This window comes from Balearica regulorum, chromosome 3 (genome assembly GCF_011004875.1).
Source record: "Balearica regulorum gibbericeps isolate bBalReg1 chromosome 3, bBalReg1.pri, whole genome shotgun sequence".
Taxonomy (NCBI): domain Eukaryota; kingdom Metazoa; phylum Chordata; class Aves; order Gruiformes; family Gruidae; genus Balearica; species Balearica regulorum.
The window spans coordinates 36,071,237-36,359,594 of record NC_046186.1 but is presented as its reverse complement, the minus strand read 5'-3'; the positions used below and the strand labels follow the sequence as shown (position 1 = coordinate 36,359,594).

At 39.0% G+C, this 288,358-nt stretch overlaps 1 protein-coding gene across 1 annotated transcript; it reads right to left on the bottom strand.

The window, feature by feature from the left end:
* Positions 1-132,191: 132,191 nt before the first annotated feature.
* On the bottom strand, positions 132,192-280,529 carry MEI4 (meiotic double-stranded break formation protein 4). Its single transcript, XM_075747543.1, has 6 exons — positions 280,195-280,529; positions 257,553-257,653; positions 211,518-211,766; positions 196,808-197,361; positions 179,732-179,863; positions 132,192-133,849 (listed from the first exon to the last, which is right to left on the bottom strand). Exons 2-6 carry the CDS (start codon positions 257,560-257,562, stop codon positions 133,598-133,600), a joined length of 1,197 nt encoding a protein of 398 aa, XP_075603658.1. The 5' UTR covers positions 257,563-257,653; positions 280,195-280,529; the 3' UTR covers positions 132,192-133,597.
* Positions 280,530-288,358: the final 7,829 nt, after the last annotated feature.

The following is a 288,358-nucleotide window of genomic DNA, read 5'->3' as shown; positions in this document are numbered from 1 at the left end:
CATGACTCAAGGCTCCAGTGGCCAGCCTGTCCTGCAGTTCACATTGCTCTAATGATGGGTGACTGACCTCCACTAAAATGTGTGGCTCAAGATTGTGGATTGACCACAAGCAGCAAAACACTTAACATTTTGCTGCAGGGTTGATAATTGCAATACTTCAATTTTTTGATAGCTGTAGCCCCAAGTAACTTGTGGAACCATGAACTTAAACAGATATTGCCCACATAAGTTCATTGTAACTACAAGTTTTAGGTGGTCAGTCAGTTAAAGGTGACTACATCGTTCAGCAAGTGGTGCAAGACTGCACTAAATTTCTGTAGCTACTGTTTGACAGCAGAGCTCTGCAAAAGACACTTCATCAGCCTTATGATGCAAACTGTATATTTAAACATTTTAGTTTTGAGAAGAAATTGAAACAAGCAGGTCTTTCACCAACTATCTTTTAAAGTTACCCTTTGTTTTCTTTTGAAGTAAGTATCCTATTTGTCTTGCAAATGTATCTTTGCTAAATGAAAATCTTTCTCAAACTGACAATAAATATATATATTGTCAAACTGACAGTAAACAATAAATACTAAAACAGAGCACAATGGTATCAAAGGTTGAAAATCAGTATTCATTTTTTGAGTCTATGAGCAACAGGAAAGAGTCAGGGGAGCAACATTTCCTGTGGTCTTCAGATTACTACATCATGTCAAGACACTGAGATTTCAATCTCAAAATTGACATGCTGGTTGCAAATGTAACAAGATTTATAGTGGAAAGATTGTTCTGTTCGATTTTTTGGTGGTGTAATTTCTGAATACCGTGATTGTATGGCTAGAAATCTGCTTGATTTTTTTTTTTAATTATTATTATTTCTTGAGGCCTTGCTTTGACAGAATTAAGAGGGTAAGAGCTAAAATATAGAAAACAAAGCAATCTTTTGACGATGCAAATGTTAACAGTTCAACAGAGTACTTGAATCTTTTCTTTGTTACAGCATGTTGTTGAGGCTTGGAAGGTCTACAGGTGCATTGCTCTTAAAAAACATGGTGACAGAAAGGGGCACTTCTACCCTGTTATTTTTCAATGGATTGGTAGAAGTAGCACACACTTAAAACAAGCTGCTTCTGAAAGTATCCATTTATTGATTAAAATAAGGAGAGAGTGAAAATCATAGAATCATAGAATGGTTTGGGTTGGAAGGGACCTCAAAGATCATCTAGTTCCAACCCCCCTGCTATGGGCAGGGACACCTTCCACTAGACCACGTTGCCCAAAGCCTCATCCAACCTGGCCTTGAACACTTCCAGGGAGGGGGCATCCACAACTTCTCTGGGCAACCTTTTCCAGTGCCTCACCACTCTAACAGGGAAGAATTTCTTTTTAACATGTAATCTAAATCGACCCTCCTTCAGCTTAAACCCATTACCCCTTGTCCTGTCACTACACTCCCTGATAAACAGTCCCTCTCCATCTTTCCTGTAGGCCCCTTCAGGTACTGGTAAGCCACAATTAGATCTCCCCGGAGCCTTCTCTTCTCCAGGCTGAACAACCCCAACTCTCTCAGCCTGTCCTGATAGGAGAGGTGCTCCATCCCTCATGGCCCTCCTCTGGACTCTCTCCAACAGCTCCATGTCTCTCCTGTACTGGGGCCCCCAGAGCTGGACGCAGTACTCCAGGTGGGGTCTCACAAGAGCGGAGTAGAGGGGCAGGATCACCTCCCTCGACCTGCTGGTCACGCTTCTTGTGATGCAGCCCAGGACACGGTTGGCTTTCTGGGCTGCAAGCGCACACTGCCGGCTCATGCTGAGCTTCTCATCAATCAATACCCCCAAGTTGTTCTCCTCAGGGCTGCTTTCAATCCATTCCTCACCCAGCCTATAGTCGTGCTTGGGATTGCGCCAACCCATATGCAGGACCTTGCACTTGGTCTTGTTGAACTTCATGTATTGTCTAACTCGAGGAATCATTAGGTACTGCTTACAAAGAATTAAGTTGGAAGTTCCCAGTTTGTAGCTATCATATTAATACCTCAGGCTGAATAGTTTAATAAAATATATATATATGAGTAAGAATACAATATAGGCTGTACCCCTGGATGCTGAAGTCACAACTCAATGCTTGAGTCAGGAGTGTGATGACGATATACTTATGGGCAGGTATTACGCACATAAAAAGATTCAACATAAGACAAACGCTACTTGGCACATTTGTGTTATGAAGCTGTCTTTAATTATTCTAAACCACACAGATTTTCCTCATCTTAATCCTCGCTCACTGCACAGACTAAAGTCTGTTAAAAAAAAATTGAAAAAATTGAGTTCTGAACATCTGAAAATTGTGTCTTAAAGGATCTAGGCTGTGCCATTGTTAGCTGTCAGATTTTTCCAGGTCCATTTGTAACTGTTCCCCTACAGTTTCTGCAGAGAGATTAAAGCCAATGATTTAGAAGTCTAATAAAAATACAGTTTTCAAAAACTGTTCTTCTGTTCCTAATTATGGAGTTTTCCAGTAACGTTCTCAGTATTGGACATCTTAATGACTGAGCACCTTCATTCCACGCTTGCACATGCACAAATTATTATAAATTTTGAACAACTTGAAATTACCCTTATACTTTAGCTGTTTGTGGATCCAAGAGAGTGGGTGCTCTTTCCCTGAAGGCAGTGGACCGGCAGGCTTCCTCTTGTCCATCTCCCAGAGAGAGCCTTGCAGCAATCACCATGGCAGTCACGATGTCCTGTGAAACAATGTTCCTGCTGCCTTTGTCACTCTTCCATGTGATAGCTCAATGGCAGAGCTTATGTCTGTACTACAGGGATTTGCAGTCATGCTTGCCTTCCTTTAGGGGAATGCCCTCACACACTCCTGGGCTCTCTGCACCAGACCCCTCCCTGTTCCTCATGCTCTCTCTCTCCTTTCCATCAGCAAGTTCTGCCCAGAGGAAATCAGATTTTGTACTAGAAACATGAAGCAAGAATGGGACAAGTTTATAGTTAGTGCTTCCACTAATTGAGGAGGAGAGGAGACCTCTGAAGTCTTAGCAGAAGAAGCTGTCTCCGCAAGCACCAAATGACACATTAAGGTCCCGAAGCAGAGCAAGTTTTAAGATACAACATCGTGTTTAACATTTCACCCTTAGTTAACTGGGATTCTGCAACGCCTTCTAACAAGGCTGTGCTTTCCATTGTGTGCGCCTTGCCATACATAGGCAGCCTGCTTGGATGTTATGATGCCAGCATTTCAATATTGTGATATTGTAGCCAAAGACATCAACAGCAAAAATACCATTGCTTATCTGACTCTAGTTTTGACCATGAACAGTATTAGTAATGATAAAAATAAGACCAAGGTAGTGTTTGTTTTGTTGTTTTGTCTTTTTTTAAGGAACAGTGTTTTACTCATTATTTACCTAAGATCCAGCAATGAGTGGCAGAACAATTCTCTAACAGATGGCAACACATAGTGTCAGAGAGAAATATGTGGAACACGGATATTGTCAGGAGTATTTTATAGACATGTCTACATTGCAGTGTTAAAGTTCACATTTCACATCAAGGCAGTCTCAGAATGATATTATCTTCTGCTACTAGAAAGAATAACATAACCACAATTGCAAAGAGGTATTTTGATGTAATCTAAGACATCACAGCACATGAATCATAGGAATTCTTACCTACTACTTGAATGTCTGAAAGTACAATATAAGGATCATAGAAGGAGTAGTGATCACTGTCTACTACACAACTTAAATGTTTGCTTTGTTCTTCCTGTGTTCTCCATAGGTTCCTTATATCAATAACTTCCACTAACACTAGCATGCAGCTGTCCTAAAATGAATGAATGTACTGATTCCAGTGTGCCTAAGGTATAGAAACTCTCCTTTATTTTATGATAGAATATTTAAACTTTACACATAGTCTCTATAGCAAAACAAATTGTTTCTGCATGATATTCTTCTTCAAAACTGGGTGTCATGCTAAAATATCAATAGAGCAGTAAGTATGACCTTTGTAGCATATCAACATTTATTTCATTAAAAAACCTACCCAGCAGCAGATGGCATTTGGATATAAACAGATTTTGAAATAAAATGCTTTTGCTTATTCTGATATACTTAATATATGTAAAGCAATTTTCTCGAGGCAGCACAGTATGGTTCAGAACAACTTGATATTTCAGAAATTTCCAAGTGATAAGCCTCAAATAGCTCCCTCATGAACGAGAGGCAGAGTCTTCACAGAAACCCTGCAAACATCCTAAGACACATGATGCAAGGAAGGAGGGACAGCTGGAGGCTTGAACGAGTGGTGGCTGGATACTCTCAAAATGGTAAAAGCTAGAGATTTGTGACTTCTGACAGCAGGAGCAATGCTTCTTCTCTGCCCTCAAATTTGAATCAGCAAAATGCCCTAATAGGCAGTGGAGAGGATCAAGCTCCATTAAGAGAAACTCCAGGAACTAGCTGGGCCTGAACCAAAACTCAGCACCGGGAGGAAGTGGTTGGTGAGGATGAATGCAGGGAGACACCATCAGCTGAGCAGGTGTGTTGTCACTGGAGATTTGATGCTTTCTGGAGGACAGGATCTGCAATGTTGCAGAGACTGCCAAGGTTTGTCCAGCCCTTGATCTTATGTTGCTCATCGATGTGAGCACCAATGACACTACCAAGGAGCATATGGAGCAAATCAGGAGTGTCTACAGAGAGCTCTGGAAAAAAAAGTGAGACACAGGGACTTACTTGATGTTCTCCTTAATCTCTCAGGTCAAGGGGAAAGTCTCAAGTGGGGGTAAATGTACTTTACAAGTTAACAGCTGGCAGCATGGTTAGTGTTGCAGGCGGTGCCTTGGCTTTTATAACCACAGTGTTTCTGTCTTCTTTTTATTCAGGTAACTGGTAGATGAGATCCCATGGGGTGTAGTTCTGAAGCTCAAAGGAACTCAAGAAACCTGGCAGTTTCAAATGCATCCTTTACCAAAGCACAAGAATGGTCCATCCTGATGCTCAGGCAACTGAGTGGGCGTATCAGGAGACCAGAATTTGTGACAGTACTCCAAGGTGAAAAGGGAAAGTTAAAGGGAAAAAAAAAAGAAAAATAGAAAAACAATATGAAGGAAGGGAAAGTGAGGACAGGCTACAAAGGATTAATATTGCCCAGGAATGCAGGGATGGTATCTGGAAAACTGGCAAGAGCAACAAGAGCTTCTACCACTACCTCAGTAGGAAAAGAATAAACAAAATATGTGGGCCTGCTGTTGAATGGGACAGATGATTTAGTGACAGTAAATGCAGATAAGGGCTTTGTCATATTCAATGTCTTTGCCTTAGTCTTCCACAGCAAGGTGTTCCACACTTTTGTGCTTAGGAACAGGGTTCAAAGAGGAGAGGATTTTGATTTTACCAAGGATAAGTCATGCTGACCAATGTCACTGCCTTCTGTGATAAAATGACTACATCTGTGGATGAAAGAAGGGCAGTGAATGTCATTTACCTGCATTTCAGCAAGGCTTTTGACACTCTCTCCCACAATATTCTTGTATCCAATTAGGATGTTGTGGTCTGGATGGGTGGACAAGTCAATGGGTAAAAATATGATTGGATGGTTGAGCTTACAGAATAGTGGTTAATGGATTATACTTTACCTGGATGGCTGTGGCAAGTAGAGTGACACAGGGTGTTATCCTAGGATGTGTCCTTGTGTTTGGGTATTTTCAAGATCTGATCAGATAAAGCCCCGAGCAACCTGGTCTGAATTCATGGTTGATCCCGGCTTTTGAGCAGGAGGTGGGAGTAGAGATTTCCTGAGGTTCCTTCCAGTTTGTACGGATCTGTGGTGCTGTGAATCAATGAAAATACCTTATTGCAAGGGCATATGTTACACAATCTGTCTTGTCTTAAAAACTTTTAGTCTGAGATTACTGTACATAGCAGCAGACAAACTTTTACAGGGCAGCATGCTGAAACCTAAGGACAAACAGTTCTTTGTGTTGATTCAGTATCTACAAAAAGCAGATTTCTCTACATGTACTCATCAGCCTCAGATCAGACAGAAGAGAAATGGCAAGCTAGCTCTTGGAGATTAAAGGAAGAAGTGAAAGTGAAGGACAAAGTATTTAGCCATGGATGGTTAGAGAATAACCAAGGAAATAGAGTACGATGTAATGGTCGATAGCAGGTTAATAATGCACAGTGGTCCAAATTACCCCTTTGTTGACTGTTGCATTTGTCTGGACTACACCATAAAAATCAGACAAGCACTGGAATTACTCTAAAGTTACTGTCCTGGTTCTGGCAAGGATAGAGTTAATTTCCCAAGGAGCCAGGACAGGTGAGCCGAGCTGGCCGGGGGGGCTATTCTATGCCATGTGACATCATGCTCACCATAAAAGGGGGCTAGTCGGGCAGGGGCGGGCTCAGCGTGGCTCCAGGACGGGCTGACCATCCGGTCAGTCGGTCGTCAGAGGGGTAAAATCATTCTCTGTTATCTCCCATTGTGAATATCTGTTACCAGTACTGTCGTTGATTGTTTCCCTCTCCCTTGCTGTCCCAGTAAACCGCCCTTATCCCAACCCTCGAGGCTTTGCCATTGTTTTTCTGTTCTCCTCCCCATCCCGCCGGGGGAGGGGTGAGCGAGCGGTGCGTGGCACTTAGCTACCGGCTGGGGCTAAACCACGTCAGTTACCCAACAGAAAACTATCTAGCTGAAAAACAACATTTATAAACTGCACATTCAAAGCAGCAAAATCCCCACCAAGTTGTCAAGAAAAGTCCTTCACGCCACTTTGAGTGCAAAGATATTCATCGTTTTGATACTACCCTCAATAGTCCAAGCCTTCATTACAGAAAAATACACCATCGTGTCAGGAAGATGCTTTCCTCCACCCCCCCCCCCCCCCCCCCCCCCGTCTAATTGGCTCATGATAGTTGACAGTGAAAGCTACCATCAACTACTTTTTGAAGAGGAATTACTTTTATGTATATTCTTTGTTACACTTCACACATTTTGGAAAATCTTTCCCAGAGCAAAAAATGATCTTTCATGAGCACTTCATGGTTTTTGCCTGTTAATCTGTTCTTGGCCATATGGGCTATTCGTAGCGAAATAATCAATGTTACTGAAACAAGGAAAAATAAAATAATTTACTGATTTTAATCTAAGACTGAATATGACATCACTCCAACAATATTTCCTTAAGAATATTAGAGAAAATGTGTGGTGTATTTGAGACTGCTGTCACTCAGGGAAAGAGTAAGAAGACAGAGTTGCTAGAGACATTCTCCGATGAGGTGATGTTAAGCATCAGCTTTGGTTTAGGTTAGAAATTATGTTGTGCAATAGAAAGAATTGTAAAGAAAACATTGTCAATAACACACCTAGGTTAATTAATTCTCCTTCACTGATCTCCCAAAGATGGCAGGAAAAGAAAAGCCTCCTCTTTAGTGTGAATTGTCATGCTCCTAAGATCAGTACGCAGAGCTCCACCCTTTGGTTCTTACATTCAAAGATCATTACATTTATGTCTGTAAGGCAAAAGGATGAAGACTTGTAAATCATACATGTTCCTGGATTCAGGATCTTCCTCTTGTCAGGAATGCCAAGTTTTACAAGCTATTTTAGAGGTATGTCAAGTAAATGAAATAACTATTGGTTTTAATTAGCACTCCTGCAAGCTGTAATGCTCTCTACCTGAAGCTGTGACATCAAAGAGATATGAAATTCTTTCTTGCCTTTGATGTTTTTTCCACATAGAACACTCCTCCTCTCATCCCTGCAATTTTTATGCCCATTTCATAAAGCAATTGAAGGACACCAATGGGAACTAATCCTTGGCAATGATGTACCTAAATAGTCATGAACTGAATTACTGTTAAGAAGAATATTTGAATATAATAAGTAATAATATTGTCCACAGGGCTTTGAGATGGTTAATTCTCAGATGATCTGTCATGAGGAGAACACATTTTCACTGTACTTGCATTCAAAATGGTATGCAGTTAGATACAAGGAAGGACACAAATATACATAATTATTTGCTGTACTTTTTGACACCAAAAAACAAAGAAGTGTCTTTCATGTGTCTGAAGGGAGAATGAAATGCAGATTCATCCATACATCAGTGCAAAGCTATCACAAAAATCTCTGTAATGGAAATTTTCAGTATTACTTGCTTTTACAGGTGTTTGATACTGCAATAGACTTGTATTTGAAAAAAAGCCAACATTTCAAATTATATTTTAGCATTACTGATATACTGTATAGCCAATAAAGAATTAAATGAAATGACTGCTCACCAATTTTTAAATAAAAATGAGTAACACAGCCAGCTCACTGCAGATTGAGTGTTGGGGAAAAAAAAACAAACCAAAACAAAACAAAACAACAAAAAGACTCAAAGACCTTTCTTCTAAGTGCCACTTCCATAAAATTTATTGGGATCGTCAAGGAAAAAAACCAAATAGTTCAGAATGCAACATATAGGACTGTTGTGTGGTTTATTTTGTCTATCTTATGACCAATGAATATATCTCTTAAAAGATGAGAAAAATATTCAAATGAAAAGTTCTTCCAGTCCTGTCCTGTGCTGAAGGAGTTGAGTATCTTTTGGAGAGCAGGATGTTAGAATCCGTGTTGATTAAGCCTATGTTTTGCCAAATTTTCCTTGGTTTCTTCTGCTACCACTCTCTCAGTCTTGTCCAGATTAAGTCCCAGTGAGTGAACTCTCACGCCAGGACCCATCTCATTTATATTTCACAGTGCTGGTCAGCTCTAGTCTGAGAGTGATGGCTTTCTTCCTGATGGGGATGTAGTTCTCCTGGGGCTATGTGAGAACTGAACATAAACAGTTACAAAACGCTGATGTCTGCTTATCTTTTGTGCAAACATTGTGGATGCAGATCCACAAGGTTGGGATGAGAAGCAGCCAAAGGAGGGAGTCTTACAGCGGCTGGGTGGTCCTGTTTTGGCTAATGAATGCGGAATAAGCAGATAAACAGTTTCGACACAGAATCTTGAAGGTCACTGTAGTCAGAGTGAGACCTTTTGCTCGATTATCCATGAAGTGAATATTAAAGATAACACCCCTGAATATGATAATGAGCTTAAAGAAGTACTTTCTAAACATATATGACTATAGTACTCGACTGTCCACCCAAATCGTGTTAAACATCACCCCAGGGAAGGGAACAGCTAAGGTTAGGGTATAAAGGATATTGAGGAAAATACCTCTGGGGGTAGAAGACATTGAAGACCTGGAAGAGGCAGTCGATGGTTTGTGCTCCTTCTCCTCCACCCAAGATAGGGATGCCTTCTTCGTAAAAGCATTGTGCCTTCACGTTTTGATGAAGAATACCTGGGATAGCATTTTGCTAGCACTATCATCATATATTAGTGCCGATGCAGTACGTGTATTTATCAATGGCAGTTCCAAACTTTCTACATCTGTTGTCTTAATAAATTACCTATCTTTTTTCAACTTTACAAAACTGTCTTTTAGAGGGCTCTCAGAGGCAAACGTTGACTCTTACAAGTGGCTACACACATAATCCTTTAGACATAAACCACTGACCAAGTCTTGGACTAAGACTGGACCTAGCCACACCTAGGCTCGTCTCTGAGAAGGAGTTTCCTTTCTGAATTTCTTGACTCAATGGGAGGGCCTCCCTCAGCTACACATCAGACTAATACCCTTTTATGTGACAGGCTATCACGATGATGTGACTCGCTCATGCTGACATTGACCATCCTATAGAAAGGGTGGTCAACTTCACGCTGCAATTCAACAGCACAGTTTGAACACCTGAAAGTTTATTTAGTGGGTGTTCAAGATAATCAGTTAGATGATTGAAAGTTGGGGCAGGTGTAACCAGGCAAGTATCCTGTTTAGTTTTCTCTGTTACAATGGAGCAACTTGTAGGAGGTAGGTATAGCTCTCGTCCACCACACCCTGCAATACTTGACCTAAGGAGACATTCAAAGACTCTTGTTTCACTGGTTTAAAATTAGTTGAAATCAGTCAGAAAAATACAAAGAAAAGAGTGTAGGTATGTGGAGACTAGCACAGAAATGCCGCTCTGCTTCCCACCTCCTCCACGGGGCGTTTGCTGGGTGGGTGCTGCCCAGGAGGAGGCTGTGCCAGGTCTCTGCGGGGGACACAGGGCCAGCAGAGGCATGAGGGGGTCAGGGATTGGAGCCACCCCCCTTGTCATGGGGAGCTTGTCAGGGGGTATTCTTTGCAATCTTTAAGGAGTCTTTTAGTCATCTGATTTGTTCGTAGCTTTCCCTTAAGGGTAGTTACCCCTACGTATGGGTTTTTTTATAGTTTTTTATTAATGTATTATCTTACTTACTTTATGATCTTATGTAGTTGTAGTCCTTCCTCATCCGTTCAGTACAAAATACTAATGAACTTATGATTCTTGGATAAATGTGGGGTTTTCTCAGAGAAGTCTAAAAAGATGTATGGGGTTATTCTTTATCTAAAATTGTTAGTTTGCTCTCTTCACAAACATTTCTTGTATAAATATATAGCATATACTGTACTTATGCAAATTTTCTGACAATTCTGAAAAACAATTACCTATTACTTTAAGTTGTTCTAGAATTACTGGTATAAACTACCATTCCTTCAGGTTCAGCTGGGTTAATTATTTAACAACATACTTTTTTGCAGACAAGCTGCAATACTTTTTTTCTTGAGTATTGCTTGCACTCAAGAGAATTTAAAATATTAATCTAATGATAAATGAAAGCAACTTAGTGTCCATTTATTCATAATCTCCTTTATTATTTAATGGATACTTTACAGGAATTATTTTGAAATGCAATGGGCTTGACCTTGCTTTCATTGAAATCAATGGAAAATCTCTTATAGAGTTCAATGGATTATGACTAGCCTCACTATGTAATGAGTTATTATTAATGCCTGGTTTTGCTATCTTAATTATGCCCTGACACTAAGCACATAGTTGCTTACTTATTAAAAAAAAAAAAAAAAAAAAAAAAAAAAAAAAAAAAAAAAAGACAAAAAGGCAGCTAAATACTACAGTAAAATATAAAAGCGAAATCAGAAATTTTACCTTTCCCATAAGCATTTTTCCTGGACTATTAATATTTATATGGCATATTTAATAAAATAGAACACCCAGGCTACCAAACAGGTAACAGGATTACTTACTTTCCATGGATGATCTATATTTATGCAAACCCTTTAATGAACTCCATGAGTTATAGAAGCTACACCACAAGGGACAGGAAGAATTAATAACTTGCCACAAGTTATTTAGGTATTTTTCCCATGAACAGAATTAATTCACAGTCTCACTGGAACTTACGCATCCTATTGATACCATTTATATTTGGATTTAATTTGTTAATTCTTATCCTTATAGTTATCTGCAGCTGGTTGAGGAGGAGAATAATAAATAGTGGGTTTAAATGAAACTTCTAATACAATTTAAATTTGGCCCTACTTAGAGCTCTGTTTCTTTATATCTACAGTAGGAAACAACAGAACAATATGTAACAGTAAAATGTTAGCAGAAAATATTCACATATAAAAGACTGACTCAGAGCACAGGGAACCGATACAAGTTGTACACAACCTTTGCATGGACAGCTCTGTTGTTCTTGGGAATCCTCAAGCCCTAATTTCCTTGTTATATTTATTTATTTTTAAAAAGTGCTATGGGTCAATCTCATTAAGTTACAAACATCTTGTTTTACAAGTGGTCCTTGGGGAATGTAGGTAACTGAGCCAGAATTCTGAGTATTCTTAACCATTTTCAAAGTGCCAAGGATGCCTATGGTGCAATATCAGGATAGCTACAGTATATTATTTCCTCTCTGTTTTAATGAAGTTGGGCAATTTTTTAATTGCACTCTTATTCCAAAATAAGTGTAAAGGAATGATGTATTTGTGCAAAAATAAGTAAACATAACCCTCCCTCAAATTCTAGTTATACAATTCAGTGTGACTTGGTATGAAGCAGATGATACATTCTCACTGCAAAGCTTTGGATGTCTATGGTTATGAATTCCTTGTTGACTAGCAGGGTAAAGGGCTTGTAACTCATTTGTGTGCTCTGCTTTGGCTCAGAAGTACCATGCAGCCTCATGTCCCCTGCCACCACCAATAACCCCTTGATTATTGTCTTGCTTTGGCTGAAATCTTGTCTAATGGTTGCTTTTCAGGAGCCTGGTACCTGGATGGTAAAAATTCAGTGCAGGTTAAAAGTAGAATAGTCTATTATTTGAGAAGAACAGAGACACTGAAGAAGAATAATGACAAGTTACTTTATTTTTCAGGGGATCCAAAGTAGGATTTTACATCCTTGGGCCAAGGTGAAAAGAACCCTAAATTGCCAAACAAAGCCTTCTCAAAACACCCAATATTGGATACATAGGTGGATACAAAGACAGAAAACTACCTCTAGGAAAGCAAACATATATTTGGCGACCTGTAGCATGTCCATTATATATTTCAAGGGGACCCATATTTGAAATATTCATTTGTTCTTCCTTATATCTAGCCTGAATCTACCCTCCTTTAGTTTAAAACCATCACCCGTATCACAACAGGCCCTACTAAAAAGTCCGTCCCCATCTTTCCTGTAGGCCCCCTTTAGGTACTGGAAGGCCGCAATTAGATCTTCCCGGAGCCTTCTCTTCTCCAGGCTGAACAACCCCAACTGTCTCAGCCTGTCCTCATAGGAGAGGTGCTCCAGCCCTCAGATCCTCTGATCATCTTTGTGGCCCTCCTCTGAACCCACCCCAACAGATCCATGTTTTTCGTTCACTGAGAATGGCTTCTTCCATCAAAGACATATTGCTTCTACTATGACTCTTTATTGATTAAATCCTTAAAAAAATAACCTTAAATAGTCTAACGCTGAAGCCAAACATTAGGTTTAAAATTGAACTGTTCCCTAGATGCTGTTGTCAGGTGGTTACATCAATGCGTAATAGAATAGCAACTCCTTTATGATGTATTGCACTAATTCAACTCTCTGATATGGATTGGAGCAATACATAACCCAAAAAGAGGCATTCTGAAGATAAATTACTCAAGAGACAGAAGAGGCTGGAAGTAAAGGATCCAGGGTAGCCAATAAATAGTAATTATAAAACTTAATGGAATTTTTGAGGGGTAGTTTTGCTGACCATTAGATGGAAAAAAGAGACTATAAACAAATGAACTGGTAAATTGCTCATCAGCCATTCAAATTCTTCAGTCAGATGATCTGTGAAGGTCTAAGCTTCAATTATTTTGATTCTCGTTTCTCTGGAAATTGCACCAAAGGTCCTTAAAAGAAGTGGTCCCAAGACTAATTGAGTGGATGAGCACTGAAATTCCTTGTGCACTCCACTACATTCCTTCTTTCTGTCACCAGAGAAGATAAACAACAACCTTTCATGACTTTGCTATGTTTCTTTTTACTTGTTTTCCTGTCAATCTTTTTGTAGGTACTATAGCCTGGGGTTTAGAGCCCTGGGTACTACTCCTTGCTTTGTCCATGACTAGCCCCATGACTGAACTAAAAACTTCTCCACACTCCAGTTTCTTTTTTTGTAGAATGTTTTCCATTTTTGTCCTTTGTCAAGTCAGAGCTTGGAGCGTTGTAGTATATAGAGTATATAGTATATAAGAGATCTACAGAAGCAGTAAATATTTAGAATTATTTTTACAATAATGTAGCTCTGTTCAGCAAGGTCAACAGGCACTTGACTTTTAAAATGAGGAGCTGCAAAGAATGTTCTGCTAAGCCTCATATGCAATAAGAATTGCAGAGTGAACAGATTTTGTACTGTTAAAAGAACATGAGCAAATGACAAATGATCCTGAAATAATACTAGCACTATCTTAGCATGCTGGTTTGTTAACTACAGGTTGTTCAATAAGTGCAATTGTGAGCACGACAGTCACTGCCAAAGCAATCAATCTCTTATTTAACGTGCTGTACCACTCAATCATGTTCAGTCACCTGCAGAGCTGTGAAGGCATGAGCAGGGATGAAGATTTTTGTGGGGACAAAGTCAGCTAAAGATCAGATGGGAAGAGATGCTAGAAGATCAGAGCATGATTATTTCTTAGAGTTGTTGCACAAAACTGGAGAATTTAATTCCATGTTGGCCTACCCTCTCTACTGCACCCTATGCTTTCCCTCCACCTTGTGCTGTAGACAGGACATCTGCACTTGAAGGAGTGGATTTTGGAGCATGGTAAGACTTATCCCCTTTTAAGTCAGGCAGGTCATAAGAGCTACTTTAGATGGCCTTGTGATACCAACAATACAAACATAAAAAAACACCATGTGAAAAACTACTGAAAACCCCTGAGATATGAAGCAACCCAGATGCATACTTCCCATACTCCTTTCAGTACACCAGGTTAATGTTTAGGTAATAGATCCATGTTCTGATCAACAGGACTATTGAAAAGAAGCTACACTAGTCTATCAGAAAAAGGTTATGTAAAAGTCAGTCCATCTTGAAGTCTTGACAGAGTTTCTCACAGGAAAGAATAAATAGCATGTTTACTGCTCTCTTTGTGTGGAAAGAAAAAGGGACTCTTCTTCTGTAGCCTTGCTTCTCATCCTTTGCCTCCTCTTGTCACAGCTCACACACGCTGTCTCTTGGACATCAGCAAATGCACAGCTGAAAGCTCCCTGTGGGAGACAGTTTGGCTACACCTAGGGTCAAAATAGCACATATTTTTGAAGAGATTTCTAAACCAGGACCTAGGCAGAATGTGGAAGTCTGAAGTGATCCTGAATAAAGCTTAGACGTGAGCCTGGCTCTAGAGATACCTAGACCCCCTAGCCATAACTCTGGCATGGATTTAATAGGAAAAACATGAGTTCCCCCACAACCTAGTCACGGTGGTGAGTGTGCACTTCTGGGAGATGTGGTTTGAACTTCCGCAGATGGAGAAGAGCCACAGCCTGTAACTACCCAAGCCTTCACTGCAAATGTACTGTATTAAAGGTAACTACTGCTGTTTTAGAGAAAGAAAGCACAATTTTCAGTGATTTGAAAAATAATGGTAAGTGGTCTACTGACCCTGGCTCTGAATGTGGCAGAATTGCCTGCTGTAGCCCTGCTTACATCTCCAGAGCTTTGGAAAGCATGAGATACCAGACAAACTCTTCCATCATAGTCTTCCGTCCTGGGTGAAAAATTCATGTTGCCCACACTCTTCTCTTCACCCTGGAAAAGGGACAGTCCTTGCTCAATGGCTTTAACAGCTCCCTCCACCCCTCGCTGGTGTCTTGAAATGATTGAGAGCCCTCCCCGAGCCCCTCAGGGTCCCCACGATGTCTGCATGGTTCACTTCTCAGAGCAGTCCCACTCCAGACAGGGTGCCTGCGGTGAAGAACTGAGATGTAGTTTTAGGACCAGCATGGCTGCAGAACCTTACTCCAGCTCAACTCAGCTTGTAGCTGCTTTTGAGCACAAAGCCATCACAGCCTTTAGGATCGCAGAGCCCATTTTCACCTGTCCTCACTCGTTTTGAGTTAATACCACTATAAGAGAGGAGGGAACTTTTGCAGCTTGGGGACTGGCAACAAAGGAAGACAGAACAGGATTTGCTCCCAAGATGCTAACTTGCAGAGAACAGGAGTGCAGAGTGCCAGTTTGGGACTCTACTTGGAAGGGCAAGGGAAATAAGCCAGTCTCACATGTCTAACTTGTAGACCTAGACTGGCTCCATCACTTCCTAAGACTTCTCAGCATGTTTCTCTTCATGATTCTTGTAGATACACCAGGAGTATTGTTTGTAGTTACTACATTGAATGAATTGCACTTTATTGAGCGTGCATTCTTTGTTGTGGCTTTCCCAATTAATGATATATTCAGAGAGTGCAAGAGGCATGGTCCACTTCAGAGAAGTAAGGTAGAGTTGGTTATATTGTTGGAGATAGAAAATTGCCTGAGTTGGAATTGTAGCTCTGGATTATTTTTTGAACAAGGTAGGTGATCTGTGTGCATACTTATGAAACTTCCTATTTACATTACAAAAGTCTCTGAGAAGTATGGAAATGGCATTAATGAACCCTGCCAACACTTTGAACATCTTAATGAAGGGATAACAAGATTTTAGCGCTTCTATATCCTTGGCAAAGTTTGAGTAAGATGCAAACTGTTCATATAAATACCTCTGTTATGAAAGAAGCCAACATACTTCATAGGTTTCTAGGTCAATGGTAGATAAACACATTTTTATCTTCTTAAAAGCAAAATAAACAATCTTTTTAAAGTAGCAGTGAACTAATAAGATAACAGTGACAAAATGAGCATGTGACTTTACTAGTTTGGGAATTCCTAAGTAATACTCAATAATTCTGCTTCAAGCTACATGCACCTCATCAATAACATTATCTACAAAAAGCGACATGGTGTAAATTGTATGCCTCTCACAATGTTGACTGCTTAATTGCCTGCATCCATTGTGACATCCCTGTCAGCATGCTAAGTAATTGAAAAATTGTTGTGTGATGGAAGATCAATACAACTCTAACAAGAAATAAATATGATACAGTACTGAAAGCAAGCAAATAACCAGATTTAGCAATTGTGATTATCTCCTGAAGACACACAGGCATTGATTGGTGTTTCATGGGTTCATTTCTTTGGTAGTAATGGCAATCAATGGGTTTTCAATTGTTCATATTTTGAAAGTACTGTTTCTTCTGGCAGGACCAGTCTGGGGAAATAAGTGAAGTTGTTGAATTTTTTACTTGAAAGCCATCTATTGTCTATTTTTAATTAAAACAGCTAATGGTCTTTATTGATTCCTTAAATGTGCTATACTAGATAAACCTTTTGTACTTATCCTTAGTTATTCATGTTTAAGCATTTTAGGGTTTCACTAAATGTTTTCATAGAGAATACTGGGGGGGGGGGGGGGGGGGGAGGAGGGAAGGGGGGGAAGGAGACCAGCAAAAGTGTAATAAATTACTAAGCTTCTCTGAATATTTTAAATGTACATTCACATACACAGAAAGGTAGGCTAAATACCATAAATACCAGTTGCAAAATTGTGGAAGGCACCACCACCATCTCAGAAATCAGACCTGAATAATAAAATGTAAATTCAGAAAGCTTTTAAGGTAAATTTATGCCATTATGTCCCCTAGATTTTTTAACTTTATCTCAGATTCACTGTGTTATGAGTTTAAAAGAACATTTAAAAGAACAGAGGTGGGTTTTTTTTTGTTTTTTCTTTTCTTTTCTTTTCTTTTCTTTTCTTTTCTTTTCTTTTCTTTTCTTTTCTTTTCTTTTCTTTTCTTTTCTTTTCTTTTCTTTTCTTTTCTTTTCTTTTCTTTTCTTTTCTTTTCTTTTCTTTTCTTTTTTTTTTTTTTTTTTTTAAATTTGCTGGGGAGTTACATTATTTTATAACTTAGAAGCATCATAACCCTGTGTGATGCATTCAGATAGTGGCCAATAACTATATTTCCTCGTGAGTTAAGGCTGAGGAGTTAAAAGGCATTCTGCCCCTCTGGAAGGAGAATATAGTTGCTGACATCTATACAGGGAAAGTGCAATCACAAACCAGAGTTCATTTCTGAGTATGTAACTTTTATGTTAAACTCAAATTTCTGTCTTATTTAATTCCAGGATACTTAACAATCATGTAAATTGTATTAGCAGATGTATTTAAAGAAAATGTAAAAACAAGCCCTGCCAGAAATTACTGTCAAAATTAATACTTTTCAGTCTGCTGTGTTTCCAAAAAGGTTTATTATATTGGTTTAATAGTCTTGCGGTGGTTTGGGTTTTTTTTGCTTAGTTTTGTCTTCCTTTAAGAACAGTCATAATAGTGTATTAGATGATAGTTTTCATAGAGATAAAAAGAATAATCTGGTTTGGCAAAGAAAAAACAATATATGAGAACAATTCAATATGTGATTATTAAAAACAATCCATGGAAAAAATTCAGATATATAACTCAAATATTTTTTCTCCATAACAGTATACCAACTCCTTTAGTCATTTAATTATATCTATTTCTTCTTAATCCAATAAGAAAGACTAGCCTCTTCATTTAAACTTCCAATTCTTCATTGTTATTGCTACATACAAAATCCATTTTTCTCTTATGTCATAACAAACCATCCATCTTTCCAATAGCAAAACCAAATGAGGGACAATGTAGTTACAAAGACCACTGGAAGGATTTACTCTGGCACAGCTGGTTTCTAGGCTTTTATTCCTGAGGACACACTGGAAAATAAATTTAGCAAAGTCAGCATAAATAGACTTGCTAAATAGCTGGTCTATGACCATTCACGTATAGCTCAGATTAAATCAATAGAGTCAGAGCAGAGATAAATTTTCTGTGTCTACCCGAGTCTGGGGCAGATATCAAAGAATCTGATGCTGCCATTGTCCGAGCCTGAAACATCTCTTAGACCATCTCTTACTTCCCAGTCAAAAAGACAACTCCAAAAACCCAAATGACTGTAAAGAACTGGTTCTTGTGAGCAACCACTGAAGTATTACAGTCATTATTTAAAGCAATTGTAGAAGTGTGGCATTTTGTCTTCATCTGTCAGGCAACCATTCTTCCACATTTCACAGAGAATGAGCAACAGGGCACACTTATGAGGTACAAAGGAAGCAAAAGCCTGTTGTTATGTGTCATCACTGTAATTGTACTGACATTTATTTTAGTTGTTATAGAGCCAGAGCTGGATAGAATCTTCTACCTGCAGCTGAAGAAGGCCTTGGGGTTAGAGAGGAGGTGAACTCAGAGCATCTCTGCCTCCTCTACCATGTAACAAGGACTCCTTTGGGGTGGGTGACTTACCATTTGTCCCATGTGAAAGTTCTGGCCTCATTCTACATTAGCCAGCAAGTCACCAACTGTGCTGATTTGTCTTGGCCTAGATCCAGGAGGTGCTGCACCCATGTGTCGTGGTTTAGCCCCAGCTGGCAGCTGAGCACCACACAGCCACTTGTTCACTCCTCCCCATCAGGATGGGGGACAGAATTGGAAGAGTGAAAGTGAGAAAACTTGTGGGCTGAGATAAAGACAGTTTAATAGGTAAAGCAAAAGCCACGTGCACAAGCACAGCAAAACAAGGAATTCATTCACCACTTCCCATGGGCAGGCAGGTGTTCAGCCATCTCCAGGAAAGCAGGGCTCTGTCACACGTAACGGTTACTTGGGAAGACAAACGCCATCACTCCAAATGCCACTGCCCCCACTGTTCCTCTTCCCCCAAGCTCCTTATAAACTGAGCATGATGTCATATGGTATGGGATATCCCTTTGGTCAATTTGGGTCAGCTGTCCTGTCTGTGTCCCCTCCCAACTTCTTGTGCACCTCCAGCCATCCCACTGGCATGGCAGTGCAAGAAGCAGAAAAGGCCTTGGCTCTGTGTACGTACTGCTCAACAACAACATCTCTATATAACAAAAACATCTGTATATTATCAACACTTTCCAGTACAAGTCCAAAACAGCCTCCTACTAGCTACTATGAAGAAAATTAACTCTCTCAGCTGAAACCAGGACACCATGGCAGGCACAGGTTGTGGGTTTGCTGCCTGTGACATGACTGTGTTTTCTGCTGCCTAGCACAGGACTTTGTGAAGCTGGAGACCTTCACTTGGAACTATGGCTGCAGTGAAGAAAGATGGAGGAAGTACAGTCAAAAGGGAGGGAAGAAGAAAGAAAATGGGCCTGAACCAGACATGCCTCCATCCATGAAGATGTAGTGGTACAGCCAACATAAAGCAGCAGCAGTTTATTTCTTGGGAGACTGTTAACTTCTATTCCTGCTCCTACCATGATGCTTTGATCAATGAATCACAAGGCAAAGGTCATGCACCCAGACAAAATTCTGGCTCCTCTCTTCTCTTCTCTTCTCTTCTCTTCTCTTCTCTTCTCTTCTCTTCTCTTCTCTTCTCTTCTCTTCTCTTCTCTTCTCTTCTCTTCTCTTCTCTTCTCTTCTCTTCTCTTCTCTTCTCTTCTCTTCTCTTCTCTTCTCTTCTCTTCTCTTCTCTTCTCTTCTCTTCTCTTCTCTTCTCCTCTTCTCTTCTCTTCTCTTCTCTTCTCTTCTCTTCTCTTCTCTTCTCTTCTCTTCTCTTCTCTTCTCTTCTCTTCTCTTCTCTTCTCTTCTCTTCTCTTCTCTTCTCTTCTCTTCTCTTCTCTTCTCTTCTCTTCTCTTCTCTTCTCTTCTCTTCCTCTCACAATATGTGTTTCTCTTGCCAATATACATGTAACCTAAACACATGGAAGAAACAGTGGTTATCATTAACCAGTTGTCTTCAGCTCCTGGTTGAAAGGAGATGGAGCTACAAAGACAGACAATAAAAAGTCCCACAAATGGAAGTTAAGTCATGGAGAAAAAAATATTTAAAGGATGACAGAGGAGTGCACTATCAAAAGGCTGGGATAGTCTCAACATCCTACTTAGTGCAAAGTTTCTTCTACGACCTGTCTTTCTTTCAGAAGTCACAAATTCTTCCTACTTCTTATAACAGAGATCCTCACTCAGCTCCTCAGCAGTGGTAGGAACCTCAGGAAAGATGCCAGAAAACCTGGGCTACGGCAGGATATTTCCCAGGCAGGTGTAAGATGAAAAGACTTTTGCTACACAAATGTGTTCTTTCTCTTGCAGGAGGCTGTGCTGACAGTTAAGAAAGTGCCAAAAATTAAACTCTAGCTGCAGTATTTCTTCATCCAATCTAGGTAACCATGCCGTGATTTGGCTCACATTTTTATACAGTCATATTTTTGTAATATATTCTAGAGATTTATCCCATATCTGCAGAGTGTGTGTGTGTGTGTGTGTGTATGCGAATCTATGAATTACTTCTAAGGAGTAAAATAACCACGAAAAACAAGTCTGTTAGTAGTAGTCTTATGTCCATTACATGTTCATATTTCCTTGAGAAATGCGTAAGGATCTATAATCAAAAAGACGTTAGAAGCTGCAAGTCTGTGACACTTTTTAGCACTTCTGTAATTGCTGTAATGCATCTCATTGTGTCTCCCTGTGCTGCAAACCTATTCCCCAAGCCAACTGAGCAGCAGTGTGTACTGCTGTCATTATTCCACCAAGGTTTAGCAAAAGGGTTCTGTGTCAAATCTGTGTCAATTTTCAAGTAAGGAGGAATGAGAACATACAAATAATGATCTACAAAATCATATGAGGTGAGCTACATCTCATATTGCACCTACTTTTGTTGAATGAAATGATAATTTCAAGGTCCTCCAAGGAACTGATATAACTATCTGAAATGTGTTTTGCTTATTATTCATTAAACCTTATCAACATGAGCTCATGATCTTCCAACTGCAAAGCAGTTGTACTTATTAAAATAGAAATCTTGCAATGCGTTTTTTTTAAAAAGGTGAAGTATCATTTTAATTTAGTTAATAATATGTTGTCATATTTTGAACTGAAACATTGACCAAAAACACATGCCATTTTTTATTTAATGACCTCTGTAACTTAACATGCATTTACTGATTTTTTTTCATCTCCCTATTTCTAAATCACTAAGAGAATACAATATTTTGATGTTAATCTTTCTTACACTGTCACACTTTAAAATGTTCAGTCAAGCAGTCTGATAGAGTGTTTTAGGAGACAAATAGAAGTATAGGTTTGTCCTATTTAAATATTATAGAAGTGATTAGTATGGCTGTTTCTTATCCACTAAAAATTACTTCAAGTCATTGACGTTTCACTTTTCTGAGTATATGTTTTCTGGATAAACATCAGACAGTTGTCTTTCTCTATGCTTTCTTTACATTTTATCAGGTTTTATCCGAGCATTTTTTATCTTAGTTTCAGCTGTTTGAAGTGGAGTTCTTTTTCAGTGCAGAAGGAAAATATATGTTCTATGAAGAGTTCTTAAAAAGTTGGATGATAGTAGATAGAAGTTTTCAATAAAAGTCTAAGAGGATTTTTAGAATCATAGAATCATAGAATGGTTTGGGTTGGAAGGGACCTCAAAGATCATCTAGTTCCAACCCCGCCTGCCATGGGCAGGGACACTCTCCACTAGACCACGTTGCCCAAAGCCCCATCCAACTTGGCCTTGAACACTTCCAGAGATGGAGCATCCACAACTTCTCTGGGCAACCTGTTCCAGTGCCTCAGTACCCTCACAGTAAAGAATTTCTTTCTAACATCTAATCTAAATCAACCCTCCTTCGGCTTAAACCCATTACCCCTTGTCCTGTCACTACACTCCCTGAACAATATGATTGAGCAAGAATACATTGAGCCTTCTCTTGCAGAATAATTAATTATTCAGGAAGTATTTAGTGAAATATTTTTTACTCATTTCGTAGTATGAATTATAAAACTTTGAAGCACAAATTTGGTTTTCTGGACTGTATCTATGTGGAAAAAATATAATATTTAAGAAGTTGTAGTAATAATAAATATGAATGTAATGCACAAGGTATAAATCACTATGACAATCACCCTGAGTAACTAAATCTATTACACATGGGAATATGCAGAAAGCAAGCTACTGCTGAACTTCTCCAGTGCATAGCTGGCTATTGACACTTGATTTTAGTCATAACATTAAAACAGAATTTTTCTTGCTGTTTTGAAAAAGCTTTCCTAGATAAAACAACTCAGTAATTTATTCTTACAACTCAACCATCGTCTTTCTTATCCTTAACACAATCTTTTCTCTGTGTTATCTCACTTCCAGAGGTATTTCTAAGTTTTGCTAAGGATTGCACTTTTTGCTTGTTGCTTATCTGGTGTATATACATATGAAATGCCATACTAAGTAATATCCAGTAAGCCACACCACTCAAGCAGAAATGAAAGCAAGTATCCCATGACTGGATGTAAAAGTTACAGATATTACAGAACAGACCAAGGACTGACAGAAAGAAAGACCTTCTGCAAAGAGCTCTAAGATTTTTTTCAGCACACATCAGAGACCAAATTTAGGTAGCTGAGAAAGAGGGGAAGAAACAGTGTGAGAGGTGTTCCAGGACCTGACAGGACCTTTATTTCACTGCTTTTGTTTGAGACCAGTTCCAGAAAGGTTCATGATGGTTTGCTGACAAGTGTATTGCAGTTATCTCTCCTATAGAGACCTTCAGCCAAAAAGCCTCTGTAAAGTACTCCACTAATTAGTGATTCAGGAACTTTCAGCAAGATCTATTGAATTTTTCCAAGCAAAGTATCCTGTATGTGCATTAAATCCATAAACATCACTGAGGTAATAATGTTTGGCAACACTTCAAAACTTCATCAATAATCCCTATCATCTGAGATTTTCAAGTTCTATGTAACATATTCCTTATGATCATTTGTTATCTTTATATCTATCTACTCTTTTAAGAGCTGGTATGAAAAAACTAGTTTCAAAACATGCAACATTAATAACAATATCTTGACCACACAAACAAGTAGAAAAAGCAGTTAGATGAAATAGTCTAGTTAGTAATGAAAACAAAGGATCCTAATAATCTCACATGTAATATTTATTAATGCATTAAAAAATTCAGATGTCTAGTTCAGATGAGATCTCATTCCACTGTGTTCTTCCGTGACCTTTGTATTTGCAAATAAAAATTATTTTCCTCTCATCTTTCAATATTTACCATGGTCACTAAGATAATATTCAAGCCCCTTCCTGCAGATACTACCCTGACAATGATAAGAAGCTTCTTTTCCTCCATAAACACAGATATCTATGGCACTGCCATAGCAGAGCAACAGGCAAAAGTGTTGCTCCCACAGATTATTTTCCCATTAATTTACAGCCTTTTTCAGTGGTGATGGGAAAGATAATGAAATTTATAACTAAAACTGTTTCCCTCAACAAATCTGAGCTTTTCACAACTTTCTTCAGCTTCAGGAAAGCAGATGGTGGACACCCAATAGACATTATTGCTGGTGTAGGTATTGTTACTTCATTTCAGAAAATAACTTTTCAGCATAGTATGGTTTCCGGCATTGCCACTCAAATCTCTTGCAAGTATTTATTTTTAGATACCAGGTAAAGACTATTCCTTCTGCAAAAAACCCCATAACACTTAGAATCCAGTGGGCAGAGAGACAAAACACATTAGCAGTACAAAACAGATGTAAGTAAATGAATTACAATAAATTAAATAAAATTATTACATTTAAATTCATCTTTTCTTCCTTGAAAGGGATGTTTGAGCAGAGAAACCTGTGTCCAAACGTGTTCATGTTTGTGAAGCTGTGCCAGACAAGTCTGGTAAACTCATTTTGTGAAACCTTGGTGGGCCCATCTAATGGCATCAGATTTTTATCTTAGAGCCTGATCCAGCTCCCACAGCATAGCAACTACATTCAGGAGGAGATGCACTGATCCGCTAGACTGTACTGGGACAGAACATAATCCTAAAGCTGATAATGTTTTAAGGCAACTGTAGCATGCCCCAGAGTAAGGCAATGGAGTGTGATATAATGGTTATTCAAAACCACTTATGTTTTTAGCTCTGACTCTGTTTTACATCTTTGTAACTCAGTCAAATAAAAGCAATCTTTTTCATCAGAATCAAAAAGACCATGTTCCTCTGTAAAACCAATCCTCTTTACAAATGTCAGCAAGCTAATCTAGCCTAACACATTGGGATTATTCAGAGGGAAACCAGTGCAGTGGAGAAACTGCATTTTTCAGTCCCTCTCTTAAAAACAGATCACCTACTTTTACTCCCACTTTCCTGAAAATTCACCAGATAAAGTTGGTCTGTGAATGTCAAAGGCAGTGAAAAATTTTCCACTCTTCATCTAACAGACTTCTCTTTGAAAAAGAAATTTAGAGGTGTGCTAGATTTTGAGCACAGGGAATCAAGAAGCTGATGTGAAGTCATAAAACAGAATGCCTTTCCAAAAGATCAAGCACACATCAGTGAAATACTGTATGAAGCTCTACACCTTGTGTTCTGCCATCAGTCACACCAGATGATCATGAGGGTCCCTTTTATTCCCAAACAACTGTGGATTTATTGTCACTATAACAAGGCCTCTTCACACTACTCAGGCAGTGTAAAGTGCCTTTTAAGTGTGCATAAATTACATTTACTCTCACTTAAAGAACACTTTATCCTGCCACAACTGTGTTAAAGACCTGTGATTTATGTTAAAACCAGCCCCTTAAATATTCTAGTTCTAGGTTCATAGATTTTAGGTCCAGGAGGGATGGGTAATGTTCTCCAGTCTGATATCCTACACAATACAGACCATATAATTTCATTCAAATAATTCCTCCTTCAGCTTTGGTTAGGTAAATCACTTATACTTTAAAGAAACATCCCAAATTAAGATTTATTGAGACCAAGGATATTCACCATATCTCTTGTGGAGCTGTTGCAGCAGCTACCTGCCTACAAACCTAAACCTTAATTTACAATCCTGAACCTTAATTTTAAGCTGAATTTATCCAGCATCAACTCATAACAAGAGAATTTTATCATAACATTGCTAGATGAAAGAGCTCTTTACCATCAAAAACCTCCCTGTGTAGATAACTACGACTTCCTTTTTAACTGTCTCTTTCTGTTAAATAGATTGTGCTGCTTTAGAGTCTTGATGCAGTGCAAGTTTCCAAGGTCTTGAATAATTTTTTTAAACACTTCCTAATTTTCAACATCTGTTTATAAGGTGAGCACAACAGAAATAACTAGACACAATAATAGGAAAATAATGATGTCTTCTGTGTAATGTTACCTCTCACTTCCTCTGCCTAGTTCACCCAACTTTTGTGTTCCAGCACTGTTATAACCAGCATTAACCAAAATCCAAGCTTTAATGGACAGGAATGTGAAAAAAGGAAATGCATTGTTCTCTGTTCGAAGTACCCCACTCTTTATTGTAATATCCATACCAAGAACAGAAAAGATCATCCTGCAGGACGTATTCCAAGTGCTTAATTCCACTTCCAGGAGACAAATCTCGTGCTTTTCAAAGAGCAGATTAAGTAAATAATCTTTATTGTTCTTTAACTTTTATTTATATTTTGGGTGATACAATTATTATCCAATATAGTAGAACTGCCACCATAAAACAACAAAAAGCTCTATTTTTACTGTATTGAGTACTGACAAAATGCTTAATAAGGAGGTGTGATTCCATGTCCTGGGCAGATGATTGGTTCTGACACCTCAGATCACATTTCAGAAATGTTGGAAAAATTCTTCTACCCTATACCACTGGAAGCATTAGAAACATCCTTGAAGGATTTTGAAGGATTCATTTTTACTGAGACTAAGTGAAAAAGACAGGGTGGCGCCAGATAGGGCAATTGAGACAGCCAAGGTGAAAGAAACAATTAAGCAAGTAAAATTTAATAAATCCCCAGGTGAGGCAGCAAAATTCTGCTGACTTTTTTTTTTTTTAAAGAAATTTTTTCTCTGTTTCCATATCCTGCACATATCTCTAAGAACAATACCAGTATCACTTATCTCCAGTCTATGCTGGAGATGTCAGCCACTCCAACACATCACTGAAAGAAAGAATCCGATGAATTACATCTCACAAAGACTAACTGTACTATTACAGCATAAATCTACATGTTTTTACCGGAGTGCTGGTGGCAAATCAGGCAGTAAAGATCCTCAATTATAAAATGTCTTTGGGAAACACTGATTTCTCATTGTTCACCACCATCTGTCAGAGTTGTAATGGGTATCATCAAAAGCAGCTGCTGTCTTTTCCATTTCAGGCTCAGAGTATATTAAGAAGTCTAGAGATGTTCATTGTCTTGGCACTGAAAATGGAGAATTTAACTTGTGTGTTTGATACTTAAGTTTTTGAACCATTCCATACACAACATTAATGCACAAGTGCTGTCTACTCCAAGTTACACCGCCAATGAAAATTTATGATTACATACAGAGGAGCTCAGAAAAAAGGGAACATTTTGAAATGAAAACATGTGCCTTAATTTCTGACACATTTGGATGATTTGAAATATTCTGAGTGGTGCTAATAACTTGCTCTACTCTTCCTTACTGCCATTTAAAGCTATAAAGCACCATCTAGATATGGCTATACTCCTTCTGCCTCTTTGTCCTCATTTTCATTACACAGCCAATGTTTGAAGGACTGCTTTGTATTCCTTTAGGAATGTCTTTGCAGCCAGGAGTAATTGTATTTTATAGTTCTCATGGGAGAATCACAAGACAATTTTTCCACTTTTACTAGGGGGAAGCAAGAGGGAAAGAAGAGAGTCAATATTCATTGACCACTGTTAAGGGATGCTGTTGTTCAACCTTCCATCTGAGATTAACTCCATCTCCACACAGTGTTTCCGAACAAAGTAATTTGGGACACTGCCCCAAAGTGTTCTAATTCAAGTTTTGAAGTAACTTTTTTCTCAACAAATTAGCAAATGTTCTTCGCTTCTTTTGGGCTCACTTTAGTTTACCATCTGGGTCTTAAACTGTGCCTTCCATTGAAGCACATTTGTGTGAGAAGCTCTACCTTAGATATCACTGTGATGGTCACAGAATAAGATTTTTGATAGATACAGAGAAAAACTGGCAAAAATAAGGGCAAGGGTCAGGAAAACTGCCTGTAATTAGGCCAGAAAACAAATGCAAAGAAAAAAATAGAAAGAAAAAGCTACTGAACAAAAATAAACATTTTATGCTGCATTACCCAAGCTTTCGCTGTGTTATTTACACCTCTTTATTTATTTGCAGTAATATTTTAACTAAACTATTTTTAACAGTATGCTGAGCCTCTCCAGAGCATAAACCCTGCTGGGACATACAGCTCCTGGGTGGCTACAGATGAACTACTGCACGTGGGACACAGCAATAGCTCTACATGCTGAAGATCCTGCATATTTTCACTGCTGGAAGATCGTGCTTTGACCAGGTGATGTTAATTAAACAATGTTTTTTTCCTAACACCCATAAGCATTTTGGAAAGTCATAGACAAAGTGGGATTGTAAAAAAGATTTTATTATTTCTTTCTCCAGGGAAATTGAATTTGTAACAGAAAGTCTGTGAGGGAATCTTATTACAGACCATTATTTTTAAATATTGCAGTTTCTCCAGTTTGTACAACCCTATGAATATACACAGTGCAATCTAACTGGAATTTACACTTAAGGAACAGGTAGGATCATTTTGTTTTCTTTGATGGTTTGTACTTGTCACAGAGAACTCTATAATAACCCAGGTAAAACTGATATAAGGCATTTAGAAGCTAGGAATACAATCCGATCCACAGACATAGGTGATTGATTATTTTTTAATCTCAGCTTTACATAGAAGAAAAAAGTGTTGTCATGCACAGAAAAGGCAAATAATTTTCACTGGCTCTGGTGGAACTTGACATTCATATTGCTGGATATACTGAAGTGGTCACTGACCTGGGGCCCGAGGTAGAACAAAGATGAGAAAAAATGATGCAATCAAGTCTGCAGGTATTACTTTTTAGTCTATAAGGCTGTTCTCACATCCTTTCATAGCTGTCAGGCTAATAATTTACAAATCTGATTAGATATGCATGTTAAGTTACCTGTCTTTAAATCACTGTATAGACAAAGTAGCTTAACATGATTTGGATTTTGCAGGCAAACTGGTAATACTAATACAGCAATGGGTTGTTACAGACAGGGGTGTCTGACTTCGCAGTGTTTACAATGACCATTTAATCTGTGGGCCAGAACCACATCCAGCTTTCTCTCACTGACTTCACACATTACACTAGAGAAGCTCTTACAGCAGTCCACCTGCCACGTCTGAGCTGGTTTTACTGAGACAAGAGCACAGAAAAGCAACATATCACTCAAGGAATGCAAGTCCCAAATATTAACTGTTAAAACAAAATCACAGAGATTTCCACCATGACATGTTTGAAACATTCTGTCGAACTATTTTCTCTTCCTGTTCATCTAGTTAAATTGGATTTTGTCAGAGTTCCTGTGACAGAAATAGCCTCAAAAAGACTTTGTATTACAGAGTCAGATAAATGGAGAAAAAAAAAGTATAGACAGCAGGTAGAGACAAGGAAGACTGCCATTAGAACTGAATACAGGAAAACTTTGCTTTCTGCAGTATGTCTTTTTTCCAGCCTCTTGATGGTATCAGCAATACACAAGACAAAGAGATCCAAATTGTGCAGACAAGACAGGGGACTCAATGGCAATCTGCAAAGGCAGCAGGAAACACAAAGCAAATTGCTTTATCCTTTCACTCCCAAATTGCTGAGCAGGCACATTATCAAGTCTATTTTGTACTAGTTTCAGATTATGCAATAAGAGGTATGGTTATTATGAATGTGCATAATGAGAGCGATAATGATAATAATAATAATAGTGACTTAACTGTAGAGGAAAAAACCAAATTAAGAAAATACAAGGTAGACTTTTAGCTCAGCTCATCACTTGCCTGAAGGCCCTCATCTAGTTTATTGGCAAGCACAATGCTCTTTCAAGGATTATACTACCATTGCAATGGTAACCACCCATACATGATAGTCTTATATTAATATCACAGCAAGTGCATAAAAAGGTAAACACTCTTTAAAATTCCTCAGTATTTTGATAAGAAATATCTGAAGTGAAACAACAATGACAGTTTTCTAGAATCCGGATGTTTCTTCTGCAAGTATAAACACACGTTAAATACAGAGACAACAGCACGATATTTTTCATGACATCTGCAAAACACTAGGATTGGTTTCTCATTTGTGAGCTTTTCCTAAACCTTTTCAGCTATTCAAATTTCAAGAATTATGTATTATTTTCCAAAACTTGTCTTGTACATGCCTACCCCTATCAGCACATCTAATTAACTCTCTAAAGTGATTTGTTGCAGTGAAAATACTTTGTATGTTGTATAAAACTAATTAGGCCCAACAGGAAATGAAATGCCACCAGAAGTTTGGATGAAGCTGAATTTTAGGTTGAAAATTTGCATACCAACCTGTTCATTTTATTAATAGCTTTCTCCACAAATGTTTCCTCATATCCCTTTAAAACACCATCATATGTTCTACGTTACTGATGTCTCCATCTGCTCTGAGGTGCTGATGTATTCTAGGAAGCTGCAAGACCCCAAGGTTAAGAAAAGAGATCTATAAAACAGGAAACCTTATCATAACAGGATTTTTTATGACTTCAAATCAACCCTACTGGTTTTAGCACAGCCGAAGATACAGACTATCAATCTGCTGGCATCCATCAGTCACTGTCTTAGGGGCTGCCTGGTCTGTAGAGGACCTCATGCTGGAGCAGGTTTTCTGGCAGGACTTGTGAGCCCATGGGGTAGCAAATACATTTCAGTCTCACTTTGTGGCATTTTTATAAATTTATTATCTATAAAAGGTTATCATCACAGACAATTTCTGAGAGGTCTTAAAGAGCTCCAAAGAAAGCTGAGTGGAATCAAGCAATATAATTACACTCTTCAGGTAAATCAGTGTATGAACTATGCACTATGGATATTCACAAAACCTGTGCAATAATTTTAAAAGAGGTACTTCTGTCCTGTGTACAATAGGCATTTACTTGATTATTATACTTCACAGGGTCTAAAAACATTTGGATGATACAGCCTAAGCAGAAGATGTATTTTTAAGTTTGTGCAAAAATACAACTTGAAGTTCATTGCTCCCCATAGCCATATCTGACTTCACCTGCACAGCTAGCCAAAGCTGTTGTCAGTAAGGATCAATAAGGAGAACCTCATCCACATTCAGTCATCAAGGAGATGCAAACACTGGTTCCAGAATGAAGACCTAGATGAGTCAGTCTCATATTGTCTACTTCAGGGTATTTCCTCTTCAAAACTGTCCCTTCACTGATCTTTTTTTTATGCAACACATGAAAGTAAAAAATAATTGGAATTCTATTGTTTTAAATCTCACAAGTATAATGGAAATGGCTTTTTTGTGGCATAGAGACATGTGTGTATGAAAGATACTCTTCTAAACAAAGATACTCTTCTAAACACAGTTTTTGAAGCTGCACGTCTTATTTATTGCTTCAGGTTAAATTAAGTGAAGCTTGTCTTGAACAAAAATAAAAATATCTACATATTTATGAAATACATTAGATTGTATTCAAGGTGACACCAAAACTAACTAGGAAGGTAACAGCTAAGATATTCAAGGCAGACCAAGGTGGTTATGTCTCAGGCTTAGGCATATGACGTTTCCTGGGAGCTGCTGGAACAGCCATCCCAGACCCATGCCACTGTATAGGTAAAGTCCAAAAGGGCATAAAGGACCAGCGAGAGCAGGACTATAGTAACCATGCTTGTTCTAAAATGATGGTGGATTGAATGTCACCTGAGAAAACACCTGAAATAGGCAGGGATCAGCAATCTATCATATTTTATTAGTCACTGGCACACACTGTGAAAGATACTGATATGCATTGTCTTCCCCCTGTGCCATTTCTTGATCATCAGGGTTGTCATACATCTTTGCAATGAGGGCAACTTCTGTGTACAGGCACACCCACAGGTGTCCTAACTGTCTGCAGAAGGTGCTGAGGGCTGACCATGCATGTGGAGGGTGCTGCGGAGATTCACGCTCAGGGACCATCACTCAGCTCTCCGACAACTGAGCACACAAAATCTGCGGCAGGCAGCAAGAAGAGGGAGAGCTTGGGTGTGCGTCCTGCTGCTGGCTGGAGCCACAGACAAACTGGACATTGTTTCTCCTCCCCCTGGATCCTCACTAGGGGTCTATGAATTTGCCTTGGTGGTCCACCAGATCCATGAATTTGCCCAAACTGCCCTGGTCTCAGGAAGTACACTGGAGCATGGTGCTCATACACATTGCCCACGCAGTGCAGGGACCCCTGAAGATCACTGTCCCAGAGGATCTCATTGGTATCTCCCAATACCAACAGAAGAACTGTTGGAGGATGGCTTCCGAAACTCCTTCACCACTTTGTTCTCAGTGTGCTTGCTCTCATAAAAAATCATTATGCAGCAACGACTAGGTGCTGAGGTCTGCAAGACTTCATAGGATGATGGTCATTCATTTGTGTTTAGAGGTGGTCCCCAAAGTCACATTCACTGAGAGCTGAATCACAATACAAGCTCTTCACAGAGGGCTCACACATTCACAAATTTTGCGCCCATTGCTGGCCATCCCACAGACAATGCAATTTCTATCTTGCCCTCTTTCTGAGCTCATCTGCTGCATCCAGAACTTCATGTGAATGGGGATAAAAGCAGTCATAGCAGAGAAGACTATCAGAACATCATGACCCATGTCTTCTTCTCTAAGAAAAGGACAGCCAGGAAAGGCAGAATCTGTTTGTCCAGGATGTCTCTATGGAGCAGTAGCCTGGGTGCAGAAGTAAGGCTGTCATTCCTTCAAAGTCTGTGCACCACAGGCATGCTTGGGCCAGCAAACCTGGCTAACTCTAGTACAAATTAAACCATCACAGAGGATATAGAGTAGATGAAGGGTCCTCCACACCAAATGCCTCATATTCTGATCCACTCCTATTGCACTGTACCACTTGCTAAGGTAGATGTAGCCTAACTTAAGGAACTAATCACTTCCTCTCAGAGAGCAGAGATTAGGCGCTGGAAAATTCAGCCCATCTAAGCTTCAAATTGTCCTCTACAGAGGCCATGGCATCAACTGAGTTCCTAAAAAAGGTAATGCAGGTTGGTCTTTGTTAAGTGTTACAAAACTAGGGCTTTCTAGGAAAATTCATGGAGTGGATTGAAAAAAAATTAAGGTGCTCAGCTTTTTGAGTTGCAATGGAGATATGTTTGTCAGGGATCAAGTCAAAAGGTGGTAAAAACAGCTTAACTCTCCCTACAACTCAGTAATGGACGTTTTAAGAGATCCCCTGCAGTCCATTTTCTGATTAACATCATCACCAACACATGCGATATGGATTGAGCCTCACCCTGATTTTGAAGCCACAAATGGCAGCAGCTCAGCCTACACTATAAACGCTGTCAGTTGAAAAGATGGCTTTAAAAAGAAATATTTTTATTAAACAGCAGAGTCAGGACTGGGTCAGTTTGGTCCTGTGCAGTTGAAACCCATCCCCAGCAAGAGTTTTGCATCCTGCTGCTGTGATCCAGGAGTTGTCCCCCCCCTGCTCAGGGAACGACCTCACTTCCCCCAGCCAAGGAGCCTCCATCTATGTCACCGTTCCTGTGCTTCCTCACTCTGCACCCAAATCCAGCAGCGTGTTCCCCAAATAAAGCAAGGTAGGGGAAAAGAACTCTTTCCTTTTTTTTTTTTTTTTCTTCCCATAAGAGAAGTTTCCTGTGTATTTGTAGTGCTACTTGAGCTTCCTTCTGTTGAAGCTGGGATACTGCTGCTGATGAGAGGACATTTTATTTACCTCAGATCACAAATCTTAGCGATGACCGATTTATTCCTGCATGTGCTTGGAGACCACTGGATCTCTGAACTACAGATCAGTACAGAATTGATGTGCAGCTGTCAGGAAACTCTCAGGAGTTCCCAAATTATTGCATAGAGGATTATCTGGTTTCATTTCTGCACTCAGTGCAGCTGAGCTGGCAAAACCTTTTCTAAAACCCAAACTTTAAAGCAAGACTGTAAGCATTGGTTTTGTGCCAGCTAATGCAAGCTTACCTTGCAAGTAAAAATCTGGCACATGGAACAGTTCCTTAGGAAATTAGAACTCCAGCAATAAATTAGGCTCAGAGATTAATAAACAACAATAGCATGCAATATATAGAACGGTGTGTACAGCTAAGAACATATCATAGACCCATAGTAAGACAGAGATGGCAGGGAATTAAACATGCCAACAAACTCTATCTGCTCCATCCCAAACTAGGACTAACTACACCTCAGCTAATACTGGTGGGAGATGTTTATTCAACTTACTCTTTAAGAAATTCATTGGTGGATTCAAGTAAGAAACTGCCCACAACCCATGTTATGGAGAAAAGTACGTATTTGCACTGATATCTATTTCACAGCTGGGCAAAAAGTAATCTACAGTTACCCTTTCTCTGAACTGTGTAAAGGACTGATTGAATTTACTGAAGGTATCGGAAAGGGAACTGAAGTATTTTCAAGATTAGCACGAGTATGTATTTTAGAGAGGGGACTATCCAGCACAAATCACTGCTGTACCCCAGCAGACAGTCTCTCAGGGGAAAGAGATGCAACAGGGAAATTTCTACCCCCTACTCCAACATGACTGATAAACACTCCAAACTTACAATTGTCTCATGCTGGAAAGATGCTGCAAATATAAAAGTCGCCTTTATATTTTTAAGTAATCCATATCGCCACGCATTGGCACTGAAGTTTTGAGAATTTGAGCTTTGAGAATTTTCCTAATCCTCTGCAGAGACTTTTTAGCTACTTCTAGCTGTTATGGATATTGTTATTGTTCTAATCGTTCCTTCATAAATGCTTAGAAGAGGAAAGAGTCTTCTCCTGAGAACACTCTAATAGTTTGAGATTCAATACATTTTTTAGTTAGGACTGTGGGCACCAGGGCAGCTTAAACAAACCCCAGAGTCAGAATAAAATCCAGAGGGCTTTGCTAAAATATCTTGGAAAATCTTAAACATTAAAAATTATCACCAGTGTTTAAAAGTTGTTCCACATGAAAATATCTTTGACAAGAAATGTTAGGGAAGACTGAATCTTAAGTATATATCAAAAGTTCTGCTATCAGAAAGTAACATAGAGTACTACTGAAAGAGCAAAGAGTTAATGTATGTGCTATTTATGCTAATTAGAACCTTTCTTACTTTCTTTACAGGGTTTTATGAAGATACTTACCTGAACATATGCAGACTAATATCAGTGATTCTTAAAAACATAGGCATTATCATATAAAATAAAACCTGATGCCTTCTGAATCCAGTGCCTTGTAACACCTGAGACAGGTGCCAGAGGCATATAACTGGCAGGTCTAGATATAACTAGAAAATGTATGATCCTAAAAAGTGCATAAAGGTATTTCATTTCTGCAGATTACATCTAGATATCAAAATTCCACCATCAATTGCACCTATTTCTGTATAGGTTATCTGTTGGCATAACTGATTTATACAAGTAGAATTGAATTTTGTTATTGGTTTAACTGAGAGCAGAACATGACCTGTCAATATTCATAAATCAAAAAAAAAAACCAAGCCCCTTTTAATATAACAGCTGCTCAGCACAAATAAAGAGAAAAGTCTATGTGGAAACCAATCCTTTACCTAAATAGAAATCACTAAGTGACCTCAATGGGTAACAATAAAAACAATTGATTTACTGTAGCAGGCTGATTCCACATTGTCAGCCCTCTGGTTTCTAGATACTACCAGGCTCAGCTTTTCTATTTCCCTCCCTGAAGGTTGAATTTGCAACCAGTCTTTCCTAAGCTACCTCTTAGAAATTCCCAACAGATTTCTGTGTTGGCAATGCTGAAATTGAGAAGGGACAAGCTTTGATCTGCATACCAAGAATCAAAAGTTTTGACATTTCTTATTATAAACAGTCAATAAGTTAAGTTTAATAAGTTTAATAATTTGATTTTTAATGACACCAGGATTTTTTCTCCCTTTGCTGCTGTATATAGAAGAATTCACTTAGCAGCTATTTGCCTCTTGCAAAGAGCTAAATTCTGGGAGTACAGATGCCTTCTCCTGTTCATCTTGGTTTTCTTGCTCCTACGTGGGACTTGTTCTAGGAGGACAAGGAACCCAAGTTGTCGCCTGTTCAGCTTTGACCTTCAGTTTCGTACTATTTTTGATCTCCCCATCCTTTTGCTGTAGGAAAACGGTATCGTTTTACCAGAATGAGGGATAGACAATTTAACTTTCAACTTCCTGTGACTACCTTGTGAAAAATCCCAAGTAAGGCACCACTTTAAAAATAGAAAGCCCCAGTTATACTTGTAGTTCATGTAGACTGAGATGTGTTCCTCTGTCCCCACTGGAAAAAGCTGGAACAGTGCTAGTACCAAAGAGCAAAACAGCAGCTGATGTTTTTAAGGGTTTATCAATGTTCAAAGAATATGATTAAACTTCTTGAAAATCATTTGTTACTAGAGTGTGGGGATTCCTGTGGCATCCTGAGGAAATTTCAAGCTGTAGAAATGTGCTGCTAAATATTGTATCTCATTGCTTATTTAAATCCTGGATTTTGTTAGGTTACCATTCCATAAAATACATTGAGTGTATTCCTAAGGTCACACAATATATTCACCTTTTGATGTGCCTGAATCTTTACATTCACTTGAAAAATATTCAGAACAGCAGGTTGAAAAAATAAATTTGTTCATCACAGAAACTTTCCTAAGGCCTTTTGTGCACTACAACAAAATGTTCCAGTTTTAACCAGCATTACCTTGCAGTCAATTAATAAATAAATCTGTGTTAATTCAAGCATTTAAATCAATTCCAATGATTACTAACACGTTGTAGTAAATGTGTGCACATTGTGAAATATGATTTCTAGTATCTGTAATGAATAAGCAGGATAATGACACACTCACACCCCCCTCTCCTTTACTGCCCAAGGGAGAGGGAAAAAACCAAGCAAAACAGTCATATGTATGACAAATTGATTATTTCCATTAGATTTCTCTTATTATGAAGTGTTTTGATACAACGAACTTATAATTCAATTGGATTGTTTGCACTAAGGTCCACTGCCTGAAAGCAATAAGGATATGAAAACACTTTTGAAGTCTAATTAAAATAGGATATAACATAGTATTTTCACAGTTTCCTCTTAAGATATGTGGGAAAAAAGAGAAATAGATGAACTTGAGAAAAAACGATGGTCAATTATTTTGGTAGCCATAATAAAATATCTAACGTTCAAGACTTACCTAAAAATAAATTGTGCTGTTTTGCTTTTCAAATTATACCATCAACTTTGCATATAGATTAAAATGTGTATGCTGTGAGAGTATTGATCGAAGGGGGAAATCAATGTATTTCAAATGAATATTCTGAATCATACAACCATATTCCTGCTTCAGATTGCAGTGGATATAGACACCAGTTGAAATATAACAGTAAATTATCTTTATAACCTTCCATTCACCTAAGAAAAAATTTTAGGCCAGAAATGGATCTAATGTTATTTTGGAAGAGGGGAATTTAATACAATATTTTTAGTGTATCCTATAGATAGATCATATAAGAAGAAGTAAACTCATCACAACAGTGTATTAAGGAAGGATAGCACAAGCAATGTAGAATTTTTTACCAAAGAAAGAACTTAGGAGAAAAAAGTTTCTTTAATCTACCCAGTGAAGAACTCCCTCAAAAAAAAAATTCTAATTGATAAATGTTCAGAACTAAAAGAACAAACTCATGAATGAATTTGACATAATAGAACAGTGTAGACTAGAAAATGTGTGTGTGTGTGTAAATCACATATTTCTTGAAAGATAATGGGATATGCTTAGAACTTTACATTTGGTATATTAGGAGGGTTATGTGTAATTCTCTTTAGAAATAATGTATTGCTTTTGTTTTATTTTAATGTGTAATATGCTGGAGCTTCTTGGTACTCCTGTGATTTCTGAAACCCAACTTTGCCATTTACAGAGGACAAACAGGTAAGACACGAGCCCTTTGGAACACAAACTGTGTGTGTGTTTGGTTCTGTAACATAATTTCCAGAACGTAAGCCTATTTTCTGCTGTATTTGGAGTTTTAAAAAGAGCGAAAAAATCCTGTAGGAATGGATAGTAATTGATCTAACATTTTCTTCTTAGGAAATAAAATATACGTACAAAAGAATCAGAGCAAACTTGAGTTTAAAAGTCTTTCCCTTAAAATTGTTTATATTATTTATATTATCCTTCGCTAGCAAGCATCTTATCTCATGAGTCTATTCCCAGTGTATTGTTCCAGTGTGCCATGGCACTGAAATGAACCAGGTGTATGGAGAGTGATTTTCTCAGACAAGTCTTATCTATGTGATTCTGGATTCAGATGTTGTTACAAGACAGTTTTATATATGAGCATCCCACTTTTTTGGACCTAATATCTTTGATCAACAGCCCCCTGCTGTCATACTGTTATAAAAGTTATACCAACATCTAGAGTCCTTTCTGAAATGAGGAAGAATCTGAAAATCTACATGCATAATGATATATCCACCCATGGTTATACATTCACTGCCCTACGTGGAACCCAGGGCCTTCGGAGCCCATAGCAGAGGTTAGTTAGGTTAGATATTGTGTGTGAATGGATATCACCTACAAAGGTGCCTTTTATTTCTGTCTTTGAGCTGGTAGAGACTTAAGGGGGTCTAATACTCTGCTCTGTAGGGGAAGGAACTCACATATTTGAGTGCTGGACTTTCAGATGTGCAGAAAAAGGAGCTCAACTTTCAGTTAATTACTCTTCTTAGCAGTGATTTATAATCTTAAAATAAAGGATTTGTTATACCAGAGGTGTAATAGAAACAGTACAAAGCATTCCCAGTGAAGACTGATGAAAAAGACTTAATTCAAATAAGGAAACTAATGTTATTTTTGAAGCTTCCATTGGCTCATGGATCAGCTTTAGCCCAGAGTCATTGCTAGACTTCTAATGCTCAGATTTCTGCTCTAAAACAGACTGTGCTCGTACTCCCGCCCAGTAAGAATAAAACTCAGCTGCCAGCCTGGAACAAAAAGATAAGAACTTCCCACTTTTCTCAGCATTTTGACAAAACACTGATGTAGTTTGTGCTGACCATTTGGCATTTCTGATAGGCAGCTTAAGGAGGCTCTTCCTCAGACTGTTGAGCAGTGCTAGCAAATACCAATAGCTAAAGCATACTTAAACATGGCTTACAGATATTCAGGGACTTTAAGTGATTTGCTTTTAATACTGAGAGAAGAATGCAGTTTCATTTCTGTGCTTTCTGACATGAACAAGAACTCAAGGGTCCCTGCTCCATCATTGAGCCTCTTAGGTTCAATGGTCAAATTGTTGGGTTTTGTTTGTATTGTAATAGCATCCAAAGGCAGGTAGGGAGAAATGGCCTGGGAATAATTAGTTTAGTCTAATCTAGTTACAATGCAGCGCTGTACTATAGCTTACACAGTAGGTGCAGTGTAGGTATAATTTTCTGGCTGTGATGTCCAAACTCCTCAAGTGAATGCTGTGGACTGCACTCACCCAGTTAGGTCCTGTACGCTTAGGTGAAGCACCTAAATACAGTAGGGTCTTTCTCTGGAGGACTAGAGTCACTTCTCTCCCTGAGCACTTAAGACATCTCTTTTAGAAGAACCTCATTTAGATCTTAAGAGCTAGGACTAGTGATATGCTTAGATCAGGTGAGCTGACTCCCAGTGTATTTCTGATGTATCTTATTTAAAAATGATGCATTCATGTGTCTTAATGAACCATAGTTTATTCCATCTTTACACTGAAGTAAAATTCTCTGTCCACATGGGGTTAATACATCACAGCTGGTGCACTGTGAATCCACATTGTTGTGGCTAAGCACTTGTTACTGCCCAAGACAGCAAATCCTTATGGTAACGAAGCACAGGAATGAAGGAAAGGGAAAAAAGATGTTTACTGTCTGTGTGAGCCAGATAACACAGCCTAGGAGAGTGAGATTCAGTTCAAGATTAACACATCCAACTCCACATCTAGGTGTTTACAGGCACATTAGGGGCTGAACTCCCTCTTTGGTGAATGGACATCCACCTAATACAAGAATGCTTCTGCTAGCTCCAAAGCAGATAGCTGGCCAGTTGAATCCCTTCTTAGGCTGGCCAAACCCCCCACTGACTGTCACAGTAACTTATGCACACAACATGGGATCATCTCAGTTCAGATGCTGTAGTCCTGAATTGAATCCCACCTGGAGGATCATCATGTTGCTGATACAATTGTTCAGGTGAAATCTGCAAAACAGTTTCATGGAGGTCCCAGGATCTTACAGATGTACACCTGTGCCTCGAATTGCCATTCAGGTTAAAAAAAAAAAAAAAAGATAGCAGTACAGTCCTTGTCAGTATTTGATTTTTTTTTTCCCCCTGCTTCCTCCTCACACTGCTAGAAGAGAAGAGGTTGACTTCCTCTTTGCTGCCAGAACCACACATGCCCTGTTTTCCAGTTTTCTTTCTAGGGACATACTTGTGTAATCATAATAGATGCAAAAAAATTGAGAAACTGGTAATTCTCCTACCCATCATGAGTGAACCTTAAATGAGTAACTTGCCTGCTACTAGAAGCATTAAACAAAATAGAAGCAGCTGCCCAGTCCCTGGAGATGGAGAGGACATGAGTCCTTTCATATTATTTCCATTTATTCATGACATTAATTAAAAATGTTTTGTGAATGTGAGAAAAATTTTCCCAGTGGGAGCAGATCTCTTTTCTTTTCTTTCCTTTTCTTTCCTTTTCTTTCCTTTTCTTTCCTTTTCTTTTTCCTTTTCTTTTTCCTTTTCTTTTCTCCCATTGATCTGGGAAACAAGACCAGCAAGACAAAGGGTGCAAAGGATGGTCCCCTCCTTTGCCCTGGAGTGCTTGGAGAGAAACAAAGAATTATGGTTGTATTCAGTGCCCCAACCACATAATGTGATGGATATCCACGCCTTTGCTGGTTTGAACTGAAGTATCTAATTGGAGTAACAGTCTGCTTCCAGTTCTAGTTTCTGAAGACTTTTTTTTTCAGCAGTCATTCAGAAATTCTTCAGCCAGCCAGTTTTGTGATTGGGGAAGGAAAGAGGGAAAAGAAAAGGACAAAGCAGTCTTCTCACTATAAAGACAAAATTGTTAAAATGTGTGATATTAAAGTAATTTTAAGTTTCAAAATGTCACTTTTCTGGAGCCACATTTTTATCTAGTCTTATCTGTTAATTCTGTTTCAAATGTTAAAATAAGTCACTGTCTCTTCACATCTGAACAGGTACTGCTGTACTATTATGCTGTTGAGTGTCTGAAATATTCCACGTGATGCAGTCAGGATAAGTTGCAAACTGCTGTTTAGCACTAGGCATTAAGCACTGGACTGCTTTCTTATTTACTGCTTCACCAACAGCTTTTCCAATATTAGGACACACTGAACAATTTTCAAATACATACGTGTTTGTAGAGAAAGACCATATCATTCTGGAGGTAGCACAATACAAGAAGGACCTGAGAAAGGGAAGAGGATTTTCTAAACAATAGCAATTCCAAAAGATGGATTTTTACTATTTCCCTTTTAATTGATTTCTTACCTTTGAATTAGTACCTGGGACCCATTCAGAGTTTTGTTTACACTTTCCTCAAGACCTCAGTCTTCCTAACAATGACGCTTGTCTTTTGGATTACCTTTAGGTCTTTTGTATCACTTGATGTTGTTCCTCTCTGCTATTCACACTCCTAAACATGTACTAGTTTGAGAATTGGGGCTTATAAAAAAGTCAAAAAATCCCCAGATAGCCATATACTTAGGACCCAGTGATGGGTTTCATAGAGTAAGCACGGGTAAATGGAGTTTATTGACTTCTAATTCAGGCAATATAGAATTCAGCTGTTTCTAATAGCCTGGTCTGGAATATCAAACAGGCTTGTTTCCCAACCATTTTACCTGCCTCTGTCAGGAACTTATCCTTAAATGGAAGGAATAAAACAGCACCTATTTTATTTAGCTGACAGGAGCTTTCTTTTTTTTTTTTTTATTTTGTAAATAACCTTCCAAATCTCCTGTTTTGCAGGCACCTTTTTCCTCACCAGTGTCCTCCCGTATTTACCGTCCATTTCTGATGGCATCTGCATTCATTATTTTTATTTTTTCCACATCTTTTATGCTCTTTAATCTCTGCTCTATTGGATTTCCTGCACCATTCTTCTCCTGAAAATTCCTTTTTATTTGCTTCAATAATCGCTGCCTCTCACACGTACGCTTTTACATTCCCAAATTACTTTTCCTTGCTTACACCTTTCCCAAAGGCCCTTGTCTCCTCCATGCGCTCCCCTCATTTATATGGTCTACACAGAAACAATGCTCAGACTAACACCCAGGAGATCTCATCCTCTAGCAATGCAATGGGTGGGGAAGTCTCTTCTCCAAAGCAAAAATCAGATAAGAAGCTCTCCTCCTAAGAGACTGTTTAAGTAGTGAACAATACCAGCAGAAATGAATTTACATTTTCTACTTTGACTAACACCCACCTGTGTCAGATACTTATCTTTGGAGAGGATGAATCATCCCCTGGAGAGTCTCTTTGCTCTCTGCTGTCTGTGGGTGGGAAACCAGATGATTAGCTTAGAATAGCTGCCTCACAGAAGAAAAGGAAAAAAACAGCAGGCAAAGCCCAACCAGTGCCAGAGGTTAGAAGTTCCTTGGCCAGGTTGAAACTCATCACTCCCAACTTTGTTCTTAGGGAGAACAGGCCACTCCAGAGGTACAGTCTGTCTCACCTATCATAACCACCATCCGAGGATGAGAGGAATTGCCTTCTGAAGGAGTATTGTATTTGGCTACAGAGGGTGGGTAAGATGCTTAGCTTAGGTCCGTAAGACTAACTTTTAAACACCTGGGTTGGTCAGGGTATAAATGTTGAAACAGGTACGTCACCACACAGTATGTGTGAGGGTGAAAATATGAGTAGCAATTCTGCATTATATTGCACATCCAAAGTGCTAGCAAATTGGATACTGAAAGTTCCCCTGAGGGTTTGAGTGACAGCACAGTGACTTCATTTTGGGACTAGCATCTGACCAGTCTTCGTTGTAGGCAGCTCCAGAGTCAGGATGATCTCCTTAGAGCTCTCAACCACTTAACTACTGCTTGCATTACTTATGCTCAAATTCAGGAGCTGCCAAAATTCAGACGATGATGACACACAACCAATCCATTGATGAAGTTTATTCCTTTTTTTAAATACATGATGTTAAAGATAAGAATTATTTATGATGAGCATGCATGCAAATCAGTAAGGAAGCACGTTGCCCTCATGAGTGACTGAAGTGACAAAGATGAACTTTCAAATATGTTTGAAATGTTGTATGCTGTTACTGCACATTTTCACCATGCTCAAAAAAAGAGGTCAATTGCAGACAGGCCAGAAAATAATGAGATAGCATCACCATTTACAAACATAATGTGCAACGTGAACTTCTGACTACCTTTCATTGACAGCTGTAATATGGTAAATGAGTATGACAACTGAATCAGTAATATGCTATTTCACTCTGAATCCTGTACAAGGTCTTTCTCTTACAGCTTACGATCATTTTTTACTCTCTAGAAGAGAATATGGAGTCTTCATCCAAAGGAAGCATTATAATATATTCCGATAAGCAGAAATCAGTATTAGAAGATCAGAAAGCAGACTTCTGTTTTCTTTGAACATGAAGATATGTTTGGGACTCAGGGCAACAAACTGCCCAGGTAAATGTCATCACTGTCTCAAAAGCAATGACTTTGCTACACAGGATACATAAGAGGCTGAAAAGAAGGTCCAGCTTCAAGCATCAAAACTTCTCGTAATGTCAGTGATTGATTCTTCTACATCTTGCCCTTATTTCTGAATGATGCACTACTTTTTTATTGGATAGCAGTTTATAGACAGAGTTCTTCCACCATTTTGATTAGAGAGTCTACTCAAACATGGTAGTCTAGGCTTATGATTCACCGTGACAGATAGATAGCTAAACCCAAAGAATTTTCTATTTTCACTAAGGAAAAAAGGCACAAAACACTTCGTTACAGTTAATTCATCATTTGTGTAATGTAAATGTTTACATCATCCTAGCAATAGCATGAACAACCAAACCGTGCCTAATTTAGAAGTCAGTTCCAGATGTTTTTCAAATCAAATATATTATGAAGAAAACTAGAAGTGAAAAAAGATAATTGTTCTTATGTCTAACATGCATTTGAATGACAAAAGTACTTCAGACAGAAAATCTGTTATCAGAGACAGTTTTTATTATCTGCATAGGCATGACCTTGATTAAATGAGCATGGAATGATATGTATCGTGTGAAGTGTCAAAACACAAGGTAGATATCTAGTAAGTGTTTAATGTTGCTAAAGTTTTGGCAAAGACAACTTCTTTGAATCTGTTCAAAGAATGAGACAGTGAGACAAATCCTAACAGCAAAAAGGACAAAATATTTCTCCTTTATTCAAGCCTATAAGAGCTTGGCTTTTGCACATGACCCATATTGAAAACAATACAGCTTTTTGATGAATATCTATTGGTGTTGCAATAGCACTGACCGTCTTTAACTATCACGGGGGCCTTTCAAAACCAAAAATGCTTAGTAATAATATAGTCGTTGTCATATAAAGGGATAAAATAAACCCCCAAAGGGATTCAAGTCATATTTTCTCTTATTCTGCATAGGATAATTGAGGCAAAGAGGAATTAATTTACTCAAGCAAGTCAGTAAGTGTTGCAAATACAGCCCATGAATGGAAGCTTCATCTCTTCCTCTGACCCAGAACCAAGCTCCAGGAGAACAAATGTCTCCCCTGGAGGCCTTCAAAACACTTAAGCACAGTTCACTGATTGTTTAAGGAAAGAGCATTCAGCTGAAGGAAGAGTACAAAACCATAGCTTTAAGGTAGGTGTCTCAGCAGACTAAATCTACGCCATGGTATCTTAATGAAAAGACTGATTGATGAAATGCACCACTACTAGATGCAGGCAGGAGGGATGTGATATTGTCTCTATTGATAGGAAGATGATCTAGGCCATCCTGTCAAGGCAATCTGCATTCTTTCTCATGGTAGGGCATGCTGCAGCACACAAATCCTCCCTTTATCTCCCGCTGGACTCGTACACACAGACCGCTCGGCAGAGACGTGTGCCCGTGCCCCGTGTCACGGGGGACACCTGTCCCTGAGCCAGGGCTTGTTGGACTTGGCCGATAGCTGCCCTGGGCACCTTTCCTTGGATTCTGCAGATTATTCTTTTCTTTGGTATGGTTTAAAATGCTTCCTGAAATGCAGATACATTATGATTTTCACCCATGCTGTTTTCTTTTGTAGTATATGCAAAAATACTCAAGCAAATTTCTGAAGCTTGGGCTTCCAATGATGTATCTACGCTAACTAGTTTTTATTAAATTATAGATTTTTTTGAGCTCTCCTGTCTACCAGATGACTGAAATCAGACTTTCAACATTACATCCAGTGGCGGTTTGGGTTTTTGTTGTTCTTCTCTTCTGTCTTACACTTGGGAACTTCATTTGCAGTTTTATTTCCTGTTGTACTGTCCTTCATGTTGAAGGAGTTATCAAAATACTCCTCAATGGTATTTAAATACCCTCAGTGCTTCTTTCTGCATAACCACTGAGATTCACAACCTTGCAAAAATATATTTTTCTCTACTAATTGATTGTGATGTCTTTGGACTTCAGCATTTATTCAATATTAAATTGCAGCACTATATTCTGCTACAAATTAGGGAAACCGAATTTATGTTGCAATAGAGTAGCTCATTTGTGTTTTGTTATGCTCAGTTACTAAGTAAAGGAAAAGAACAGTACTCCCAACTTAGGAAACTGAGTCATGAATTGCAAAACATAAAATGCAAAAAAAAAACATTTCACTGTATGAAGAGGTTGAGCCTGTGGGATTTGATACTGTTTAGCAACTTTGTGTCTGCCCTACTTGTGGTCTCTAGAAATGCTTTTCATGTCATGGGGACCTGTGCTCCTTCCTCTCTTTCTACTGTCAAAAAATAAGCATAACATGATTAATTTGAAACAACCACTTTAGAGGACATATGTCAATCTGAAATGTGACCTCTATCAACCACCACCTCTACCAGGCTGGAGAGAGTGGAGGTGGAAAGACAAGAGTGCCAGAGATGAAGCATATGCAACCGAGCTCCAGACACTGGCCTTGAGGCATCACGTGCGGTGACTCACAGAATCTCAGCTGGGGGGTTTCCCCCCCACGCTCACTCCCCCTCAGCCCATTAGTAGGGCTGTGCCAGCCCTGCTTTGCTGCATGGCCCACCGCATGGCAACTGGAAGAGTTCAAGCCCTAACAGCTCATACCAGGAGGTCTTGGTAGGACGTAAAAAAAGTTGTTTACTTTTAATTTGTAAGGATGTGGTATTAATTGTAAGATCAATTTCCTTTTAGAGCAGCTAAGCAGACTGTTACCTCTTATCTTAAGTACTCTGTCCACATAAAAATTATTTTCAAATTTTACACAGTAATTTTTAAATTTTTTTTATTATTATTCTTTTTGCTATAGTATTCTCCTATTTTCTGTCATCTATCTTTTTATTCAACTAAATGGCCTGGAATTATTTGCACTTACTACCAGGACAAAGAAAGAGTTCTCTGTACAAAGAAAAAGCCTATAATGTTTCCTTTGAACAGCACTAGCTTTTTATCATGCCAAAGTGGATACAGAGAGTTTCTCTGGTCAATTACTCACTCACCAGCAGCAACCACCACAATTGTGCTCTTTCAGAAACACATGAAGCTAACATCTTCTGGGTAATAGAAAATGGATTTCCTTGTTCTGAAAAATGACCATAATGAATTTGAAATCTTAGTAGAATGGATAGCCTGTGGACAGCACTTTCAACTAACCACTGGAAGAAGTATTATAAAAACAATAATACTCAGAGATCATTTCTACAGGAACCAACCAAACCTGTCGCTTAGGGGCATATGTGCCAGGCTGCCAAATACTCAGGATAATAAGTTACTTTTTCCAGACTGTGTTTTTATACACCACTGAAAGTCCTTTTACAACCTCTTTCTAGTGAATCACCTTTTCTTCAGTATTTATTTCAATATCTTTTTTCTGCTATTGCATTCATTATGATACCCTGGAGGACACATAGTGTGTCAGGGTGATTCAAGAGGTCCATCATTTCAGGAAAATCCACTGCTCAGAGCTCCCAGAGTCCAATATGCTTCTTGAAGAGGTGCTGACATTTATTAGTGAGCGCCGAAGGCTGCACTTCCATTAGGATACGTCAGTGGTATCCATTGCCTCTGCTTCTTGAGTTTTCCCTAAAGACTGCAATAAAAAAAAAAAAAAATCATTTATCTTTGCATATGTGTGAGCAGCAAGACATAGATCTATCTGTTGAACTAGGATCAGAACAGGGCATGCAAGGACATCTACTTCAGTGCATGGCCAATGACCTGCTTTAACATTTTGATTGCTTGTGCCTCTGTGATGTGTTTAGCATCTGTAAATTAATATATGCTACTACCTTAAAACAGAGATACAAAGCTTAATATTTCTGGGAAATCCTTACAATATTTTTTATGAAAACAGTAAAGGGAGTTTGAGATGTTATAACTAGGATAATAAGTTAGAAATATACATATGACTTTACTTAGAAATGGCTGTACTAGAGTAACTTTTTAAAATGAGTGTTCCTTTTTTAAAGTATTCATGTTTTTTAAACATTGTTTACACTGAAACAATTGTCAGTCATGTTCATGTAGCACAGAGTCATTCTTTAAGCATGGCAGAGTGTAGGAATGCTTAAAAGAATATGATAAAGGTAATGATTCAGGAAGCCCAACTTTATTTAAAAAAAGAAGTTAGACATTTGAACTGATGTGAATCACTTGAGTGAACTGTTGATAAGACGTTAGATGAGCTAGCTGTTGGATTTGCAAGTTAATAAGCTTCATAACAAATATAATATACAAAATAATAAACAGAATGTTTGTATCAAAACTTGAATTACCAGATTTTAGAGACGCAAGTGAAAAGTGACATATATCATAAAGTCCTTTCATGTTAATGTTTAGTGTTAGTAAAATTCACATATAGGTACACACTCTGAAATTATTAACAAAATAAAAAAACACCTGAAGGCTCAGTGGAGAATAGGTGTTTCATCCCTTTATGTCAACACCCCACGCAAAGATTGTGCATTCTAACTTGCATTTTGCTAGAGGTACAGCTGGGAAAAAATAGTTTTGCTCTTGGCAAATAAAGAAAGATATTAAGGGAAAAAATTTAAAGGGAGAATGAAAAAAGATGGACTTAAAAGTGCTCAAAACGAGGTTTTTGAAAGACATCTCTGCTCAGTGGATGGGGACAAACAAAGGGATTTGGCAGGCTGGTCAGCTTGCTGAGCTGGTCAGCCTGCCTAGAGCTGGCAGGGCATATTAGTCATTGCTGCTCTCTCATTCAGTAGAAATTACTCTCCAGAATAAATAGTCAGATACATGATTTTGTAGCTCCCTCTGCATGCTTAGTACCATAAAGGACACATACAACACACTGAGGGCCGTGAGAAACAGTTTATAAAGCAAAGATCGTGCTGGCCAAGTTTGTTATATTTACAGCGAAGTACACAGCAGCCATCACAAAAGGAAGAGCTATCTAGAAGGCAGGCCAGCTGCAGGCTTTGCACACAGAAAGGTGAGGGCTCAAGTATGATATCTGGGGGGATGGACAAACACATGACTTTGTGTTCTCTCCTAGAAACTGGCTGCAGCAAGAATGTGGAGACCAGCTCAAAGAAATGGAAGCGGTGGAAAACACTGTAAAGCCAGTTAAGCCTCAAGATTTTAATGGTGTGAAACCTGGCAGTTCACAGGCCCCCTTTGTGCTGTGACAAAATGCATCGAAGATGGAGGAAGTAATCAATTGGTTTTACTTACAGTGTAAGTGATGAATCTCTTCACGGCACAGCATGGGCTGACCTCCCAGTGCACCTCCCAAGGGAGAGATCTGCTTCAAGATATCTGACCTTATACAGATAAAGGAGTGCTTTGGCTCATCTGTTTAATTGAGTGATACTAATTATTGTTTTGCCTAGGCCTATGATATAATAGACTTAAGCTTTAAACATACCCCCCAAAAAAGCATTTTTCTTGCCATTCAAGTTATACATGATGCCATCATGCTGGAAATTAATTAAAAGAAGTATGAGATGGATATGAAAAACAGCAAAACCAATAATAACAGCAAGTGTTAAAGACATGAAACACCATCTAACAACCATGGTGATGCAATTTACAAATATTTGTCATTCATGCAACCTACCCATTTTATTCCCAGAACAGCTGGGAACCCAGCTGATGACTAATAACAATTGACACAAAGAGACTGGGCATTGCTGTTGGCATTGCGTACAAAAGAGCATAAATGTCAGACAATTATGAGAGGTCAGTTGTTACTAAACCATCATTTTGTTATACTTACATCTAGCTTGATCATGTTCACCCATCAGAGACAAAAGTCAGTTTAATCTTAACTTCAGAGGAAAACAGAGAAGTGATAAAATCAATACAAAGTACTAGAACTGTATATGCTGGAAGAGACTTCTGGTGGTCATCTAGTCCCAACCCCTCTCAAAGCAGGGCCGACTTCATTACCTCAGGCTGCTCAGGTCCTTGTCCAGATAGAAACCCCACAACCTCACTGAGAAACCTGTTCCAGTGCTTAGTGGGAATTCTAGCTGTGATTTTTTTTTTTCTTCCCTTATGTCTAGATGTAACCTGTGCCCACTGCCTCTTCTCTTTTTGTTGCACACCTCTGAAAATCCTCTGACTCTTTTTTTCCCTGCTCCTCCCCTCTGAGTTGCTGAAGGCAGCAAGAACATCCTCCTCCGAATTAGTCCTCTCTTCTCCAGCATAAAGGAACTCAGTTCTCTCAGCCTCTCCTTGCACATCATTTGTTCCAGCCCCTGACCATCTATTAAGAGACGACTCCTCCACTGATCTCACTCGTGTGCCAGTTTTTCTCTTACTCTCATAGGCAGCATCTGGACAGGTTTTCAATCATCCCACCACCCCCCGTCCAGTTTGTATCTCCCTTTCCTGCCTTAATGGAAGCTGTGGGACTGTCAAAAATCAATGTAGAAGACATCTGCTCCTCTTGCTCTCTGAATCAATCATCTCACCACAGGAAGCACTCAGGTTGGCCAGGTATGATTTGCCATTGGTAAATATAAGCTGGCTGTTCCCAGTCACGTTCATGTGCTGGACATGTCTTCCTGGACCACCTCCTCCACAGTCTTCCCACAAACAAAATTAGAGTGACCATCTAAAGTTCCATGGATACCCCCCTTGTTGGACTTCTTAAAGACAGATATAAATTTGTCTTTTACCTGTTGTTGGAAACCCGCACCACCCTTTTGCTATCAGTTTCAGAGACAGCAGAATGGCCTCACAATGACATCAGCCAGCTCCCTGAGTTTCCTCAGATGTGTCCTTTTGACTTCTGCATGTCCAGTTTACCCTACCTGGTCTCTAACACAATTCTCCCTGGCTCTGGTTAGTACTGCTCTCCCTCACAAAGCATGGAGACCTGCGTGGCGTGAAAATAGATCTTGCCAGTAAAGACTGTGACAAAGGCGACACTGAATACCTCAGCCCTTTCCAAATCCTTCATCAGTGCATTGCTCACCCATTCAGCATTTTTCTTTTCCTGCTAACATACCTAGACAAGATAGTTTTGTTGCTCAACAACAAACTTGACTAGTTTCAACTCCAGCAAGCTTTCATTTTTGCAGTTTCATCTCTGCATGCCTTTTGGGCAGCATATTCCTTCTTCCACCTATTGTACTCTTTCTTGTGTTTGACTTCAGTCAGGAGTTCCTTGTTCTTTCTCTAGGTAGAGAAAATGTGTTTAAGGCTTTTCTATCAACGTCTCTGGGCTAATAAAATTCCCCAAAATAAGCTTTGAAATGTGAATCTCCCTTTTTAATCCTTCCCTCTTATTTTATTCTTGACTGGTGCAGAGATCAACCCTGATTTTTTATTTCCTGATTGCATGCCCTCCACTGAATTTTTTTGTCCTCATGTTTAAATTGGCTCCTCACAGCTGGATTATAGCTTGACTTTGCTGATTGTTTTGCATGACTTTTGTGTCAACACAAATACAATCCTCATCTCAGTTCTCAGCATGTCAGTCTTGATTACTTCAACACTGAATAAACATGATTATTTTTGGTCTTGACAAATCAGTCTTGCCTTGTTTGTGTATTTTCAGCATGTTCATATTATTACTGAGATAATTTCTCAGCATTGTTCTTACCATGTTATGCTTTGCCTTGCCTTCCTGTCATGGTTTAACCCCAACTGTGATTTCCTGGAAGAACCCCCATTTGTAATTGTTTTTCCTTGCAATTCGCTTACCTGTGCCTCTAGAGTCGAGGTAGGTTTTCCATCCCACTTCCTCATGTCCTCTCCTTGGTCATGCAGATAAAACCCCTGGGTGCCTCATGGTATGTACCCTTTATATCCTCTCTCTTGAGCAGAGGAATGCTTACTCCTAATAGCTGAGATACTGGTCTATACAAGTGGGGAACTGGACATAACTTCTTTGAGGTGCCAAACCTTCCAGGACAGTTTCTTGAACAAGTTTTCAGATTTTTCAGACAGTCTTTCCACAGCTGAGACACAGGCCTATAGGGAAGAAGATAGATTTTCTTCATATTGCTGGAGCTGGCCACTTCATTCATTGTTGGTGTGTCCTCATCTTTCCAGACCAGTATTGCCAGTGATTCGCCACACACTGGCGGTGTGCTCTGTACAAACCTTCACCACATGGGTCAGGTACATTGGATTTCGTCTGGATCTGTGGGTAATTGCATGTTGTCCAGGTCATAATAAACCATCTCCCGCACGGCTAATTCCCTTAGGTACTGGATACCTCTCACTGTGTTGCCCCACTTGCCTGGATGACATAAAACATCTTCTTTGAAGGGATACCTCTCCTTCCTACCTGACAAGAGTCTCCTCCAGAGGCTGAGGGCTTGTGTCCCTTTTCTAATCATCTTGTCAATACCCCCTTTCCTGGACAGGGATCCCAGCTGCTTGGCTTCCCTACCCTCTAATTCCAGACTACTGGCCCCATTATCCCAGCATCAGAGCAGCCAGGTGACAAGTCGCTCGCCTAATCAACAACAGAAATCTTTTCACCTATCTCGCAGCTCACTCAGGGATAGGGATCGAGTGGTTATCTCTGGTTCTGTCTCTTCCTCCTGTTCTTGAGATGGCCCTGTTTCATCATCCTTTACTAAACAAGTTGACTTTTGTATCCATTTCTTCTTAGGTATAGGGGCGACTGATACCAGTATGGGTTGGTTCTCTGGTTCCGCTGCAGTGCTTATCACCAGTGTTTGAGTAGCCACAGTGACTGTCACAGGAGCTGATCTCTGGCTAGTATTCTTAAATAGTTGTTTAACCCTAAACAAGACCTGAACTACATTCAGAAGACCTAGCAATAGAAGCGTGCTTGCCTGAAAATCAACATTCTCAAGAGCTGTTGTAATTAGCCTAGAGAAGAAGGGGAAGGTGAAGGAAGGTGTCTCCCCCACATATTGGTTCTCTGAAGAGAAAAAGTAAAAAGTATAATTATTAATAGCTTCTGACAGATGGCTTACAAAGCATGGAGATGAAGCCATCACTGTTGCTTTGTTGCTGTTGAACACAGATTCAGCCACTGAGTACAAATACAAATACAAAACTGGTCTGACGATCAATGATTTTATCATACCATAAGCCAATAGTACACTGAACAACAGAGCGATAACCTTAATCCAACACCCAGAGGTGACAAACTACACATAAACACTGATAACCAGTATATACGGCAAGTAAGGTGTTACATGACACAACTCTGAGAACAAGTCTGTGAACGAATAAACCAATATTGTGACCAGTGGACCAGTGACGATTAAACTAATACAATGAATGTTTATAACAAATTAGTTTTAACATGCTCTGGGCAGATCTGTCATTACCTCAACCCTTCAAGCCCCACAATGGGTACCAAAAAAGACTGTCATGGTTTAACCCCAGCTGCCAGCTGAACCACACAGCTGCTCGCCCACTCCTCCCAAGTGGGGTGGGGGAGAGAATCGGAAGAGTGAAAGTGAGAAAACTTGTGGGTTGAGATAAAGACAGTTGAATAGGTAAAGCAAAAGTCATGAACACAAGCAAAGCAAAACAAGGAATTCATTGGCTAGTGCCCATGGGCAGGCAGGTGTTCAGCCATCTCCAGGAAAGCAGGGCTCCATCATGCATTATGGTGACTTGGGAAGACAAACGTCATCACTCCAGATGTCCACTCTTCCTTTTTCTTCCCCCAGCTTTATATACTGAGCATGACATCATATGGTATGGAATATCCCTTTGGTCAGTTGGGGTCAGCTGTCCTGGCCATGTCTCTTCCCAACTCCTTGTGCACCCCCAGCCTCCTCACTGGTGGGGTGGGATGAGAAGCAGCAAAGGCCTTGGCTCTGTGTAAGCACTGCTCAGCAGTAACGAAAACATCCCTGTGTTATCAACACTGTTTTTAGCACAAATCCAAAACATAACCTCATACCAGCTACTATGAAGAAAAGTAACTCTATCTCAGCCAAACCAGCACAATTCCACATTGATTACTTGTTTGCCAGAATAATAACTATTACCTGATAGTTTTTGTCCTTTTAAGCCTTTTTTTTTTTTTTCTACCACCAACTGCTCCAACTTTGCAATGGTAGCTACTACCATTAAGTAAGCTTATGTTGTGATGCTCCAGACTCTAATTCTTAATGGCATCTTTATGTCTATCATACGCCTTCCCTCACCCTTGGGAGTAAGACTTCATGTTACTTCACTGTTCTACCACCTTCAAATCCCTGCTTCAGAACTCCTCCATGGCATGTGTAAACTTCACAACAGTTTAGGCTGCTGATGCACTGACATTACTTCCTATCACTTTCAAGGATATTTTCCCTTGTTGTCCTTGTCAGTCTGTATATACCTATTTTCTTATATTTAGATTGCAATTTAATTGCATCAAGAGGTGTCTTCCAACATGGTGTTCTGATATATCATTGCCACACCTGGACTTCAGATAAACACATATAGTTTAATTGTCAGTATAGGGAGTAGGAGGTGGAACAAACTGGTAAGTCACTCACCTGTTATCCATCACTAGGTACTGCAGCTTCAGGTATGTCTACACTTGATCAAGTATTTACATATAGGTGCATCCATGTTAGCTTCAAATTAGCTAGATTTAAAAACGCCAGAGAACAAATAAACAAAGGCAGCAGATCTGCTTATGCCACCTCAGTAGGTGTATAGATTTGCAGCAGGCTAACCTGCTGGGAGTTCATTGCTGCATCTAGCCAAGGAACTCTTCTTGAAATATGTATCATTTACAGCAAGCTTCATATGTCAATAGAAACTGTAGACCTGATAATAAAGACAGAGCGCTCTCAAGAAAATGAAGGTGATGAAGGAGTGTCCCACCTTTCATAAAGGTGCTCTTCTCAACTTTTTACACCTATACCTATAAGGAACACTTGAAAAGCAAACAACAACAAAACCTCAAATGACTCCATTCTTTGCTGAATACTTTCCCTGGAACACACCTGTAGATGCAAATCATCTTCTCTTGCTTCATCTGAGAGAAGAACTGAATTTTTAAGCCTATGTTTACTAAAAGATACTGATAGAAAAGTTAGATTTGAGTTTCTTTTAAGAAAGTCATGTTGTCCATTACAGTGGAGCAATTCCTTGGAAACTGTATAACGGACTTCAAGAAGACAGATTTTGTTAAACTCAAAGAACTGGTAGGCAAAAACTCATGGGAAGCAAATTAAGAGAAAAAAACCCGAGAGTTAAGGTTAAGGGCTGGCAATTTCTTTCAGTAATGACATTTGTGCAAGCACAAATTACCCTAATGCAGGATACCATGTACAGTAAGAAGCTAGTTTGACTAAGCCATGAGCACTATTCCATTAGTAGCAAGGGGCGGGGGGAGCAAGACAAAAAGGAGAAAAACAGCAAAAGGATGCTCAGAAGACTGAAGTGGTTAATGCCCTTTTTGCATTTGCCTTGACTAAAAAAGTAATTTTCAATAGATAGCTATCATCATAAATACCAAAGAGTAAAATCTCCATCTACTTTAGAGATCTAGATAAGCTCTATATAATTTGAAATTGTCTAAGACTGATGAGCTTCATTGTACAGCATTTAGAGAACTGACTGAAACAAACTCAAACAAAAACCAGCGACAATTTTTGGAGTTCACGGAGAACAGATGTGGTCCAAAAGACCAAAAAACGAGCAAATATATGGGAAGTTTTAAAGAAAGAATAAAGGAAGTGCTATGGAGTTAGACACCAGCAAGGATGGAGTATCTGGAAAAATATAGTAAAATAATCAAACTAATTTATAGACACTTGGATGATGACAAGAAGATATAAACCAGCCAGTTTATAATTTGTAAATTTGATTGAAGGGCTCCATGGGAGAATAATAGGCTTTGTGGATAAAGGAGAAGCAGAAGATGTCATAGTCTTACTTTAGCAATGTTTGACACTTTTATATGGTATTCCTGAAAACAAGTTAGGAAAAAACTGTCAGACTCAGATTTTGATGAGCGAGTATAAAGCTATTAAGTATTAATTAATGGTTCTTTGTCAAAATGGAAGACATGCCAGTGGAATTTTGAGTACTACTCACTGTTTCTGTTAAGAACTTGTAGCATATATCTATGAAGTTTGCAGATGACACTGAACTGGGAGGGCATGAAAGAACACAGAACAGGATTAGAATTTAAGATGATCATATGACCTTAAGAAATAGTGCACTGTGTGTTCTTCAATAAAGTCATGTGAAAAGTATCATAGTATAGATAGGCAGGCTGCACGTGCAGGAGAAGGCTGGGTAATAGTTCTGCAGTAAAACATTTGAATTTGAGAAGATTTAATCTTAAATTGAAAACTAATGAATCTAGTCATGCTATTGGGAAAAATAGACAAGCACTCTACTAGAATATGCACACACATATATACATATATGTATACAGACAAGAATATAACCTACCAAACACTGCAGGCTGTTCTCTGGGTTTTTTCCTGCCTCAGCCTTCATTGAGTAGTGCGCCCAGTTTCAGGTAGTAATAAATATGTTCCCAAAATATGTGGATCAACTGTAAAGAGTTCAAAGTAAAAAAATGCAACCTGTGCAGAAAGGTTGAATGATTTGAGATAGCTTACTCTAGAGCAAAAGAATATAGAGAACATATATCAAACCTTAACAACAAAAATAATAATCAGTTCCCCATGTCTCTGAGTGGATATGATATGAAGTAAGGAATGTAACTAAAGCCTCGGGTGCATTAAGAAGAGCGTGGCCAGCAGGTTGAGGGAGGTTATCCTCCTCTCTCTACTCTTCCCTGGTGAGGCCACATCTGGAATATTGTGTCCAGCTCTGGAGTCCCCAGATCAAGAGACAAGGAACTACTGGAGAGAGTCCAGCAGAAGGCTACAAGGATGATTAGGGGACTGGAACATCTCTTGTATGAGGAAAGGGTGAGAGAGCTGGGTCTGTTTAGTCTGGAGAAGAGAAGACTGAGAGGGGATCTTATCAACACTTATAAATATCTACAGGGTGGATGTCTAGAGGATGGGGTCAGACTCTTCTCAATGGTGCCCAGTGACAGGACAAGGGTCAACGGGCACAAACTGGAACACAGGAAGCTCCTTCTCAACATGAGGAAAAACTTCGAGGGTGACTGAGCCCTGGAACAGGCTGCCCAGAGAGGTTGTGGAGTCTCCTTCTCTGGAGATATTCAAAACCCACCTGGATGCCATCCTTTGCAACCTGCTCTAGGTGATCCTGCTTTAGCAGGGGGGTTGGATTAGATAGATATCTAGAGGTCCTTTCCAACCCCTACCATTCTGTGATTCTGTGATTCGGAAAATGTCATAGGATGAATAATGAAGCATAGGAATAGGCTTGGAAAGGCTATGAGAGACATGTCTCTGAAAGTCTCTAAGAATAATAGGTTAGACAAATACTGATCAAGAATAATATAGGCGTATAATATAAATATAAAAATATATAATATAAAATATATAATCATATTATATATAATATATATAGGCATATAATAAAAATATATAAAATTATAACATATAAAATATATAGGCATATAATACATAATATAAACACCCTGGGGAAGGAGATGGATGAGTAAACATTCAAAGGCATCATGCTGCCTAGTTTTGCCTTAATGACTGAGGAAACCAAAAATTAATGAGGCATCTATCATGTTCAAAGTATTTCAGACTATTACATATTACTTTTCTGAAGTTTATTATGGTGTTACTGCTCAATGTTTACTACACTGAATTAACAGAATAAAGTACTAGTAAATAAGAACCTAAGTCTTGTTTCAGCCAGAGCACAGAGAGGCAGGACTCTGTAATGAGATAGTTTGAACTTTCCCGTACAGGAAAATGATCTGCTATCTAATAATGAGTAATTTACTGTAAAAGGTCTATCCATTTCTTGAGTGTAGTAGCTAGTACATAACATTTGAGCTCATATTTTCCTGTCTGACATGTATTTCTTTCATGCATAGAGCACAGCTGTGGATGTAAGATCAGCTCTACACCCCAGCATATGCTGTCATCTGATAGCAGCAATCTAAGCTGAGAATATACAGTTCTAGCTCCTGCTCCGACTAACAGTTTTTAGGAGTAGGAGGAGTGGATGTCCAGTCCATAGAGGACCTGGATACAGAGGGAAGGGTCTTCAACTTCTCTCTCCATCATGGGTGATGGTTCTTGGTAAAATAGACTACTGGGCAAAAGTGGGACTGCAAGGCAACTTCTGCTTCCTGTTGTATCTATCTTTATGGTGGTTTAGGGTAGCTACAGAACACTAATCAGAACAAAACACATGGCTGGAAGAATCCCAGGTTTCCATACTCCTTTAAGGGTGTATATAAGCTAGATGTCAGGCCATAGTCAACACCAGCTGGGCAGAGGTGCTTCTGAGTCTGTTGACAGACCTGGGGTAATTAAGTTTTTCACATGAGATTTCAGGCACATTCAGAGCCCAAAAGAACAATTTAGTGGCAGTACTGAGGATTCAAATTTCACACTTAGAATTATATCTGCCGAAATACTTTGGCAGCTATAGCCTTTGGTTGATTTTTCCAACTCCAGTGGTACCGTAATATATTTTATTCTCCTTTAAGTAACTATCCTGCAAGGATATTTCAATATCACTAATTCAGTGCAGGTTCTGAGAAATATCATACATAACAGATGATATAAAAAAAGGAATATTTTATATTCTGCACAGTTTTATTAGTTGATATTTTTTGACCTTTAGGTACAACCTCATTCAAACTTCTTTAAATAACTGTACTTTAGCTATTATTAAATAAGAAGGAAAAAAAAACCCTCTTAAAAGAATAATATAAAGGCTGAGAAGTGTTCAACAGATAGAAAATGGCAGGATTAAGGCTGCCTTTAGGTATGTATTATGATATAGATAATAAATATAAGATTACATTTTCTTTACAGGGAACCCCTTCCCACTTCAGCATGAGACATGATTTGTGTTTGCTTCATACACAGAATTTCAGTATTTTATAGTGTCTTCTCACCATGTATACCATACAGTATTCAAACCTTTCTCTGAAGGCAGAGATATTATTTTCCTCATGAGCTTTTCTGTGGTGCTTGTTTCAGTGTCTGAGGGCTTCATAAATTGTAGTCAGGCTTCTCAGCAATCTCTGACATGAGCACAACCTAGCAAAAAGACCAGAAACAAGGCACAAAGACTTTTAAAAACAACAATATATTCTCTAGCTGTGGATATTATTGCAATAAGGTGGACTCATTGTAATGTCATTTTTCAGAGACCTCATTAAATAAAATCTCCTTTGTTCAAACCAAGTCACCTGGGTCCAGTGGGTTTCAGCTGTTTCAATGAGTTCCCAGAACTTCTGCAAATGAGATCACAAGTTTTAACCAAAGACTTAAGGAATAGAACATCCAGATAAAAGCTGTTAAAAGAGTTATTTTATTTACTCCTGATACTCTTGGGAACTATGTTTACAGGCATGGACAGTAAATACTCCAGAACAGACCTGCTTTAACCATGACACCCTCCTCCCATTCTCTCTGTCTATTCACTGAATCTTTCATTCCCTGCAAGACATGGGAGAGTGGTCCAACATCTCAGCTATTTGCCCCTCATTTCATATTCCCAAAGAGCTGATTAATGCAGTGAAAGACTGTGAACCAACATCCTACTCATTTAATCGCTGTTTAGTAGCTGTTCTGATACCCATCACAGGCTTGCAGACATACACGCACGATCAACCTTTCACAGATCCCAGGATGTTTCCTCCTCCCTAGACTCCTTGTTCCGACCTCCCGGGTGTCTGGCTTTTGCTTCCTCTGCCTTTGAAGATGTTTGTCTGTCACTCTCCACGGCTATTATGGCACCGGATAGGCAATGACTGCCTAGGAAGGCACTCTGCAGAGGAGGTCCTGAGGGTCCTGGAGCTGTACAGCAGTGTGCCCTTACAGCAATGAAGGTCAACCATGTACGGGGCTGCATTAGCAAATGAGAACAGCCAGCGGGTTGAGGGAAAAGGTTATTCCCACATATTCAGCAGTTGTGAAGCCACATCTGGAGTATTGTGTCCTGGCTTGGGCCCTCCAGAACAAGAGGGAGACTGGCAAACAGATTGAGGCCAATGAAGAGCTGCTAAAATGATTAGGGACTGGAGCACATGAGGTGTTAGGAGAGGCTGAGGTAACCAGGTTTGTTTAGTATGGAGAAGAGAAGGCTAAGGCAGGGGCAGATCTAATCGCTGTCTTCACTCAGGAAGATCTTGTCTTGCATTAGGAAGAGTGTCACCAGCAGGTCGAGGGAGGTCTTCCTTCCCCTCTGTGCTAGGCAGAAACTTGAAAATTTCAATTCAAGTAATTGTCATTAGTCAGAAGTAGCTGAAAACCCGTGATTCTAATCAAAGTGTCAGGTAAGGAGGAATATTTGTCCCAAATTACACCAAGAAACCAAACTCTGTATCTTTTTATAAGTGTTTTCCTCTCCCTCTCCATTTTCTGTGATCTTTGCATGTTCTTGCATACAAGTGTGAAGTCACTAGTCACAGGTTACTGAAGCAGGGACTGAGACGACCTGTGGTGCTCACATTCGTGCCACAGGCAACTGCTGCTGGGCGCTCCCAAAGAAGCAGACTAGTGAATGGGGTGGATATTGGCCCTGACACAACCTATACCTGTTAGGTTTATATAAATTGTGATCATGCTTTGTGACAGCTTTCTGTCATGTCTAAAGCATTAATAGAGAAAAGAGAAAGGAAAAAAACCCTGAATCTTCTGCAAACAAGGAAATGGGATGTGCAGTCGCATTTCTGAATCTAGTGATTCCTTAGTCAAAGTCACAAGCACTGGCAGTGAAAAGCTGCAGAATGCATAAAACCCTCCTGAATTTCAAACTTTCAGTCTCAGTGAGCCCTTAGACATCCTCATGTCTTCACTGAGGGATTTTTTTTTCAGGAAATAACTATGGAAAACCATGATTGTCCTATGTGCACTGGCATAGAAAACTCTAAAGCGCGTGTGTGGAAAGTCTGGATGCTACCTTTGTGTTTTCTGTGCATGAACAAACCCACACACAACAGCACATTTTTTCTGCCAAGATCTATTTTCCTTCCACTGATAGACAAGGGGACTTAAGCCAGTGCTGTCAGTGAGAGAAGCACATAATTTTGTGTCATCTTCTCCAAAACTTCTGTTCCATCCACCATCCTAAATAATCCTGTTGTATTCAGAAGTATTTCTCATCTTAGAGCCTTGTGTTGTATAATTGTGTAGTAAATCTTGAGCAGGATATTTGTAGCTCTGCCTTGGGCAAAATTCCTGGAGCTCTGAGATGACTTAACCTGGACTCCTGAATAGAGTAATGTCTCGTTAACAATACTACAGTATTAGCACTTTATATGGATTAATGAGCTCCAGATTTATTTACACTCCTCAGAGTGCTGTTTTGGATTGTTTATAAACGGCATCAGTAATATTCAATCCACTCTTGCAAGACTGTTCTCACCATCCCATGGACTAGAAAAAAATGGAGATTTTGCAAATGTGGATGTCACATAAATCAAATAAATATTGCAGTGAGCAGGGTCCATGGCTGTACACATGATTTCTTTGTACAAGCGAAAAACTGATGCTTCAACACTTCTGAAATTTCTATCCAAGGAAGAGTATTTACGGTGAGGAAAGGGTGAAGCCTCTGTAAAATTGATACTTCCTGAAAGTACAAGGTACAGTCCCACTAGGGACTGAAAAAAAGAACCTACAATACAGACTTCAGGCCACTAGTAAGTATAATGTTATATATTCTCAGTGGGCTATTTTGTTTAGGACTAGGATCCTAACTCTAGCACAGTCCAGAGTTTCCAAGCACCATTATATTCAAGCCACAAGGAGGTAATCAGAAATATAGATATAACACTTGCATGGAAATAGTAAGTCTTTGCTTGACACTTCTTCTCAGATGAAAGTCAATATTCCTTGCACTATTTCTACCCTTGTGCATTGTTTCTCCCAGCATGGCCAGTAGTGCAGGGGCAATTCACGGCTATTTCTACTTTGGTTGTTAGGAATTTGTAAGGCAGATGATGGGTCTCATGGTAAAATCTACATGGAGAATTAGAGTCAGTGGATCAAACAGAAATACCTAGAGATAGCCTATGTAAGTGGATATCTCTATTATTTTGTCTTTAAGCTACCATCCTGAATTGAAAATATTGCAAAAAGGCAATAAGGATACATAGCTTTAAAATCAATGAATGTATCAGCAAATTATTATAATTATAGTGCATAGTAATATGTCTCAACTAAAGGATAACAAAAGATTTTTTCATTACATTCCAGCATACTAGAAGAGGAATTCCTCAGGGTACTATCAGAGAAGAGGTTCATTGAACTTTTTATCATTCCAGTGAAGACTTCTTATTTTTTTTATAAAAAAATCTTTCTTATACACTGGCAGTAAATATACATATGAAACTCTTACAGCCTTTAAAGCACACTTATTGGAAACTGACTATCTAATAAAGAGATGTCAAGTCTTTTATGAGAATTACCTCAATACAGAAAAATAGTGTTAGCATAATAAAAACTTTAAGATGATTGTGCAGTGTTTGAACTACACAGCAATCTGGTTATTAAAATTTTATTCAGAAGAATGAAAAATTCACTGTCCTTTTTTCTGCTATTCAATTTCTCCTTGACCAACAACATGGAATTTGGCTCATGAAGTGAAAACCAGGCTCAAATTATGTAAAGTTTACAAATGGCAGGTGCAAGTACAGGGTGTAAAAATATGTAAAGTGAATTCCTGGACAAGGATTATGCTACAAAACTATAAAGGTAAAAAGTACAGTTGAAAGATATGTTTTAGTTATCCATGGACACAGAGAAGTAACAACAGAACACCCAAGATCATTTTGCAGCTTTTTCATCTTGTCAGATTTCCTCCCCCCCCCCCCCCCCCCCCCCCCCCCCGCCATTGTACTAAGAGGAATACTAATAAGTTTAGACTTGGTCTTGCAATGCTTTACTATGGCATTTTTCAATCTAAGCTTAAGTCTCAGTTTCCTAGGTTTAGAATACTTGCTTTGGGAATAATGTTGTTGTGACTATGAAGTTATCTATCTGCCCTAAATTAGACTAACGGTGCACTTGGGAATAATGTACTTTTAAATTATGCATAGTTTAGCTTTGGTGTAAAAATCAAGCTAATAAAGAAAAATCATTATTTCTTAGATGAATAGTAAACAATAAACCAAAAGGAACCATTACTGTGGGATTTTTCTTATTCTTTGATGATGTGAAGTCTCAAACCTAATTTGGTTGAGAATTTTTTCCCATTGGTTCTCTCCCACTTTTGCTTTTTTTCAACTTTGTGGACAGAAGTTCTGTCTTCTGCCTGAAACAATGACCAGCATAAGACAGAAAGATCATATTGCTCAGGAAAACAGAGCTTACTGCCTGGCAATAGACACTTGATTCTCCTTGTCAACATTTTTCTGGGTATATACCTCAAGCCCCCTTCTTCTATACATTTAATTTCTCTCTCTTTATAAACACACATACAGATAACCCCCATGTCCCAGTCTCATGCCCTCTCCTATTCCCTGTGAATAGGCCTTATAGAATGAATAGGTTTCTTTTTTTTTTTTCTCTAGTAGATTTATGCTAAAGCTTGTGACACATATGTTCATCCTAAGGAAAGCCAGACTGAAGGGCTTATAGTTTGTCCTCTACACACCCTTAACCGAGAGAAAACATTTGGCTATAGAGAAATGGACCTGGGATCTGAATAAGAAACTATTTTGGGAAACACAAAGGATCCATTTATGTGTATAAATATGTCCATGTCTTTGTCTCTACAACCACCATCATACCACCTGCTATAAAAGGATAAAGGATTAAATCAGGACTGGGTAATTTTACATATCTGCAGATAAAACAGAAAAGTAGGTAAGAGTAAGTGCAAATAACTGGAATTTGATTTTGTTGGGGGTTTTTTGTAGGAAGAGAGGAGTGTAGTTGACAGATGAACTGAAAAAGGAATAAAGGACACAAGGACAAAAGGAAAAAAGGAAGAAAAGAGGAAGAAGAGGAGGTAGATTTTGATCTAAAGAAACCTTTTCTTTCATTTTAAATACATTTGAAATAAACAACAAGCAAATGAAGATCCAGAAAGGTGTCTTTTGTCCCTCTTTCTTCCCCAACACACCCACATTTCCTAGCACTAAGGTACATACCCATTCATAAGGCAGAGGCTGAACCTCTGCTCTGATTCAGACAGAGTGGACTGCAATCAGCAGGCGCCTCCCAGCACCGTCTGCAAAGATGTGGAATCCGTCTCTCTCGTTTGCTCACATTTGGTCACTGTTTCATTCAGTAAAACAAGAGAAGGTGCCAACACACCCTCCCAGTCCTTGCTGTCCTGCAGGTACAACCGTTCTCTCCATACCAAGCCAAATGCATTTCCAAGCATGGGAAGGATCTGAAAAAGGTCACACAAAAACCCCAAATCTAGTGTTGAATGCCCCCTGAAACCCTGGTATGGCTGCAAGGGTTTTACAGCGAACACGATAGGAGACTCTGAACCTTCATATCCTTGACCTTTTTCGTAAGTGAGAATAATTAAATTTTTCATAAACTTTAAAAAGAAAACCAAAAGGATCAAATAATTTTCATTTGTGATTTCAGCTTGAAATGTTTACTAAATTCAGGATAGATTTGAAACTAGTTTTAGCAGTTGTGAAATTAGGGGAGGAGGACAAAATATTCTCGGGTACGTATCACATCACGTGGCTCCACCTTCTCTTCAACGTTAGTGTGAGTGCATTTCTGGGGTTTGTCGATGCCCGTGATACAGAATGACAAGCTTCAGCGGTCTTGAAATCGCTGCTTGCACAGAGTGAACCCAGGAGCGGACAGATAGAGGCAGCGACCACAGGCCTGCCCTGGGGGGACTACCCCCTGGATGGGACAACCCGGGACAACTGATTGCATCCCAATCACTGGACCTGCAGCAAGGCGTGTTGTTACCTGGCAGGCAATTCTGGGATTTGTATCCAACAGCCTACACACAGCCCTTTTCTTCTTTATGTACCTATTTTCCCCCTATTACTCACATTGTGCAGATGTGAAGGGCTTGCTCTGCAGCTTGAAACTCATAGGCTGCCAGACAGCTGCTGGGGAGCACGGGTGGGCTAAAATCTAGAAAACTATTCTAAAAGTGTGATAAATTCTCATATGGGACTTGCAATGCTGAGTCTGCCTCCTGGAAAAAGTGGTATCAGAAGATAAAAAGATGTCAGAGGCACATTTTTGTGGGAGTAAAGAGTCTGACCCAAAGTCTTCAGAAGTAGAAAGAAGGAATCTGCTCATACAATCAAGGTTTTCATATTAAACAGCTGAGGGACCAATACATCTAAACAGATACTATCCACTTATTTTTGTCTAGAAAACAGGAATTTGTTAATTGCTTCTCCCTGTTCAAATGGAAAATATGTATTTAATCTCATTATAAAATGAGAATATGTTTAAACTCAGGCAGTTTTCTGAGGCAGTCTAGATTTTTTTAAGGAAACTTGAGACAGCTCTGCTGTTCTCCAAGAGTATCTGGAAGTGCATTATAGCATTGCAAAAAGTATTTTTAACAGAAAATAAAGTGGAAGTTTAAATCGCATGAAATGGAATAACATTGTTCCTTATGAAATCATAGGAAACAATTATCTGAGACTGTCTAGCATGCAGTGAAAATGCTTTTCAGCATACTTTTACTTATATTGGCACTGCTGAGATGTTTACATACGCAGTAGTTTGTCTTTATAGGAGGCCTCAATTATCCAGTGCCTACTGGTTCATATATATTATTTTGCTTCCTGAAAAACTGACAAAGATAACCACCTGGGAAGTTGAAAATAAATTTCAAATGTAAGATGATATGTTTAAAGAGGTAGACATTTTTAAAATTTTGCCTCTAGTTGAGTAACTGCAATTTTGAATGCAATTATTTTTCCCTGAGATCACACTTGCAGATATGAGCTACAAGAAGCCTCTTTTAAAAGTCTTGTTTTGAATATGGATGAGTGAGAATCATTTATACAACATGTATCTGAAGGTCATTTAATTTTTTTCAGAATTAACCCATAACTCCTGGGAAATGACACTGCATTCTAAATTAACGTCAAACACCCTACAGTATTACCGAGAGAAGATTCAGCTCTGGCCATAGAGGCTGTATGGTATTATTACATTTCAGAAACCATTTTCTGTTATAGCACAGGAACACGGCAGGAAGAAATACTAGCAGAGTTCTATATGTATGTAAATGTATATGGGAATGACATCAGTTACAACTAAAACACTCCATCTGAATGCTTTTTTATTAACCAGATTTTAATATTGCTAAACTAGTGAGTCTACTCGACTTGTATAACTCACAGACTATTGAAAGTTTGAGTTGATTTCCCTTTATGTATCAACATTATATTTACATAAAAATCGCTAATGAGCCAGGCTGCAGCTTCTGCTCTTTCAGTTCTGTTTGGATAACTGAACATGCGTTCCAGTTATGCACTGCAGTGCATTTTTTTTCTGGCTGAGAAAACTTAGAGAAAACTACATCAATCTCTGTTTCGAAATTAACAACAACAAAATCAAACAGCTCTGAAAACCCTGTGGAGATGCATCCATCTGCTTGGGGTAAGAATAATCATGGAAAATATAAAACCGAAGCTGTTTTGCAGAATCACTGTAACATGTAAGAGAACAAAGATGTAAATGAAGTAGCTCGTTGAACCCAGATGTTTTCTGCTTCCTCTCACTATATATATTCATTGCAGCTTAATATTTTTCCTGAGGTATTCTTCATTTCAAATTGTTAACAACTTGAATTGTTTTGCAAAAGCAGATGCTGAATGATATATTCTGAATTATTAGGAATCACAAGGACAGGTAAGATTGGATCTGAGCTTTCTTTTCACTTCATAATAATGCTGGGTGGTAGCAGTGAGGACATGGGTCACTGAAGAGCTTTGCTGAGTGTTTTAGAGGACTGCAACAGAAACATTAAGATGGCATGAAGAGAGACTGTATGGGGAGATCTGGATGTAGGAGCACCAGAAGGAACAGGAGAAGGGGTGTAGGAGTGGCACATGTTGATGGCACCCAGACTAGCAGGTCATGGACATCCCAGCAGAGCTATGTGCAACTAGAGAGCCAGGGACAGCCTACACCCAAGACTCAAACCAGTAAGGGTTCCCATCTGGTTGGGAAAATGAACAGGCTGGAGCCCTTGGCCACCCGGGGAAGGTAAGAAAGGACAGTGAGGAAATCCTATGGACTCACAGAAGTGAGATGTGACAGAGAGGCTAAAAACCATCAGAGGGTGCTTATGAGAAGCAGGGCAGGAAAATGTGAGTGAAGTCAGATTTCCTTTAAAATAAAATGACATTTTTCTCCTATAAGGGTTGACGTGGAGCTTGTAGCAACAGTGTAATAGCATTATTTCCTACAGCATAGACAACATGATCCTTCAGGTCCCCAGAGCAGTAAGATCATCTCCCTCATGAATACAATAGCAAAAACTGTCATTGAAGCTACTCATGTTTAGAGGGGGAAGAGATGAGTAAAGATACCAAGTGGTTAACTGAGGTTTTCTCTCCCTGAGAACACCACACAGCTTTTAAAATGTTGCATTATCCTAGGAAAACCCCCCACATAATGAGTATCCACTATGCACAGCCCAGTTAATGTTGTTATGGACTTAGTTGGGAGAGCAGCTGCTGAAGAGTGCTTTTCTCCATAACTTCCAGGAGTTAAAGTCCCTTGGGGACTGCTGCACTGCAAAAGAGCTGAAGAACTGCCTGCAGCCTTGCCATAATTTGCCTTGCTTTTGCTTCACATTCAAAAACCTGTGTAAGCTGATTAAATTATTTTTGTATGCTAAAGAAATACCTACCTCTGTTTAGTGCATTTATTTGTCAGGTATCATGGTATTCAAGCTGCTTCACCAGCAAGGACTTTGCCTATGGAGTGCTACACAAAAGTTTATATCAGTAACACCCTTTACCCAGGGCTGGTTGGAGACTTAAGCCAAGCAGGGAGGTATCTGGTGCAGTAGCAGCAAAAGAGCCCCAAGAAAGAAGATTTTTTTACCAGGCAGCCTTGGACCTAACACCCTGTCCTAAGGCTGCTGTGCTTAAAACCAGTTTATCTGTCCATGCTGCCGGTGTTGCCTGTCACAGCAGCAGCAAGCAGTGGTGCTCTCCGTGACTTTGGAGTGTGAGGTGACACCTCCTTGTTCCAAGTTTTCCCCTGCCACCCCCCTCCATGGCACCTCCTCCCCTCCCATCACCCTCCCCACTGGCCTGCTGAGGCAGCACGGACACTTATACAGCACACACACCCCCAAGGCAATGTAAGAGCAAACTGGTTGGTAATGGGCTTGAATGCACTGTGTGAAGGCCCCATTTGTTTTCAATCAAAACATTTTATTCCTTCAGGGGTTTGCATTTAACGTGATAGGGAGTTCAGTTACTCTGCAGCTAATAAATGTATACTACTACTCACTGCCGTACTGAAAAAAATATACTTTCGTTGTTTTACATTTCAAGGCACACAGCACTTATTTTCCCAAGCCTGCTCTATATTCATTACATACTTACATGTCCCCTGCTTCTCTGCATTATAGGGATGCTTGCCATAAAATACATTTCCTTGGATTCCAGTATCTTCAAAACACCTCAGGTATTTTCACAGAATCCATTTTATTTTCTTCCTAGTGAAGTTTATTAAAATATCCACTGCTACAGGCTGTAGTACGTGGAATGAAGCCATAACTCATACTTAACTACCTTTTTCCAGTCATGCTTCTGATATAGCTGCATAAATTTAAACTCTCTTTTTGACTCTGCTGATTTTTGGACGCGATGTTTCCCTTACTAACCAGGGTCATTTCTTTAATGGCCATCAGTATTCTTACAGGACAGGTAATTAAGGATCACTTTTAGCCTGTCACAATCATATAATTATTAGTGCCTTTTAGGTAGCAGCAACTGTGCTTCTGAAATACAAAGTACTTTTCTATTAAATTCTCCAACACTTTAATTACTCCCATTTTGACTATTCTATTTTCTCGTTACTTACCAACTCAGCAAAGCACGACCTAAGGTACTTGGCAACTACTATAAGGACTTCCATCCAGGGTTAATTAATCCATAACTCTGGGCATCACTTCTGAGCTACACTTCTTGCCTCTTCTGCAGTGAAAGAGCTATGAACCACGCACCGCACAAATGCCTTGCAGGGGTATAGTCAGTTGATTTTCTGTTTCCCAAAGCCTGTGATTAACCAGTCTGGGTTTTGTGACCTCTTCCCTCCACCCCCTGCTCTGCACCCACGCACCATGTGGCTCTCACTGTATTTCCACCCTCCTTCTCGGTGCTGAATACCTCTGTGTCAGCTTCACACTCTGCATTTCACCCCTTGGCCGTGCTTCAGAGGGCAGTCTGTTCAGTCCAGAATAGAGAAGCATGAGAGACCACTTGATTACCATCACAGAAATAAAATAATATTATATTAAAGATGCTAATCTCCTAAGAGAAGAAAAGAGCATAGGAAAAAACAATACCCAGACTAGACAAATTTCAACTGAAATCTCTGTATGTTCTTAAAGAGAAAGGGTAACTTACAGATAGTTGCTCCATCCCTAGATGCCTCCACATCAGGAGTGGATGCCTTCTGAAAGACTACTTTAAATCAGACTATTAGTGTGTGGCCCAGTATGAGGCAGTGTGTAAAATGCTCTGACTTCTGCAGCGAGGAAGCTAAACCAGGCTAATAAATAGCCACCTCTTTCTTTAAAACCTTGAATCTACATAAATTATATACAGTCCTTTTTTTTTTTCAGAATCATTGATTACATTTCTGGTTATCATGAGTCCTCCATCCTGCACATCTTTTGGCCAAGTAAAACTTTTTTTTTTTTTAAAGAAATAAGTAGTGACAACAAGGAAACAAAATTGCCAGTTTCTTTCCTGATTACTGATTGTGAGGACCTGGCAAGAGGAAACTGTAGAACCTGTGTAACTGGAAAGGTTGAACAATGCTTTTCCCTTGCTATATTTGAAAATATTTATCAGAATTATTTTGAGGACAGCATTAAAACAAGCAAGAAACAGAAGTGAAATTAAGAACATAGTTTAAGCACCTCAAATTGCGCTTTTGCTTTGTTGTTTTCTGTTACTTGAATTGACTACAATTTTTGTTAATATGAAATAGTAGTAGCTAGGACACCTTTTGAAGACTGTTCAGGGGATCTTTTAACTTCTCTTTACAAGGACAGAAAATTGAAGCAAATGAAATATAATTTGTATGAGACACACTCTGTATAGAAACAAACACATATTGTATTCCCTGTACCCATGTGACTCAGTTACATTACAAGGTACAGAGAAAAGACATCCATAATGCAAGGAAATGAGAAACAAAAGCCAATGGGGAAAAAAGAAAAAGAAATCACATCAAAATCTGATATCGTTCCATGCCTACCATCAGTTTATTTAGCTTTGCAAATTATAGGTTTGACCTGATTGTTAACTTTCCCAAACAATTTGAAATGTGTGTCAACTTTTTTCTGTAGCTGTATAAACTGCCAATGAATCAAGAAACTATGTCAAGGCAAATCACTGCATTTGTATTAGGTAATTTATTTCTCTTGCTTTAGTCCAAATAACTTTGGAGTATACTGATATCCAATATTCAAACATGTAACATAAATTTAATTTATAGTCTCTTGCATTTCTAATGCATGGGAGATTTTAAACAGAGTGCAACTGTTTTAAATATTTATAAAAACTCATAGGATTGTAAAGCTATTGAATATTATAATTTGCTTCATACATAAACATGACTTAGTAAAAAGATAGGGAAAAAACCCAGTAAAAGAGTTCTACCTTATCACTGTATTATTAAAGATTGTCTGAAAGCAGTTTTAATATTAAACAAAAAAGAGTTTATCAGAAAGACACTTGGAAGTTCTCGGAAGTGGGGACGTGCAGGCAATAAAAGCTGTCTGCAGGGACTCCGTGTGATGGCTCAGACTCACAGCTTGCAGCTGGGCAACTGAGAGTCTCCAGACGAGGAGGAGTGAGCTCTGGGCATCCACTCTGCAGAGAGCAGGAATCTGGGACATGAAGTTGCACCTCAAGCGCTGCTCATTGCCAAAAGCAGGACAACTAAAGTGGCCGTGCTTTGTTCATGCCCTGTAAACCAAACCACTCCTCACTGTCCACCTGGAAGAGTGCTAGAGATTTTCCCAGACAGAGGAAGTCAGAACGATGGGTGGATGATCATGGCTGTCATCTTTGGCTCCGACTAACTTCTCTTTGAGGTTTGCCAATATATATTGTATATATATTATTTATATACACATATATATACACACACATATGTACACACATATATGTGTATATATACATACATATACACGTATATATACATATATATAGTATTTATATATAATAATTTGCATGTGTATATAGTTAATGACTTCTGGATAGCTTTGCTGTGAAACCACCTTGAGGCATCTTGTTCCCAGCTGCCTGGTGAAGAAGACCTGCTTCTGCTGAGGTGGGCTTTTTGGAAAATGGTGGTGGCTTTCGATCTCAGCAGTCTCCTGGGATGCTCTGCATCAGTATTCAAAGTAGGCAAAAAGTCAGTTTAAAGAATAGGAAACTGCAGTGAACCACACGGGTGGAGATTTTGCTTTCTCTCCCCCTGAGAGGCAAGGTTAGGACAGGCATGGGTGCAAATGGGCACTTTCCTCAGGAGCCAGTACTGCTGTGATCTCAGGAGCAGACCTGTTACCTGAGGTCCTGGGGAAATATTAAAGCTGAATGAATGCTTTTTTTTTTTTTTTCCTCCCTTTGTGCTAGAATCTGCAAACAGTAAGACCTAAAGAGTACATTCTTAGAGAATATAAGCTGTTTTGTTTCGAGTTGAATATATATATATATATATTTGTTTCGAGTTGACTAGGCTCAGAGTCTGAGCCTAGTCAAATCACACAGGCTGATTATTTATTTTTTTTCTTTTTTGTTTTCTTGGTAGTACGGGCACTGAGACAATCCCAAACTTTTAAGTACACTCACTATATTATTAATTTGAGTAGTAATAACATTTTCTCCAGTTGTAGGGTGATCTTGTCTGGGAAATGTTGGAGAAGCAGGCTACCTGACATCCTTCTGATCTTTTTAGTGGAAAGCAATTCTTGCTTCCTTTAAATCTTTTGGAAGAACAAAATGGCAATTCCCCTGGCTCCTTTCTTTGAAAGATGAGAGGCAGTTTGTGGCAGCAAGGGTGAAACAACATCATGCAGCCTAATAGCAATGGGAGGAGGAACAGGTTATGATAGGGTCCTTTTTCAGCATCTGAAGCACAGGCTGGACTCAGTGAATAGATGTCAGTATAGACCAGTGAGATACTCATGCCTCCTACTAAGGTCTAATTTACCTGGTTCCTATGCTTTGTCTAATGCTTTGTGATTTCAGGAACTAGTGAAAAAAACAACAAAAGTAAAAAAGAGAGTTCACACTTCTACCCTTACTTAGAAATAATAACACAAGAGTGACTGCACTGAATCAGAACAATGGTCATCTAGTCCAGTACTCAAAAGGGAATGTCACTTCAACTATGTAAGACCAAAGCAGGAGTACAGTTATAACTTCTTTATGTACCGGGATACCAAAATCAAATTTAGCAAAAAGAGTGGCTAAAGATGATTCAAACTTCTGTTCTGCATCTCACCTTAAAGTTCAGTGTTGCCAGTGTGTAAGTGCAGTGAGGGCACAGACAAAAAAACCCAAGCCCAAATATGACTTAAGAAATGGATTGAAACAGACAGGACAAATAGGCCTGTAACTAGGAATAAAAAGCAGATCAGTGCTCCCCTCCAAAACAAACAAAAAAACTCCCCTACAAACAGAAAAGATCATTTATATAATAAATCCAGAGGATAATTGGAATTTCTTAAGACCAGGACTCCCATCAATATTGTACTGCTAAGACATGAGTTCTGTAGACTTCTTGCCAAAATGAACAGCAAAAGAAGAAAAGTTTTAAGAGCCTGTTTTCTTCTCCATGAGACAATTATCAATTGGTTTATTCAGCTCTTTTTACCTAATGCAGTTAAACATGATGTAAGAGTACACAAGATATTGCATTACCCAGGAACGTGTCTCAGGATGAGGAGGAGGAAAGGAGGGAGACACTTGGAACTACATTTTCCCCCTAGCAGACGTTGTAGTTCAACTGGGAATCCCATGTCGTAAAATATTACTTGTGAACAAAGAAGAAAAATAGTAAAAGGCAAGGTTGTGTTTACCACTGCTTCATTAGTGAGCCGCAGCATTGGTTACACACTGCCTGGCTGGGCCCAAGGCAACAGAAAAATAATTAATCATTTTGTTCAAAACCAGAGTATGTCCGATGCAGGCTGGGGCCAGGGGTCTGCACAGGGTAGGGATGAAACACTCCACAATCACTCCAGGGAAGCTCTAGATCTCCCAGTATCCATCTCTTCCAGGAAGGCTTTGGGGAATTTGTTAACTTTGATAACTTCAAATACAATGCCTAGAAAAATAAATGCAAACTTATATTTTATTTTTTTCCCAGCAGTTGTATGGCAACTGACCCAGCACTTCCATAAAAAGTCAGCTAAATAAACCGAAATGCTGCTGCCAGTCTAGCATTGTTTAGAGATTCTAACTGCAAGTGAAAGAACACAATACAAACCATTGCATGAACAGTGGAGTTGGCTGACAGAAATAAAAGGAAAACTTAACACCCGGCATAATATTTAAAGGAGGACATAGACAACAAAGTGTCTTCCTTAATATCCTTTACCACCACATCATTGATCTCTTCAAAAAAATACAGAACAATATGAATCTTTTACAATATCCTCACTGTGGCTTCTTGCTTAGTGGTAATCCAACGTAAAGTTTGTGAAGAGAGGCCAATATATGACCTGAAGCAGTCCTGTGCTTTGCCATTTTTATCAGTCTTCACAAACAGACCTTTTAGACTCCAGCAACGGGAAATATCACTCAGAAACCCAATTTATTTTTCATCAAATATCAATCATACAGATGAACACAACGCAGTACTCAGAAAGTCTACATCTTAAAGTGGAATCACTACAGTCCTGCACAATATAAAATTATTCTGGAATGATCCAAAGTAAAAAGAAAAAATTGACTATATCTGGAAAGCAGGGGCAGAGACTGTACCATCCCACATTCCAACTGGGCAGGAAAATGATAGATTATACTCTCATGGTAAGATTTAAAATATATGCAAGAAGTTCAGAGATACTTGCATAGACTCATCTTTTTCTTTTTTTATAAGATCCTCTTGCATTTAGTTCAAAAATACATAATGTTTAGTTGAAAAATACATGATAAAGAAGTAAGAAATGCCATAGGAGACCACTGCCTTATGATAAGAGCTATCACATATGAGAGAAAGACACTTCACAGACTAGAAAATCAAGAACCTAAAACCATGAGGAAGCCTCCAGTTAAATAATTTTGTTTGCATTTATAATAATTTCTCCTCCATTTGCTCCATCTGTCTATGGGACAGGATTCAGGATTTTTGGCTTGTCCATATGGAGTAGAACAACACTGAGATACTTGTTAAAAAATAATTAGGAGAAATCAAGTTTGGGTTAATAAAACAAAAACTTTGGATTTATAAAGTTCACTTCTAGTTAAATGCAAACTGTCTACCACATTGTTCTCTCTCTGAAGTTGCTGCGAGGTGTATTTCTGCACAGTGCTATGGTAGTCCAGACCCATTCAAACAAATGCAGCGAGCGCAGCAATCCTCAGGTTACATCACCGAGCACCCCTGTGTTTTCCTGCCAAGAAAAACCTCACTTGAGAGGGCCATGTAGTTTGGCACTACAAATTTGAGTAGCTGCTGATGGGCAGCAGGATGACGCCAGCGACACGTTTTTCTTGGAAAAGCAACGGGTTTCCCAGGACGTGTGAACTCAGAAAACACAACTGTTATGACCCCTGGCTTTTCTTTGCTTGCAGATGAACAGCATCTCACCACTGCAGACCTACTAGCCAAGGGAATTTTAAGCAACTTGGTGCCTTGTACAGTTTGTATGGTGTTTGGGTGCCTTGCACACTGCAAGACCTGATCACAGATTTCTTGCGATTTGGGCAGATCACTTTGGCTACAAAGTCGCTAAAGCTGCTTTGTCTTCACACCAATCCATTCCCTTTTAAAACCATGATGGCTTGGGAGATGTGCGAGCTCGTATTCGGAGTCTTTTCCATACTTCCTCCCGCAGAAGGGATTATTTTCAGTTCCTTTTGCATTTTTAATTCTCATCTGTCTCTGATTTTTCCATCTGATGGTTTTGTAGGCATATGTAACTACAGAAGAAGAAGTCAATAGCTGATTTTTTAGGAAGACTGAAGTCATCCACAAGCCAGTATTGATGAAGCAAACAATTTTTCATTTATTCCCCTTACTGGTCATTCAAAGTTTCCTTTGGAAACAGGTGCTTCGGCTGTGGCCTTATAAAATTCTCTTGGTCTTCTGGAGGCTCCTGTGGTGCCTCTGGCATTGACAGAAGTGTCCTTCGGTGCTTCCTCACCAGGTTTCTTTCCCATCCTCTGATGCAAATCAGGACGGTTCAATTTAATTTTAAACAGAGCAACTGGTTAACATCAGATGAGAATCCACGTGCTCCAGTTTAACTTCCTGGAAAACAGCTAGTAATTCAAGTCTTTCTTGCCTAGCAATCAGCAGAGACAGTCATATAAGCACTTCTTCAATTAGATGCAAGCACACGATCAAATGCTAAAGGTTCACTGAAAAAAACGACTATAAGAGCAGACTTCAGAATGGTAATCCTTATGCTAAAGTACATAATGCTGTATACGTATTCAAAGATCACTCCTGCATAAGAACAATAGCTACTCAAACTCCCAGGGTAGAAAATGAATTGGAAAAGATTTTATTATCAGGCGGTACCAATCCTTCTTCTTTTCTTTTATCTCTTAAATAGCATATGCTGGCTATCATTGCCATTAAAAACATGCATTTTTAAAAACCCTTAAGCCACTGTTTCTAGTTACTCTCCTTGAAGATGTACTAGCTGGTAACATGGGAACTTTCATCATATATCAATTAGTTAGTGAAAGAGAACTACTGCACATGCTAATTTACTGTTTTCATTAAATGGAGCTGAACAGCATTAACACTGATGAGCTTAATGAAATGAATATTACATCTCAGTGGATACTCTGACTCAAAGGCAAAAAAATACCTGCAGCTACAGGAATTTTCCACACTGAATTTTGAAAGAAAATAGCAGTTCATACGGCTCATGCACTCACACATACAAATCCACAGAAAATTTCCATTTAAAAAATATTTAATTTCTTAAATGAATTTATGTTTGGGAGGGATACAATTTGCTTTATCAAATAGAATAAAAATGCTGTGTTTCTGCTAAATTTTTCATTGACTGCTTTGTATCACTTATCCCAGAGCCTTGCAGTCACAGAACTTCAAGTGTCTGTTCCCACTGCCCCTGGCTGTCAGACTGCTGTTAGCAGCCATCCACGGGAACACAAAATAATGTCACAAGACATGAAAACTGTATGAACTTCCAAGCGAAGGGAAACAGGAGGGACAAATATGCTTCTCTTTGGTTATCGTCACTTTTGCTTCCAGTTTGCATGAATTAAACAGCAATGTCTGCAAAAGGACTTGAGAGCTTCAGCCGGTGTTTAAGTGGGACTTGCATACTTGTGACCCAGATGGTGAATCCCCAGTGCTGTAGACTCACCTCTTGGGCTCCTGAAAGCCAACGACTGTCTGTGTGTTCAGAATAATACAACAATAAGGAATTTCTTCAACCTTTATTACCTACTCAAAATTCAAATTGTGAAAATTTATTTTCTTTTGTCAGTTTAAAAGGCAGAGTGATATCAGCTGGAAATATATGCAGATAAGGTAAATGGCACCTGACTCCTTCTTAGCAGGTGGCCTTACAGGAAAATTTGAGTCAAGCAAGCGAGACAGGGAGGGAAAGAGTGTTAAAAGATGCATAAAATCTAAGAAAAACCTCCCCACTGCCTAACAATCAAGAGGCAAGAGGTGAATACCAGAGAGGATGGAGTGGGTCCCCAGCTAGATTTGGAGTAACACATGATTCTTAATTGGACATGAGAAATTCCAAGCAGTCATGAAAAAATGCAAACCCCTTGTCCTAAAGGCAAAGGTAAAATGGAGCAGCTTTGCCTAAGACTACCAAAAGCCAGTCTAGGGAAAAGTATAGGAATTCAAGCTTTTACTTACGACTAATTCTTGCCTATCAGTGATCTTCAGTGGAGGCATGATTCAGACTGTTTCTGACCTATCCAAGGCATGTGCTGGAAGCTGTCAGGGCTGCACATCGTCACCAGTGTCTTTCCTTATCTGCCTGAAGGAGATCTGCAGAGAGTTCTGTATGAGAGACAGCATCTCTGCTGCTTAACTAATGTAAATTAGTATAGCTTCATTATCTTTATAGAGCTGTGACAAATGTATATCAGATGAAGATCTGGCTTATTCTGCCTTGTTCTGCTTCAAGCAAATACACTGTTTATCTCCATTTTAATGCAAAACACCCTATTAAAGCCTTCATTTTGACACAAGTGGGCTGCATGAGTGTGAGAGAAATCTGATAAGGTTCCCAACAGTTGGCAACACGATCCTCAACTAATGAGTAAAAAATCTGAATCATGGTCCTGCTCTTCTGATGATGAATATTTCCAGTCATTGATGTCAGTAACGCAGGTCTCAGAGAGTGGCTGGTTTGGGTAGGAGGTGTTATGCTGCAGGAAGGACTTACAGACTGTGAGCCCATCTCTGAATGCCCATACAAGGAGACTCAAGCATTTACGTCAAAGCTTTGACCTGGACTGACATGAGCTGCACAGCTACACCAGTTTAATACTGGTGCTGTTCATTGCTGCGTAGTTACATTATCAATCCATCCTCCTCTTGACCCCCATGCCTCTTCCCAAAAAGCAGGATGCCTTGCCACAAGCTAAGCTAAGAGGATGGGCTTGGGCAACGTGCTCCCAAGTGGGGCCCATGTGGCTTCATGGCAACCATCAGAAAGTTTCGAACTGATAATACGACACATCAAGCTCAGTCCCCTGGAAATCCAATGAGAAGAGCTGTGTGGTAAGGGGTCCCCCTGAGGCAGTTAATTTGCCTGTGAGTCATATAAAATATGCAGACATCCCATCTCACATTCAGTGTTCCATTGTAGGGACCAGGCTGGGCCGTTACTCACTGAACTAACATGTCAGGTGCCCTGGGTAAACCACCAAATGTTTCCTTACATCTTCAGATTCCTAAACACCTTTCAAATCTGGGCTCCAAATCCTATTTGCTTTTGAAGGAAGGACTTTCTAAATTCTCATCTAAGAACAGCTGTCTCAGACCTTTCTTCTCGGAAGAGGCAATCTGCAGCACTGACATTTCACCTTGCAGTCCCTCCTGGGCATGAGTAAATATTTGTTGAGCCTACAGCACCATCACACTAATTGCCTGATGGGCATGGAGAAGACAAAGCAGATCTAAGAGGCAACCTTCCCTCTTTCCAGTTTCAACAAACATTTGTTGTCCAGTGTGTTGTTCAATGTAAAAAAAATGGAAATACTTTATAGCAAGAGTCACTTCAGGTTTACATTCTCTTCTGGAATAGTGTCAGGGAGGGTATTCCCCATAAGGCACAAGTAAATATTCAGCTGCCTCAGGTGATCCTAAATGCCTGGTGCTGCCCCTCTTGTTGGGTCTGCCCTAACTTCTAGCACCAGACCTGGCAAAGCACAGGAGGCAACCAACTCTTCCACCACCACAGAAAGACAGACGGCGATTGCTAATGCAGTGCTGACGTTGACTGAAAACTGCGTAAGTTTTCAGATGAGTAAAGTCTATGCTAGGATTTCAAGCATCCCACACTGTAGAAGGATCCAGGAATCCTGCAAAAATGACACCACCCAGTTGATTTTTTTTCAGCTATTTTTGAACTCCCTTCCTTTCCTTATCACCATTTTAAAGGCCAATTTCTTTGTTAACATGTAAACGAGGATTTGCAAAGGTCTCGTATCTATGTCCTATATGAGAAAACAGCTAGTGGTTTGCATGACTGATTCAGAGGTTGCTGCCATCTGCAATAATATTCCAAATACCATGTCTCATTTCAGAAGAGATATAAGAAAAGAGTCATAAATATGTGACTAAGCGACACGAGAAATTTGACACCTAAGGAGCAGCATTTTCTGCATGATCTCAAACTTGATAGAAATAAAGTATATATTTTTAGTGCTAAAAAGATTAATTTCAGCATTCTGCAGAAATGGGGCCCATTGAAATTTACCTGAGAGAAAATTACAAACAAATTCCACATGTGAACAAAATAAGTACATATTCACTTCAGGCATTATTAACGATCTAAAATTAGGCTGGAATCTAACTGAATTAGAATTGGAATCAGAAAATACTTCCAGTAAGCCCAAAATACTTTTCGAGATGATAGTCAATATGTGCAATAGGAGTTTTCCTTCCAAGAAAGTAGCTTGGTAGAAAAAATACAAGAGAAATTTTCACAAGAAATCTTTGTAATGAGAAGAAAAAAAATAATTTGCTTTCCAATAACAAAAGGGAGTCCTATCAGATAGAGGATTACCCTCAAAATTCCAAATTCTGTTGGAATTCAGAATTCTCTGGTTTGACCCCTTAAAATGGATGACAGTGTGTCATTAAGAATATATCTGCATTTGCTGAAGAAACTACCACAACAACAAAAACAACAAAGCAGAAATAACAGTGAGTGTAGCCAATACACATATATATTTGATTTCGTTGTTCACAAACACCATCTGGAAAAGCCTCATCCACAAAAATGAAAGAATGGGAAAAAAAGTGTTTTCTTCCCTGTATTGCATTAACATCTGAACTTTGTAAGGAGATGGGTCAAACTGAATGGCAAGTCAAATTTTACAGCAATAACACAAAGCATAAACACAAACAAAACTAATCACATATGCTTGTATTATATCGTCTCACGTGCTTTGGTCTTGTTCAGAAAAGACCGGAGAAATATGGCTGGTTGGGAACTCAAACGGGCATCTGCCTGCCCTATGGCTACTCTGGAGAGATGCTTTTCCAGCCTGTTCAGAAACATTTCCACTTGGTGAGATGTGCAGCCCTTCAGGCAGCTTGTTCCAGTGGTTCACTACATCCACAGTCTGTTCACCACCCTGGGCTCATAGAATACGTTGTTCTCTTTTTTGAAGCCACCTCACATACTCAGAGACCATTATCACTTGTCCTACCGTCCTTCCCTCCTTGGACTAAAGAGCCTTCAGTTCTTCTGGTCTGTCCTTACAGACTCCTTCACTAGATTTCTTATTGTTCCTACAGCTCTTCTTTGAATATGAGTTAGTTCATATCTTTTATGGAAATGACGATTAAAACCTGACCAAAGACTGCAGCAGGGGTCTTGGCATTACTAAGCAGAGCCAAAGGATTGTTTCGCGTGCTGGTTGTACTTGTAGATTTATACGTCCCAGAACAATAGTTCCCTTTTTCAATACCATGGACAGCTCCAAAGCCCTTATAATGCCTAGATACTCACTGGAGAACTGATCTGTAGAACAGAATAAAATACTTCAGCTGGAAGGGACCTACAATGATTATCTAGTCCAACTGCCTCACCACTTCAGGGATGACCAAAAGTTAGAGCATGTTATTAAGGGCATTGTCCAAATGCCTCTTAAACACTGACAGGCTTGGGGCATTGACCACCTCTCCAGGAAGCCTGTTCCAGTGTTTGACCACCTCTCGGTAAAGATATGATTCCTAATGTCAAGTCTAAACCTCTCTTGTTGCAGCTTTGAACCATTCCCATGCATCCTATCACTGGGTCCCAGGGAGAAGAGCTCAGCACCTTCCTCTCCCCCTCCTCAGGAAGCTGTAGAGAGCAATGAGGTTGCCCCTCTGCCTCCTTCTCTCCAAACTAGACAAACCCAAAGTCCTCAGCCGCTCCTCACAGGACATTCCTTCCAGCCCTTTCACCAGCTTTGCTGCCTTCCTCTGGATGCATTCAAGGACCTTCACATCCTTCTTAAATGGTGGGGCCCAGAACTGCACACAGTACTCAAGGTGAGGCCGCACCAGCACTGAATACAGCAGGACAATCACCTCTCTTCACCGGCTGGTTATGCTGTGTCTGATGCACCCCAGGATATGGTTTGCCCTCTTGGCTGCCAGCGCATGCTGCTGACTCATATTGAGCTGCTGTTCACCAGCACCCCCAGATCCTTTTCTGCAGGGCTGCTCTCCAGCAACTCCTTTCCCAGTTTATACTTGTGTCTGGTGTTACTCCATCACAGGTGCAGAATCCAGCATTTGTTCTTGTTAAATTTCATGCCATTAATGATTATCCAGTGCCCCAATCTACCTAGATTGGAGACTGGAGTCTGGTGGTACCCATTCACTATTAGTTCACTTGATTATTCCTGCCTATCTGTAGCACTTTGCATTTGTCATTATTGAATGTGCAGATTTTTTTTTCTGATTATTTCTCCATTTTCAACTCTTTTCTGCCTTGCAGCATAACTGTAGCACTTGTCTTTCTTAGTATAAGCACCCTATCTATTCCTTCACCTGGATCGCTAGTGAAAACAGACTAGAACAGAGTGAAGACAAAGCCCTGCAGAGCTGCATAAATATATCTTCCCCTTTTGTCGAGAAACTGCTGAAACTTATTTCTTGAGCATGATTTTGCTTGCAGGATGGGGTTCTTTCATCTAAACTGTGATTCTGTAGCTGGTTTGCGAACATCATGTTAAACATTGTGAAAAGCCTTACTGAGAACCAAGGTATAAAATATTCACGGCTTCCATTCTACCTATGAATACCATTATCCCGCTGTAAAGAGAGTTACCTGGATTTGCCAAGAACAAGTTACAAGAGAAGAGAATTGGTGGCAACTCATGTCATTATAATTTTCCAGTTACTTATGAATAGGTTGCTGAATTATTTGTTCCAGAGCTTTTTGAGTATTAAATTTATGCTGAGTGGTACATAGCTCCCTTGCTTCTCTTCTCACTCTTGTTCCTCCCTAAAGAAAGGGGGAAAAGCAACAATGATGTTGTCAATTTATGGCACTTCATCCATCCTTTGTGAATTCCCAGAGGTGGCTGCTTCTGGCTCTCAGATCTTTTTAGCCAGTGCTTTTTCTATCAAAGAATGAATTTCATCAGGTCCGGAAGAGCTAAAAATATCTTATTTATCTAATTTACCTCTAACTAAGGCAGAGGGTTTATTGCTAGTATTAACTTTGCTAATCTCTCCTTCTTGCTGACTGTTCTACTGAAGATTGAAAGGTAACACTGTCTACCTTGCTTAATAATTATTTAAAAAAAAAAAAAAAACAAAACAAAACAACAAACTGTGTACCGCACTTTTTATCCTTTATAAAATGTAGTGATGGCAAATATTTCCTGAAGTTCAATTAGAGATTCAGTTTTCAAAAATTCAATACCACTCATAATTGCAAATGGTTCAGGCATGCAATAGAATGTATAATTGTCTATTGTATCTCCCTTAAATCCTGGTTAACCTCTCGCCGCTTCTAAATTAGAATAAAAGCAGAGACATGAAGAATGAGAGTAACTTCAGAATATCAATATAAGTTGACTGAAATATGTTGCTGAGGATGCAACTTGCATGTTAAAATTAACACTTCAGTTGTGATACAGAACTTGAAAGAGGGAAATTAATTCAATAATGATCATAAACTTTAATTTTCTTAAACTGTTATTAAATGTACTGTTATTAAATGTTATGTAAATCATTATTAATTATATCCAGAACTGGAAATACTGCTATGCAGATAATATTTCAGTGGCAATGAACATAGAAAAGACAAAATGATGGCTTTTCTTGCCATAGTTGTACTGGAAAAGGGGAACTTTGACACCCTTTGATAAGTACAAAGTTATTAAACCTGAGAGGAAAAGTCAGCCCTAGATAAGACAAGCTTTTTGATCTAGCAACTTCTAAAAGGCAATTTGCACTTGATCTGACTCACATATTAAATAAATACAGTAGATGATTAACTCAAAGAGTAATTAGTTTTTTAAGTCTTATTTTTGAAAGAACTAACACTCCCAGAACTAAATTAAAATGCACTTTTAGAACTATGCAAGTTGAAAATGCCATTAGCTTTAATATTTTAGGCCATTTCCTTCCTTATTTTTTATCAAGATCCTTGTTTGTGGATCCAGAGAAAAATTTTAACTCAATTGCTGGGACCTTATTTTAGCCTCAGTTCATAAAGGCATGTAAGCACATGCTCAGTTCTCTTTTAAATCAATGAGGGTTGACTGTTTTGGTTCAGGATAGGTCTGTGTTTACCTCCTTTCCTGAGTCATTCTCAGCCTTCAATAGTAAAAGAACACTAGAAGTAACTATTTTGTATTTAACAGAAACAGTGAAAACAGGCTACAGCTGTGTAAACACTTCATTCTTTTCTCTGAGGATTTGGGATGATTGGAGATAGCAGTAGCCAAAAGTTGTGTAAAATAGTTGAGGGGGAGAGAGAAAGAGAGAGCAGCTCCTGTTCCTCACTGTTTGAGGTGTGATACAAACCAGTGATGGACGAACTGCTCCAGTTACACACCTTATAAGATATTAGGTGTGAGGACTGTGGGTCTGCGCGGCGCTCTGCTGAGGCACCTGCAGGGCCTCTGCATCCATCTGGATGGGAATTAGCTACCAAATACTGTCCCCAGAAAACAAACAAAATGCTATTCTGCTACATTACATTAGTCCTCCACTTAATACATCAAGAAGCAAAAACAATAAAGCATGACAAAGTGTAGCACTTTAGGGACAGTTGCAGTAGGAGGAGATATTGATAGTCAAGGTTAGGAAAGTAGAATAAAACTTTTAAGTAAAATTAAACTTTTAAAACTGGAAGGCTGGGGCTGCTCTACTTGCAGTTCTTGTCAAAGCTTACACCAACTGCTCAGAATTGGAGTTGAAGGCCCCAGCTGAGGAGAGCACTCAGCCAAATTCTTAAGTGTTTTGTTGACGAGGGCTAGACTGAAGGATGTGCTTAATGTGCAGGTGCCAGTGCTCATAGAAACCCAATTGAAAATGCATATCCCACAAGGACTGCAGTGCAAAGTTTCACATTTGCTTTCTGACAGCAGTTCTGCTGGTAGACCCTTCCTGCACGCAGTTTGCAGAAAGGCAACACAAGCAGCAATGTGACAGTGACAGGAACAACGGTGTATCATTTAAATAAATACATAAAACTACTTATCATTTGCTGTGCCTGCAACCCCAATCGAAAGATATTCAATGGAATACTGGCATCATGTGGCAAGATGAAAGTGTTATAAGTTGACTCATCCTTTTTTTATCCTTGGATTAATACAGAGCATTCTGTAGGGCAAGAAAGTAATCCTTATCTTCAGTTTATAAATGAACTTTGATCATGACGAACAAATAGTTAGAAAATCTCCTGTTGGACATACGAGACCTGGAAGAAAACCTGATGTTAACTACGCCTTAGAAGTACAAAAGCACATGGGCCACCTTAGCATATGTAAGGCTGTTTCAGTTGCCTTACCTTCTGTATGACACAAATTGACCCAGACACACCCAAGGAGATGTGCCCTTAGGATGCTTAACATGCACAGACAACAAGAGCATGCAATGCCCTCCTTAATAATGTAACATTTAAACTAGGGCTTCTAAATCGTCACTTCTCAATAGTCATTAGCTAAAATATAGAAAGGATCCAGGTTTCTGCAGCCACAGCAATGTCCCCACTGCTGTTTCAATACACACCTCACTATGTCAACCACCCTACTCTCTTCTCACTTCTCTTCTCTCTCTCTCTTACACACACATACACACACACACACACAGAGCAAGTCTTGCTCTCAGCATTGGTCCAGTCTCAACAAGAGAAGTGCTCTCACCCAAGAGCTGGTGCTGCTCAGGATATTAAGCCATGCTCCTGGAAAGAAGGGAATTGTCTAGGCCAGAAAAAGTCAAATCAAATGGAGTCTGACCCTTCATCATGAAGACGTGGGCCCATGCAAACATCATGAAGTTCAACAAGGCCAAGAGCAAGGTCCTGCGCATGGGTCAGGACAATCCCAAGCACAGCTACAGGCTGGGCAGACAGTGGATTGAGAGGAGTCCTGAGGAGAAGGACTTGGGGGTGCTGACTGATGATAAGCTCAACATGACCCAGCAAAATGTGCTTGCAGCCCAGAAAGCAGATCAGAGGGCCGGAGCACCTCTCCTATGAGGATAGGCTGAGAGAGTTGGGGTTGTTCAGCCTGGAGAAGAGAGGGCTCCAGGGAGACCTTATAGCAGACTTCCAGCACCTAAAGGGGGCCTACAAGAAAGCTGGAGAGGGACTGTTTACAAGGGCATGTAGTGACAGGACAAGAGTTAATGGCTTTAAGCTGAAGGAAGGTGGATTTAGATTACATATTAGGAAGAAATTCTTTGCTGTGAGGGTAGTGAGGCACTGGAACAGGTTTCCCAGGGAAGTTGTGGATGCCCCATCCCTGGAAGTGTTCAAGGCCAGGTTGGATGGGGCTTTGGGCAACCTCATCTAGTGGAGGGTGTCCCTGCCCATGGCAGGGGGTTTGGAACTAGACGATCTCTAAGATCCCTTCCAACCCAAACCATTCTATGATTCTATGACTCCAGCCATTTGTTTGTTTTGCAAAATATCAGCATCACACTATGCTTGTTCTGGTACCATGTATGGGAAGATTGAAAAGGACTTTTGTAATGGAAATGCAAGATTAAGAGGCAATTTTTAGCCTCCCCATTTGCAATATGAAGCTTTTCCAACTGAGTACCAGGATTATCAAGTTCCTTGAAGGAATTACTTTCAAGAAAGCAGCTGCCAGTAGAAGAAGTCTAATAGGATAGTGCCTTAACTTGGAAGATGCCTTTCTGCACCTTAAGGGTAGTACAAGTGTTTTGAATGCATATTTTTGTACCCATTAATTTATCTTAGATCAAAGAAGTCTGCTAGTAATGTGCCCTTTGGTGCTATGCAATCATTTCTATATCTTTCTACTATTAGATATGATGCTATACTTGGAAAAAATACATTACATACCCTACAGATGCTATAAACCTGGTGAGCTCTGATAAGAAGTTTTTTTTTTTCTTTTCTTTTTTTTCTCTTGAAAAGAATGAAAAGCCATTTTGCATTTCTTTCTTGAAGCAACAAATTTACTTGAAAATATCTACCAGTTCGGAAAGAAATACATTAGCTTCTGGCTATCTTCTTTGGATCTGTGATGAGGTGATAAGGCAGAGACATAGAAGTTAATGTATTATTTGATTGCAATTAAGTCAGCATTAATTTTTCAGCACTCTTATTTTGTGAGAGTACAGCTTCAGCCTTCACAACATGATGACAGTGAGGCAGTGGTGTAAACTCCCAGCAACTTATCTTTCAAAGGTTATCTATGAGAAACTAAACTGAGGCAAAAGATCATGATATAGTTCCAAATTTTGTCTCTCAGCTTTCAAATTCGAGTTGAGCACGGTTCTATTATTTCTACAACTCAGTAGATCTTCACAGTAATCTCCAAAGAGCAAACATGCCAAATCACACACTATTACACAGCAGTGCTGCTGAGCCAAAGATACATGAATAAAAGGATGCAAAATAAAGTTGACAAAGAGGTGTGGACTTCTTAGTTGTTACCATGTTATCAGTCTTCTACATAACTAATATAAATAGACCTAAAGAAAGTATGCCTTAGTGCCCCTTGTGAGGTGGGAGTATTTCTTATTCTTCCCCTGCATTTTATGATCTGATGAGCTAAATTCATGTCATGAGTTACAGGTAAAACAGATGTGGTTCGGTAGGGGACTTTACAGCCTCTTTCTTACATTCCTGGTAAATGAATCATCATAGTGTCCAATCTTACCTCTTCCAAACAAAAGGTTTCTGGAGCTTTGCTCTTTCATGTAGAGACAATTCCAGTTTCATGGAAAGCCTTAAGTACACTTAAATACCTTAAGTACAACAAAACCTGTGTGTGAAACTTCATCACTGGTACAAAACTGAACTGCTCTGAGATGTACTGTTGGCTGCAGTTACTATATTGAATCAAGCTAGTCTCATGTGAGAAAATGAGGATAAATACTGCCAAGAAAAAGGAAATGTGAACTGAATTTTAGCTGTTTGGTCCGTATTTAAAAGTGATCAACACATCCGGGGGGTTACATACAATAGGAAAGCAGTAAGAGTGGCTATAAAAGAAGAGTTCAAAAAGATACATATTCATCAACCTCAATCACCTTGAAAAGAAGATATGGAAGACAGAAAATCATATTACATGCTTATTTTTGTTTTTACCCAGGTCTTCACCAGCCTGCCTGATTGAGTTTGTCCAGGGTACTGCTGCAGTTTGTTCAGGTTTACCTCAGCTGCTGCTGTCACCAGCACTAATTACAGGGATGTTCGTTTTGCTCCTACTCAGCAAAACAATGGAGTGTGGTCTAAGATATGTCTCTGCAACTGCAACCGCTCACATTTTGCTACAGTTAAATTAACAGTGAGCTACAGCTGCTGTGAGCTGTAAGATGCCTTTATCACTATAAGTTTCTGATTAGATGGTCATGGATGATTAGCAAGGATAAAGTCTGAAATACCAGACAGGGAAGGCAGAGCAAAGACATTTCCTTGGGAGGTTTATTTGTGTCACTTTGTGTTAATAATTATAACCTCAGTATTTGCACACTTAGTTTATCTCTACAGCTTTTATCGAACCTTTCATCTCAATACTACTCACTTTCCAGCCTAAATTATACTTCTTCACCTGTGGAAGGTCGAATGAGGACAAGGACGCTGCAGGGCAGCTGCTTGATTTGCTTATGGCAGTGTCCTCAAAGCTATCATTTGAGAAACAGCCTGGTTCTTTATGTGCCAAAAGAAGTTATTTGCCCCTTTTTGAAGGATCTGGAGATGCGCCAAAGATTTGTAGCGATTCTGCTGTAATGGTGGCATGGCTCTGTCGGCCATTATCAGAAAGAAGAGCAGCTTCCTGCAGCTGCTAACACACCTATTTCTAACAAAAAAAGTCCTTGCTTTCAGGTAAACCATACAGCATTGTGCACTGGAAGTAAAGACAAACCTGGTGGACTTGCATAGAAGAAGAAGAAAAACAAGAATAAAAAATGGAAGGGGTATTTATAGAGGCTGATTAAACTTGTTTTTCCTCCAAACACAAGGAAATAAGACAAATGTATCTTTTTTGGTAGACCTAGATCAAGAGACAACTCGGGCACCTCTCCGTGCTCTGCCTGCATCAGCATGTTGAGCTCTGGGCTGAATTAACCAGGGCTTCAGCTAGAGGCTGCAGGAGGCAGGGATGGACCTTGACTGCTGCTCATGCAGCGGGATGCAGCTGCCTGTGCTGCTGACTCCATTGTATGAATCTTCGTTGTGCACTGGGATGCAAAAGCAAAGCTCAGCCTCTTTATACCCAAGTTAACTCTATGACTAGAGCTAACCTAAGTGGTAATGGGGTAAGGCATTGCTACAGATCAGAAACTAGTGGAAAGGAAAACGTAAATGGAAACCAGGAAACACAGCAAGAACAAGTAGACCATATTTGATGTGGCAGTGATTGGGAGTAAGCTGAAGAAGTGTGTACTGCTGTTGAATAGGCACGTTCCCCCAAATCACCAAATTAACAGGGTACACAAGACTTGATGAATTTCAACGGAATGGAAAAGGTGGCATGTCCTTGCTAGAAAGCCAACAAAGAGGCAGGCATGCCCTTTTCAGACACACACATTTTTCTAGTGAAACTGTGGTGGTAAGTTTTTCCTTTTCCCACAAGGCTGAAATTATAGAGAATGCAACCAGAATGCAAACTTACACACAGTTCAGCTACAGAGAAATTTTTTATCAGTTCCAGCTCTAGCAGAAACATTTCAAAACACACCCACAAGGAAATGTGCTGAGCAGTAAGAATCAAGGCTGTCATTCAAAAAATCTCCCACTGCCAACTCTGCCGAGTATCTTCATGAGACAGGGAAAAAACACCATGGGAGCTGCTAAGGACAGAGTGTTAGGAAAGACAAAGACCTTCATGAGAAGGTAGAGTAGATGGATGGACTTTAAAACATTCTTCCTTTCCCACTGCTGAGAAATATTACAACTTAAAAATAATTTCTCCCCCCCGCCCAAGGTTCTACTTTTGCTTTTCTACAGAATAAATAAATCTTAATGACTTCTGCAGTTAGTTTTATTCTGCTGTAGGTTAAAGGGTGAAATACATGGGTGAAAAATGGTTAGTAGGGATAGTTTGAATCTTGACAGCTCTCAGGTGATAGATATAAACCTGCCAGATGTTTTCAGGCAAATCATAAAAATCATCATAAAATACTTCAGGTTTCCTCAGGTTACCTCAGAAACATCTAGTGTAGCCCCCCAGCTGAAAGCAAGGCTAACTTCAGTGTAAGATTGGGCTGTTCAAGGTCTCGTTGAGTTTGGAAAATCTCTGGAGGTGGAGGCTCCACAGTGTCCCTGAGCAATGTCCTCCAGTGTTTAGCCAACCTCTCTGTGAATTTTTTCCCCCTTATATTTGGTTGGAATTTGGCAGTTTTTTGTCCTTTCTTTGTGAATCTCTGAATAAGACCTGGATCCCCAGGCCTGTTTTCTGTAGAGCTTCTCCCCAACAAGCTAGTTCCTAGACTGTACCATTACATGGAGTTGTTCAGTCCCAAGAGGAGGATTTTGCTGAGCATCATGGGTTACCATTGACTTTGTCCTTCCTCTTGTTCAGACCCTTCTGAATCACAGCTCTGTCCTTCAGCACACTTAACTCTCTTCTGGGTTTGTTGTCATGCACCAAACAGATGAGGGTACACTCCTTTCTGCTGCTCAGGTCACTAATAAAGATGTTTAACAGTGCAACCTCCATGACTGACCCTTCAGCAATACTACTCCTATCCATTAGCTTTCAATCCCTTGACCACTACTCTTTGAGCTCAATGGTCCAAGAAGTTTTTCACACAATTTGTGGTTCACTTGTCCAGCCCACATCTCCTCAGTTTGGCGACAAATAAGCTATGGGAGACTATCAAAGCCTTGCTAAAGTACAGTAAAATGTCATTCTCTGCTTTTTCCTCATCCACTGTACTCGTCATTTCACTACTGATGGCATTACTGAGGTTAGTTAGATATAAATTGCCCTTGGCAGATCTGATCTGGCTGTTCCCAGAAATGGCTTTCAGAAGGATTTCCTCCATAATCTTCCCATGGACTAATGTGAGGCTGAATGTTCTGTGGTTTCCTGGACTCTCGCTTTCCCTTTTTGAAGGTGAACACAACAGTTGCCTTTTTCCACTCACTGGGGACACCTTCTGATTGCCATGAGAAAAAGTAGTCTCTTGATGGCTGCTCCACCAGCACCCATGGATGCATCCTAACTGGTACTTTTCTTCTCTTGACTAAGATAAGCTCTCTGGCTAAAAGCGTTGTTGCCACACTGATTTCAGTGTTTCCTGTCTCCACTGAACTTTCATACTGGTTTTCAGAATCTGGTACAGAAGCTTGCAAAATCCATCACTGTAAGAAAAAAAAAAATCCTGACTGGAATGTCAGATGCTGAACTGACAATTATTTTATGCATTCAGAGCAAGCTCAGGTATTGATTATCATCAACTATTCCTGAAGAAATCAGGATCTGAATCTCAGTCTTTGGTCTTTTGTTGTCCTTTCATGTGTCATAAATATAGAATTTAGGAAACCTAGTTCGTAGAAGTAGGACACAAATGGCAATAAGATTTACCTTAGAGACATACAGCAGAGGTACAAGCTGGAAATGTGGGTCAAAAGCAAAAGTTGTAGGAAAGTGATTTGATCATCTACCAAGACTTTATGCTGAGCAAGGAACACATAATGGTGGAAAATAAACAAAAAATGGGAAGGTACAAGGCCAAGTATCAGTAAGGAGTTACCAACTTGGTAACAAGCCATCTGCTTCTACCTACCCAGAACTAAGTTCATAGGTGAAACTTAGTGGGAAATCTGTTCTGACCATACTTTATGCCTTTTTGGTTTTTAAGAACCTATTTAATCTCTTCAACATTATATTTACAAAATTATTCCAATAAGCACACACTAATTCTGCAGAAAAAAGCAAGCAAGGTGGAGAAACAAAATTCTTATTTTGTCAAGTGGCATTGAATCTTTGTCCAATTTGCCATGTGAACAGTTTGCTGTGCAGTGACTCTGGTATGAACTATGGTGGGAAAATTGAGCTATGTAGTTTCTGTATCTAATTTCCACTTTTGGCACTGTTTTTTGGGTGGTTGGGTTTTTTTCCTATTTTAAAAAAACAAGGGAGTCACATGGAGACTAATTTAACATTGCCATAGGTGATAACTTACAACCTAATAAGTAAAACATCTATTTTCCTCATTGCAAACAGAGTTTGATTTCTCAAGGGCACTGTGGGAGGGTTATGGAGGACTGTACATGTTTTTTGCTGAAGAGAAATTCTTCTGTTTGCAATGGGGCTTTCCAAATCCACTGCAGTCTTGCAGGTTAAGAAAAGACTTCTCCATTCCTGTACACAACACAGCACATACAGGCCTTCTGGGGACAAGCTTGGGAAGAGCCTGGCTCAGCAGATCAGCTTGATGCACAGAAAGACACAACCTCTGCTCAGGCACAGGAGCTGAAGGGACAGCTATGAGACACTGAAAAGCATCCTCAGCCTTTCTGTGCTGTGTTTAGCCAAAGATCCTTACACAGTAACACAAGTTAATCCATTTGCCTGACCCTCATAGTCATCCAGATTCCCTTTTCTTTTGAAGCAGGATGATGCCAGCACAGCCTAAATAAACAAGGTCTTAACACTTTCCTAAAACAGAAGAGGAATTCAACCATTGCGGAAACAATAACTCATAAGTTAGAGAAGACAATGAGCTTGATAGGAGAGCAACCCAAATCAAATCAACACTCAGTTCAGTCTTGTGAAAAGACAAACATGTCACTGAGATATGCAGATCCAGGTTTAACTGATATCAGTCTTCTGCCTCTGATGGAAATTGCATACTTACAGCTCTGACTTGGGCCCAGAATGTCTGTCAAACACGGGTGCAACAAACACAGAGGGTTTTGAATGACAAGTCACAGAGCAGACAGCTCAAAACACCTTGGTCACCTCAGCACTTTGATGTCACGCACAAAAGGACATTCAATACTTATTCCTCTCTTTTTACGGCTTGCTACAGAATAACAAAAATTGCTTTAGAACATAACACCCAAATAGCTTTGGGGGCTAATTAAATGTTTTATTACTGTGTCAGCTATTAAGTTATGTCAGGGTTACCCATGGCTTTATATGTTTCAAATCAATAGAGATTATCTCTTAAATAACCTTTAAGGAGAAGAGCAAGCAATGCAGCACTTGACTGAATGGTATACACAAACCTCCCAGGAAACAGTTTTATCCCTTATTAACCTAGCAAAATCAGGACAGGCTGTCAAGGTATGCAGAGGCAAGCTTTTTAAACCAGAAGGGGAGCATTGATTATCTGAGGGCATTTTATTACGAGCAACACAGTGATAACTAACATCACGCCAGTGAATTCAAGAAAGGACACAGAAAATGAACATCACAAAAGCAAGGACATCCAGAAAGGTATCCTTCTCCCTCCACACCCACCGCCCAATATTAGCACTTTGTGCTGAGCCTTTCATGCAAAAGCAAACACAGAGGCCAGTCATGGAGGGCCATGTGGAGTGGCCAGAGAATGAAGCCACTTCTGAACTGGGTACACTCAGGATAAAGAAAATTTTGCAAGGAAATGGAAAGGAAGGAGGGGTTGCCAAGGTCTGTCCCAGTCTTGTACCCTTTGCAGTGCCCACAATGGATACCTGGAACTGTTGCTCAGATAATGAAATGGTCTTGCAAGATCAATCAACCATCACATTTCCTTCACCCCAAAATAGCCAAGCTGTCGCTGTTTAAAAAAATGTAATTCTAAGGATAAAATAAGCCAGACTAATTATTATACTTTTATGATAGTACATGTAATATGTACTGTTCCAAAATTTGCTGGACTTCTGTAGTGCTCCCATGATGTTAGTGCTGCACAGTTTTACAAGAGAGTTGCAGACAAGCAGTTATTTTAAAACAATACTATGTAAGAGAACCTGTCTTCTCATCCTCTTCATCCTTTCCCATTTAGATCTGTTCTTGGTTTCTCATTTCCTACTCTAAATTCCCATGAGGTCTATATAAAACCACAGGATAATAGCCACAGATTCTGATTTTTGGAAGGAGGCAACAAAAACAGTAAGACCCCAAAACAAGTGATCTTGACCAACTGGAAAAAGGGATGGAAAAATGGGTAAAATTCCATAGGAATAATTTATTTAGATGAAAAAATCAACTACATGAACACATAACTGGCAAGGAAAATATATAGGAAGATCTGAAGGTTGTTTTAGTACAGAAAAGAAGATCAAGGTGGGACAGTTTTTGAAGGTTATGCAAAATACAGAAGAACAATTTGATCCTTCTGTCCATGGTGGCCAGATAAGAAGTAATGGCTTAATGTGTAGCAATAATGATTGGTGTTAAATATTGTGATGAACTTTAAATTGGTATGGAGAGCAGATAACCTGAGGAGCTGGTGCAGCCTCCATCACTGGGTGGTTTTAAGAGCAGAAATAAGAAAGGATCTGCTTTGGGCAGTGGCATAGGCTTGGTAACCTCCCCCACCATGACCCTGGCCCATCCCAGCCTCCTGACCAGATGGTGACTCCTAACCATCTGAAAGGACAAATTTCTCCTTAGGAATACAGTGCAGAAATAGAAGCTATTCCAAACAGAATATGAAAAAAAGACACACCCCCAAAAAGCAGAATATTCTGAGAACATCAGTCAAGTGATTGAATCAGAGATAGAAGAGTGAAATTAAAATAAATAAATAAATAAATAAACTAAGAAGTTTTTATATCTTTACCTAAATGATTGTCAGGTTTGATGGGGTACTGCTTCAAGGGTCAGTATTTCCGAAAGTGGTGAAGAAGCATGTTTGTCATAACTGATTTCACCCACCGCTTCTATGGACAGTAGTAAAGGCCTTAACAAAGAATCTCAAATAATTTTTCATTGTTAAAGATGCCTCAGACACATTCAGCTTTCAAAATTTCAACCTGCTTATACCAAATTTGCACACAAAACCACACTATTAGAAAAAACATGAGAGGAGAAGCGGTCTGGGTAAATGAAAGGACAAAAATGACGGGAGTGACAATTTAGGAGTGTTCAGTGAGAAATAAGTCAGGCTGCCAGACTTAATATGTCCTGTCCTCTGTGCATGCATGTGTGCACATGAACATGAGGCCTGGGGCTTGTGGAGGAAGGCTTTTCTCTAAGAATTTTTGTATGTGTGTGCATGCTAAAATAATAGCTAAGACACTTAGATAGCAGCCTGTGAATGATTCATCTTGTTTCTAATTATTGACACCTTCAATCACATATTTGCTATTATTTAACATAATATTTGCTAATAGTTAGTGCCCAGTTCTCGTTTTGTTTTCTGAGCATGGGCAACATCAGGTACTTCAGCTCCTCAGCACACCAGACCAGTCAGTCTGATGCTTTTCACCCTCAGCTCCTTATGAGTACACCTGAAATATCAATACCTCATTGCAAATATTCACTCTTAATTAGAAGGATAAAGAGTGTCAAGCTCAAAAGCATTAGATGGAGACAGGATGATTTAGGTGCCCCTCTCTTATTTAGGAACCACTTCAAGGAAAGAGGACTCTATGTGCTCAGAGTTAACTACATCTCTGTAAGCAGGGTTTAAAGCGTGACAGAAACCATAAGACCACTGTGCTGGGGTTTGTTCAAGGCTACAGCTCGTTTCCTCAAAGGAAAAAAAAAAAAGCATTTTCCAGGTGTGCAGCTTCTTTGCTATTTCATTAGCATTGGCCACTCAAAACGTTTTAGGAACAACTTTAGTGATGTACTGCTTTCCTCTGAATGTATTGCAGCTTGGGACTGACATTTCAGCTCTCTGAGGAGTCTGCAAAGATGACCTGAAGTAGACTGCATTTCATCTGCTTAGGTATTTCTTATGAGTAGACATCCTTATGTCAATCTGAATAGTTTTACCTGAGTTGAAACATCCTTTTGAAATGAAGCTTTACATAATGGAAGCAGTAGACAACCTTGAGATGAACACCTTTCCTTCCCACACCACTTAGTCATTCTCTCCTGGCATGGAGGTATTATCAGATGTGCTCAATTGTGCCGCCCCACGTGATGTTAATGCTTCAAGGCAAGAACCAAAGACAACGTGCCTGGAAAAGAGATGGCAGCTGTGACTGTTAAGGACTTCTGAAAAGGAAATTTGCTGCACAGACTTTCACTGGTATGAAGCAGTGTCTTGCATACTGGTTGTTTGCCAGTTGTGAAGGAAGCGATTGCATATGTTCTCGGGTATCAGAACAGATATTGCTGACATTTACACTATTGACCACGATTTGCTGAATTTTTTTATAGATATAGATGAATAACTAAATCCAAGAGTTTAAGTACATCTGAGTCACTTTCTATAGTCACATTATATAGTCATCGCATCCCATGAAAGATATAGTCCCCTCTCATATTGCTATACATACTAAGGCTAAAAAACTGGCAGCTCAGAGCTTTGATCAAACTATTCAAGAGTCTCTGCTCTTACATATACATTCACTAGATGGGGGCACAGAGGCCAGTGCAATGAACCTACTGAATGTCTTACGGTGGTGTGCCAAAGCAGTAAAATGAAAGGTGCAGCTGTAGGACTTCAGCACAAATCACAACAGCAGTAAATACAGGGTGGCAATGGACTTCAACATTGACATAAATATACAGGAGGTACTAAACCAGGCACCAGTCAGTATTCTGGACTGGCTGATACTTGCCCCAGAGCTCTGGAGGGTTTCAAATGTGAAATTGCAGGGCCAATGTGTAATCTGTCATACAAACAACCATCATGCCAGAGAACTGATGACACAACTCGCATCTATGGAAAGGACTATTTGGGGTTGTTCAGCCTGGAGAAAAGGCAGCTCCGGGGAGATCTAATTGCAGCTCACCAGTACCTGAAGAGGCCTACAGGAAAGATGGTGAAGGACTGTTTATCAGGGAGTGTAGTGACAGGACAAGGGGTAATGGGTTTAAGCTGAAGGAGGGTCGATTTAAATTAGATGTTAGGAAGAAATTATTTACTGTGAGAGTGGTGAGGCACTGGAACAGGTTGCCCAGAGAGGCTGTGGATGCCCCCTCCCTGGAAGTGTTTAAGACCAGGCTGGATGGGGCTTTGGGCAACCTGGTCTAGTGGAAGATGTCCCTGCCTGCAGCAGGGGGCTTGGAACTAGATGATCTTTGAGGTCCCTTCCAACCCAAACCATTCTATGATTCTGTGATTCTATGATTCTGCGGGGCCCCTGGGCACCACAGACTCTTGAGATTGACTTTCAGTTCTGGTGACACAGTAGAGCCTGTAATGAAGAACAAGAACATGAACCACATGGATAGAGAGAGTCTGCTGGGAAGGAACCAGTGTGGTGTCTGTACCTGCTGCACTAACGAGCTGATGCTTGAGTAGGGTATCATGAGTCTGTAGATAAAGGTGATCCAGCTGATACAATATATCTGTATTCTCTAAAACTCTCTGACAAAGTTCTTAAAGAAAAATTATTACTGGAACTAATACGACTGAAGAAAAGATCCTTTTAAGGATTTTATGTTCCTATTGTTTTAGCAACCAAGCTTCCCACAACCCCCCGAAAACCTATCCCCTCAAATCTGCTGCTCTCTACAACACAGTGGAGACACAAGTGCCACTACTCACCTTTGGAACACCTAGAAAACAGCCCTAAAAAACCCCACAAGTCTTTTATCAGCAAAGCCAAGTACCTGTAAAGTAAAGAAACACCAGCTGGAATCTCCACTCTGAATTTCTGAAAAATTTAAATACTTTCCCTGGGTGCCTGTAATAAGCCATGTTTTCACATTTCCATTTCTGTAAACCGTGAGCCTACATGAGAACTCAGCATCAACTTGCGGAAAATAAGGCATTACTCTAAATGGTAAAATCAAACTTTCCTCTTGTTAGTGCTGACAGTAAGTAGTCCACCTCTCCAGTTCTCCACACAGCTGTAAATGTACTTGATAAGCAAATATTCTTTTACTGCACATTTTCCTTTCTTCTCTCCAACCCATATCCCATTCACTCATAGCTTTGGTGTTGGTGGGTATTGCCCTACCTACCTTGTTTTGCATTTCTTCTGAGAAACTACCTGATCTTACGACTTCACTAATTCAGCTGTAGCAACCTCAGTTTATACAGCTGCTTAGTAGACAGATGCTCACTAGGACTCAGCCCTGCTGCCATCACCCATAGCTTTAGCAAGCCTGATTTACCACACTGGGATTGTTTATGAGTATTTAGCTCTAGACATAACCCTTTAACTACCACCTTTCCAAACCCTGTGTAGAAGCACATTGGGAGAGGGGAACAGGGGCATACAAGAGCATCGAGTTTCCTTCTCAGCCCCTGAGACCATATAGTTATAGCAACTTTAAACGATGAATAGAAAAAATACAATAAAATCCCTTGTAATCTGCACTGTTCAGCAATAGATGGTACCACAGAGCTCTTTCTATGCCCATCCTGGTTGAATTCAGTTCCACAGTGACGTCCTTATTCCAAGAATCAAGAGAGGAGCTCACAGCAAGGAGGATGTGTAATTTCCCATCTCTTCCCAGAAACCCTTCAGAAAACCATTCAAAGGGGAGGAGGTGAAAACCAGAGGTGCAGGATCAGCCCCATATCTCAGGCTTAGTTTCCTCCATTCACAGCCTGCCTAGAGACAACAAAACTTCTCCTTTGCTCTTACTCATTCTTTCTTCCCCTTTTCTCAGGCCTAATAGGACAGATGGTGGCAGGCAGGGCAGGTGCTGGGGCTAAGGGAGCCACATGTGAGTACATGGAGAGCAGGGGCAGAGCTGGTTTGGGAAGTGGGGGGACCCAGAGACACGTGAGGCTCTGTCAGCACTGATGTAACAGTAACAGAGGTGGATTCATCTCAGAACAACGGGAATGATTTCCTATGGTAGGTGATAGTTAACTAGTATGCATAAATTTGGGATGGTGGAAGAGTCTGAACACTAAACAAGGTGAAGTACTGGAATGAAAATATTCAGTGGCATAGAACTAAAAAGCTGTGTGCAGAAGGAATTGTTCTGATTTTCTCTACTTATCTGAGAATCAAATTTGAGGAGTCCACTACTGTTTCAACATGAGAGCTCTGGCAGCCTTCAATACTTTAAGAAGATTGTTTGACAGCATGACTAATATTGACTTTCTTCTGCCTTTCACAAGAAAATACATGCTATTTTCCACTTATTACTTTCTCTTCATTGCTTTTCTAAAATCTATTTTCAAATAAAAATATGTCATTTTTTTCTTAGTGAATTAAGAACTCAAACACTCATGTTATTTCAGCAAAAAGAAACCTACCTCAAAAATCTTATTTGCAGGAGTTATAGTTCTGAGAACATAACAGTGAATCTTGCCACAACAGTTTTGTTGTTGGTTTTTTTTTTTGAGAAGTGAGTGTTCAGTTATCACCAGGCCATTGTGATGTGCCAGAAATCTACCAACAAATAAAAGGAAACCTAAGTTCCCATCCACACAGGCATAAAACCCTTAACAAATAACAGCAACTAGGCAAGCATTTCAGGTGGAATCCATTTTACCTCACTGAGGCACTGAAATTAGCAGTTACATAAGACTATGCCAGCAGTTCCATCCTTTGCAGTCAGTGGAATAAAATAACAAGTGAAAACACCTGTAAAATGCACTTGACAAATTGCCTTCTAGAGGTGCTCGTTACCTCATCATCTACAAAACACAGACTGACCAGAAAACTAAATGTTATTGTCTCAAGCTACGAATACTTGCCATAAAGGACAAAACAGCCACTAAGCAGTGCACTCTAGTTATAGTGATCTTCTATTTGTTGCATGCTTGAAGCTGCTTTTCATCTTTGTATTTGTGAGAGCTGAGCAGCAAAGGGAAGGAGGTTTCAACATCCTTCACGGCTAGGATCTTAGTGTGTGGGGCTGCAATGGAAATGAAGATTATTTCAGACAATCAGAGATCTATTCTGGAGCTAGTGGCACTCAGTGGTAAGTTGGGTTTTTTTGGAGGTGAATGGCAAAATCAGGCTTTTGCTGTTGCAGAGAGGCAGGCACATTCCCTTGCCTACACCCTCGTCCTTGTACATGTTTGTCAAGCAACAGATATAAAAAATAGTGTCCCCTGAAGACAATGAATTTGTGCCAGAAGATAAGAAATCTCACTTATAGAGCTACCTTTATGAGACAGAGCAGGGACAGAACAGCTGAAAGTCCCAAGGGGTCTGCCCTGGGCATTGCTCATACCAAGAGATGGCAGTCACGTCTCCAGGGCAGCACCACAGTCATGCTGAGCCCTATCAGAAATGTGGAGGGAACTTTTCTCACAGGTACAACTTCTGATGCAGGAGACAAGATGTTCACCAGGGAGAAGACACTTTCTAAACCAGCTCATTCCTGCTCCTGATCTTCAAAAAGCAATAAGCAAGATCATCCTATGAAGTAAGACAGCCTCTGAAGTCTGTGGGCTTCCAGCTCCCTCCAGGCTGGTGAGGGTTGACATTTAGGATGACTTCCACACAGCCAGATAGCCTTAGAAGGTCAAAATACTGTTCAGACCAAGCCTTGAATGAGAGCTATTTACTGTCCCACAGGGAGACACAGGCTGGTCTTTCCCACTGGAACTTAAACACTGGTGAGCAGTGACAATTTTGTGCACTTCATGTCCAGCACCCACTGAGAGCTAAGATGCATCCCACCCCCAGAATTAACACGCAAAGTGCAAATTGTGTTCAATCCCCAGAAATGCCGCACAAAGTAATCCTCCAGTCTTACAGCAGCTTCAGCAGCTGCTATTACAGTACTCGCTTCCCTGAGCTCTGCAGTTTCCTCCTGCATCTCCTCACTCCTGGCTTCCCCTGGCCATTATTTCCCTCTGCAGAAGGCTGACGAGCACTAACAAGATTAGTGCTGTTTCATTAGAGTGTAACTATAGAGATGAAGGATTATTTCACTAGTCAGTGGGCTGTAATATAGAAACAAAGCTAGTAACATGGAAAAAAACCCAACAAAACAAAATCAGAACCTCAGTGTACAGTGCTAACACATTCTTTTCATATGCTCTTTTGCTATTAAGCGTATTAATTTATTATAAAGTTACCACTTAAAAGCTGGGCTTTCAGACTGACCAAATTACATTCAAATTAAATAAATTAGCCCAGGAAACACATACCACACACACTTATATCCAAATTATTGGTATGTTTTTTATGTTATCAAAGATACAAAGGATAAGAAAATAACTAAGTTTTTTAAAGCCTGATAATAAATCCTTAAGCTTTACACACATATGATTTTACAAGAACAGATCCTACTATTAAATTTTCAATTTCAACAAGTGCCACTTCTGCGTCTAGATGACCCCAGCAACTTGTTTACAATCCTTACTTTAAAGTGAATATTTTAATGGGTATTCAGAAAAATGTCTGAGTTATAATGGTTGATTTTTTCTTCAGTTTTGCAGAAATCTTATTAATCACATCACATTAAGAATTTCCAGTTTGTTACTTTTTTATTCTTTAACAAAACATGGACAGGTCCACCGATGCCACCACGAAACCATCCGGAAAGGAATTCCACTGGTTGCTACAGGCAATATAGGCTTAGATCAGAAATCAAAGCCTAAAACAAAACTGCAAACCATTTTGGATAATAAGAATACCAAACTGCTACAGTTCTACTCCGATGTACAAATTATGTTGGCCATTCAACACAGTTTTGCCTCTAACACAGTAGCTAAGCCACAAGACCAGTTGGTTATAAAACCCAAGAATTGCAATGTAATCCAATTTCAGGAAATATGAAGCAATTTCTCTCCAGCCAAGAAGCCCATCACATGCCTCAGCTCAAGCTGTGCTTATGAGATCCCTGCAAACAGAATTTAGCCTGGGGCGTATCTGCATCCAAAGCTCCGTGCAGGCACCTGAAGCTCAGTGGTAGAGGCGTGCTGTCCCGGTGGGGTTCAGTCTTTATACAGACTAAAACAGGGCTGCTAAGCCTGCCTGTCACGTGCAGTGAAATGGCTTACAGTACAACACAGGCGTGTTTTGAGTGCCACAATTGTGAGAAAGCACTGACTTGTATCACTTCTTCTTATGGACAGGGCATAGTTGTAAGTTCTTCAGCTCAAAGTAGTTGCTGTCATCTAGGAAGTCATTCATTGCCAACAAGAACAAATGATTTCCTAGATTTCTGCTAAAAATACCTTTTTTTTCTTATCCAGGGATTTCATCTATTTGATTTATTAATTTGCTATACAGAAGTAAGCACTTGTTTGTGGTGAATAAAGATGACAGAATACAATTTTTATCTAATAATGCTAAAGTGAAAGGACTTAAACATGTTTTTGCAGCTGAAATGTTTACTAAAATATTTATAGTCCAAAAATTCTCATGAATTCAATGTTGCTGTTTCAGTGTACTGCTTCCTTTTTTTAAGAAAGAATAGGTCCATATAATAAAGCTCAAAATATTTTTTTAGGAACGGGCTAGAGGAATACTCAACATAAAGTATCTGCTGAGCTTGCACCAGTGTCATCACTTGGGGAATTCTTTCAATGCTACGTCTGTTTATGAATGTACTTTGGAATTTGGGACATTGTAAGAAATTCTTCCAGCCCTTGCAAAAGATATAGGTTACTATAATCAATAAGACTATATTAAAGCAAGGTAGGCCAGAATATTTCAAGAGAATGAAACCAAGAAACATGACCTATTAAAAAAATAGAATTGGACTAACAGCAGGGAGACACTTGAATTGATAAAATTATTTTGCTTTTCCTTCTAGGAAGACTGGAATAATTGAAATGTAAATTCCTTAAATATGCCAGAAAGCAAGAGGGGAAAAAAAAGAAGAGCAAACAAAATGCACACGGTTTCTAGGAAGCTACTACAACCTTCATAATCTAAAAGTAGAGTGCAGTCCTGCAGTTCTTTTTTTTTTTTGTATATAGCTTGTCATCTTACGTTTCTTTTCAGTTGTTCTTTAATTCACCTCTACTTTGTGGATACATCCCTCCAAGAAGGACTCAGACTACCTTAGTGCATTTCCCTGGACCCCTGCCAGATCTTCTCAACCTCTTCTAGATCTTCAGGTCAAAACCCCTATATATTAGTACTAATTCTGGTCCACAACCTGAGTATGTCTATAATGTGAGTTTCAATTAGATGAATTATGAATTAACTTTTAGGCAGCTTCTCCGTGTTCAGGCAGCAGGGCTTTGATCTCAGACAACAGATAACTGAAACAAACCCCAGTCTTGATTTCTTTACAGTTTATTTTTCAGATTTTTACATCCTTACTGGAGGACAGAAAAGTAGTTCTTCAAAATGACACATTGGTTATGGATTTCATCAGGAACACAAGATGTCTTGTGAATCTCCACAAGGAAAGATGTTTCGGAATCACAAGTCTTGGGTCATGATTTTGAAAATTTTATTTAGAGCTGCTTGAGGAACAATGTTGTAAAGCTGGTACACTAATCACTGTCTGATGACGAGCATAAGCAATGTCCATGTTTAGATACAGCTAGAAAAGACGCATCCTCTGTATGATACTTTCAATGATGTCTTGCAATAGTTGAGCACAACTTGCAACATGAAAACACCTCTATATTGTCATTTATTCCCTCCTGCGTGTGTCACAGTAACATGCTTTAAAATAAGTCCCTGTCACTGGTTATTAGGGAACTAAGTGAAAGAGTCCAATTGTCCGTATTTATCAAGATCAGAATAAAACATCTTACGTGTAAGTTGTTCGATAAGAAAATTGGGATCAGAATGAGCAACTGATAATCACAAATAAAAAAATAAATAGGCAAAAAAAAGATTACAAGGGAGGGAAGGTGGAAACATGCCTTAGTGACAGTCCTTCACATAAACACTACCTGGTTTGACCGAGACCCTCTGGGTTGCTCTCTGCCATGTGTAAGGCAAATTATCCTTACATCTCCCTAATCATCACTTCATTCCTCTTCATGTCAAAACATTAAATATTTGTTAAGCCTCATGTTTTTCAAGTCTTGTTAGATGATTTTTGGTCCACAAAATCCTTTGTAGCCTGTATAAACTCCACGTGCAAGGAAACTTCAGAGTCCTGATAACACCAGCACTAGCAGGAACTGGAGTCTACCTGCTGCAATACAATACATGCTCATCTTCCTTACAGACATTCAGACCTGTCTGCACTTTGCATCATAGCTTCTTTCATGAATTTGGATGATAAACACTGCCAAATGATGCATTTCAATATTACATTGATTGCCTCATTTAAAAGGATACTGAATTGGCTCCTCACCTGGTGCAAGTCACAGTACCATGTGGCCCATGGATAACAAGCCCTAGGATATAGTGTACAAACCTCCACAACAATATAAATAAACAGTGCATGTGTGCATATAAAATGTATACAACTCACTTTTTAATGTAGTATTTTAAATAAGCCACATTCTTTTTTTACTGGCTCAATCTAGTTGAAAGCCCTAACAATGAGAAAGCACTTTTAATACTTTTGTGAATGTCTATGACAAAGGCTGACATTCAATATTAAACAAAAAGACACATTCCTTGCTGCTATTTTATTTCATTCTTTTTCCTCTTGGTAACACACATGCTAGATTACAGGGAAAAATGAGATTAAAGGTAAAACAAGTAATCCATAGCTCTGCTGCCCAGAAGTTCCCATTTCTAACCCTATATCCTTTTTATTAAATATTCCTCTTTTAAAAGATATTTAACAGCTGATATTATTCTGGCTTGATTATAATGCATTGTCTGAAAATGCTGATTCATATGTTACAGGTTGAACTGTCAGAGGCAGGGTATAGCTGGTGTTTGATCACTTTCATCAAGGATGCACCTACTCCATTTCAAGAGCAAAAATTTATGTACCAAAAGCAGAAGCACTTGCAATTTTAATTAGCACTATGTAACACTTATACCAGTATTCACAACAAGATCATTCTGAATTCATCAAGTAAATTAGTCTTTTTGCTAGTGTCCCTTCCTGCTATACACTGACTTGCCTGTTAGCTGATCTCATTTTTTAGAGAAATGATATTGTACAAAGAATATAATAATTTTCTTCTATCAGCCCATCTCTACTAATGTGAATAACCAATGACAACTGATTATACTCTGTACAGGAAACATGGATTGTATTTTATTTGCCTGGACTCCTTGTAGCAGCACAGTGCAGGTGCTCCTTTAGAGTTACCCAGCTGTGGCTGTTACAGGGTCAGATGCTGCTGGTTTGGTATCATCAGTATTAACACACACAGCTGATATTCCTCCTATTCTGTACTGCATTTTTTTGATATACACCATATGCCAATTAACATCTCATAAATTACCTTGTTACCAGCAATCTGTATTCACCATTTTGACTTAATTTTTCAATTTGATACACGCCCAGCAAAGAGGGTTTGGGTTGGCAGAGTTGCTCTGCTGTGATTGACCCTGATGGACCCTACAGAATGGTGCTGCTCCCAGAAAAATATGACTGCCTCGGCTACCATGATAGCCATTGCGGTGCCAGGCAATGAATTTCCTACTCCTTCTGGTTTTAAAAAAGTTTAAAATGTGCCCCTCTGCCCTGTCTTCTGTAACCTCTAATTTGGTGGTTACGATAATCTTGAAGGACTACAGCCAGGAATATGGGGGCTAAGAAGAATATTGAACTTCTTTCTTTGAATATTTGACTTATTGAATGTACATAAGAAGTAGGCAACACCACCAAATAGCTATCCTTTCAAAGAAAAGGGTGAGCCTTGCCCTGTTGTTAATGAATAATCATAGACACATGCCCTGAGGAGATGGCTACGCACAGGGTTACCAGACTAGACAGAAGGGCCTCCAGCTAGGTATTTGTAAGAAGCCTGCTCTGGAATATCAAGGTGGGACTTCAGCATACAACCCTCTTCCCAGCCTTTTGGGACAACCAGTTTTAAACAACCCCTTGCTCAGTGCTTTATCCATTTGGATCTCATTCTGACATGCCCGATGGTCCTCATACAATGGTTATTATGACTGTGTACCTAACTGTGCTTTGGATTCCTTTGTCAGGAACAAAATCCAAATTACAGTATTACAATATCTCAATATAGTACATCAATATTTAAGTCCTTTATTTGGTCTGTTCCTAATTTAGAGACATCTGGCTTAAAGGGAGCTGATTCTACTTCTGGTATAATGCTATCGGCTTCCACAGAGAGCAGCTGTTCCATTTTATTCCAGTCATACCCAAATTTTTCCTAAATAGCTGTCCAATTCCTAGATCCTTTTGTCATCTCATCTCAGATGTTGGTGAATGAAGAAACAGCTGGGATAGCTGAGTGCCTTTGCATTTAGCACCTACTCCAGACATGTGGAGAAAACACTCTCTTTAACATGCAAGGCAAATATAATACAAATTACTAGTGCTGCTGAGGCTGCAAAAACTCTTATCAACTGGTACACTAGCCAGCGGCAGTAAAAGGGAATGGATGAATTAAACATCCTGGTGGAAAATCTGGATTCGTGTTCTATCCCAATTTTTCTGCATGAAACCTCAAAGAGAAGAAGAAGGAACCCTCAAACTCCACGTACAATTGAGACAGAAGTTATTGGCAAAAGGTTGCCCAGTGTTTTGCAAGCGCTGATATAGAACAGTTTGTAAGCGCTGGTCTCTTCTCAGTTTTTTAAAAAATGGGAATATAGGTTCAAGACAGTGTTCAAGCCGTGGATCCCACAGTGATGAATGAGTCAGGAGGGCTGGGCTTTCAGACTTTTACCTGCAACATTTCCCTGTTCATTTTATGTACCTGTGCTCTCCTCCAACTCTTGGTGACTGCACAGCTCACCTGCCTCAATTTAAAAACTATGTTCCTATTGCACTGCATATGGGATCTAACTATCTAAATCTAGGTCTATTTTGACCTAGATATTGGTGAGATATTGGCGAGAACTTACAGGAAACAACAGTGTTTTAATTTTATCTTTTACAGGCTGATGTACTCTGTTATGTCCTTCCCCACTAAACTTTGCTCTTGTTTATGCATCTCAGCTGGATAAGCTAAAGGGCTAGTCAATCAGAGGATACTACTATTATTTTCTGCTGAGCACCTTGATTAGGCTCTGAATCTCAGACTCTGACTTTGTTCTTAGAGTCCAATTATTAGGAAAGCCTTGAGAGGCTTTCATATCTAACAAATGCTTTTCCTTCATATCATTTTTACAATGAGGAAGCCTATCCCCACCCTTGAAACCTTACTGCAATTCATTCCTGCATTCCCTTTGTCTGCTTAACTGTCTTCTTGTACACTTTCAGACTTGAAGTGCTTCTCATCTTGACTGTTGCTCATCCTCTCTTAAAGCCTTCCCAGTAAGTACACCTCATGTCAAGTGGCGTGTATTCTATAATCCAGAAACCTCACCTTATCAATCGGTTTCCTTAGCCTTTGTAGTATTTCTAAATCAAATTAAAACTTTTCCTCCTTCTCTGGACTCTTTGACCTCTCTTCTACAGTCTCCTCCATGCTTATTCTACACCTCTGATCTTGCCTTCCCCTCAGTCTCCTCTATTTGCACCATACTGTATATCTTGAAGACTTTCTCCCTGTCTGAACATCTGTTTTATATTAGAAACCTGCTTTACTATTTAGCCTTTGACACTGAAACACATTTTACTTTCCCTTTTGTCTCTCATCATGCAGGTCCCCTTTCACTAGCTGATTTGTGAGAGTTTACACCGCTAACTCAGAAGTTGTTAAAATTCCATCCTACTATTCTGCTCCTTGCTGTATCCATATATTGCCAGAACATTTTCGCTGGCATATGACTCCTACACAGCACCCTAATATATGTTGCTGTATGCGTACAACACCAGGGCATAACAAAACACATACTTTTTTTTTTTGCTCAGATAATTTTGTTTTATTTTCTCTTCCTCATTAGCCAGAGTGAAAATCATAGCATGGGATCATAAATCCTCCTACTATGGCTACCACAACGATATGAATAAATCATCAAGCTGGAACAGGTGATATTCACATGGCAAACCTGTATGAATTCTACACACTTCTGCAGAAAGAAAGAGCTAGATTGTTTTCAGACCAGGAAAATATATTATTCTGTGGCAACCCTTCATTTTTACAGAAATGCAAGCTCTGTTTACTTTACTAGACTTCCATGATACGCTACATGGTGTACCCAGTATTATTTTAAAACTCACCAGAGAGCCAATGCAAAAGTCCTTTGGGTCCAATGATTATTTCTTAACCCATTTCCCCCTTTATTGAGAGTTTTAGTCAGGGTTTGGAATATGCAATAAACATGAAGTGGGTTTTTTACAGTACAGTGGGTTTGCACCTTAAAAATCTGACAGTGAACTCAAACATAATTAGTTCACATAATCAAAACTCATAACATGAGTTCTTGTGCATGTACATTTTGCCGTAACTTGCATGCATGCTTCATTGCTGAATCTCAGTTTTCATTACCAGATAGGGCAATATTTCTGTTATTAAAATATGTCTTTTTATGATTTAGAATACAAAATAAGCATCATTTATATATTTATTGACTTCTGTGCAGACACAATTAGAATAAAAAGCAGAGATAATATTACTCAAGGAAACTGAATTGCAAAATAATCCTGTTGGGGAAAGCATTCCAGTTTTAAGATCTTTGTTTTAAAAGGACAAATAGATTTTAGTAGCATTTTTAAAAATAAAATTGGTTATCCTGTGGGAAAGGAAAGTTCTTTTTTGTTTGTTTGTTTCTTCTTTGATTTTATTTTAAGGATGAAATAGGAATTGTGAGGGATAATTACTGACCAATAGCTCTGCTTTTGTGAAATTATTATCATCTGATTGCATTTCTCTCTCCAGTGTCGATTCCCTAATGTGTCACATAGGGACAAAATTCCTCAGCTCAGAGGAACATTGGACTCATTTAAGCCATGTACAATTGAACTACCTCCTGTAACTAATTAGTAGGCTTTGGAGATGTTTTCCAGAACAGTCTATTCAGAGTCATTGCAAAGCCTGCATAATCACAGATTAGAAAAATCAGCATCACCTTTCTCGCCAGTACCAGCAGATGCCAGGTAGGGCAGGGCAGCCGAATTCAAGGGGCGCTGCCAGACGAGCTCTTGCTGACTGAGCATTGGGGGTTCAAGACGAAGCCAGCAGGCTGAGCTGCCCGCGGCCCTCCTCTGCCAGAAGCAACCCAGCTCATAGCAGGAGGAGCAGAAGGTCCGTCAAATTAGCGCACAACAGCCTGTGACCTCTTTTTCCTCTACCATCATTAAACTGCTGGTTCTGTACATCTTCTTCTTGACTCAGAAGGCGGTAACTAGCTGTGGTGATTTGCTGCAGCTTGTGGTGCTTGACAAGGCGTGGAAGAGGAGTTTGCAGTCAGATGTGAGAGCTGCAGCCTCCTCAGGTTCAATATAGGCCGCAGCAACCTCCATTTTTCTTTTCCTACAGATTTGGTGCAGCACTAACACCTCCGCTACCTCCAAAATCATCCCTTCTCCTTAATTTTCAAACCACCACTTCCACAGAGGCATTAATGATAACAGAGAAACCGAAAAAGAAACATGTGCCAACTCAAAGGCACTAAGTCACAGACAAGACACAGACTTAGCTAAATGGTAGTATTTAAAAGTTGAGAATACAGGTACCTACCTGGTGCATGCAGTCACTAGAAAAGTAAGACTATTGAACTAGGTTTTCAATAACTATGAACCCTTAAAGAATCCTGCTAAAAGTTTTGAAACAAAGGAATAATGCTTATTTGCTTTCCTCTGTAAGGCTGATCATATTTCATCTTTTCTATTCTATATTAGACATCTCACATCAAAAAGGCAAAATGATAGTTTCCTGTGATGAGGCAGAAAGGGTAAATGAAATTAAATCAATAAACAAGTTTCCCTGTTGAAAATCTCATAATTAACTTAATGGAAATAATGAAGTACATGGATTTTTTTCAATTATAGCACACCGTTAGAATGTAACAAAGGCAGCGATAATATAGGAGTAACACTGAGATTCTGCATTGTATGGAAAGGTTTGGGGGTTTTTATTTTTTACCCTCTTCCCGTGGTATTCAACCTATTTACTCAACAGCAAGACAGTTTTCTAGGTGACAAGCATACTAGGTACGCACTTACTATAGGAGTGCAGATGGTATTGTCATTAATTGTGAATTCATTTCTGAAGTAATAAAAGTAATAAAAGTTATTAAGCTACTCATCAGATACGAGCCTGTCCAAGTCTGAACTCCTGAGTTACTGCAGTTTATGACATCAGTCACAAAATCCATGTGGCTCTTGCAGGGGACATAAAGAAAAGCTTTATCAATATTTTTGTTTTGCACTGTTTCCTAATGTTCACATTTACATGAAGTGTAATTTAAGGGTTTCGTGCTTTTTGTCTTTTGTTATAATGCATTCACCAACAGAATGGTTTCCCTGTAAAATGCAACCAGTTTGGCAAACGTTCTAAAGCACTTCATGCATAACGTTGTATAGAACAATTAGAAAAGCCTATTTGTTCTACTACAAAACGTTTTTACTGCAGAAAGAAGGCAAATTGGTTAAGCTTTTGTGATTTCTGCCATTAAACTTGCTCCTATCAAAGTCTGCTAAATAAAATATGTCAGCCTTTCAATGCAAATGAGTTTTGCTCCAATAATCACAACACATCCCAGGTGGCACATGTTGGAAATGTTTGGAACCAAAAATTACCCAAACCTTTTGAAGATTACTATTTTCTCTAGGTTTACTGCATAAAACATTAAGAAGTAAGATGTTGTTGTTAGGTGTATTTTTCTAAGACTAGGAAGAAAGAAGTTTTAGAGAGAAAGAAACTTTTCTTACTTCGGACTGAATTTTCTGAATCTATTTCAATATTACCAAGAAAAAAAATCCCGCTGCTTAGCTAGGGCAGGATCTGGTCCCTAGCAATGACAAGAGGAGAGATTTAGAATTTAGAAATGAACATGAGTTGATTACCACTGCTACATCAATAATCTTTAAAATGTACATTTATATCCTGTTTTTAAATTCATTTGTTAGTTTTGGGACCTGAAGGAAAAAAATCAAATTATCTTTGTTTTGTGAGTTTAACCACATAAAGTTATTTCAAACCCAGTCTAGCAGGAACAAATTTATGCAATTTAAATACAGTTTAAACCATATAATCTATTGCGAGTTTTTGAAGCGGTATTGTATGTTTATGTAAAAATTATTCCAAATCCCCCAACTATCACACTATTAGAGATGCTTTACAATGTCTCCAGGGAACACTTAATTATTTCCTCCAAGTAAATAACCATACTTATTCTTACAGAATACCCTGTACCAGAACACTCCTTCCTTTCCCAGGGCATAAGTTTTGGTCTCAGCCTACTGGAGATCTTTGTCTTCAATCAGACAGGCACTTGTGGTCTTTACTATTAATTTTTTTTTTTTAATTTTTTTTTTTTCTTGAGGCGATTGAGGAGTTGCAGTGTTGCATGTTTCCTCTGTATGCACATCCTGCTGACTGGTAGTGAGACAGGCAGGGTTGCCCCTTCTTAACATTAATGATGAGAGCTCTGCTTAAAATACATCATCATCAGATGATAAGAGGAGACAAGATGTACTTCTCACTTCTTATTTGACACAGAACATGAAATATGTTCTTAATACATTTTTAATTGCATGCCCTCCTATACAGGTTTACAACCCACTAAATATAACACCTACCAAAAAGTACTTTAAATTCCCATATTTTTTCATAAACACATTGGAGCCTGGTTGAAATATTAAGAAGAAAATACCAGGGCTGAAAAAGAATATACAATTGATACAATAGTAAAGGATCAAAGCACACATTAAAATAAAGTTAAAATTGTGATCTCTCACTCATACCAAAATGCTATTGCATGCATAATTTCATGAAAATCCTATTTAATTTCACTGTATTTTTATGCATTCAGTAAATCTACCATGAAAAGGCAATAAATCAGAACATTTTACCTGAATATTTCCAATAAACTTGTCATATAAAGTCAGGAATAATATGCCTGGAGAACATCACAGAATTGTTTCAGTGCTCAATATTGTGTCAGGCCAGGTCTCCAGATTTATTTGTTTTCTCAGAAGAAAAAATATCTATAATTCAGGGTTTCTCAAAAAGCATAAACAAGCAAATGTTCTTGCATAATAATAAGAAAAATGTAGCTAGTGTACTAATCAGTTTGGGCTCCCATGATGTTTCTTTAAAGTAAAGCCACATTGACAGTGGCTATTTCCAAATTAGCACTGTTGCAAAATGGTAATTAGGAACAGTATTATCTTTTTTGAATCACATATAGTAAAAGAAGCATAGTCACATGGAATCCAAATAAGCCATCAAGAGTTGGGTAGAAGAAAATAGTAGCAGGTTGGACTAAAAGCACAGAAGAGGATTTCCAGTAAAGCTTGCTTTCTGGACCAATCTTATTTAAGAATATAAGTATTTTTCCATAGATAATGAGAGATTATAATGAAATCAGTGGACAACAGACACAAAATTGGGAAGCATTGTCAAAACAGAAGACTGTAGCAAAATAAGTAGAACAGAGCAGGCTATACACTTGGGAATAATGTGTTAAAAACACAGCTAACCAGCTGAATATCACAGAGGAGGGGTACGTTAAAGGAGTTTGGATCCATCACAGGATAAATGAACCACCAATGGGACGTTGTTCTGAAAATGTAAACATATATCAGGGAAAGTATTGCTAAAAGAATACAGCAGCAGAAATTTCCAAGACGACCCTGGTGAAACATACGTGCTGTGTACATATCAAGACTATGTTCAAGAAAGATGAGCTCCAGCTACATAAATAAAAATAATGGCTGTCAGGGTAACAGGAGGGAAGAGAGCTTTCCTGAAAGAACTCAATGTCTGTGCTATTCTAGGATTATCTTAAGGGATGGGGAAAAAAAAAAAAAAAAAGAAAAAAAGCGCACATTTTGCACTTGGATTAAAGGGTAGTGATGTTTTCTGATGGTCACTAGCTCTACTGAGTATATTGATCTTGAATTAACCTCTGAGAAACCCCAATTTCTGGCACACAGAGATCTCCTTGCTGCCCAAGCTAAGTCATGGGGTTGCTCAGAGGCTCAGAATGAAGTTTAGATTGGTTGAGCCCAGGACATCCATAGGTGTTAGCTTTCATGCTAAATTTGGAGGACAGCCCAAATGTTGAGTATCTTACTTTCACAGCTTCCTCAAGAGACCCCACACATTATCCCATGCCACTCGGAGTGCACTGGAAGACCCTGACTGACACCAAGCCATGGTCTCCCTGTATTTAACCAAGCTATATTTTCCCCTCAAAACACGTGACACTTTCTTATTTGTTTTTCATTACTGACTTTATAGTTCATTTTTGGGCGACAAAAGTAGTAATTTAGAAGAATGGCTTAAGTAACTGACATTATTTGCTAAGTTCTTGAAAATCACAGAGTTCATGATGTAATTTGAAAGATCAATTCTCTGCTTTGGGTACGGATTATGATTAAAGAAGTGAATAACAATAACAATGACTGGAGCTAAATAACTTTAAAGTTTTCAGATAATTAAAAATAAATAATGAATATATCAAATCAAAGACTGAGTGAATCAACCAATGAATCAATAATAATTTGCTCCTGAAATTTGAAATTATCAAGTCACTGAATTAAAACAGAGAATAAATCATGAGATTGACATAAGAAAAAAAACAAACAAACAACAAAACAACAAAAAAACCCCAAAGCAACAACCCTTATGCATAGAGATACAGCCAGAAGATGTATTACATCCATTACTTCAGAAAACACAAAAGCAAAAAACCTATGCATCCATCTCCTTCTTACCCAGTAACTAATCCCCTGTCTGCCACTACGGCCTTGACTTTTAACAGTTGAAAAATCTGAACGTCCATTCTTAAGGTAGCTGTTTGACTCAGGGAGCTCACCCAAAAGAGCAGTGAGATAAATTTTGCTAATTGCAGAGAAATAATGAGATTAAAGTAGTTGGCCTTCATTCAATTCCTAAAATCTCACTGTGGCTCAAATGGGCTTTTCGTCATGCTTCTCTCACGGAAATTAACAGATGACTTAAAAATAGAGGTAACTATTGAAAAATTAACAAATTCAGCAACATTTCTTTCATCTAAACTACACTTACTTAGATAATAGTCTAAATTAAAAAAAAAAAAAAAAAAGGGTGGGGGGACCATTCAGGACAAGTAGTTGTTTAAGGTCTAAGACTTTGATGGGAGTTGTTAGGCACAGACAGGAGGAAGATTTTGAGGCCAAGCCAGGAGTGGAGCCAGAAGAGGCACAGAACACGGGACCTGCATGGTCAAGCACAAGCCAAGGCCAAGGAAATAAGAAAAGAAGCCACCAGCCTAAGGCTCAAGACAAAAGAGGATTCAGAGGCTGAGATGAAGACTGGCCAACTTCCTACCAGTCTGTATACTAGGAAAGAGGTTAGGCCAAAAAATAGACATGACTGCTGGAACAGGACCCAGGGACACACTGTCTAAAATAGCATCAGACAGCTTCATAGATGTGGGTAGTAAATTTCCTGAGAAATTTACTGTGATTATTGCTCAGGGATTGGCATTGCAAAATATAACATCATTCAGACTGCATTCTACCAGTCTATCAAAATTGTTGCTCCCTTAAATCAGACTCAAGAAATGTGTTACTAGTGGAGCAGTCCATAGAGACGCATGTGCCTGTGGCCCCACCCTGAGCGCACTAACGCTCATGCAAAAGCAATTTGGTTTTTAATTTTATGGTATCTGTTAAGAAGAGCACAGAAGTGCACGTGAGCATGAAAGTGCTGAGTAACCTTTTTCCTACACCTTTGAGTCATTGCCTGTAGGCACACATACACTGTGGATGACTCAAAACTTGTCCTTGACACATGGGGCTCCACATCCAACCAAAAGAACCCCAGAAAGTACAGGCACAAATTAGCCAGTGCTTATTGGTCACCCAAGGCACTGAGATGTAATACTTGATAAATTGCACTTGGGTGGAGGCAGCAGCTTGGGATGTGTCAGTAATGGAAACACTGCTGACACCTCCTGTATCATCACCACCTATAGATGTCTCTTGATGGAGACAGAGCTTTTATTGAATTCCCGGGAGTGCTGAGGATAGTCTCCACCCCGGTAGTCTTATATTGGATCTTGACACAAGTCATTTATCCAGTTTAAGAATCTCTAGCAGGAGATAATCATAGCTTTCCCAATTACCAGTGGAAACAACCTTGGGGACTGTTTCCTGTGGTGAAAAGCAATGCCCTTTTGACAAGGAAAGTGTTGAAGAATGAGTCCATGTTTGGAATATGAAGTTCTTGGTGGAACACAGGTAGACTAGTTCTCTGAATTAGATAAATCTCAGAAATTGCAGGGAACCTATACATACTGTGTCTTCGCAGACAAAGCATGAACAACAGAACTCAAATCTTTTTTCCCTTCCTAGTGATACTATCAAAAGTAGAAAGACACTTAAAAAACAGATGCCATGTTGACATTGCCAGGGGCTTGAAAAATGGACTTTTAGACTCCCTTATCTCTTGAATAAAATCCCCAGAAAGGGGAAGGCTGTGAAAAAGCAAAAGCAAAACATACCTAATGCAGATTCAAGCCATGGGATTTATGAACTGATGAGACCATGTAGAAAAAGCACTTGCTGCTGGGCTACCCAGAGAAACTGAAGGCTGGGATCTCCTGGTGCAAGGTCATTAAGGGAATGACATCTCAGGGGCTTTCAGAACTTGGAACTTTGCTGGTGCTCAAACATATGACACATTCCAGACAAGTGCTGAAGACTTCCAACCTCTAGCACTATGCAGCCAGAGGACAGCTCTAGGATCTGCTTGTGCAGCAATTTTTTAAGTTTAGTCTCATTTTCCTGAGCTGTTCTTTGGCAAAACAGACACTTAATCTGGTGACTGTGTTCAGCCACTAAAGATGGAGATTGGTGGTTGATGACAACATGACACACAAAAACCAATAACAAAAATAAAATTAATGAAACTTTCATGGCCAAAGCAAACCAGTAAGTGATGAAAGGGAAGCAATATTGACAAGAACAGAAGTGCTAGATATAAAATGTTCCATCTATCTTGAGCCACTGCTTGTAAAAAGAAATGAGAACCACCATACATTTTTTTATGATGTTCTTCCACAGAGCATTAAAGACAGGAATGTTTGAGAAATAACCTACAAATACCATGAATAAGAACAAGCTTTCAGTCTGGAACAGTTTTGCACACATATATCCAGAAATTCAATGAGTGTGGAGAGTCCACCTTGCCACTTTATATAATTTTGATATCAGAAAACTCCTGTATTTTTTTTTTTTTTTTTATTCTGAACATGGATTAATCCATCATATCTCCCCTCTGGACATTAACTCTAAACTCAAAGCATTTTTGAGTTTAAAAATCTGTAACAATAAATTATTTAATTATTCTGACGACTGCTGTTATAACTGCTCTTCTCAAACTGGCTTACTGCTGTGTTACGTTTTATTTAAATTCAGAATTATTTATGGGAGAAACTTATCTTTTTATTATTCTTAAATTCCATGTTCACCTGTAATGCAGTCTAGTACGAGATGGTGATACAATTGAGGAGAGTGAGTGGGCATCCTGAGTTGTGTAGAAGTCCATTACTGAAGTGAAGTATCTACTGACCTAGTTTTTCCTATTCTACTTCTATTCCATCTGCAGAGGTTAAGGCAGGAAGTGACCTGTTTCACCCCAAAAGGAAACAGTATCAGCCAAAATAGTAGACTATTCAGTTGAAGCCTGAAATGAGAAATTAAGCACACCTTCAACGTGGACACCTGGGAATCCAGTACACTGCCACAGAGATTAATTACTTCTGTTTCTCTCCAGGAGTGATAGCAAGAAAAAAAATAAAAAATTACACAAATGCTACCACTTTTTGAACACCCTATAAAGTAAACAGAGAGGCCTCCTCTTCCTTCCTTCACTTTCTCCCTAAAACATGAGGATGCCTTATGTGAATAAGTGTTTTGGATATTTACTCTTTGCTAAATAGACCTTATTGTCATTCAATTTTTATCTGTTCTCACACCAGTGGGTTAAACAGAATGAATACTTCAAACTAATTTGTGCTTTCTTCTTTTTTATTGCAGCTGAAAACTCAAGATTCTGACAGAGAGCAAAGCATGACTTCATTCTGTCTGTACTTTAAATCAATCCTTTTTGAGCAGTGGTTCAGCTGGAGGATGCTCCATCTGACAACTCCGTTCTGCCATGTGGATTCATGCAAGTAACCTTTTAAACTTTAAAGTGTTACATATGAAGCAGAAATTCAGAATCAGATACAATATTTAAATACACCTTTTATAGACCTGGAAGCTGCTATTAATGGCTCCCCTAAGTCTTCATTAGCCTAAACAATTTTAATTTTCTAGTGTTCCCCCAAAAGTCGAGGTTAGATGTCTACTCTTGAAGAAGTTTAAAACACAAACAACCCCACCACCAATTCTCTGCTATCAGTCCTTATTCTTCTTGGGGTCTTATCAGGATCAGGACATATAGAAGAATGATTTCATATTTTGAAAGCTCACTTCTTTTATGCATTCCAGTCCAATGTTTATCAGCTCAGGGCAATCCGAAGCACAAATAGAGGCTAGGTGGAGGAAGGATTGAGAGCAGCCCTGAGGAAAAGGACTTGGGATTATTGGTAGATGAGAAGCTCAACATGAGCCGGTAATGTGCACTGGCAGCCCAGAAAGCTAACTGTGTCCTGGGCTGCATCAAAAGAGGCGTGACCAGCAGGTCGAGGGAGGTGATTCTCCCCCCTACTCTGCTCTTGTGAGACCCCACCTGGAGTACTGTGTCCAGCTCTGGGGGCCCCAGTACAGGAGAGACATGGAGGGAGTCCAGAGGAGGGCCACGAAGCTGATCGGAGGGATGGAACACCTCTGCTATGAGGACAGGCTGAGAGAGTTGGGGTTGTTCAGCCTGGAGAAAAAAAGATTCCTGGGAGACCTTAGAGCAGCCTCCCAGTACCTGAAGGGGGCCTACAGGAATGCTGGAGAGGGACTGTTTACAAGGGCATGTAGTGATGAGGGGTAGTGGTTTTAAACTAAAGGAAGGTAGATTTAGATTAGATGGTAGAAAGAAATTCTTTACTGTGAGAGTGGTGAGGCACTGGAACAGGTTGTCGAGAGTAGCTGTGGATGCTCCCACCCTGGAAGTGTTAGATGGGGCTTTCAGCAACTTGGCCTGGTGGAGGGTGTCCGTGCCTATGGCAGGGAGATTGGAACTAGATGATCTTTAATATCCCCTCCAAACCAAACCACTCTATGGTTCTATGACTTTAGTAAAGCCTTTGACACCACTTCCCCACAGCATTCTCCTGGAGAAACTGTCTGCTCATGGCTTGGATGGGCGTACTCTTCACTGAGTAAAAAACCAGCTGGATGTCTGGGCCCAAAGAGTTGTGGTGAATGGAGTTAAATCCAGTTGGTGGCTGGTCACAAGCAGTGTTCCCCAGGGCTCAGTACTGGGCCCAGTTCTCTTCAATATCTTTATCAATGATCTAGACAAGGGGATCGAATGCACCCTCAGTAAGTTTGCAGATAACACCAAATTAGGTGGGAGTGTTGATCTGCTTGAGGGTAGGAACATTGCCGCAGAGGGATCTGGACAGGCTGGACTGATGGGCTGAGGCCAACTGTACGAGGTACAACAAGTCTCAGCGCTGGGTCCTGCACTTGGGTCACAACAACCCCATGCAATGCTACAGGCTTGGGGAAGAGTGGCTGGAAAGCTGCCCAGCAGAAAAGGACCTGGGGGTGTCGGTCAACAGTCAGCTGAACATGAGCCAGCAGTGTGCCCAGGTGGCCAAGAAGGCCAACACCATCCTCGCTTGTATCAGAAATAATGTGGCCAGCAGGACTAGGGAAGCAATCATCCTCCTGTGCTTGCACTGGTGAGGCCGCACCTCGAGTACTGTGTTCAGTTTTGGGCCCCTCACTACAAGAAAGACACTGAGGTGCTGGAGTGCATCCAGAGAAGGGCAACGAAGCTGGTGAAGGGTCTGGAGCACAAGTCCTCTGAGGAGCGGCTGAGGGACCTGGGGTTGTTCAGCCTGGAGAAGAGGAGGCTGAGGGGAGACCTTGTTGCTCTCTACAACTACCTGAAAGGAGGTTGTACCCAGGTGGGTGTAGATCTCTTCTCTAGAGTAACAAGTTGCACCAGGGGAGGCTTAGATTGGATATTAGGAAAAAATTCTTCACTGAAAGGGTTGTCAATCATTGGAACGGGCTGCCCAGGGAAGTGGTTCAGTCACCATCCCTGAAGGTATTTAAAAGACATGTAGATGCCACGCTTAGGGACATGGTTTAGTGGTGGACTTGGCAGTGTTAGGTTAACAGTTGGACTTGATGATCTTAAAGGTCTTTTCCAACCTAAATAATTCTATAATTCCATGACTAGACCTTTTGAGGTCCTTTCCAACCTGAAGTTTCCTACAGTTCTAAAAACCATACAGACACCTCTCAGAGATTGACTAAAACTCTGAAAAAAATGAGGGGAAACTCACAAGATAGTATTGAACACACAAGTTCAGCACATACTACTTTTTTATTTAACTATAACTTACTATATTTACTACTTATGCATGAAATTGCATTTAAAACTGTCAGCCAAATATATGGGCTTCAATAGGTTTTCTAAGCTCTTATTCTTATTCCAGGGAAGGCTAGAAAAACAGAAGCTGAGCACACAAAAAAGCCCTGCTCATAAAGAACTCCTTGGACATCTTATTTGTCCCTTAATCTGCTCTTTATTGCTTGCCAGTTGCATTTTTCTTTATGTTTAACAAGCTCTACTTGCAAGGGTAAACAAGTTTCCTCCTAATGATGTTCTGATGGAAGAAACATAATTGCACACCATAAAAATCTTAGTAGCTATTTTAATTGCTCCACAAATTACCTTTAAGTGCTGTGCATGATTTATAGTAGCAAACAGTTCCCCCTCCTCCAGCGGCTAAATAGAGCTGACTGGGAACTTTCAAGAAAACATTTTTTTTGGTGGAAAAATATCCACCTGAAAGACAAGCCTTTTTTTCAGGGAAGTTTTAATTAAAAAATAAATTTTGCTGGGAAAGGTTTCTTAAATTTGGGTAGAAGTTTTAATCAGATTTAAAATACCAAGTTAATTAGATCTTGATCACAGCAAGAACACCAGAGTTGTGAGAGACAGAGGCAGTCAGTTTGTAAGCTAAGGCAGATAAGGTGACAAAAACAGGTTCAAGATCTTGCCTCATCCAGATTGCAGAAGAATTGAAAGCTTGAACTTGGGTCTAAGTGAGAGATCTATCCTGGTTGAAGCTTTATCTTTTCTACTGTACTGGAAGGAATTTAATGTAAAAGACTTAAAACAATTCAGTAAATGAAATTTTTGTTTGCTGATGAGCCCTATCATATAACATTTAGGCAGCTGTGAGACAATAAGTAAATACATATACTTGCATAATTACAGCAATTTCCAAAACCCTCATCACCTCGGAGTTTTATAACAGTAAATGAAGTGGCAAGTTTGATGCAGAGCAGCATCATTTTTAGACCGACTACTGCTGAAAGTAGAAATATGACAACATATTAACATTTTAGAAAGTGAAAGCTGTTTCTCTACGACAAAGATCTATGCTAATTAGGCCATAATTTATCAAGTAGGAAATAGAAATCAGTGAGGCATTATAACTTTTAGAAAGAGACAAACTTTGTAGCTGTTCCATCAGAGGATTATATTCTGATATAATTACAGCTTATTTGTTCAAAGACTTGTATATTAATGGTTCCAACTCATTAATGAATAACATTTGTTTCTATAGAATTAATTGTTGACATGTCTAAACAACTTTGAGCTGTACTTAATGGAATCTGATCTGCTGAATGAAATCCTTAATTATTAGTACTTTATTGAGCCACTTGTAGTCTAAAGCTTTTTTTGAATACAAGTACTGAAACAATCTTGCTCTATGTTTATGTTGGATATAATTATTTTCTGAATGACACAAGTTGACTGGGATGTAAAAAACACCTACAGATTTTAAGCTGAAAATATATACAAATGCTAAAACAAAACAGAGAGATAATAGGCAATACAAAATCCAGTAATTCAAGTAACCTATGCAAACTTTAAGAATGTGAGAATAAAGATGTAAGGACACAAGATCAGTACTAAGTACTACTCAAAAATCAAACTTGGATACTTTTTTTGCTGTTCTGTGCCACAGACCTCACTTTGGAGACACTGACTTCAGAAACTCTTCAAGTTTCAAACTGGAGGCACCAAAACCAAAATGATGACCCATTTCAAGCAGAACTGGACAACAGCTGCTTGTAAGATTTAAAGCAAATATAAAAGTAACAATTCAAATAATAGAAGTTTCAGTTGCTATGGCATATCAATAGCAAAGTACGTTTGCATAATTTATGTACAAAATTATGGCTTGTAAAAGAAATAAGTAAAAAATCAAAGTAAATACACAAGTAAAATGTAAATAAAATATAAAGTATATGTATAAATATATATATACATATATATTTAAAACCAGAAATAAAACAAATATGTAATAAAAAAGTGAAGATCTGAAGTAAGATTCCAATAGGGAAAAAGAGAAACTGTAAATTTGCAGAAATTATATTGCTTACAAAATAAGTATTATCAGAATTTCATTACAACTCTGAATTAAAGGAAATTTTGATATGTCAGCACTTTCAATTCACTCCATATTTATCTTATGCTTTACATATTTTCTTTGAAATTATTCACAAGTTAAGTTAGTGGGTTCATGCTTTTTGTCTTTATAAGTTATAGAGTTTCTGTGCTAGAGGAGGATTGTACCTAAACCTCTGGGCAATCTGAAGCTTTCAATGTGTAAAAGTTGGTACAGGGTACAGCTGGGTACAGAATGACTAATAATGAAGTTCTAATAAAAGTACAGAATACAGTAGCTTCATTACAAGAAATAGAGACTACTAACTCTAATGTAGCAACCTTACACTCAACATTTGTAAATGAGAATTTCCCTCTCCTGATTTCGTGCTATCAGCACTGTAAAAATTAATCTTTGAAGTGCTGTGAACAGAATTCTCCAATAACATAAAATTCACAGTAGTCACAGTTTTAACATAATTGCTGATCAGCTTATTAAAACCAAAGAATTCAATATTACTTGTGACACTTTTTTTTTTTATTATGTTTATTTACTTTCTGGATTTCTTGCACACTACTGAGTGAATCCATTTTCACTTTCAGCTTCTCCCTTCTTTAATATTTCAGCTGCAACTATTTCAGGAGAGAGTCTTTATTGAAAAACCAGTATCTTCTATTGTAACTTTTTAAATTATCGTAGATTTTTATAAAAGTTTCTTTCTTCCATAGTATACTTTGAAGCCCTATTCCCAGTAAAGCTGTCCTTTTGAAGGTCAAAACAAGATTCTCTTCTTTTTCTGAGTGATTTACCTTCCCCTGAGTCTTAATTCCTTTACCATCAGCTGCTCCCACTTACAGTTACTATTTCCTTCAGGATGATAAACACCAGAGTTGATGTAAGGATAAGATCAGTGGTGTTATCAAAGATTTAAACAGGTGCTGGAGATGGAATCTGAATACATAACAGGACCCCTAGCTTTGACGATCCCTTCTCCAAGCCTGGCTCATTCTCCTCTAGCTTGGGGACCTTACGCTGACTGTCATTTAAATTTCCCCTTGTAGAAGTTTCCCCTGAGCTCATACCTGCTACAACTTGACTAAATTAAAAACTGATGAAAGCAGCATTAGCAAAAAGTAACGATAAATGTTGGTGAATTGACTGAAGAGAGCTATCCTGGTGTGTTGTGCAGAAGATGGTGTTAAGACTGACAATCTTTGATACTGTCATAAGTGATCTGCAAGGAGGAGTAAAGATTGTATTAGTGACACTCTCAAACATATGCAGGGCATAAGGAGAGAACTTAAAAACCACAAGCAAGGCAAAGGAATCAACAGGAAAGATTAATGAGACAAATAAATATAACACAGATTTTTTCAGTTAACAGAAAAAATAAAATTAATGCCTCCAGGAAGAAAATAATCTTGAATATACTTGAGGTTTCAGCCCAGGACGATGTCCTGCTTCCAGCTGCTGATTTGTGCTCTAGCTCTCACGTGCTATGTACTTTGGAAGCACAGGCACTACCTCTACCTTTCAGGAACCATTTTACTACAAATTCCCTTTTTTCTCCTTCCTGGGAATTCAGGCCTCATGGCTAATCACCCATCTCAAGCTCTGCTCCCCAGCTTCCTCTAGGACTTTCCCTGACACCCTCTCCAGACCTTCTGAGAACCCCTGGTGACATCTCCTTCTGGGCAGGATGACATTTAAAGGAAAAGACACAAACCTTGTAATGGAATTTGTAAACACACACATAAGCAGACGTTAGGCAAAGCCTAACACACATACACAAATTTCTGGTGACAGGCATGTCTGTGCAAAAACCTATTTCAATCTCTGCATGACCTTAGAAACATGGAGGCCTTTGCCTGCACCACTGAATTAGAGTGTCAGGGCAGAGAAGTTAAATCACCTGTCGCTGAAATGCCAGAACATCCCTGGTACTCCTTTGGCACTGGTCCTCTAGCACGTCCCCATGTGATTCCCTACAACCCAGCCCAGGTGCTGTATTCCTGTTTATCAACACTTGGTAGCACATTACCAAGACAACATGTGAAATTATCATCAGTCTGGAAATCAGTAAGATATTTGTTCACTTATTTATAATTTCTAATCCTCCTTTAAAGTGCTGCTGACATGAATTCTGTCACTGAGCCTAAAAGTAGATTTGATGGTTTGGTTATGATAAGCACTTTAATTTTTTTTTTTTTTTTTTTTAAATAATCCATCCAGAAAAAGTATAGAACAAAAAAGGAAAACTACACAGGCTTCTTCATCAGTGCCATCTATAAGGTTTTTGTCTTTTCTGTTCTTTGGGGTAAGAGTGCTATGAGAGCTTAGGACTCATGCCTCTGCTTTGCTGTTAATTCCTGTATCATGTGTGCCTCCTGAAGTTAAACTAAATTAAAAAATCAGAAACAGGAAAAAAAACCCAAACCCAACTGTGGTGGGTTGACCCTGGCTGAGGGCCAGGTGCCCACCAGAGCTGCTCTATGACTCCCCTCGTTCATTAGACAGGGGAGAAAAGGTACAATGAAAGAAAATTTAAGGGTCGAGATAAGGACAGGGAGAGATCATTCTCTAATTATCATCACGAGCAAAACAGACTGAACTTAGAGAGGGAATTCGTCTTATTTATTACTAAGCAAAACAGAGCACAGCAATGAGAAATAAAATCAAATCTTAAAAACACCTCCCCCCACCCCTCCCATCTCCCCGGGCTCAACTTCACTCCCGGCTTCAACCTCCGCCCCCCTCAGCGGCACAGGGGGACGGGGAGTGGGGGTTACGGTCAGTTCATCACACGGTGTTTCTGCCACTTCTTCAGCCTCAGGGGGAGGACTCCTCTCATCGTTCCCCTGCTCCAGCGTGGGGTCCCTCTCACGGGAGACAGTCCTTCACGACCTTCTCTAACGTGAGTCTCCTCCACGGGGCGCAGACCTTCAGGAGCAAACTGCTCCAGCGTGGGTCCCCCACGGGGTCACAAGTCCTGTCAGCAAACCTGCTCTGGCGTGGGCTCCTCTCTCCACGGATCCACAGGTCCTGCCAGGAGCTTGCTCCAGCGTGGGCTTCCCACGGGGTCACAGCCTCCTTCAGGTGCCTCCACCTGCTCCGGTGTGGGGTCCTCCACGGGCTGCAGGTGGAATCTCTACACCCCCTCATCCTCCCTCCATGGGCTGCAGGGGGACAGCCTGCTTCACCATGGTCTTCACCACGGGCTGCAGGGGAATCTCTGCTCCAGTGCCTGGAGCACCTCCTGCCCCTCCTTCTGCACTGACCTTGGTGTCTGCAGATGTTCTTACATCTTCTCACTCCTCTCTCTGGCTGCAAAAGCGCTCTCTAACTGTTTTTCTCTTTCTTAAATATGTTATCACAGAGGCACTGATTGGCTTGGCCTTGGCCAGCAGCGGGTCCGTCTTGGAGCCGGCTGGCATTGGCTCTGTCAGACACAGGGGAAGCTTCTAGCAGCTTCTCACAGAAGCCACCCCTGTAGCCCCCCCCCCGCTACCAAAACCTTGCCACGCAAAACCAACACACCATCCTAACTTACCCTGAGTAAGGAATGTAAAATTTAACTTAGTTATGTCTGTATGCTTGCAGCAACCAAAAATAAAGATGAAACATCTTGCAGAAATAAAATAGACAAGAAAACCTCAGGAATGGTTCATTTTAAAGGTGATCACACAATTTCAGTACTTGACCCAAACAGATGCAGAAAAACTCTCACTGAACAGTCTGCCTAAACCAAGGCTGAAGACATGAGGGAAGATATTAACAGTAAGGGTAGATGTGATATCTGTGTGCAGTCTAGTCACAGAATGCAACAAAGCCTTTCAGCCGTCAACATTTTTCCCTGTTAAAAATGAAAACCCTTAGCTTATTTCAAAATAACCATAAGGGCACTTTGTGTGGAACAGGATCATTAACGCCGCAGTGAAATGACTTGAGTGTAACCTGCCTCTAGTACCCTTTTCAACTTTACTAGAAACTAATGAGTGAAAAACCAGAAAGTATCAAAAATAATTCCAGTGATATACATGACTGGCATGTATTTCTTTAACTTATTTGTTTCAATTATTGCCTCAAGTGATTTTCATACTACAACATAAATTATTTTAAGTAGATTTTCTTTTTCATTTGGAGCAAAAAAATTAGAAATGCCAAACAGAATCCTAAAGTTCGTAGTCAGTTTACTTCTTGCAGTTTTGGATGTCACTTTCGGTTTATATAATCATTAGGAGGAAAAAAGGAAAGTAGAGTATGCTGCTTGAGAACATACATTAATATTACACAGAAATGCTTGCAACAATACCTTAGTGCAACAAGGAATTTAGAGTCAAGTGGTATCCATGTGGAACAGGCTTCCTTTGTGCTTCTATTAGCTTCTAATATATGAGTAGACTTTTAAAGGATCAAATAGTACAATCTGTTTTCTGAATAGTAGAACAAATTGCCGCACCAAAAACCTGCAAAAGAATCTATTCCCTTATATTCTAATGGTGGCAGACTAACATTTAAAGTGTTGCATAATTTCTTATAAATTCTCTCTACTCAAAAAAGCCTTTTATACAAAGACAAATGAGAAAAACAAGGTCTCCTTTGAAATAAAGGGTTTGTTTGTTTGCCTTAAAAAGTAGGTGATAATTAACAGGAAAAATTAACACCAAGTGGGATTTTAGCACTCTTCATTGCCCAGTTATTGGGGTTCCTTCAATTATTTTTTTTTTTTTCAAAAACATATGAAAAACTGCAACTGGCTCTATTTAGGAAGCAGACTATGCTCAGTTTTTTTAAGACGACCTGTAGCAAACTGCCCTGCTAAGTGTCTGGGTGCCTGCCCCGGTGATCCAAACCAGTTAGTGCTGCAGATCCCAGAGGTGCGCAGTGCCGAGGACACTCCACTGGGTTGTGGGAACATCCTTCCCGCCGCTCGTGCTAGCTCCAGGCTAACGGCAAGGACCCTGCAAGGCTTCATTAGTTGATTTGGTCATGCCGCTTGGACCCCTAAAAAGATAACACACTGCTGAAGGCTTTTTGAAAATTTCACTGGTTTGTACTTTCTGGGAGATCTCAGCAGGTTTTGTCTTTTTCTTTCTTTGTTTTTCTCATATGTCTTTTTTTTCCTTGGACTGTGAGTACAAGACAGCGTCAGAGTAAGGTCAATGCAGAATTGGAACTGTTTTTATGAATGGCAACTCAAATAAATTGAAAGTTTAGCTGAAAGACTCTCTGTATCTGTAAGGCCTGAAGAATCTTGATCTTGATAGGATTCTTTACCAGATGAGTAACGAGTACCAGTGAGGTACCAGTGCTGATACAACTCAGAGCCTGAATACAGGTACTGAGACTCCCCCTGTGGAAAAAGTTAATCCTCCCCCTCTGTCCAAAAAGAAAAGGAGGGGTTCAAAGTAGTAAGTCACTAAGAAAGATAGTAAGCTACAAGATTAATCTTTCATTCTTTCTTTTTCTGGCTCAAGACATATTTCCTCATTTGCGGTATGAAAGACAAAGCCCAGAATACTTAATGGCCAAAAGTAACTACTTTCCAGAGGAAGACACAGTGAAGGGCTGTGAAGGTCAGAGATGCCCCTGTATCTTCCTCAAGTAACAAAAGGAGTAGTATGTAAGTGTGTTCAAAGCCTTTTGTGTATGTAAACCCTTCTTGTTAATTCCATATGTCGAAAAGATAATAGAAAATTAGGCTGAAATAGTTTTCACTTGCATTCAGCAGAAAAATTAAGTAAATGCTTCACTAAATCAATGGACCTCCTTTATGTTAAATGAAAACAAATTAGGCACTCTATTTCCCTTGTAATAATACCTTTGCTTTCAATGTTTTATCTTCTTTCAGTACAAAATAGTAATTTACAGGAGTTTCAATTTCTGTTGTTTTCTCCAGAGTTTTTACTTCATAATATTGCTCTGGCTGTGCAAACTTGGCTGAATGTATCACAGCGTATACTTCTGAAATTCATAGGTGTCATCATGCCAGGGCCAGGGCACGACAATTACGTTGGAGGACAGAGTTGAATTGCAATCTTCATAGGCTGGAAAGAAGGTCTTCAAAAAACCTAACTAAATTCAATAATGATAACTGCAAAAGGCTAGGTTTTGACAGAAGAAACACCAGTAACAGCAGCTGACAGGAGGAGGCAAGAAATCACTGAAACTTCTTGGAGGAGTAACCAACATCAGTGCTAAAATCTGCAGCGTACAGTTTCTCATGCTGTTGTGGTGGAGAAAATGGTGATGAATGCACGCGTGCTGCTTTTTAAGCCTCACATGCTGAACACTTGTATTCTGTTAGGTGCCAGGATTGGCCTTCATCAAGTCACGTGAATCTCTTGCAAGTACAGGAATAAGAAAAGAAAGAAGACTGCACTTTTGAACAACTCCAAACGAAGATCTTGTCTTGGAACTATTTCTGTTCACTGGAGGATTTTCCTGGCTGGCAGAGACTGTTTCCTCAAGTATAATTTGAAAGAGTTTGTCTCAAACATGAACTCAAGCCTGGTAAGCAGGTGATATGCAAACAGTGCTCTTCTCGAGGATGAGCCTCTCTTTAGTATAACTATTTTAATGGTGGGCATAACACCAAATAATTCGGGACGAATTTGAAATCAGCAAGTTTAGAAGAAACCATGTTGAAGGAATGGCATAATTAAAGCAAGGATGAAAACTAACTTGGCTTGTTCAATTAAAGAAGCAGGCGCAGACTAAGTAAATTTACTTATAAGATAAAAGGGAAAACTAAAGAGAAGCACAATTAAGGAGGGTGAAACAATTTATATAAGGGGGAGGTGATATAAAGAAGGTCTCAGTGAGGTACACCATCTGGATGAAGTTGCAGAAACTCAAATCAAGGCAATTAAGAACTGCAGAGCAGAAAAAGACCCTTTCTGGCATGCGATGATAGGAGAAAAAGCACAAACCAGGAAAGCTACAAGTACGTAGCTGGGCAAAACTTCTCTGAGCTCTAAAGGAAAATGTACCTATATGGAGAGCTGCTCAGAGAACGAAAACAAACACTGAGGGAAAAACTCTACAAGTTCATCCTTTGCTTTTCCTGATGTTGTGCTTAGCATTATGAATAATTAAAAATATTTTAAAATTTGCCCTTTTTTTCACTATTAAACTGAAGCAGAGTAAGATGCTAATGTTAATGTAGTCCTTTGATTATTACCTGACCGTAGTTCTTAACTACTCCTCTCTCAAGCTGGTCACTGAAATCTGTGCAGGGACAGAATTGAAGGAGCTGAAATTGAAGTCAGATTTGTGTCTGTGAGGGAGTGAGGTGACAATATCTTAGCTCAAAAACAATCTAATTTTGCCCTTGTCTTTTCCCTCTCTTCTGTGAAAAGGTTAAATGATGTTTTTTCACAGTACTGATGTCTCTCCACATTGTGTCTTTTTGTCGTCCAGGCATCCGATATTTGCACACTCCTCATCCCACCCAGCACCCCCAGCAGTGTCAAAAGTTCCTGCTCATCTGTATCTCCCTCCTCACTCTTCTCCCCAGTCTATTTTTTAGGTTCAGCTGCTTCTCCCCTTGTTGCTGGATGCTGAACCTAGCTAAAGGAATTATTATTGTGCAAGAGCTACAAGAGGTTCTGCATGCAAATACTGTGCTTTTAATACCCTTACTCAGAAGTCCCTGCTATTTTACCTTGCAGACAAGGAGCACTGCAGCATTCCCTTGCAGTCAGGAATTTTGGAGAACGCCCTGCACTTCCACAGTGTAAAACAAGTTATGAGTAGGGCTTTCCACCTCTGAGAAGTAAACTTTGTTTTGGCCCACTTTTAGTTGTCCCTGCAGGCCAAGCATGCTCATGGGTTGTGGAACTAAAAAAAAAAAAGCAGCAGCTGTAAGATTTTTTTTTTGGTCTGAAGAAACAATCATTCTGAGTCCTCTGTTCCCATACCAGCAAGAGATCTAAAGGCTAAATTCCCTTGTCTAGATCAATAAAATATGAACATATATTAATTACCCCCAAACCCATGGCTTTTTAAAACAGGCTAAGCTGAACTGAATTTCAGATTAAATAATTTTATACAAATCTGATGTTAATTCTGAAATTTCGAAGCTAGATCCTTTGGAAATACAAAGATAAACATAATTACATTACTGATGACTTTCAAAGGGATTTACATCATGGTATTTCACAGATTGCTTTCAATCAAATTAAGGATTTAAAAAGCATGAAACCTTTAGTGATGGCAGACACAGATAAGGCTGAGGAACTTGATACTTTCTTTCCCTCAGTCTTCAACAAGGTCTCCTAGGCCTTTCTTCTTAGGGGAAGTGTTCAAGGAGAGAAACTATCAGGAGTAGCTGAAGATCAAGTTAGATTTTTTCTTTGTGAGATTTCAGCCCATATATGTGCATGGAATCAGGTGGTCTACATCCATGGGTGCTAACAGAACTGGCCAACGTCCTTGCAAGGCAAGGATATGATGTGTCTGGATGGGTGAAAAATCACATGGGTAAAAAAATTATTTACTGGTCAAGCTCACACTGTAGTGGTTGTACTTCACCTGGATGTCTCTCGTAAGTTGAGTATCACAGGGAGCTATCCTGGGATGTGTCCTGTTTAATGTCTTTATCAGTGACCTCGAGGATGTCATGGAGTGTACTCACATCAAATTTGCAGATGACACCAAACTGGGGGTCCTGGTCAATATGCTTGAGGGAGGGCTGTCCTTAGAGGGATCGATACAGGCTGGAAGAATGGGCTGACAGAGACTATGAAATTCAGGAAGGACAAGTGCAAAGCGTCCAGCCTGGGAAGGAAGAGCTCCTTGCAGTGATACAGGCTGGGAACGCCTGGCTGGGGAGCAGCTCTGCGGGCGAAGCCCTCAGGGGCCCTGATAAGCAGCGTGCTCAATGTCAGCCTGCACTGGCCCTGGCAGCGACGAGGGCCACCAGCATCCCGGGCTGTGTTAGCAGGAGCACAGATCTAGGGAAGGGATTACTGCCCTCTACTCAGCCCTTGTTATTCTGCATCTAGGCTACTGCTGCCCATTTTGGGCCTCTGGTAAAAAAATGTTGATAGACTGAAGCGTGTTCAATGGAGGGGCACCGAGATGGCTGGGGCTGGAGCATCTGTGCTGGGAGGTGGGTTAAAGGAGCTGGGCTTGTTCAGCCTGTGAAGGAGATGGTTTCAGGGGGACCTCTAACAGCAGCCTCTGGTGCCTGTGGGGAAGGTATCGAGGGGACAAGAGGCAGGCTCGGGTGGTGGGAAGACTAAAGACACTGAGCATAAAATGAAACAGTTTCAGACTGTATATAAGGAAAAAATTTTCACCATGAAGACATTCAAGCAGAAGAGTAGGTTATTCAGAGAAGCTGTGCAGTCTCTGTCCTCGAAGGTTTTAATACCTGACTGAATACTGAACCAGCAACAGATAACTTGGTTTGACCCCACAGCTAACCTTGCTTCAAGCAGGAGGTTGGACTGGAGACCTCCTGAGTGCCCCTCCAATTCTCCTACGATCATGTGAATCTCAGCTGAGTGTTGCACCATGGTAAACTATAAAGTGTTGCTCTGTATCAGCTAGTAATGCATAGGCAACTGAAAGAAAAAATTAAATACTATTACAGGAACAATTTAATTTCCACTATTACCAACACATACAAGCAATAACTACCTCAAAAAAATAAATAAATCAATAAATCGCAAACAGATTTTAAAAAGATTCCAAATTAAGTTTACAAAAATATCCTGAGACAGTTCACTTCAAAATCCCACCCACTGCTGTCATTAGTGGGCATGTAAAATTCTTGAGTGAATAGAACAGTCAATGGAGCAGCACTAGAATAAAAATTTATTTACCTTGTCTCATAATTTTTCCACTCTCATAAAAAGAGACACTCTACCATGAAATTCTTTTTAAAACAGATGGAGACAGGTATAAAACATAGTCACCTGGGAAGCCAAGAATGTGGCAAAGTAACAAATTACAAAATCATAAAGCGCTATTAGGCTACTAATTAATAAGCACTGCTAATTCAACCATATAATTCAACCATATCTGTGTTTTTGTATATATACATATATATATAAAAAAGCCTGAACAATTTCCATCTGCAGAAAATTAGCATTTTGCCAAATTCTAAAATATGTACATTTACAAAAAAAAAAAAAAAAGAAGAAGAAGATGAAATCAGCAAGACAAAAGAAATATCCTGGAACTGTTAATTCTAAAACTGTAAGGGTAACTCAGGTGAAACACTCCAGGGAGTGATGATAGGTTAGGCCAAGTTCTTTTTTTAGTGTTTCCTATTCTTTAGGTCTCTGACATGTTATGGGACTTTGAGATTATTCTTTTGAGACATTTAATAGTCTCTACTCAGTAAAGACCATAGGTACTTTGTCTGGATTTGAGATTCCTCTTTGGAGGCCAGATATGTAAAAGTTGGATGCCGACATACCTATTTAGTAAGTACTTTAAAAGTCCCAGCTGCAGGAAGGTTTCTTCACAAATCCTCACCTGCGAAAGCTAACTCCAGGGACTGGCCCAGTCATTTTGTTTTATTTCAAAACTAAAGACAATGATGTTTACTCAAGTTACATCTAACAGTCACTGGACAAGAGTAGAAACTGCCTGAAGAGCATGGACTTAGACCTAGGTTTTCCTACACCTAAAACCAGATATCACACAGGTGGGATTTAGTTCTCGCATTAAGATGCTTAAATCATGTTTGTGTCAGGGAACTACATATATCAGCTCATGCTATCATCACTGCTTGATTCAGTTGCCTAAGCAGAAACATTTAGTGACAGTGCCACTAAAGAAGCTCCAGGGTATCAGAGGCATCTACATGGAGAGAGAAAACGTGACACAGGACTTACAGAAGATCTGCAGTCCTTTGTGTAGCAGCTGGAGACCCAGCCCAGTATCATTAGGGTACTTTGTGTTTCATAGCTTACACATCCCAACCTCACGGAGAAATCTAAATGCACATGTCTACCTTTGTCCATCTTCATCTTGAGGCGAATGCCATCTTGGTGAAAAATCTCAAGAAACATGAGACAACAATCCATCTAATAACTACTCCGGTTGCAGAGGTTATTGCTGCAACCAAAGCTGAGATGCTCACTACCGTGGTTTAAGTGCACTATTTAATTTTGCACTGAGACAGTTAAGGAGAGCCCAGGTTACCAGTGAATAGCACTTCTGCAAAGGCTGGTGTGTGTCTAAATTGCTACCACGGCATTACAACCAGTGAGAGTGGGAACTCTCACTCTGTCTCAACACTTTCAAAGCTGCATAACAAACTGTTTCAAATCCTTGTCAGAGTATAAGTGCCATGTAGTGATTCCAACTCTGGACACAAAACCCCCTCTCTTTATACTGTGAAAAAGATTTTAAAAATAATGTCTCAAGTCAGCAGTTACTACAAAAGTTATCAAGGATGCATGTATTTACCAAAATATTAATTGCTCTTCCAGTGGCCTAGAAAGCTTGCTGGTGAAAACGCTACAATCTGCAAAGAAGAAAGTATGTGTAGCTTTGTGTTGGAGTTGCTTTACTAATAACAAAAATATTTTTTTTTAATAGATCAGCAAATATGTAGTGGTGTGCAATCTAGTGTTGAAACTGTTCTTTAGAACAGGAGTCTTGAAACAATACACATTTTGTTATTATACAGATTCCAGTATCCTCCTGTGTTTTCTGTCTTTTCTTTACAAAATACTTTTGAATGAAGCTTTTTCAAAAAAAAATTACTATATCAATTAGATACCAGTTCCTTTTGTTTATTTCTTTCCTTGCTCTTTTTGTAATCATGCTTTTAGTGGTGTGGAGTGAGGCAGAAGAACTGATCCTCTACCTTAATGAAACAAACAAACTAAAGAAAGTAAAGCAGTAACAAAAAGGGCACAGTAGTTTCTGAGTGGCTACCAAACGTTCATACTTCTTTATTTTCTTTAATTTGGCTAAACTTATCTGATTTTCTAATGCGAACATTCAGGAACACTTGTTTTGCAAATGAAGTAGATTTCTGTTGAAAGTTAGTTTGCTGAAAGGAAGCATTAAACAATTGTTATCATATAACACACCAAATACTAAGTTTAAGAAACAGAACACTGGCCAGTGTCTACACAAGTATAAGAATCACTCTTTGAGGAGCCAATTCAACATCAAAAAGTAACTTGTTTTGTAAATATTCATATATTTTGTATATATAGAAAACAAAGGTTTATTATCTGATATAAATGCATTCGAATTAACAAGATAAATTATTTACAGTATTAAAATAAGTGGTGTTTCAGAGAATTCTTCTGACAAAAATGGATCTGAAGAAACCAGTGCAAGGGGAAGGAGAAGGACTAATATTAAAAATGTTTTATATTTATGGTGGATATGCACTACTAGGAGACATAATAAAACTAAAACGTTATTTATCTATTAGAAAAAAAATGCTGTTCATCATAATAGTTGCCCTCTACATTTATTGAAGACTGGATCAGTTAAGGTATTGCTGAACTCATATTTGAAAGGCCTTTTATGTTTAGATGATTTCTGTTAAAATATTAATTATTATTATGAATATAATTCCATCACACAGAAATAAAATTTTATAAATCAGATAATACATAAATATACAAAGGGAATTTAATCAATATTCATTCATTTTGAACATAAAAGTTTAAAGTAATCATTAAAAGAGTGAAATTTATTCAGATTATATCTTTGAAATCATTAGTCAACTCGGAGTGAATTAGGCCTACTGTGCCTATGTTTGTGCATACACAAGTAAAGCCAAGCAGTCAGTATACAATGAATGTAAGAAAGTTATAAAACTAAGCACCAGATTTTAATTTGCTCAGATAACGGCTCTTTTGATTCAATGAGAAACTAAGTCTGTCCTATAAGAATTTGTAGTGATGTTACCAAATTTAAAAATAAATGTTTTTATTTCTGCCAAGCAGCCGTTGTCTCTAAAGCACACAGAAGCTATACAACTCTTAAAAGACCAGCATTATTTGCCTACATGGGAAGCTCTGCACACAAGTTGTGTCTTGACTTTAAAATTCATAGTGCTTACTGTAAACAGCAGATGAAACAACTTTCTTTGTTGCCATTTTCACTGTGTATGCAAACACGAACACATTGTTTTCCATTATGAGAGAAGGCATTTATTCAAAATGGCACCTGGATTATTACATTTTTTCAAATTTAAAATTGGAAATAAATTGTCATTTAAAGTAAATGTTTTCCAATAATGACAATTTTCTTGTCTGGCTCTAAAACTTTTCCATGCACAACAAATGCACTGTTAAAAAGTAGGCTGCTTGTTTTAATCAATTTGCATCTGAGCTGAGTTCAAAAGAACACTCACTCTCCATAAATATAAAGAAAACAAAGGGAATTCATCTGAGAGGTGAAGAATAATTTGATCAAGGTTCTTCAGAAATTTGATTTTTTCTTCTCCGTCATAGTCTGAGCTTGAAACGTTACTTTCTTCTGTCTCGTTTTGAAGAAGTTGTTCCAGAATCATGCACAAAGAAAAAATATTCTCATACTGGGTAATGTCATACATGGCCTGCATCTGGGAATAAAGGAAAATCGATATGTAAGCACAGTGTGAAAATGCTTCTGCAGCCCACCATCTCAGATGACAGTTTAAGGAATAATGTTAAAATCTGCAGTAGTATTTATATAATCAGAACAGTTATATGCTCAGTATGATTACTTCTAGAAACGTTTTCCTTTTTGTGATAACAGCCAAACAACTAAGTCTCCATCACACTACCAAATGAAAAGTCAACATAACCTCCTGTTTATGAGTCAGAGAGGGTTTTCTCTACCAAATTATCCACAGGCTGTGACATACAATAATGCTCTACAGATAAACAACAGCAAAAGCTTTGTTTGTTTTAGGCATATAATTAAAATTGGCTGATTTCTGGTTTCTGAGAAATAAAATGACAAGTAAAAATTTTTTTTACTCTCAAATACAGACAATCATCCATTTAAGTGATGCCTCTAGAAAGCAAATAAAAAGTCCAAATTCTCAATAGAAAATACACAAGCCAGTACTACGTATCTGAGTCAGTTACAATGTGGAAAAGTCAGTTTGTCACATAAGCTCACTGACCAAAATATGAATTCATTAAAAGTCTTACAGCTTTATCTAACATAAACTTACCTGTCCTGTATTTGGAAACCAGAATTTCAAACCAAAGCTTTCAGAATCTCTGCCGTACATAGGGAATAACTGGTAAGATAAAAACTTAAACCCTGGGGAGTTGTCTCTCTGGAATGAAATTCTGTGTCCTCCTTAACAGCAAAATCTACCAATAATATGAAATGACCTTGTTCTGAAAAAGGCTGCAATTACAGCAGCTAGATGATCAGAACTGAAATGTAAAAATCAGGGCTGCTAGAAAATTAATTATATATTTTAGAAAATGGATCAATAGCTTTAGCAAGCCTAAACAACTGTTTAAGCCTGTGATACAAAGCCAGATGGGTCTAGGCTTCAACATGGGTCTATGAATCAGTATCAAATAATTTACCCACCCTAAACTGCATACTACTAGACTTTCCAAAGTGTGAAATTTATTACATAATAGTTGTTTTTACAATGTCAGCCATTTTTGATTCCGCTAGAATCTAAAAAAACCACAGCACTTTGCCTTCCTCAGGTAAGGCTGCTCCTATCTACCTCCACAGTAGATGGTGGCTCAGGGATTGCTCACCCTCTTTCTGAGATGGTAGTTCTTAAACCTAAAATCTGTGTTGAAGCTCCCTAGGGTAATGGCTTCCAGGTAAGCTCCCACCTCAGGGACAGCTCGAAGACACCGTAGCCATCCTATTGCAAAGCCTCAATGTAGCAAAGTAATTTTGCTGAGTTTTCTAGACATCTTGAAAATTAGGTTAATTGCTGAAAAATATTAGCCCTGGTCTTGCATGGTCCAGTTCCGTCTCTCTGGAACCTGGTAACAAAAACCTGCAGTTCAAAACCTGCTGCCAAGAATTCGATATCGACATAGTTATCACAACAGACAACAAAAAATATACAAGGAAAATATTAAGTATTTGCATACTTTTAAAGTCCAATTAAATCAAATTGTATAATTAGGGAAAATCTTCTAAAGCAGAGGTAACAAGACAGTCTTGTTTCTTCAAATACCAAGCACCTGACTCCAGCACAACCATGCCTATACACTGATTGTTTTGACTATTGACTAATGCTAGTGAGATAAATGTGGGGTTTTTTGCTTATTTGACTAAATTACAGCTTTCTAAGTTGAGAAAATAACTGGTATTAATGACTTCCTGAATTTCTAGAGAAAAGATGATTCTAAAGGCCTACAAAGTCTGCTCTTCAGACTTTCAGTGTAGGAGTCATCTGACCAAATGTAGGCATCAAGCAGCTGAGAGACTTATCCTTGGTCCCTGCTTTGGCCAACAGAGGGAAGCAGGGGGTGGGACTCAGTTGCTTGAATGCAGAATCTACTGCCATTTCGGCTGTCCAAGGGTATCCAAGGCATGCGCATGAGTAGAGCTTTACACAAGAGTCAGCAGCTGTAAGCCAGGAGGAGTACCTTAGGGCACCCAGAGTGGTATTAGATGTCTGAGTTTTGGCAACTAAGTAGTTCCCAGGGTCTTTCAGGACGTAATTCACCCCATTCTAAACTAGAATCCTCAGATGTACCATGTCCTGAAACTCTTTGCAGTGATGAAGTGTGATTGTACCCAGAAAAATGACTATGTAGAAACATAAATTGAAGTTCTATGCTTTTAGCTCCTGGAATTTGGATATTAGAAGTAAAATGTTACAAGCAAACCCCTTTGTTTGTTTCTTAACTGTTGGCCTTGTAAATTCACTCCTATCTTTCTTTCACACGAGGAATCAATAGAAAATGTTTTAGTAGGCAAATTATGTCACTTCACTTATCCTCATAACCTCAGGCTCTTCCAAGCAGTTAAGCAATTGTGTTACTTTCAGTGGGTCTTGAAAAGTGCAACTAATTGCAACTTAGTAAACTACCTAATTGATTATGGATAATAGAAACCACACGCTAACTAATTCTCTTTCCTCTGCAAATACTGCTGCACTAAAGGCAAATGATTTTAGCCACACAGAACTGACTTTGAACAGAAACGGTAAGTCTGAAGGCAAGGAGGAAGTATTTTTTTGAGGTAATTGCTTTTCAGGGCACAAATGCACTTTGAAATATTGTTTTATAAAACCAGGAAAAAAGAATCAGTCTAGAACATTTTCTGGCTCAAGGCTTATTAACTTTTCCAATCCATTTAATAATCTGAACAAAATGTGTCTCCATTTCTTTTGTTAGATGTCTTTTGTAGCACTAATTGATGCAATTACTACCAATGCACATTTATGCTACAGAATTTGTAGAGGAATACCTTTACTGTTACCTAATGGTGCAGAGTCAGATAACAGACCTATTCATCTTGCTCACCAATGTGTGTAAGTGGGTAGTGGCGTAGGTACATAGACACACACACAGCTAGTCCATCCAGAAAGTTCAGAAAGTATGTCTGTAAAGCAAACCTTATATATAGGCTACAATTCCAGAATATATTAATATCAAGTTTAAATAACTTTAACACTAACTCTGTTTTTCAGAAAAAAATTTTAAGATAATGTCTCTTTATACAGATCAGATGGGTATGTGATATGGGTTTTGGACACAATTTTTTGTGAGATCAGTCCTTGATGATTTTTCCTCACCAAGTATTTGGAAATGTGTTTCTTAGCAGTAAGATGCATTTTGCACACATCTCAGTTTTGAATTTAACTTTTGAAATTATTTTCTTATTATGATTTCTCAATCCAAACAAACTTTTCAAATTTAATGAATTTTATAAAAATGATTGTGTTGGTTTTGCGTGGCAAGGTTTTGGTAGCGGGGGGGGGGGCTACAAGGGTGGCTTCTGTGAGAAGCTGCTAGAAGCTTCCCCTGTGTCTGACAGAGCCAATGCCAGCCGGCTCCAAGATGGACCTGCCACTAGCCAAGGCCAAGCCCATCAGCGCCTCTGTGATAATGTATTTAAGAAGGAAAAAAACAGTTAGAGAGCGCTTTTGCAGCCAGAGAGAGGAGTGAGAAGATGTAAGAAACTCTGCAGACACCCAGGTCAGTGCAGAAGGAGGGGGAGGAGGTGCTCCAGGCGTCGGAGCAGAGATCCCCCTGCAGCCCGTGGTGAAGACCATGGTGAAGCAGGCTGTCCCCCTGCAGCCCATGGAGGGAGGATGAGGGGGTGTAGAGATTCCACCTGCAGACCGTGGAGGACCCCACACCGGAGCAGGTGGAGGCACCTGAAGGAGGCTGTGACCCCGTGGGAAGCCCATGCTGGAGCAAGCTCCTGGCAGGACCTGTGGATCCGTGGAGAGAGGAGCCCACGCCAGAGCAGGTTTGCTGGCAGGACTTGTGACCCCGTGGGGGACCCATGCTGGAGCAGTTTGCTCCTGAAGGTCTGCACCCCGTGGAGGAGACCCACGTTGGAGAAGGTCGTGAAGGACTGTAGCCCGTGAGAGGGACCCCACGCTGGAGCGGGGGAACGATGAGAGGAGTCCTCCCCCTGAGGATGAAGAAGCGGCAGAAACACCGTGTGATGAACTGACCGTAACCCCCACTCCCCGTCCCCCTGTGCCGCTGAGGGGGGCGGAGGTTGAAGCCGGGAGTGAAGTTGAGCCCGGGAAGATGGGAGGGGTGGGGGGAGGTGTTTTTAAGATTTGGTTTTATTTCTCATTCCTCTACTCTGTTTTGCTTAGTAATAAATAAGACGAATTCCCTCTCTAAGTTCAGTCTGTTTTGCTCGTGATGATAATTAGAGAATGATCTCTCCCTGTCCTTATCTCAACCGGTAAGTTTTCTTTCATTGTACCTTTTCTCCCCTGTCTAATGAAAAAGGGGAGTCATAGAGCGGCTCTGGTGGGCACCTGGCCCTCAGCCAGGGTCAACCCATCACAATGATTAATTAATATTGAGTTTTACATAAGAAGGAAACCAGGGGTACAAAGATCTCCTGGCTGGATTTGATGATCTGCTAATCAGAATTCATATATTTACATCACCGAGCTCAAAACGCAGGAAGTGTCAAAGCTTTTGGCTGAAATAAATTATCCAAGCTTCTCCTACATTATAGGGCGACCACCTGGAATAGCACACATATTTACTACATAATGTGAAAGCAGGGAAGAAGTTCTCTAACCTGTCCTCTTTACAATGCTATCATAAAAACCGGTACTAATACATTAACAAACTGCTCAGAAATGTAGGCAGCGATGACAGAATGCTAAAAAGCCATGTGTGTTCTAGGTCCCTGGGCCTTTATTATACTTCCTCTTTGCAAAGCAACAGATCAGATGGTCCTGGATCAAATTCCAAGCCACTGCTCTCTTATCGGACAGATTTGGAGTTGGGGCCTTTAGCAAAATTTTGGACAAAAAGTAGGGATCTGAAAGCACAGAATTAATTGAAGGAGCCATCACAGAATGGTGGATGTAATTTCTGAAGGTTATTCACAACCAGATTCAGAAAAAATCCCAAGTGATATTCTAAGTGCAATTTTTGTTTTCATGTCTTAGTCATTCATGCACATTTATATCATTTATTCAAATGCCCTCAACAACAGCAATATAAAACAAGAAAAAGAGAATAAATATTAGCTTTGAAGAAATTCTCTACAATTCTGAAGCCATTTCCCAGATGCAACTCGTGTTTCTAGTGATGCAGCCTGATGAGGCTGGAATTTTCACGTGCAGAAGACTGATACTACCTTCTGAGTATAGGCAAGTAACATTTATTCCTTTTATGTCTCAAAGGGCCTATAGAATGGAGACAATACTTTACAAGTGCAAATACAAAACAGATTAAAAGAAAGAGCTTATGTTCATGGCAACTAGTATTTGCTTCCATGCAACTCAGATACTTATGTAGGCTGTGGACAAAGTGTCAGCAACACCTGTATGCTTTCTGGAATAAGCCAGAAACAGGTCTAACTTGGGAAAACTTATTTTTGGTTTAGAACAGAATGTTGAAATGCTGAAATTTCTGACAAAACAATTAAAATTAATCTAGAAGCACCATTACCTTTGATTAATGACAAAAAGCTTTCCTCCTTTTCTATCCCTATAATTTAGTTAAAACCTGTTTAGCCTTTTTTTAGTTCTATGAAGATACCAAGTTTAAATGCATATTGCAACAAATAATTATACACAACATAATGCTATAGAAAATACTGACATAGTGACACAAATCCGAATCAAACTGGAAAGATGAGTGTTTATACACCTTTGCTGTTTAGAAAATCATAAAATTGACACTTCTAGAAGATGGCTATTTTAGCAAAAAAGTGTTCTGCCCAAATTTCCTCAATCCATCGTATTCTAACAGGTTTGCTTGTTGTTATTTTTTTCTTGCAACTTTTGCCATGTCCATTTCTTGGCAAACTTTTACTGTTCAGCAGGGATATAACTTTTATGCTACCAAGGTGTCTCTTCTATGTCCCAAGAAATTCTATTTCAAATTTCACTGAAATATCAAGTGTTAAAAGTTGGTATTTCTCTTCTTTTACATGCATACTTTTCAGAGAAGCATAAAGGCTAGACTGAAATAAATAACAGGAATTGCTAAAGCCTGGCTCATATTGCCTTTCAACTGAAGCAGAGGCAGTAGGAACTGCAGTGCTGCCAGCTGCTGGGCTGTGATCACTTAGGTAGTTAAGGAGAATGGAGGACAGAACAGAACCAAATCTTCCATCTAGCCATTTCCAGCAAAAATCTCCCATCTCATCCTCAGGCCCGTCTCATCCTCAGGGAAGCAAACGGGGGCCTAAGCTCCTAGAAATTCTTTAGACCAGGTAGAAGCAGGCAAAGAGCATATATCTATGTTGAAATAGTCTATCACCAACCAACGCATCATCTCAGCAACCAGTCCCAGTACCCCTTGCTTCCTTGCAGAAGGCTGCTGGTACAGGCGGGTACACGTGCACACTGAATTCTTGGCAAGAAAATGAAGATTCATGGGCCACAGAATGAGTGTGAGCTGATGTCCCATGTAACGCAGAACATGGGACTGACTTACCCAAACTACTTCAACCTATTTGAAGTGGAGCATGCCTGTTAGAAAATGTCTAAGCTTGATTTACATGTTTCTAGAGATATACACAATCCTGGGTATGCTGCTTTATGGTCAGTTACCCCAACGCATTTTATTATTTTATTTTATTTTATTTTATTTCCTGCCTTGACTTTCTGGAAGTAGGAGGGGTTGCTCCATCTAGAACCAAGAGGAAGGAGGATCTGGGACTAAACAACAAGGCAGAGACAAACTAAATACAGCCATTGATGTCCACAGAAATTAAAAAATTATGTCTGTGCTCACTATGCCTGCATACAGGAGGGATATTTCTCTGAAATTGTTTTCAGTATTTTAACATTACAGTTGTCCTAACAAGCATATCATTACAAAAACAAGTCCCTAAATGAAGGACTGAGAGAGTTGGGGTTGTTCAGCCTGGAGAAGAGAAGGCTCCAGGGAAACGTAATAGCAGCCTGCCAGTACCTAAAGGGGCCTACAGGAAAGCTGAAGAGGGACTGTTTACAAGGGTATGTAATGACAGGACAAGGGGTCATGGCTTTAAGCTAAAAGAAGGTAGATTTAGTTTAGACATTAGGAAGAAATTCTTCACTGTCTGGGTAGTGAGACACTGGAACAGGTTGTCCAGAGAGATTGTAGATGCCCCCTCCCTGGAATTGTTCAGGTCCAGGTTGGATGGGGCTTTGGGCAACCTGATGTAGTGAAAGATGTCCCTGCCCGTGGCAGAGGGTTTGGAACCAGATGATCTTTAAGTTCCCTTTCAGCTCAAACCATTCTACGATTCTATGAAATGGGGAGATATTGACAGCATCACTTTCTAGGAAAAAAGTTTCTAAATCATCCTGATGAAAAATAAGAAAGAAGTGACTCGCTGGAAACACAATCAACAACTGATCAGCATATAGTAAATTTTGTGTTTGCTAAGGTAATGCTGACAAACCTGAGTTTTCAGTAAAATCAACACTGTTCTAGTCTACCCAACCAGTCTGAGTTGGAGGTTAATTCAAATATATTTCAAGAATGACTGAATTGTTTCCTCAAGTGGAAATACATTCTCATTTTATGAACAAAGATTAATTCTCACATAGAATTCTGTTCTTGACTCTTCATTTTTTCTTTGAGAAATCCCTATTCAGGCTACTCATTGCTGTGTTCAAGTCCTAAACACAAAACAAACATTTTTTGGAGTGCAGCATGTATGTTTGGATAATAGGCATTTTACTTCAAAACAACATGGAAAGTATTTTAACTGAATGTTCCACAAGCATGTAAATAACCTCTACCTGCATCATTAAAATTTACAAACCCAACAATATCCATGGTATCAAAAAGCACACAGCAGGATAAAAGAGTTTATCTCCAATTGCTGTTTAGTGTTTAATAACATGCTGATAAGCATCTCTGAAATATTTAAGACAGGCATGCATGAAAGACTTACTAGAGATCTTTTTGTTCAGACTTTAATCCTATTGTATTTGGTTAAAAGGTATTTATTTACCTTACAATTTGCCATGACTCAGGATTCGGTTTTTAGTTGATTAGCATTTCTCTTTAATTGCTTTTTGTTTTGTGATTTGAAACACCTATTTCCCTAACATCCCTCCCAGTAACCATAATCCTCATTAACCACGTCAATATTCACCTGCCAAGAAAGTTCAAACTGATTTACACCCTCTTTCAGTATCTACAGCAAAATTCACATCACCTACAATTCCTTATTTAAATTTATACTAACCACCCCCGCCAAACTTTCAAAGTATTTTGATCTTTTATTCAATGGGATCTGAATTGCTAGTTGTGTGGTCTTTATTCACACTATCACTTTCTTTTCAAGTAGCTCCCGAAGATTCAGGAATTCTGCTTACAGATCAAGACCAAATGTGCCTGCAGACAGGGTCAAGGAATTACTAACATTTGTGAAAGTTAAATTCCAGAGGAGGGACCATCAGCTAAACTCTTGAAACAAATGAATCTACAGTGTGTGCAGTGACTACAGTCCTGAGCAGCATATTGTCAGCACCACTTTAGATGTCCCAGCCAGCCTCAAGCTAGAGAGGGTTCAGAAGCAACAGTAAGAATGTTGTGGAAATGATGTCTGCCCAAACATAATTTGGCATACCTTGGAAAATACTTCTGATACCAAAGAGAACAAGCACTTTAAATTCTATCACCCAAGCGGAAGATGCTTATCCCTGAGACATCTATGCATTGTGCCTCTTCCACATATCATTTAGGAGGGTCATCTGTTACTAGCACTTAATATGACACACTGAATTACAAGAAATTCCCAAGACATCTTAAGCAATATTATTCTTACCTAGTAATATGATTTCCACAACATATTGTAAGCAATTAAATATACCAGCAGTAAAGCATTCAAGCTTCCATTTTGAAGTAAGAATCATAACAATTGCCTTCCAAGTAACAGAACAAAGACACAGAAAGCTTTAAAAAGTAAATTCTAATCCCCGCTATCCTGTTAAAGAAAGCTAAAATACGAGCCACTAAGAAATCTCAAGATATAGAGAGAACAAAAAAAAAAAAAGAATGTATGAAACTTCTTGGGATAATGGGAATTTATAAACCTATTTTACTCCAATCTGCAAAGCATAAACCTCAACTGTTACTTCTGCCATATATGTTCTTTTTGAAATCTGCTCTAGAATTTAAAAAAAATCAATTCTTGACAAGCTGAAACATGAAATATGTTGAATTTTTATTATTTTTTCAGAAAAGAATCTGAAATAAAGATTGTGAAAGTATGTATCACAGTATGAGTCCTGCCAAATCAAATGGCCTACTTAAGCATATTTCTAATTTTAAAAAAAAGTAAAGTTGTAGACCAGGCAGTTGCGTGCAAAGTCACAACCAGGGAAAAAGGAGAAAGAAACCAACAAAAATAATGAAATTTCTCAGCTATGAATACTTCAGTATTAGAGAAAAGTTTTTGTTGGGGTTGTTTGGGGTATTTTTGGGTTTTGGTTTTTTTTTTTTTTTTTTTTCCTGGTTGAAGAGGAGGAATTGCTTCCATTCCTGTAAACTCATAGGAAAACAGAACTGTAGGAAAGTGGAGGAAAGAGACTTGTCAATTCAACTATAGAGCAAAAAACCCCTATTTTTAGCTCCCTCAGATGTATGCTTCCCTCCAAAAAGGAGCCTTAACACAATTTACGTTGACTTTCAACTCCAATCAGGCATCAATAACTGACAACAGACTGTACCACATTGTTCTGCCTCATCTTCCACCCCATCTTCAAAGTCCCATTTGGGACTTCTCTTTCTCTATCTATGTTCTGTTTATCTTTCAGGGAGTCAAAGGATGGAAGACAGATGATAATTTAGATGTGGTTATGAATAAGCTGCTAATTACTAGTGGAAACTGAGAAAATTACAAAGACGGAGGCCTTAGCACATAAGCATCCAGATTTTATGCCTGGAAGGTCAAGTATCATATCAAAGTTATTCTAACATATCAGAAAAACAACCTAAAAGAGCAGGAAGATTACAAGCTGCAACCCATCAGTTTCCCCATTTAGTAGCTACTGGCCTTAAGAAAAGTAAGGAGTAGGACAGAAAAGAGCTCTTGCATTCTTTCTTCTTTTCAAGTGTTCTTAAAAGTGGTGAGGAAGCTCCTCCTGACCAGAAACCCTACAGTGCTTTCATTGCAGCTGATGTTTGAACTGGCTTTCCCAGACAGAACTGCATTCCGTTCACAGGCAGACTTGTCTGTCCTTAAAAATTTCCACTCAGTTCCCTGGATCAACCTTATACATATCAAGCTTCTGTTTTTAGCAAAAAGGCGAGAGGTAACATGTTCACAAGGTCCCTTCATCATCTGATGTACATTTCTTTCATTTACCACAAGCAAGTGTAGGAGTAACATATGCAATAACCATATCAATAAAATAACAGACATTGTTGACATAAGAAATTATATTCTCATCCTACAGGAAATGTCATAAAGTATACAACAATGCTAGTAATCTAAGCAAGTCTTGAAAGTAAACACCATATATATAACATTTTTATAGGTCAAGAATGACACTAAGGTAATAACATTAAGTTTTGAATAACAACAACAATAAAAAGTCCTGTATTAATTAAAATCACATCAAAAAACAATGGATTGCTGAAAAATATAGCTATATTAGTTTCAAAATATTTGTCAGAAGTTTACATATCTTTAGAAAATGCACAGAAGTACTGAAAATAAACAACAATTACTTTGCTTTAGTGGCTCTAACAAACACAATCCTGACAGTAATGCAAGATACACGCTTATTAGTACTTAATCATAATTAATTTATTTTTGAAAAGAAGCTTTTGAACATGCTTTTCATCTCACAAGGCTTTTTTTTTTTTCTTCTAAAAGCATGATAACCCTGCCTCACATTCAGCTTGACTTACTAAAATCATCTCTTCCAATATTAGGGATGGAAAGTATCAAACGAAACTAGTAAGTGGCAAATGGCTGGTCGAAAACAAATCTAAGTAGTAGGTTATCACACAATGTGCATTTAAACTGCTTGCCGCAGGATATTGTGAAAGCTGAAAGCTTGCATGGAGTGAAAGTCGACAGCTGTATGATAGTGAAATCCACCGATACTTATGTAAAAAGAGTCACCCCCCACCTTAGATAGCCCAAATTGCTGGATACTGGGAGAATGTTCGTGGAAACAGCTCCAAACTCTTCCCTGAATGTCTACTATAACCACTGTCAGAAGCAGAATATTTGATCTCTAGTCTGACAGCATGGCCATTCTTGTGTTCTCCTATGTCCCAGTCTACTTTGCTGCCCTACCGGATACCGACATTAAGTTACTTCAGAGAAGAAAATCCCCTTTCCTTTTCCAGGCAAAGTAAAGCTTGTTTTCAGCTCAGGAAGCTTGCAACCCATGGCTCTATATGCACCACAAACAATTTCTGTTTCAGTGAGTTCAGTCCTTCCTCCAAAGCCTCTACCACACAGGTTCAGAATCACACAGAAAAAAAGGCCTGAACAGAAGCGAATCTAGTGGGTTTTGGGCTAACTGAAAATGCAATATGTATTCGAAGCTTGTATTTATCTGCTGCAAAAGAAAATAGAAAAGCCATGAAAAACAAAACACCTAACAAAGAGCAAGAGGAGTGATTCTAGGCACTGCTCTACATGAGGAAAAGGACAAAGCTGGTTGGAACACAAGCCTAAGATCTGTAAGAAAAAAAGTGACATCTGCTTTCTGAATCACTTTCATCCAATGAATCAAGGTCTCTGTATACTTTTCATAAATAAAAAAGGATAATGCTAAAGACAACAGGTTTCCTTCTGATTATGTAGTTAATTTTTCTCTTCCATATTTAGAGGCTGGATATTGTATGACTGTTCAAGGCAATGTTCAACTAAGTCAGCCTTTGTCTTTGTTTTAGGAAGAAGTGTTTTATTTATCTACTTATCCTTCGTCTTGTTTTGGAAAAAATCTTATGTTTTATTGTACAGAAAAAGTCTTTAGGAAAATATTTATATTCCATATAAATATTCCATATAAATATAGCATTTTCACAAACTAGTTACCTAAAATGGATGAATATTTCCCTTAGATATGTCTATGAAACAAGACAACAAAATAAGGTGTTTCAATGATTCTAGCATCTGCCTAAACCACCAGCTTTCCACTACAATTACGTCATCAAATCCCATAACCTCCTCCCAACTTTCAGAGAATACCATCACCAGACTCTTCCAAATTTTAACTGGAAGACTCAAGAGGCACAGAAGGATATTGCAATTTCATGAAAATTAGACAGGATAGACAAGCAGTGCTACTTTCTTCTTTAATGTATTTAAAGTATGTGGAATATGTATGTAGAATAAATCTTGAACTGATTAATAGAATTTAACAATATAAAAATCATGTTGCTTATTCAGCTTAAATATGTGAAAAATTACAGAAGCAAAATATTTAATTGAAAATCATACAAAATATATCATGAAATCATGAGCACACTACAGTGTATCTAAAAGTTTATATACATGCTGTAAAGCTTAATTTTAGAAGAAATTACTCCTTTGACTAAAACATGACAAAACAGAAAACAGAACAGATTGCTTCCTACAATCTTTTTTGGCTTTACAGAAACTAAATGGATATGACTGTGAGCAAATATGGTTTCTCTTTCAAATCTTACTTCGCCATTAATTTTCCATTATACTCTTCTGGAAAACCCCAAACCAGTAGTTTTCTAGACATTTTCATATTTTTAATTTGTTTGTTTGGTTTTTTCAAATGCTACAGCAGCACAGTAATGTAAAAGGCAGGGGTTTAAGAGCTTCAGAGCAGCAGTTTAGAACTTGTGAGTGTCACAGTGAAAACGGTGCTGGAAAGCAGTGATATGCAGTTCAAGATTGGGCCTCTAAAATTCAGCATGCCAGGAGTAACTCTGAAGACAGTTACATTTAGAAAGATCCTTTTGAAACCAAAAATCTTCTGCACCTTGTGTGAAAATTGCAGCATCCTAACAGAACACAAAAAAGCAACGTAAACCCAAAAGAGATTAAACTATAAATTGTCCATCAGTTTTTCAATTTCTGAAGCAGAAAAAAAGTGTAAAAAATATACAGGAAGGATTACATACAGGAAAATGCTTCCAATTCTAAAATTTATGATATCATGCAATAATTACTGAAGAAAGATCTGCAGTCTGAGCATTATATGATGATGATGATGTAAAAGATACCAGGTCATACTAAGTCAACCTAAGTCCAAGGGCTTTCTATACCTAAATCTGGAATAGCTTGACTCCCATTCAAGGTAGTTTGGGGAAAGTTCTCTGCTATGCAAGTCACAGTTTGTGCATAGCTGAACCTGCCATCTAGATTTGTTCTAAAATGTCAAATGTGTCAGCTGGCAATGGCACAACTGGCCTTAACTAAAGGAAAAGATTCTGGAGACTGTAAAGTTAAGCCAAAATTTGGTTATATAGCACTACCATTTTCAGCAAGCACAGAGTCATTTACAGCAGGCCTCATTCCCTGTGCTAGCAGGATGCCATTGAGAAATGATGAATCTGGGAATGCCAGGATTTGAAATGACCTGAAGAAAGCTGAAGAAAATTTAGGAAGATTTATATATGGCAAGAGAAGCACATGATTTTTCATTGTTTAGTATCATTTCTTATGCCAAAGCTTCAACAGAGCTCAGTAAGATAACCTAGCACTGACAAGTCATGGAGAGGTACAGACTCTTTTAACCTTCATAGAATCCATTTGAAGGACAATGTTCTGCGGTTGCATTGGATATCGAAGAGACGAATACCCTAGCAAAAGTACAGATTCATTGTTTAGTATCATTTCTTATGCCAAAGCTTCAACAGAGCTCAGTAAGATAACCTAGCACTGACAAGTCATGGAGAGGTACAGACTCTTTTAACCTTCATAGAATCCATTTGAAGGACAATGTTCTGCGGTTGCATTGGATATCGAAGAGACGAATACCCTAGCAAAAGTACAGATGATTTTATCAAATGGCTGTGCTAAGCCAAAGACCTAAGAACAAGAAAGCTAAAAATGACCAGAAGTGCACTCAATTGCACTGAGTCCCCCAAGAGGAGGCTATTGCACCCAAATTACAGAGGTATCATAGAAGTTTAAAGCAATTAAGTTTGAAGCAGAAACATTAATTCAAGAAATAATTAGAAACAGCCCAACTGGAGCTCAAAGTATGTTCAAAGTCACAAAAGATCTGAACAATGCCCAGTGAAACAGCATCTGCATGAAGAAACCTAAAAGATAGTGTTTTAGGCAAATGACTGAGGTGTCTGGTAAACCTGTTAAAGAATACTGACGTAAATGTACCCGTACGGACCCATATGGGACCCTCATAACAGCTAGCAAGATTAAGTTTCCAGAAACAGATTATCATTCACGTGAACGTGGTACAATAGCTGCATAAAAGAAATATCATGGTATCAAACAAAGCAGTCAGAGAATAACATAAACAACTGCAGCAACAGAGCAGTGTGTCAGTCTGTGACAACACTGCAAGTCAAGAATATACTTGCACTTCATGAATTTTGTAGGAAAAGAGTTCAAGTCCACCTTTTAAAGTTGTGATGTCCTCTAACAGCCTGAACCAGCCACAATATTAGGTGAATTAGATCTGAAAACCTGTCCTCAGTCTTCCTTAGCAGTTACAACCTGTCCTGCCATTCCTTTCCCTGCTGTACCCCCATCTCCATCCGTTTGACTCTCTATCTTTTCCTTCCCTCAACTCAGAAAAACAGAAGGTAAGATAAAATGTCCCACTGGCATGACCATGTTCTGGGCCATGAGTGGAACCACACGAACCCAAAATACACAGAAGGTTGTATTTCATCAATCACCACAAACCCTCTTGCTCTTAATGTCTATGAATTCTAAATCTAAACAAAATAATTTTTTTTATTTTATTTGAACTTCCCACAAGAACATGGTCTTGGGGAAAAAAATACAAATAAAATCAAAGAGTAGGAAATAATCAAATCTGAAATCTGAAAAAAAGATACAAATCTCTTTACATTAACTTCAAAACTATGGATGTTTTGAAGGGGACTGGACTAGCAGAATAATTAGCACTATTTAAAACACCGCATGCTGCTTCTATAGAAAGTAGAGTTTAAAAATGCCATCAGAATATGGTACTTACCTAAACAACTTCTGAGCTTAACACAGTTTCAAGGTTACAGAAAACAGTCCCTAGTCCTCACCACCATTAAGGCTGCACATGACCTTTTGTGTAAAACAACAAGCAGCACCGTACTAGAAGACTTAGGGTAACTGACAGTCAGAGCCGATTCTCCGAGATGATTCTGTTCTTTCTTGCAGAGGCCACAGTATTTGCCAATTACTAAATGAGCACACAGTAGGTGAAATGCAATGCTAATGTCAGATTTACTGCGCAATCAGTATACAATGTTAGGTATAGCATAATGCTTATTAAGAATTTGTACTGAAAAGACAAGAAAAATTCCAACATTTCAGAGTATGACTAGCCTTTCAAAAGGATAGCTGAGCTTCAGTTTGAGTCAGATATATATTTTTTTTTTTTTAAATTAAATGGTCAGGAACAAGAAATAAAGCATTTTCTGAACTGTGGACAAGATGTAATAATTCAAAATACCTGCTACTTCATTTTATGCGCAAAGCTATTTACAATCAGCTAATTCTAATTAATAATTACCAGTAGGCAATACATACAGGAACTTAGCAATGCTTCTTTACATGCCTTTAGTAACACAATAGCATCCCTCTTTTCTCTTTGCTATTTTAAACAGATTTAATGCTGAAAATTTAATGCAATTTAACATAATTGCTTAATTTATTAGGCAGGATTAAAACAACTGTGAAAGAGATTAGAAGATCGTATTAACAAATCATACTAAATACACAGGCCACCTAGCTCTTCAAGATGATTTCAGATGACTGCAGGAAATACATTAACAAAAATATGACAGAAAATCATTACGGATTGACTCACTAAAAGAAGAGAGAAGAAAAAAAATCAAATCCTATCAAAATTAAGGTGCACAGATCCTCTTTGTTAGGCTGTAACTGACTCCTAGCAAATTTCTAGTTACTAGAAGGTCTAGCCTACCTGGCATAGGAATCATAACATTACTAACCAGTGAAAGACATCAGCTGCAACATCAAGAAAACTTCCTATTTTAATCCTCAAACTTACTTTATTAGAAGAATGTCACTATCCTGAATCTGAGCTTTTGTACATTCCCTTGCTATCAGTGCTCTTGTAGAGAATATGGATGCTACAGTAGAGGGAAAATTTCTGGGATAATACAGCAATTTGCAGACTGTGAACAACTAAGAGACTATTGCTACATTTTAGTGGCTTTAAGGTAACCATGCAATACATTCCTTCAAGTTTCCCTCATGACAGCAAGTTAGCCAAGAAGGAACTCATGCTGTGACTGTTTCTGCTACTGAACTTAACTCATTTAAATCAAATTCTATATTGGCATGCAGCCATTGATTCAGAAAAGTTTTTAAGCTTTCCAGTCTGTGACCTCTTAAAAATTTCCCATTTGGCTTTGTCACAGGTCCATCTCTCTTCCTTAATACTGTGTATTTTATATTCCCTACTGAAGATGGAGGAGATGGGATTATCACCATGTAGAATTATGGTTCATTTAATGTTCTTTTCAGTTCTCAATCCTCTGGCCAATAAGAATGGAAAGACTTTGACTTCCTTAATCCTAAAGGGTTAATTAGACTTCTTCCACCTACTGTTCCTTCAGTGGGATCTCAGCCTAGTGTTCAGAACTGTACAAGGTCAGCCTTGGGCCATTACCAACCACTCTGTATGTTGTTTCACCTTCCTACAAAACTTTCTTGAGAGCTATAATTTCTTTCCAGCATAAAATACGCCCCTGATTTGTTCCAAACATTTTTGTCCCCAGGTGACACAAGGATTTAGCAACAAGCAGGAAATCAGTTTATACATATTCTCCCCCTTCACAGATGCACCCCCCACTCCCAAATCTTGAGTGTCTGAGATTATATCAAAGTTATCAAGTCAAAAGCTCATGTGTAGATGAAGGAACTTAGTGTCTGGGTTCTAGACTGATTTTAATTCCACTCCTTTTTGTGGAAAAAAAAGAAAAAACCCAAGAACTTACGAGCTGCAGAGCCTTCCTTCCTTTTACAGGAAACTGCTCTTGTTTTCAGGATCAGAAGAAAACTTAACCTGTTGTGAAAGATCTTCATGAGCACCATCCTTGAAAAGGGGCTGAGTTAACAGCAGTTCAAGAAGACAGTAAAGAAAACTAAATGGAACAACTTCTGGCTATGGCAATACAAATGTATGCACATAGATATAGAGTAAATGCACTTCTTAAAGAAGGGATTATAGCCAAAACTGGAAAAAGCAATACATAAGAGGAGGAATGTATCAGGCCTCTTAGGTATGTCTACAATGTGAGGGCCAAACTACGCCCTCATCTGGGTGATGCTAATGTCATTATTGCAGTGGATCCAACTCTGTCTGTACTTGTGGAACAGCCAAGAAGCACGGCCTCTCTAAGGTCTGGAGGAACTGGATTCCTCTGAAAAGTGATTGTCATTAAGCCAAGGGATGTTAATATGGTTCTAAAATCTCCAGTGAAAAGAAAGACCTCATCCACTCTCTATCACTAGAAAGAATTAAGTTACCAATAGGTAGATGACCATAGAGAAAGGCATTTCTCTAGGTAAGTGTACAAACTTGAACTAGGAGGTGTTCCTCATGAAAACTGTGCAACATCTTGCTTTATAGGGAATATCAACACAACCACTGCTGCCTGTAACAACCTTGTGATGAATGAATAAGCCTTGGAAGAAAATTCTTCTTGACATCAGTACAAAAACACTGGTGAGGGAAGGCAGTTTATGCAGAACTTTGAATTTGTATAGGCAGCTTGATAATTAGCTGGAGAAGCTAATGATGCAAATAAGCGTAACCTTCCCAATTCCATTGTCATGTTTCTGGGTCTTATCTCTAGAACTTAATTGTTTTATGTTGTCATCCATCACCCAGTTCCCATGCGGCCACAACAAACCCCTCTCACCCAAACCAAATGAAAAATCAACCAACCTACATTGGTATCTTTTTTTTAATCTATCTATTCATTAGATACATTGAAACTGGAGACCTATATAGACTATATATAAGACTTTGCCAGACTCCAAATGCCCTTGTTAACAGAGAGATATTCTGGCCAACATCTTATGACAAAGGATTCATTCTCCAAAAGGATGTACAGGGATTTTATGATCAAACCAACCAGACTGAATGACTGGCTAAAAGACTTCAGGAATCAACGTAGGAAAAAAATGCTACCTCCCAGAAGCATATAGAGTATACACATGCTCAACTGTGAGCATAACTCCCTGTTATGACCTTCATGAAGATGACGACTAACTTTCTAGAAGGACTTGTGGCAGACTTTGTTGAGTCTCTAACGAGTGTTTGAAGTGTGTTGCTTCTCCTACGCACAGACTTAGCAAACAACTGAAAAGAGGAGGGATGTTTCAGAGAGTAAGGTAGAATCCCCATGCTTGTGGGAAGGCAGAACTCACAAAAGCAAGTCAGTTGTGGCATCCTGAGGAGCATCACAAGTCTGAAGACAAAGAAGCTTCTAAATACTGCCAAAACCCCACGCCAGCTGGTCTAAAATGAGGTGGGCTGAAAGAATTCAAGCAATCCCAGGGTAATTCTCCCAATATACCATGATCTTTGAGTAGCAAGAGTGAAAGTGATGCCAGATACAGTATATGCATCTTCTGCTGGTGTTGAAACATGAGACCAAAGACTTCCTTCTGGATAAAGTCAATGGCCTTTGCTGCTTTTCTTTGGCTTTATTACTAAGAAAGTTACTAACAGCAGCAATTGTACAAAGCTTTGTAAATTTCTTCTCAATGCTGAAAAAAGGTAGTAGAATCTGAAATGTCAGCAGTTGGAAATTGTCACTGTTTGGAACAAACATCTTTCATTTCACAGCTCTACTTAAACACTAGGTTCATACTGCCTGACTTAAACCACAGCCTTACTATTAAGCAAAAGTGGACAACAGCAAAAAAGGAGAAATATATTCGACCATCAGCAAGATTGTAATAACAGGGAGATTCAAATACTCAATAAAACATTCTTCCTGAACCAATGCTCTTTCTCAACACATTTGTACCAGATCAGGTGGGCAGCACTTAAAACATTTTTATGGCAGTAACCCACATGCATTGTTCCTAAAAGCAACCACCATGTGAAGGTGGAAGACTATTGCGACAAGGAAATAGTTTTTCCACTCATACCTGGTCTTCCCATCCTGGCCACTTGCCACCCCATTTTCCTTCTGAAAAATTGAAACAGCTTTGGAAACATACAGAAACCATAAGTGAGGGTTTTCAAGGAGTAACTTTGATTTTTGAATTCTTTAGCACATTTAGAACGTCTTGTATAAATTGCACCATGTTCTAACAACATTTTCCGAGAACAAGATGAAGGTTAGAAGCAGAGTACTTCCTGAATCTATTCTTACTCACCCTTTAGGACCCATTAGAAGTGGATCCTCAGAGAAGCACAAAGTATTGGCTGAACATTTCTGCCTTAGAGAGAAATGCATCTGAAGTGGTATCAGTAGTGCAAATATAAAAGGTAAAACAGAGAAGAAATAAAGATTACAGAGAATTAGCTCATATGACAGAATTTTCATGGAATATCCACACAAAGCAATTAGAAAGTTCTTGCACAGGATCTGAAGATCAGGAAAGAAAATATACTAGATATTACCTTTGAGCAATGGTGTCTTTCTCAGATGCAAGGGTTTTTTACCTTCAAATTTCAGTGCCATCTAGTTCTTCCATAATGACAAAGGACAGAAAAATACTCAGTTTATCTTCTTTCCACCATACTCTGATTTATATACTTCTGTTGTAATCCTCATTTGTTTCCTCTTTAAATCACAATCTTTCTTTCAGAACAGATGACTTTACAGGTCTCTGAATCTGCTGGTTTTATCCAAACTCTTTCTATTCTGTTTGCTGAGAAGACATTATCACATAACCAAGTCTGCTAAAACTCATCATCTATATCTTTACCAGTTTATCTCATAATTCCAATAATATTTTACAACAGTCACTCTGCATGGAAATAATAGTTAAGAACCTGGTTTCTGTAATTGGTAAATGACATGAAATGAAATTTAAACTCAGTTTTAAGGGTTAAACGAAACAATCATTCATTAGTTGTGAGTAAAAATTACACTAACTGCAATCTCCAAAATTTAGATCTACAACAGCTAGCACCACCTTGCTTCACTAACTGATGAAAGAATAATGACAAAATACTCTGAGTGTTTTTTAATTTGCTGCTCTTGCATGCAGTATGATTTATTTTAGGATTTAAAACTCTGCTTAATTGCATATTAAGAGATGGCAATATGTGCAACAAGATTTTATTAATAAATACCACTGTATGTCGTATTTCATATTGAAAACAATCTACACTGGCTCACCTTTAAAATGAACTCTTAACAAAGGCCTCCTTCATGCAAAGTAGCACATTAATATTCTACACAGACTGTAATTGCTATTCTACTGGTTTTTATAATATTCATATTTGTAAGCAGTTTTGAATAGCAGTCAATTACTTGTTCTTTTGGAATGCTCCCCTTGCATTTATATTACAAGCCTTTGAGAAGACAGTCGCTGACTGGTGGGAATAATTTTGCAGGAACATAGATACATTTTTTAGGTTTATTTTGACTTTGTGCAAGTCTGGAAGTATTTCTCTTGCCTTTCTTTTTGAAAAAGTTAATTCAAGTACAGTGATTATGTCAGTAGCTGCACCATTCACTACAGACAGACAATTGGGTCATGAATTGCTTTAGGAAGATGCAGCATGATAGAAACACTATTAGAACATACTGACACAGATGCTTAAAAGACTAATGCAAATTTGATAGCCTATTTTCAGAAGGAACCCTGAATGTTAACGATGTATAAGTAAATAAATGGCAAGAGGAGTTAATGCAATACAAATATGAATGACCTATAAGAAGATTAGCATAAGAGTAATACTTAAGGGTAGTTTTGATGTGAAACCGAGAGTTAGCAAGACTGGAAAAATGTAATGTGTCAGACAAGAGTCATCCTGTGCGGCTAACCCTTGCCCATTGTCCAAGTGTTGTGGAAAGTGATGCAAGAAACAAGTGTTTTCTATGAATTACATTTCCTGTTTAGTCCCAGACTGGTTTTGCTGTGCTTGTTAATCAACTGTGACTATTATATAACTGGTATTTCAAGTAGTATGGTAGAGAATTTAGGAAGCTGCAAAGAACAGCGCAATCTGTTAGTCTAAATCACTCATTAGGCTCTATATATCTATCATTTCCTAAGAAAGTAATTTTCTGTATGAAAATGGGACATCAGAAGCACTGGTACACACTGACTTCATCTAAAAGGATGTATGCAAATCTCCTCCTTCCCATTTCCAACTTGAAATAAAAAATTCAGATGCCTCAACTAAGGGCTTTGGGTTTATAAACTGCATTCCTACAGGTGAGTTGCACAGAAAACCAAAATTTAAGAAACATCAATTTCTTTAACTTTTCCTAATTATTAGAATAGCTGTCTCCCACTCATTGTACCTATTGCTGTCAAGCCTATTTTGAAATATTCATCTCTTTCCCAGTACTGTACCAGGAGCTTACTAAAAGATTTCACACTGGGAACTAGGCACATACAAGTGGAAGACTGTGGGGTTTTTTTCAGTTATGTCCCTCTGTGATTTAGCACTTAGTCTTACAGTACAAAGAATTTCTGTTGTTTTTTAAAATCAAGAAACATACAAGATAAAAATATAAATATTTAATTAAAATAAGATTAATGGCAGTTTAGCTTTAAACATAGTCAACCAAAACTGAGAAGTTATGAAACTAGGAAATTCAACAGCCTTAGAGCAAATCATGCAGTGAAATGATAGGGAACAATTATTAAAAACGCAAAGTTGACAGAGCTGCAAAGCACTGTGAGAAAGGCAGCAAAACCTGGCTGATACCAAAAGGCCAAACAGACATTGACAGTGACTCACTAGCCCACTCTGAGAACTACACCCTAACTAGAAAATCACATCTATTGCTCAGTCTCAAATATTAGCTACAAGCAGGCACACAAATTAAGAACCAGAAGCAACAGTAAGATGATAAGTAATGTTATTTTAGAATTTATAACTAGACAGTCCTTGTTTGCATATTATGCGTAGCATTTCCTTAAGTTTGTGACAGGCATTATTATTTCTATTTTGTGTGTGTGTATCAGACTGTAGAAGGCTGAAATTCTACACAGTCTATAAAAACAAAAAAGTCCTCCTTTGCTGCTGCTTTGCTTACTTAGAAATCAGTTCTCAAAGGTTTTTATTCTTGCTGCTGCTGTTCTCCTGTCTAATGACACAGTTACTTTACCCTTCCTAATTCCAAATCCATATCCATTCAGTGGCATTTCTACAGCGCAACTGCTCTTGAAGGAAAGAGCATGTAAAAAAAACCCTAAGTAAACAAGCTCATATTTTTCAGAACAAATATTTTGACTTAAAGTTCTTACAGCAAGGAAATGTAGGCAAAATCAGAGTATTAACCCTGCCTCTTTTTAAAAATAATTCCAAGTTCTTGATGATCACGTATCTGAAAATATTAAATAATGTAGTATAATGTTTTTACATAGCTTTCAATTTTAAATCTAGAAGGGACCACAAAGACCACACTGCTTGATCTGAAAGTTCAAGGGAAAAAATCACATCTTTTTTCCCAGAAAATAAATTTAAACATCTTTCAGAAATATATATAGCTTTATCTTAAAGATGATAAACTATGGAAGTCACTATTTTTTGTTGTAAGCTGCCAGTATGTCAGCTGAATTTTCGAAGTATCAACATTAGAAAGTATGCTGATGTAAAAATGAACCCATTAAAAGAAAATGTGCAAGCACTGATAAAACATTGAATAATCTATATGTAGAGAATAGAAGAGGAGGCAATTAACGGCACTGAAGGTAAGGTAAAACTTTATAATGCAAGTAACTGAGAGAGAAACTAAAGGGATCACAGAACATCAATAAGTAGTAGAGTTAAAAACAAAAAAACCAACCAAACGTAAGAACTTCAAAGCACGTTAGGAATAGAAGTAAAACCACAGATAAAAACAAAGTTACTCTACTAAATGCAAGTAGGAAACTTATAAGCAGCTATGCAAAAAAGCAGAAATAGTCAAGAGCGGTTTCTCCTCCAATTCTGAAGTGGAAGAAGAAAATGACATTTCTATTCCACATGATATTGTGGAGAGAACTGGAAAAGTGGGGATATGAAACATCATCTGCAACAGCCTAACACTTTATTAAGAGATGCTCTCAAGTTCTTTCCAAAGCACCTTTGTAGTATTTCTCACAATAAATATTTGTCAAGACCCACATCAAAACATCAAACATATTTGTATATTAAGCCTTAGATCACCGTTTGGAAGATCAGTTTAAACAGGATATTGCATTTGCCAAAAGGGCAGTGGGGCCTGTCTGCCAAGGAATTTCCTTTATGCTAGTACAGATGTGAATTAACTGGAGCACAGTTCTGTCCCCTATGTTCATGCTGAATATTAAAAAAATACAAAGTTTCCTGTGCAAAAATTGTTATGTTCAACACAAACATAATATTTCATGGTTTGGACTGCAAATAGAGAGTATCAAAGGAAGCAGACCTTTCTTCTACGCCAGAAAGATCTTGGCACTAGCAGATATTTGATTAAATCACAAAACAATATTTTACTTTTATGTAGTTAATTAATTTTAAAATAGCATGAAGAAGTGAAAAAGTAAAATTTATTATTATGGCTAATCATTTCAGGGACTATAATTATTTCTCAAATAGTATTTGTAAGATACCAATTTATTTTAAGTATCACAGTTCACTGCTTGTGTTCATGGATACAATTGGCAGCTAATAAAACCCATCTATGTTTTATTTATTAACTTAGCAGACAGACGTGCACTTACGAGATTTCACATTAATTGCTAGTATTTCCCTACAGCAAGGAAGCCCTGAAGGTCTTGTTAGAAAGATGTCAACTGCAACTGGATGCAACTGGATCTCAGTTTGTTTTTCAGATGCAACACTTTTACACTTAACTATTTAGGCTTCTGGAAAAAAAAAAAAGTTTTTTATTTGCCAATGATAGAAACAGTTATAATCTGACAGGAGAATTGTTCATTGCTGCTCCTGCAGACCCTTATTATACCACAAGGGCAATTAAGTCAATATGCCTCAATTTCAACATAATTATGTAAAAAAAAAAAAAGTCACAGACTCTGCTGTCAACTTAGTTTTATAACTCCATTGATAGCTAAATATTCCTGAAAATACTATTTCACATGATGCATTTGACTGCAAATCCTGACTCTCAAACTTCCTACTGAAGGAAACAGGTTCCTTCTTAGAAATAAATTGGTCTTTTAGACTCTTGGCTTTAGATTACTTTTTTAAGCCTTCTTTGGAATTTGGAACTTAGCACAGGCTGATATTTTACAAATAAAGATGTTACTGATCAAATGACTACAAGCATCTCATCTTGGTGAGTGAAATTTTAGAAATCTGTCTCCTGCTGAGTCAAATGCAATAAAGAAAAATATCAGTGCCTTGTGCACAAATTAAAATAAAATTTGCTATGTTTCTGTTATACCAGTTCTTGCATGTGCAGAAATTCACTGGGAGCCATCACTTCTGCATGCAGAAACCACCCTCACTTGCTCACAGTGAATTCAGGTCTGTATGCTGATACAGATTGAGGAAAAAAAAAAAGGTGTCTTCTTTCCTAATACTGCTTATTAGAAGAAAGAAGAGGGCATGAGGAATGCATCTTTAAAGACAATGCAACAAATAAAATTGAGATCTGGGTGGAGGGGTGGTGTTGGATGTAGCGTTAAAAGCAATGTTGTATGCTGTCTGCTATTCTGACAGAATTTCTCATCCCTGCATAGTGACAGTAAAGTCTCTTTAAGGCTGCCAGCAAGGATATTTAAAATGCCCTGCTTTGGTTCCTCTGCCCTCACTTTTCAGGCAGGAAAATCAATCAGGAAGCACCTCAGGATGACAAAAGATGTACCAAGGTGCCGAGTCAGCAAATGGTCCTTTGACTCTAAAGGGAGAACTGCTGCTCGCAGGCTTGGTGGCAAGCTGTCTGGGGTGCTGTCCCACAGGATCGAGAGTGATGGGGTACCAAGGTCATACGGAAAAGCAAGAGCCCTCCCAGTTGCTTCGCCTGTCACCGGAAAGAAGAAAAGCTTTGCCATGGCAACTATGCTATGTATTTTTCATCTTTGCTATGTTTAGTACAGCTGATTTTGTCTATATCTTTTGGGGGTTTGCATTAAAACCATAAAATTTCTTCCCCATTCCAACACAGTTAAGTAGAAATAAGACTGACTTGCTGGAGCAATCTCAAATACCTTATTTTTTGTATCCTGACACCCACTCAAAATGTCCACTCAATTTCTTCTTTGAATAACTTACGCTGCAATTTAAAACTATTCATACAAGAGGAATAAGAGAAAGAAAATATGGATGAAATGAAAACGATCACAAAATAGTACAGATAACTTACACAACTTACACTTTCACTATTAAGTTGTTCTGTACACTATTTGTTCTCTCTTTAAACTAGACATTTGCATTTGATACTGAATATATATTACTCTAACTGTTCCTTTCTTAAAGGAATCATAACAGAAGTGGCTGGCAAGAAGTTTGAAAATGCAAATAGAGTATTTCAGGTTTGATAAATGTGGTACCCTCTGAATAAGGAGACAGATATAAAGAATCCTGTTTCGGAGCATCAGGTAGGAGACAACCAAAGCAGACATCACTGATAAGTGCAAGTAGCATTATTTAAGAGCTTATGTTTCATAAACAACAAAAAATGATGAAATCATGTCTTACATAGGGTCATAATAAAAATTACTGATACAAAGTAAGGGTTATGTGAAGTAGAAGAAAAAATTATAAATCCCTAGATAAAAGGAAACTCAATTATACTTGCATAAACAAAATCTCAATTCTTATTTTAAAAATAATAAATAATTACTTAAAAGTACTCAAACTTGGCATTTGTATAATGCTACCATATTATAAATCCAAACATTTAATGCAATTTGACTGAAAAATGGAGTCCTCTAGTGATTTCAACAGGCTCTGGATCCAGTCTTTAACTTTTGAATTAACAGGACTACCAGCATACAGAATGCGATTAGACCACAAAATAGCCAGGACTGGATCATTCCCAACTATCTTAACTGATACTGAAAATGCTGGAGTATACTAAGCATTTGAACGCTTCTTTCAAACGAGTTCTAGTAAAAATTTTGTTTCTGCTAGCTGGATTTTTTTCTCAAATAAATATTTTAACAAATAGATAATAAATAACAAACCAGATCAATATTTAGTTAATACTACTGATTCAAGTTGATTCAACATAAAACTAATTGTTTGGATAATTGGTTATGCTTAATTCATAATTTATCTAGCTTACTATATGACATTATATATAGCACTATGTAACTTTATGCAGCTGTAATACTATTGCAGCATATTCCATCAATCTTGATCAGGGCTTTTTTAAAACTATTTCTTAATTCTAGGCAAAAAAATTCAGATAGAGAAAGCCAAAATGCATAAGCTACTATTAAAGAATGAGGAGAATAATAACTGTAAACAATGAACAGAATCAATAATAACTTTCAGATTAGATGTATTAATAACACATTCTTAAATTCAGCTTCTGGAAAAATCTATTGCCTGTATAGAAAGGAGTTTGGACCAAATGACTCCCCCTGACCTCAGAATCCATGAATCAATAATATAATTTAACTTTCAAATGCATTTAAAATTGTTTGCAAGGAAGTTAAGATGTATGTTCTGAAATTGAAATGTATGCTAAAATACATTTTGAAGAACAGCTCTTATGATAAATAGAAATATTTAAAAATTAGCAAAAAGGCTCTTGACTATTATTAATTTTGTCATTAGCATAAACCAACCCAGAACAGTACATATTATTTGAAATGCTATTCAAGTGAACACAGCTGTAAGCTACTCATTATTCAGATCCTTATGCGTACATATAGCATCACAGTAACTGAGCACAACTCTGTAAGGTCTCGATCAATGGCGCAGTCCAGTCTTCAGCTACATTTTTCTCCCAGTGTCCAAGACCTCTCAAAATTACTGTTTTCTCCATCTTTATAGATAAAATATATTATACACAGGTGTTACAGTAAGTACAAGCAGGGACATCAAAAGTAATCTGCCCGAGAAATACAAAATTCACAGGACTCCAAATATGAAAACCCCAAGAGGCTTCCTCTAACGCAAACCAGTCACTTCTGCAAAAAAAATCACCTGTTTAAGATCCCTGCCAGGACATATCTGATCTACATCCTGAATTGTTCTTACTGCCTGAAGGAGAGAGTTTTAACCTCCCACACTTTGAAATCCTGATTGTGGGATGTGTTAGTGATTTTCTAAAATGAGTCAAATTTTGTAAATTTTCTGTAAAACCTCTATCCTGACCTACTAGCATTAATTATTAAGTCCTCATTATACCAATCCCCCCAAAACTAGCATCCACACATTTAATTAGATTAGTACTTCAATTTGTTCCAAAACTCAGGAGCAGAGGAAATCTGCAGTGGACTTTTGCCTCCTTCCCCCTCCCTTGCAACTGATTCAAATGTTGACCATAATTATCAATGTTACTATAATAGGAGTGCAGAGTTCAGATTTATGGCTGAAAGGGTCCTCAAGTGTTCTAGTCCCAACCATCACCCTGAGACAGGTTCAAGTATACTTAGGTCACCCCCAAAAGATGCTCATCACGAACATACTTAAATACCTTCAGTAGAAGTTTTATATTTGACCTTAATCACCAAGTATGTTTCCTCTTGTTCAGTCTGGAAGTCAAATGTATAGCAACTTTTCACTTTCTGGAAGACTACTACAACTGCTCTTCCCCCTCAGTCCTCTCTTTTCTAGATTATTTTATGGAAAGTCACATTTTGTCGACAATATCTTAAAATACATTAAACATGCACACAAAGAACTTTATGTAAATTCCCCATCAAACATGAAAATGCCCTATCCTATTTAAAAATACAGTAAATTATAGATCAAAAACTTTAAAAACTAAACCAAAACACAAATTACCAATAATAATTATTTTTAGTAAACCAAATATATTCTTGACATTTTGATCAACTGGTTCTGTATATCACCACTTGCTTAGTTATAACTAGCACAATTGTAATGAATGTTGGGCAACATTCCACACTCCTCATCGTAAAGCACCTTTTACAGTTTGGCCTATTTAGCAACATGATCTATGGAAAACAGATTAATTTTGAGCAAAATATTAGTAAGTCTTCCATAATTTCAAAAGTTACACTATAAAGGTGACTAGCAATGCTGTATAGAAAATAACACAATAGCATTACATTAAAAAAGAGAATTCTGTAAAAAGGTTAATCTCCATGTGCCTCTTCTAAAACCACTATGGGAGTAGAAATCCTCTTCCTTTTCATTAGTCTTAAATCATGCATAAGGAAAGTTTCAGCAGTTCTATACTTTCCCTGAAAGTTAACTTCCTCTACTTTTTCTACATCAGTATCTACACTCAGAGAAACAGACAGGCATAGTTTAGAAGAAGCTGTCTTTCATATGATAATTAATTTTAAGAATCTGTGACCATGGAAAACTGTATCTTAAAAAACCCCACAACAAGGAACCAGCTCCTATGCTACAGACAGAAAATAAAGGTATAAACTGCTAATTCATCAAACTCAGACACTAATCAGAGCATACCTTCCTCTAAGCTAAGTAGAGCTGAGTGATTCTTGAGCAACCACCGTGTACAATGAACTATCGGGACATATTCCAAAGGTTGGTCAAAGGATTCATTAGCAGACTCATGAAACATTGAGGAAATTAAGGTCTATGATTCAGACTACATTCTTTAATATCATAAATTAATTCTCTCATTTATTTTATATGGTTTCTTAATGTACTACTAGCTACCTGCTTTTTATTAGGAATGGCAATTTTAAATCAATACAATGAGATCACAAGTCTAATTTAACTTTCTTATGCCTACAGTTCTAATTATGTGATCACTTACTGTTGGGTTGTGGGGGTTTTTTGGTTTTTTTGCAAGGCTAGCTTCTGTTACTATAGAGGATGGATGATGCTCTATTAGAAGAAATACTATTAGTACTTTTTCTGTCCTTGTTATATACATGGGCATAAAATGTGTAGCATTCAGTCTGCTCTGAATACAGAATTATTTATTTTTTTTTAACGACAATCATTGCTGTAATTCCATGCATACTACAAATATTACTTTAACTTCACAACTGCCTTTAGAAAGAGAGGTAATGCTTTTGTCCTTTTACAAAAGAGTATTTTAAATACTTAAAGTAGCTGCTAATGCCAATCCTGGCTGACTAGGACATGATTTTACAATGCCTGCCATTACACAGAAGTGGAGGAATTCCAGGGCTGACAGAAATAAGAGGACAATAATTGTGATGGGGTTTAGGTGACTGGAAGGAAGGTGTGATAACATCAATGATGTAGCAGTAGTATAATGGTACCCGACAGAAACGACTAGGCAATGAGAATTCAAGATGTCTGGATGGACACAGAAGCAAGGTTAATCACAGGGAAGGAATCACCATGTTGATGACACTCTTGCTAGTGGCAAACACTGCTCTAGACGTAATATGAGTTCCCAGTAATCCTTGGTGGTTTCCCCATTCCCTGTGCATTGCTGAAACAGCAGTACTATACCTCCCCGAGAAGCAGAAAGAATGTATGTTCTCTGAGTGGACACAAAGGTTTGTCAAGCTGCAAGCTTCCCAACTAATCTACACATCCTGATGAAAAATATAACAGCTCCTAAAAGATCCAAGTACTAAGGTTTCTAGAGAAATAATTTTGCTTTCTTGCTTGCTCAAGTTATTCAAGGCCCTTGCCAAAATCAGACAAGTTCTAAATTATACCAAATAGTTTTTAGGAAAGAAACACATTAGCTTCTCTGTTTCCTTCATTAAAATAATAAAAAAAATAGCAACAGCAAAGATATGGAACATGCTTGAATATACTTTGTTCTAGCTGTTATTTAAGGTCCCTCTGAAATGTCTTTTAGCCCTGGAAGACTAAGGGCTAACTTAGTGGATAATGTGCTATCCTCCAGAACAGATCCCAGCCTCTGTTTCACCTTCTTAGGTATACTCAAAGATTTCTAGAGGGTGCTCAAGAAAAAGGAGGAGTTTCAGGGCATGTCTCAATACTCCCCTTATGATTCCACAAACTCAGTGGGCTTCATTATGAATTACTGCCTTCATACAATAATGATAATAATTATCTTCACTGATTCATTACTCTGAGAGCGTTACTGAAGCTCCTATAAGCTTTCCTGAAGAGGATTACTCTTGGTAGGTAGAAAAGTGACTTGCCTCTATATGACTTAACACTTCTCTTAGGAACTCAACTAATTTGCAAGTATAATCTCACCTATTGCTTGAAAATTTATCAAAAGCAAAAAGCCAGACTGCCACCCTGGGCATCAGGAGAGCAGGCTTTGGCCTCTTCAGGAATCTGTTTGGAAAAATCCAACATGCTACGAAGCTGGATAGAAGAGGTTTCAAGGATCACCTCCTTCAAGCTCAAGAATGGTTTACCTGATGTATAGGAAAACAAAGGTGGTGGGAGGCCTGCATGGATGAACAAGGACCTCCTGACACAAATAAAAAGGAAGTATACAACAGAGCCAGGTGAATTGGGAGGAATACAAAGACACTATCTGAGTGTGCAGGGAAATGGCTAGGAAAGCCAAAGCCCATCTCAAGTTGAATCTCGCAAGGAAAGTGAAGTCCATTAAAAAAGATTTCCACAGGTAACTCAGCAGCAAAATGAAGATGAGAAAAAAATGTGGTAGGGAAACTGGTGACAAAAGACACAGTGCTCTCTTTGCCTTTATCTTTACTGGTAAAACCAGCCTTGAGGAATTCCACATCTCTGAGACCAGCGGGAAAGTCTGAAGCAAGAAACACTTAATTGCAGTGGAAAAGAATCAGGTTAGGGAACATTTAAGGAAACTGGACATACACAAGTCCATGGGACCTGGCAGCATGCACCTGTGATTGCTGAGGGAGCTGGCCAATGTCACTGCAGGGCCACTCCATTATCTTTGGATAGTCATGGCAATCAGGGGAGGTTCCTGAGGACTGGAAGAGAGAAAATGACACTTCTGTCTTCAGGAAGGAGCATACAGGGAAACACAGGCCAGTCAGCCTCACGCTGATTCCTGGGCAGGTGATGGAGCAAATAATCCTTGAAATCATTTCCAAGCATATGATGAACAAAATGGTGATGGAGAGTAGTCAGCACAGATTTACAGGCTTGGTAAGTAGACACAGAGGTGGGACTGAAATCTGCCTGAACTGCCATTCTCAGAGGGTTGACCTCAAAGATGATCAGAGGGCTGGAGCACCTCTCCTACGAAGACAGGCTGAGAGAGTTGGGGTCATTCAGCCTCGAGAAGAGAAGGCTCCGGGGAGCCCCCAGTACCTGAAGGGGCCTACAGGAAAGCTGGAGAGGGACTGTGTACAAGGGCTTGTAATGATAGGACAAAGAGTAATGGGTTTAAACTGAAGGAGAGGCATAAAATCCAGCTGGAGGCCACTCACTAGTGGTGCACCCCAGGGGCTGGCACTGGCATGAGTACTGTTTAACATCTTCATGAACAACCTGGACAATGGGACTTCTGTATCATCTCCAAACTCAGCAAGTTTGGAGATGATACAAAAGCAGAAGGAGCGATGAACACATCAGAGGGTTGTGCTATCATTCAGAAGGACCTCAACAGGCTGTAGAAACTGGCCAAGAGGAATCTTGAGTTGCCACAAAGGGAAATGCAAAATCTTATCCCTGGGGAGGAATAAACCCATGCACAGTACAGGTTGGTGATAGCTTCAAAGCAGCCTGGCAAAGAAGAACCTGAGGGCCCTGGCAGATAAGTTGAACATGAGCCAACACGGAGTCTTTGTGGCAAAGGTAGCCATCTGTGTCCTGAGCTGCATGAGGGAAAGTGTTGCCAGCAAGTTGAGGGAAGCAATCCCTCTAATCTGCTCAGCACTGGTGAGACACCCCTGGAGTGCTGGGTACAGTTCTGGGCTCCTCAGCACAAAGGAGACCTGGGTATTTTGGAGTGGAACCAGTGAAGAGTCACAAAAATGATGAAGGGACAAGAAAATACAAGGAGAGGCTGAGAGCACTGGAACTGTTCCATCTGGAAAAAAGAAGGTTCAGGCAGGATCTCATCAATGTGTTTAGATACCTAGTGGGGTGAGGGGTAAGGGAGACAGAGCCAGACTCTTCTCAGTGGTATCCAGTGACAGGACAGAAGTCAATGGGTAAAAACTGAAATACAGGAAATTCTATTTAAACATAAGAAATATTTTTTTCTATGATAAAAGTGATCAACACTGGAACAGGCTGCCCAGAGAGGCTGTGTAGTCTCCATCCTTGGAATGGAGAGTACCCCACCTGGAGTACTGTGTCCAGCTCTGGGGTCTCCAACACAAGAAGGACATGGAGCTGTTGGACTGAGTCCAGAGGAGGGCCACAAAGATGATCAGAGGGCTGGAGCACCTCTCCTACAAAGACAGGCTGAGAGAGTTGGGGTCATTCAGCCTCGAGAAGAGAAGGCTCCGGTGAGCCCCCAGTACCTGAAGGGGCCTACAGGAAAGCTGGAGAGGGACTGTGTACAAGGGCTTGTAATGATAGGACAAGGACTAATGGGTTTAAACTGAAGGAGATCAGATTTAGATTAGATATATATAAGGAGGAAATTTTTTACAAGGAAGGTGGCGAGGCACTGGAACAGGTTGCCCAGAGAGGCTGTGGATGCCCCATCCCTGGAAGTGTTTAAGACCAGATTGGATGGGGCTTTGGGCAACCTGGTCTAGTGGAGGGTGTCCCTGCCCATGGCAGGGGGGTTGGAACTAGATGATCTTTGAGGTCCCTTCCAACCCAAACCACTCTATGATTCTACGATTCTGTGAAAAATTCAAAACTGCTTTGAGCAAGGGGTTTGTACTAGATCATCTCCAGAGGTCATTTTGATGAATTTACTCTAAGTTAGTCAACAGGATTGAATTACAGTTCACATAATCAAATGGTGTGGGAAGAACTCAAAATGAGTAACTAAGCTGTTTATCAGATATTCCTATAGGCAGAAATACTACTCAGATTTTTATCTCTATCTATTACCACACTCATATTTATCATACACAATTCCCTATAGTATTCTGTATTAAGTAGCTAGGGTTCGTAAAAGAGCTTTGATTAAACGATAAGGCTACACGAAACAGAGTTCATTAAAACAGCAATTTCAGCTAGAAGTTTAATACTCTGAAAACTCGGAGAGACTAGGAGTAACTTTTAATGAAAGAATTAATTATAAGGATGAAATAGAGACAAAACTATCTTGTTTCAACACAATACACCTAGAGGTTTAATTGTTCTTCGCCAACTTAATTCGGGGATTGACAGATGCCAGGAAATTCAAAACATGCAAGCTAAATCTTCAAAGGCTACACTGTATTCATGCAACCTGGGATGCCATCATTTACAAAAAAAATTTCCCACTTTCTTGCTCTATGCATTTGACTCAATTTATTTCTCCCTATGTGAACTGTTGTTGGAATCAAGTGAAAATAATCCACTTATATAACAGGAAGTTAAACTGGAGCGGATTCAAGAACGTTATTTCCTAAAACTAGTTTTAATTCTGTAATGTTAGTGCTACATGCATTTCAAATGTATACTTTAGCAGGAAAGAAATAATTCTAGAAGATATGCAATACACATTGCGCTGCCATAAATTATTCTGTGACTCTGTGTGTACACACGCACGCGTTTACAATTGTGATTCAGTCCAGCAAAGGTATCTGGTTGCCTGTATTTCATCCAAGTCCAAGACTGTAACCAACAATGTCTTAATCCTAAATCTAATCAAGCCATGTAAATCATATCCTACCCAAGCATACTTAAACTTCTTTTTCTGGAATACCTCAAACTATAGCAAAGCATTCTCTGCTGCATAAATCCTGGACGTCCAAGCCTTGGTCTCTATCTTAACACCAATCCAGCAACTCATGTCACTAACATTCAGATCTAAACATACTCAGCTGCTGCTCCCTTTCTGCCTCACCATAAACCTAGCCCAGTATCCCATTCCTGTGTATCCAAAGCCCCTATGAGTCCCAAAGACATTAATAAGCTCACTTCTCACTCTTACACTTACCCAAGCCCATGTCCACCAAATTAGTTGTGGATTGAGAAGGCTACATCATCAGTGCCTACCTGAAACTAAAACCCAGACTCCTAAGCCCTCAGCACGACAACCCTAAATCTAGCTCTGTGATACCTTGTGGTGGGTTGATCCCCAGGCTGGAGGCCAGGTACCCACCAAAGCCGCTCTGTCACCCCCTTCCTCAGCTGGACAGAGGACAGAAAATATAATGAAAGGCTCATGGGTCGAGGTAAGAACAGGGAGAGATCACTCATCAATTATCATCACGGGCAAAACACACTCGACTCGGGGGAATGAATCTAACTTATTACCAATCAAATCCAAGTAGGATAATGAGAAATAAACCCAAATCTTAAAACATCTCCTCCCCACCCCAACCTTCTTCCCAGGCTCAATTTCACTCCCGATTTCTCTACCTCCTCCCCCTGCCAGTGGCACAGGGGGACGGGGAATGGAGGTTGTGGTTAGTTCATCACACGTTGTCTCTGCCACTCCTTCCTCCTCAGGGGGAAGACTCCTCACACTCTTCCCCTGCTCCAGTCTGGGGTCCCTCCCACAGGAGACAGTCCTCCACCAACTTCTCCAATGTGAGTCCTTCCCATGGGCTGCAGTTCTCCACAAAGTGCTCCAGTGTGGGTCCCCCATGGGGTCACAGGTCCTGCCCAGCAAACCTGCTCCAATGTGGGCTTCCCACAAGGTCACAGCCTCCTCCAGGGCACACCCACCTGCTCTGGTGTGGGGTCCTCCACAGGATGTAGGTGGATATTTGCTCCACCATGGACCTCCATGGGCTGCAGGGGGACACCCTGTCTCACCATGGTCTTCTTCATGGGCTGCAGGGGAATCTCTGCTCCAGTGCCTGGAGCACCTCCTCCCCCTCCTTCTGCACTGACCTTGGTGTCTGCAGAGTTGTTCCTCTCACATATTCTCACTCCTCTCTCTGGCTGCAAAAATTGCTCCTAAGTTTGAGGGTTTTTTTCTTCTTAAATACATTATCCCAGAAGCACTACCACTGTCGCTGATGGGCTCGGCCTTGGCCAGTGGCGAGTCCATCTTGGAGCCGGCTGGCATTGGCTCTGTCAGACACAGGGGAAGCTTCTAGCAGCTTCTTGCAGAAGCCACCCCTGTAGCCCCCCTTGATACCAAAACCTTGCCACACAAACCCAATACAACCAGTCAGGCCAAGTGCTGCCACCCAAAATCTAGACTAAGTTTAAGATAAGCTACAGAAACAGATTTAACCTCCCATACATCTCAGCCATGCAAACCATAATTCCAACCTTAGCTACAAAACAAACTCCAGATAGCAAATCTTTTTCATCCCAGACATAAACCTACTTTATTAATGACTTGTACATCAGTTAAGACCTAACAACCTGAATTCTGCTTGTTTCAGAGCCCAGCCTGGGACAGCAGCTCCTTCTGGATGTGGTGGCATTCAATGCTCTCATAAGCGTATGTGCTCAAATCCATGCCACCACCACAACTGCAGCCTACAATAGTTTCAATTGAGGACTTAATCAGGGAGTTTGTTCTAACACCAACTCTAACCTGATTAACAGCGAGCTAGTAGAACAAGTGTAGTCTGGTTGCTCATGACAAACAATCCTAAGCACAGCCTTTCAAGCATTTCCCTCTGTGGTGAGGACATTATTTTGCCATCCTGTATCTAAATCCCATTCTAACCCTAAACCTAACTCTAAACGCACTACAGCCATTGTTCCCAACTAATAACCTGAGCTAAGCCATATGGCCCCTTGAAAATCCAGAAGTCAATCCAAGCACAAACAGAAGGTAAAACAAAACTGTTGCTTATCAAAAAAGAACATTCAAGGAACAGAAGCAATTTTTCTATGCTCGATGGCATACCACAGCACACTGCAGAAGATCTGCCACTGTGCACATGCTTAGTGGTTATAAGGTCTCACAGTGAGCAACATAATGAGTTTTTAAAAGCACTTAAACATTTTAGAAAGCACTGAACAAACAGCAGTTAATCTTCCTGCTATTGTGATTTAAAGTAATGATGGTCAACTCTATAGGGAGATAAACACAGCTTCAAAGGTATTTTTAGCAAAAAAACCCCAAACCAGTAAATGAGGTCCCAATGGGGCAAGCTGATGTTCTAAGTCATTATGTACAGAACTGTCTCACATGTTTAGAGAGAAGCAAGTGTTTGCAAAGCTAAGAAATCCAAAGATATTAATAAGTTCCGTAAAATGAAAAGAATGTTTTGAAAGAAAGATGAAGTGATGATTACACTAGTATCCACTATCATTCCACAGTTTACATTTTACTATATTTAACTAGGATCTTATTTAAAAACAGTTTTAATTATCAACTGTAATTACTCTTCCAAACAAAAATCCATTATATCAGTAATTTCTAGTTAGAAATTCTAGAGCTACAACTCTTCCCTTTTCCATTTTATAAGGATATGAAATAATAAAGCAGCAAATAAACTGCAAAGCCATTGACACAGGAACTGTGCATTTATACCATATCCTGAAAGGCATTTAGTGAAGCTGTGTTAAAAGTACATAGTAATGAAGACTAAACAATTCTCCAAAAGAAAAAAAAAAATCAGAAGGTAAATCTGTAACAAAATGTTACCTTGCCTGTAAAGTGATGTTTTAAGAGAACATATGGTATGTTGTTAATTCACATAGACAACTCCAATATCCAAAAGCATTAAGGAAGTGGTGCTTAATTTTCTGTTACATCATTCCATTTTGCAAATCACTGTCAGTAAGCGAGAATGCTCCATGAAGAAAGGAGGTTAACAGGAGCATTAAAACTACCTATTTGCAGATGCAGATTAAGTAATAATCAAATGGTCTTCCAGACTAGTGGCTATACCACATTTGCCACAAAAATCAGATGCTTCTTCCTTATTCACATTCTGCTTTCAAGCATGCTAAAGGATTAACAGAGCTGTAAAGAAAGGAAAAGAATTAAAAGGACAGAATTAATGCTAACAATAAGGAAGCAAAAGCAGCATCAAACCAGATAAGCTTTCATTGCACTTTTTTTTTTTTTTTACTGTACCAAGAATTCGAATAGGTCATTTTAATTTATAATCATGTTATTTTGATTTTTCAAAAGCCTGGATTTTGTGCATGATTTGAAAAAAGATTTCTATGTATATTACTTATTTACTTCTTGAGGTATGATATATTCTGATTTCTGTAATTAAGCATTTTTCCTTTTCCAATATTATGTTTCCACAAATAAGATGATTCACAAATATTAAGACTAATAATTCTGCAGTCAACAGTAATACAAAGTTCTCATGTAATCGATACTTGCTGCTTCTATTCCCAAACACACCTGAGATTTTCTCATTACACGTCATCCTCAGTTTTGTCAAGCACCTAAGTGTAGTCAAAGCCTTGCTACTTTTTAGCTGTGTAAGAATACTTCTAAACTCCTTTCTCCTTAGTGCTACCATTTTATTATAGTATGAAAGGGAAGAGAGAAAATGCATGAAAAAATTGTCATTTTCTAGTTCTGCCTGACACATAAGCATCTTAAAATCTAATCTGTAATAGGGGATGACATATGCAGGAGAAGCAGGTATACACTTCAAAGGTGTATGGCACTCTTCTGATTGATACATACTGAGTCTCTACTGATTCTTTCACTCCTGTCTTTCAGGGGAGAGATTTATGTTTTCACAAGTCTGTATCTCCAAACTAAGTCTATGGAACAAAATGCAGATCCACTGATTATTCTATTCAGCTGTTATTTCCTTTATTACCAGTAGCATCAGCAGTCACATGGAATAAAAAATAATCCTACATTTACCCAGAACATTATTTTGCAGCATCTTTAACCATTCACAATTTGAAATATGTTACAACCCGTGCTTACCAGCATAATAAGGAAAGAAATGACATCTTAAAAAGGACGAACAGATGTCCACGTGCAAGTTTAACTATTTTCGTGAGGTTTACATGGCACCAATCTCTTTTCTTTTACCTGGGTGAAGTAGTAGTAATCTGATGTATTAGTAAAAGTGAACAGTAGAAACTACAAAAAGCCAAATATGCTGGAGAGCCATTTTAGTACCTTGAACAACAGTAGACTGCAAAATGCATTTTGCCTTTCTAGTTGCATAATTTTCTCAGCTATTTTTTTCTATACTATTTTAGCCAAAAATAGTATAGCTTTTTTTCTAACTCATATAAAAGTTCTATTACAACATATATAAACTTATAGCTGAAGAGATTAAACATATTGCATAAATGACATAGACTTCTTGGAAAGAGGAGCTTATCTGTAGTATTCTCTACATCACATCAGACACACATTTGAAATAAAGCATGTGGTGGGTACCACACCAGCCCAGACCATCCACTGGATACAGAATGGCTGCATGGAGAAAGGCTTATGAAGACAAGCCCTGACATTAATAGCTCAGTTCTTAGCACTCTAAACCTTTCTGTTATCTAGCTGAACACAGCTCCAGGCAAACTCCATTTTCCCCAATGGATTGATTGCCAACGGAGCCAGTCGATCTTGACATTTGCAATGTCTCTAATTTGCAGTCCTGCTAGAAAAAAATGGCTCTCCATCCACAGAAATATTTTACCCCTTCATTTGCTTCCACATAGAGCTGTTGGCATGTAGTTTGACATTTCAGTGACACGCCTGTTTGCTACACAGTGCTGAACGGCAACAAAAATATCAGAAAATGCTCAAAATCATATTGCATCCATGTTCCTCCTTGTTCTTTTTCTTCCTAAATACACTCCCTGCATATACTGTTAGTTTAACAGAGCTTCCTATTTACAGGCATATCCATCAGACACACCATAGCTGAATGCATGTTACAAGAAGCTCCAATACATGTATCCTGCACCCTAGTTCATCATCAATCTCTTCCAACAATGTGTACACTTAAAGAATTTGAATTCTGGGAACTAAGTTAACCCATTACTTATCCTAACTGAAATATAACTTGTTACAAACATCTAATAAGGTGACTTAAATAAGTTTGTCAGTATTCAGACAGAAGTCACGCTTTGCATGACTACCTGTTACAACCGTTCTGTAGGATCAGGCCTTTCCTGGCGTAACAGCTCTGGCCCAGATCACCCAAAAGAGATCTTCAGAGAGATAGGATGGGATTTTCCTCCCTTAACTTTAGATGTCTACAACATAAATACATTTCAGCTGATCAACTTAAGTTTCGTTCCTCAGGGCCAGAAGAGATAAGCAGAGATCTCTAGGGCCAATTATCATAATTATGTTACATCCAAAATAGGTTGGACAAGAAATGCCTCTTTCCCTCCCTTGACTATAAAGGGAAACTAAAGTAAGCAAATCAGATGCAAACATCATAGAAATCTGAAGTTAAGTGAGACAAATCCCACCATACGTCTAACTGCTTTGGCTCATTTGAGTCAAAGCTATTCTGTCGTAATGAGCCTGATTCTTAAGAATTTACATAACATTCAACAAAGCCTTGCACGACTATCCATCTTCACATTGGCAAATTTTTCAGTTAACCTTAGCTGCTTGGTTGACATCTGTGAGAAGCAGACAACAGAGTCTACTACTATCTAAACTACATAGGATGAATCCCACCCTGTATCCTGTGTCAAAGTCTAATTGCACCATTCATTTCAGGAGAAAAGTTAGCACCCATGTTTGGCTTTGGACTTAATGCTTCATATAACATTAAGAATTACATATAGCTTGGTGTTTTGATTAAAAAAAACACCACACACAAGTATTCACTGTACAGTTTTTGTGACAGAAATATTTTAAAGTTTAAAAATGGATAAATAGTGTACAAAAAGTAATGTGATACAAAAATGTAATGCTAGACAAGCTATGTATCAGCAATCACTGAACAACAGGGCTTTCCAAAACCTCACAGTATGTCTTCCTTTTTCTGTTTTCAAATCTATTTTCTGGTTTTTAATTTTCTTTTTCAGGGTTCTTGGAATTAACACCTGGGGGGTTAGAAATATGCACTGAACAAATATGTGCTTTCCATTTCTGCTTCTCTGTCTTTGAAACAGTTATCATAAAGGAAGATCTGCTATCATGGTGAGGAGCTCAACATTTGAAAAATAATCCATCTTCCACAGTATCGTTCTGAAACCTTAGTATCTTAAAATTGTATCTGCTCTGCAGTAGGAATCCAATTGGGGATCAGATTTCTATTCCATAGGAAGATAAGGTTCAGTTACTGTATTCTTATAAACCGTATTTATGAAGCATGAAAGGTTCCTATTACAGATAAAAATGCAAAGTACATATCCAGCATCAGTAAAAATTAAGGGATCCAATTGAGTTTATATTAATATGTTTTTGCTTAGAAGTCAGTGTCCTGGTGTCAGTGAAGCGCTGAAGTGAAGCTCATCTTCACTTTAAGCACATGATGAAGTACTTCAATGAATTAAAGCAAACTACCAATTTGCTTGAGAGTTTACTACCACAAAATTCATCTTAACTGGGTGAAAAATCAGAATAACTATACTGTTTTACATGCTCCTCAGTTACCTCTATTGTCTATATTAACATGTGGGAATATTGGTCCCAAGTACTGAACAGAACTCTATTATTCACATATTTCACATTAATTTGTCATATTCTAAGATTAATGGATTTGGCCAATTAGGGAACAATATAAAAATATGCAGAGTAATCTCTGTACTTTTCTGGTGTAGTTCATTAGATACACTCTCCTATAGTCAATCTATTTCTTTAATTTGCAAAGCTAGGGGCACAGATAGCTCTTTAAAACTGTGGGTCATAGACAGATAAGCTTGTTCCAAGAGGACACAGATATGAACTCACTAAAATCAGTTAGAATTTTAAAGTAAAAAATTTTCAATATTTATCACAGGACATATCCACAAACCTACATAACCTGAGCTGAGCATATTTCCTATTGAAGAAATGATTGAATATAAAGTTGCATATTCCGGAATGCAAACACTTTACAAACTATTTGCAGCTTAGCTCAAGTCTTAATGAGGAAGTTAAAAATGTTGAAATATCTAGGCGATTCATTTAGAAAAATTAAAAGGAATTTTCTTATGAATTCAAGTCAGCGTTGGAAAACATCTTCATTAAAAAAAAAAAAAAGAATTATACAAAAATAAAACATAGAAATTTGCTTCCATGATGTCCTGCTATCAGCTGAGATAGAGTTAATTCTCTTTCCAGTAGCCAGTATAGTGCTGTGTATTGGATTTAGTATGAGAATAATGTTGAGAACACCCTGATGTTTTTAGTTGTTGCTAGGTAGTTGTAGTGTCTACACTAAGTCAAGGACTTTTCGGCTTCCCATGCCCTGCCAGGTGCACATGAAGATGGGAGAGCACAGCCAGGACAGCTGACCCAGACTGGCCAAAGGGATATTCCCTACCATATAACGCCATGCTCCACATATAACTGCGGAAGCTAGCTGCGAGGTGGGATCGCTGCTCAGAAACAGACTGGGCATCAGGTTGTTTGGGTTTTGTGTTTTTTTTTTTCTTTTGCATATGGTGAGCAATTCCATTTGTGCATCACTTGTTTTATATATATTATTATTATTGTTGTTGTTGATGTTATTATATTACTATTACTATTATCATCTTCCTTTGTTACCCTATTAAACTGTCTTTATCTCAACTCACAAGGCAGGGGTTTTTTCCATTCTTCTCCCCATCCCCTTGGGGAGCGAGGGATGAGCGAGCGGCTGCGTGGTGCTTAGTTACCGGCTGCATTTAAACCACGACAGATGAATAAGCTATTTTTTCAATTTCTGTTTTTCACAAAGTGTTTAAAAGTTAATTGCAAGCTAACCTGAATACGTCTCAGATGATTTCTTTATTTCTCCTATCTGTCAACAACAAAAAAAGAAAGAAACAGCAAAACAAAAAGAAAACAGGTATTTGCACACCCTTAATCATAACTAAAATTCAGAGTCTCTAACTTGATTGTCTTAAGTGGAAGACATGAAAGTAACAGCAGTTTTACTTAAGTAACAAAACAGGATTAGGATAGTTGTCAGCTAATGAAGTTTGATTATATAAAGTATTATCCTTCTGCAAATTCTAATTTAAGTATTTATGAAGATTTTTTTTTAAAGCTGTCATTTGGTATATTTCAAACTGATACTATACTGTTAGGTTTGATTATGAAACAAGAAAAAAAAAAATTAATCCTTTTTAGAATCATGCCTACCAAAAGTAATGCTACACAAAGTTAGAAACATTCAGAAGCATATATGTAAATCAGGCTGTCAGAAATACTAGAGTTTAGTGTCCTATTGGGATAAGTAGAAATGTTTTTGTTAAGCAGTATTTCCAGAAATAATTATCACATACAGAACATATAAGAGTTTGTAAATGAACACAATACATCTATTTGGACTAAATGCAAGAATGCATGAACTTTAACAACACTGATTTCACAGCAAGCTAAGCAAATCAGAACTTCAGTAACTTTCCCTACATGAACTGCAGCTTTTCAAAATCTTACAGCCCTACAAAGCATCAGCCACAGATAGACCACAGCTCCTGTGGCTTCAAATTCAGCCACCTTGAACCTTCCACTATTCCCAGAAAAAGTCCAAACACTGTGTTGGGGGGTGAACATGTCAAGACTACTTTGTCATTGTAAAATTAGTCAGTGGAGTCTCTATCGAAGTGCCTGATGCTCACTTACTCTTCTGATGCTCATTTAAGTGCAAAGTGTTTTAAAAGGACTCAAAAGAAAGCCCCATAAGCTTTGGTGAAATTATGTGAAAGTCCTATTCCAGACCAGTTCGTTGTTGTTTGATCCAAGATACATTAATCTTCCAAGAAATGCTTATAATGCTGGATGAGGAAAATATAAATAAATAAATTACTGTAAAACAGTTTAAAAAAAAAAAGAAAAGAGAGGGTCTACCACATTGCAGTGGCAGAAGGCAGATTGACGACTTATAGGAGGAAGAAGCAGCAGAGCAGGGCTCTAAATTCTTGAATATGAGAGAATTAAATTATTTCTCTGGGTGAACAGAAAGGGCTGTGTAAAAAAAAAAAGGGTGAAAGGGAACCTTATAAATTGTTTTGTCAGAAAAATCTTTCTATGTTTCCCATTACACAAAAATAAACATGCATTTCCTCACTTGTAAAGGTGGGAGGGATTTCTAGGCTCTTTGTGGTAGAAAGTCTGAAAATCAGTAGTGTGGACTGATAATGGCTAAGATTTGCAGCAAGCACAAATGCAAGGTAATTAAAATGAGACAGAGGGCTGCAAGTAGCAAAGACTGAACCTGGAAAAGGATTTTGTCCTGAAGCTGAAAAGGTCAAGTAACGAATGCATTTTACTGTCCCAAATTTCAGTCCACATATACTAAGTACGAAGAAACAGAATAAATTTACAAGATCAAAAACATCTTTAGTTTTTCTTTTCAATAAATGAGTACAAGTCTGTGTCCCTGCAGAAATTGTCTCCCACTCCACAGGCACCTTCCCCTCAGTTCTAGATACATCTTTTTCTTCAGTTGCTCCAGGAAATACAGCTGCAGGTTTCCATTTCTGGACGGGGCTAGGGGGAAGGGAACAATCAAGCAGAGAGATAGCTTTCCCAGAGGTGAAAAAAAAAAAGGAAAACTGCTGTACCATCAACTAGGGGTATCAAGCCACCCTACTGAGACTGGCATTTAAGCAGTTTATTATACCAGCTGCAGTATATCAGAACTGTTCAGGGATTACATTATCAATTTCTCTATGTTTATGTATGAATCAAATCTTCCACTATCTTCCCATAAATAAATAAATAAATTACATTGCCAGTAATAAAATAATTTGTTATTAGAAAAATCAAAATCACTTGTGGAATAAAAGAGAATCTTTCAAGGTTAAAATCACAGGGTACTAATTTATTTCCCTTTCCTCAATTGCAAGTTACAGTGGTTTGTAATCCCTCTTATTATGATATTAGAATCAAATATATGATTGTTTTCAACATAAAGTGAAGCCAAAGAGGAGTCAAACTTCTTTTAGAAAGTTTTAGAAATAAATTTTATGTACCAAATATGAAAGCAATACTTAAAATAATTACAGTATGGCAAGGTTACATAGTACCATAGTAACTAACTCAGCGAAGTGCAACGCTCAATGTAAGCTTTTCATCAGTGTGGAGCACTGGAGAGTTCTGTGTTGCCACTGGCAAAATCTTTGCTGAAAGGAGGGATGACTAATTCTGTTAAACAGGTGAGATTTAATAATGTTAAAGATGAACAACTTGTTTAAACTCAAAAAACAAAACTTTTTTTTTTTAATTACATGCTTCCCTACCCTTATATTTATTTAAAGTCTGTTCACTTTTGGCTGCCATCAATAACTCCGGTATGCTACTAGTGACTTAACAGAAGACACAGTGCATTGTCCAATTCTTTCAAAACTGGCCTTTCTGAAGCCTTTTCAGAATATAATTCAAACACACTAGAAATTTGGGTTGGAAATGACATGTTCCCTTTCTAGCAGTCAGAACTTACTCCCATATCGTATCCTAGACAGAAAAAAAGAAAAAATTAAGACTGCTTGAGCAACACTTAAAACACTGTTGAACTGGACCACCACTAGATATATGTATAATGAATGTTTTCTATATATATCAATAACTTTAATTGCCATCAAATAAAAAGCTGCATGCTTTCTTTTTATTGACCCTTCTGGGATAGCATACAATCACATCATAATCTGAAGTGAAACAGAACAGTTTGCATTAAATAAATATCACCACACTCAAATACATCAGAAATCTATGACAACACGATTTATTTCATACATCTCTTCTCCAAATGTTAAAGGAACATCCACTTACTGTCTTTCTCTCTTTTTTTAAACTCTATAGTTTACTGGGAAAAAATTAACCTAAGAATAAAATTTACGAAAAATATTATCCCCATTCTATTCTGTCCTTCATCTCCTACTCAATGTAACAAACTAAATATAATTTTAAGTGTTGGGTAACTTTTGCATCATGAAAATTAGTATTATAACATGAAACATGAAATATAATTCCGAAATAAAATGATGCAACTTTCTTTCCAGTTTTACATGAGCTAGAGATAGACATAATACTTTGTGGGTCTGGCTGGATACCTAAGTTGTATTGTCTGCATAGCCAACAATTTTCACGTTGCAATAACTGTTTTAACTAATTATTTCAAATATTTTCCAAATTATATAGCATGATCTTAAACCCTACACACTCTATTTATTATATAGTCTGACAATTTTACTTTTGTCCATAAGGAAATTTTCTTTTACTTGGTATCTCTTTTTTTTAATCTGCTGTTAAAGTTAGATGCTAGCATGTTCTGGGTTCTTAAACCTGCATATTCTATAGAATGATCCATTTATTACATTTTATGAAACAGATAAAGACAAAACACTCCCCAACACCACTCTTCGGCCCTTCTCCAGAAGAAAAGATGACAGTACCTGGTAAGCTTGCAATAGCTGCTCAGCAAACTGACGTACTTCTGATAGTAGAAGAGATATTAAAGAATTTCTTAGTATGTTGTTCCTTGCTAGCAAAACCAGCGTGTGTGATACAGCATGCAGTGCCTGAAACTAAAGAGAAATAACAGTAAATTTAATCTTTAAAATGTGTCTCCGTCTTTTTTACCCCAAACAATTGCCTTAAATAGAAATGCATTTACATATTAAAATTTTAAAAGAAAAAAGTCAAATTAAAAATTTAAGAGAGTTTAAAACTTTATTAATTACATACATATGAGATCTATGAGGAACCCCCATCCATCACCTAGAAACTTTCCTTTCTCAAAAGATTAGCACTACAGGAAACCGTCATGTGAACAAACTCCTCCAAAAGTCTGAATTCCCCAGGAGGCAGCTTTTCAGCATTAGCTGTCGTCATGCCCATCTGCTTTCATAGAAAGTGGGTGACCACCCTGCACATACAGTAATTCTGTTTGTCACAGGTAGACAAATGAACAAACAAATTCATTGAAACTCAAACACATAAGCAAGCTAAGAGCTATACTGGAGCTTTCTGTCAATAGTTATCAGAAATAAACTTGATTAAATGCTAACCGACAGAAGATAAACTATATTTTCAAATTCAAACAATTCACTTTCATATTGTTGTTTAACAAGCTGTAACCAAGGCATTTCTCCTGAACCACAGGAGGAGTGATGTGAACTTAAGTGAGAATTACATTAGTAATTTTTTTTTTTTGCTATGGTCTTTTCTATTAAAAAACCCCAACCTCTTTTTCTTTGTTCCCTGAAATGGAAATGTATACCTATTATGTGAAACATACTGCTCTATCAAGTAAACATGATATTATTTCATAAAACACTACTAACTTATCATTTATATATACAAATGTATTGGAGTTCTTTCAAAGAAAAAGTAATATACATAAAATATTATTATAATTTATTTTTTTATTTAGATGCATATCCCTACAACATTAATATTCAGTATCTCTTTGTAAATGAGTATTTTTGACTGACAAAAGGATACTCTGACCCAAATTTGTATGTGTAAGAATAACTACCATGTCTTAAACCACTCAAAAGCAGACCATCACGTTATTAACAATCTAGTTTATTCCTCTAGACAGCTCATGCGTGTATACACACACACACACATATGAATAAAATACCCGCCCATCATTTACAAGTTTGCATAGGATGAATCCTCCTGGAAATCACTTCCAAACACACGAAGGTAGGAAGGCAATCCAGTAGTAGTCAGCATAGATTTATTAAGGTGAAACCATATTTAACCAACCTGATGGCTTTCTACAGTGAGATGACCAGCTGAATGGATGAGGGGAAAGCAGTGAGCATCCTTTACCTTAATATGGTTTTCAACACTGTCTCCTGTAAATTCAGTACTGACAAAATTTTGGGTGAGGTAAGCGGACAGTGAGTCAGGCTGAAAACTTTTGCTATAAAAAACATTAATTTACAGTTACAGCTTGTCTGCCTGATCAGATGGTCAAACTGCCCTGCCAGTTAATGTAATGCCTATTTACCAGCCTCTTACAGCTAAGGAGTTTGATCTGTTCAGTTATCATCTGCCCAATATCAGACAATCATCTCCTACGCACAGTCATAACAATAAAACTTCAATAAATCTTTGCTGTTAATCATCTCGCTTTAGCATGTAATCCCAAAACAAATAGAAAAAGATAACTACAAGACAGGCATGTCATGTTCAGAATCAAATCTGCAGAGATACAAAGTAAACTCCTCATATTAAAGAAAGAGAATTAATAAATTGCACACATATAGCTTTGAAAATCTGTGAGATTAAAATCATTCATAAATGCATAAACCAAAGAATCTATAAAGATGAAATGTCAATGAAGGTGAGATAAAAATAGGTTTCTGAACAATTAAGATGATACGAAAGGATAACGTAATGCATGCACCTACATGTGCTTTGGGGATACATGAATTAAAATCAGACTACCATAAACTGGAAATGTACACCCTTCCAAACAAAACAATGACTCCTCTTCCTAAAAATAATCTCGACATTTACAGTTTTGAAAGATCTTCCACAGTATTTACTAAAACTATTATGACAGAAACAAAGTTTGCAATATCTGGATAGTTCTGCCTTGACAGAATCCATGTTCCAAAAAGGTACAACTGCTTCAAATCATTACTCAAGGTTTAAACAATGCTAAAACCCAGCACATTTTTCATTAAAGTCCCCAATAATTTTTACTTCTTTTTATAAGGATGGATACATATTTTATAGATCTGTATTTTCAGAGTGTAACATTGAGTATACTTGCTAATTTGCCTTTGTTGAGCAAGCGAACTAAACAATCCAGAGTAGTTTTTCAATGCTCCCTCCCTCAAAGAACACACTAAATGTACACATTTACTCACAAACATGATTAGAATTGTTCTTTTTTAAGCTCTCTTCTATGTCCTTCAAGATTTTTAGGCATAGTGAAACAAGGAAAATTTTTAATTTTTTTTTAGTTATTAATGCTAGCAGCTGAGATTTAACTAAAATAGTGTCTTTCACAAAATTACTGTATCCTTTCTGGTTTGGCAAGAGTTACCATTTTCTAGTTGGAATTTTTTAGGACTAGATAACAAGGGATCTTCAAATTTAAAGCCTGAGCCTCTACTAAGGGATTTTGTAATGATGGTACTTAGGGTACTTGAGATATGTGTATCAACGCCACTGAAAAATCCCACCTGCTAACTGATTTATTGAAGAGTATGGATTTAATATTGTATTTTAGTGGATCTCTTAGTATATTTTTAGAAAATAAGGAGACAACAAAGAATTAAGGTTAAAATAATGCTCACAATGTATGCATTAAATGTACACAGAAGAGATTTATAGCACATAAGCCATGAATCCGTAAATAGCAAACAGAAGTAAGACTTTGTGTTTCAGAGCAATGCTCATGTATTGCTAATTAAACCCTGGAAACATTCAAAGTGATAATAGTTCAAGTAGCATGCAGTTTCATTAAAGATAAAAGCGTATCTTCAGCTCTCAAATCTATCGAACATTAAAAAAGGGACAGAAATTTTTCAGTCCCTTGGGCTTGCTTAATGGTATAGATAAAATAAAACCTATGCTCTTCAGGGATTCTCAGGTAAAAGCAGAAAATTATATTGTAAAAAACATACGATCAGAAACAAGAAAATAATACAGCCTGGTTCATTGTTCAGGAGCTGCATCATCTATCCCTAAGCCTCCTCCCACACCCTGGGTTCTGCTCTTCCCACGTTCCTCAGGATACAGAGCAAGAGACAGCAATGCTGTGCCAGAAGCTGGGAAGGATGTATGGATTATTGACCTGGCTGTTGCTAAAATTAATATATAATGTTAATGTTCTACTTGCCTCAAGCATACCAATTTGGTCTGTCCTCCAGCCACCAATTTTAAAGCCTATTGGAAGGTATTTTTGACCTTCTGCTTCTTTCCAATAGATTTTAAACTGGCTATCAGTTTCAAAAGTTACTACTAGAGAAAAAGACTGACAAGCAAAACAAACAGCACACTCCTATGAACCTTGCTTCCCCAAGAAACCAGGATAAAAATCTTTAGTCATGAATTATTTGTTTAGAATTCATTTATCAGAATGTGTTAGACTTTTCTTTAATAACGGTTATCCAAAACTCGTGAGTTTAATTCCTTCAGGAGTTGTGCGATTTACTACACCCGGCAACTATAAACACTGCATATTAGTTTCTGCTTCACTGGTTTACAGCTTTCATGCCAAGTAACAGTTCTCTTCCCTGAGCAACTGGCATATTTGGGAATAGATGACTAAGGCAAATAATTATTACAGGTATCCTCAAACTGTGACATGTTAAAAACAAACCAGTATTTTTGCCTTTGAATTCACATCACCCTTGCCCTCTGTCCTTTTAGTCTAACCTGATTTCCACTCCTAACTCATCAATGTCAACTGAAAAGTTTCACTTTTATACAGAGAGCATTAGTACTCTTTCTTATCTTACTGTCATGTTGCTTCCTTTGTTAATTTGATGGTTGTCATTTATCCTCCTGTTCATGCTGCACTATTTCTATTCTCTTCAAGTCTTGGGATTTGAAACATATTATTCCAATTCTTTGCTCTGTAAGCCTTATCTCAAGCCCTTGCTCTGCCCTTACCCTTTCATAATCTTGTTCATGCTTCTCTCCACCCTTCTAAACCCAATGTTCTCTGCTAGGACCATCAGTTAGCTTCACTGCTGCAAACTGCCTTTTATATTATATTACTTCTTTGCAGAGCTTTAGCTGAAAAACATTCTGATAGACAGTGTGACACACAATAGAGGCAGGTCTATTTGCAACATGTTTGACTGCATGCACCAAACAAGCTAAAATGCCAAAGGGATGAACAATGGGGTTTTAAAAATTTTTTTTTTAAGAACAGGATTTAGAAAAGGTAAAAAAATAATGAAAATTAAACCAAGATATTTCAATATCTGGGAAAGAATTACTGTAATACAGCATCTGCATGCCGTGCAGAGGATGGAGATGGAGAAACAAACAACCTGCAGTCAGCCTACTAACTATCCTGAAAACCAGAACACTTTGGTGAATGATGCTGGAAAAGCTAGAAATGCCAGCAGTAATGTCGTGGTTTAACCCAGCAGGCAGCTAAAACAACCACACAGCTGTTTGCTTACACCTCCCCCCCGGCCCCAGTGGGACAGGGGAGAGAATCGGAAGGAAAAAAAAAAAAGTAAAACTCGTGGGTTGAGATAAAGACAGTTTAACAGGACAGAAAAGGGAGAGAATAATAATAATAACAATAATAAAAGAATATACAAAGCAAGTGATGCACAGCACAATTGTTCACTACCCACAAATTACTGATGCCCATCTAGTTCCCGAGCTGTGGTCCAGCCCTGAGCCAGCTTCCTCCAAGTTATATACGAAGCATGATATCATATGGTATGGAATATCCCTTTGGCCAGTTTGGGTCAGCTGTCCTGGCCATGTCCCCTCCGAGCTTCTTGTGTATCCCCAGCCTACTTGCTAGTGGGGCACTATGAGAAGCTGAAAAGTCCTCGACTTGGTGTAAACATTGTCTAGCAACAATGAACATATCAGTGTGTTATCAGCATTATTCTCATCCTAAACCCAAAACACAGCACTATACCAGCTACTAGAAAGAAAATTAACTGTATCCTAGCTGAAACCAGGACAATATCCACCCCTTATTCTATACCATCTACATCATGCCCAGGTCCCACGCTTTCTAATACATTCCAAATAATCACCCTCACCTTTCCTGTCTTTTGATATATAAACACAGATATCATTCCCTTAGTCTATGGGCCATCCCTCTAAAGTGCCCCTTGACTTTGATCTTCATCTGTCATAATAGTCACTCAGGGCTGAGAGATGGTGTGTGCTGTTGGATTGTTGCATGCTGCATCTGGAGCTCACAGCTGGTGTATCTGGTGCAGCCCATGCTCACGATGAGTGGGTTGAAGATGTTGATTTTGAGGAAGTTACAGGGTGCCAGTTGGTGAAGTCAGTTCTAGTTCCATCATCACTGCACTTTGCTTGGTTTCAAAGTTCATCCTTCATTAATTTGGGTAATACTATTGATACAGCATACAGCAATTCTAGTAGTGATGACATACAATGACAGGGTTATTGAGCAGTTAATATAATCTAATTTAAATCTCACCCAAAACCAAATCCTGTCGAGGTACACATCGGACTTCCCCATCCTTCACATCACCCACCAAGTGCAGCCAGGTCCTTGAGCAAAAGCAATCCCACGGATGGGTCTGCCTTTGAAGCAGGGCTAACCCAGACTGTCTTCCCTAACATATTCTTCATACATACTATGGGGACTTTTATCTCCTTCTACAGCACAAGGCAGTTTTGATTGGGCAGGGCCAGCTTGATTGGTAGACCCCCTAGAGTTAACTAACCAGCTGGCCTTTGCTAAATGTGTGTCCCAGTGTTTGAGGGTCTCACCACCCATTGCCCTCAGGGTAGTTTTTAGCAGTCCATTGTATTGTTCGATTTTCCCGGAGGCTGGTGCATGACAGGGGATGTGATACACCCACTCCATGCCATGCTCTTTGGCCCAGGTGTCTACGAGGTTGTTAGGGAAATGAGTCCTGTTGTCTGACTCAGTTCTTTCTGGGGTGCCATGCTCCCACAAGACTTGCTTTTCAAGGCCCAGGATAGGGTTCCAGGCAGTGGCATGGGACACGGGACGTTTCCAGCCATCTGGTGGTTGCTTCCACCTGTAAGCACATGGCACTTGCCTTGGTGGGTTTGTGGGACTGTGATGTAATTGATCTGCCAGGCCTCCCCATATTTATAGTTCAGCCATCATCCTCCATACCAGAGAGGCTTTGCCCGCTTGGTTGCTTGATTGCAGTGCATGTTTCACATTCATGGATAACCTGTGAGATAGTGTCCATGGTCAAGTCCACCCCTCGATCACGGGCCAATCTATATGTTGCATCTCTTCCTTGATGCCCTGAGGTGTCATGGGCCCACCAAGCTATAAATAATTCACCCTTATGTTGCCAGTCCAAATCCACCTGAGCCAGTTCAATCTCAGCAGCCTCATCCACTGCTTGTTTTGATGTTCCTCAGTGGCTCAACTCTTGGGTACATGGGCATCTACATAACGTACTTTTACAATTAGGTTCTCTAGCTGGGCAGCAATATCTTGCCATAATTCAGCAGCTCAGATGGGTTGCTCTGCTTCCATTGCTGTAACCGCCCCCACATGGCATTTGTCACCATCCACGAGTCAGTACAGAGGTAGAGACTGGCCACTTTTTTCATTTAGCAATATCTAAAGCCAGCTGGATGGCTTTCACTTCTGCAAACTGGCTTGATTCACATTCAGCAGCTTCTGCCGCTCACCGTGTAGGACTTCATACAGCAGCCTTCCACCTCTGATGCTTTCCCACAATGCATCAAGACCCATCAGTGAACAGGATATATTGCTTCTCATTTTCTGGCAGTTTGTTATACAGTGGGGCCTCTTCAGCATGCATTACTTCCTCCTCTGATGACATTACGAAATCTTTGCTTTCTGGCCAGTTCATGATCACTTCCAAGATTCCTGGGCCCCTGGGGTTTCCCATTCAAGCCCGTTGTGTGATCAGTGTGACCCACTTACTCCACGTAGTGTCAGCTGCATGATGTGTAGAGAGGACCCTCCCTTTGAACACCCAGCCCAGCACCGCAGTCAGGGTGCCAAGAGGAGCTGTGCCTCAGTACCAACTGGTATCTACCAAGCAGGTATTAAGGTACTCACTGAAACAAACATGCACCCTACTGGCTTAAGTACAGCCTTGTTGTATGTGAGGAGGGAAGATCTCCAAGGTAGTTTACTATATGAACTCCTTCCAGGCACCTTTGCTGACCATGAAGCTTGTATGTCAGACTGGGAATGTGAAGGTGCAATTTCTTCTGTTCACAGTTTGAAAATATCTTTCTTAAGTTTATTTCTTCATGGCTGCCTAAAAGTCACTCTCTGATTCACTGATCAGCAGGGTCCCTCCGGCTCCATATATGCTTTTACCCAACTCAATATGAGTTCCCTAGCAAAGCAGGCAGTAATTAGCACGTCTGCTTTCTCCTGTCCACAGACTAAACTAAGCCAAGTCAGCTGCTGCTGCCACATCAGCAAGGAGATGAGAGACCACAGAAACTGCTGTGAAGGAGAGACACACTTGCAGCCACCTTCCTATTCCCCCCCAGCCCCCTCACTGCTTCTTCACACCACCAAGCCCTCTGGCAGAAGCAAATTTCCCAGACTATCTCCTGGGTGTTTACCCTCTCCTTCCCTGCAGGAGGGAAGGCTGTTACCGCAGAACTAAGGTGGACAGACTCAGATCAGACCCAATGCACCAGCAGAGACTAGACTACCCTTAGATAGTATATCCTCTGATTGACTGACACACACAAACCTTTCCCAACCTCTTCCTGTCAAGTGTAAACAGTATATAGCACAATTTGCTGCTACTTCTCTAGCTGCTTTCTTATCAAATTACAAAAGATTAAAGCATTAAAGAACATATTTTTCATTAATATTTCATTAATATTTTTTCTAGTATGAGTTCCATAACAAATGCTTTATTGAACACCAGATAGATAAAAGCTACTAAATCTCCTATCTCTAAAACATGGTTTATTTTACAAAGAATGCTTTTACGTTGTTGTGCCACAGTTTACCTCTGGCAAACTCATGTTGCATTTTATATAATTTATGTCTAAATCTTTAATTACTTTTTTCTTTTAACTTTGTTATAAAACTTTGTATGTTATTGAGATAAACTGCTACCCAGGTAACTTCCCCTTAACCTTTACTTTCAAACACAGAGCATGCTATATTAGAAATTGTACACTTACAATACCATCCCTAAGTCTTTGATTCTAAACTTATTTCTCTTTTTTTTCTTTCAGTTTCATAGGATGAAGACTTATCTTGTCTTTCCCATTCTCTTGAGTTGGATAATATATATAAAACAATGACACCTGGTTGATAGGATAAAATACATACAACAGACTCTGTTGTGAACTTCTGTGTTGTTGGTTTTTTTTTTAAAAAAAAAAAAGGCAAAACAACCAACTAAAAAAGCTGAACCCAAAACTAAAGCACAACCTGTACATCCTTAGAGGAATTCAGGGCTGCAAATCACTGTCATGTTTAATGTAGTGTCTACCTTGAAATGGTAATATCCATTTCCATGCACTAAAACCAAGCACCTTGCTTATATCACCTCACCCCAATCACCTTCACAGAAAAGGTAAGACTTTCCTTGAAGGCATGCAAACACACAAGTCATCAGTTCATCTGAAGACTAAGGACAAGAAGCTGATGTATAAAGAAATCCAGCTAACCAGGGAAGACACTTGGGATCCTGCTGGCATCAGTTTTCACCAATAAATTTACTTTGAGCAACACTACCTTGGCAGAGATCAAGAACGTCTGCATCTTCTTGGGATTCATGAATTAGGCATCTAAATTTCTAATTCATCCAAGAGGCTGGATCCAGTAAATATTGTCAACAGGAAGACAGTATTAATCCCAGTCAAACAAACAGCATTCGCAACAGCTGCCACTCATACAACTCTGACATTACTGCTGCCCATTTTTTTAATACCTACTGTAAATATTCTATTGATTTTGAAGAAGCAGCTCTAGATACAAAGTCTTCCCTGCCTGAGAGATTAAAATTTATATTATTCTTGATTCCCCCTTCTTAACTAGTTCTGGTCAGAAGCCTAGAGGAGTGAAGAACTGTCTATCTATCTGCTATGCTGAGTTGCCAAGCCATGTTAATGGATGCAGAAAACACTAAGCAACGAGTGTGAGCTCACTCAGAGCAGAAGAGTTATGGATTCAAATTTTTAATCTGAGGACTGCTTAGGAAAACTCACTGGATTAATTACAGAAAACAGGTATTCTTTAGCTTTTAGGTTTTCAAACTAAAGAGGGAACTGGTCATCCTTAAAGAAATTCAGGGACGTAAATCAATGTCTCATTTAAGTGTCTAAGATTTACAGAGAGTCCCTGCAAATGAAAATGGATTTCAGATATTTATTTCCCAATCCTTCCCTCTTCTTCCCTCACCCACAGTGCATGAGCTACTTTGAATATCACTTAAAGATGCCAAGACTCTGGCATTCACACCTAGGAAGAACAGAGGTACCTTGTTTAGCGTTGTAGATTTCACTGCAGGAGTTGAGCACTAAAATGTTAGGCAAGGCATACTCAGCTGTTTTTGCAACTGGCTGTAGATAACAGGCTCTACAGCGCTTACTTTTCCTTTCCATCCTATCACCATAACATAAACATGTTTTGGGCACACAAAAATATTTCCTAGAGAAGCATGACAAATTTAAGCTATGAGAAAAGGTTCATTAGTAAACGGGCAAAAGAACAGAGAAACCCAAAGACTCTCATTCTGAAAGTATGTACACACATTTTAAGCAATGATTGAGGACTACCACCAAAAACCCCTTGTGATATACAGCCACCTTCAAAAACTAGAGGATGTCTTTCTGTGAAGAGAAAGACAATCCTTACAGCAGCAACAGCCCTAGACCTCCATTTGGAAGTGACCAGAATGGAACTAAAGAGCTGGGACAAGTAACAATGTGATGGAGCTATGGTGGTCCTATCATCCCTTTGAATAACCACCTACTATGGTACCCCTGAGACCAAAAAACCAGAACAATTTTAGGTCCTTTTGTTCAATAACATGGACAGAATAACAGAAAACAAGGCCTAGATGGAATTCAAATGCTTTTACACAGGCATGACAAGTGAAGGACTGAGGGATGGGCTTTGATGTTGCTGTTCCACACGGTCTCAGCTGCAAATATCACAGAAATGCCAAAGAAGTAAAATGACACTGGCAATGCGATGCTACAGAAAGTTAAGACAGCTTTGACAGAAAGCATTCTGGGGGCAGAGGAAAGAAACAAACAACTTTTGATATATATATATTTCCTATCGTATTCAACAAAACCAAGAACTTCCTGTATTCGTGCATTAAGGGGCCTCATATATTTAATTTGTAAATCAAGAAAACAGCAAAGGCCTATTCCATCCCTTTTGTCTCCTCCGAGTGGAAATAATCTGAAATACCCTGAATACTAGTTAATTACTGAAAAAAAACGAGGCAATGACAGTATTTGTTATTAGGAAAAGAGACGGTCCTGACAAAATAGTATTACAGGCAGGTTGGAAACCATGAATAAAACTGTTTTGCCCTAATGGTAAAAAAAATCCTGGTAACTTCATCCTCTAACTCTTCAGTAACTGTAGCTTTAGTACATTATGTATATCAGCTGAGGTTGGCTGAGGAGAGAAGGTGGACAAAAGTCTGAGGCAGACAAAATTTTCTTTCATTCATTCCTGTCTAGTTACTTGCATGATCCACTTTACTGAAGTAAATGAGAGCCAGTCAGTTTGGTGATTGCTTTAGACTGTAGCGATTTACAAGAAAATGGATTTTGATTACCATTTGACTTAAATAGCTCTCTACACAGGACAACAGATTGCGGAGAAAATTTAATTCAACAATCAAGAGATTCAAACATTGACTCTTACTAGACCATAAAATCCTGGCAACACATTTTAATATTCATATGAATTAACTGCTCTTCCACTATATAAGCAAAATTCTTTGGCTGATGAAAATGCACCATGCCTCAAGAGCCATGATATCCCCCTTGGGACTCAATTAATTTCGGAAAACTGAAGCCCACTGGTTTTGTACTTGGGAACCACTGGTGACATGAATAATTATAGTCAAATCTTATTTGTCCCTGAGTAGGCAAGACTCTTGTAAACTCATGAGTTAAGTACGGTCCTGGCAGTTGCTGACAAAAGATACTGCAAACTATACATGACTGGGGGAATTTACTGTCACCCACAACTAGTTGGAGTATGTATTAAATACATACTGTTGCATGTATTAAAACCATCAGAGTTTATGACTACTCTCTTCCAGGCAATTTCAGTCATTAATGAATCATACATATTGTATCCTAGATAAGAAAAGATTCAAAACCATGGTTCTGATTAATGTATACTTTTCCAATTTCCACATTTCATTATATAATTGCCAATGAGATTCAAACATTTCTCTCTTTCTGCTTTTCACTGTACTACATTTCAACTCGTTATTTTCATGAAGAATTGAGAATCCTTTCTCACACAAACATCCAGTAAAGGCATTAAACTACTACTCAGAATTCTTATGTTTGGTTTTGTGCTAAATATATCAACAGTAATATTTGAGCATTTGCAAAATTCTACATAAGGACTTTTAGATAGAACATAAGAGAGAGAAAAATGAAAACAGCAAGTAAAGTCCCAAATTGGGTAAGAAAAGTTCCTAGAGACTATGTTCATGTCTCAGTATCCATTCAGATACTGTTAACGCAAAACAACTTCAAAACAGCTACCCTCAAGGTAGGGTAGCCACTTTCCAAAGGGGAAAAGGGTTTAAAAAAGGAAGGAAATTGCAGAACAGTTTGTTGGGGGTTTTTTTCTGCTTTGTTTGAATGGAGCAGGCAATTCATGACTTGACAGCACCTTCAAAATCAGTATTGATGTTTTAAACATAGCATGAAAAGAAGCAAACAACCACAGTTCACTGAAACACATTTGTTTTCCTTCCCGGGTTTGTTTGAAAGAGATTATGAGTGAGGTGGGGCAGATGGATGAGGTATTTATTGAACAGTGACAAGGCACCAGAAAGTTGTCTCTTCTGAGAGCCCTACACAGCTTGACTTTACTCTAGAATCCTGAAGGCAATGTACCAATGTCTTTTATTTTAGTGTTTTGATTAACTCCTTAAAACAAGAGGTCCAAGAAACAGATACAGATCTCTACACAGAACCCAGGGTGTAGGCAGGATCTTCTGGCACATAATTGATGCATTAGCCATGCTCCAAATTACAGTATCATCTGCACCTAAAAAGTACAACCAGTGAACTGAACTTCTGCCAACAATGCTGATAAACTAGTGTGACACCACTAGGGATCACATCACATAAATCCTATGTAATGCAGCACCCTGTGACTGTATTTGGCCATGACAGCTTTGAATACAGCTGAACTGCACTGAAAGAAGCCAGATATAAACGTATTTTTCTTCTATCTCCAAAGTAACAAACGAGACTTCGAATTCCTTAACAATAATTGTTTTGAAGTTTTACACAGCTGAATATACGAGAGATGTAAATAAGACATGAAGTATCTTAATTTCTGCTATAGGGATTTGATTTCTAAAGCTAATTCCAGGTACTATTAAACTACAGCCAGCCCAAGTTCACCACAGCAGGTTTCCAGGCAGGCTCCAGGATGCTGCCCATGTAAACGGAATTATAGTGTCCTCTCTGAAGTGCCCTACTGCAATGAGATGAGCAAAACTTTCACCAGAAACATAAAACACATGCTATTCTGAACAGCACAGGAGTTGGAAATCCCCAGTGCCTCTGACTGTTGCATTTTTCTGATAGAGGAGAAATGATCCCTTGTTCCAATACATCCTGGACAACACAGACAAACATCAACAGAACAGGCACATCTCAGTGCCAGTGAGTGATGCATTTAGGAGCAGGAGATGCGCACTCGCTATGTCGCTGTGGAGGTCGATGGAGATAGCTGTTGTCAAATCTCAAACGGGTAGATTAAGGAAAAAAATGCTCCTGTGCTTTCTTTCTGAAGGAGAAAAGACAGTTTCTACTCCACTGGAGCTGTAATTACATACCATAACTCCTGCGAAGTTTTCCATGGGAAATGTTTTCCCATATTTTGTCAGGTAGTAGAGAACAGTCCATTTGAAAAGTAGAGCCAGCAGCTCCATAAACTGAATAATCACAGAATTTTCTTATAATACACTTTTGTAAAGAACCTGACTAAATAGGATAGTGGTTCTGCTGACAGCAGAGTGACTCAACATGAATGAACAATTTGCACATCAAAAGGCAATGCACCAGCAGCAACACACCCATACAAACCTCCAAGAGTCGCAGTGCTGAGGACTCAAAAACTGGTGCCAAGCAAAGTAATTGCTCCATAGATCAGCAGCAACCATCATAGATTTTGCAACATGAGAGCAACAGCTCATCTGTACCAGAATTACAAACAGGATCCTCACACGCTTTTCTGTGGCAGCCATACAGGAATGTAAGCCCATGCCAGCAGAAGGTGCAGAGACAGGCCTTTGAACAGATGATTTAACCTCACAGCACTCATGCTTCACCCTTAGCAGCTGTGACTTGAGGCTCCTCCTAGATCTTTCCAGAAGGCTTCTTCCAAAAGATTTGTGTCTGACAGCTGTGTGCAGACTTCTGAGCTGCTCTCCAAACATGGAGGGAGAGGAGAAAAATGAAAAAGGGAAATTCAGGCTACTTTTATTTGTAGTTTTTTTATTTAAATGGTGTTATATTTTAAGTAATATTTCCTTTTATTTTAAGTCTCATATCTTAAATGATAGATTTTTTTTTTTTTCCTTTTGATACTCATGTCAATTTGGAGTTTCAGGTCAAAAATTCTACCTAAAGTGCACAGCTTTAGCCAACTGAATCCAGGCAGAAAAGCTCTGAGTACATGTCTCTGCTGGTTCCTACAGCTTTCAGTGCTTTATAATTAGAAACATCTTGAATAGTAGGACTCAACAGTTACAGCAAGTAATTCTGCTGCTGTTTTTCTTCCGTTATATCTAATGTAGAGATAATTATCTCTTTTCCAGTTCTCAGAGGTTTTTTCACTTATTTAATTTGCTCTGCAAAATGCTGGAATTGCTTTTGAAGATGAGGGTTTAAGTGTAATCCACAGCCATTTCTGTCTTTGTTCACTTTTTGAAGGTGTTTCTCACAGCCCTTTGTCCTCCTTGACAGCTCCTGACAGTTTTATAGGTGAGGATGGCAAAGGGAAAGTTGTGTCAAATACTATAGCTGCATTGGGGGCTGTCTGTACAAATGCTTTTTGACAGTTGGTAAGGTTAGATACAACAAAATTCCTAATGTTTTTATACTGGAGGGATTTAAGCATCCTCCTGGAACTAAAATTCATACAGTTTGCCACTCTTTCCAGATGACAGCCTTGTAATTAATGGTAATTTTATTTTAAACCTATAATCTTGATATTTCAATCACCTCTTGAGTAAACAGTGATGATTAAAACTGAAGCATAAAGTGTCCCTGGGAGATATCTGGTACACAGTACAGGAAGAATTAGTTATACAATTTTCACTACTAATTCTGAATTCTACATACTTATTTTCATATTCAATTCAGTTTAAAGAAAATCAAACCTCTAAAAAGGATTTTTCAATACATCTTTATAAACATTGCAATTACTACACACATTTTCCCTTTTTCCCTAGAAACCTGGAAACTACCACAATTACCCCTTAATAATTGGTTTATACAATTCTTAAATTCTTTGAATCTGTTTCAATGGCTGTTGATATGAATGACTGTTAAGTCAATATTTTGGTGGAAGCAAAATATAAAACATGTCATAAAAAGCCATCTGTTTCAGTGAAGTTATTCAGAGAAAAGATGCCACTTGCAAATTATGTGGACATACTCCATCCTTCCTGAACGATTTACAAAAGCACTTTGCAGACTTGAAACATCCCTGATCTATCAGGATATTTTCTCTCATTAAAGATGTGATGCCTCTCACTTAAGCTTTGCCAGGTTCCTCCAATCAACAAGTAATTGCTCTCTGGATAACCTATTGGTTGCTCTCCTACAATTAACATAATTTTAATTATTTATTAACTTCCCATTTGGGTAGAGCAGGGGAAGAGCTGGAAACAGTGGACATCATAGAATGGTTTGGGTTGGAAGGGCCCTTGAAGATCATCTAGTTCCAACCCCCCTGCCATGGGCAGGGACACCCTCCACTAGGCTGGGTTGCCCAAAGCCCCATCCAACCTGGCCTTGAACACTTCCAGGGATGGGACATCCACAACCTCTCTGGACAACCTGTTCTAGTACCTCACCACCCACACAGTGAAGAATTTCTTCCTAATGTCTAAACTAAATCTACCCTCTTTTAGCTTAAAGCCATGACCCCTGGTCCTGTCATTACATGCCCTTGTAAACAGTCCCTCTCTGGCTTTCCTGTAGGCCCCTTCAGGTACTGGAAGGCGGGTACATTATCAACTATGAAGTCTTTAATGAATGCCTGCTCAAGTTTTCTTCGTTGTGTATCTTGTGACCACACACACACAAAAATAATAAATGGAGTCACATTTGCATGCCTCTATTCCTGATACCACACAAATGGTATGTATGCTCATATTCTTTCAAAACACTGACAAGGGACACCTCTAATTAAAAACTAAATATCACACCATGGCGACACAGAAATAGAAAGCCCCCTGGTATTAGGGACACAAGGCTCTAGTCCTGGAAAAGCTTCAGTATATGAAGATTTCCTTCTGAATGCTTTCTAACAAAAACACAGACATATCTGCCCACCCCCCCCCCCCCCCATTTAGTTTGGTCATAATATTTGTTTGCTATTTACATTCTGGGATAAATACTTAATACACAGTGAGCGGGACTCATTTTAAATGAAGACAAATGGGTACATCTGTCCACAGGTGTAGCATATGTCTAAGCTCTCATTTTGCTAAAGGCAACTTTAGAGCTCATCCTAAAATAGGGAACTAGCACCTGGTCAGCATTCTTTAGGGTCCATGGATTATAGGGATACAACCTTCATTTACAATAACGGCAATGTAGTTACATACATGTGGACACTAAACTGGTACATCTAAGTCTCAAACAATTCCACCAATGCGTCTGTTCCAAGTTACTCTAAAAGACAGGATGAAAACCAAAAATCCTAAGACAGACAATGGAATTCATTACTTACGGGAAGTCTTGTGAAAACAGACTAGGGATATTTCAGTTGAATGAGGAAACTAACAAGATGATGCATGGAACAATGCAGAATGATGAATACAGAAAAAATGCAATTCAGTCCTATTTGCTGTTTGTGCTGGGTACGTGCTATTTCTGAATTCTTCACTCATTTGCTGATGTATCTTTAAAACTCAAATTTGCAAATGTCTAGAAAGTGATAGAGATCTTCGGAAGCAAACCAACCTATTTAATCTAGGTACACTTGAAAGAATAAAAAAATTGTATAGTTATTATTTTGTGAATATCTACAATATATAGAGAAATTTTGTAGCATAATAGAAGAAACAATGCAAGAGAAACAATGTGTTTTCTCATATTTTCTATAAAGTTGTTTTGATCTGCCTTTTTAACAGTTTTTAAAAGTCCTATACTCAGGAATAGACTAGAAGAACTTGCATGCATGAGCAAGAACTTTTTCGAATGCTTTAGAGCATTTATTGTCCATATCACAAAAAAGAATAATCACAAAAATCTCTGAGAAGTACTCTTCAAAATATAATAAGACAACCTAATATTTTTTAAAAGCGCATAAAACCAGGAGAATATTTCAGTATACTGAAATGGTATAGAAAAGATAGAAGATGTTTTAAACTTACCCTATTGACACTGCTGTTTCTTAAAATATTCTGAATTAGATTTTTCTTAAATTCTTCCAGCTTCTTGAAACACTTCTTCAAGACATGATTAGATAATTTAGTATCAGTTATTAAACGGATCAAAACACAAACCGCTTCAGTAAGAAAATCTGAAACTGGAAGTTTAGGACTGTTGTAAAAAACAGTCAGTCCATCAAGCAACTGAGACACTGAATTGCATACAGTGAAAGAATCATTCTCAAGCTCTGTGAAGTCTGCTTGAACAATTCCTCCTTCTGACAGTTTTCTTATTTCAAGCAGACGTTGCAAAAACTGCACTGGAGCAGTCAGAGATTCCTCCCTGCTAGTACAGTAAAGACTCAATGGGGGAATTCTTTCCAACCAACATTTAGAAGTGTCAACATTATGCTCAGATTGGTGAAAATCAGAAGCTAAAGAATCAAAAGCATAGTCATTAGAGACATCACATCCAGAGTCTTCTAGCTGGCTTGAGTAACTCATAGGATTTACACATTCCTGATCCAGAAGAGTTTCAGCAGCGGCATCTGGTTTTCCTGAAACACAAATGTGAAAGTTACATTTGTGTAATACTTAAATGCATGCTTATGGAAAGTGTTGTATATCCTTTCTCCTGTTGCTTCCATGCAAAAATCACATAATAAATATGCGTTTGCTCCCCAAGAACTTCCCACGACTAGAATTTAGCTGTGGAACGTGGTGACATTTTTAAATTAAAGCCAAAACTTTCAGAAGGTAGTGTCTATTTGTGAACAAGACGTTTTATGCTCACAGCAATATGAACAATAATTTTGAGTTTAAAATTCCCGATGGTTTTAAGTTTTCACTTATATAACTTAAGTGGACACCATACAAACAATTTCAGTGGACACCTATACTCACATTAATTCCCGGGGAAGGAAATGCATGTAAATTTCTGACACACACCCCGCCTCTTTCACTGCTTTTATTCTCAAGAACCCAGACTGCTTTTAAAAGACAGTGAAGGTCTGTTACTATAACTGCACGAATTAAGATCTTCTCCTTTACGTGCACTCTTTCTCCCCCCCGTCAGGTAAGGAATTCTAACTCTAAAGAGTCAAAGTTGAACAGAACATTACACTTGAGTGTTTTATTATTTAACAAAGAAAAACATTCTGAATCAAAAATTTCTCCCGTCACCACCATCTCTTACCATCTTCTTCAAAGACACACTAAATTACAGAATGCATTCCATTCACACGATTATATTATTTTCGTACACCACTGTAGAATCTCTTTCATCTGATTTCACACATTAGATACATTTAAATCAGTGCCTCTGGGCGTAAACTCAGTACTAGGTGAGAACAGATTCCATCTGTGCTACATGCTACCTATGCCAAAAGACTACAGTCAAAACAAGCAAGAGACATTAGCGCAGTGAAGTGGAAGACCAACACACATAAAGATCTCAGTGCCACAAGGCAAAGCTAGAACCCCATCTGACCAACTCCTGGCTGTGCCCAGCTTACCGGAGCATAGCCACAAACTGCTTCTCCTCTCACTCTTAAAAACATGCATATACTGTTCATATTTTCCATGAGGATCCAAAGCAATACTATACTCCTCTATGTTTGTATTCTTAAATGAATAAGATTTTATAGATAGTTTGGCCTGACAGGAAATGAATGTTATATTTCATGGCAAGTTAATAAAAGCATTTTTAACACAGAAAATATCTCTAGTCAGTAATCTAGTGTTCTGTACACTAACAAAATACTACTCAAAAAAGTTTATACAGACTTTATTAAATATATAATTTCAAATTGAATTCTGACCATTATTTCAGTCTCTGAAAATATACCAGATCATTCAATGAGGGCATTAATACTGAGATCAAAACTGGAAATGTAGTTTATTTATTGCTGCGTTTCATGCCTTTAACATTCAGACATACTCAAAATTGAACAAGATTGGTACCAATTGATTCTCAATGAAAGGGCTAACTGTAGGGAAATCAACCAACATTTCCAGGAGGTAGGAAAAGCAGTGTCCTGGTTTTGACTGAGATAGAGTTAATTTTCTTTCTAGTAGCGGGTAGAGTGCTGTGTTTTGAATTTAGCATGAGAATAACATTGATAACACATTGATGATTTTAGATGTTGCTAGGTAGTTGTAGTGTCTACACTAAGTCAAGGACTTTTCAGCTTCTCATGGCCTGCCAGGTGCACACGAAGCTGGGAGAACGCAGCCAGGACAGCTGACCCAGATTGGCCAAAGGGATATTCCCTAACATATGACATCATGCTCCATATATAACTGGGGAAGCTGCTGGGAGGTGGCATTGCTGCTAAGAAACAGACTGGACATCGGGTTGTTTTTCCCTTTCGCATGTGGTGAGCAATTGCATTTGTGCATCACTTGTTTTATATAAATTATTAATATTACTATTATTATTCTCTTCCTTTGTTATCCTATTAAACTGTCTGCATCTTCACCTCAACCCATGAGTTCTTCTGTTGTGGGGATTTTTTTTTCCATTCTTCTCCCCATCCCCTTAGCGGAGCGGGGGAGCGGGGTGGGCAGTGAGCGAGCAGCTGCATGGTGCTTAGATACAGGCTGGGGTTAAACCACGACACAGGGCTTGTAAGGCCAGCCTAGCATTTTGTGTATTAACACTGTTCCCAAATGCCCTGCATACCCAAACTTGGAAAGCAAGCAAAGCATGCTTCCCATGGTCTGACTAAGAAAAACAGGCATCAATCTTTCATGTCTTCTCTCCCTAGGGTTTTGAGCAAAAGACATTCCAGAAGAAAAAATTTGAAAGTTGTTTTTGGTGCTGTTTAAGGAAAATAAGCCCTTCTAGGGAATTCATCTAGTGAGTTTCACCACATGGATATTTTGTTCCTGTTCTTAATCCCACAGGGCAACATGAAAATTGCTCATGAGGATGTAACGCCAGGAGTCAAAAGAAGCAAAGCAAGAACTATGTGCAAAAAAACATACGTATGTCCGCTGATTCTCTTGTTGAAGGAAAAAAAAATAGCAGAGGTGAAAGAAAGGAGAAGAGAAGAAAAAGGGAAGAAAAGAATAATACACAAATATCCATAGGAACCAAACTTAAGACTGTACCCAAATAAAAGAGACAGCATATTCAAGGAAACACTCCTGCCAGTAGGAGACAATGTTGCGTTGATGCTTAGGTTCCTACTCACTGAGATATCAAACTCCTGTCTCATGATGAGCTTCCAGGAAACCCTGTTATAGTAAGTCCCCAATAGCAGCATATTTCCCGTTCAACAAATAATACAAAACTCTTTAAAAATGTTCAGTCATCTTATGTTCTAGTCATTTGAGGTGGAGGTGAAAGTTATGGGGATATAAATCACCCACCAGGAAATACTTGTTATTTTCCTCAAAATGTCTAGAAACAGCTTATCATTTATTTCTTGAAAGAAGGTAAACTAAATCACTTTGTACTTACCTACTATTTAAAAGAGAAAGCAGTCTTGATGTTCACACCATGTGGTTATCAAGTACACAAAAAAAAAAAGGAAAAAAAAGAAAAAAGAGGAAAAAAGGAACAGCATTAAGGCTGCCTCACACTAACAATAATCTTTAAACAGTAATTATATTTGATTATAAATATACTGGAACAAGAAACACAAAAATTTAGTGTGCATGATAAACTAACCACAAAATTTTACAATGCCTTTATATAGGCAATGAAATATCTGGTCATGAGCGATTTTAAAGCCTCCTTAAATACGTCACATCAGATTCAGGAAATACTTAAACTCTTAATTCCTATTTAGGACTTCAGCTCCTTACTACTTTAAGATCCTGAGCTGAAAAATCAGAATTGGGTCCTCCCCAAACAAAGCAAGGTATGGTCACAAGAACAGCCTTGGGTGCAAAGGCTGAAGAACCGACATGCCTCTACACATACCACCACTGCAGAAAGCGTCTGGCCTGAAAACCAGCAGTCGTTCAAGGGACAAGGGAGTGACTTCATAGTGTGTATAGTATGTAAGCAAGGTTGGTAGGCACTTCTGTGAAGCATAAGAACTCAAATGCACATACTGCTGTGGGACCACAGAACACAGAGGCTTTTATCAGGGGAGTGAGATGCCCATCAGTCTCATGGTTAGTGCGGAGTTTTCAGCTAGTCCTGAGGGAGTAGAGCTCTGGCAAACAGCAAAGTCCATCCCATCTCCCAAATTAATTCTGTCACTTCTGAACAGTCACCTCAATACAGACACCAAGACTCAGTTCAGGGACAAGAAAGGGAAGAGGAAGAGCCAGTTGCTTCAGCAGGGCAGGAAAATGCTTTTTGTTGCCAGCAGTATAGTCATAAGGATTCTCAGAGCTGTGAAGAGACAAGGGAATGACCCAGCTCCTGGTCCTACCCAACATGGAGTAAGAGAGGCAAGATCTGTAATATCCACGTAGCGGGAGTAGGGGTGGCGGAAGATGCTTTCTCAGACACCTGCGCTACTGGCTGCCACAGACCAGACAGTGTTTGAGTAAGGAAGGCCACATGTTATATGTAGTTCAAAATTTAAAAACTGAAGAAGGGTCCCCAGCTGATGAAAATGCCGTGGAATCGTAAAACAGGCTTCAAGTCTTTTGAAAAATTTAATATACCTGCAGTTACACCACCAACAGGGATTATAGAAGAGAAAACAGGCTTGAAGGTGGTAGGTGCAAGAAACAAAAATGAAGAGATGATTTGAATTCTGCAAAGAAAAAATTACTTCCATTTCAAGCATTAGGCGTTGTTTATATTCTCTCACTTCGTGAGCATACGCATGGATTTTCAGCTGAAAATCAAAACCAATGACATTAGACATGTAAAGCTCTCTTAAAACTCAGTTACAGTTGATAGGCTCAGTTCCACTTCTAAAAGAAAAAAAATAAAACACAATTAAAAATGAGACAATCTCAGAAACCTCTTTGATGATACTGCATTCTGCTTCCCAAGTAGGTGTTCAGTCAATAACTTCTAAAAGGAAATGAAAACACATGTGAAATTAGTCATATTTTTTCCTATTGTGTTCACTTCTCCACTTCTGCATTTTTCAGGACTCTCTGTTATTCTTCATTTAATCTTCATTGATTGGTTTGTTACAAGTGCACTTTCCATTAAAGATGAATCAAGTTTATCCTTTTCTTAAAAAAAAAAACCTACTCACACATACTAACTGTTTTCTTTACCTTTTCTTCATGTCTAAACCTGTCTCTTTTCTGCTGTTTTCATTACTAACCAAGTTGGCTGGTTGAGAAAAACCAACACTCTCTCCTTTCTCATGAGCTCCTATGTGTTTAGCACACCATTGTTGTCCTGACCTGGAACCAATCCAAACTTCTGTATATATCAAAGGAAAGAAATATTGTCTCAAATAAACATTTTGAACAAATAATGAAAAAATAATAAAAAGCTTCCTGGATTCTCTGAATGAAGAAATTTTAGAAGCCACGTATTCCACACTTTGCTTCTGCATTTCCATGGCTTTTTTTATAAGAGCTTGGAAAAGAAAGCTCTTCTGTTTAAAGCCAAGGTATTTCACGCTGATGTACTTTGTCCCATCTAGGAATAATTTCACCAAAATGAATATAGGACTGAGTGTAGAAAATTCTCAAATTAATCGTTCAATGTCAGGATTTAAATGCTTCTCGGAAGGCTTAGAAGCATATACTTCAATTTGTTGGGGATTTCGCTTACATAAAGCATCTAAATGTTTAGAATTCAGTAAGAACTGAGAAGGATTTTGAGGATATAAACATTCATTTTTAGGGGATTTCTGTGGAAGACAGCACAAATCTTCTGTAGTTCAAGTCAAATAAAGAATATTTGCAGTACAGACATGGAGGGACGGATAATCAGGTGATGAACATAGATTTCAGTCAGTTAATGCTCATCGAGCAGCTTTCACGACAAAAGATCTAACATACGCTTTACAAAATTGACCATCTCAATGAGATGACTGAAATTTCAGTTCTAAGCTAGATAGGGGATATTTCAAGATATTAAGTAAATTAATGTTACCTATGAAGACTACCTGTCTGAACTGGCAGTACTGAACTGAAAGTACTATGTCTTATTAAAAATGCTTTGCATTGTCAAAGAAACTGAGCTTCACTAAGAGACAAGAAGTATCAGCCAGAGCAGACAGTAATGATCTGGGTGCAACTGTAATGAGCTGAAGGCTGAAATGAGGTGGGCTCCCTAAGAAATCATGTAGGGTGTGCATTCCTAAAACCACCTCTTTTCTTGAATACAACTTATTATAAATATTTGGGGGTTTTGTTTAAATATCCAGAAGCCCACAAACAAAGATCTGCTTGAGGAACTCAAATCTAAGTTTGAGTTAGGTTAAGGTTGCCCAAAGAGGTTGTGAAATCTCCATTCTTAAGAGATACTCAGAAGATGTCTTGACACAGTCCTGCACAACTGGCTCTAGGTGGCCCTGCTTGACAAGGGGGTTGGACAAGATGACCTCCAATGGTCCCTTCCAACCTCAACCATTCTGTGATTCTGTATTTCCAGAGAAAAAATTAACAAATCCTTAGCTCCCCACAGTAGACTTATAGGCAAAAAGATCGTAATTGCCATGGTCAATCTTCTTAACCTGTTTTTACCATATATATTCAATTCTCACCAAAACTATCATTCTGTTACCCAGAAAAAAGCAAATGAATCTACACTAAATTATGAATCCCACTTGCTTTTATGAACCTTATTCCTAAAAATCACCATGCATCTTACCAGGAACTTGATCTATACAGGAAATTTATAAAAAAGTAACAACCTCCTCCTCTTGCTGGGACAGCTGGGTTGTTTTTGCCTGTGAATGGGTTCCTTATACAGAAACCTGGAAAGAAAAGGATGCTTCTTGGGTCCCTTTGCCCCAAGTATGTGCTTAGAACAGCTGTAGCAATACCATCTGAAAAGACAGACAGCATCTGCTTTCAAAGGGAGAAAGTTTCCACAATGAAAACAGACCTGTTATCCATGGAAGGAGCAGTACTCTGAGATTTCAATGAATCATTACACTCCAGCTGGTGCTTTTTCCAGATTGCAAATTAACTTAATTAATTATCCTGAAAAGGCCTCAGCTTTCATAAAGTTCCCCATTGTGTCACTACAATTATGGGGAACAGATTTATCTCATCATCATATTCCAAGAGCCACATTCCCATGAATCTGTGCTAAATACATTTTAATTTCATTTTTGTCATCTCGCATATCTGTTCTCAATTCCCTGCTCCCCTCCAAAAAAAATAAAATACTTCTTAGGTTGTAAGACATTACTTGCAATACTGCCTGTTTGCATTAGCACCACTGGTAGAAGCATGGGACTACACTAGTACACTTAACACATCAAATGACAGCTCATTTTTGAAGCACTGTCTGACACCATCTACTTTTGAGAAAATACTGAGATGACACTGAGACTGGGCTGCCCTTATGGATCTGTATGGAGAGAAGGCCACCTTTGGAGGAGGGGGGTGTGGGACAGAGGGAGGGAGGAAGAATCTCTTTATGCAGAAACATCACATCTCGAACCACCACACAGAAATAATCAGATTTCTTCCACTGTGACATCAACTAAGCGTTGACTATTGCCCAGTGGAGAATCCTCTAACCTTGGAAAAAGGAAGCTAGAAAAAAGAAAGAAGCCAAAGATACCCCTCAGAGGGTGACAATTCCTCTGCAACTGCCCTTCTTTTGCATTCCTTGCTTCCTGTCAAATACTGGGGGGAAAAAGTGCTGACAGGACACAGCAATCTGTAACAGCAGCTCATTCAAACATACTGACCTGAAGAAATAGTTTTTACATAAACATACTGTGGTAACTTGGAAATTCTCATCTATATTCTTCTACCTTACTACCATGCCATATGAACAAAAATCTTTGCTAAGTGCTACTCGGGGCAGCTGTAAACATTTCATACCATTTCATATTCTTTCTGGGGGGGGAAGTAATTTCTCCTAATAGGTTAATATGTTTTTATCATTATTATTCAGTCTGATTTGGACTGCTGCTCCTTCCACTAATGAGGAAGACTGCCTTATGAGGCTGCAGATAACGTATTCATTGGGTGTATGGTTTGGTCTGATCTTTCTGAATTCATCTCATTGGTTTCACTTTGAAAACGAGCTTAAAAAAAAAAATCTATTATCAATTATGTTCTCCCACCACTCCTTTTAATGTAAGGAGGCAGAGACCATATCACTATTCAGAAAAGATTTTGACTACCTATCACTCTTCCTGTTCTCATCAAAGCAGGACTTATCTGATCCATTCTTTGCCTACCAAGGAAATGCTGGGGCTTTAAGCTGAGCACCCAGCATTTCTGCCTCTCCCTATTGAGCAAGAAACACCCAAGCCATGACTTACAGGCAAGTAGAAAGGGAAGAGGTGGCTGCATTCTGTGGCCCAAAACAAGGCTGCTGGTAAACTAGAGATACACATTGTTTATAACCGGTTTTACTTCAGTTGATGAGGTGGTTGGTTCCAATTCCATATGCCTCTGGTTTTGCAGCAAGTCTGAGCTTCCAGCAAGAAGAAAGCCGATTGAAGTGTCTTCATTCATACTAATCTACGAAGGAAATTGCTTCCTTTTTCCACATGTACAACTAAATGCCTCAAGAAACACACCAAGTTAAGGAGTGAAGCAGAAGATACAATATTCTTTCTGACACAGTTAAAAATCAGACATTCACGTTAATCATATTCTGACTCAGTTCAGCATTTCTCTAAATACACAGATGAACTATGGTAGGGTGGGCTGGCACCCATATGCTACTGTGGAGGCTAAGAACACCGGAGGGGACTTCAGGGCATGGCAGATGAAGTTCTACTGTAAATGATCTATAAAAGGAAGAATAAACTAATTCTAAAAAAAGGGGAGGGGGAGAATCTGTTTTGTTGTTTAGAGGAGCAAGCAGTTTGTAAATTCCTATCCACTACAAAAGAAGGGAATAATATGAACCCAGATTGAAGGTGAAGCTAAGGAATAGAAAATACATAACTGATACAAGTTTTGCTAAAAATATGCCTTGTATAACTGCTTTGGAACCCTTGGAACCCTTCAAGAGTATCAGCCTAAAGGAACCAAGGCAATAAATATCTATCCTCTAAATTATCATTCCTAAAATACATGCTTGGCAAAAAACGGGTAGAGTATTGCATTTATGCCTTCTTAGGTTGGAGTAACAGCTGCAGGCTTTTCAGATGTCTTTAACAGAGGCTGCCAAAAAACAATATGATTGTTGATTTGATGAGCTGGTAACAGCTAAGGAATTTGTCTTAGAAGACAGGTGCTTCAATTCACAAATCTATCAATTCATCAATGCTTTGTAAGAGCTTCCGTCTTTTCATGTAGCTCCAAAGCAAAGTGATAACAGAATGCACAAATATTTTATATTCTTATTCTTGGAATAACACCAATGAGTTTCTCTCCTTTCTCTGAAATTTCAATCTGAATCAAAGAAAGGCAAGAAACTTCGATTAATAAGAAATTTGATTTTTTTTCATGGGCATAGTTGTCAGGACAATATTGGCAAGGTGAAAAACAATGAACAATTACAAAAACATTTGCATCTCCTCCTCCTTGGATGGCTGGTACAGCCAAAAGCACCACCATATAAAAGTAATGCTAGTGCCCTTCTATTCAGAAAGACAGCTGCACATTAAATCAAATAAAGAACTTCCAGATACAGCCCAGTCAGTGAATACATACCACAGCAATTTTATAAACAACACGTTAAACGGTAACAACCCATACCACCAAACAGTTTGCCTGTAGCAAAGCATTGCTCCTCCCCTTCAGCAAGCAACTCCAAACTTTTTTAGGGTCTCTGAGGGCAAAGAACTAGTCACGCAGGACAAAAATAATTTAGACAACATATCTTTAAAAATGGATACTTTGTTCTTTCTTCTTCATGTACTTGTGCATCTATACTGTGTGCAACTTTATGTGGAGAAGGAAAACAGGCATCACAGCTTCAAAGAGCTCACAAATTTCTCACATCAGGAAAATAAAACTCCATGGGCAGTCTCTAATCATTCCTGAAGCCTCTGAAAGACCTACTATTATTATTACAAACAGCAGGTGGGAAAGGAAAGCTCTCACACTCAGAATGCAGAGCAGGGAAGATACAGCTGCAAACTGAACCTTGGCTGAAGGACTCAAACCCTTCAGCTCTCAATAGGCAGAGGCAGACACAAGCACAGTATCTGATCCTTACTGCATGAGATTTTCTGGTGGTGGATTTTGCGAAACCTTGGTATTCCTGCACCTATAGAAGTGTCAGGCAGAACACAAGAAAGGCAAAGAAAAGCTGAAGGTTTGAATTCTTGTAAGAGGTTGCATTGTTTTAAGCAGAACACCATCTCCAAAAACGAGGCTGGAGAGGAGTGGAGTGGACGAGGAAAGGATCCACGATATCTGTAGATTTCCTGGCGCTAAGATCAAGCCCAGTTATCCTCAACCCTAAAGAGAACTTCTCTGATGTGATATTAGGTAGTAAACAATCAACAACAAACCACAACAATGGCTTGAGATGGATCTATAGTAGCCTTCAGGTGAACAGGATGGAGCACCACTTATACCACTTTTCCTCTCAAATTAGATTCAAGCTCCTTGTGCCTTCCTATCTCAGCAGTAGCCATAGAATCACAGAACAATTTGGGTTGGAAGGAACCTTAGGGATCACCTAGTTTCAACCCCCCTGCCATGGGTAGGGACACCCTCCGCTAGACCAGGTTGCCCAAAGCCCCATCCAACCTGGCTTTGAATACTTCCAGGGATGGGACCTCCACAGCTTCTCTGGGCAACCTGTTCCAGTGTCTCACCACATTCACAGTAAAGAATTTTTTCCTTATAACGAATCTAAATCTACCCTCTTTTAGTTTAAAGCCATTACTCCTTGTCCTACTGCTACAGGCCCTGCTAAAATATTTGTCTCCATCTTTCTTATAAGCCCCCTTTAAGTATTGAAAGGCTGCTATAAGGTCTCCCCAGAGCCTTCTCTTCTCCGGGCTGAACAACCCCAACTCTCTCAGCCTGTCCTCATAGGAGAGGTGCTCCAGCCCTCTGATCATCTTTGTGGCCCTCCTTTGGACTCACTTCAACACAGGTCGACGTCTGTCTTGTACTGGGGGCCCCAGACCCACTCTTTAGCTTCTAATCTCAATGGGCTTGAAAAATTTCAAAACTGGCACAACACACAAGAAAAATTTATTTTTTTTTCACAGAGCAGATGATGTCAGTGGTAGAGTGGCCCCTATTTCTAGTAGGTTTTGCTTCTACAATCATCTCCCTTTAAATGTCAACCACAGGCGTTCTGCTATTAATGTACATCGCTAACTTGATCACCAGAAAAGTGCACAGATGTCACCAACAGTTATCGGTAATGATCTTTATTCAGAAGCAAAAGACTGAGCATTTGTCTCCAGTGTAACTGTAACCATGAATGCTCATTCAGTGTTACATCTGTCTGATGAAGAACATCTTCTTTCCAAAAATAACATATGGCTCAAATCCATTATATCAGAAGAGTTCACATGTCATACCAAGGTTTAAGAAGGAGGGGAGGGAAAAAAAAAGAAAAAGAAACAGTTCAAAAGAAAGAAATATCACAAAAAAGGTCATCTCAAAGTTAGACTCCAAGAGCTCAAAAGTGTCCTTTCAATGTCAAGTAAAACCTGTATAAAGAAACAGAAATGATAATTTTTCACACATTCCACAAATGTCAAAAGGTTTTCTGTCAAAGAGTGAAATCATAAATACAAAAAAAACATTTGAAGGGAAAAGCAGCTACACACTAATCCTTCGAATTAGTAGGGTGTTGGTTTTGTACCCTGGAGAAACTGAAGGAATATAGAAGGATTATAGTTACCACATACTCATCTCTACTATTTATGATTCTGTTACCTAAACATAGACTGAAATTAAAGTTTGGCTTCATTGAAAAATGAGACTTGCTCAGTGTATTGGGTTTGCGTGGCAAGGTTTTAGTAGCAGGGAGGGGGGGGGGCGCTACAGGGGTGGCTTCTGTGAGAAGCTGCTAGAAGCTTCCCCTGTGTCTGATAGAGCCAATGCCAGCCGGCTCCAAGATGGACCTGCCACTGGCCAAGGCCAAGCCAATCAGCGCCTCTGTGATAACATATTTAAGAAAGAGAAAAAAAAACAGTTAGAGAGAGCTTTTGCAGCCAGAGAGAGGAGTGAGAAGATGTAAGAAAACTCTGCAGACACCAAGGTCAGTGCAGAAGGAGGGGGAGGAGGTGCTCCAGGCGCCGGAGCAGAGATCCCCCTGCAGCCCGTGGTGAAGACCATGGTGAAGCAGGCTGTCCCCCTGCAGCGCATGGAGGGAGGATGAGGGGGTGTAGCGATTCCACCTGCAGCCCGTGGAGGACCCCATGCCAGAGCAGGTGGAGGCACCTGAAGGAGGCTGTGGCTCCGTGGGAAGCCCACGCTGGAGCAAGCTCCTGGCAGGACCTGTGGATCCATGGAGAGAGGAGCCCACGCCAGAGCAGGTTTGCTGACAGGACTTGTGACCCCGTGGGGGACCCACGCTGGAGCAGTTCATGAAGGACTGTAGCCCGTGGGAGAGACTCACATTGGAGAAGTTCGTGAAGGACTGTCTCCCGTGAGAGGGACCCCATGCTGGAGCAGGGGAATGATGAGAGGAGTCCTTCCCCTGAGGATGAAGAAGCGGCAGAAACACCGCGTGAGGAACTGACCATAACCCCCATTCCCCGTCCCCCTGTGCCGCTGAGGGGTCGGAGGTTGAAGCTGGGAGTGAAGTTGAGCCTGGGAAGATGGGAGGGGTGGGGGGAGGTGTTTTAAGATTTGGTTTTATTTCTCATTCCTCTACTCTGTTTTGCTTAGTAATAAATTAGATAAATTTCCTCTCTAAGTTCAGTCTGTTTTGCTCCTGTCTAGTTAAGGAGGGGGAGTGATAGAGCAGCTCTGGTGGGCACCTGGCCTCCAGCCAGGGTCAACACACCACAGTCACCTACCCAACGTATGTTTGAACAGGCTGCTGAAAACATAAAAAATAAAAAGTGCTATCTATGAAGAGCAGCTTATTGAAATGATTTGGGAATCATGGGACTTCTTCTAAGCTAGTCAGTCTGTTGCAAGCAGAATGGAGAGGGACGTCTTTTGTGGACAATTCACCATATCCCTATTAGTGAATATTATAATGGCTCAAGTGAACCATAAACTGTAGAGTAAGCATGTTATTTCCCTGTACAAATAATGAAGAAGGCACAGAAAATTTAGTGTAACTGTATACATCTAAAATTAGACAAGATTTATCACATTTTATGTCTGTGAACAAACTTCACTGTGACTAGGACAAGAATTAACATCATTTGGAAGAGGTGTTATTTGCCAGGGACAGTCGCTTTTCTCTGCCTATCTCACAACTAAAAGAGCTTACTTTAGTAAGCGACAATCAGTATTGCTCAGTCCAACAGCTTGGGGAAAAGAATCTGCAAAAAGTTAGAATTAGAACACAAAAGGTGCAGATGAATTGATTTTGTTTCTAGTGTTTGCTATGGTCTGCTTAATCCACAATTACAAAATCCTCTCCAGACATTAGACATTAATAAATCTCTCCTGACTATATGCATCATACACAATCAGTTCCTCTCAAGACACCTGTTGCAAACAGCATCTTCAAAGTTACTTTTACTCTTAAATAAACTTCATGTTTGGAACAGGTTGCAGAGAACAGACACACAAAGAATAACTAAGTATGAACCGCCATTAAATCACCTCCCTGAGAGATAGGTCTACTATTAAAAGAAAAAAAATCCCCAAAACCAAGCTCAAGTCTAATACATGCTCCTCTCAGACAAATTTAGAATCCAGAAATCTTTCCACAAAGCAATGAAGAAGCTACTGTTTCAGTACAAAAGCATTCCAGTAAAGCCTCATCAAGTTTTCTATCAGGCAACCTTCTAGGAATCTCAAGTCATAAAGCAACTAGCTATACATTTTGATTTTAGAGATCCCCTCAATGGCAAGCTGCCTCTCTCCTTCAGCCCAGAGTGTTTTGACCTCCATCTCCTGTGCAAATATCTCCCCAGAGTCTGGAGATATCCTCCACTGCCTGATTTCCAAGCTCATCCTGTACCACTGATCTCTGAGAGTGAGAACGATTCACTCCACACGCACAAGGCAGAGAAACATGTCACAATAAACATTCACAGTATCCACGGTCTAATTACATTAACAGAAATAGCAGACATGCAGTCCTTTGCCTGCCCAACCTTCCCATTGCACATATTAGGGATTCATGCTTTACAAACATCAGATTTACATTCTGATTTTACGCATCTTTAGAGTGGTAAAAAAAAATGCAGTATGTCTTTAAGACATGTTCCAAATGTAAATAGGGTACATCAATATTCTTACAAACCAGTATCTCTGACGTTATAGAATATCAATTTGTAGTGACAATTTTGTCTGGAATTATTCTGTATGATACATATTTATTCTAAAGGTTAAAAATGTAAGTTCTGAGTAAGCATCAAATGCTCGAGCTCAATCCCATTACAAATTAATTAAGTGTTCCACTACTTCAGAACTTTGGGAAAAACAGAAAGCTGTACACTGAAGACTCTTGTATCTAGGTACAAGAAATAGTGCAGGCAACATGAAAGCCGTTTGTTTCCTTACATAGTTAGAAATTATTTCAGAAACTTACTATTTTCCAAGCAGAATCTTGGGCAGATCTTGTTCAAAAGAAGTTCCTGACGTAATCGAAGAACTTCAGCTTCCAATGCTTCAACTTTCGATTTCCATCCAAAATCTTGTTCGGATACAGTTTTGGCAAGGTACTCAGTGTATTCTTTGGAACTCTTCCCTGGTGGTTTTGAGTGGATAATTGCAAAAGCCAATGCTAGTTTTGATATTTTCAAATACCAAACTTGATTTTCTCTTCCGCCTCTGATTTCTATTAGTTAGAAAAACAGAAAACAAAAAAGTAGCTCTACTATGACTCTATTAAGGAAATTATGCATAGTATTTTCTTGGCTTTGAAAACTGTTCAATGGTGAGACCAATTATTTTATTTCTAGTGCATTCCTAAATCATCAAGGAAAAGAGGACAAATATAAGCATCTGTGCACAATGTGAGAATAAAACATACATGAGCTGCACACCAGCTATGACAATAAAATTCAGAGAGAATTATTTGAGAATAATTGTGGAAATAGCAAGCACTTCAAATAGGCTTATCCTAGCAAAATTTCAAATGCAAATGTTATCTCCACTAAAACAAAGATGAAAACACTGAAAATACTAACCTCAAAAAAACCCTCTGACACCCCTCCCCCAAAAAATCCTAAACCCATGACTGAAGAACTATACTACCTATACCCACCGCCTAAAGCAATTATGCATTAAATAAATGGTACTTTCTGCAAAATTTCTTACTTGTAAAAAATCTATTTCACACAACCTTTCCATTCATATCTAAGAATTCCAGTGAAAAGCAGAAGTTAATTCTCTCAACCTCAAAGGATCAGTACCTCTGTGAGACAACAAACTGATGAGACTCGTTTGCCTTATACATCAAAGGAAATGTTTTACAAATACAGAACCATGTAAGTAATTGAACTACCTTCAAAGCTGTGAATCAAATGAAATACAAGGAACCATACTGAAAGAAGAGTAAGTAGGAACAGTAAGGTATCCAAAATATTTGGCTTTGAACCTGAAAGGCGCTCCCCAGATTATCTCGTCTTCTTAATAGAAGTTTCATTCGGATACTACTCAATCAGTGTCTGTCAAGCCCCATTCTTACAAAGTTCCTTTGCAGAGCAGAGCCACAAATTAAGGCAGGCAGAAAGATGTCTTACAAATGGCTTTCACTGCTGGTTTTATTGTTTTGATATCTCTGGAGATTACTTTGTAAAAGCTTTCTGATTCACCTTCCTTTTAAAAAAGGACAAATAAAGATTTGCTTTGTGCTTTATAACATGCTCTGTCAGTACTAGCATTTTCCTTTAAATTACATTCAGGGAAGTTGCAGAAGTACCAACATTCCAGTATAGGTCAGGAGATAGTATTTAATTTCAGCATTTCATGAATGTTCAGATGCCTTTTATCATTAGAGAGTCACCATCAATACTTTCATTTCTATCATGCTCTGTTTATTTCTACTCACGACATACTATTACAAAGAAATGTCAAAGTTAGCTGCTTGACCACTGATACTTTTTTGCCACTATGCACTTTACACATCTCAGCCCATAACTCTAAATCCAGTGATTCAGAGTCAAAAAAATCCTCAATAAAAATAATTGGTTAAGTAGACAAGTATGACAAGGACCTGGAATGGGAAGAATTGAGACTGAATTTCTACAGTTCAAGGAAATTTAGAAGTGTGAAATGCTACTTTAGTAGTATTTTTTCACCACTTATTACCAAACTAAAGAGAGTCACTTTTCTACTTTGTTTTAAAGGGGACTACTATATTTTAAGCAGAGCAAAAACCTTAGCGCACATGCTAATAATACAAGACAGACAAACAAAAGGTTCTTTCACCTTCAACATGCCAAAATGCTGTTTTCTAAAGGAGACATATCCCTAATATATCACATAAACCATGGTATCTTACCTAATTTTGCTTTAAGTCACAATCATTAAAATATTAAATAGCATTCCACCTTAATAGTTAGGACATACAGTTAAGTAATGAAACTTGGATTTTCAGGAAGGTCTTTTCCTCTTTAACATCTTATACAGACTCACTTCTACAGTAAGAGTGCCTTACACTGAACAAGTTTAATGAGGTACTTTTACTCTGGAGAAAAAGAATCACTCCTCTTCTGGAATAATTACTTGTAAAGATGCTGTTTAAAAAAAAAAAAAAAAGGCAAATAGTGATAATAGTGATATACCCGCATGTACTTCCAGAAACAGTGGATTTCATAAAGACTTTATAGAGAACGCACTGCTCATTCACCTCCTTCCTATTACTATCACCATCTCTCTTTTCCTCTTTTATGATCATGACAAGAGAAGTTTGTGGAACAAAAAGCAGGAGTTGTAAGAGTTGATTCCAGTTTTCCACAGTTCCCTAAAGGGACAACTGCTCTCACAGAAACCACTGTAAAAATCCTCTAGAAAATAACTCACTGGATTACACTGTTAGAAATATGGGGATGCTGGCCAACTGTGCATTAGCAAAAATTGCACAGCAATCTGTTGCTCTCAGGAAGTGCTGCACCGAAGACCACCAAATGTGAATGCATTCCACTAAAAGCATATTGGCAGCTACAGAGTTTTATCAATATTTTTGGTCCTATCAGCACAGAAATGACGCCAATGATTAGGTAGAAAAAAAGCTTTAGAACCAAACCAGAAGTTTTCCTTGATTGGGAATAGTACCAGGCCAAGAGCAGAAAGAAGTCACCAGTCTAATCCTAGCTGCTAATGCCAAAATATGTCCGACAGGAACTGAAAGGACCCAGAGCCCTGCCGAAGTCCTAGCCGTGGAAGTCTGCTGAGTAATTCTTCAGCTGCTGAAATAACTACAAAAGAAGTCATGAACTGTCCTGTGTAGCTCTGTGTTAGATAACCAAGGGGACCTAAAAGATGGTGTAAGATCTTCTGAGGACCTTAGATGTAAACAGGGTAACAGAAAGAACCAAGATAAATCTGATTCATAAGCACTACCCTACTCCACCAAACTGCCAGTCCCACTGTTTTGCAACTGCATTTGATGCAGCAGCTCATATTACACTATTAACTACAGCAAGATACCTTTCTGGTAAGTCTCGCCTTGTTTTTGACACTGTCTCAACATGTGAAGATGAAATAATTCCAACTAATTAGGAAAAAAAAACCCACTAATTTCAAATTATCACCTTTTTAGTTTGTTTTCTTCTCAGAACTTCATATATTTAAGTCCATTCCCAAGGTCAAAGGTTTTATATTATTGATTAAAAACCCCAAAACAATTCAAATCATTCATTGTTATTAAAAAACTGAAAACATCCATTAAAGCCATGAAACTTGCAGCTAGACTTCAACCAGTCATTAAAGTCATTTTAACAAGCTATAAAATCTCCTATTTCCAAAAAACCTGCAACCCCACAAAAGGGCTGTTTATGGATCTTGCTAGTTAGTGGTCCCCACTTTCATACCAATAACAAGTTGTCAAAGTCTGCAAGTTGAGGTCAAACACATGACATCTTCAAAAAAAGAAAGACAATTCCCTGAGCCCACTACCGGCACAAAAGCATCCCTTCCTCCTCTAGCACTCTCTTAGCTGTCAGAAGATGCTTTTCTTAACTCTTCAGTTGTGTGTAGTTAACAGTGAAAAAAGAAACAATGAACAGCCCAGCCCCTGAATGCACAGCAGTTGTTTTCACTGCTGCACACAACACCAAATTAAGTCTCAAGAGGAAAAAATACTCCTGGATGCTATTTGGGTTTTTCTGCCTCATGCCAGAATTGCACTAGTGTCAACAGTGATAACACTGACAGGGATAACAATACTTTTCAGTCTTTAACAGAAGTGCAGGGATGATGTCTTCATTACTTTTTACATTAGTACATGTGAACTAGAGTAATCGGCCTCCCAAACAGGATTAACCTAGAGAGGGGTTAAGTCTGCAGTCAGATCGAAATGGATTGCTCTCTGAGGAAAAACCCCAGTGATTTTGGGATGAGTCTCACCCAGCTCCTGGGCCCAGATCCATCATCTCTGTGAACCAGCTCTGGGTTCCTCTACCCAGAGGAACAGCAGCGTGTGCTGCACCCAGCCATCAAGGTTTGTACAGGTGAATCCTCAGCTCTAGAGCTTTTAAGAAGTCTTTTGGGGGTGTTTATGGGTAAGGGAGGTGAATAATTTTAGATAATTTACCCTTCTGAGTGCCACATACAGTTTTCTGACTGACCTTGGAAACAGGGAAGTCACAGAGCAATGCTGGGGGGGAAGGTGACTAAGATATACTGCAATTTAAAATTATAAGGCACCTCAAAACTAAAATCTAAACTTGTTTGAAATAATTCAACATTTGTGTAATGTGAGTTGCACACCTTAGACATGATCTCTAAGTTTGCCCATGAAATTAATGGCTAATAATCGAAAAAACTTCTGCAAATGTCATAGACAAATTTTATTGCTTACACCAGGACATTTATTTGTTATTCAGATCATTATCATCCAAGACTGAACATTTGAAAAATTAATAGAGTAAGACACAAAATAGACTATAACTCATTTAACTTCCAGACCATTCAAGGGCTCAGTTTTCTTCACATTTGAAATAGATGAGACATATAAAAGGATTTCATAGAATCATAGAATGGTTTGGGTTGGAAGGGACCTCAAAGCCCGTCTAGTCGCAACCCCCTGCTGCGGGCAGGGACACCCTCTACTAGAGCACATTGCCCAAAGCCTCATCCAACCTGGTCTTAAACACTTCCAGGGATGGGGCCTCCACAACGCTTTGTCAGGACAGAAACAAATTACCATTCAACACTGCTACACAGCTAAAAACCTCCAGATAGTCCTGAAGAATATTATGTAACAAACATAAAAAAAAGTGGTTTTCCTTCTAAATTTAAGTGTATGGTCTGTCTTTAAAGGCACAAAGATAATAGGAAAAACTGTTCTGTTGCCATGAAAAACTGTTTTGTTGCCATGTTTTTTACTTTAACTAGTCTGTCAATTACACACTGCAGATAAAGGTGAAAAAATTACCCACATCTTTGTAACCTCATTCTGCATTACACAATAGGAACATTGACTCATTATAATGGAGCACAACACAGAGCACAAAATGCTGCGAGTGCTCTAGCAGAACTGGGCTGAGCTGCAGACACATAAGGCCATAACATTAAGCAACAATAAAATGAACTTGATTTAATTGGCAAGCCTAACACAATATTGTCTTTCGTGTATATAATAAATAATGATAATGGGACAGCTGCATAATCAAGATGAACTAAAGTATGCCTTGTGTTCCAATTCAGCAGCTTTTATTGTAAAAATGTATATTAAACCAAGGCTACTCTACAGTGTCATTTTTAAACAACCTATACTGTTAATACACAAAGATATGTATGTGGACATACTTACTGAGGGAAAAACTTGGGTTTACTACCACAAGCCTAAAAAAAATGCTGGAGGTATTGTTTAAATGGACTCAAGATGCTAAAATGATACTGAAAATAAAAAAAAATATAATACATTATGTCAAAAGCACAAGGAAACTTGATTAAAATATAACATGATTTATTTTTTCAAACAATTTAACTTTTAAATAATTTTAGCTTCTAAAATCAAGTCATATAAATTCTCCAAAACCAAATAACACAAATGAACTGAAAAAATATTTTAGAGCTTTTTAACATTCCCTAATAATAATGATTTCATAGCACTTAAGAACACAAGCAAGCATAATCCCTCAGGATTTCAGTAACATTTTACAGGTACAATTTATCTTCTCTTAACTACAGAAATCGACAGTTCAGAAGGCTACAGCCAAGCTAGCTGTCTCGACTTCCTTTTTGATCAATGGGCAGAAACAGAGATTTCTAATATTAAAAATAAGCCAAGTGATTTGTACATCTACTTTGTGATGAAGTTAAGTCATGACCCAGTAACACTGGTTTCCCTTCCTGGACCACAGAGAGAGTTAAGATGACTAGATCTGATGCACAAAAGTGTGTTGTGCACAGCTAACTTCAGTGAAATGACTTGATGCACCACAGGCAGCTAAAGCTGAGACCTTCAAAAACTATTTAAGTGCCTAACTAACAGGAGAAATAAATCAGCATCTTTTAAAATAAGTTTGTAATCCTATATCTTTTTTGGGGAAAAAAAAAGCTTTCTAGAAGAAAATCCAAAAATCATGGAAAAATTTTGTGAGAATAACTTTGTGAACATTTAAACATTGTCCAAGCACAAATGAAATAGCATATAATTGCAAAGTGAAACACATGAGAAGCATGAAGTACACCCAGAATTAAATAAGCATAAAACAATCAGTTTGGCCCCTCATATAGTTACTGTGCATCACTCTTCAGTGAGATCACGTGAGGAAATTATTTCCTCCCATTTGAAAATGTGTAAACTCCCAATTTAAGATACGAGTATATCAATACTCCCATAACTATATGCTTAGATTAACTCTTTCCAGGTTTGGACTGTTCTGGCATTTTGCTTTCTAAGCAGAATCATTTGACAGGTTTTTTTAACTGTCTTTTTTCTAACATGCTGTTGTAGTGACACATCTAGAAGAGAAGTATCATATTAGATATAACATACAACAATTCCAAGTCACTCAAGAGTTCAACTCTGTCAATCTTCTTAAAGAAACATTACAAATTATTGACACCAAGGACAGCTTATGCACCACAGAAGCCTTAAAGAAATAAAAGGATTCACTTCTGCTCTATTCCCATTAGAATAGGCCATGTAAAAAAAACCCCAAAGTAAGTCTGAGATTTCTGGTCATTTTAAAGTATGTATATGTTCTCCTTACAAGCTGAGAGTTCTTCCTTTTGCACTCTTTTCTCCTCCAACAGGCTTTTTTTTGCTGTGTCACTTGCAATGTCACCAACATGTCTCTCATTACTGTTCTCACTACCAAAGACATGCATGTCTTTGCACAAAAGGGAATTTATTCTATGAAGCCTCCTGTTCAGAAATTAAAGTGTAACTCAATGGTGTAAATTTATCTATTCTTATGTGGCATGAGATTTCTTCCCCTACCAAAACAAAATTTTGATCGCTTAATCAGCTGGGTGTAAATCCATTTGGTTTGGAAATTGAGGATATACTTTTCATTACAGCTTTATGAGATAGACCATGAAACTCAGACCCTTATTCATTTACAAAATTTTGTATGTGCTAATAATAATTACATAAAGTGTAACTTTATAATTGGCATTTTCGACTATGGAAAATAATCACAGTCTTTTGAATAGGGGAATCTAATTAGCGTAGAACAATTTTAAAAAACCAGAATATAACTTGGCAACACTTGAGTCAGGCCCCACAAACTCAGGCTTCGACTGTCTCATGCTCCAGCACAAAAGAAAACAATTAATAAAATAGTTGGAATGCAGAAGCAGGATAAGAGAAGCCGTAAATTAGGGAATAGTCCTTGGGTATGAACTAGAAAAAGACACAAAGTTTGAGGCAACCTGATAAAGGGAGGCCCAACATGCCAACAAGCCTGGGACCATCTGGGCAGGATGGATAACAAGGTTGCTGAACTTGCAAAACGGGGATAATGAAGAAGAGGTCACCCAACTCTGTACACTGAAGAAGAGGAGAAAGAGGAAGATTTGAGGAGGACGACCCCTGACGACCACCTGAGAAAGAAACTGCGCAGGCGTATCAGGACATTAGCATATATTCAGGAGTTCCCGGAATAATAATGAATATGTATTAAATGTATCAGAAACCTAATGAATATGTAAACTCTTTTGTAATACAAATCACGAACAATTTGTTTCTCGTCGAGACGCACGTTCGTGGAAATATCCCGGTGCGACTCCCAGCGCTGCAATAAAGGATACCTGCTTAATAGTCACATTGGCTATTGAGTGAATTTCTTTGATTCACTTTATATACTGCCAAGTTACAAGAAGAAAGCAGCCATATCTCCCAAGTTTTACCTATTGCAATGACTGCATTAGATCTTGAATGTAGAATTTCAAAGCAGAGTTTAAAAAAAGGCAATCATAGAAGAGTTTGGAGGATTATACAGGGATTATTCTGCATCTCTCCTCTTCCATGTTAAAGTATATTGACTGAAATATCACCATAATTTCCTTTTCAATTTCACAGTTTCAGCCTTTAGTTGAATAGTTTCATTTCTACAGATTTTTACATCTGCAAGGTCAGTATCTTCCAGTGAACAAGTTTCCTTCAGGTAAGTTACTAGAAAGCATCCATTGTATTTTTTACAAAAATTTTATATTGGCAGAATGAAAGATAAGATTGTTCAAAAGAAAGCAAATGGTTGTAATACTAGACAAGGAAAAGAGAGAATAGTAGGGATACTAGGAATCTAGTACTCTAAAAAGCACACAGCTTATACCACATTTAAATATGTAGTGCCTGAATATTAGTTTATGAAGCACTGGAAGCTGTAAAAGACAGTGAACCACAGAAGTGACTTGCCAAGCATTTGCAGCTAAGCCCATAGGCAAGTATTTTTTACACTTTAATTTAGCTCAATTACTAGTTTATTCAAACTAAGGAAACAACTGGGAAATAAGACAAAATTAATTATTACTTTCCTACATTTTTCTCAATGACCAATGGAAGAGACCAAGTACTACGATTTCTAAATTTCCAAGGACAGGGTGATTAGAAAAAATCACTTCAATTGACTAACATTAGAAATAATCAGTTTCAGGTAAAAATATTGATAAGTCTTTTCTCTTGTATCTGCGTATTTAACGCAACCTTATTTTAACAAGCAGAGCACTAACAACAGTAATTGAATTCCAGCACCTATCCAACAAAACTTAGCAACAATACAGCATTCTTGTGACTTGGGTGAAATGAGCAGGGGAAAAATACCTTCAGATTTGTAACATATCAGAAAAAAAACCCCTAAGAATCTGAAAAAATAGACACAGAAGTCATTCATGACTTAATTTGTTCATTAATAATAAAAGAGTGGCGCAACTTTCATGCGAAGGCTGCCATTTCCTTTCAAACAAACCAAACAAACTGCCCCTTTCTCCAGGAAACCACTCCTGAAACACCCGAGGCTGCCTACGCGAGGCCTCCCCCACGCTGCCGCAACAGAACCAGACAGGGCGGCCTGACCCAGCCGGCCCGGCTGAGGCGTCCGCTCCTCTCCCCGGACCCACCTCTGCAGTCCCAGGCAACACCCGGACCTCCACCTAAAGACGCGGGGTTTACAGAGAAGGACGTCCCCAAACGCAGCAACAGCCGCGGCCGGAGGAGGCAGCCCACCGCCGCCCCGCGACGGCGTCGGGATGGGGGCACCTCCTCAGGCCGCTGCTTCCCGCCCGCCCGGAGCCCTCGCCCAGCCTCCCCTTACCGCCTCCCCGGCAGCCCTGGGAAGCCCTGACGGCTTCGGGCCCCAACCCACCTGCAGCGGCCGCCCCGCCGCGGGGGCTCCCCGGCTCCATGGCGAGGGGCAGCGCCCGGCGGCCGACAGGCGCCCCGCGCGGTTCCGCGCTGCCTGTGGCGGGCAGCGGCCCGGCCCGGGGCTGAGGGGACCGCGCCCGGGGAGGGGGGGGGGCGGAACACGAGCTCACCGCCCGTGCCGGGCCCCGCTGGCCCCTCGCGTAGGCCTTGTCTCAGCCCCGACGGACTTTGGTGGGAGCCCTTTGGTACAGGCCGTCCTCGTCCCACTCGTCTTTATCTCGGTAAACACGGGTATCTCCTACGGGTGAAATGAGCCAGCAGTGTGCCCTGCTGTCCAAGAAGGCCAATGGTTCCTGGGGTGCCTTCAGAAGAGTGTGGCCAGGAGGTTGAGGGAGGTTGTCCTCCCCCTCCAGTCTGCCCTGGCCAGGCCATATCTGGAGTTCTGTGTCCAGTTCTGGGCTCCCCAGTGCAAGAAAGACAGGGAACTACTGGAGAGAGTCCAGCAGAGGGCTATGAGGATGATGAGGGGACTGGAGCATCTCTCACATGAGGAAGGGCTGAGAGAGCTGGGTCTGTTTAGCCTGGAGAAGACTGAGAGGGGATCTGATCAATACTTATAAATATCTACAGGGTGGATGTCTAGAGGATGGGGCCAGACTCTTCTCAGTGGTGTCCAGTGACAGGACAAGGGTCAACGGGCACAAACTGTACACTGGAAGTTCCATCTGAATATAAGGAAAAACTTCTTCACTTTGAGGGTGACAGAGCACTGGAACAGGCTGCCCAGAGAGGTTGTGGAGTCTCCTTCTCTGGAGATGTTCAAAACCTGCCTGGATGCGATCCTGTGCAACCTGCTGTGGGTGATCCTGCTTTAGCAGAGGGGGTTGCACTAGATGATCTCCAGAGGTCCCTTCCAGCCCCTACTGTTCTGTGGTTCTGTGATTCTGTGGTGTTGCCTTTCCTCCCACTCATGGGGCTGGGGCGAGTCATGGGACGAGAGGGAAAGACAAAGGCCACCTTGCTGCAAAGGCAAAGACCGCCTTAGTTGGGAAGGTGAAGGAAGGGGGAAGCAGGGGAGCCCCCTGGGGGGTGTCCAAATGAGCAAGACCAAACAGGAGGGGAGCACAGCTGTGGGCACACATTGGGCAAGCGGGGCTCTGTGGGGGTGCGGGTGCAGCCCCTGGGCACCTGGCCGTACACGCGGTTTTCATGCTCAGCCTGCTGAGGGTTGGGGTGGTAGAGCTCAGCATCACCTCAGCCACCTGAAAGGACCCCCCCAGGCTTTTACGCTGATCTATGTATGGTCTCAAATCTGTTGCATTTTACTGCTATAAATTGCATGAAGTTCTCTTGAGCTATTTTGTTGATTAATTTTGGTCTCCTTACACATTTCTTATGTTCGAATATCCTAAGAGGAAATTACGTCCTAAAACTTCAAAACAGTATTTCTTTAACAGTAGATTGGAAATAGAAGCTGCCTTGTAGCTGAAACACTGTGATAAGAGCTCACCAGCTAACTTAAGAAATCAGTTTTGTATGTAAAATTATATTCTTTACACAAAATGTGCTGAAAAGGCTGTGTTAAGACCTTCTTGGCCAGCAGTGGAGTCTCTTCAGTTGAGGAGGGTGAGGAGGGAGGACAGGGGAAGAGATAAGAAATTGGTAATGAAGTCAGATGCATTAGGTGCAGTTAGGCTTATCACAATGTATCAAGTTCTTAAGCAGAGGGGGAATTGATGTTTCTAAACACGGAAGTATTCAGATGTGACAAACAAGATACGTTTTTAAAATTCTCATCCCCATATTTTGTTCTCAGATAATCTAAATAGCTTTATTTTTAACACTTTAAATGAATCAATTAAAAAAACTATTTTTATCAAGTGGTAGACTTGTGAGCTAATGTACTTTTTTTTTTTTAATTTGAAAAATAAATTTACCATCCCAACGACAGAAAACTTAACACATTGGAACTTTCATTTTAGACTTCAAATGATAAAAATAAATTAGACTGAATAATTTAGAGACTATTTTCATTCTGACAGAACTACTTATTTCGTAGTGGAACCCAGGGGAGAAAACAACAAAACATTCTCCAGCCTTTTATTACAGTGACATATCAGCAGCTACACTTTGTTTATCATTTTCATGCATCTTTTGTGCATGCAAGTGATGTAGGTGCTTTGCAAAGTGGGCAGTCATCGTGTAGATTGTAAAGTCCATGTTCTTACATAATCTTTTCAACTGTGACTAAAATACAAGATTCAGAGACAACAATGCTTCTACATGCAAACCTCGGGTTTATATACAGAAAGCAGAATCTAAAAAGCAGAATTAGGCAGAGGCAACTTTATTATTGTTCTGAAAAAGAAAGTGGCTCTGCTTTTCATGAGAGTACTGGTACTACTCACAACTGTAGGCTTACGGAGAGGCACCTAACAATCCTGAGACCTTCTACCATTAAATGGCTGCCTGGAGGGTTGTTTTTTTGCTTAATTATTTTGTACTTAAACATCTAAGAGCTGCATAAATTTAGGTTTAGATACACAGCCCCCCTTTCTTTTTATTTGGAGGTAGTAGTTAAAAGGAATGTGTCAAACTTACTGTATGCAACTTTCAGAATACTAATCAAGGTACACCTTTTTACAGTTTTTAGGTTTGCCTTTAAAATAAATTGAAGCATCGCAATATTTTCAAGGTGGAAAAAAGCTGATTCCCCCCGCCCCCATTAACAGAGCATCTCTAAGGAGTTTTTTATTCATCCGAAAGCAGCAAAATCTGGGCACAATCAATTGCAGATTCACTGAGATATGTGATCCTGTTCTGTTGAAGAATGTTTTTAAAAAATAATTGTAGAAGTTGTATTAACTTTATGCACTGATTATTCCCAATGATTACATAATCTAACATTACTTTTTTCATAAATGAACATTTATGTGCGTGTGCATTCATGCACGTGTGCCAAATAATGTTATATCCAATAAATAAAAAATAAGATACAATTCCCATTTTGATATCCAAACCTGGTATGATTCGCACTGTATGTAATCTCAAGTGAACCAACAGTAAAATGAAGCTTTGATTTGAAATAAGCAGTTTGTAGGCCGTGAAGAAAGCTGATTCTACTAGCTGTAGATAAATTCTTTTGATCTCTGTTTCTGAAGATGCCTTTTGATCTTAAGAACAGTCAAAGGATATATTCATGGCAAAAGGTCATAAAAATAATTAGCTGCTTTTATTAATAATTAAACATAAAAGCAATGCAGGTGTTTAATCACATTAGAGGTCATGAATTCCCAGTATTTAACCAATCCACATGCTGAATAATTACAGAGAAGTCAGTGATCAACTCAGAACAAATTCCAGAAACACAGACTTCAATCAGTTGTTAAAAGTAAATAGATTACATTCCTGTTGAACATGCAGGCCCTGCTCTTACTGGATGCCTACAATATCAACAACAATTTGAGCAAACATGAAAGAATAGCTTTTCCTTTGGAGAACTATCATCTGTCAGAATTCATCAGGCATCTGTATATTTTAATGCATCTCAATTTATGCGAAAGCTGGAAGTGTCTGAAAACACGTATGAAATATGCTGTATCATCTGTTGTAGTTTGCAGGTTTGTTTAGCTGATGTGGGGCAAGGCATTGAGCAGCTTGAGAAGAGTGTGTGAAAATCGCAAGCAGGAACGTCATGTGCTCTCATTTGAGCTTTCATTCTTCTGTGTTACAGCACTATATTTAATTAAAAATATGAATTTTGGCATCACGATTCTTCATTACTCAGCATCACGCTCTTTTCAAAATAGATTATAATATGTTTGTGATGGCTCTATTTTGTATGTAATTTTGATGACAGAAATATGGTTCAAGTAGTCCCTTTGATCATCATCTGCAGTTCTAAACAGATCATCTGATTTAGGATGTTCAGAGAGTTATGCAATGACTTCTTTGTTACTGTTCAGAAATAAAGCATTACCATCAGGAAAAAAGGATAAGACCTCAGCATCTGATGCAATGAAAACCTCCTTCTACAAAAGCAATATAAAAAGTTAGACATAATATGAGAACAGGGAAACAAACAAAATTTGCTATCATTAAGAGGCAACATACCATCAGCGATGATGGTATGCTCTGTTATGAATAGATACTTAACAGTGCTTTATTTAAATGTTATCACTTATATACACTGTAAAATTAGATGTACACAAAAGATAATGACAAAAGATTCAATTCTTTTCTATACAGTATCTACTAAAGAAAGAGAAAACCTTTCCCTCAAAGAATTTCACCAACTGGAAATCAATACTAAAATATTCCCACAGCACCGGATAAGAAAATGGGTAAAAGCATGTTAGCAAGTAATCAGAATAATGGTTCAGACTTTAGTGTAGAGATGTTTAAAAATGAATGTGAAAATGTAGCGGACAATTTTCTGCATGTGCATTTCATTATTGATCTAAGACTAGCAAAACACTTTGTGAGAGATTTTTTTTCCATTTTCTCTGTATAGGACAACAGTTACCTGGGAAGAAAGAAAAATTGAAGTAAGAACATATAAAAAGAGTTTTCATTTAGTTTAGTACTTTTTATTGTAATTCCACAAGGTTTTCTTTGTGAAGTTTATAAAAAAGCAGAGAGAGGAAGAGGTAATTGCTATCAAATAGCTGTTCTAGGATATACAAAATTCAGATTGCACTTCTGCATATGGGACTAGAATCAAAGAGCATCTCAGCAGTCCTCCCTAAATGCCTCGTAATATAGAAAATTGAGTGCATTAAAATAGCCACATTATTCTGATTTAATCCTGAGACATTTCGATTGGCATTCCTCTGTGCAAACATTGGGTGTCAGCTGAATCATGGGTTACAATATCCATTTCTTTCTATTGAATTGAATGGATCTGGCGTAAGTTTTGATGAAATTTGTTTTAATTCTTGGAACATACTTAATCACACTTCACACACAAAAAATGCCAGATGCTAGCCTGCTTAAGACAGAGGTTGTGCTAGCGGTCCTTGCACCTCACCTGTCTTACCAGTAGCTTATGGTTCAGAGTTTGATGGATACAGAGTAAATTCTTTTCTCTGGGAGGAATTTGCACGTTGTTTCCCACAGAACCATTGGACCCAGCAATCACGGTGGTGTTCTGGAAGAGGTTTGTTTCAATTCCTTTTGCTAAAAATACTCTGCTTTGGATAGAAGAATGAAAATCCTTAGGCTAAAGGGAGCTTTAATATGGCGAAAGAGCAACTAACTGGCATGATGATGGCTACATTTTGATCTCCACTCCAGGTAATGTGTATTTTTCTGCAGCAAGAACTGGAACTTGCCCTACTTTCAGGCAAGAAACCAGATTACCTTTATGTGAAGGGTCATATATGATACCATGTAATATGGTGTCTATGCTATGGATTAATTCCTCTGATAGAAGAGCTGTAATAACAATGTTGGTCTTGGTGATACTCCTACCTGAAGTGGGACATAGGAGTGACTAGACAACCTCCAGAAGTCCCTTCAAACCAAAAACAAAGCAGAGTGCTCTGCCCCTACCTTCTCCCCAACCACCTGAAAATAGCCTGTAATCTGGTGAATAGGGCTGCAAGGTGACAGAGGTGGGCTTGAACACTGACTCAAAAGTGAGTGGAGTATGCGTGCCACATTGTAGCTGAGCCCTCTGGCCACTGAGTTATTGGGCAGAAACTGGTTGAAGTATCTACTATCTGTATTTTGTAAAAAAAAAGGCTATTCCAGACCTAAAATCAGGAGAGGTTTTGGAGGCTGTGACCTGTATGTGGACATACACACTCTGATCTATGCTGGGGGAAATTGCATACAGTCTGGTGGTCTTATACGTGTAAGAATTTTGACTCCCTCTAGAAGCTCTTTGCTCGGCACCTGCCTTTGTCAGTCTCATTCTTCTCATTAATTGTATCAGGATCCTTTGTAGTAGCGCTGAGAAGTCTCCTACTAAAAAGTATCCACAGTCTTTGCACTGTGTAGCAACACGGAAGTTGTTTTCTGGACTCAACAGCATATCCGTGCTATGTTGTGGCACTTCATGAGACCTGGAGGAAATGCAGGTCATGCACTGTGCAATATCAGGCGGGCTGTGCCACACAGCTGGCGTCAAGCGCAAGGAAGCCTTGCGCCTTAGGAAATCCACACCAACTGACCAGGCACCAAAGTACTCTTCCTCCTTCAGTCCACAAAGGACAACATAGACATTTTCTCATTTTGTGGAAGCTTATATTGTTTGCAGATGCTCCTTTGCACACAGGGGCACACATAACTAGTGATTAACAGAGATATTCTTACAGACTGATGTCATGCTTTAGCCCCAGCCCGCAACTAGGCACCACTCGGCCGCTCACTCACTCCTCCCACCACCCCCTCAGTGGGATGGGGAGGAGAATCAGAAGGAAAAGGTAAAACTTGTGGGTTGGGATACAGACAGTTTACTAGGACAGCAAAGGAAGAGGAAAATAACAACAACAATGCTAATAAAAGAATATACAAAGCGGGTGATAGACAATGCGATTTGCTCACCACCTGGAACCCAATGCCAAGCCTGTCCCTGGGCAGCAACTCCTCCTCCCTGGCCAGCTCCTGCCCTTACATACTGAGCATGATGTCATATGGTATGGAATATCCCTTTGGCTAGTTTGGGTCAGCTCTCCTGGCTGCGTCCCCTCCCAGCTTCTTCTGAAAGTTAACTCTATCCCAGCAGAAAACCAGGACAACTAAGGAGTCTGGTTTAGTCTTCAAACTTAGGGTAACTGCTGCCCTCAGAAGGCCTGTACTGTCCTGCTCAGGTAGGTGAGGAGAGGGAGGGACATCTATGGCTCAGCTCTGATAGCTCGGCTATGTCCGTTGCCACCATTTCATTCACTTAAAAGGAGTTTTGTCAGTTTGCTCTAATTGTAAATGTGTCCTACTGAGTTTAACAAGCTTAAACCATTAATTCATTAGTTTTACCTGGTGTGAAATGTAGGCTTCGGGTTAAATTATTAAAAATGTAGATTCTAGGAGCCCAGAATCCCTTGTATCTAGCAAATATGGAAAGGAGATTGGAGAAAGAAGAAACAATCCTCATAAAAACTTTAGACTAAACATTTTAGACTAGTAAAACTAATTTCTACTGCAATATGTAATATAAATAGAATAGGTCATATATACAGGTGTACACACATAAATATATATACACATTTAGACAGAGAGAGATAGAAGTGACAAAGTGAAACATGTTGTGGTAAAGATGCACAGGAAGTAATTTTTGTTATCTGACTAATATGTTTCAACTACAGCATCTGACTTCCAAAGATAAAACACCTTGTCCCCTCCACACGCAACTCTCCTTCCCTCAGAAAAATCCCATCACATGTTTTAGTTCAGTGGCTACTGAGCTTTACAGCTGAAGGACTGCACATAATTTTGGCAGATCAAGGGAGCTGGAATCGATACTGTATCTGCTTTGAAACATTATCCTGTGCTTCCTGGGGCTCCTGGAGCCCATCAGGGAAGGGCAGTGGACCTGGCATCAATCCTTTCTTCCTGCAGCTGAGCTGTTGCTGCAGAGAAAAAGATCATCTGCTTACAGCATGAGAAGGTCTCATTACCACGGTTCCCATGCCTGAAGTAAAATGGTGGTGGTATACGAATGTGTGCCTCAGTAGATACAAATGAAGATGCCATTTAAAACTTGCATGGCGTGACTCAAGTGACTCAATTTCAAATTAAAATTAAATCCATACAAGTTATGTACTGCTGCAGCTGTCCAGAAATCTGAAGGTCCATACATGAGCCTCAGGCCACCGATTAGAACCGCAAATGCTGGGCTGTGCATATTTTAAGAGGTGAAAATTGCATGTACCATAAGTCTCCACAAATATCCATTCCATAGGAGTGGATATTCCATATGCATCTGCCAAAACATGCATAGTGTCTTTAATCATGTTTCTGCTGAAAGAGGAAAAAACATCAGAAGAAAGTACAAAAAAATTAACAAGATTGTCAACTGTGTTTCTCAAGTAATAATTAAGAAACCAAAAGGTTAGAAGGAATTGGCTGCAATGGAAGTGAACCTAAATTTTATGATATGTGTAATTTTGGAACTAGACCGAGTTGTCGTGACTTATGACATCACTAATACCCTCATTAGAGGGGAGGACACTTCATTTAAATCCATGAAAACTACTGTATAAGTGTAGTTTATAAAATGAACTAAATTCATTTCTAACTAAATAAATTTTACTTAATTTAGTTCTAAATAAATTCTAGACTTTTGCTGAAATAATTCATTGTTGGGGTTTTTTTTCAGTTTCGATATGTAAAATCCATGCACAGTTTTTCATTTCAACTGTAACATTTGGTTGCTCTTTGCTATAAGCTTGATTGATTGTATAACTCAAGGTCTCAAGGATTTGAGGAACAATGAAGGAAAAAGCAGCAAGTCAGCAGACTGAAATTCTTATGTAGCTTACTTGGATAACTCATATCTGAGAATAAAGAAATCTGAGTTCTGTGGAGTACATATGGTACTTGATATACATGCTTTATATATAATTTCTTTAAGGTCGGTAAGAAAGTTAAGCTGAAGTTTAATCAGAAGTTTTGCTCTGCGCTGATGTGTGAGAACCTAGAGTGAAATTGGACCAAGAAATTTATTTATGGAGATAATCCTCTTGTATTCCCATGCATCTTGCATTTGAAGGGGAGCTATTTTCCAATAGCTTTTATAATTCTCATTCCTTCTTCAACTCGACTGTTTTATTTATGCTTTATGGCCACATTCTACACACAGATATGTGCATGACTTCATTGAGAGTCATGCACATATGCACATATTTCTATCAAGGGAAAATGTGGCTTTTAATAAATATGCAATGATGTGGCACAGTTGTGATTGAGGTAGGCAGGTTTAAGATGCATAACTTGATTATTTCAAAAAAACAGATTTCTTCAAACATGCCAAAGGCAGGTATATGTCAAGCTAAAAGTTACATGAATTGGAATGTAAAAGGACAACCTAAATATTTTTCAAATTATGCAGAAGTATGTTTGCTCATATTCTATAACTCAGAACCAGCCAGACTGGATTTTTACCACACTTCCATAATAATTCATATCTGGGTAGTGAACAAACATGAACAATATTAGCACAACAGATCATGTTCTTAAACCTCTAAATATCATAATAGAAGTACCATCTCAACCATAATTATTGTCATTGCAAGTGAGATGCTATAAAAGTAAAAAAAAAAATATGTTTTCCTCTTTGTTTTCTCATTTGAAATGTTTATTTAGGTAGCCCTCAGAACACTACTCCTTGCTATTAAATGTCTCCAAGAACTAATACTTTAAATGCTCCGGACTGCTCAGAGTTTTGAAGTACTGTCAAAGTTCAAAGAAACCTATGTTGCCACTGGTGTTTACTCATATGCTAAGAATCTCTCCCTTACTCAGAAGTAATTACTTCTACACTTGTTTTCAGGGCTAGAAAATGTTTTGCCAATATTCATGAAGACCAGCTTGTCCTCACTGTTTTTATTTTATTTGTGGAAAACAGATCAGATAAATAGACTCTCTCAGTGTTCCGGGAGTTTAGTTCAGTTAAAAGTCAATATTGAGCCAAAGAGATGATCCCAGTGTCCCACAGATCATTCCTTAGACTGTCAGTCGACACAATTTCACCTGAGTCTCTGTATCTGGTAAGTCCAGTAGCAAGTAACACCAGGGATGGAACCATACTTCAGCTGAAAACATAAGAAATGCCGCAATGGGTGAGACCAAGGGTTCATCTAGCCCAGTTTTCTCTCTCCTACAGCAGCAGTGGGAAAGGATGTTAGAATATTATTTAGAGGTTGCTCACTGGCATCTGTTTTCTCCATTGTGTGTTGTTTCGACTCTTAGATCCTGCTGAGTCCTTCATTACTGCCGTAGCTGAGCATCCTAATTTCCTTGGGATCTTCGTGGTGAGAAAGTGCCATGGCTTAAACTTTATTGAACAGAGTGACACAGTGAATCAGCCACAGAGTGAGAAATTAAACTTTTGTCTCCAGCTGCTTTACTAGCACCCTATCTATTAAAGGCAGTTATCCTATTTGACCCACGTGATTAACAAACTTATTAATTAGCTACTAACTTGGACAGAAGTCTTGCCAACTCTGTTTAACCTAGCTACTTTCACAGATGTTCGTTTAACCTTCTTCAGTGCATATTTATTTGTTTCCAAGATCAGCCATTTTCTTATTTGTTATGTTCAAAGTAAAAATACAAATTATACAGATAGTGTTCTTACTCTTCTAGGTAATGGTTTTTAACCAGAGCTTGTTTCAAGCTTTAGTGATCATATTTAAGATGACTTCAGCTAATCTTCCGTAGGAAATAGGTCACCTGTTAGCTGTCAGACACTCCATTAGCAGTTGAAATAGGTCAATAGGAGAAGATAGCAAACCTCTTTAAATTTAGATAGTAAGATGAAGAAACTGTCTTCAATAAAGCATAAGGGAGGAGTTTAGCAAAGCTGACAGAGAACTTGAAGCAACAAAGAATGTGGAGGCGTCAAGGGGAAGTTGGTTTCCACTAATTTGTCTTTCTCTCTCAAAAGTGGCTCCATTCCATTTATATTGCCCTCACAGCTCGTTAGTTATAGTTTAAATTTTGCAGGGCCTTACTTCATTCTTTTCCTGGCAGACTTATTTCAATGGGCTGAAATTACACAGTGTTTTTTTCTCCTTCTTTGGTGAAATGACAGCTGTAAGTCAGGTTATGGCCAGATACAACATCACTATTTATATTTTTCAAAAAGACACTCATGCAACAGAGATGTTAATTCAGTTTTCAAAAACTGGGTGCTTAGATAAGTTGATTATAAATTAAATAGAGTAGGTTTTAACATGCGTCCAAACCACTGTTCCACAGTCCTAAACTCTCTGCACATTTGCAGGACAGAGTATTTACGTTTTTGTAAGAGAACTCCCAAATAAAGACACTACACCTTTTGTATCTCAAAAAATCACTACTGAGTACTGTGTCAAATGTCATCCCATTCTGATTTTCTATGCTTAAATTGCAGTTTCAGGAGTTACATGCAGTAAGCTTGCACCACAAGGCTAAGAAAGCCCCTGTGAAATATCTAAGTAGTTCACAGAAACCTTGCAAAATCCTGTCAAATATAGGAAACCCTAAAAGGATCATTCAGATGTCCCTGAAGGAATTCAAAGATGATGTAAATGTCCTTGAGAATAAAACTTTATAACTGAAAGTCTGACAGGCCCTTCACTATAAAATCATCAATGCAACTCAAATCAGACTTTTACAATGGCTTAGCTAGGGAGTTTTCAAAGCAGATCCTTGAAAGGAAATGTTGAGTTATTAATATCAGAAAATCGTGAACAATGGATTGTTAGGTGACTAAAACAGTTCAAGCCAAAAGAAAAATCATAAAAACATGGATTTATATTTTCGATTTGAAACAATGAAATGCAAAGATCTTAAAATAATCTTGAGCCTCCACTCACAGGGAATACTTGTGCATTGGAAATTTTTCCATCTTCTTCATTATTTTTCCCCATATCATGGAGGCTAATGCTTAGTGTCAATTTTTAATTTCTAGAATTACTTCTTAGAAGCTAAAGTGTCTTACATGGTGATTAGATGCTGCTTTTTGGTGGGAACACATTAAAAGATCTGCTGAAAATTTCAAGGAGATAAAAAAAATAAAACACTATTCTGCCTAGTAGCCAACTCTCCAATACCTTTGTAAATACTACAAAAGCTACAGTGTTGCAAAAGTTATAGAGGTAAATACACCTTTGATTCTGAAAGATGTTAAAAATATTTGATAGCATCTCATTTGAAAGTATGTTTTTACATCTTTTCAAACAGGTCATCTTCTTCTGATGTCTAACGTGAAAAAAAAACCCAAAGCCTCATAATGAAGTGTCATCTTGTTTAAATAGTCACTAATAATAACAACAGCTGAAACTAACACCAAGACTCAGAAACTGGATAGAAGGAACTGTAGAAATTTCTGCATAAGAACTAGGAACAAGAACCAAGAATTATTACTAATTTTTTTAATTAGTTTTCTTGGTGCGGTCTCTACACAGTATAAGTACAAAAATATGCTACTCAGGTATGATTGAAGTGATTTAAAAAAACACAAATCTCGATATAAATTTTTAAGATCAAAGCAAGGGTCCTTTCTAAAAATAAAATTGCTGCTGCAAAGACATACACCTAAATGACCAGTGAGGTGAAAAACCAGCTGAACCTGCTTTTTTGATACCATCTTCTAGGTGGGTGATCTTCAATCACTTCAATTGTGGGTCAATGAATAAAAAGGAGGTAGGTAATTTCACTGGCGATCAGTACCTGCCATCTTCACTTGTTTGTCCAAGCCTGCTGCCAGTCTCACGGAGACTGAAATGTAATCCCGAAGGAGCGCAAGTGACACAGAGTGGTTTCGACTTCATTTCTGTCTGGACTTGGACCCACAAATGTTGGCAGGTGGAGGACAAGTCTTAGGTCTCCGCAGTTACTCTATAGTTAGCATGAGCAAGATATTGCTGGCCATCTTCATTAAACTCCCCTTGAACAAATTCCCTGCAAAATCTTCACGACAAGGATCAGCCAGGAATCTCCTGTGAAACTAACAGAGAAGAGGAGGAGGGGGGATACAGAAATCTGAAAAGTATTACGAAATTTGGGACGTTTTTACTGGTATTTTGGAGACAATCCAAACTTCTTGTTTGGATTCCTCTTTGCACAGCATAGTTTATCATTCTTCCTTTTACATCCTTTAAAATAAGAGATTAATGGGAATAACAAGGACACAGAATGGTTACAAGAGTGCTTAAGCTGACAATCCAAGTGTCATGCAGGTCGACTCCCCCAGGCAGTAACTCCCTACTCCTGCAATACTCCAATGTGTGGGTACCCTCTATGCCCCCAAAGAGCCTGGGGAGAGTCACAGGATGCTTTGGATCCAGGACCACCTGTTTCATACCTTTGTTTGCTGGAAGAGAGCAGTAATGTGCATTGAAAACAACCTTTGTGGGTGGATTGGATAACTTTTACTAGTGAAATAAACTGAATTTAAATGTACAAATACTGTACCTCTTTTTAATAGGTGGAGGTAAGAACTTCATAGCTAAACAGAGCAAGCCAAGTTCTGGGGTTCCTGAAGTGCTAAAGCTTCTGCCAGATTTAGTTAGAGTTTTGTATAAACTCTAAAACACACGCTGAAGAAAGACTTAGGATTTGATTCACTGTACCGGTTAATATCCCGCACCCTTTCCTCTTGCACTGCTCTCCCTATGAACAAAAACTTGCGAGTTCAAGTCAAGTCTTCTGACAATTACCTTTCTGAGGACAAACCATCAACGAGCTGTGCAGAGGCTTTCAGGAAGTCATTTAGGAGCTTGAAATTCTGCCTGAAAGGAGTTTTCCCTTTCTCATTGAACTGATTGCTTCCTCCTTTGGTTTCTCCTCCTCTGCTCTGCAAATGAAACATCCAGTCGTGTCTTGCTGGAGAGAGTTGACGGATGAAACTGTTTCATACTCGAAATGATCTCTACGCTGCTAGTCAAGCTCTTTTTGTCCCAAATGGATTCTGCATATGGCTGATTTTCCCCATACAGAATAAGAAGTAAACAGAGACTGATAGATATTGGCTTTCCATCATCTGAAATGTCAGCTGCTGTACACGAAGAAGTTATCTATGCCTTTAATTGTGAGTAGGAGAGGGATTTAGAGCTTGCAGGAGCGTAATTGTTTCACAATAAATCTACCAATATGCCCCTCATCCTTACTGCCCACACACAGTTCCATGGACTTTAAAGTATTAAATTGTCCCTTTCCCTTCAAACGCTGGTGCCTAACGCAAGATCTATTATCCTGAAGCTTCTTTGTAGCTTAGGCTCTAATGAGATGTCGATATTGCAAACCAATAACCAAAATGAGGAAATATTAAAATGAAGCATAAGGCTGCCTTTATTACTGCCATATTTCTTTACTGCATTAATTTTGAAACATGTTTCTATGTTCTATCTAATCCCAGTCTTAGCATTAAAAGTTTTGATAATTGACAAGCTGCTTTCTCCTGTGATGTGTTCCTGGAGACAAGGTGTAAGCATGTGGGGGAGGGCCAGGGAGAGGAGGATTTTTTATCTTTTAATGTGCCAGAGACGACGAAATTTTCCTTTCAAATTACTTAATCAGACAAAACAGGCTTATATTGATGTCTAAATTTCAAAGTTTGGTGACTTATTTATTCCTTGTTACAGATGGGCTTGAATTCAAGTGAGAAAATAGCTTAAGAATATCAAGTAAATGGTCCTGTGATTAAATAAATACCTGCAGTTCCCCTGGGGTTGGTTTCTTTTGGGCTCCAGCAATCTTGTTTTGTTCGTGGGATGAGGATACAAGAATATGTGCCTATTTAGCAAAAAGTACTTATGTAAATTAGCTAATGAACAGTCCCAGTTGTTTGTATTCCCCAGCCTCCCTAAGAAGACAAGTGATTTTCCTTATTGATATTATTAATAAAAGAGGAATTCACACCAGAAAAATGTCTCTCTTTATCCATCCTCTGTTCACTGACTGTAATTTACACTACAATAACATTTCTTACAGATGTAATATAAAGTGATTTCTCATTTAGGGTGAGTCTAATTGCATTGTTTGAATCAGTGGGGGATGCAAGGGATTCATGATATAAAAGAGACAAACACTGCTTGCACCAGCCCCAGGTAGGACACGGTGTTCCTGTCCCACCTCTCTAACCAGGCAGGACAAGTCACATCCTGCCAGTCACATCCTCAGAGGTTTCATGTGACAAGAGTGACCAGGTCAGAGGACAGAGAGATGTGGGTGGAACTGCAGCTCATCGCCAGTTGGGCTTCCTGCTGCACGGACCCTGTAAGCCTGGGTATCGCTAATGAAAGCTGGGAGTTTCTGAATGAGCTAATGCCTCCTCTATACCCTTTGTCACACAAAGCAGCCAATTATCCCAGTGTCAAGGATATTTGCCATTTCTGCAGAGAGATACATGACTGTAGATAGTTTATTTTTGCCTTGGCTTCCATTTTTTATTCCTACTGTCCTCTTTCTTTCCATTCATTTCATGAAAAAAATCTCTTAACACATACAAAGAGGCATACTGAAAAATAAAATGTCAGATAAATTATAGGAATAAAACATTTTGACATTGTGCAATTTTTTTTTTAAAACAAGAGGGTGCAGTAACAGCATTTGGCTTGGTATTTCCTCCAACAAAGAGGTAATCTACTTCCACAGCTACCTTATAGGACAGGACGATGTTAAAGGAATATTTAATAATTTGTGGGATTTTTTGTACTTGACATCTGTCTTTCCATTTTACTTGAGTTAATAGAATTTTCTTTTGTGTTCTGTGTGTATTTCAATAACCATTTAGTGCTAAAATGTTCAGGTAGAACTTCAAATAGCTCAGAGTAGCATTTTTTATGCTGAACAATGATGAATGGAAAATACAATTCTCTTTCTTTTCCCTTCTTATTTTCCTAAGATGATGAAGTGGAGTATATACTGTTACAAAACCATCAGAAATGACAAAGTCAGGATGTGATCCCAGTATTCTCTATGAATGATGCAGTCATGTAACTCAATGAATGTACGAACCTAAGCAGAAAAATGAGAAGACTTTGACAGTAGCACCGAGATTGACTTGACTCCATATTTACTGGCCTCTGAATCCAAGCAATTTTTATATGCTTAAGCAAGTATTTATAATGACACTACATTTTAAAAGAGAATAGTATTCGTATTATTCTGTGGGTACTTGGCTACAAGGAGCAAAAATATATCTACACAGTGAGAAAACAGGCAAATGGAAGTTCAATAAAGTGTTAAATGATATCACTAATGGCAACCACGAAATAAGATGGTGGAAAAAGAAGGGATCTGACCACTGACGTTGTTCAACAACCCATAACAGTATAATATTAATCTTGAAACACTGACTTGTGGACTAGCCAGTAAATTGCATAAATTACTTAAGGGCCTTTAACATTAAAGGATTTAATGATTTATGTCATTTGCAATACGCAGCATGTCACATTCTGTTGCAATACTCAATATGCTATGTGTAACCATCTATGCAGGCTGTTGTTGCTAAATTTTCCTAGGTACTGGCTGGTATGTGAGAGAATAAAATTCCATCTCCTCACATAATTTAAGGAAACGAAACAAAAATTTAAAGCTACATGAAACCATTCATTATTTTGATGTTGAAATTTCTTCTCTAAGAATCTATCTAGAGCCAAGAGTTTTCCCAATCAGACACCAGGGCTGTTGGTTACAATTGGTTGTCAAGAAGCGGACTAACAAAAAAGCAGATCGTTTCTGATAGCTATTAACTTTATTCACTTAGCTTATTATTAACTTAGCTTAATAGCTTTTCAGTTTTATTGAGCACTGCCAAGTTAGTTAATTGAGAAAAAAGCCTTTGAGAAGAAAACCAGTCTTCTAAGAATTTGGGGAATTTTGGACATTTCAATGACTTTCTTTGCTGATGCTTAATTTGTTTGTATGTATCAGTAATATTACTGTACCTTCATTCTTGCCACTGATCTCAAAATGTTTATAAGCAGATGAAAGAAAATCTTCAGATTCTTTGATATTTTCCTCTCTGAGCTGATAAAGCTGGCTGCTTATTGAAGTGGTGTGTAACTACGGAACTTCACGCCTCCAAGACTTTGCTTTAAATCTAATTTTCACCTACAGCGATTAAAAAAAATTGATGATAGATAGGAGTGCTATGTAACTTATGTCGCTGGTCGCAGCAAGGGGAACATTTTTACAAAAAGATATCCTCACCTTTTCAGCTCAGTATGGGTTTTACATGCTTTTGTGTCAAACAATCCCTCTTTTTAATTTTGGATGTAGATATTCAGGGTCTGACTGATGTTGTGTAGGTATTAGAGCACATGTGTGTGGATACGTGTGTGTGTCTGTGTGTGTGTGTGAACATTCACACTCAGATAACTTCGTTTTGCATCTTCTGGGATGGGTGGAGTGTAAGAAAGGTATTTTGTATCAGCTAACAGTAACTTTCTACAATAAAAATACAGAAAAGTTACTGGAACAGAAACAACTAGGGACAAGTTTTGCAACATGCTGAAAACCTTTTACTCTGATACACGGGACTGGGGGTCTGCTTAGAGTTGTGTACGGCTGGCACGAGTTTGCTGAGCTAGAGCTGGAAACTCCATTTTGCAGGATCAAGCAGATGCCAGTGAGATTTTGCCGACAAAGATTTGACTCTTACATAAAATTGATAATATATACTCTGAAATCTTTGTCAGTTGAACATTTTTACAGCAATAATCTTCTTGCAACAGGAATCAACATAGTCACGTTGTCTCGGAAGACAGTACTGATTAACCTCTGGAAAAGGAAAGGATATGGAAGTATTTGGCCTAGAGAGCTACTTTTCCTCATTTCAATAAATGGTCCTTATGCTAACCCACCCCAGTCACCAATCAGCTCAAAACCCTCCATCCACAAAACACAGAGAGGGAGGCAGAGTTGGTCTTCTGAGGATTTTAAGGAGAAACTTTGGGGATTTTTATTCTTTCCCCGCCCCCGCTTTTCTCTTCTGTCCCAGAGAAAGAACTCATCTTCTCCCTCCACTCCTGAGTTCTTTGTTCAGCAGCAGAAGAAAAGGTTGATCTAAACATACTGAGAGACATGCTTCTAGATTTATTTCAGCTTTAAGAAGAAAAAGCAATGCCTGATCAAGGCTTCCATTTCAGTGAAACAGAGGTTTTTCTCTGACTTTTAAAACTGTGAGATCAGTCAAAACAGCTCCATCACAAAAAAATAAGGTACAGAAAGTGTATTTGTAAAAAGTAGATGCTAGTGCTAGAAAGTGAATAACTTTTTTTTTTCTAAAAAGAAAAAAAAAGGAACTTAAAAGTCATTCACTGTACTGAAGGGCTTCACAATCACATCCTGGTACCAGACATGCCATTTGATGAAATGTATTTAATCAAATTTCAAATTATTTCTTATTTGCAGATGAAAGATACGACTTTGGCTTTGCAAATGGAAGGTATGACATTGGCTTTCTATTGAGATACATCTTTAACATAAAGAATCAAAGAGTAGTGACATGAGAAAAAACGTTTGAGGAAGTTTAATTTGGCATTAAACAAGAACTTTATATTGAATACTGACAGATTTAGCTGATGTTTTTTGTTCCACTGATTACCTTTATCTTCTGTGCAGGTTATGAATCAGATGGATTCACTCAGTGGTTCATTTATTTGTTATGAAGCACTTCATATAATGAGAGCATTGTTCTTCTATGCTATATGGCTTTTAAGTGGATCAATACTCAATAAAATTACTTATGTAATATTGCTTTAAATGTGCTGATTTATGAATAATGTCAGTTTCAATTTCCCCTTTGTACTTATAGACATAAAAATACTTCCAGCAATAATCTTTGAGAAATGCAAATAATCTGCTTCTACTTTTCTTGGTTCCACATTTAATTTTGCTGAAATAATGTTAGTGTGGTTTTATTTATTTTATTAATTTTCAAAAATCAGTCATTATAGTCCCTTTGAGTCTGGGCTTGGGCTATTAGCAAACTGGTGTAAAATGCTTCAGAAAGCTATTTCATTAGCTTCTAACAACAGTATTTCTTCGTCATTGAGAACATTTTTTGTTTGTATTACTCTTGCATCTTACAATCTTCAAAAGAAATTGGAAATGTTAGGACCAGATGTGCAGTTCTTTCCTTATGTAGAGCAACTTGCTTGCTGAAAAACGTTCTGTTAATGCTAAAATCATTTTGGTGCGCATTAAGGTCAAGCGCTGTCTATGCAAACTCTCGGGACCTGGCAATGCCACGTACAGTTAGTGTTAGGTAATTGATGTCTCTGTAGGTGGAGGACAGACACCTTTGGAGAGCGGTGAGGTCCACCCAGACCTTCAGCTCTGAGCACAGCTGTTCCTGTCTCCTTCCATTAGCTGGGAAGGGAACAGACCAGTATCTAGATCTCTAACCTTTAGAAAGCTGGGGTAAGGCGAGAGGAATTGCAACCTCAGCGGCCCAACGCATTACGGCAGACCTTGCCCTGCCGGGGTACAGGTCTGTCCGACGGTGCGGTGGTACCTCGGAGCGGCTGCTGCAGAGGTGCTGACCTGAGCATTTGCATGGAAGGGGCAGGTGGTGATCACGAGGGTGGCTCACCGCCACGCACCACGACACCATGGTGTCATGACTGTCCTGACATCAGGTCCCGTGCAAGGTGACAGGGCGTGGGAGGACATGCACTTCCAGTGTGCACTGCTGGCAGCGCGTGTCCAGGCTCCGGCGTGCTGGCTGAGCATGGGGCTGGTGTGAAGGCACAGAAGGGCTTGGGGTGAACGTGGCAGGTGGGTGAAGGGATGCGGCTGGGTCACAGTTAGGGATGCTGGGGAGAGAGCTGGGGAGATGGATTGTGTATCAGCATCTTAACTGGGGAGTGGTGAAGGAAAGGACAGTAACACATTTTTTCCTGCACACATGCATGGCCAGACAGAGAGACAGGAATTGCTGTTATCAGCACCCAAGCTACCTCTAAACACAGCTTAGCAAATTAAGTTTGAAATGCCCTGCTATAATATTTTCCCAGTGCCTCTTGCTCCCAGAGCACATGTTAGGACCAAAGTTCATTTTCTCTCACTGAAAAATCCTGTCACATGTGGGATAAAGTGCTGCTTACTAGGATTTCATTAAATAACTAAGAATTCACTGTTGGAGCCGAAGTTATTATTCAAGATTTGTGCTCTCATGAAAAGGCTTTTTTCTCATCTTTAAATCTTCTTTTAATGATGTGTTTTTCATTCAGTGTGTTGTAAGGAAATTACTTGAGTTGTCTCAATAAAAGTTTAAGCAGTCTTTATTCTGTAACTAAACAGATACACAAGAACAAATAATTTCAAAGATATATATATCAAGTGTATGCAAATTCTACAGAATCATCTCTTCTGAAGCTAATTTGTAAAACCATTTAAAATGTTGTATATAAAATGTATGTATAAGACATATGTCTTTAAAAAGAAACAGGTAAAATGAATTTTAAATATGGAAAATGAATTTAATTTGTGCTGGTTTGTGAACATTTATTACTAAGAGATATTAAAACAGAATGAGTAATATTTACAACTGGCTCACTCACTCTCCTCTTACCACTTGCAGCATTTCTGTAACAGAGACAAATTTATTATTGTTTTGTAATGAGCTGTATGAGTATAGAGAAAAAAGTGGTTCCTCTGTTCACTCGGTCGTAGCATGGAGAGCAGGATGGCCATCTCTATTTAGGCTCACCTTACCAGGGCCTATGTAGAAATGTTGGCCAACCCTAGCATTATAGCTAGGTCTGTAGTTCCCAAAATAAGCTCATGCGTATGTTCCCTGCAATATAGCTCTGAGGAGATGGTCAGGGCTCCCTGCTGTGGAGGAAAATCTTCACACAAACTCAGAGTAATCCAGCCCAGCAAAGCCTGAGTACCAGATATTTCACTGGCGAGGTGAAAATAGGCAAAGAAGAGACATTTCAAGTTTTTATTGCTTAATAGGGCTTATCTTGTTTGGTTTAGCTCAATGTATAGTACAAACCATAATGCCTTGCCAGATATGCTGTGTTAAAGCCTGGAGGCTTTTGCTGTGCTGAAGCACGAGAGTTGTCTAGAAATTCAACTGTGCATCAGACAGAAAACAGAAGAAACCGTGTCAGCGGTGCACAGGCCAGTGCAATAGCAAAGGAGCGGGTACGTGTGCCAGGCAGCACCCTTCCTCTGCTCCTGTTCCGCAGGTGAGCAAGGGGCAGTCCAGCGTCTTGCTGCGCTAAAAGTGCTTTTGAATTCTGGACCAAGTTGCACCTGGAAATAGATGGGCATGCAGAGCATCTATAGAGAGCATGTGGAGCAGGCTCTCCAGCCATCCCTGCTTGTAGCCCCTGTCTTGAAATAGTCCTCAGCTGCCACATCAAACCGATGTGGCTCATGAGCAATGGATAAGTCACCTCCAGCCTGAATAAATCTCTCCAGCTGTGGCAGATATGTAGCTAACCCCAGGACCTTGCTTGAATTCTCTCAAAAAAGAGAACAGCCTCCATCCCTGTGCTCCACCCAGCACTGTCTGTCACGTCTCCGTGGCCTCGGACATTTCTGTGACGTTGGCTGTGCTGCACGGGCGGCCAGCTGCCCTGTGTGCCATTCCCGTCCCTGCACCTGGTGGCAGTTCAGACAGTGCCGTTGTAAGGTGAACTTCATTCTCAGGTACGACTACCTTCTGCACAAAAAAGGATATGGAGGCAGGAGTTTAATCTCTTTGTATTAAAAAATTAGGACAGGTATAGGTGATCTGTTAGGTGCTACCAGGAGGTGAACAAATTAAAATGTAAGAGTCCTGACTGTGTCAGACTTTCTAGTCCAATTCTTGCCTTGAGCCAACATGTGAGCGATAATTATACTGTCTGGTGAACTGGTCTACTGTCTGGAGTAATTATAATCCCCAATACACAAAAACATGTATCTCTCATTATAATGAAGCACAGAAGTAAACAAAAATAAAAGGACTAGAACTAAATGTTCAGAATGTCATTTATATGCTCGGCTTTAGTCAGTCAGCTCAAGTTTTACATAACAAGGAAGTCTGCATGTGGAAATCTGGAGTTTGTGTGAAGAGTAGTCATTAGAGATATTTGTCCAATACCTGAAAAGAAAATGGCTATGCAGTTTGAATATTTCATTAGGTAGTAATCAGAGTGAGAAGTTTGCAAAGACACACTGCTTCTAAAGTTAAAATACAATTCTGTGCTCACATTTCCGTGGTAACTAGTTCAGTAACATTAACTGATTCAATATTACAGCCCTACATCATTAAAATCCTAAAGTACTTACCAAAAATAAGTATAAAATTATAAAATTCACATGACTAAATGTAGTTAGTTACTGTAGAATCCTCTCAGAGTTAGTGCAGATCTAGGGAGCAACTCAGTTCATCCTAGAGCAGATGTCTTAAATATACTGTAGATATGTGTATTTAATCAAAAGAATCTACCCTAGCAATATAAAAAGTTTAGACTGAGAAATCTGATCTCCATGCATTCAGATTTCATTAAAATAAATCTGATACCAAACTTTCTAGGTATCCACAAAACGTATAAAGTTTACCAAGCAAAAAGCTGTAGTGGAAACCCGTGCTGGCCACCCAACTATCGAGACAGATTTGGAGATCAGTCAGTCAGTTCAGTCTGATTTCTCTATTTTTGTAGGGAAATTTTCTACATGGCTGCATAAATTCACATCATTTCCACATTTCCATGTTTCCTTACCTGAAAGAACATGGCACTGGAAGATGTACATGGTGGAAACCCTGGTTCCACTGAAGTCAAAGGGAATGTTTCCTTGATTTCAGAAGTGCCAGGATTTCACCCAAGGACAAGGATGGTTGTGCCATGTCACCACAGATCTGCACAGGGAATGATGATAACCCCCCAGACTTGAAAACAAATCCACCACCCCACCCCCGCCTTGTCTGGCGGCCTCCTCATTTCACGTTCCATCAAGGCATCTGCAGGCAACCCCGTCGTAGGGAACAGCGTGTCTTGTGCTTGAAATGCGAACAAAGAAACGAGTGCTGGAGTTCAGCGATGACTCACATCTGGCAGCACATATTCCTGTCACTTCTGAGTGGCACTGCCCTGCTCTGCTCCACGGAAACATTTGAAATGATGTGGGAGATATTTTATATGGAGAAAGAAAGCAATCTGTACATGACTCACAAAGATCTCGTTATTATTTTATCCCTTATTCAAATTACTCTTTAGATCAAGATTGTATTAATACTCATAATTAATTTGGCCTTCCATAATGCTTTTAATCCAAGTATCTCACAACACTTCTTGAGCATTATCTAATTAAGCTAGTCACAATATCTCTGTGATGTAGTCAAGGAGTCTGTGCGGCTTGTTTCATCCACCACCAAGAAGCAGTCACTTCTGGGGTCAAGTAAGGCAGCTGTGCAATAATGCATAGCCGCATTGCACCACACTTTGGGAGAGGAAGTGAGAAATAGCATCCCTAATTGGAACTACAGGGGGATTAAGGGAGGAAAATATAATTATCTCTAATTTCAGATTTAAAAGTGATAACTCATCTTCTCCTCTGAAGATTGTCAAAGGTTCTTTAATGTCCAGTTGGTGGGGTTTTTTTTAGCTTGTGGTACAGATCTCATAAAATACCACAAGTCCTCTGGTACTTTCTAGTCAGAGCCTGAGAGGAGTGCCTTACCATGTCATGATTTCATGACCTATTTTATTTTGAAATTCTATGTCTACACATACTTGCTCAAAGTAAATGGCTAGTGTGATTCTTTGATCGAAACCTGTAAGCAACTGCCAATAGTTAACATTTCTCCCTACAAGGCTTATTTCAAGTAGTGTTATTATCCTCACTGTACAGATACAAATTAAAGCACTGGGAAAGTAAATGATCTTCCTGTACATACTGAGAAAACCAGTGATTAAAAGGTCATCAAATCTTATTTTCCAGGCCTCTATTAGTTTGCTAAGCTCTCACTCATCCTTCTTTCTGCCTGTTAAAATATCCCTAATGTTCAGTCTGTATGACAAACTCTTTATGCATTTTTGATGCCCTTGCTAAAAAGACAGCTCGAACACAGAGTCTAAAATATTCTGCCTAACAGGAGACCTTTCACATATCCATTCTTGTTTGTTCCTCTACTAAAACAAGATTTAAAGAAAAAAAGCTACTAACCCCATTGATGCAGAAGCTCCCCCAGTGTCTTTCAGACCATTGCTCCCCAAAGCAGGAGCACCCCATTTGTGCCTACTGCTGCTTCGGGCCAGACCCATCCCCGTGGGGAAATGCAATGGGCACCAGTCACCCAGGCTGTTCAGGGCTTCACGGGCTGAGGCACGTGGGACACGGGGCTTCGGGAGTCTGCCGGGGGGCACAAGTGACTTCACACGCAACTCCCTCTTCTCGGGAAGGGGCAGGAGGAGCAATCCCATGGACAGGATAGTCACTGAAAACAGCTCTAAACTCTTCACAGGTTCTTGCAGCCAGGTCAGCTGTGGTGATCTCCTGTAAGCTCCTCTGTAGCATGGAAATCACTCTGTAGCAGATAAAAGATAAAAATCCTGATCTTAATTTAGATTCTGAGAGACAAAGGGTCCTCTGTGTCTCTAGGTAAACTATTGGAATGGAAAATTACTCTCACCACTGAATAGCAGAGACTTTACTGAATTTCTGTCCACTCAGCTTCAATTATAAAAAAACATGTCACTTGTAGGTACTTATAAATAAGCTGAGACTGGAGAGGAGCCTGAGGAGCCCGGATATTTTCACCAGCACCTAGAAAAGCCAAGAGGGCCAGAGAATTCACCTTTCTCCATCCTGCTCATAGTATAGTTATTTTTCAGACCTTGGCTTTCATGTGCATATCTTTTTTTTTTTTCAGTTCCTGTGTAATAGAATGTATATTCTTGAGAAGCAAGAAAATGAAGAACAATTGTAAGGAACATGCTAATGATTCCTGATGATTATTACATTTTGAGAAAGCACAGCCACTACTGTAGCACCTGGAAGATACAGCTTTTAAAACATATAGAAAATTATATATTATATAAAACCATCCATAAACCCAGTATTTTTACTATGTAGTAATGATATAATCTGCAGTGATTTATAGCATCCTCCATTTTATGAAAACTGTGAGAACTGACGTACATTATTATTGTCAAGGCAGCCGACAGCTGACATGACCGTTCCCAAGATGAAAACACCTTTGCAAGATGACTCTTTAAGTAGAGCTCCTATGAGGAGGAAAATTCCAGTTCTTGGATGATTTAATTTCTCCCCAAATCTTGATGCTTTCAGATACTTTATGAAAGAAGCATTCTAGAAAAAAAATCCATCAAAGTTGATTTTTCCAGTTTTCTGATTATAGAATAATTACAATTTTGAAACAAAGTAATTCCTGAAGGGAAAAAAATATTTCAGTCTGTAAAAGTATTGTAACAAAAAGTTCTGACATGCTCAATCTATCTCTATGTTATTTGGGTAAAATTAACACAGTTTCACATTTCGCTAGAGCAGAACATCTGTCAAAGTTTTAATAGCTTTTGTTCTTTAAGGAACTTCACTCACTTGAAGTAAAAAAAAACAACCAACAAAAACCCCTCAACCAATTCTTTATTTCAGAGAGAATTCTTTAAAAAGGGAGTTAAATTCTCTTGCCCTTTACACCCAAAATATCCACATCTCCTTCACAGTAGATAATAAATTCCAAATGACTCTATTAATTGTGTTCACTATGGTGTGCATCATGAACAGCTGGAGCTTCACAGTCACAGTGGCTGCACTTATATTTTCTTTGTAGAAAAATGCGTGCCCTTTCTCCTCAAGAAAGAGGAAGAACATCTCTAGAGTCAGCTACTAATAGATGAAAAATGCTGAGTTCATCACATTGCAGGCCAGGGAAACACACATTGGGGGGGTGAAGATAACTTCAGGGGGCTAAAAGTTAGAGAAGTCAAGGTTGAGCTCTTCATAGCGATGAGGGATATGGGCTCCTAGGTGATTCATCTCACTCCAAATTAGGTACCTAATTACACACCTTCCCTAAGTCAGGGAAAATAATTGCAAGTTGGATATTCCTGTTATTCCCTGCTGACACTAAAGGGAGTGAAAAGTAACTAATTCACTCTTTGATAACTAACTTTGTCTAAATTTTGGTGAGATGACCCTACCCTAAGTGCCTACAATTATCTTCAAATACTATCTTTAAACTGCTTATGGATTTTTATAACCATTCCTAAAACCAACAGGAAGCCATCCAGCCTGGGCAAGTGCCAGGGACTACATGTCTAAGTGTGATGCTAGAGCAGTGACTTTAGCAGTGCTCAGTGTGCAGCGACAGTGTATTATAAACTCATATTTCAAGTTTAGTTCTTCATACAATATTGCATTTGAGTGAATGAATGAACACGTTGTTTGAATATTGCTATAATTGTACCTGCTGCTGTACATAAAGTGGATGAAACATGAAAGCCATATATATATATGGCCGTATATATACGTATATATAATAATATATAAGCTGTATATATAATGAAACACAGTGCCGTAACCAAAGCAGAACAACTAGATGGCTTGGCTTGGCACAGATTTGTGATAGTTTGCTATATGCAGAGCATCTGAGACCTTTGATCTTATTTGCATGAATTTATACAAGAAGTGAAAGTTTTATTAAGAACCAGGCTTAGGTTTGAAATGCGTGTGCGCTAGTGCAAAAATCTAGCTGAAGCAATCAGTTGTTGTTAGAACTGTTAAATGAAAGTATTGCTGCGTGCCATTGCTCTGTTAGGATTTAGAGGCACTTAGGGGGAAAAGCGTAGACAAACAGCTGCACTGATACAAAGGGACTGAACATTCCTCTTAACAGTAGTGACACATCATGGCTGTCAGAATAGCAGAAATACCTAAATTAAAAGTTAATTTGGGATTCTCCACATTGCGCGGCAGTCTGACATATTCGAAGTTGCCTTCAGTGGGACTGCACAGATGTTGCAGAGAAGACAGTAAGCCAGTTCTCATAACTTTACAGCATATGTTTTGCTGTACTGCTCAGATCTGCTTGGCTTTAACAGCCAAATACAAAATGCATGAAATGTCAGTGATTTCTCTCTAGTTGTAACCATTTACTCCATGGCAAAATTAGATCACGGGTAGAAAGGGAAAAAAACCCCAGGTGATGGGGGAATGTAAACAAGAGAAAAACAATGGAGATTCTCCTAGAAAAATGTTCAAGAGAGTTATTTGCACTGAAACAACAAAGCGTGTCTCAAATGCTAAGCAGTTCAACATCCTACCCAATAAACCATACTTCACCGACTATCCAAATTAAGACCATTATAAATAAATTCAGCCCTCACCCCCATACAGTGTTAATCAAATATAGAATCAAGAGAGACAGAAACCCGAGTACAAAAGGAAACATCTCATTTCTCAGTCATACTGAGTCAACCAGGAGAACAGATGGCCCTTAATAGCATGCCCTGAAACGTCTAATTACATGAGAAACTCTGTATATTTTTTCTGGACTTTTAATTGGTCCCCCAACTGTGTGTGAAGAGAGCCAAATTCTTTAATAGATTAAATAATAAATATCAAGATAGACTGTAATATAGCATGTACAAGACCTTGCTGGGTTATTGCTAATGTGGGTTTAAAAAATATGGCGGTGCAGGGAGGGATTCAGCCCTGCAAGTCCAGACTGTCATGCAGACAAGCTATACTCATGTCTTTGGAAGTCTTCCTCGTAACAAGTTGGGTACCTTGCTGCCCCACAAAACAGAAACAACAAGATGTGCATGATAACAGATTTAGGGTCACTATGAATTTAGCCTACATAAATGACATGAGAGCAGCAATGGCCAGTAACTATAGCAACTAATAAAACCCTAAGAGGAGAGAAGAATGGACATTACGCATCAGCATACCAAACTGTATGTAACAGTAAAGCTAAAAGATTAACAATATATTGCGAAGATCTAATCTGATAAAATAATGATTTATATTCTTAAAAAAATTAATGTATATTTAATGACTGAAATGTAGTTAAGTATCTAAACAGTAGCAGAACAACATATAATCAAGTTCACAAACTCTTGTTAACAAACAACAGACACAGATGCATAGTTATGCATTGTGAGGCAAGAGAAAATCAGCAACATCAAAAGTGCTTTTCAGTGTGCACTGAATTCAAAAACTTATCTAGAGATATAGGATCTATACCTCTATTGCCCAAAACCTTGTATAATGTTTCCCTCTAGTAATATAGGCCATAGGAAAGCATCAGAGATCTGCTATTTTAGTCAATCACATCATTTAATCCAGGTTGTGATCATGCTGTTTAACCACATTACATTTTGTGCTGCAATTAAAAAAGCTGTTCTAAAATGTTGTTGTTCTGATGCTTAAAAACCAGCATTTATTTTCAGGATAAATTTATTAATGACCAGTTTATACCCATTTGCTCTTGTGCCAGCAGTGGCTATTATCTGGTGTATTAACACACAATGTTATAGAGACACAACATTTTGTTAGGCTGTGAAAGCCAAGTTCCTCTCAGAAGACAGAATCATAGAATTGTTTGGGCTGGAAGAGACCTTAAAGACCATCTAATTCCAACCCCCCTGCCATGGACAGGGACACCCTCCACTAGACCACGTTGCCCAAAGCCCCATCCAACCTGGCCTTGAACACTTCCAGGCAGGGGGCATCCACAGCTTCTCCAGGCAACCTGTTCCAGTGCCTCACTACCCTCACAGGGAAGGATTTTCTCCTTATATCTAATCTAAATCTACTCTCCTTCAGCTGAAGGCCATTATCCCTTGTTCTATCCCTACAAGCCCTTGTAAACAGTCCCTCTCCAGATTTCCTGTAGGCCCCTTCAGGTACTGGTAAGCAGCAATTAGATCTCCCTAGAGCCTTCTCCAGGTTGAACAACCCCAACTCTCTCAGCCTGTCCTCATAGAAGCGGTGCTCCAGCCCTCTGATCATTTGATAACCTTTCTTTCCCCTAATTATATTAGAAGTCTTTCCTGCTTTTCAGCATGTTTAATTCACTTGTGTAGCCAACTATAATTGTACGTTTCAGCCCAGGTAAACTCTTGCTAGAGTACTGTTTAGTACTTCCTTATCCCTGAGGATGTGTTTTCTTTTTATATGGCTGCATCACATCAGTCTATCACAGGTTTGCTACCAGCTATCAATTTATTTTTTTTTTGTCTGTTGTTCCAACAGGTGAACTAATTTACTGCAGAAACTCTAGAATCTACCCCTTTATCCTTGCCCTTGTGTTTTGTGCTACTGAATGTTGACCCATTTACTATTAACTCACTCATCAACTCGACTCATCATGGTGTGGAAGCCTATATCCCAGTTGTGGCTGTTATTTCGTTATGTTTGTTATTCCTGTACATGTGGCTATGTCATAATAACTGAGGCCTATTGTTACTATTAATACATGTCCTCCATCATATACCTGGAAAATTGTAATCCCAGTAATAAGAATTTACTAGAAATATAGAGCCCTCTATTCACCTGTCTTCAGGATCTGTGGTAGTACTTCAAGTACTGCCTGAGTGAAATCTCTTTTGCAGTCCTTCCAGAACATAACTGACCAAAATCTTTTCTGTTTTCATCCATTTAACCTTTATTTCACTGCTGGTTACTACCATGGTGATTCTCAGCTGCACCATTTTAATCTTATCTTTCCTGGACAGCACGCACCTATTTTCCACTGATGATTTTAATTTCATTATGCTTCTTATTGCTATACAGTAAAGAATCAGATGATTTAAAAAGATCCAGACCCATCAGCAGTATTTTACACATATTCCCGAGAATGCAGGATACAGGAAATTAAAGGCAACGGAGGACCACGGCCATAAGGTCTGTTGTGCTAAACTGACAGCAAATCCTGCTGTGCACAGGTGCAAAGTGTTACAGAGGTGAAATAACCATGTAGAAGGTATAATGGCTACCGTGATGGCGCTTCCCCTTTTGGTTTGTAAAGTTAGCCAGTGTGACACACCTTGTTAGCTATCTTTGCTGTCTCCTTATCTCTGTTTGCAGGGGAATCTTGTTGAATCTCTGTTTACAGTGGTCCAAAAAGGTGGAGTTTTTTCCTCTTAATCAGAGTAAAAATCTTACGGAGTGAGAAAATTTACAGTGCTCGGCCTATTCCCAGCCAGCAGGTAACCCAAGAGCTCCCTCTCTGGGTAGTACTACAGATGTTTTCTGAACCATCTGCAGTGGTTTGCCCCCGAGGTTCCTAGAGCTCATTGCCCAAGTACTGGCACTCTCTATAAAGTCCACTCCCTGCCCTTTCATGCAGATCCTAGCTGCTGCCTGTATATGGATTCTAACTCTACAAAAGGTCTGGCTTTCAGGCACTGCACCCTCACCCCCATTTCAGCCCCATCTACCATGAAAGAGCTAAAGTGCATTTGATGAGGTTGTCAGACCCTGCTCCCCCACCCCTCCCTGGGGCTTCTGTCCAGCTGCAGTTCTGCAATGCATGCCCAAGCACTCAGTAGACAAAATCGTTATGTCTATACCGGTCCCAAGGTCCACTCACTAATCCCCAGGCCAGCTGGCTTTGACTGGCTGTGCCCATACTGTTCATTTTGCTCAGCCTCCAAAATGAGGTGGCCACTTCCAGACTGCCTGTTGTGAATGGACCCCGGCACGGGCCAGCCTGTGCTGTGAAGCTGCTCAGGAGGGTACGAGTTTGCTCAGATCAAAATGTGCCAGGGACTGGTTTAACATTTCATCAGCGCATCAGTTTAAATTATAATTGAATCTGGTCCAATGATGCTCATACTCTATTTCAGTTACAGCACCCATATGCATGTATGTTCCTTTGTGCTCCTGAGAAATACCCCTTCTCAGCTTTGGGTATTAGAAGTAGTGCCAAAACCTTTATTTGCAGCTATTAGAAGGTCTAGGAGTTCAAGAACTTCTAAGATTATAGCTCCTGCAGTACTGAGATTTACGCCTAGCAATTAGCATTTTTGTGTCCCCAGATCTCTCCTTTCACTGGCGTGCAGGAACCTGCTTGTGGTGCAGAGGCCTCTGGGGTCTATCCCTTTGTGTAATGATTTCCAGAACCCAGAAAAGTTTCCTTGTATTTCAAAAAATCTACAAAGTACAACAAAGATAGCCTCCTTTAAAAGTTTAAAGAGCTAAAAAGTAACTTCTGTGCTCTTTAAGTATCATGGCAACTGCACTGCTTAGAGGCAGAGCTGTACTGTAGGAAGTCTTCCAGGGTGGGTAAATAGGATAAGAAATAGGGTAAGAGAAGTAGCATTAGAGAATCACAAAGCCCCATAGTACTCACAGGATGCTTGCTCTTCAAGATGTCCAAAGGAAAGAAGATTGCTAAAGTGATGGCAAAAGGGGGAGGTAGAGGAAAGCTGAGCTTGGAGGAAAGAAAACTAGTATCAGCAATTCCAGGAGCTTCAGAATACTCAGATATATTGTCCAAGTTTTCCTGTTCTTATGCTGAAGGGAGAGTCAGACCATGGGAATTCAAATAAGGACATTTTGAAGCAGTCAGGGCCATGAAAAAGCAAATTATAGATAAGAAAAGAAGAAAGTTATTTGGAAATACTATTTTGCATGATAATGGACAAGCCAAATAACATTCTGGATGAAATCACCTTACACAAATAGGGAAGGTGAAACACAACAGCTCTATAATTGAATACAGTGCTAACTAAGATGACAGCTTCTGATAAGTATTCAGCACACAGTATTGCAAGTTCATAAAAAAAAGCCAAGAGAATGCATACCCGAGAGACACCTGCATGTGTGATCACTGTTTAACCAATCAAGCAGATGAACAGATCAAGTGAAGATTAAGTGTATTCAAATTCTTAGCATTAAATTAGGAAAAAACCCCAAAACCAAAAAACCTTGTTTGCAGGACAATAGATCTATTCCTTTAGAATGAGAAATATGGAGTCTTTGTAAAACTGTGAAAACAGTTCTTAACTAGCAATAAATAACATAGTTTTGCAGGTGGTTATTGTAGGTTTAAATTGGAGTAAAGTTAGAAGTTGCTATCAAAACAGGATAAGCCATCTGGGAAGTGTGACAATTTGTTTGCTATTTCCTATCTAGTTGTGTATTTACCATGTTTTAGTTTTCATTTCGAATCTCTATAACTCTTGCCTTTTTCAAAACAGAAATAGGTAGATTGAGGCAGAGGTATTGTTTACTGGGTGCTTATTACAGGTTGGCCATTAAACAAACTGATTAGAGTTTCAGAAACCATAACATAACTAATCTAGATCAAGGCACAAGGTCACATAGATTAAACCTTGTTTCCTGTGGTTTTCAATGGTTAACTCTGGGCTTTCAAATTAGACTAGACAGGGAATCCCGTTATTACAAGCCTGTCACATTACAGATAGATATTATCTTAACTGACGCACCTGTCCACTGAAAGACACTTTATACATTAGAATAATGCATTCCAGACCTTCACATTCTGAAAGATACCATTTCTTCTCTATAGAAAGATTGAAAATATATTATTTCAGCCTGAGATCTTGGTAACAGAGGTTCCAAGAAAATAGTTTTATACGCAATAAATTGGAGTCTAGCATAAATTGATACTGTGAAAGCAGAAGAAAACATAAAAAATCTAAGGTCAGATTGTCAACACATTGAAAGAAAGGGTTATAGCAAAAGATTTTTTAATTATTTTTCTGTATTTCCCCAGGTTTAAGCAGAGTTATTGTGGGCAACATAGTATTCACAACATTTTATACACAATTAATAATGTTATTATGTAGTGATTATAGAATTCTAGGCACTTAGAATGGAAAATGTCACAAATACTATGACTACTTGACATAACGTCAGTGTAAAAATGCATTATTTAGTAGCTTCAGAATATTCACTCATGGCCATGGAACAGTTATGAAATCCCCTGCTCTGGGCTTAGGATGGAGAAAGATATATATAGATATATAGATATATATATATATGTCTATCTGTGTGCACACGCACAATGAGAAAATGGGATGTTCTTTGGGATGTTCTCTGGCATGTTCTCATTTAGCTTTTAATCAGAAGTAAACAGTAACACACGAGTCGTGTAGACTCTTACAGAAACTATTAGTGTTTGAAGAAAAGAGTAAGCACGCATAATAAAAAGGTGGTGTAATAGTCATGAAATTATCAACTAGAAAATATGTTTGGACATGATAGAATTTCACTGTAATTATGGAAAGAAAAGAAAATTAGTATAGAAATAAAACAGAGTCCTAAAGAGAAAGACATACTATTGCACAATTTCAATATTCAAATTTTGAAAAAAGAAAGGCAGAAAGAAAATAAACAGAAAAATATTTAATCTAAGAATTTCCTCTATATTCTTCATTATAAATTCAAATTTTCTTTTTTAAAAGAAGAAAAGGAATGGATACCCTTTTTAAAAAGAAAAATAATGGATACCAAAAATATTCCTTTGTACTTAGATTAGGAAGCTTTTAGTATCCCAGACATAGGTCTCTTAAATATTTGACCCTGGTTAAAACCGGAGAAACACAAACTATAAATCATCTCAACTGCCTGGCTAAAATAAGTATGACTTTTAGCTCACTTTGAATCAATTCATACTAAAGAATTAGAATCTCAGCCTGCAAATAAATAAACAAGTAACAAAATGTGATGACCCAAGATTATTTGTGCCTTTCCCACAGTACCAAGGAACCGTTTCGGGTGACCCTGCCCAGCTCTGAAGAATGATATTTGTGGTAAGTGGAAGTGACCGTATAAAGCTAGTGGGAGAAAAAGGAAATGCTGTGGAGGAGATAAGGAGAGAGCACCAACAGGGAAACAGGGAGTCAGAATCCAAAAATAACACAGCTTTTCCAGGAATTAAAGTAGGTTTCTAGCTACAGAAGGGTACTCAAAATAATAGAGTAGTACTGAAATGTAAGGTCTCTGTTAGATACCTAAGAGCAGATGCATGTTCATAACTTAGGACTTTACAAAGACAATGCTATTACAGTGAAACAGGAAAAAAAAAAAAAATCTGCAGGTCAACAAACTTTCTTAGGACGTTTGGAGATTTTTCCAAAGTTTCTGGATGATCTAAGACTAAGTCCAAATCAGGAAAGCAGCCCATGGGAGAAGATATAAATCAGTCCCAACCATCATGCCCCATAGTGCCAGGTTAAAAAAATACAGTGACTATTAAATAACTTTAGGGTTTTCTTCCTTGGGAACTTCTGGCTTAAATTAAGCCCAGCATTTTTATAAATGATGTGTAGAGTTGATTGGGAATTTTTTAGAATTAAACCCCCAACCAAACAACAACCTCCAAACGCAAAAGCAGAGGCTGAAATATTGCAGCTTGCTACTGGGAGACGAAATACTTTGTTTGGGGCTGGGTTACACAGCACTGAGATGGTTAAGTTTCACAAGTTGAGTTAAAATACAGTGGAGGCACAAGGACCAGCTCTTCAGGAGTCAGTGCAGCAGCTCAAAATCCAGAGTAAATTGGAGGAAGATGAAACTAAAGGCTTCAGTTAAGCTCACAGTGAACCCAGTATCCGGAAATGTCAAGAAGTGTTGTTTAGCTTAGAATGACAAAACAAAACAAAAGAATGGGGTGTCATGAAATTTCACTTCCATGTAAAAAAAGTCTCAATATTTATTTTGTCTGACACAGCACAAATTTTGAAACCCTGGCATTTTCACAAGATGTAAGTATTAATTTGCAGCCAATTCTGATAAATTCAAATGCTGCATACTGTCAAGCAGAGGATGTGTGTGCAATGGTGTGAGAGGACAGCCAGGTAAAACTCTGAGATGCATGTCTTGACCCTTGCCTTAAGGTGGAGAACAGAAGACCAAAAAGCTCTTTCAACTCAAAGCCATATTTTATTAAAATTTAAACCAAAATCACTAACCTTTTAAAGAGAGAAAACTTAGAGTTACTAAATAAGACAGAGCAGAAATAAAACAGTATATAAACAAATCTCCTCCATACATCATATACTTATGGGCAAGTTCTTGCTCCTCTGCTTGGTTACTGTGATCACAGAAGGTTTTGATTTGCAGCCAGCTGCCTCTGATCCCTAAAAACTTTCTCTCTGCCACTTTGGGAGTTGAGTTATGGGTGAGTCAGGTCCCTGCTCCTTTCAGTACTATCTCCATGGGCTGCAGCTCCTGCCTCCTTGCCATGACTCCCTCACCCACAGACATTTTTTCCCCCCCTGAGGCCGGTGACCATCTCCCAGGCCTCTGGAGGCACCACCTGAGCCCACCATTCTCTGCTGAAAGGCACATCATGTTACAGGCAATCTGAGAACAAACTGTCCAGCACATTTGCCACAATCTGTTTTTATTTAGTTTTAGAATCTGGTATTTGGACCACATAGCTACACTTTTTGGCAAGATGACAGCTTTCTGATTTAGTGAGTAGAAAAGTATCATTTATTTGACTGTATGAGAGGAATGTTGTTTTCTCTTTGTGAATCCATTGCCAATATTAATTAGCTTTTTCTCTGTATGAGGTTATTTTTCTCCAAGAAACTCTTCTGATAAAGTCTTTCATAAGTTTAAAGACTTTATTTAAGCTGTGTTCAAAGTATTTAACAGCTTTTACATCAGCATGATAAATTTTGACTTTTTAGTAGGTACCATTTTTATAGCAACAAATCAAGGAAAAAGTTTAAGAGCTATCACCTCCAAAGGAGAAACAATTTCAATTTTATTCAAAACAGCACAAAGAAAGTTACCTGAACCAAGAAAAATAACGTAGGTGTATACTGATGATCACACTGGCAACTTGGAGGTGATGAGAGCAATGATGAGCACCAATATTCTGCTCATGGAAGGAGGCACTGAACAAAAGACTCAAAGACAGAGAGGGGTCCCCAGAGTAAAGACTGACTACATGCTACATCCAGGAAGATGTACTAAATCAATGTGATCTAGGCCCAGTTCAGGCCACTTAACTACAAATAGTTAATTACAATAAAACCTGCAATTTTTGATGAAGAAATTGGTTACACATATTAAAAACAGTTTCTTGCTATTGTAGATTATTTCAGCAATTAAGTGTAATTCTTGTTCACTACACAGACTAGAGCCAATACCATTGTGTATAGACATCCTTAGTGAGACATTGTACATGCTGTATGTTTAAAAACAAAACAAAAAGAAAGAAGAATGTTTTGATGACATTCACATAAGTAAATTTAAACATCTGAGTGGAAAATACAGTCCCAAATTAGGAACATATTTGTGCAGTCACCAAAATTACTTGCAAAATCAAGTTTTCATTCACAGAGATTTCCATTATAAAGGAAAATTATGGTATTTCTATAGAGAAACAAGCTCACTTAAATTTGGTGTCTGATGATGAGATTTGCATATCTAAAAGCAGGAATGCAATAGATGCAGAACTCAGTCTTCGTTAACATCTTGCTCAATGAATGGACAACCCTTTTGTGTTTCCTGAGAATATCTCTGGAGTTTCTAAGAGGATACAGAATTAGTTGGATAAGGTACCAGAGTTACTTTTAAAAAGATTATGAAAAAAGATATTAGAGTATGAAACCAACCATGAATTGCAACAATTTGGTTATTCCACTGTTTTGTGGAGTCATTCAAAAAGAAAATGTTGCGTAGCAAGTCCAAGTAATTAAAATGTATGTAAAATGGACACATGGTGCTAAAACCTCCAGATAAATATAGATAAGAGATCCGGGAAGAAAATATTCAAAAAAATAATTGAAAAAGAGCTATCTGTATAGCCATCTGGTTAAAATCATTAGTCATGCTTAGACTACATCCAGCATTGGCTTGAGCAAACAGCTAACCTATGCCCTAGAGAGAAAACAAGGCAAGCATGTTGTAATTGAGTAAAATGGCACATGAGGATAGATTAGAGAAACTTCCACTTTTGTTGCACCTATTCCTGTCAAGAGATCCATGATGAAAATAACATTTCATAAACAAGTAGCAGTATTAACTTACTAAAAGTCATGTTCTTTATTGGATTTTCTTCCAGTGGCCTTCCATCAGGAACACCTGCTTTACTTCAGGAAGTCTTCTGAATATTTATTCAGAGCAGTACTCTGTTAGAATAAAAAATGAAATTTGGTTTAAATTGCCTTTCTATACATACAGAGAAAATCTACAAATTCAAGTAGAAAGTATTTCATTAATAAAAGATGGAAATTAACCCACAGACTGAAAAAAAAAAATATCTGTAATCAGTTAAAACTTCAAAATCCTTACATTCATAGAGAAATTTTATTCTCTCCTTAATTCTCTGGTTTAATAATTTTAAAGCCAGAAGGTTCCCTTTAGGCTTTCTAGTATCACGATATCATCCCAGGCCTTATGTGAGACATTGGTGTTTCTGTGGATGGTGTCAAAACCAAAATACATCCACATTCCTGGCTGGTTCTGAGCCTGGCCTTGCCATCTGCACCTGACGTTTGGCTATGCTTTTGTGGCACATCTACTCAATGCAGTGTATCGCCATAGAAAGATCACCAGGCACTCCTCAGTACCAGTGTCAAGCAGAGATGTTGGTTCAGCTCCTGTGACCAGCCACATTGGTGCTTTTTCAGAAGGACTGATTCATGGGGGTGGAGTGGCCACTGTGGTCCTGCTTACAGACTAAGCTCAGGTGCCTGTGTATCACTGCACTGGGCAGTATAGATGTATTGTTTACTTTGCACAGTCAATGGGGAGAGATAGGTGCTTCCCCAAGGCAATGCATGTTTTCTGTCTTCATGGTTATCTCGAGATTGGTCGAATCACCCTCTCAAAGACTATGCTGCACTCGGGGTCCTCCAGGACCTTTCCAAAGCTTAGGAAAGCTTACCCCATTTGAAATGAAGGGAAATGATGCGCAGAAAATTACTCATTGCTTAGAATGAGTTGGAGTACAGCTCCTTGTAAAAAACGTGCTCTGGCAATTCAAAACAGGCAAAAACGGTGATTGGACAGAAACACAGCAGGGACCTATAGAGATGAGCAGACTGGGATGACACATTTTGACCAGTTGAATGAGGAATAAGGATAATTGTTACCCCTTGTAAAAATGACATAGGATTCTAGGGGGAAACTGAAGGAAAAGTGTGATTTAATGTTTTAATTTACTACTAAATAATTTGATTTTTATTTAATCAGACAATTCATTCTATTAGTCTTTAAGACTGTTCAAACTGATGGCTTATAATCATTAATGAAACTTTGTGTAAATGAATAAATATGTCAAAGTATTTTAATGCCAAACCAACACTAAAGCAGAAAGAGTCATTTTTTATAGGGTGTTTGATGTATGCCAGTGTGCTTATAAATGAAGAAAAATGAGAGGCCCATGTAACAATTGAGGGGTCTCGAAGAAAATCTCACCTAAATGTCAGTAGTATTTTTCTGCTAAACAAGATTGCTGTAACTGAAAACATCAGTAGTACTGAGATCTCCCATATGGATATCTTGTTCTAAAAGATCAACATAACACCATGTGGCCTCCCCTCCTAATAACTGCACAAATGATTTGCAGAGAGGGGAAGCTTATCCTCTGAATGCAGTAAGCTTCTACAAAGCCTACATTTTTTGGTATTCAGAAATAAATCAAAAGCCTTAAATTTTCAAAAGCTTTATTCTTATTCAAATACAATGTTCATGTCTGATTGATAGATATATTTTTAATCAGAAAAATTCTAATCTCTTGAATTTGTACTTTGTGAATTGGTTATGGAGATAATTATAAACATAATTACATGTCCTCTACAGCTTCATGACCTTAGGATTCAGTGAGAGCAAGTATGCTAGAAGGGAGATCATGTCTTCTTACCTATTTAGCAGTCTTTCAAAATGCCAGAAAAATATTATATAGGAGAAGGAAAATTAATTGACATTATTTATTTAGATTTTGCAACTGCCTTTGACAAAATCCCTCACATCGAATGGATAAAGAAATTCAGCAGGATCCAGGTGAGAGACAATTTGTTGCTATGGACTAGAAACTGGCTAAGAATGAAAAAAAGGTGACTGCTGAGATACAGCAAATATATTCATAAGGTTTGTGCAGTTATGTATGTGTAGCAGTGTTCTGGGGAGGGTGATAAACAGCAAGACAGCAAAATTATATAGGTCAAGCAAACCCAGGCAAAACTAGAAGGACTAACATGGGGAAATAGGCAATGGAGTGAGGTGGCAATATGAAATTCAATGCTACGGTAAACCTGGATGCTGTCTTAAATTACTAATCACAGCTCTCTGAGGATCAGTGCTCAACAGAGATGAAAATCAGAAACCAAATGTTAGGCTACAAAAGGCTGTTCGTGTGAAGAATAAAAAGAAAAATATCATAAGGCCATTTATAAATCAAGATACATCTGCTGTGCTAGGAATACTGTCCTCAGGTTAGCCTATCTCAACATATAGTCTTCCCAAGGGTGCAGATGGGAGTAATAAGAAAGATTAGGAAGCGACTGAAAAGTCTGTGCGAAGAAAGATGAGAACTAGAACTCTGTGCTTTACAGAGACCTCCTAACCTACCTTGTCTTATCTAAGTGAAGACTAGCGGTTAGGAAGATAAGAGGAATTTAATCTTACAAATGAGTGTGCTTCTCCCCTTCAGGCTTCTGATACAGATTTTGGAGGAGGAATATGTTTTTTAAACAGAAAAAAAAAAAAAAAAAGTGAGGATCTATAAATATTAAACCCAGGCTCATAAGGAAATTGGAATTGTTTGACACAGAAGGTGACATTTTTCCTTCTGTAGTACACTTAATCATTGTCCCTATAGTAGTAAGCACCACGCAGAAGCAGTGTCAAGTGTAAAATGTGATGAGTCCACATTAGGACTTGATTATTGCCTATGTGGGAAATTCTCTGAAGGTGAAGAGGGTGAAGAAACCAAAGATGGACCATGCAGAGTTATCAAGGCAAGGACTCAGTTGCACTCCGCCACTTTTACACAGAGCTGATCTTGTATATTTTGGCTAGATCTTGTGTCCCCCGTGAACTTCCTTATACTGACAGACACACTACTCCTTGCCCCTAGGTCATATCTCTGTCAGCATCCCATAGCGAGTGTGATCAGCTGAAAAACTCTTGAAGAAATATACAGGGCTGCTTTCCTTTTTAATTTCTCTCCTTTAAACCTCACCAATTCACTCCAGTTTAGTTTATCCTCACACTTGCTCATTAAAAAAACAAACAAACAAAAAAACCAACACACACACCCCCCAACCCAAACCACAACTCAGTGTTTATTTCACTTGACCTCTTCTTATTTGTTGCCTCCCAGCTAGCATAAAGGTCAGGATGAGGTGAAGTCTTTTTATACAGATGGTCATATTCCTTGCATGAATGAAATGCAAGTGATCTTGGGGAAGGCAGGTGGCGTTAGGGTTCCTACCCTAGATGTCATGAGCTGGAATGGCACACCAATGGCTGAAAATCACTTTGGTCGCTATGGTATGATATCTTGACACCTAAGTCCTCAATTTAGGAGGAACAAATCCAGGTTTTAGTCATTTTCTGTCCCAAGCATCATATAATTCTTCAGTGGAAGAATTATAAAGACAAACTCAGATGCATTTGTGAAGAACTTCAGGATCATTCTAAACTAAAGCTGCTTACCCAAATCTTGTTCATTTTACACTCATTTTATAGTGCAAGGAAAGGCAAATGAAACACATTCCTTTTCCCAGACAAATTTTCCCAGCCTTCCTTCTCCCCATTTGCATTATTTCTGCTTTAGTTCTCTTTCCTTTTCCAGTACAGCAGTTCTCCCCAGCCTGAGTTCTCAGATTCAGATTACAAAATTAACTGGGATGATGATGGTGTAAATGACATGGAAAATATAGTAAGTGCATTAATGCTAGGATGAGCTAGAAAACTAGTGACATCTTTATGCTATATCCCTTCTGTGCTTCATTTTCCACTGCTGCGTTCTGCTGCTAACCTTTGTCCTGTGCTGCTGAGAAAGTGCCCATATTATCTGAGCAAGGCTCTGAGCCTTTATAATTTAGCTTATTGGTTTGAGCTGGCACAAAATGTGGCAGAACTGATGGCAGAAATAAGACCAAAATAGATTTGATGGAATTAATGGAGCACTTGTGGGCAGAAGTTGGCTTAACACATTAAAGATTTTTTTTTTCCTAGCTTGACAGTGAAATGCAGGACTGTATCTTCAGGGGATGGAGTTAACAGGGACTGATAAATCAATGTAATGCAATAGCTAAAACCACAGCTACATGGGGAAGAGCCCGGAGAGAGCCAGGGCTGTATAACACTTGGGCAGTGCTGGAGGTGCTCTGCTTAGGGAGGGTGATGAAACAGCAGAGGCAAACGTGCCCATAAGCAGCTGTTTGGTGCAAGCCACTGAAAACATGTTCTTTTATTCCCACTGGAGCACGGGACAGAACAGGACTGAGCTACCCATCCCCTGCCCCTCGGATTGACTGCCCCATAGGTGGGGTGCATGCAGCATTTGCCTTTCTGTGAGCCACAGCTGCAAGGGGCCTGAGGACAAGGGTGAGCCTCGGGTTTCTGAAGCTCCCACGTGGAATTAGTGATCTCAGGTGTTGTATTGCCACATGCAAATGTAGGGAAGACCTCTGGATCTGTCAGATTTTGCTTGTGATCAAGGCAGGAGCAACACATGACTCTTGTTCCCTTTGGGAGAAATTTTTTTGAGAGCGAGAGGGCTGACTTCATTTCTGAGGGAAGGGCCAGGTTGTCTTGTGGGAACTCCTAAACACAAGGTTGCCCTGTCTGAGTCCAACTTGATGTCCAGGTTGCAAGTTAAGCCAAATAACCCCAAAACTTTTCCGTTTTACATAGTTTTATAAGTGAACCTGTGTGAACCTGTCCCACATGTAGATTATGCTGCAGAGAGATTTCCCTCTTACCTTCTTCCCTGGGGTAGCTGAAGCAAGAAATAGTATTTCTAGCTTTAAGGAGTTGCAACACGTTTCACTAATTTCAACTGTGACGTCCTAAGCTTCTGCTCCAGGATGGCCGGTACCCAGCCTCCAACCTCTGGGTGACTCCTTGCAGCTTTGGAGCAATACCAAAGAGACTCAGGGATGTTTTTCAGGGAACAGTGAAATCCTCCTACATGCAAGCAGTGAGCTAAGAGAAGAAAGGTGGGCTTTGAAGGAGTGAGTTCTGTAGATCTACCTCTTCATAAATCATGCTATCAACATCTTTTATTCATCATAACTGTCAAAGTCAAAAGGAAAGAGAATCATATAATAATCTGGCCTTCAGACTGAGCATCTGGAACAAACTCACCTTGGTAAAATGCCCCATCCATGCTGTGGCACAACGCATCAGCAGGCTGGCTAGGAGATCTGGCCAGTATGGCTGAACACGCAGTTTGAAACCCAGAACACCGAGTGCCCTCTGTTATGCTGCTCTTGAGTACCCTTGTCTTATTTTCTTTGCTAAGCAACAGTTATGCAGCTCTGACTAAACACCATGGAAACTATTTTCCTGAGGTTTCCCCCAGTGTTTGGAACAGTTTGTTGTACAACACGCTATCTCTAATTGCTGGCAAGCAAAATTACTTTAAGCAACAACAACAACAAAAAAAAACCTAAATCAAATTTGAGAGGGCAATTAAAAAAGTCAGAATACCCAAGAGAAAACCTTCCTTTTTATTCTATTTTTTGGTGGACATAGAAAGTAGGGAAGAGATTCTCCTAACTATTTTAATTACGAAATAATAAGCAAGACCTGAAAGAATGCTGCTTAAAAAAAAAAAAAAAAAAAGCAGATTTAAAAAGTAAAGATTTTTTGTTAGCAGAAACCAAAACTACAAAATGCAAAACTTCCGCTACAGAAAAGCTGGACTGATGGAGTGATGATACCTGGAAGAAGTAATGGTTTAATTGCTTCATTTCTATAATGAAGGTAGATCTTTTGTATTTACCTATTCCTACTGAGAAAATATTGTCCATCAAAAGATGCAATTGCATATAGATTAAAACATGGCACAAACGTGAGAGGTGTTTAAGGGATCCAGATTTGTTTTGTGAGGAAAGGGTGAGTGTGAAGTGGTTCTGCTTCTCAATGATAATGCAGGTCACCACCTACACAGAAGAAAGAGAAGCAGCGTATTTTTATGCCAAAATTGTTGAATGCTGCCTAAACAAGGCATTCTGAGATCAAAAATGCCTATGGCAAACAACGTTCATTGTGAGTACTCAATGCCTGTGCAAATTAGGATAATTTTTCAGCAACTGCATACCTAAATATAGATTTAAGTACACACGCTTAGAAAAGATCACCAGTCTACATTTACGTAGAACTTAATTCTGCTACTCTTAGTGATGAGAGGTAGTAGCTGAATACATGAGTGATCTTATTAAATAAATTTTGCTTTCAGTGTGAGTTATACTCTTAGGATCAGATCCAAAGATATTACAAAAGAAGTATCAACAAATATTTATTAAAGCAGAAAAGCATACAGAGGAGCATCCAAAGCTTGTTGTGTATTTGTAAATTGACATGGAAAGGCAAATGAAAATAAATCTAATCCAAGCCCAAAGGCAAAACTGGCTTTCTTATTGATACAACAAAAGCAATGACTAACAAGCTGCTACTCTGGTCTTGCATTTCTAGAACATATATTTCTGAAAGCTTGGCATCACTGAATTGCTCACGAAACACTGAAAAACAGAACTTGCCAAGCAACAGTTTGCTGGAGTGAGTTTGGGGTTAGTTTTGTTTTGTTTGTTTCTTTTCTTTTCTTTTCTATATTACTGATGAAATAAGCCTACATCAATGACCCTGCTATATTGTAATCCTAGATGTGTTACCAGGCAACCATTACATGTAACAGCACCTGGCTTGCTCCCCTCTAAAAATAACCCAAACCTCCCAAATCCTTCCATTCCATGCACTAATGAAAGTGGCATCTTTCTACTGCTAAACGCTTACTCATGTATTTTCCTTAAAAATTTCAGAGTGACAAAATGTTATCTTTTCCTGAACATGCTGCTCTTCAGTTCACTATGTGATTAGTTAATAGGCTCTAGCTGCATATACTTATATTTTCATTCAACTATATACTTCAAATGAGGCTGTATTTGTGTCCTGGTTTCAGATAGGATAGAGTTAATTTTCTTCCTAGCAGCTGGTACAGTGCTGTGTTTTGGATTTAGGATGAGAATAAAGTTGATAACACACTGGTATTTTTAGTTGTTGCCAAGCAGTCAAGTATTTTTAAGCTTCTCATACTGCCCTGCCAATAAGAAGGTGGGCACCCAAGAAGCTGGGAGGGGACACAGCCAGGACAGGTGACCCAAACAGACCAAAGGGATATTCCATACCATATGACGTCATGCTCCTTATATAGCTGGGGGCTTGGCCGGGAGGCAGCATGGCTCAGGAACTAGCTGAGCATAGGTGGTGAGCAATTGTGCCGTGCATCACTTGTTTTGTATATTCCTCTATTATTATTGTTATTGTTATTATTATTATTAATATTAATATTATTATTCTCTTCCTTTTCTGTCCTATTAAACTGTCTTTATCTCAACCCACGAGTTTTACTTTTTTCTTTTCAATTCTCTCCCCCATCCAACTGTGGGGTGGGGTGGAGTGTGTGAATGGCTGTGTGGTTGTTTTGGCTGCCTGCTGGGTTAAACTATGACAATTTGGAAACTAAAGTCAATTATTTAGAAGCTAATAACAATGCCAACAAATGTAGTCTGAGTCAAAAATGTATGATCTGGATGACTATACCAAAAAATTTATCACCAACCAAATATACTTCTGTATCTTCAACGCTATACAACTCTGAAACAGTAAATTAGAATCATAGAATGGTTTGGGTTTAAGGGACCTTGAAAGGTCATCTAGTCCAACCACCCTGCAATGAGCAGGGACATCTTCCACTAGACCAGGTTGCTCAAAGGCCCATCCCATCTGGCCTTGAACACTGCCAGGGATGGGACATCCACAGCTTCTCTGGGCAACCTGTTCCAGTGCCTCACCACCCTCATCATAGAAAATTTCTGCCATATGTTTAATCTAAATCTACCATCTTTCAATTTAAAACAGTTACCCCTTGTGCTATCACTACTGGCCCTGGTAAAAGTCTCTCTCCATCTTTCTTATAAGCCCCTTCTAAGAATTGAAAGGCTGGAATAAGGTCCACCCAGAGACTTCCCTTCTCCAGGCTGAGCAACCCCAAGTCTCTCAGCTTTTCCTCACAGGAGAGGTGCTCCAGCCCTCTGATCATTATTGTAGCATTCCTGAGGTATCACCAAATGATGCATGTTTAGCACTTAGATAATGAAAAATGAAAGACTAATGTTTTCTGTACATTTTCTTAAGGCAGACATCATATACCAATGAACTCTTGAATTTGGTGGATCGAGACCAAGAATAAGCTGAAGATACTGCAAAAGTGTAACTAATGATGTTAGAATAAATAGTGACTAAATTGTAGGGGGTCACACATAAAAGGAGAACTTTCCAGCAAAATCAAAGCCCTGCAGTTAATCACACATCATCCTAAGTTTCTCCAGATAAGCTCTAAAATTTAATGCAGAGGGCAAAATACTCACTCCACTTGGGCTTGACTGTGAGGAGACTTTAGCTAGATTGGAAGATGAGGTGAAAGAGACTTCTGTGTATACTATCCATCAAAACCTGACAAGCTGAAACCACTGTGCAATTAGCAGCTACCAGCACAGTCTTTCTGATTGATTCCCAGCTAGTGATAAATCCAGCACAAGCAAAGAAACTGCCACCTTTCCTGGGCAAAAGATTTTGTAAGAGGAGAGCAGCACTGCCATACATCATGTCTTTTGCACCCTGAGTTGAGCCTTTTCCATGGAAAAGTCTCTGGTTTCTATGCCACTAGGAACTCTTTACCAGCTTGATTTAGGATTAGCAACTAGAAGTTTTTAAACTAGGTATGAATATGGATCTTCACACACTTATGCAAGCCTGAATAGGGTGTCCTATCACACTACAGAATGGTCTCAATGCTTGATCAGTCACTCCTCTTGAGTCTCTCCCTGATCGATGCCTAAAAGAATCAGTGGAATTTTACCAAGCCAGGGATGTTCAAGCAACAAATGTCTAGCAGCAGCAGCAGCAGCTAGGGCATGAAAATGCACTCCGGAGCGAGGAACAGTAAAGCAATAAACAGAGTACTTATGCAAGCTTAACAAAAATCTTCATGAGAGCTAGCAATGATACTTCAGAGGCAGGTAAACATGCCAGCGGAATGGCAAGAGGGAGATAAATGAATGACACTGTACACTTGGAAGCCAATCTCATTTACAGTATGTTTAAACTCCAAGGTAGATTAACCAACAAAGAACAAAACTTTTGTTCTCTGAAGAAATTACACAGAAAAAACCCAAGAGGAATCATTAAGCACTCAAAGCTGCCATTTTTTAACCTGTCAGCATAGTTCCATTTTTTTTCATCATTAGCACATCTTAACTGGAAGATGTGCTTCTCACATGGCCATAGACATGAGCAAAACAGGATGCTCACAGGCTGGATTCAGCTTGGGGGGTAAAAGGATGCTCTGAGAAGCAGAGCTCTGCTGTGGCTTTGAGGTACTCTGAAAGATTACAGCCAGCTAGAAGGGAAAAAATAGTTTTGACTGGAACAACCTGGCATCTGGAAAAACGCTGCATCCACTGTGTAGCCCAGGAAGTGGAAAAAAATGAACAATGAGAAAAGATGTTCTTCTGTAGAATAAAAAACCACCCACAACTAAAAACATATTTTAAATGAGTAATTTTTCAACACCAGGAATTCTATTTCCTAAGATGTGATTTGTAGTCACTGAACTCAGTGACAGCTCCTGATTCTGTTTAAATGACTAAATGACCCCATGAAGGACTTTCCTGCTCTGATTTTCTATGAATCTATGATAATAGTGATGACTAGCAAGGCCAGTTCTAAGCCTTTTAAAATTGGTTAGTCTTTCTATCAGCTTAAAATGTCTTCAGTCAAGCCCTTTTGTCCTGAATTTTGAGATAATAAGTCATTGAAATTATATAATCATGAAGACAACAGCAGGGAGATATGTTCCTGATGGGTTTTATTCATGATGATACCTTCCTAAAAATTTAAATTATGCCAATTGTTATCAATGTAATCTCTTATAAAACAGAATTATTTAATTGGCTAACAAGAATACATTTATAAGATCTAATTGAGACAATGGTAGTTCACAGTGACATTTTAATCTATGATAAAACTCAGAAACTTAATTTTAAGTGTATTTATGGCTGAACTGTAGTCATAGAATTATATGAACCAGAGGCATAAAATCTTACATGCAATTATCCATTAAATTTGTCCATGGTAACACATGGAAAGACAAGGCATTTACAATACTATCACAGATAATGTCGGACCACAGTAACAGTTATCATACTGCAATTTAAGTAGTATCTCTAAGAGAAGAGCTGGGCAATGAAGACAGTGTTGCATCAGGTTGAACTAAACTTTCTTAATCTGTTACATATGTGTTTTACAGTAAACCCAGGAAGCACAATTTGATGTTGCCCCCCATAGCTCAATACCAAACTATATTCCAGCTATATTCAAGATCAAACAGTACCCTGCTTTGTAAAGGCATGACCCAACCAGTTCTAGAAGACAGTGCAAAATATGTTGTTCCTTGTACCATTGTGTACCACAGTCTGGATTTCCCCCTGTGAGAGGAGGAGTATAGATGATTTCTATAATGGAAAAGCTCTTGTATCCTTCATCAGACAAGCTGATATACTGCCTCTGAGAACTGTAACTGATTTGTAGTTTCAAGAAACTAAGTGCATGGTATGTAAGAGTGTATGCATGTGCCCAGACATACACACAAAACGTGTGCCATTGATACCTCTTTGCTGATCTAATGTCTACCCAATTAATGGGTTGAAGATCATCAGCATTTTTGCGAGAGTATATGTTCACTGGCTTAGGAAAGCTACCATCTAATTGTCACAGTTTATCTAATTTATAAATTTATAATATTATTTAGACAAACTCAAAGACTATATAGTATGTATGACATGACCAAATTGTCAGGTTTGGCTTACTGAAATGTAACACCGATTTGTCGCTGTCCAGGGTATTAAAAAAGAAATGTATTTGAGAATCTGCATGTTTTTTTGAAAAGTCTCATCTCTCCCTGACACTACACATCTATGTCCAGAATGTTATTTTCAGATATTGAAGGGAAAGAGCAATCTGGTTTTGTCAGGCTTTGCTTTACTTTTTCTTCTGTAACATCTTTTTTTTTTTTTTCTTGTTGGTTCCTGGGGACTTTTTCTAATGCCAAAATTGTTCAGAGGGCTTTATATTTAACCATTATAAAATGCCTTTCCAGATAGGTGGCAACCTGAATTCTTTCTTTCCTTCTCATGTATTATCACCAGCACTGGTCAAATTCCAAACTCTCCTGTGAGGACAGGCTGAGAGAGTTGGGGTTGTTCAGCCTGGATAAGAGAAGGCTCTGGGGAGACCTTATAGCAGCCTGCCAGTACTTAAAGGGGGCTTATACGAAAGATGGAGAGGGACTGTTTACAAGGGCTTGTAGGGATAGAACAAGGGATAATGGGTTTAAACTCAAAGACAGATTTAGATTAGATATTAGGAAGAAATTCTTCCCTGTGAGGGTGGTGAGGTACTGGAACAGGTTGCCCGGAGGGGTTGTAGATGCCCCCTCCCTGGCAGTGTTCAAGGCCAGGTTGGATGGGGTTTGGGGCAACGTGATCTAGTGGAGGGTGTCCCTGCCCATGGCAGGGGGGTTGGAATTAGATGGTCTTTATGGTCCCTTCCAGCCCAAACCATTCTATGATTCTATGATTTTTGGGTATATCTCAGCCATCCTCTCTTCTTATGTCTCAGTAGCTGCACCTTACGCAATTGACTCTTCTGTTCATAGTAAACAACAAAGAGAAGAATTCACTTTTCTCTCTTGTTTGAATTAACTCTGAATATTGCTCGAGGAACTGCTATGTGTATAGATGTTATAGCAACTCTATTTATTTTCCTTCTTTCTGTCCTTTATTAATGCTGAAACATAGGACAGATTTTTGTCTCTACAAAACTCTTCCTAAAGCATTAGATGCAGTCTGAGTCTCAAGACTTCTGCACATAAGACTCTGATAAATAGGTTTTAATAGTTTCCAGTCAACTTTCAGTGCTTACAGCAAATAGTGTAAATTGTAAAAAGCATATAAATGGAATCCTGTAAATCACTCTGAATGTTATGGAAGACTGCGGATAAATTTTAAATAAAAGCTATTATACAGTAAACCTGCTGATGTTCCTCACACAGAATCTCTAGTTTGTTGCTGTGATACATGTTTAAATGCAAAAGTTTCAGCATTTATGCCTTTATGTCTAGCACATGTACATAAACACATTCTTCTCTTGTCTTCTTCCAAATAAAATGTCTCAGTATTTATAACCCTATATAATACATAATGTGTGTTCATTTTGCACCTTTTTGTCACTGTAAATCCAGTCTTTTTTAAGAAGATTTTGCTTTCTAGTGAAATACACAACTGGAGTTTGTTAAAACAAAGGCATGGTTTAACTATGCCAAGCTACTCTGCAAAGACAGGGCAGATGCTGAGGAGAGACCATGCCAGCTCAGAAGCAAAAGCCACACAGAAGTGTCAATACAATGTGTGGCCCTTGCTAACAAGTCTACATAGATTTGGAGACTGAACAGCTCGCTCTACTAAATGTTTTGCTTTCTGTTAGGCTGTATTTTGGTGTGGGCCTTGTTTGTCCTTAGCTAAAAGACAAAATAGCTCAATTAAGCAGAGGCCCCCATAAGGGACAAAGGAATAAAACTCCTCAGATTCATCACAAGTTTTGTACTTTCAGCACATAAGCCATCAACTGGACCCAACAGACTGATAGTCTGGTATTTGTTACATGTGCTGTATTATTCTGAAAGGAGAAATACTAACAGAGAGTGCAAAAATGTGCACTTCTGAAATACCACACAGACATTAAGTCACATTTTGCCCTGGAGCAATCACACTGGTTTTGCTAGCAGGGAATTTGGTTCCCCAAATAATTCTCCCAGAGTGTCTCTATAAAAGACAACACTAAACACACCTGTCTGCTTTCCAGAGATGAGGGAATCTCTGGCACTGATGCATAAAGGGGCACACATAAATGGCAAGCCACATTCTCCTCCCTTCCAGGCCCATACTCCTTCTGTGAGGGCACACAGATTGATAAAGTTTAATTTATTAATGATGATTGTCCAAAAATAGACATTTGACAAACTTTTTAATCTTTGAAAACCACAATGTGTGGTGAGCAGGAGAAGAAGGAAAAAATAATAAAGAAAGTGAGGGCAAGGAACCCGGCATAAGGAGTGGCCAGGTTCAGTGTTTTTAAAAGATCAGACTGTAAATTGAGAAAAAAGAAAGGGTCCAATTAGTGGGTCAAAGAACAAAAGTCTAGCAGTAAATTAAAGAGATCACAAAGAAGCGAAAAATGGCAGTGGTGTTAATCATGTGCAACTACGTGAGATTGTATGAACCTGAGTGAGTGAAAATGATTAATGAAGTGTAACAAACTGAGAAGTCCTGCAGGACTCATGGGAGGAACCTGGGGCTGGTAAAATATACAAAAGAACAGGTTTTGCTATTGATTTAATATCTTTTATTGCACAGGTGCTGGTTACAAATGAATACAGTTAGCTTGTCCATATCAAATTGATTAGAAGTGCTTTGCTGATCTTTTCCTCTCTAACCTCAGACTGCTTAACCTTGTACTTAAAAATTAACTAATGCTACCTCCTGACTTCCTCTTCCTGGCAAGGTCCAAGTTAGATCAACTCATGCGCCATGCTTGGCTTCAGTGTTGCAGAGTTCAAAAAATTGTAATCATAAATGGGATAAATATCACAATGGGATAAAAATGGCCATCCTAAGAGGGGCAAAATTTCAGGAGACCAGAGATCTGGCACTGGCCGTGGCTTCTATTCTGAAACACAGTCGGATATGCAGATGGGATCTATATGTTCTCCGCTATGTTAATAACAGCCATCAATCTTTTGCAGAGCTTTCACACTGTTAAAAGCAGGGAGCATTCCATAAAGTAGCATATCAAGAGCCCTTAGAAATGTAGATGATGAAGTTTAGGACAAACACACAGCTATGAAATTGCTTTTCACTTTCAGACTCCCATAACTAAATACAACCTTTCTAAACAGGTCCAGATTGCGTAACAAACATTCAATTTCAAACCAATGTTTGAACCTGGTGTTCCGCTTTTCTTCCTATGTGGGCTAGTTTCTCTAACTGTTCATGCACCAGCCTTGGACCTTGTACAAATAAAAACCTCCCCCCAAAACAACAAACAAACGAATAGACTTTTCCCTTGCCCATTTCTCCTATTTTTCCAATGAAGTTTGAGCTTTCAGCAGATGTGGAGAAGTTGACTCTTTACAATACACCAGCTATAAGCTCTGATAAGGAACAAGACAGACAGTTTTTAAAGGAGGCACAAGCCAGGAAAACACCAGTGAGAAAACTCCATGCAGCTGTTCCTAAACATATCAAATGGACCAGCTTTGTTTCAAGCCAGTTCAGCGAATTCCAGCGGGGCAAACATCGGAGAGTGCTTCTCAAAGCCTGGAGATTTGACAGCCCCACGTGAGCTATCGAGTGTCCTAGAAAACAGTCTCAGCACAATGAACCTTGCTGAATATGGATGAGGTGACTCTGCCTGGTGCATTTCTCAGAGGGCCCAGAGAGGCCATGGTCCTCTGACCCAGGTGCTGATGGCTTCATCAAGGAGCAGGGCCAAAGGAGCACTTTGCAGAGCAGTTTGGGAAGGAGTTCAACATTGTGATTCTGAGAAATGGTGAAAACATATGTGCTTTCCTGATTCTGCCAAAGGGCAACATATGTGAGAAGATCAGCTTTCTTGGTAGCCTGTTGGAAAACATTCCTATGCTCTGGCCTGCAGTTTCTTACCGCTCTACCTGAGGGGGATAGGAGGAAGAACCATCAGCCTGTAAGAAAAAGTAAAAGGAAAGAAAAAGATATGCAGAAATGCACCTACCTGAGACTCCTTCCTTTTTTTTCAGTGGGTCTTGTCTCATGGCTTGTGCTGTTTGCCTTGGGTCAGAGAGCTCAGATTGCTCTCTCCAGGATGTCTGTGTCCCCCTCATACCCTTTCTTAACAACGATATCACAGAGCTGATGTCTTTCCTCCTTCTCCAAGGTCTTCAGGATGTTCCCTGTCTTTCATAACATGGATACGTAACCTTGCCCAGTCTGGCATCCCATCCCAAACAATACCACTAAATGTGGACAGACCCTCAGGTCCTCTGAAGGCTTCCTATGGCCATGGCAAAGCTGCCTTAACTTTCCTTTCCTTTATCTCCTTTCAATGTTTTCACCCATAGACAATTGTGTTGGTGGACTTTCTGAGAAAGACAGGCAGATAATGGATACCAAGAAATGTTTCCCAAATAAGGTGACCACTTAAGACTGCAGTAAGATGCTCTTATTTCTGCATTTGTATTCTCAGAAAGCTGGGGGAGGAATATCTTAGAACAGGCCAGGGATGGAAGCAGTCATAGGAACATAAGAGATGCCCTCCTTGGACAGACCAGGGGCCTGTCTATTCCTGTTTTTGTTTCTGACAGTGGCAACAGGAAAGGTTGCCTAAGAAGAGCATGAGATCTTGACCCCTTTCTGCAGTCCATTCCTGTGTATGTTCAGGGGCACCTTCACATACTTCTAATCCAAGTAAAAGACAGGCTTGAGGTCAGTGTTATCTCAAGGGAACAAAATTCAAAATTGCGAGCAAAGCGCCATGGCACAGCTGTGGGCCAGGGGCCTGATAGAGTTCCCAGTGTCTCTGACCTCAGAGCTGTACCATAAATTCCCACCTGACACCATGACAGTGACATGTCCTGCCCTGCCCCCAGCCTCTTCTCAATAAATGCTTCTTCTAAACAAGCATAACCCACTCTACAGAGGTGGAAAATACGGCGTAAAACAGCTGCTGCCTTGTTTCCAACCACAAAGCCCAGGCGGGTGCCCTGAGAGACGTGCACTGTGGGCAGGCACGCGCATCCCCCCTGCACCATTTGGCAGCAGACCTGTCCCAGGGAGCTGGAGAGGACAGCCAGGCACCCACTACTCACCCTTCGGCTGTGCACAGCAGACATCTGTTTCTGCCTCCATTTGCAGTATTACATGGTGTTTGTAAGCCATGGTTAATCAGCCATCAGTGTGGCAAACATAAATAAGGCTGTATAACAGCACGGCCATGTTCCAGTGGTTTCCCAGTGCAGCTAACTGAGAGAGCAGTGAGTGAAGAAGGAAACATTTTTCTCTAGACACAGCCCTGACAAGTCTGTCAAGTCTTTCACGTAGGTTACCACTCACAGATGTAGCTAACTAGCTACCCTGGCTGAGCTGGAGGGTGCTCAAGGGATACAAATTTGTTTCAGGCTGCAAAGGACCACGTATGTCTACTACAACAAAGAATCTGTTTTTACCTAGCCAGAAATAAGGGTGATGCTACGTGCATCCAGAAACTGCTGACACATCTAAGAGGAATCGCTTCTGAGGAGCTAGCTGTAGCTTTCTAGTACTTCAGTTTTGCTTTACGCTGATGAGCATCACTCAAAGCTCTCTCACAACCCACTCTGCTTCCCCATTTCTGGGGAAAGCAAATACCCAGACTGCAATAACCCAGGAGTTTCCTTCTCATCTCCTGTATGGCAATCACCTCTCTGTTGGTATTGAATACATTTGGCACACACTGGCCAGGTCTTTTCAGACCAAGGGACTGAAAAGCAGTATCATGCTTCTGACCTCTTGATATGGTCAAAGTGGTGTAAAGGAGCAAGGCTGCAGAAGATGACTTTGGCTGCTGTTAGTTATAAACACCTTTATGCCATGCCCTTGTAAAGCTGACTCCAGCACATTGACTTGTTTGATTGAAATAGGGGCATTTCCTTCCCAAAGGACAACCACAGACCCCTGGATTAGTCTAGGATTTATTGTTCGTATCCTTCATCTGAAAAAAGGATCAGAATTCTTCTCTCAGACAACTGCCTTTTATCATGTCTGTTTTGCTCTATGCCATAACAAATGCGTGACCCTTAAGGCTTACAATGATAGCTATGTGTACAACTACCTCTGTTAGTTAAGAGACTGACCTGTGTTCTATTAATATTTATAGATTTAAATTTTTAATACACAACAGTTCTGCATTATTGAATAGGTGACTTCCTGCATTTTAATGGTTATAGAGTAGGAGTGGGCTCTTTGTAGTTAACATTGCAATAAATTTTTCATTATTAAATAAAAAGTCGTTACCTCTAGCCTCTTTAAACAAAATCCCCTTGGACAACATGTTGGTGCAATGGTGAAGAGTACTCTTAAGAGATATGTGATGTTATATTTGTGGCAAATTTGCTTAGGGGATTTAGATTTATGGTACATAAGGATTTTCCATAGCTGGAAATATTTAATAAGTTTCTTTTCAAAGTTGCTGAATTATTCAAACACCAATTTGGGATTACTTATTCAGTTTTGGAGACAACTGGATTCTTATTTGCAAAATTGATCTTCATGTTTTAGGGGGTGCGTATTGACAAAATAAGAGATTCACAATGTTCACTTGAGTCAGCATCTTGGACTAGGACTGGGATGTAGAGTCAGGCTTCCATTCATTTATTTTGAAATCAAGACCTTTGCTAAAGGCTTTAATAATAGCTGCATTGTAAAGAACTTGTATTTTGGAGGACAATGTGGGATTTCAAGACCTCTTAGGTGTTACAAGAAAATATGAACCATTTGGCATAAGATGAAAGCAGGCCATTTCTTAGGAAAAAACCTGTGCATTTAGTCACTACGGTCACTGACATTTTTCTTCTTCTTGGTCAACTGAATATTGTCAAGGTCTGGTTTGTGTGTTTATGTGGTAATAGCACCTTTAGTGGTGGCAGAGCACATGAACAATGACAAAGAGTTTCTCTGGAATAATAAACCTGGTACTGTTTCATCTTCGGGTGGGTCAGGATCTTACAGTGTCACTCATATGGGCTGTTATTTCATTAAGAAGTACTTTGCTCTTCAAATAACAGACTGAATCCAATGAATTTTCATTTAGGAAGGAAAGGATACTCCATGTATCACAATGGATACTGCATGGAATCACAATCTGGTCTAGTATCATCTAGTATAATTTTCTCAGATTGGCTTTTAATGTAAAATTTCTACTGTATAAGACTTAGTCATGTCAAGGGTTTTGGTCTCAAAAATGTTAATAGGACTTGAATTAAGGTTATTTGGATTATTTCAATGGTGCAATACTCCACTTGAAAAAGCTACACGAAACCCATTTCCAACATCTGCTTTCTTTAACATCTATTTTTCATTTGTAATTTTTGAGTAGAAGTAAATCCAGTTCATCTTTATTGTTGTTGGACTACAGTTATACCTGTGAGACAAGGATTCAGCTAATGGATTTGCCACCATAATTCTTCATTTGTAGATTATCATGGCTCTATTTACCCACAATGAATGTAAAGAAAGATATAATTCTTGCAATCTGTGCAGAAGAGTTGGTGTTGCTTTGACAGCATCTCACACTAATTGAAGAAAATTGGTCGCATGTATTCTTATGAGGTATGTTTCAATATTCAGAATGGCCAAGAATGGTCAATAATTCTTAACTGTATATCCTGAATTTGGATCATGGTACCATCACAGAAGGTGCATCACAGAAGATTTCTCCAGTTTTAGAGAAGAAGTGCTAACTGAAGAATTTGGAAATAGTGCAACCCAAGCAGTTTCATTATCTATCCTGTGGTGTATCTACATCCCAGTGACAGTCAGATGGACGTACTTGCACACAGTGGCTGAAACAGCTAATAAACATTTCATGGCACTCAATGAAAGAGATTGTATTATTTTAGATTCCTTCCTGATGATATTCTCACATTGACTTCACAGAAAGCAATGTTTGTCACTTGAGACAATTGAGAAATTAAATGTGTTCCTAAAGCAAAACAATAAATACCACTAGCCCAGGTATGCTATACTTAAAGCAATTATAGTTATTAATAAAATATTTTGGATGCAATGTTTCCTTTTGAGCTCTGATTTCTGAAATCCATCCCATTCTGTGAACCTCAATTTAATTTCATTTTTTATCTTCACTCGCAAATAAATATTTTGTTTTCCCTTTGAGCACGAGTCAATTTAATAACCTAATCAAAGATCAGAGCTTTTGCTATATACAGGATATAATAAATGCGTGCCATTTTCCTGAAAAAGCGTGCCAAAACAGAGTAACACTTCAAGACAGGCACTGCTGTATTTCATATCTGGACACTGTATAAAATAGCAAGACGCCCACTCTCACTAGACAGTGCTGTAAAACAAATACCAAGCAATAGCATTATTTCCTTGCATCTTCAAAAATGCAAGCTGGCAAGCTCTCCTGGGATGTGATTAACAGCTTGTCAGTTGAGGGTACTTACAAATGAAATATTATTTCTTTAGCTATTAACCTTTGACGACATCAGTAATTCCCACATCTAGGACGCAACAGGGTCTGGTAATGGACATGGATGAGGAACGCGCACTGACTCGCTGCAAGCAGCCTCAATGAAACACAGACTTTCGGATGGGTTTAGCTTCCATGTCAACACCTAAGCAAAAGCCAAGTTTTCAGGAGCAGTCAGTAGCTTGTGGGTCCCGCAGTCATGCTAAAGGGAGAGTTTCAGAAATACTCAGGCACCAGCTCCTCTGAAAAATCTGCTTATTGCTTTAGGTGTTAGAAACAGCTGCAGTCTTCTAATGAGCTGCCCCTTACAGACATTTCTCAGCCTCGGGGAACAGCATCTCAAAGGCACTGCCTTACCCTGCCGTTCCTCTGCCATTATTTTCACTTACCCCTTCCCTCACAAGCCTTTGCTACCTGTGTTTCACTGCTGTCGCAGCTCCTTCCTATTTCAATGGTAAGTGTAGACTATTTTATTTTGTGCCTGCCCAGCAGAGTGGCATTCCCTTCCTGCTCGAATCCCTGGGCAGGACTCCAGTACAAGGAACGTCTGTTTGCAAATTACCCTAGCGCCAGGAGACAATGATATATGACCTTTCACCATATTGGGCAAGGTATTGATCAAAGTCATTGATCCCATTTTTGAGCGATTGTCTCACCCAGGAAGGCAAGTGAAATAAAAAAATCTGACAGTGTCTGCAAAAGCCTGTGTCTGCTCAGATATGTCAAAAGCTTTTTTATTTTTTTGCTGACCTTTTGGCCTGAACAGGGTTAACAGATACCGTGTTCATCTGGGTTTTTGTTTTGTTTTTTTAAAAGAGCCTTCTTCTATGCAAATAACTTGTTTGTTGTCTGATTGCTTGTTTTGTTTTTTGGATAGACAAGAGACAATTGGATATCAGGAAACCCTTTACTTGTGTGAGCAGCCCACAATGACAGGGCCACTGCTCCCCCCAGGCAGGAAATACTTTGCAGATGAGACAACAGTGAGTACATTTTTGGAAGGCTAGGTCTACACCTTACATATACAGTTTTCTGTTTTGGAAGAAGCTTTTCTAGTTTTTAGATGGGTAATCATGTATAGGAACCAGCTCTTCTTTCTTTGTATTATTTTACTGGGACGTCATTAGTGGCTTGTTTGCTTATCATTAACAGACAACTAAGATGGCTCCCAAACAGCAGGAGATAAAAACATATCACCTTCTAAGTCAGCTTTTAATACTTTCAGACTCACAACTCTAAGATATGGTGTTACCTGAAAAGAAATGTTCCATAAAAATGTTTTCATTTCTTTTCGAGCTGTGCTGCATACGTGTACTGATAGTATTATAGCTGCTTAGGTGAGGTTATGTAATGACAACCTATTTCTGAAGGAGCACATAGGCAAATTTCTGCCAATGACATAGAGATAGCATGAATAATGGATTTAGCATGCATGCACACTAAAGTGGGGTAATGAAGATGCCGGTCTTGACAGCTGAATTCATGTTAAAATGGAAAAATAACTCTGTATTTTATTCTTATAAATAAATAAGGGCACCTAATGATAGGACAAGGGGTAATGGTTTTAAACTGAAGGAGGGTAGATTTAGATATTGGGAAGAAATTCTTTACTGTGAGGGTGGTGAGGCACTGGAACAGGTTGCCCAGAGAAGCTGTGGATGCCCCCTCCCTGGAAGTGTTCAAGGCCAGGTTGGATGGGGCTTTGGGCAACCTGGTCTAGTGGAGGGTGTCCCTGCCCGTGGCAGGGGGGTTGGAACTAGATGATCTTCAAGGGCCCTTTCAACCCAAACCCAAATGTTTCTATGATTCTATGATCTGCAAAGCCAAATAGATCTCCAGTATCACCTGGGCAGGGACATGCGCATCAGAACACGTTGCTGGGAGGATGCAACAAAGTTTAAATAGATATTTTCAGATAGAGAACACAGCAATTAAGGAGATCGGTGAGAAATTTAAGATCGATTCTGAAAAAAATGTGAATGTTAAGAAAATGTTTTCATACTGAAGCCAAACAAACCAACACTGATTCTGTGCAAGAGTTTTCCTGTGCAGGAGATGCTCAATTGCCCAATACACTCCATCTCCCAAAGGATAATTGTTTTCTCTCTCATTCCTGGTGCTTAGTGACACTTGCTATACTGCTTATGAGACATGCTGTGCAGCATTTCTCCATTAACAAATCAAACGATACTACGTTTCACTTTCTATTTTTTCTCTTTAAAATTTAATTTACACATTTAGGATGGTATAAGAAAACCTTCTTTGTTGGGGTCAGCAGCTCCACAGTCAGCCTTCATAAAACACTTCCCTTAGCCTTCCTGGATAACACTGTGCCTCGTTGTTCTCCTTGTTAATACTTCAGACTGCAAACCATCACTCAGGTTACCTGAGGCAAACCAGTCCCCTCTTTGTGTCCACTCAGCATTTTCCTTTTAGCCTCATCCTTAGGCTCCCTGCTCATGATTGTTCTTGATTAGTTGATAACTGACAAATTAAAACATTTTAAGGGCTGAAGCATCTCTCACTGGAGTCCTACTTTCTTTATAATTCTCCACCTTTAGAACAAAACCAAGCAAATCTCCCACTGCAGTCCCATCATTTGAACATTCAAATATGTGAAAGTAAGCCATGAACAAGCCCAGCAGGGTCCACATAGAAATGTTATAATCTATATTCTCTCCCCTCTCCTGCTATTGCCCCCTAATGCTTGACAAAATAGGCACAACAGAAGTGAACAGCAAGTTAATCAAGTTTCTCTGGTTTACTAAATGCAGAGCCACATTTTACTTATCACCTAGTTACCAAAGCGTTAAAGAGAAATTTGGGACTCCCATGTCCCTGAAATCCCTGGTTGACAAAATGCCTTGTTGACAAAATAGAGAAACACAGCACAAGGCATAGTTCAAGCTGAGCCTCCCCAGCCAGGACATCTCCCAGGTGTCTCACCTGGGAGCTCTGGCTCCGGAGCAAAGCCTGGAATCACCCATCCTGCCACTTGCAACGCTTAAGCAGCACCAGCACATGCAACTTCTAAAAAAACTGAGCACACTGGCAACCCATCCTCCTCGGGAGCGACTGCAAGGCTTCCACTCACCTCTGCTGAAGAAGGGAAGAGATTCCCTGCGTAGGCATCTCCACGGTCAATGAACTCATCCGGTCACCTCTCACATCACTGTTAGGGAAATATGCTGGCACCAAACACATAGAAATGAAAGCAAAAGCATTTCCCTGCCGGACCAATCAAGTCTGACAATTGTCTTGTGGTAGATGCCAGAGAGATTCTGAATATTTTGGCAGAAACACCGGCTTTTTCTAGGTGAGAATCTGCCTACATAGGATTTATGCAAACATTTCCTCACTTGCTCTGTAACCACCCCTTCGCAGCTAAGCAGTTCAGCATTATCGCCAATTCTTTACATAGTTCTGAGTTTAAAATACTACCACTGCCTAAAATAAGAGGAATTTCAATTGCAGTGCTCTCTGAAATGAAAGAGGTGGAAGCCAGTTTGACAATAAGCTAATAGCTGAGATGATACTGCCTCGCCAGTATTTTTGGCACCTGGCCTAGGGAGGAAGTAACGAGACGAAGGGAAGGGACAAAGAGAAAGAAGGAATAAAGGAGAGTGAGAGTGATCCAGTCCGCTTAATATAATGACATATATTCCCTATAAAGGGAGCTTTATAGTCAGTGGAAAGAGAGATGTGCTTTTCAAATGCTACAGAGGGTATTCTCATCCACCAAACAGAGGCACCTCTTTCTCTTCATGGACAGCATAGGGGACTTGAGTATTTTCAGAGAGTGATGCCCACTAAAATGTATTGCCTCTCTTCCCTGGAGAGTGCAAAGAGATAGTGAAAAATATCAGATACTTTCACTCAGGTGGAGTTTGGTCCACCAGATGCTCTTCTGACAACGGGAACCCACTGAAACAGACAATACTGTTGAGGGATCACAAAACTTGACTTGGGAGAGGGAAGAAATTGGGTCCCAGATCAGAGTTGCAAGAAAGCACTGGAGGGGACACAGATTTAGACCTACTCAGAACAGGCACTTCAGAGCCTGCATTAATAACAGGCTAAAAGTTATTCAAAACAACCAGTCTATGAGAGTGGTTGGCAGGTCAGAAATTGGGGGCAAAGGCAGTTACAAATAGGACTGTGAGACCAGAAGTGTGATGCTCAAGAGAAAAAAAAAAAAAAAAAAAGAAGAAAAGGAAAAAAAAAAATGGGGGGAAAAAAGAAAAAAAGGGAAACAAACAACAACAACAAAAATACAGATCAGAGTCAGGGGGTCCCAGGTAGCAGCCCCGAGCTTCCAGCTGAAGCAACAACATTGCCAGCCACACTGGGAGGAGGTACAGTTGTACAGCTGATACAGCTGCACAGATAGAGAACATGATCAAAAGAATTATCTCTAGCATGATAAAAACAATTAAGCCTGCAGGTCAGAAATGTAATGAAGGATAGTACCTGCTGAGCCAGAAATTACTACCTTGGCTGGCGGCCAATATAAAGGGTGGGTCAAAAGTCTGCATGCAGGCAAGGTAAAAGTCAGGTAGGAAAGAGATATTTCTGCATCCACACCTGAACTGAAAGGACCAGTGTGTGAAAATTGATTCACCATCTAGGCAGGTATAAAAAATGCCTAAACAAAGAATTCCCAAGCCATCTGCAAGCACAAGATCAGGCGTACAAAAGAACATTAGCATCAGCAAACCATCTCTTGTGGGTGCAGGCACAAATTGCTGAATTAGGCACTGGAGAGAACTGTCTTGAGAAGCCCCAAAACATCATCTCAAACTGAAGCAAAAGCTTCAGCTTTCAGACTGAAAGAAGTATTCTGCTGTAGGAGGGATATGCAGGGGTATCAAGCATTCAGAAAGATGCTAAGGCATGAAACTTGTGGACATTGCTGGGCTGCCTAGGCATTACATGAATGCAGTTGAAGCAAGAACATTACAAAAGGTTGAGGTACATGGAAGTATATGAAAGCCAGCACACTTCAAATCAGTATTTAGCTCACAGTTACACCAAATCTAGCAGCACGTTATGGAAAATCTAGAATGCCAGGCAGCATTACTGTTCACAATAAGGAGACTTGCTTTATAACACTGGCTACGTCAAGCTCTCCCCTCAGTGCAAACAGCTCTGTGGAATCAAATGGGAAAGAAGCAAAATATTCCCAGGTAGGACCATATTTGTAAATGCATCAAGCAACAATTGTCTGAAGCCGAGGGAAACATTTTGCCACAGAACCCAAACTGGCCAATATAAAGAACTATTAATAACTGCAAACCATGTCATTTAGAAAGCAAAATAAGAGTGACTTACGGATTATACTGTCAAGACTTACGTATTCAGGGTCAAGACAGCAAACAGGAATCATTCGCAACTGATCTGCAGGATGATGGGGAGGGGCAGAGCGCCGCAGTGGTTCCAGATTTATTATCCTCTGTTGACATAGACATTTCCAATATGCAAGAATTAGAGATGGAGCAGAAGGCACTGAAGCTCCTTTGGCCAAGCTGTAAAGATTGCCAAGCACCAGCTGTGGTCTGGACATCCAGTCCTTTGAACAAATGGCTGCAGCTAATGCAGCAAGTTGTCCTGCTGTTCAGGGCTTTCTCTGTGACCAAGAGGTGATGTGTCCCTTCTGGAATTGAAACGGCCCAAAAGAAACTGGCCCGTGAGAGAAAGGATCCGTGTAATCTCTAAGGAAAAAGGTTTCATTTATCAGCTACTTTAAATATAATGAATTGATAAAAGGTATGTGATAACATATAGAGAATATCTTTCAAACCATCAGGTTTTACCAGTAATGCTCTGGTTTCCCTCTGTGATATCAGACATGCTGCAGTTCCTGTGCAGGTGGTGTAATTGCACTCGATTGATGGAAACACCGTGGATAAATGCTTGACTCTTCTGTAATGGCTATGGCAGTCTCTCTCTCTTCTTCTCCCTCACATTTCTTGGGGATTAAGGTCCTGGGAAATGTCTGTTTATTTAGTAGGTACTGGTTAAAAAAGAAATCTATATGCATGTTACATACCATGCACATCAGTGCCGTAACAAAAAAAAAAAAACCACACCAAACTTCAAAATGTAAACTTGGTGATGGCAAGCTGTCCGCAGAAACGTGCCATGCCACTGCAGCCCTTGGTGCCTCTGCGGACTGGAGTAAACTATGCAGTTTGCAGTGACTTCCCCTGCTATCTTTGTCATTACTGTCTCTTCTGGTAACTTCTCTCTGACATTTTTAAAGAAGAATTAATGTCCCTGAGCACCTTCCCTTGTTTTTAGAAATGCGGATCTTCAGATTCTGTTTAAGCAAGCTGTCTGTGCACTGTGCAGAAGACAGTTGATAAGTTCTGTCTCGTTACCATAATTTGAATCACTGTAGACTAGTGATTTAATATTTTAATGTAATCCTCTACACACCTACAATCAGAAAATGCACATTTAGAAATAAAAATTGTTTCAAAGTGCCACCAACTGTTGTTTTTGCAAACTGCAATTCAAAGATTGCATTTTTGAAATGCTTCTACTGAACGTTGTAACATTTTCTGGTGTAGCACACAACTGAGAAGAACCAGCCTGCATACCCTTTTGCCAAGCCAGACAAGCAGCACATCCCATTACAATATCTCCCTACAGTTAGGTTTCAAAGGCAACATTAACACAGTATACCAGGCATTGCTTTTCTCCTGATTGTAAAATACCTTTTTTCAGATTCCTGTGCTTTAATGACAAGCCAATTTCCCAAACTTTCAAGAAACCTCCAAAATTATCCGAGAGAACCAAGAGCTAAAAGTTTGCTTTGCATTTTTAGATATGTCTCCTATTTATGATGTGTGAGCTCCTAAACATTAAGCATGTGCTGAAAACACCATGGTCCAGTGCTCTGCTTTCACCTCCTCCAGACTTTAATCTTCACTCTTCTTAAACTTTGCTCACCTCAGTTCCCTCACCCCTTGCATTTTGATTTCTCCTGAATCAAGCTGGACTCCCCACAAGAGACTCTTCTGTGATCTGCTGACGGTGAGCAAATAAACAGGATCATAAAGTTTACCAGAAAGGCACAGCAGCACTGATCTGTTGGTGCCACAAACAGGGTAAATAATCAGAGAAGTTTGTCAGCCTGCATCGCGCGTTTGTAATACCGCGTGAGACAGTCTTCCAGGCAACCGAATGGTTACAACTCCTGGTGAGCTGATCTCCATAAATAGCAACTCTAAATCAATTCTGTTTGCTTGCTGTGATCATATGAAATGCATCAACTGTTAAATAAATCAATGTGACCCCAAAGATTCCTTGGCTTAATGTCTTATTATTTTGTGGCTATAGGCTGATTAGGCATTTAAATAATTTTCTGTGATAGCATCTGCATTATTTGAATATGCCAGATTGTGAACACAAACCTTTAGCTTTCTCCAGTGTTTTATTTGCCAGCAATAACAATAATTAAAATAACAACAGCCTTCCCTTGCTTTTGTTGATACCATTTAGTTTTTTCAAGAGAGGACAAAGTAGGCATTTTACTGGTTTGAAACGAAACGTGTTCTGCAAGGTCTGTTATTCAGGTATCGACTGGTGGGAGCATTCATTTTGGAGAACAGTAAGTTACCCTAACGTTCTCACTCCAAATTGATCCAACAGAATGAGACCCCCTTTGAAGTCTGAATTCCTCCACAATTTTTCTGTCAAAACGGCAGCTCTGAACCCCCTGTAGATGCAGCGGGTAATCAGTGCTGATTGATTTCTGAGCGTGTGGATGGAAGAACAGGGAGAGAAATGACGCAGTGACAGGAGACGATGCAAAGTTCAAGAACATCGTAGGCATGTGCCAAGGAGACCTTTCATAAAAGCAATAGAGGGACTGCGAAAAAGCCAGTGAGGAAAAAGAATGGAAGATATATCTGAAAGGTGAAACAAGGAAATTGCAGCTCAGAGGAAACTGTTGGTGTAAGGACAGGAGGAGGGAGGAGTTTTCAGCAAAACGGCACATGGTTAAATGGGGGAGGTGAAGGAGAAGAGGGTGAAGATTTGCAGAAGGTCCTAATCACATGGAAAGAAATCTGCTCAGTTTTCTGTTCTGAGTGACAAAGATCCCAAGGCAGCACATATTGACAAAACACTAGACGTCTGAGATGTGTGCCAGTTCCTTTTGCTTAAAAAAGTTCCAAAAGAAACAAATTAATAGTTTGATTAAGGAGAGCACTGAGTTGTAATACCCACAATTTTCCTTATAAGAGGAATTCTGATTTTTAAGATTATCTCAAAGATTTGAAATATTTTTCTGTTTCAAATTAATAGAAATAACCAGACCCTCAAAGCTGCCACTGCCTTATTAATAACTGACTTTATCACTGAACTTCCTGCTATAAGAAAAACAAACCAAACTAAAACACAGTAAGTAATACCTTTATTTCCATTCACTGTTTTACAAGTAGCTGTGTTATTATTACTAGATAAATCTCAAGTGCTGTGCAATATGACTTCCTACTTTTGACTGGTCTTACAGGAATTCTGACTACATAACATCCGTGATTGCCATTGCCACATAAAAATGTTATGTTAAATAAAGATAAGGTTGGATTTTGCAACTGGCATTGCAAAAGCAATGGAGCACAGAATGACAATTGGTAAACAAAACTAACTCTTGAGAATTTGCAGGGTAAAATATCAGGTTTCTGTGGTCCACACTAGTGAGGTTCTGCAGTTCTGTTTTCCTTTCCGGTTTAGATCTAGGAAAACCTAATTATGATTTATTAAATGACTGTTCTGGTGTCGACTTATGTGACAACAAATAAAGAGTATATCCTTTTCCTTAATGAGGAGTAAATCTGAATACTGTAGAGCTGCAGCCGAAGACAACTGCCCATATTTAACATTGGTTTATAAAAAATATATCTTTTCAATTTTCCTTGTTTCCTAATCAATTGCTTCAGCATCCTTTCCCCACAGTGCTTTCAAGATGGGTATGTCTCACCATTTCATTAACAGAGTGTTGAACAGCAGCGCTTTTGTAACAAATTAGCATTACTGCAGCATGCAATATGGGTTTGAATCTCATTTACATTAGGATCCTTTATACCATTTTGACAAAAGAGACATTTTTAATAGGGAAAATCTAGTGTATGCTGCAAATATTTAGTTGCAGAGGCAACTAGGCTAAGGCAGCCTCCCTGTTTCTTGCTGCAGCAGAGACACGTGTAGCACCATATCCTCTATCCTGCCCTGGCACAGGCTGTAACGCTGTTAACAGCACTCATCAGCACAGACCAGGCTCTCTGCGTGTATCGATGGCTGAATGTTGACCCCCAAAATTCCTCTCATCAGAGAGAGATTGTGAGTCTTTTATTTTCACTAATGAGTGACTAGACAGAGTGAACAGGTTTGGAATTTCGCTGAGACTCCCATAGCACAAAAGCGCATTTTGCACCATATAGTCACATCACCTGGCAGAGAGGTGGTTATCAGGGAAAAGCTGAACTCAAATGTGTTAATACAGGCTAATTTCCAAACTTACTGAAGATTCGAATTCTAACTTGTCTGCAACAAATGAAGTAATTTCCCTATTCTTTACTTCATCGCTCTGATTGTTACAAACCTACTTCTACTGAAGTGGTCTGGTGTCCTTTAAACCCGATATTAATCTCAAACTACAAACCTCTTCATTTATCATGAAGAGGAGCGAATAAATATCCTTTTGCTTTTCTCTGCAATTGAGCCTCTTATTAAATCTTTAGATTAGTAAGAGCTGTCCTGTCATACAAATACTCTATTACATGAAACAAAAGTTAGAAAAGAAGCCACCAAGTGTTCCTGCTAAATCAAAATTCTCATGAAGATCATAGGATCCACAGGGTTTCCTTAGCAAAAAAGCAATCTTTATTGAGTTGTACTGGATAACTAATAGGAACAACAATAATAGTAATTGAATTGTACCACTTTGCTTTCATACCTCATAAGGCAAAATTTTGCCTTGATCAATAATCTAAACAGATTTGCTTTAGTCTATCAGGTTTGCTTTCTAACACATTTTATCCCCCCTTTAACTGCATTTGGACTGGTGAAATGCTGCTCTTTCCTGTTCTCCACTGGGCTCTTCCACATACCTGGCAATCCCTCATATCTCTTACTTCATTAGTCTGATCCGCATTTTCTCTAATTCCTGTGATTTTACAGCAGTTTATTCTGAAAGCCAAACAGCACACTGCTAGAATCAGGTCACCCTTACTTTGTTAACACGTGGTGCCGGCCAGTTGCACAAGAAGGCAGGATCCAAATCTTGCGGGGATTTTAACCCAAATAGTGATTCTCCCCACTCCCACCCATCTACAATATTTAAATGGCAACCCTGTATCAAGGTCAAAAAAAATCTTCACTGCCTTGATAGCTAAAGCTACCTTTCCAAAATTTGGTCATTACTATTTATTAATCCCTCGTGGCTATGTCCAGAAGTCCTATTGCATTAATACAAAGACACATAGAACTGCTGGCTGGAGAAGGACCTTCTGGAAGTCATCCAGCCTGACCTCCCCTGGGGAGCAGCCCTGTGCCGGCACCGGATCAGGTCAGCCTGAGGCTTTGCCTCGCCAACGCAGCAGAGGCAGCTCCTCTTTCAAATTGCCCCTACCTTGCTTCTGCTGATTAGTTTATTAAATGGTAGAGTACATCTGCAATTTACTAGTGAACAGCTATGTTACATATGTAACATCATAGATTTTTAAATAAAATGTGCAGCTCTGATTTTACACTAGTTCTATTTTGTCTTTCTCCTAGAAGTAAGACAGCTTGAGAGCTTCACTATTCTCACAGTAAACGAGTTTTCCAAATGTGTTGTAAGAAACTTGCTGACTGCAATTTCTTATTACTTCTTATACTAGCCACCATAATCATGAACAATAGATTCTTCCCTTCCTTTTTTTTGTGATTGTCTTTCACATATATTTATATATATCACACATACAAATATATACATTTATACATATTATACCATATATATCAATATATTAAAAAATCTATACATAATTATGTATGTGTGTATCATATATATCTGACATCTATCTATATATATCATTCAGTCTTACACTAACTTCAAGTAATGCAAGGTGAACAAATTGGGAGAATGGCATAGGAAGAACTAATGAGACCATAAAATGAAATATCACAAAAAAGGAGGAATAAGGATGTAAAGAGTTGAAGATGGCAAGTCTGTTTTACCTGTGGAAAGAGGTTAAGAAGGAAGCTTGATT

Coding starts and splice junctions, on each gene's coding strand:
- MEI4 (XM_075747543.1), bottom strand. Junction 197,362..211,517: donor AAGATTCTGCTTGGAAAATA/GTAAGTTTCTGA, acceptor TTTGTGTTTCAG/GAAAACCAGATGCCGCTGCT. Junction 133,850..179,731: donor AGCTATTGCAAGCTTACCAG/GTACTGTCATCT, acceptor CTTTATTCCCAG/ATGCAGGCCATGTATGACAT.